The sequence below is a fragment of the Dermochelys coriacea genome, chromosome 7 (genome assembly GCF_009764565.3).
Source record: "Dermochelys coriacea isolate rDerCor1 chromosome 7, rDerCor1.pri.v4, whole genome shotgun sequence".
NCBI classification, from domain to species: Eukaryota; Metazoa; Chordata; order Testudines; family Dermochelyidae; genus Dermochelys; species Dermochelys coriacea.
The window spans coordinates 5929538-6217895 of NC_050074.1; the positions used below are offsets into that span (position 1 = coordinate 5929538).

General features: G+C 43.7%; 1 protein-coding gene across 1 annotated transcript; it reads right to left on the reverse strand.

Annotated features, from left to right (window-relative positions):
* Window positions 1–9781: 9781 nt before the first annotated feature.
* On the reverse strand, window positions 9782–145738 carry ADAMTS9 (ADAM metallopeptidase with thrombospondin type 1 motif 9). Its single transcript, XM_038411003.2, is given in 42 exon segments — window positions 9782–12674; window positions 14010–14104; window positions 19150–19254; window positions 22594–22685; window positions 24297–24430; window positions 24524–24618; window positions 24757–24851; window positions 25136–25268; window positions 27226–27420; window positions 29333–29503; window positions 39712–39885; window positions 46026–46055; window positions 46057–46179; window positions 46181–46198; window positions 67065–67241; window positions 67851–68012; window positions 69074–69361; window positions 69582–69749; window positions 69887–69991; window positions 74118–74237; window positions 75230–75394; window positions 76847–77011; window positions 78135–78345; window positions 81715–81841; window positions 82589–82718; window positions 82831–82997; window positions 89182–89277; window positions 89551–89668; window positions 90626–90762; window positions 90852–91033; window positions 102754–102899; window positions 113045–113149; window positions 114288–114429; window positions 115719–115865; window positions 118129–118234; window positions 118360–118400; window positions 118854–118978; window positions 119080–119163; window positions 121406–121692; window positions 141385–141547; window positions 144523–144899; window positions 145597–145738. Coding segments are annotated over 41 exon segments (5802 nt in total). The 5' UTR covers window positions 145703–145738; the 3' UTR covers window positions 9782–12674; window positions 14010–14014.
* Between the last annotated feature and the right edge of the window lie 142620 nt (window positions 145739–288358).

Below are 288358 nucleotides of genomic sequence, written 5' to 3' on the forward strand. Positions count from 1 at the left end.
GAAGAATACATATGTAACCCTACCCACAGACACACACACACAAGGACTTTGCACTCAGAGACTACTCTTTAGATATCTGGGATTTGTCCATAGCTTTCTTGTCAAAGATGAATACTTTTATACACAAACCGCTAATTAGCTGCAGTTGGATATCGTTGTAGGCTCTGATTCAGCAAGGTACTTAAAGCCAGGCATGGACTTGAGCAAGTGAATAGACTTCACATGCTGAAGGTTAGGCACATGCATAAGTGCCTGGCTAACACCAGGACCTTAATGGTGAAAATGGACAATCTTAAGTCCTAGCTTGCCACTTGCCTAATCAATGCGTCCATATGTGCACTGCACCCCATCTAGATTTTGTCTTAAAGGAACAGCTACTGGATACAAGAATCAATTTTTACATTAGAGAGAGGTAAACATTTAAACAGATTTGGTACATGCTTATATACGATTTCTTTTGTCTTTTAAGATGTAATCTGGAAAGAAATCTTGTGCACATTCATTCTATTGTATGTCCAAACGTTTTAGAAATGATACTTCCAAGCCAAGCTGTGTGGGAACCAGAACTTCTGTTTCACGGAAACTTCTGCAATTTTGAAATTTGAAACCAATGAAATTGGAAATTTCCTGCAAAATTTCATTTCAGGCCAAGCAAAATGTTGTTTCGATAAATTCACAGTGTATGTTTTCTGATTTTGACTTTTTAAAATTGTATTTGATAATTTATTATGTAATCTGAAATGAAATAGATTTCTAAAACAAGAGACAAGGTGGTTGAGGTAATATCTTTTATTGGACCAACTTTTGCTGGTGAAAGGGACAAGCTTTTGAGCTACACAAAGCTCTCCTTCTCTGTGTAGCTCGAAATCTGGTCTCTTTCACCAACACAAGTTGGTCCAATAAAAGATATTACCTCACCCACCTTGTCTCTCTAATACCTTGGGACCAAGACAGCTACTACAACACTGCAAACAATTTAGAAACAAAATCATTTCAAAATGAAAAAGTGAAATATTTCATCCCTACAAGGTCAACATGCCCTTATCACAATACCTCATTTCAACTCCTTTTACATGACATTTCAACAAAATCAACATGTTCCTGCAGAAAGTTTCAATTCAACAAAACGACATTTCTGATGGAAAAATGTTGTTGGAAATTTTTCAACTGACGATGCTATGGACATACCACAGTTTAAAATTAGCTCTAAGATGAATAAACTGCAAAAATGCAGAAGTTAGTCCAATAAAATATATTACCTCACCCACCTTGTCACTCTCAGGAAAAATAGGGCCATTTTCAGAGGAACCTATCCTTGCAACAAAGCCCGTTGCCAACTCTGTCCACATATCTATTCAGGGGATACCATCATAGGGCCTAATCACATCAGCCACACTATCAGAGGCTCCTTCACCTGCGCATCTACCAATGTGAGATGTGCCATCATGTGCCAGCAATGCCCCTCTGCCATGTACATTGGTCAAACTGGACAGTCTCTACGTAAAAGAATAAATGGACACAAATCAGACGTCAAGAATGATAACATTCAAAAACCAGTTGGAGAACACTTCAATCTCTCTGGTCACTCGATTACAGACCTAAGAGTGGCTATCCTTCAACAAAAAAGCTTCAAAAACAGACTCCAACGAGAGACTACTGAATTGGAATTAATTTGCAAACTGGATACAATTAACTTAGGCTTGAATAGAGACTGGGAATGGATGAGTCATTACACAAAGTAAAACTATTTCCCCATGTTATTTCTCCCCCCCACCCCACCCCCCACTGAACCTCTGATATTCTTGTTAACTGCTGGAATTAGCCTACCTTGCTTGTCACCATGAAAGGTTTTCCTCCTTCCCCCCCCTGCTGCTGGTGATGGCTTATCTTAAGTGATCACTCTCCTTACAGTGTGTATGATAAACCCATTGTTTCATGTTCTCTGTGTGTGTATATAAATCTCTCCTCTGTTTTTTCCACCAAATGCATCCAATGAAGTGAGCTGTAGCTCACGAAAGCTTATGCTCTAATAAATTTGTTAGTCTCTAAGGTGCCACAAGTACTCCTTTTCTTGTTATGGTTGTGACATTTATTACAATTTCCTGCAGTAGCCTGGACCAGCCTCATTGAATTAAATTAAACCTTACTGAATTAAGTTGCAGTATCGTAGGCGTTCTTTATTAAAAAGGCAAATATTTGTGTAGTTTTGGGATTGTATGCAACATCTCTAGGGAGGAGAGCAAACTAATGTAAACTCTGGGAAGTTATAAGCTTTTAGAGTTAAGTGGGTTTCCTAGGAAATGCTTGGAAGGGAGTGTGGAAATGCAAATTTCCCACCTCTGGACTGAGCCCTTTGAAGTATCACCCTGAGGAGGGGCCCTTTTGTCTGCTGACCACCTGTTACGTGAGGAGGGATCAAAGACCCAAACAGTATAAAGAAGTGACTGAGGGCAAGTCTCCCTTTGAGAGGCTAGTGGCACAGCTTCAGTGCTTCAGCTACACGGCTGTAGCGCTGTAGTGTAGACACTTGCTACAGCCACAGAACAGGAGAGGTTCTTCCATCACTGCAGTAAATCCGCCTCTCTTAGATGTGGTAGCTAGGTTGACAGAAGAATTCTTCTGTCAACCTAGTGCTGTCTACACCAGGGCTTTGGCTGGGTTAACTAAACCTCTCGGGCGGAGGTGTGGGGGGGAGTTTTTCCCAACTTTAAGCAACATAGCCAGATTGGCCTAAATTTCAGGTGTAGAGCAGGGCCTCACAGATTCATGGGTGTGGTTGTTCTGACCCAAGGCAGTTTTGAGCTTGTAACCACAGGAAAAAACACTCAGTGGGGTTTGAAGGATTGTCAGCTGCCAGAGCCCTTGTTGACGCTGGGGTGATGTCGGAAAAACATACTGGCATTTGTGTAGGTTCTTTTATTGTTATCCATCTGTTTTCTCTGTAATGCTTTTCCCTTAAGAATAAAAGTGCTTGCTTAGAAACGGCTACGTGGTAACTATACAGAAGGCAAAGCAGGCCTGCTGAGGTAGATTACCTTATTGGGGTTATCACAGTATAGGCCAGGAGCTGTGCAGCCTGGAAATACCCAGTCAGGTTGCAGGGAGACACGTCTCTCTGCCCAAGAGAGATGATGGCCGGGTAGCCTGCGAGTGGGTGCCCTTGCTAGACCACAAGAGGGAAATACAGGTGCCGTTGCTCTAGTTTGAGTTCCTGCGTAGCACAGGCCGGAGAATCTCACCTAGGAATTTCTGCAATGGAGAGACTCATTGTCCCATACCACCTAGGTAAACACTCTTGAATCTAACAACATTTGGATGGACAAGAGTGCATCTTTTAGCCGGGGCAGCTCTGGAGAGACTCTTGTGGGGGCTATAGCCACCCCAAAATTTGCCTTAGCCCCCCCGTAGCAGCTGCTGATCTCTGGCTGCCCAACTCTAAAGGCATAGCAGAGAGAGCAGCAGCTGCTGGTCATGTGCCCAGTTCCAGTAGCAACAGAGAAGTAAGCCCAGGCAGGGGTGCCCGAGAGCAGCCCCTCGCCCATGTCCCGACCTACCAGGGCACACCGTCCAGGTCAGGTGGAGGGTGTGGGGCTCCCCACAGCAGCCTGGGCTGACCCACTCCAGCCCAGGCTCCTGGGCCCTGCTCCCTGTGGTTGCTGCTCCCTGAGTGCCATGAGGGGCTCAGCTTCATGGTAAGGGGGGGCTAAGGCCCACCTCAGCCCCCCCTTCTCCCCCACCAGGAAGAGGCTGGCACCACCCCTGCCTTTTAGACAGACATTCAGTCTTGATGTAACAACTCCAACTGATGGAGAATTTACTACGTCCCTTGGGGAGTTGTCCCAAGTGTTAATTACCTTCACTAACAAGTTTCAGAGTAGCAGCCGTGTTAGTCTGTATTCGCAAAAAGAAAAGGAGTACTTGTGGCACCTTAGAGACTAACAAATTTATTAGAGCATAAGCTTTCGTGAGCTACAGCTCACTTCATCGGATGCATTCATCGGATGCATCCGATGAAGTGAGCTGTAGCTCACGAAAGCTTATGCTCTAATAAATTTGTTAGTCTCTAAGGTGCCACAAGTACTCCTTTTCTTCACTAACAAGTCATTGTATTTCCAGTTTGAATGCTATGCCTTTGTCTGTTAGATAAAAGGGCCTTCCTAAGTCAGATATCTCCTCCCAGCCAGAGATTCCAGCTGGTAGGGGCAGAAGCAGCCAAAGCAGGGACGGCTGCATTGGGTGGAGGGGGGAAGTTGGGGCCCAGATAAAGCCTTTCCTCCCACTAAACTGCTGTGAGCCCCCCACAACACCCACACAATCTGGAGGCAGTAGGACCCGGGAGGTGCTTTCCCTCTGCTCCCTCTGGCCTTGGGATAAAATTGCAAAGAGGCCAGCTAGATTCTTCAGGGCGGGAACAGTGTGTTACTGTGTCTGCACAGGGCCTAGCACAATGGGGCCCCACTCTTGATTGTCCCTTAGATACTACTATAATAAATATAAATAATAATATTAATAAGCTTAATAGGTTTGGCTTCTTAAGTCTTGCCCTATAGCATATCTCTACCCAACCTCAAATCACTCTTGCAACTCTTTGACCTCTCTCCAATTGTCCAAAGTGTGCACCGCACACCTGACCACAGGATTCTAAGCAGTGATTTCCCTGCTCTATAGAATATACTCCTCTCATTTAAAAGCAGGAGAAAAAAAGCATTCCTGCAGGATGTGAAGAGACGCAAAATAGCTCTTTTACACAAGAGATCAATGAAACCCTGGCATGGATGAAATATTTAGGTTGAACACACGGGTTTGGAAGTCATGCAGGAGACATCCTGCTTGTCGACAAATTTTTAGCTGTGCTCCAATTCTGTGATAGCAGATCACAGATGATTTTGGGCGGTTTAAGATTTGGGGGTGAAATCCTGGCCCCATTGAAATCAATGGCAAAACTCCAATCGACTTCAACTGGGATGGTACTTCCTCTAGGTGTCTCCATGGCTCCATTGAAGTAAATGGCAATGGCTCCTCCCTCCTCTGTGAAGGCAGTTTGCACCCAGCCTTTTGTGGCAGGGCTTTTCCTTTTCTTTGCAGAGTCTTTTAACCCTTTCTTCCCCTTGCTGATGAAAGGGTCTGGGTACATCCACCCCATCAAAGGCAGCTCTGTGATTAATTATTATTAGTAGTAATTTGCATTATCATAGCATCCTGGAGCACGAGTCATGAACCAAGTCCCCATGGTGCCAGATGCTGTGCAAACATATAACTAAAAGACAGTGCCTGTTTCACAGACCTTACAGTCTAAAGAAAAGGAGTACTTGTGGCACCTTAGAGACTAACAAATTTATTAAGCATAAGCTTTCGTGAGCTACAGCTCACTTCATCGGATGCATTTGGTGGAAAAAACAGAGGGGAGATTAATATACACACACAGAGAACATGAAACAATGGGTTTATCATACACACTGTAAGGAGAGTGATCACTTAAGATAAGCCATCACCAGCAGCAGGGGGGGGAAAGGAGGAAAACCTTTCATGGTGACAAGCAAGGTAGGCTATTTCCAGCAGTTAACAAGAATATTTGAGGAACAGTGGGGGGTGGGGTGGAGTGGGGGGGAGAAATAACATGGGGAAATAGTTGTACTTTGTGTAATGACTCATCCATTCCCAGTCTCTATTCAAGCCTAAATTAATATCCAGTTTGCAAATTAATTCCAATTCAGCAGTCTCTCATTGGAGTCTGTTTTTGAAGCTTTTTTGTTGAAGGATAGCCACCCGCAGGTCTGTAATCGAGTGACCGGAGAGATTGAAGTGTTCTCCAACTGGTTTTTGAATGTTATAATTCTTGGCGTCTGATTTGTGTCCATTTATTCTTTTACGTAGAGACTGTCCAGTTTGATCAATGTACATGGCAGAGGGGCATTGCTGGCACATGATGGCATATATCACATTGGTAGATGCGCAGGTGAACGAGCCTCTGATAGTGTGGCTGATGTGATTAGGCCCTATGATGGTATCCCCTGAATAGATATGTGGACAGAGTTGGCAACAGGCTTTGTTGCAAGGATAGGTTCCTGGTTAGTGGTTCTGTTGTGTGGTGTGTGGTTGCTGGTGAGTATTTGCTTCAGATTGGGGGGCTGTCTGTAGGCAAGGACTGGCCTGTCTCCCAAGATCTGTGAGAGTGATGGGTCGTCCTTGAGGATAGGTTGTAGATCCTTGATGATGCGTTGGAGAGGTTTTAGTTGGGGGCTGAAGGTGATGGCTAGTGGCGTTCTGTTCTTTTCTTTGTTGGGCCTGTCCTGTAGTAGGTGACTTCTGGGTACTCTTCTGGCTCTGTCAATCTGTTTCTTCACTTCAGCAGGTGGATATTGTAGTTGTAGGAATGCATGATAGAGATCTTGTAGGTGTTTGTCTCTGTCTGAGGGGTTGGAGCAAATGTGGTTATATCGTAGAGCTTGGCTGTAGACAATGGATCGTGTGGTATGATCTGGATGAAAGCTAGAGGCATGTAGGTAGGAATAGCGGTCAGTAGGTTTCCGATATAGGGTGGTGTTTCTGTGACCATCGCGTATTAGCACCGTAGTGTCCAGGAAGTGGATCTCTTGTGTGGACTGGTCCAGGCTGAGGTTGATGGTGGGATGGAAATTGTTGAAATCATGGTGGAATTCAGATATTCTTGTTAACTGCTGGAAATAGCCTACCTTGCTTGTCACCATGAAAGGTTTTTCTCCTTTCCCCCCCCGCTGCTGGTGATGGCTTATCTTAAGTGATCACTCTCCTTACAGTACTTGTGGCACCTTAGAGACTAACAAATTTATTAGAGCATAAGCTTTTGTGAGCTACAGCTCACTTCATCGGATGCATGAGCTCACAAAAGCTTATGCTCTAATAAATTTGTTAGTCTCTAAGGTGCCACAAGTACTCCTTTTCTTTTTGCGAATACAGACTAACACAACTGCTACTCTGAAACCTTACAGTCTAAGTAAGCTTTGTTTCACTCTTATCCCCTGCCACCACATGTCAACCAGCTCCCAACCCAAACTCCTCTCAAGATGACTCTGCAAGAGATGGGACAGTCCAGAAGCAAGAGCTTGATCCTGCAAGGTGCTGAGCACCGCAGCCCCCATCCAGCCAACCACTGAAGCACGCTGGCATTCCAGTTCTGAAACCAATATGCCAAATTCAGCCCTCAGGCCTACTCTGCTGTCTTAATGGGGTTACTTAATGGTGGCTACTGATAACAAAACTCAGCTCACAAGCCCATCACTTTGGAGAACTTATGGAAAAAATAAGTGATGCAGTAAAAAGCATGAGGGGCAATACGCATGGCACTGAACTGTCTGGGTGATTTTAACACTTCCAATCCCTTGTCATGGACTGCACCAGAAGCATCTAAACAAATAGGTAGACCCAGAAATGTATTTCACTCTTGTTCACCCGAGTATTTGATAGAGGTTTTCTGTTGGAATTGTCTTGGGTTATGTGCCTTTTTTTTTTTACTTTCATAACTGATGCAGCAAGCCCACAAGTGCCAGGGCTATGAACTGCCAAGCCTAGAAGTGCTAAGGCTCAGCCCTGGCACAAATTAAGCACACTGAATGGTACGCTGCACCTATGGCTACATCAACAGGATGAGTTCGGCGCTCGGGCCTCTGCTTGTGTGTACATATGCTACCTTGCAAGTATAAATAGCAGCATAGCTGTGGTAGCACAGCTAGCATACTCCTGGGGAATTCTGCACCAAAAATTAAAAATTCTACACACAATATTTTAAATTTCTGCAAAATTCTGCATATTTTATTTGTCCAAATAACGTAATATAATCACTCTTGTTTCAATTATTTAGGTAGTTTATTTAAACTACAATACAATGGATGGAGAATGACAGTGGGGAGCATTGGAAGAAATCCACAAACCCCCTTGCCTAATAGTAATGGAGCTAGGTTTGACCCTTTATTTCTAGTTATTAGTCAACAAATATATGCAGCCATATGCTCAGTGTTACATCATAGGTAACTGAAGAGCAAGTGAGGGCTGGGGACTCAAACACACAATTTGTATTGGCTACTGACCATCTCCAGAAAGGTCAGTAGCAAACAGTTCATGTAGCACATTTTGATAGGAAATTGTTTCAGTCCAAATATTTAGACCTGTTCTAATCATGAAAGCACCATAAGCATTTATAAGGTCACACTGCCCTTTACACCCCTCTGGCAACGTGAAGGAGCCTTAAAACTTTTGCACCTGTTTTATACTCCTGTGGGAAATCACAAAAACAATGGGAACAATTCACAAAGCGGGCAGGCTGCTTCATTCTGCTCTGCCTGAGGGGAGAGAGCCTTCCCCAGGCTTACCTCCTCAGAAACACCCTGAAGCCCTCCTCCTCCATGCTGAGCTTAGTGCAATAGCTTGCATGATTGCCCAGCTCACCCCCTCCCGGTGGTGATTTAAGTCTCTACCAGCTGCTCCGGGCACCCGAGCCAACCTGCCTGTGCTGCCAGGGAGAGGTGCATGACTGCTCTTGCAGCTTCCCTTTACTTTCCCATCAGAAGTCATTTTTCTGCAGGGAAGCAAAGAAATCTGTGGGAGACATGAATTCTGCGCACAGGCAGTGGTGCAGAATTCCCCCAAGAGCACGCTACCAGTGGCAGCAGAGGCATGGCTTAGCTGTGCCAAGTGCATACCCACCAGTTTCAGGCAAGTTGGGGAATCTATTAGTGCTTGTCTACATAGAGCATTAGTCCCATCAGAAGGGTGTAAATTTTAGTCTGCACTAACAGGTTGCACACTGGCCTGCGTGGACCCTGCTGGCGTGTATTCAAAGTTTCCTACTGCATGTTAACATAGTCCCGTTTCAAACAGTTCTACGTTAACGCGCACTAGGGAATTTTTCGCACATGCCAGCAGGGCTCACATGGGCCAGTTAGTACATGACACACTTGTGCAGACTAAAACATACACGCCTCTGGTGCAGACTAACGCATCATATAGACAAACCCTAAAATACAGTATTCTCGGTGGAATAGATCATTGTTTGGTAACGCTCCTGTAGGATGTTTTTTTGAAATCTCCCTGCCTTGAACCCAATTTTAGCTTGTGTTCAGACTTCCTTACATATTTAATATTCATCTAGCTTTTCATAATTCTATATAAGGTACATATATATCATCCACTATCTGAGCCCCTCCTGACCCTTATTAGATTGATCCTCACAACACCCCTGTGAGGCAGGGCAGTACTATTATCCCCATTCTACAGAGACACAATCTGAGGCACCGAAAAGCTAAGTGACTGACCCAAGGTGGCACAGGGAGTTTGTGGCAGAGCAGAAACTTGAACCCAGTTCTCCCAAATCCCAGTGTAGTGTCCTAACCCCTGGACCATCCCTCCTTCCAAAAGACATCCATTTTTGATTAACTCTTTAAATCAGCATGGGCCTCATTGGAGCTACTACTCTATTTCCACCAGCTGAGGATATGGCCCATAATATTTCATCTTATTCCTACCTTTTGAAACTTTTGATAATGTGGTATTATGTCTCCTATGTTTCTTTCATTCCTTTGCACTGAAGAACTCCAGCAATCAAAAGCTTGGAAAAAGAGATGTTAGTGTAACATTCACTTTGATCAGCAATGAATTATTCCCTTGTGTACAAATTATTTGGTCTCTACAATAGCGCACATGTAATGAGCCGCGATGATGGCAAAAAGAGACCACAAATGCATATGCTACAGATCTTTTCATTTCCTTTTGGTGGTAAGAAAAGAAAAAATAACCTTGTACAGGAAAGTGCTTGGAAAAAAAAAACAATTTTTAGAAAAATAATGGCAATGGTACAGCAAAAAATATAATTATATTTACTTCACAAGAACGAATATCTCAGTGGTCCCCACCTTTTTTTCTAACTTATTTAAATCTATCAGTGATTCTAAAGATAAGCAACTATAAATAATTCCCTTACATTTTATTTCATAATTTTAGCTTTCTCTTGCCTCTGTTGCCAGTGGTTATTAAACTACATGGTAGAAAGGAATGCGTACAGGTCTAAATATTATTTCTTTTTTATAAATACTCATTCACTTCATTACAGAAACTAAATCAGCCTGCACTGTCTAAGCATTAATTGAGCACCATTGGTTTTTCTCCTAAAGTTAGTGCAATTTTCCCTTTTTCCCTACAGGACAGAAGCATTAATGATGAGTAGTAATCACCAAATCATGATTTCATAGCTACTCTTTTTCTTCCCCCTCACCCTGTTTGGTGGTTTTTTTTTTTTTAATAAAACATACTTTGAAATGGTATTTTTGGCATTTTCTCAAAAAATATTGTGGGTGTCATTTTATTACCATTACTCATAAACATACAACCCAGGTTGGTGATAAACTATTCGTCTGCCTGTCGTAGGACCATATCCTACAACTTGGTGAAATATAAAATGCAAAATGCATATGGGATAATGTATCTTCTTTTTGGATCCAAACATTAAATGTATGAATTCTTAGGCAACATTTGACAAAGTAGGCAAAGGCCAGAGTTTCTGAGTGGTGGAAATTAGCATAACCTTGTTGACTTTAATAGTGCTATGTCAATTTATACCCACTGGGGATCTGGATAGCAATTTTCATTCTAAAATAGACCAAGTTTAGATGGCAGAATAAAGATGCTAATGATAGCCTAGCAAAGGCATGGATTATAAATCAGTGGACATGATCATGAACAGATTAGACAATCCCAGCCAGGGATAGTCTAGATAACAATTAGTCCTGCCTTATTGCAGGGGAGTGGACTAGATGACCTACTGAGGTCCCTTCCAGCCCTACATTTCTATGATTGTAGTTTATCGATACTATAGGTTTCAACAAACTGATTACATTTGCTCTCCTTAGTGATGGCTGAAGTATAATGCAGGTTAACAGGAGCTCAAAAGGTTCTGAGGTTAGGTTTGGTAAGTATGTGCACCCAAAAGGATAGGTATTTATCCAATTTTTTGGATAAACTCTTTGGTTTCCCACATTGATGAAAGTCCCATGATGTTCCCTCCCATACTGTTCCTGAGAATTCCTGGCTTCTGATCACACCAAAAATATAGTGAGAATGGGTAATATGTTCCCATGTGTAGTAAAACTGTAGAGAAAGAACTAAAGGGCAGAGTCATCTTCTACAAAAATAGTCTTGCCAAGTCACCACCACAGACGTACTGCAGAGTTCTGAGTAGATGGTCTATATGTAATAGGCAGCAAGGCTGGTGACATACAGATAAAGACCCCTTCTGCAGTCCTCACTCAGCCAAACTTTGACTCCAGTGGGAGCTATTCTTGAACAAGGACTACAGAATCAGTTGTGCATGGATGGAAGAAACGCAAAGATTACAGATGCTTTGCTGGGGAAGAGCAAAGCAATGCACTAATATACATTAACCAGCGTGTGTAAGAGGGGCCGGGCGTTTGCACGTACAAAGTGATCTGACTGAAGCACCTTGTAAGTCTGAGATGAAGCTTACTCGTCCCCTCTTGTTTGCAGATGGCCCTGTATGTATAGAAATCCACTGAAGCATTGCAGATGTCTGCTGATACTGAGTTAGTTTAGTCTAGAATAGTAACTTATGCATTGTCAGGTAAGTTTGGATGTTTTTCCAGGGTGTCCTGGCTGTTCCATGACCCTTCTCACATTTCTACAGACCCCACTCCCAAAAGCATAATGTGAAGTAGGCAGGTTTGGCTTCTTACAATTTTGAGGCAGATTTTGCTATGCTTTTCAGCATACACACATGGGAACATATGGCCCAATCACACGGTCTTGGACAAATCCAGCACCCCATTTCCAGATGGAAGTTCCACAGCAGATGCAATTGGACTATATTAATTTTAAAAATGTAACCAAGGTTTTGCGAGCCTTAAAAATGGGTTTCAAGTTTTGGACCCATTAGCAGGGTGAGATCCTAAGGTTTGGGTTAGACCTTAGTTTATCTTAATTGGCTCATCCATCCATTTCCCCTTTTATCTATCATGGTACTGTATCTAACTGTCTAAAGCTACAGAGAATTAATAAATACATTGTGGTAGCACCAAACCAGCGACTGATAGCACTGGCCACAGAGGTCATATGAAATTAAAAATATACCTAAAAGATAATGACTGATAACACAGCAAACACTGTATTCATTTTTAATTTGTTCCCTTAGTGCTGTCTTCCTAATAAGTAAAAAAATAAGCCCAAAACCTGCAACCTGCTCTATTTTCCTTATAAAAAGATTGTATTGAAATGCCAAAAATACCCCTACGCAAATGTGTAGCACCTTGAAAGGCCAAAGCAGCCTGTAACAAGAAGAAAAATTACTGATTGAAAGTAAACAATTGAGTACAGTGACAATGAAGTATCACTTTTGTCATAATGCTACATATAATGTAGAGTACGTAAAATGCAGTGGTTTGACTGCAAGGTTTAACACAAAAAACAGCAAAAGCAGCCTTAATATAAACATTTTACGTACAAAAATATTAAATCAAAATAAATAATTCCAGCCATAAATATTATACTTTACATCATTAAGAATATACAATATATATATACACACACACACACACACACACACACACACACACACACACACACGTAAAAAAGTAGAAGGCAGAGGTATTGCAACACTATCCTTCATCCATCTCATCTCCCTGCTTTCAGAAAACCTGAAATATACAAACAAGTTACATGGTTTAGTAAGATGGTTATCTTTGCTTTTGAAATATTGACTTTTTATATCAGAAAAGGACTTGGAGCCAGACAGCTTGAGGATGCCAACTCGAAAATCAAATATCCATGTGAAAGTGTTATATCTGCTATTGTTACAGGTAGCACCTAAGGTTGCAAGAGCTGAAAAGAGCAGAGAAAACCTGTTTCTCCACCTCTTTCAGTTTGCATATGACAGTTCTGTGTGTACAGTCAGTCTCAATGTTGTTTCCCTGAGCTTGACCCTGCTCCCATTCAAGAAAATCGACAAATTCCCATGAAGTTTAATGGCGCAGAATCAAGCGGTTTATGCTGTGATCCACTCAGCCTGGGATGGGAGAAGCTATCAAGGAACCACAACCGTAAGTGTAACTGGATCCTTGATTCTAAGGTGTAGCTGCTCAGCCTGAGGGCCTGGTGTAAGTTAGAGGAGGGGCTCTAACTGACTCCTGCTGGCTACGGTCTAAGGGGCTGTACTCCAGCTGAGAATGGAGGGAGCACAACTCTTTGTACTTCTGAGTAAAAATCAACCCATCTCCAGCGTGGGGTCTTTTGGACAACATCTTAAAAAAAGAGGCCCAGCCTACATGGAAATGGGGGACTAAATTTTCATTGGGCAATTTGAACACTGAAGACTGGACATATGTGATTTACCATTGCACTTACCATGACTGCATGTGTAATTGCTGCACGTGCAAATTAATATTTAGATGTCTAAATCCCCATTCTGCACATGTAATTTCAGTAAATGTGTGTACAATCATGGAAAATGCAGGCATACATGTAGGTCCACAAATGAACATGCCTTTTTGCATGTGGACCTTCTCTGAAAATTTGGTCCATATGATCTCTGGTATTTTCTTCAAGTGGAGTGGTTTGTCCTGGTGTCTAGGACATAAAGCAATTCCCTGCCTAGTGTTCTATGTGCCAGCTGGCAGTCCTCTCCATCCCAATGGTGGCTGAGTATCTGTGAAGCCATATGAATTTATGTGGTTGTTTGATAATCCCTTTGGAACTAAAGGAATTATATACAAGTAAAATTTTAATACCAGTAGAGTTTAAATACTGGGTAACATTTTCAAAAGCACTTGAGTGACTTAGAAGCCCAAAGCCCAAGTTTCATTTTCAAAAGAGACTTAGGCACTCAGGGTAACATTTTAAAAAATACCTAAGTCCCAAGCTGACAGAATTCTAAGTGCCTAAATCTGGTTTGACAATAGGACTCAGGAGTGTTTTTCTTTAGCAATACATTCCTGGAACGATTTCCCTTAGCACCAAAAACAAGAGGAACCTACCATTGCTATAACACTTGAACCTCGAGGCCTGTTCCAGATGATGGAGTGCACTTTCCACAGTAACCACCACATTTCCCTATTACTTTGGTACCATCCTGTGGGAAAAATCAGAAATGATGTCTCAAAACCATGTCACACCAGAGAAAATCAAATGCCGCCATTTCCAGATACCCGAGTTTGTGAGTGTTTGAATAATAAAACTGAAAAAGTTTATTGGAAGGGAAAAAATTCCTCCCCAAAATCTATAACGATGTATAAATTAACAAGTATTTTTTCCTTTGATGCAAATGTAATTACATTTATGGCTAATAGGTCAGATGCTGGCCCATTTGAATGCAGAGAAAGTAGAGTGCTTGTGAACTGCCAAAAGAAATGACATCCAAGGAAGAGGCCATTTGCTGGAAAGTCCTCTAGGCCTGAGCTTTCTCTAACTTGCCCACAACAGAGAGAACTTTCTCATGAGTGAATTACTCATCTCCTCCCCTTGGACAGGATCACAGATTAGACAGGAGAAACAAGACAGCTGGAAAGAAACTGCACCTCAACCGTTACCGAGCATGTGAAAGGCAAAGAAAGATATTTGCCGACACTACATCCAAGTGTTTATTTGTGGGGAAAAAGCCTGGTGTGGCTCAGCAGCCCCAGGTGTGACAAAAAGTGATGCTGTGGGAACATGGAGTTCACTAGATCTGGCTGCTATTCTCCCAGATTCGTACATCGTTCGCCAGCCTTTCTATGCTGTAGACCAGGGGCAGACAACTATCCCTTGTCAAGGTCCAAATTTCTTGGTCAAGATCCAGACTTCAGAGGAAAATAAGAAAAAAAAACAAATAACCCCACCAATAACCACCCACCACCTCAAGTAAATAAAAAAAGATTTCTGGGTCCATTCACAAGTGTCTGGCAGTCCAGATTTGACCCGCAGTCCACATATTGACTATCCCTGCTGTAGACCACTGATAGATGATGAAAGACAGATAAGAATGAGAAGACGTTAGGCCTGCATCTGATCTCAGTTAAACCAGTGTAACCCCATCAGATTCAATGGACTGACACCAGAGTAACTGAGATTTTAATCTGGTGCTCTCCGCCGCCTATTGTCTACAGAGCATGCTTCCCCCCCATCCCCCCGTTGGTCATTTCCACAGACAGACACTCTTCGGAGGGGAATTAAATTACCTGAAAATTGGACTTAAGTGCAGTGCAAGCCTGCACAGAGCACTTATTTGTAAACTGCAGTGTATGAACTCTCTCCTGCGCTTGGTGCAATTGATCTGTGATTGTAGCAGACCGCTCTCATCTCTGATTGATATTTCTTCTCTTCTTTGGTTTGCTCTGGCACTTACACCCCAAGAAGTATGCCAGGCAGATTGCCAAAAGGGTAATCAAACTAAGCCATGTGCCTCAGGGTCTTTTTTAATTCTTCCAACTCTAATTGCCTCATTTGCGTCTCCCTGCACCTAACTCGACTGCTGGAGGTTTGCTGCTGAAGCTTCTCCTTCCTGAAGGGGAGCTGAATAGATCTGTCCTGGCCATGACTCGGACCCAGGGCTTTGCATCCTGAGCGCCCTGGCAGCTAAAGTGGAGCAGAAGCAGCTGTTCCTCTCCAGTATTAGGTACCAGTGATGTTCTCTAGTCGCAAGGGAAACAGAGAACCCTGAAACTGACAAACACCAATCTAAGGCTGGATTCTACTGGGCCCCGACAGGGGTGCAGAGTGGGGTACAGCACAAGGCGCTTCCCCTAGCACTGAGCTGCCCCCCAAAGGACCAGACAGATTTGCTAACCTTGCAAGGAAAGAGAGGAGAGAGAGGCAAAGGGATGCAGGAGAAGAGGACAGGGCCATGGCTGGACTCCCCTGCACTAAGGTGAGAGCAGAGATTGCTTTGTTCCCATTAGTCTAGGAGCGCTCAGTGCCCTCAGAGGAACCAGAAGGGGCAGAGAAGAGGAAAAGCTACGCCTGTTTCCCCACCACACTCCATGCACTGGTCAGCGGAGAGGGACTGGTGCACAGGAAGGGGGGGCATGGTAGTGGCTGCAAGTGCCCCTTGTGCTGGGGGAGTTCAGGGAGGTATTCTTCCACCTGGTACTAGCCCTGGGGCAGTACAGGGCCTCACCACCCCTATTGATGGGCTCTGACCCTAGTCCATAATCAGGCACAAAACTGACTGCCGAATCCAAACCCTCTCCCGCATCCCACCAAAATATAATCTTTAGCAAAGTGAGATAAAAAGGTTGAGAAAGAAACAAGTCATTGTTATGAGAGTCCAGACTGACTAACACCAGAAGAAAGCACCAGCTCAGACACCAGTGGCATTATCCTTATCAAAAAGCATCTGAGTTTGGACGGCACCTCACACAATATGGTCCTGGGCCATAAGCATGGCTTCTAGGCACGATCACAATACAAATAATAAATGATGTTATACTGGATGGTGGGAATGGCTGCCATCAGGCAGAGCTTTAATCATGAGACCTGGTTAAATGGCAACTGGAAGAAGCAATTAATCTCCTTTTATATAGTGAGAGCTAAAACAGTAGAAGCCACTGCCCAAGGCATTGGGGTGCACGACAAGTCTGAGCAAGAACTAACTGAGGGAAATAAGAAGGGTTTCTTTGGGACTGATTGCAAACACAGGGCCAAGGGCTTGTTTGACATGCCACGTATGTGCATGTGAAGTGAACAGACTGTGAGAAAAGCAGTGGTGAGCATGACCCTGATAAAGAGAGCAGAGAGAGAGTTCCTTGGGACACATGACTGCCTGGAGAGGCAAGCTTGGAAGCAAGGTAACTGCCTGCTGTTGTTTGTTCTTACTGTGTTCAGGGAAACAGGAGGTTGTGCACATACTTTGTAAATAAATAGTATTGCAGCAAAGAATATACCTGACTTGTATCTTCCATCTCTCCTAACGGAAGCAATCCTGCAAAACCTCGATAACTGGCTAGCCGCTTGGGCCACGGAGCAACAGTAAAATAATAACCAAGCCATAGAGCAGGAAAGTAATGCAAGGTATAAATGTGAAATGCTTATGGTGACATGGGTTGTAGATGGGCGCTCTCTGAGGCACTGATGTCTGGATAATACCAGACTCTGGACATAAAGAACAAAATCACTTCCAAAAGTTAGCATTGATTCTCAGAGTTCAAAACATGATCAATATCTAGAAGGGTGGATGTGAGAGGTGAATATCCACATGGATGAGGGACAGTCTTGCATTGGAATGCTGCTGTCCCCTCACCTCCCATTGACCACATGCTGCAAGCAATTCACACCGTGTCTGTGCAAGCCATGAAGGGCTCCATCCAATGAGATGTTGAGCACTGTGGCCCAGATCCTGCCAGGCACATAACTTTGATTTCAATGAGATTGCTCTCATCCTGAAATGCTTTGCTGGACCGCTCAGCACCTGGCTGGATGAAGCCCCAAGTATAAAGCGGCAATCTGCCGTGAGCAGAAGGCAGAACACACCCCCTTGCCTGAGCTGGTCCTCACGTTCTTATTCAGGGTGCTGGCTGGAAGTTTGAAAGACGCCTATGGGAGTCAGATGTCCAGTTCCCCTTGAAACCCGCTGAGGCTCCTCTGAAAACCTTAGCCATGACCTCTAAGAGGACGCAGCCTGAAGACATTACAGCCCAAGAATGACTCTCTTGCTTGGTTCTTCTCTTCCTCTCTGCTAGCTTCAGTCTTTATCTTTTCTCACTTTTCCCCCCCCTCTCTTCTCACCTCATACCCTGACACCCTCTTCTCCAACTGTCTGCCACCCCTTCTGCCTTTCTCCTCTTTCCTTCATCACACTTCAGGGCAACTGCACCTGTATTTCCACCTCTGTGGTCCCCCATGGGCACCTACTTTAGGCTCCAGGCTCTTTGGCCATCACCTCTCTTGGGTGGAGACCCCTCTCTCCCCCTCCTGACTGGGGTTTTTCCAGACAGCACAGTTCCCTGCATACGCACATGCTAATAAGCTGACCAGAGATCACTCTCCAACTCTAACAAGGGCTCTGATCGGAGTTAGTCCCTCAAACCTCCCCAATGGGTTTTTTTGTGGTTACAAGTTCATAACAGCCTCAGCTCAGAACAACACACCAACAGCGCAGATCAGCCTGTTTCTTTTTTCAGCTTCGGCCTTTGATCACCAACATTTGGAAACAGGTAATGAGCAGACAACAATCCCTTCCTCCAGGCCTGGCTTCAAAAGGTTGTGTTTTGGCTAACCAGCAGATGGCATCTGTATTCATCTCCTCCCAGAGATTCCCCAGGAATTCCACGTAATGCATATTGTCCCAAAAGATCATTCTTGTCTGCCGCATTGTTCTATATAGCCCCTTGATCACCCCAGCCCACAAAAATGCAGAATCTCAGAATTTAATATATTGGACTCCAAAGATACTTAAACTTAATTCAGTAAGGTTTTCCAAGCATATTGCAGGAAATTGCCATGTCTGTCACAACCAGCATCTAATACTTACCGGATAAGCCAGCATCTAACCCTAATATCTACTCACACAGATGGACAAACATTGACTAAGTGAGTCTTTAAGATTAACTGCTCTAGCAGACAAAAGAGTTAAGCTGTTTGGGGGCAGGGACTGTCTTCTTCATTATATTTGTGTACAGTGCCTAGTGAAATGGGATCCTGATTCCTGGCTGGAGCCTCTAAAAGCTACTGCAAGCAAATAATAATGGCCACACCCCCATTATTGGTTTTATGGATTGCTCTTGGTCATGAAATTAGACATTATAGATAGAAAAGGCTGATGAGGTCAAATTTTGCAGCCCTTACTCAGGCAAAGCTCCCAGCAAGAACTCTTCCTGAGGCAGGGTCACAGAATGTGGTCCATCCTGCTAACTAAAGATGCGTCTGCACCACAATGTTCAGTGATTTTAGCTTCACGGTTAAACAGACCCATTAATTAATTGCAATAATTCAAATCAAGTTAAGTTTACTACACCTGTCCTCCTCCAACACACACACACAAAGTTATGGGCTATGCTTCACATATCTAATGCCTACATTAGATTTCATTATGATATGCTGTTAGAAGAACGATTCTATGCAAGATAATGCGGCACACAGTAATTAGGTACCTCCCATTAGTAGGTATAACCAGATTCAGAATTAATACGCTCATTCTCTTACTGGGGATTTTTGAATTTCCGACACCGCGTAATTCCCTTGCGAGATCCATTTTGCTGTTTCTGTTAGTGAAAGGCCTGTTCCGTAAAGATCAATGCTAAAGCGACCCTAAAAACATAAAAACACATCAATTATCACAAAGACATACCTTCTGAAATGGGTCAATCGAAAAGCGCTCTGAGAGGGATGCACAAGGGACCTGAGACCCCACATAACCCCTGAGCCATATTTAAATTATGTTATTCTTCATGTTGCAAGCACGCTTCTGTAACAACATGCCACGGTGTCATTTTTCTAACAAGATCTCGCCGGCAATGTTTTCAATTTTTCCAAGCCCTGAGAGTGATTAGCACATATTGTACAAATCACAGCATGACTCAGATTAAGAATTTCTTTTCATTTGGGGCTTCAAAGGAGAGGGCTGCTTTCCCACCACTGGCCAGCTGAGGGCATTCTTGGCCTTCCCATGGCAAGCTGCTTCGTCAGCTCCTGGAATATGGAACAGAACGGCATCCAACTCAGCCTCACTTCAGAGCTTTTTTTTCTCCCTTTTCACCTGCAGAGGGCATCCATGTCCTTATTTTGTTCTATCTTCTCCCCCATCCCAACTTAAATCAAAATCAAAACTCTGTTTTGTGTGGTTTTTAGATATGTCCTTAAGTTAACTCCCCTTTTATTTCCAGAAGCAAAAAATGCTCAAAAAATGAAGGGGTAAGTCTACACTTGATGCCTATGCATAACTCCCATTAGCAAACACCCACTTGACTTTGCGCTTTGAAATACCCCTTTCCACCTAACACAAAGTCCATGAATCTGCTGGCTGTTATCTCAGCCTGACCTGGTGTCCAAGATGGCTGCTCTGCTAGGAAAAGGCAGATCGCGGCTAGCTGTGCTCAATGTACTCGCTACCTCGGGAATGTGAATTTCCCGAGGTAGCGAGTACATTAAATGCCAAATATCTACTTAGGAGGAGAGAAATCAACATTCATGAATGTTCCTGAAGTAACAAGTCAATCCCTGAGACATGGTGCTGTACAGAAAGACATCAGCTTGGAAGGCAAGGAAATGGAGAGACCTCTCTTCTTCCGTCAACTTCCTGGACTCCTTATTCACTAACCCTCGCTCCCTGACCCTCCCACTATGACGAAGGTTGAGAAACAAGTTCTTACTCTCAGAACCGATCACTCGTTATTCTTACTCCAGAATTCAACAGTGTTATACGCTGGTTGTGCTGGAAGCAGATGACACCTAGAAGGCTAAATAAGGCCTTCTCCTGACGCATTGTATTTCAGTATAGCACTCCATACGTCAGGGTGAAGCTACTACACGCTAGCAGGAGTGGCAGAAGGTCCCTAAAAGTATGGGGGGGTCTACCAGTGCCCAAACGGAAGCTCCGCCTTCGCATTGCTCTTGCCCTCCTGAGGTCCCGCCCCACCCCGACCCTTCCCCCATCCTTGCACCACCCCTTATCCCTAAGATCTTGCCCCCCACTTGCTCCTCTCCACCCTCCCCTTCCCGTCGATAGGTAAAAAGTGGGAGAGCCATGACCCCCTGACCCCCCGTTCCAGCACCCCCTGCATGCTAGAGCATTTCCAAATGTGCATATTGGTCACAACCAAACTTCTCCAGCTCACTGGGCCTGTCCTTCCCTCTCTTTCCTCTGCAGGCTGCAAAACATCTCCACACTTGGCCCCTTCGCCATCCTCTCCCTCTGCTGTGTGTGCCCCAACACCAGCGCACCGCTCCCCTGCCACGGAGATCAGGAGATCACACAGACTTCAGTAGACTGATTGATTCTGCCTTCAGCGCCACCATCTTCCTTGCCAAACTGCTCTACTGCTCACTGGCTGCACCTGTGCCCACAGCCCCAGCTGGCCCCCTTCTGCTTCTGACTCTCAGCTTCCTCTTGTTTGCATTTTCTGTGGGAACATGTGTGTTATCTGAGGAGGACTCTCTCCACAGCCTTTCACTTGCCTCAATCTTTCTCTTCACACACCTTTCCCAACACGGTCTCCTTCAACCTGATCTCCAACTTGAGATGTCTCTCTTGCTCCTCTCTCCTAAATGCCCCATTCCCTTCCAACTGTCAAGCTTCCTCTACCATCCGCTCTCCGTGCTCTTTAACCACTCTCCCCTTAGCCTTCAGATACGCCACATTCCCTCCATCCTCCGAAAACCTTCCTGCAAGCCTCATGACAACCCCATCTCCATCCTCCATTTTGCCTCTTGGCTTCTCAAGTGCATGATCCCTGTTCCTGCTCACTTGACTTCCTTCTCCTTGACCTCCTACTGTTTGGCTCTGTCCCCTTTCCAGTCACACTCCCTCTTTGGTTGCATTCTTCTTGGCCTGGCTAGTAAAGTTGTCCTCTTTCTCTGCGCCTTAGCACTCTGTGACTGTACTATCTTGATCTCCATCCTTGTCTCCACCCACTCCTTTAGTGCATCTCCCTCACCGATGCAAAAGTCCCTTGAGGTTCCCTGCTTGGCTCTCCCCTTTTTTCTTTGTACAGTCAGCCTGTGTGCCCTCAGCCACTCTAACAGCATGAAGCATCATTGTTATGCTGATGATTCACAGATCTGCTACTCCACCCCAGACCCACCCCTGCAATTCCGCTACATCACACATCTCTGACTGTCTCATACAGTGGTTTTCAACCCTGGGGGTCGACAGACTATGTCTAAGAGGTCTGCAAAAGGTTGTTGTTACAGAGAACAGAGATTTTCAACCTGTGGTCTGTGCACCCCTGGGGGTCTGTAGACTATGGCTAAGATTTCCAAAGGGGTCCGCACCTCCATCCAAAATTTATTACGGGTCCGCAAATGAAAAAGGTTGACAACCACTGATCTAATAGCTCAACCTAGCAGAAGAATGGTTCAGAGCTTAAGGTGCTAGCCAGGGATTTGGGAGATCCAGGTTCAATTCCCTTGTTTGCCACAGACTTCCTGGGCAAGTCACTTAGTCTCTTTGTGCCCCATCTGAAAAGTGGGGGTAATAGTACTGCCCTATCTCACAAGGGTGCTGTGAGGATAAATGCATTAAAGAAAGCAAGATGCATAGATACTACTGTCAGGGGCCAGGTAAGTATCCAAGATTGATAAATCCCACCAGTGCAAACTGAATCAGGCAAAACCTCCCCAATCTTTTTTTTTTTTTTTTTTTTTACTCGTTTCCCCTTTATTGTCAATTCTCTCTCCCTGTGCTGGGCTATTGGATCAGGCCTGGCTTTATGGAATGTTTCTTTTTGAACCCCGCTGGTTGTCTCCCAATAATCCAATGGCTGTTTGTGGAACAGAAAGTACACTTTGTACAGACAAAAGAAAGTTTCAGACTGCTGAGATGAGAATGTGACAGTTGTTGGAGCTGGGCTGATGTGATCAAGAGTAATTAATATAAAGTCTGAACATAATAAATGGAGCCAGTCCCTAAGAAATGTTATTGTCAAATACCTGTGGGCATTTGGCCGCACTGTAGCAGTCCCCCGCAGTGGCATAAGGAACAGGTCGACCATCATGTGTCCGTGCAAACTGTAAATCAGTTGCTGAGAAAATTATTTGGTGAGCAGCACAGAGAGGGCAGATGGGGAGAGAGAAATTTGAACACGTTATTTGCTAATCAGTACATCTGGGCAATTTGCTTTTATACATTTTTCTAGTGAGTTCAGCAAGATCTTTTCTCTTGGCGTTGCAGCAGTAAAACCCCAGTTCAGCAGGATGCTTAAGAACACGTGTAACATTCTGCACACGAGTAACGCACTGAACCGAATGGGGTTCCTCACATATTGAAAGTTGTGCATGTCTTCAAATACCTTGATGAATTTGATTGTGTAGAAAAAACAACTAACATGGACATAATGGTTTTGGTTATATTCTCACAGCAGAAAATTTCCCAGTAATCTGAACCCACCAGTAACACAAAACATATGAATATCCAAAATGTATATTTTCCCTTAAACAAAACATGGCAGTGGAACAGAACAAAACTGTTATTTCAAAGTTAGAAGGGCTTAGTGAAAAATTCCAGCTGATTGATTTAAAATAACGTACAACAAATCAGACTGGGATTTTCAGAGGAGTCTATGGAGATTAAATGGCCATTTCCTTTTGTATTTCGATGGGACTGGGGTGTCTCATCCCCTTAGGCTCTTTTGAAAATTGGAACCTCCTAGATTCTATAGCTCACATGGCGGGGATATTGCCAGGGTGCCTAGCAATTTGCAAAGGAAGTGATAGCAATCACGTGAGATTGGTTTATCCGTCCATTTTAAAAATCTGCAATCTTTGCTCCCCTAATGCCAGTACTAATACTATTGTATTTATTATTATTTATTATTATTTATTTATTAAAAATACTGTTGTATTTTTAAAATATTTACTGAAAACTGATACCCAGCCAAATTCCACCCTTAGATGTAGGTGTGTGGAGTCAATCTCAGTGGGCCATCAGACATGCACCCCCAGCATCCATGGGCATGGCAGACATAGGATTTATATGTCCCATCTCCTCCCACTGAAATCAATAGCACAGCTCCCATCGCCTTCAACAGGAGTAAGATTGGTTCCCTAGGGTTGGTTCATTGCCTACAGAAGTCAAGGGAAATCCTCCTATTGACTTTAATGGCTATTGGCTCAGGCCCTTAAAGAGTGCAGAGTTCAGTTCCAACTGCACTACTGGGAGTTATATACTGGGGTGCTCCATGCAGGGATGAGCATCTCTGAATCCCCAGGACCCTATCCTGCAATTGCAGCTAATGGCATGTGTGAGTGAGAGAGAGACGCAGGGCCAGGTTCTCCAGGGTTATATTTGCAATTCGATTCCAATTTAATATAAAAATATCAACAAATCAACGCATAAACTAGGCTGAGTTCACAGCAAGGTAACAGATAATTCAAAGGAATGAGAAAACAGTCATTATTCTGTGTTTTTTCTTTCCTGTCTTAAGGTGATATAGTTTAATCATTCCTAGTGCACCTAAACTGCTTTTCAGGGGAAAGACCTGATGAGCTCTACAGTTGAATGATTTGAGGTGATCGGGTATAAAATGAAAGAAGGTCTTTCACAAGACAGCCCAAGAACATGGCACACTGAATTCCCTCTCTTTGTCTGTCCTTACAGCTCCATTTGGTTAAGAGAGACCCTGTTTTTTACTCACTTATTATCTGCATTGTGTTCAGGTCCAGCCTGACTTTGCTGAAGGCAGAAAACCCAGCTGCTGTGTAATCTTTCCTACACTGGCAGTCTTCTCGTCTGCTCCCGTTATACGGACATTCAGTCGGGTTATGTAATCTGAATCAAAAGAAAACCCTTTCTACTCATGACAGGAAAATATTGCCACGAAAAACAAAGCGGCATGAAGCTCAGAACCAAGAGATTGCTTACCTGTAGCCGTACACTTCAGAGAAATTCTCCGCATACCCACTGACAAGAGTCACATACTCCTCTGGGCTGCCAGTCTGCATCCCAGCACAATATATCTGAGAGTGAGAGAGATCATAATTTTGTCAGACACTGACTGTAAAAAGCATGGTGGGAAATGCAATGGTGGAAGTGAGGAGTACACACAAGATAATCTTGCAGCTTCAAGAAATGCAGAATAGATTGCCGAAACACACCTTTAATATCCTTCCTTTCACTTTCAGGTAATATTCACCATCTTCAATGACACCTTTGAGTCTTTTAACATCTTGGCAGCTGCTTGGTAATTCACCTGAAATGACACTGAAATAGTTGTAGTCAAGTTGTCACTGTAGATCACCATTCCTTCTGGGAGCGCTTAGACCCTGAGCCTGTGAAGCATCTAAACATATGCTTAACTTTAAGCATGGGAGTGGTTCCAGTGAAATCATACACATGTTCAGCGCTTTGCTGAATCAAGGGCCTGATGCGGGAAGTGCCGAGGACTGCGGCCCTCACGGAAGTCAATGGGAGCTGCAGGCGCTCGGTGCCTCTCTGGCTCCACTGTAAGTGAAAAGCACCAATCCGTAGACTTACAATCATAGATGTTGTGACATGTCCTCCTCTCTTCGGGTTTTAAATCAGCATGGCACAAAGCGCTCGCCTGGTCATCATTGGTCAAGCATTGCACTGACCGGTGCATCACTCCAATGCCACAAGTCACCGAGCACTATAAAATAAAGCACTATAAGTACTGTGCCATTACTGATGCTTATGGTGCTAGGCCGGTAAAACACAGACGGTTGGTCAAGATCAGATTGCCAAGGCCCCAAACCAGCATAGCATGTGAGCACACGTTGAACTATAGACATACAAAGAGTCCCACAGTTTTCAGTAGGACTACTCACCAGCCTTAAAGTGCTTTGCTGGATTGGGGCAGAAATGGTTCAAGTGAACCATATGCTCAAGCAAAGAGTCCCAGTGGTTGCTCATTCCACTTGCCCAATCCAGTGGATTGACATTGTTTCACACCAGCAGGGATGCACGACAGAGAAACATTCATTAGGGAGTCAGAATCCAAGCAAGTCTCTGCTTACGAATGTGAAGCTCAGCTCCGGGTCACAGAAAGGCCCCTTTGAACAAACATGGGTTCATTTATGATTTCATATCCAAACCATGCAAGAGATCAGATGAAATGGTGGCTACACCTGGGCTCTCTTTGCAACCCAAACTCAAAAGGAATCTCAGGGGTAAGGACTGAAACCAAAGGAAGTGTTTACACCAGATCCTGCAAACGGAAGCCATTCCATTTTGTGCAGCTCTAGGCCTGAATTTTCAAAAGCGAAGAGTGATTTTGGATGCTCTCCATGTATGGGTGCCCAACCGGAGACACCTTAAAAGGACCAGCGCTCCCATTAAGTTCTAAAAATCAGGCCCATTTATGGTGTCTCAGGATGGGCAGCCAGAATCACTATTTCCTGTTGAAAATTTATTCCTATCTAGTGCACAGTAAGAAGGCCAAGACATTCTTCACATGTTAAAGCCAATCATAAATTATCCATTTATGCCTGTCCCTGAGTCACAGTGATCACTCTGCATCAGTCCCTGAACCATAACATTTCTATGGGAGCAGAACAGGGCCCAGGATTTGAACAAAGCTGAGAATTATTTCCACACTATATTATTTTGAAAATCAAAGGCTGACAAAGCCATGGTGGTTTACAATGTTTGGTAAGGACAACAGGGCAAACCAACAGCCAAATTTTTACTTTCTGAAGTGTGTGCAACTCCCAAAAGAAGTGCTATTAACTCAGACAAATTTCACACTGTTTTGCTTGACTCAATCCTCATAACCTCATAAAGATTTGATACATATCCTTAAATGCCCGAGATGTGTTAATGAATCAAAGCCACTGGGGAAACAACGTTTCAAAGAATAGCAAAAGTCTTCAAAAAAGTGAACTGTCATCTTTTCACTAAAATCTGAGCTGGTGGTTTAGGATCCAGAAAAGGTTTGGCACTATAATAATGTTACACTGAAAGGCTAGTTTCTTTTCACTGCTCTGTCACAGCACTTGAAGTAAGGGGGGGAAGGAAAGTGTAATTCTTTGTGTGTTGATGCTCAAAATTTGTCCAAATTTTGGCATATCAATTATTCACATATTAAGCCTTGAACATCCATGTGAGTGAATTTCATTCCAAAACACATGGCCAACCATCGCTTTTTCTAGATCCCAGGCAAAAAAATCACTTCCTCTTTTTTGCCCATCTGTGCAAAGGCTGCTGGGATGTACAAGCTACCTGGGAAGGCATGAGTAAGACAAGCCGAGCACGGAGGGGAGCTGGGAGGAAGAGATCTGTGTCATGCAATCTTGCTAAAACAGAAGGGGAGAGCAGAAAGGAAGGGCCATAAGGATCAGAGAAGCATTGATGGTTCTGTGACTGGAGTTATCAGTCACCTGGCTTCAGCAACAGTGCTGTGACCATTGGAGTGTCAGCTGTTTGACTGCTGGGTGTGGGACCCTTGGGAACAGTCTCAAAGGCTAAGGCTACCATTGCCTGAATGTGTGTTACCCAATGCATCAATTTTGGGCCAATGTTTTGACCCACCAGCTCAACTTCAACCTTTCTTGCCCCTTGTTAATACTGCCTCTCTCCCAGGCACCACAACACAACATTAAACTTACACTTCCCCAGTTGCCAACTCGCCATGTTGCCAAAACTGGACATTCCCCGAGGTAGCATGTGCGGACATTTGGTGGCTGGGTGCCAGGACAGTTGTCTATATTCTGATAACCGTACTCGTAATGGTCCTTCTCGGTGTAAATTTCACTGCACGAGACCAACCTTTGCTTATAGCCCTTGCCGCAGGTCACAGAGCACTGGGAAAAATGAAGGAGTTTGGTTAACATTGCGCATGGGCGCTTGTAGTGTCTCTTTGACAAACAGGGAAAAAGAAAGGCTAGTTTGTATTCTTATGCCAGTTATGGAGGAGGGATTCTATATGCTTGTGCTCAGAATGATCAATAAATGACCGGTATGCCTTAAAGTACAGTACTTAAGTGGCTGCTGATTATTGTAGTGGCCATTCGCAACCTACAAAACCAAGTGCTAAATTTAGATGTGGGTCACAGTCTGCCCCTTCACCCCTTACTCCCTCTGAATGGTAGCTCAGTTCACAAGTAGTATCATTGGGACAGATCCTCAGCTGCTATCAATCTGCGTGTATGAGTCCACTGATGTCGGTGGGACTCCTTGTGCCATGCGGCATTTCTCTTCACGAGTAAGGGCAGCAGCATGTGGTCCTCTGTGATCAGTAAAACACTGCTGTGCATCTTTGTTGTTCTACAGGATTTTCAGAAAAGGCGGGGGGTAAACGCGTGCCCTGTACCACTGGAACGAAGATATGCTAGGAGGCTACAGGAGGAGGGACGATGTTTTGTCTGCAATTAAAAAAAAAAAAAAGTAGCTTCCCCTTTATAGCCTAGGAATTAACCAGCAGCTGGGGTGAACACATTGTTGATCTGTGCGAGAGCATAGGCCCCGATTCTGCAAACATGCACACATGCAACTTTACGCATGTGAGTAGCCCCACGGCAATGGCTAAATGTAAGCATGTGCATAAGTGTTTGCAGGATTGGACCCACAGTAGGCTACCGAAGCAGATATTTTGGTAGATTCTCTCATATTTGAAGGAACATTTTTCCAGAAAAACCACATGGCACCTGAGGAATGCTGGGTCATGGGCTGGTCCTCCCAAAAATCTCTCTCTCTCTCTGTATTTCTCTCCCCTGTATTTTCTTGGGCTCCTCCCCACCCCACCTTTTAGTCTTTCTTTGCCCCTCTCTCTCATCTCTGCTGTGTCAGCAGCAGCCTTGTCAGTTTCCTCTGTTGCTCTTTTAAGTGGAAAGTACTCCTTCACTTGACGCAGAAAGAAACAATCTGCGATTAGTCTGTTTCCTTCTGCGGTGAAGCTCTGGCTCCAAAGGGAAGTAGACAATTTTCCTTGGCATGCTGCCTCCTGCACATTTTAGGTGACAAATCCTGCTCGTTTTACTCATATGAGTAGCCCTTTGAGTGCCAGTGAGACTGCTGGGGTCAGGAAAGCGAGCAGGATTGGGCCCTCAAATGCTACGATATGCAAGATTAAGAGAAGAATCTGGTAATTAAGCTGATCTTCGAAGGCCAGATTCTAGGCTGATGAAATCGGTGTAGCTCCACTGAACTCAATGGAGTTATAGAGATTCCCACCAGCTAAGAATCCATTTCTAGTGGAATTGTGCAAACAGGAGGCCGTGGTTGGACTGTGTTCACTTATGTTATTTGTACCAAGGGAATAAAAACATATTTAGTATACACTGTACGGTAGGTGGACAAGACTGTATTGGAAACTGATCTTTACTTTTTAATATCCTTTCTTTTGTTCCTCTCTCCCACAGAGAAACCACACAGAAAGAAAACTAATAATTAAAAGTATCCAGCACCATGCTGCAAGCACTAATTACTGCTCCAGCACATCAACCCTTTTCTTTTCTTGGGGGGAGGGGGCAAGGGGATGGTGCTTCTGTATGGAAAGACTTGAGTTTTTTGATCACATCCTCAGCTTGGTGCAAATCAGCATCGGTCCATCCAAGTCAAAGGAACTCCATTGATTTGCTCCAGCTAAGGGTTTGGCTCTTGCTGTTCAGAGGGTACATTCAGACCTGATCAGACTAATGATGTTGAGGCTCACAGTCCAATCAGCAGAACGACAGTCGCCGCAGAGCGCTGCGGTAGAGTCCCTATGGTGCTCACCTCGGACCATTCCCCCGTAATCCAAATGTACTCGCAAGGCGGTAAACTGCAGCTTTCCCTATCAGGGGGGCGCTTGCTGACATCACAATTCACGCTGTCCTCCTCCTGGTTATTCTGATTCACGCACACAACTTTCCGGTACCGGGACCCTTCCCCACACGTTTTCATGCACTGCCAATAAATGAGAGAGGTCAGCACAGGTGTCCCAGAACTTCATTTTAATTCACATAGTGATGCAAAAACATTTCCCCAGTACAAATGATAAACTAATGGTACTTATGATTGCTGTTGCTTTCTATTATTAGTTACTTCTATTAGAGGTAGCGACTAGCAGCCACAACTGAGGTCAAGGCCCCACTGTGCTCGGCACTGCACAAACTCAAAGAGAAAGAGCCCATGTCTTGACAAGCAAACAGCTACATAGTAGGGTTGCCAATTTTGGTTGGACGTATTCCTGGAGATTTCACCACATGACATCATTTTTAATGAAATATTCATCTTTAATTCCTAGAGACTCCAGGCCAATCCTGGAGGGTTGGCATCCCTACTACATAGGCAAGACAAAGGGTGGAAAGGAAAACAGAGGCACAAAGAGCTTGAATGACTTTCAAAAGGTCACACAACTAGTCAGTGAAAGAGATGGGTATATAATATAGGTTTTTGGATTCCCAGTCCAGTGCTCTACCCACTCACTGGACCCTACCTGCCTTTATTGTCTTTCTAACTGCCTATTTTATATCAAATTAATGTAAAAAATGTTTTTGCTTCCTTATTGGCCATCCTTATTTTGAGACTAGGAATTGTTCAGGGGCTGCTCGCAGCCTGATGTAACAAGAGTTGGCAAGAGTCAATAGGGCGGCACTGATTAGTTTTTAACTGCTGGTGGATCCAATTTGTCCTGGGCTACCGTGCGCAATCCCGACAGAAGAATTCAGTGTGGGTTTATGTATTTAGATTTAGCCAACGATATACTGAGGCAGGTAAGGTAAGGTAAGAGAAGGCAGACAGAATGTGCATGGAAAAATTAGGGGGAAGATGAACCTGGGACTCTCGCTGATGGATTGGCTGGAGAATGCACATTTGAGGAGGGCTAGACATGTGATAAGAATGGGAGAAGAATGACCGGCAAAGGAAAGGGACTACAATGGAAGACAGAGGATACAATGGAAAGACTCTGCCAAGAGAAAACTGAAGAGAAGAGGACTTGAACTCCAGGGCCTATAATCATAGGGATAGATTGACTTCTATATTTGGGGAGACAATTCTACATACTGCCCAATGGGGCTGTGTGTGGGGGGGCAAATTCTGCACCTTCCTGAGACTTGCAGTTTGGGGGAGTAATGCTCCCCCATGGCCCTCCCCAAACTATGTGCATGCCTGTAACCTGTGCCGTGAACCAGAAGGAGTGACAAAGAATCCTGGGCACCTCCGACACCATGTAAATCGGAAAAGATGTTGAGAACTGAAGTGAAGTGGGATTTATGTATTTAGATTTATTAAAAGCATCTATCACCAATATTAAAAAATAAAAAATAATTTCTCCCCCACACAAAAGACGGGAGCCCAGAGGATGACTCTGGAAGAAAGGTTCTCCAATGATAGCTCATTTCGAATAATAAGCTAGTTACGTATGGTACACATCTGGCACCCTTTGCAACAATATTTCAGCGCTTCACAATCATGAATACATTTATCCTTCCCACATCCTTGTGAGACAGGGCAGTGCTACCACCCCCATTTTACAGAAGAGGAACTGAGGCACACATAGACTATGCAACTTGCTCAAAGTCTGTGGCAAAGCAAGGACTTGACCCCAGGTCCCCACTAGACAAGAGCCCTAACCTCTGGACCAGCCTTCATCTTCTACCCTACAACCAACCAACTCAACCCTTTCTGCAAGGCCCATGAAATCAGATGTCCCTTGCAACATACCCCAAAGCTCAACAGACTTGGGCTTTGTTTGGCAAAAAGTAGGGGGAAGTGAGACTTTCAGAGGGCAGGGAGCCTGCCAGTAGGCCCCTTTCTTTTAAACTTGGGGTCTGTCCGCTGAAGCAGCTCTCTCTCTCTCTCTCTCTCTCTCTCTCTCTCACAGCCTGGGCCCAAACCACGGAGAGCTTCATGGGTCAAAACCAACATTTTAGACTCCACTTAGAATCTGACTGGAAGCCGGTGCAGACCTTGGAGCATCAGCACAGAGCATTCACTGTCTGATGGAGCAAGTAGCCTTCTGCCCTAATTTAGGTTCCCAAAAGACAGGGAGGGGTCACCCGCTTGCGGAGTGCACAGCAGCCATCTCGCCTCGAGGGGACACAGGTGTGGATCACTGTAGCAAGGCCCGCATTTCAAAGGGAAGGTCGCCCCTGATTTCCCAAGCACTGGTGAAGAAAAAGCAGCCCTACTGAGGCTGCTTGGATTGTGGGAGGGTGACAGAGAGCAGAACGGGAGCTCTTCATCAGCCAAAACACGCTAGGCGAACAGGTCCTGGGTACATGCTTTACCCACCTTCGGCTGGGCTCTGAAAATACCTTGACCAATGGATGGAGAGGTTCACCACTGCTCCTGAAAGAGCCTTTCCAGACACGTTAAGGCCCAATCATTCAGCCCTCTCTGTGGCACTACTCCCATGAGTAAGGGCTGGAAGATCAAACACGTAACTCAGATTAAAGGTTAAAGTAAGGGGAAAGCGCAGATCCCCAGCCCAGGCTAAAAGCAGGAGAGCTCCCCTGCTCAACTTGACTTGAGTAAAGCAGGCTCCCCTCTCTCCTTGACTGCAGCCTTGAGAGGTCCCCCTACTGCTTCAATCTGGTTTAACCACCGTTGCTACAATGCACATTACTAAGAGCAGGATACTTCAGCCAAGCCCAACAAATGCTTTTTAAACCTTCTGCAGTGACAGGAGGCAAACGGGACTTGTCTCCTTGTCCTCTATTAGTGGAGAAACACTGAGCTCACAAGGCCGTGCTAAACTAGGGCATGGCTCCTTCCTGCACTCACACAAATAGGTTCTCTTCTCAAAGTGCATTCTACCGAAAGCACGGAAGGGTCAGAGCCATCGACAACAGAAAAGTCAAAATAAAAAATTATCAGGCGCAGCAAAGCATTCAGCTACCTGGAGTCGTTACCAGACCATTTCTTGAAAATTATCATTGGATATAATGTGCAGGAATTGTCTTCTTCTAAGCAAAGGACATAATATCCAATCAGATTGCACACATGCGCGCACACACACACACACACACACACACCTACATGTGAAGTTACCTAGGGTTTCATCAGTTAGCTTCACCATTTGTACATCATTTTCAAGATCTCTGAACCAGTCATGGCTTTCCTATGACGAGTGAGATCTACCGAGTACACCTAGGTCAGTGGTCCTCAAACTAGGGCCGCCACTTGTTCAAGGAAAGCCCCTGGCAGGCCGGGCTGGTTTGTTTACCTGCCGTGTCCGCAGGTTCGGCCGATCGTGGCTCCCACTGGCCACGGTTCGCCGCTCCAGGCCGATGAGGGCTGTGGGAAGTGGCGCAGGCCGGGGGATGTGCTGGCCGCCCTTCCGGCAGCCCCCATTGGCCTGGAGCGGCGAACTGCGGCCAGTGGGAGCCGCGATCGGCCGAACCTGCGGACGTGGCAGGTAAACAAACCGGCCCAGCCTGCCAGGGGCTTTCCTTGAACAAGCGGCGGTCCTAGTGTGAGAACCACTGCCCTAGGTGAAAGGCAGTACTACCAGAGCCTTTTGTTTTTAATTAGCTGTCAGAACCCAGACTGCAAATGATTTCTTGAGAAAGCCGAAATAAAACGTCAATAACTAGAAGTGCTGTGGTTCTGAGCAGCATAGCCCTTCGGGTGCACAGGGCTCACAGGAAATGCAAGTTAAGGCTCAACATCAATAGTTAGTAAATAGCAATCATGCAAACCTGCAAACACCCCCGCTCAGCAGCATTTATTTTGGAGGAGTAATTTAGCAGCTCTTGGGCAAGAGTCAATATTAAAAAATCTGCAGCCTGGCAAGAGACCCCACTGGCTGCATGTGCTTTTTCAACCTTATTTACTCTCTTGTAAGTCCCTAGAGTGGAAATTTCCCTTAAGTCTGAACTGAAATGTAGCATTCCTAAGGGGGACAGAATAATTTGCTTGACTGTGATTTCCCAGGAGAGCAAACCAAATGTGCTATATTTGCCCTTCTTAGGTATCGCCTCATAGGGTATAAGTAGAGAACTCCTTTAAATTACATTTAAAAGTGGGTTACGAGATTCCCTAAGCAGAGTCAACAGAAAGCATTAATTGTCACCTTTCCAATGCAGCATGTACCTTAACTGCAGTGTTCCATTCTAATTAGGGAGTTTCTGCAGAAACCGGGAGAAGGAATAAGTTCTATGATTTTTAAACTAGACGGATGCCAGTCCCAATTAATGAAGAGAAATTTCATATAAGCCAAGCAATAATACCACAAGCAACAGGTAGTGGAAGATGAAATATATACTAGAAAAAATTCAGATGGTCACATTGTCCAAGAGGCAGAAGAATCCTCAAACGTGACTTCCAGTTTGCCCTTAGATGCAATGGGGAAAAGACAAAGTGACGGGCAGACACAGTGACAGTATATTGCCATAGTGAGTTATTAATTTTTAACTAGGGAGGAAAGAGGGTCTTGCAGTTAAGATACATGGACTGAGACCCAGGAAATGAGATTCCAGTTCCTGGCTCTGCCACAGATTCCATGAGTGACCCTGGGCAAATCACTTCATCTCTTGGTGCCTCAGTTGCTCATCTGTAAAATGAGGAACCTTGCCATGTACCTTAAAGGGCAAAAGACCTGGGCAAAGAGGAAGGGGAAGCACGTCTAAGGCATCTCCCACCTTTCTTCTGTCTTGTCTATTTAGGCTCTGATTTAGCAAGATACTTAAGCAGGTGCTTAACTTTAAGCTCATGAATAGAGCTGGCCAAAAATTTTAACTTTTTTTCCACCTCTCCCTCCCTCACTCCCTCCCACCCCAAATGCAGCTTTAGGTCAACTGAAGCATTTTGTGAATTCAAGTCAAGCAAGCAAACAAAACAAAAAAAGTAAAAAAACAAAATCAGAATATTTTGTTTTGACAATTTTCAATGGGCATTCTGCCTAAGTCAGGACTGAAAGATTTCCCCTGAAGTAACAAATGCCAGAAATACACAATTTTGTATTTTTTTTTAACTTCCATTCTTTTGCAGCATTCTCGCATAAGGGTGAATGTACACATTCTTTCCCTATCAATGTTGTGCTTTTCCTTTTGGTCCCTCCCCCATTTCGTCCTTGGAATTAACAGGGCCTTTTCTATTGACACTCGTCTCATGGAATCACTGAGTAGAAGGCCAGAAGGGAACACAGAGCGTGATCTCCCCCAGGCCTGCCGACAGGGCAGAACAGTCAACGAGCCCCTTAGAAAGGGATGGCTGAGCTTTGATTCATGCAGGGCGGGCTGGAGCCGAGCCCCACGCTGCTGGCCTGGCCGGACGTCACCAGATTGGCGCGGAGCTGGACCACGTGTGGCGGCTGGTGCACACTCGCACAAGCCGTGGGCGCGGTCCGCCTGACATTTCGGTGGTGCTGCGCTTGCACTGGCTGGTGCGCTGGGCGCACTCTTCTGGCACGGCCGGGGCTTCCACCTGCCTGCCCGGCTGCCTTCGCCGCCACCGGTTTTTAGGTGCCAACTCCATGGGTGCTCGGGGGCTGGAGCACCCAGGGGAAAAAATGGTGGGAGCTGGAGCACCCCCACTGGCAGCCCCACAACCAGAACTTCCCCATCCCCCCAGCGCCTCCTGCCTGCTGATGGGCCCTGCTGCTCAGCGCCTCCCCCTCCCCCCCAACGTCTCCCATGGGTCAGCTGTTTCTCAGCATCTGGAGGCACTGGGGGGGGGAGGAGTGAGGGCGCAGCAGGTGGAACTGGGCAGGGGCAGGGCCTTGGGGGAAGGGGTGGAGCGGGGGCGGGGCCAGGGCAGAGCGCCCCCCCCCCCCCACAGAGTGGAAACTCGGTGCTGGCCATGTATGTGCCTAGGAGCCCTGTGGTCCGCCCGGGCGATTTAAAAAGGCCTGGGGCTCCCAACCACCGCTACTGCAGCAGCAGGTCTCCAGGGCCCTTTAAATGGCCTGGGCCCCTGGGCAATTTCCCACTTTGCCCCCCCCCACATCGGCAGCTTGTCTCCCCTACATCAGAGGCCACCAACACCATAGAGCACCTGCCCACTCAACCCAGCAACCTCAGGATCCTCAGTGCTGCAAGAAGCTAGAAGAGTTAATTAACGGCTATAACAGGAGAGGGTGTCCAGGATGCTCCCTATGGCTTTTCATTGGCAAGACTAGAGTGGCGTTTTACAAAAAGGAAGACTTTAAACAATGCTTGACAAACCCCCTTTAAAAAATGAAATCAAAAAGCGAACGGTGCTGTAACGTTATTTTAGGTCATGCCATAAGTGTCAATTTGGGTTCACTGCATTCCTTGTTCACAGCATATTAAAGCAATCCGTGCCACAGCCCTATGAATAACGCTGTATTTATAGCTGGCAAGGAGGTGATTTCGCTTTAACCATACATCTGACAAAATGAAAACTACTCCAAGAGAAGCACTTGGAAACAGATACAAAGTGAAAAGAAAAGGAGTACTTGTGGCACCTTAGAGACTAACAAATTTATTTGAGCATAAGCTTTCGTGAGTTACAGCTCACTTCATGCATCCGATGAAGTGAGCTGTAACTCACGAAAGCTTATGCTCAAATAAATTTGTTAGTCTCTAAAGTGCCACAAGTACTCCTTTTCTTTTTGCGAATACAGACTAACATGGCTGCTACTCTGAAACCTGTCAAGATACAAAGTGACAAATTCAAAATGGGCAACGTCCGCTATGGGTTTCAATTAGTGATTCTTCTTGGGCAAGGAGAATTTTCTCTCCCCCCTCTATCCCTACAGCTTCCTTGGAATCCAATGTGTCACATGCTTGAGAACTCCAGAGTGCACACAGTCCGGTGGGGAGCCCTTTAAGAAACCAATGTGAACATCCGCCTCCCACAAAAGTGGGGGGAAGAGGAGCGGGTCATTCTCTCCAGCTGCAAAAATGAGAGAGAGAGGACGCCAGGTTGGAGAAGTTCCTTTAAGGGCGAATTATGTTGTTTGGTAAGTACTAAAACGGCATGCTGGTTGGTGAGCTACTTTGCTTCCCGCTTGCACATTCATTAGCTGAATGGGTTTAATGTCCTCTGTAGAAGAGGATGTGTTGTTTGGGACAGCAGCTTAGCCTTTTGCAAATTTCTTTCATGCTAACGCACTTCTGTCTGAGGCAAACAGCTCATAGTCTATTCTGTTCTGCCTCTGTTTCTTACCTCCTCAGTCTTGTAACTGCAGGGCCAGATCTTCAGCAGCTGTAAACTGGTGTAGCTCCGTTCAAGTCAATGGACCTATGTCACTTTACACCAGCTACAGATCTGATCCCCAGTGTTTCTAGTAGTCTTGGAATCATTCCTCAGCTGCCCCCACATATGAATCTAACATCATTACAGCTTTCAAACATTAAGATTATAGCACAGCTAATGGAACGAAGTTGGTTAAATTTGTCTGTAACATAGTCCATAAGGCCGAGTACCACAGGGCTGTGAGATATATACAGTAATCCGTTATACTCTTGGCTGCAATGAGTGAGCGTATTGTACTGTACTGAATCAAGGATGAGCTAGTAGAGAAGGAACAAATAAAAAGGCAGAATGGAGCTGCTGCTTTAACCTTGAATTTTCTTGCTGCAGGTGAAACATTCCACAGCCTTTGCAGGACTGAAATGCTTTTTGTTTCATCAGAAATTTCAGAATTTTTTTTTCTTATTTCTTGTATATAACCACAGCACAATAATAAAGAAAATGGAAGTTTCTGAGCATACCAATATTCTGAGCAGGTGAATATAGTAAACGGGCAGCGCTAGATTGTCCTTTGCATTCTGAATAGAAGGGACCAGATTCTCATTTAAATTGAGGACCCCCTCTGGCAGCGTAAACAGGCCTTAAAGAATTTATTCCTGCTTTAAGACCCTTTTGCATTGCAAAAGCACTGTAAAGGGGCCTTAGTGTAAATTAAAACCAGGCCCTAGATCACTTAATGATTATTCTGCTTTCCTTATGGGATGGAATCCACACATTGCAGCCTTCATTACGAACCACAGTGTACATAGGTTCATGACATAGACTCTGATCCTGCACCATTAAAGTCATTGGGAGCTTTGCCATTGATTTCAATAGGTCCTTAATGCACACCAACCCCCCACTGATATCAATAAATGTTATGTGCCTGCAGCAGGAGGCAGAGCAAAAGGCACATTAAGCAGGTTGCCATTTGGACTGAAGAGGAGATTCATGAAAGGTCTGTTACACATGAGGATGCAAAGCAATTCTCCTCACAAAAGCAGCAGAATAAAACCCTGAACTTGAACCTCACTATGCTCAGAAATGTCTGTTGGCCGTTGCTTACTGTGAAATATCCAGCTCAAGGGTTCTCAATGAGTACGGGATGGCATTTAAAAAAACCCCATAATTAAATATTGACAAATTTTAAAGCTGTTTCCATTTTGCAGTGTTTGAAACAGACCTGTAATTTTCATTTTGCTAGAAATCACCAAAAATATCTCTAATAAATGAAACATTTCAAAAAAGTCAGCAGGTTGTCAGATTTTTTTTCAAAAATATCATTTTTTGGACAATCCAGCTGAAAAATTTCAAACAGTCCTACGCTCACCCTTTTTCATCTCCTGGCCTATTGTGTAATACAGGGATTCTTTTGGGAGCCAGGCCTCTCCCCTCCCATTCACCATTATACCACTTTGGGGTAACTACAGCAGAAAAGTAATGTTAGCAAGTTATGTGTTTTAATTGTGTTAGAATGCAACTCTGTGTTCTCATTTCTAGTGTAAGTTTTGTGAACTGGGGTTTATAGACAAACATATTTATCTTCAGAAAAATAATTTGGCATCATATTAAGCTTCCTACATTAATTGTCTTTGTGTCCTTCATTTTGGTTCATTAGAAGTCTAAATTCTGAATGCGGATGGCCTAAGAGGCATAAAAATCCTGCATTTAGATAATCAAATCAGCAACCTGAATATCCAAATGCAGGATTTAGACAGCTGAAAAGTGGAGCCTACATCCACTTGGAGGCTTTGGTAGACAGTAAGAATCCATAGCTTCCCTGCTGGCCTTGATCAGGCTTCTGGCTTCATCCTCATTTGCCCTTGCTATATTCACGGGGTCCAGCAGTATGTCATAATCTCTGTGATAACTATCATCATCCCACTTAGACACAGTTTAGTAGGTTTACCGCAAGTAACGCTGAAATTCTAATGATGCCTGATACGAACAGACCCTGGTCGTTGGCGAGCCTGATAGAACCTGGGACCTCTGGAATTTAGTGCATGAGCCTCTACTGCATGAGCTAAAAGCATAAGGCAGTAGAGCAGACTCATTAATCTCTCTCTAAGTGGTCTTGGTGCCACTCTATGGGACACAACACCACACCCAGGAGGGTATGGGTTACACACACACTGGTCACAGTAAGTGAACACAGTGCAAGAGATCTGACTGCAGCTTGAATCTAGGTATGTTTCAAAGGTGGTGGACTGGTGGAGTAAGGAGGAGAAATCTCATGTTGGATGGGGAGAGTTATGTGGGGTGGAGGGAGTTTGGACAAGTATCCCAAAGGCACACAGATGATGATGTAGTGTGGGAGGTTACTTTTTAAATGCACAGCTTCCACAGCTTCCTACAGCTTTGCAAATAGTAAAACTTAGCTCAATCAACCGTACTTACCAAGTTACTACTCCTACGTGTGTACGGATGGCAGACTCGCGCCCAAAGGCAGCTAGTAATGAACGGGAAAGGTGGAGCGGAATCGGGTGCAGTGTCAGCAAAATGTGAAAAATACTGGCTTTGTGCAGGTCCTACCAAAACATTCTGCAGCATGCACATATAAACCTGTACTATGCATCTTCTTACGCTCCAGTGCTTTCTTTGGCACTTTCTAAAAAATTGGCCCAATCTGCACACATCACTATTTAATTTACACCAGACTTTCTTTGACATATTTTCTTGTCTTTTTTTGGCAATCTAAAGTTTTAAATTTAAATGCGTGCACACACATACAGACGCAAACACACAAATACACCCTCCATCTGTATCAAGACAAGCTCAAACCCTGCTTAGTGTAAACCCTGGCCATCTGACAACAATCTTTTGAACAAGCCAGCCATCTCCTAAGTCTCTCTGTAGTTCACACTTCACAGAACGAGTAATGTGATCCTGGTAAACGTCAGGAAGAAGGTCTTACTTTGGTATGCTTTGAATACCGCTGAAGCTGCCCATTACGGGCCCTTTCTACTTACAGCTTGCCATTCCTCCATTTCCCAGCTGTAACTGGGACATTCAGCAATGTGGCATTCCTGTTCAGAGACTGGTCTTGTGAATTGGTAACAGTCGGTCTCCCTGGCTGGTTTCTGAGTGCCCGGGTGGCAATACACATTTCTCTGCTGAACTCCTCGTCCACAGGACACGGAGCACTAAAGAGGGACAACAAAGAAGTAAGTTGCAGCTTTCCTTATTTTCCTTGTGAAACTCTCTGTTGCTGTAGTGAACCTCTCTGATTTCAGACGAGGAAGGGAGCTCTGCTTTGAGTTCTGTAAACACATTTAACATTCGTCTGAGCAAGCAAGCAATAGCACCTAGACATTTAAAACTCTGACTCTTTTTGATGCAGAAAATTCTTCTCCATGTAAAAAGAAAACATTTTGCAGAGAATCTGAACACATAGGGTGAAGTCCTGGCTCCAGTGAAGTCAATGGGAGTTTTGCCATTAACTTCAGCGGAGTCTGGGTTTCACCTATAAGATTTATACTGAAAAAATCTCTAAGGATAGCAGCATTGTTAAAAAAAAAATCACAAGATGCTAGAGTCAGCAGGAATTGTATGTTACTCCTTGCACACTCAGTTCAATAGTTTAAATAAATAAATCAAACTTTACAGAAACATCGTTCAGTAGACTGATCAGCCTGTAATGAAAAGGAAGCACAAATTATATAGCATAAGAACTGAAGCAATGAAGATTTGTAGGTACACAACTTCTGGACTTGCTTTTAATTTACATATACACCATAGCAAATGATTACATACTGCATATCCCCACAAACAGAACTATTTTTGTAAATTAGTTCCTTTACTTTCACACGCTAGCTTCATTATGGCATAAGCACATTTTTATCCACTTCTAGTCATATAATATAAGCCTGATTTTAATAATGAGCAAAATACGTTTTTCAGATTTTTGAATACTGATAGCTACAGCTCACTGTTTTCAATAGCTTAATTTTTTTTCCATACAAAAATACTTTCTGCTAACATCCCACAATATATGATGATTAACTGATACTTAACTTCACTGCTCTATGGATTTTTTATTGTTAGGTTCTAATATATAGTTTGTAAATGTGGAACAAGATTAGTAAAGATTAGACAGAAGTGTGTTTAAGAGAAATGGTTGAAATGTAGATATTATGATTAATGTTTTGTTTAATTAAACATTAGTAGAAAAGACCTAATTAATATATGAGCTACTGACAAAAAAAGTTTATAATACCATGAAAGTAAGCCTTATTATGTAATGGAATTAAACTATTTCTAATGTGCAAGGAATCCTCTTCCAAAACTTTAAAAAGTATTCTTCTTTAATGCAGCATTTCCTTTAGTATCTGAACACATCATAAAGCAAAGGAGACTAAAAACAACCACCCCTGACTGTGAACATTCTCCTGGTTATAAATATTTATGAAAGGCTGGTTTGTATAACTTGGAAAAGTAGTGTAGCATAGTTAGATTCCTATGATTGGTGATGCAAATACATCCCATATGCTGTAGTGGTTCTATTGTGATTAATAACACAGTTTATCTGAAACATTCCCCAAGAGAAAGTGATCTGAATAGTGGAAACACAGTCGGAGAAACACATCCACCCGGATGCTTAGTACATTTTTAAATAACTTTTGCCCAAGTTTATCACCTACAAAACACACATTTGCAAGAATGTTGTGATATTGACAGAAGGGGTTAAAATTGCAGCTCTGTCCTAGAAGGGTCTGATCCTGCATTTGATACTGAATTGAACAGGAAAATGTTATACAATATAGTTAGCTAAAAAGGACAGTGATGTCTTATTTTAGTAATGGGAGTTTATTGTATGTAAAGCTGTAATAACTGTACTCCAGTTTACTATATGTAAAGCTATAGTGCTCCCAAGGACCAGACAGGGGCTTTTAAGCCATGGACACCAGCCCCCAGGAAAAGATTTTGGCTAATTTAGGAGCTCACCTGGAATGAAATCCTGGGTCAATTGAAGTCAAGAGAAAAACCCCTGCTTAATTCAGTGGAGCTAGGATCACACCCCATTTGTGAGCTTAAGTCAGGAAAAATCTTTTGGAGTGGGAATTTTTTCATCAACTTGAAGGGGGCCAGGATTTCACTCCTGAGATCCCCGCTATACTAGGCTCCAAAACTACTACTTTGGCTTAATTGATAACAGAAGAGTAACTACTGCCGCTGTTAGAACATTAATATTGGATAGACATAATTTTTCTTACAAATCAGAGCACTGTCATCTATGAGGTTCTGAAAACAAGGAAGTTGCCAGTTTATGGCCTAGAATTCTTTCAAAAGTGTTACCGCACCTAGCATCCAGATCCAAAGGTGATTGAAGTCAATAGGAGTCATTCCACTGACTTCAGTCTGCTTTGGATCAAGCCCCTAATCAGTATGCAGCCTTCTCACTCTCTATTTATAACGTTTACATATTTGTCAGAGTACAGGTAGGATTTACAGCTGAGTCCTAATAATAGAATGAGACACTATTATAATGCCCATTTAGACAGAGACTCTGCCCTATAGGTTTCAGAGTAGCAGCCGTGTTAGTCTGTATTTGCAAAAAGAAAATGAGTACTTGTGGCACCTTAGAGACTAACAAATTTATTAGAGCATAAGCTTTCGTGAGCTACAGCTCATCCGATGCATCCAATGAAGTGAGCTGTAGCTCATGAAAGCTTATGCTCTAATAAATTTGTTAGTCTCTAAGGTGCCACAAGTACTCCTTTTCACTCTGCCATATAGTATATTTTTAATAGTGATCACTGTTTTACTTTATCAAATCAATTAACTCACCTCTGTTGATCTGAGAAGAGCAACTCTGATTTACACCTACTGGATATCTGGCCCCAAAAGCATAATAAACCTGATACTACAGTCCTCCCCCTGTTCATGTAAGGATCAGGGCGTACTGTTACTATACTCATATATTTATCATCTATGTGGGACAGAACAAACCTGCCACTTTTTTCACCATAGACCTCGATGTAGTTTAGCACAAATTCTGCACTGGCTACAGAAAAACACAACAGTAAAAATGGAACATATTAACTCACATTACAAGTTTATCACGAGAAAAATATATGGCCAAGTTTCAACCTGAATCTACATAAACAAACAGACAATTTTCAGACTACAGAATAAGTATTGTTATTTTTATGCTTAAAGATACTGGTGCTGATTTACACTTTTGAGACATAAGCCGTAGACATATCTGGCATAAGCTGTCATAGAATCATAGAATATCAGGGCTGGAAGGGACCCAGGAGGTCATCTAGTCCAACCCCTGCTCAAAGCATGGACCAATCTCCAATTTTTTGCCCCAGATCCCTAAATGACCCCCTCAGGATTGAACTCACAACCCTGGGTTAGCAGGCCAATGCTCAAATCACTGAGCTATCCCTCCCCCCATCTCAGGGCATTTTATCAGTTAAAAACACAAGTCCATTCATTACTTGAAGAGAAACCTTTTCAGATGAATGCATAAATTAAAAAATGTTTTGCTCTAGGAAGGAGGATTTATAATTATCTAGAAAGAATTGCCAGAAATTAAATACAAGCCAGTCCAGATAATAGAAAACATACAGGACTGGAGCACTCTCTTATACTTCGTGGCTGGCTAGTATTCATTATTAATCATTCACGTACCATTACTAAAGGAAAAGGAAACAGCCACGGCACACACAACACAACTGTGAGCGTGTGGTGACAAGAAAATGTATGTGTATTTTAAAACTCTGTCTTACATCTCACACAGTCTATTGCTGGTTTACCCACTACAGAAAGAGACAATTTCATGGTAACGTAGCACCGTACTTATTTTTACAGTTGTTAAGATCTACGAAACAACAGAATGCTTCTTTGGTGGTATCCAAACTGTTCATAGCTAAGATTTCAAACAGCACATAGCCCATTTCACCAATGGTGTGGAAGGATGGCACCAGCTCTCTCCTCTCAGTTTAACATGGAGTGGGAATGGTGCCCAGGCCTTGAACTGGCCTGCTACTAAATGTCACTCTCCTTGGAAAAAGGCGTATATAGCTGGCTGTAGTTTTGCCCATATTTGTATTAATTGAGGACCTTATCCTGCAGTTCTAATTCAGGCCAAACTCCCCATGGTTGTCAAACCCAGTGAAGCCAATGAGCAATCTGCATATGCGCTCCAGATACTTTCCTGCCACCATGCCTGGGGCTGTATCCTGTATCTCTAAGATCCTACTCCAAAACCCATTGAAATCAACAACTGAACTGACCTCAGTAGGCACTGGATCCAGAATGCGATTGTTAATTTCTTCTGTTTTAGAATCCAGACACATTAGAATTGTGTTAAGTATTACAGAACGCATAGCTTTACTTTTTGCTGTCTAGTTCAGAAATCAATTTCCTAACTCATTCTAACCATTCTAGTGACCTCTTGGAGCCCAAATAGAGAGCTGATGTTTGAAAAACTCTGGCCCCGGGCTTCAGTTGGTGTAAATCATTATAAACTGCAACCGGTGGCCATGAGCTACATTGATTTACACCAGTGTGGGATCTGGCCAAGCTGACTTCAGTTGACCAGTTATGCTTTTATTTAGCAAGCTTCAGGATTTATCATACAGAGAAAGCATTTTAATCGCTGTTGTGCAGCAGTTTATAAACAAATCACTTGTATGCTTCCAAAAGTATTTAGCATAAAAGGCACTTCTAGAAGTGTGACATGCATGCCACTATGGCATGACATTATTCAAGACTTCTACCTGTTCCAGTTTTATTATATCAAACGTAAACAAACTCTTCCAATTTACTATATGATGACTGGCTCTGTGTTACAGACAGAATATAAGGGAAACAGTATCATAACATCATTATTTTTAAATGATCTATTTGCTGTTATATGATGCATTTTCATCTTTGCTTTCATAGCTAATTTTTAGGGCCAGATCCTCAGCTGATCACACTGGCAATGCTCTCTAGTATATAAAGAATACAAATATTCTTTAATTGCCTTGTCATAACAGATTACTTTAGGCCATAAATCACCTCATAGTCTCATTAAGCTGAGCTTCTTTCTCAAATTGTATGAAACTGAATCCTATCATGAAGCAGAATGTTTTGAATTTTAAACATTTATCTTTATCAATTAAAATTAGCATGTTTTTAAGCAATCAACAGACTGTTGTGTTGGTACATTGATTTTTATTAGCTGCAAAAATTGCTTTCAGGAGCAGTCACTTTAAATAAAGTGCAGATCTGATATGATGAGACATTTTAATGGTCATGTGATTCTTTATTCTTGTAGGTTCTTGGACAAATTAAGGCCTCAGTACTGCAAACAATAAGGCACTGTGCTTAACTTTAAATCTGGGAGGAGTCCCATTGAGTTCAATAGGGCTGCTCAGGTGCTTAACATTAACTACTTGTGTATTTTTTTTGGAGGATCAGGGCCTAAAACAACTAAATGTGTATGATGAATATATGATTACCCCATTCTTCAAGAAGAAACACAAATATGTACAGCATATATTCTACTTATTCTAAGAGGAGAATAAAAAATCCAAGTCTGAAAATAATGATGGATTTAATGCTTTTTAAATTTAATATTTGATATTTGATAAAAATATATGTACTAATATTAATATTTGTCTATACAAATGCATGTACAGATGTATCATGTTTTATCTTTAAGGAAGGATGCAAACAGCAAGAATCTTAGGGTTTCATATAGAAAGCAAAGAAGATTGTGAATGTCGAAGTTAAAAATCATTTACTTATGGATCTTCAATAATTTGACTGATTAGCACATCATTAAGGTCCATGCGAAATGGAGATTCAGACGTAAATATAAATCTGATGAAATAGATTAAAGGTGCAATTTGGTGTTATAGAAAATATTACATTTTAGTTTCAATAATCAAATTCCACTCTCAGTGTTAGCGAAAAAAAGGATGAGAAAAGCAAACTGATATTTTCATGTCTGAAATATTTCTCAAGAGTTTAATATGGGAAAAGCAATGTAAATAAAGAATCAAAATGGATGAAAGTTATGCTCTCAGCAAACAGCATATTTGAAAAATCCAGACTTTCCTACTTTCCTCCAGCCTATGCACTAAGCATCTGATTTTGTAATGAGAGAGGTAGATGTAGATAGTGCAGCTCCAGAGGCTTATCTGGAGCGATGCCAATCTACCCGAGCTGAGCACGTCACCCAGAACATTTATACTTTATTGCAAAGGATTGAAATTACGCTTGCAAACAATTCAATAGTTAAGGACTATCTAATGGTGCAAGAGGGTAAAATGTTGCATCTCACCTGTCCCCAGTCTCCTGTTTTCCACTTCGGGACATCTGCCCCCTCTGCACTTCCTTGCACGTTTGGTTTAGCAAGGTGGCTTGCAATAATCATTCTCTAAGCGTGTTTCCTTCCTTTGACAAGCAAGTACCACATTTCGGTGTTTATGTCCCCGCTCCACAAGAAGCAGAACACTGGAAATGGAAAGCAAGGAGACAGTTTAATGCAGTTAGGGCTACATTGTTACATACATCCAATACCTAACAGGGTATTTATTCTCAACGTAAAAAGGCCAAAAATTATGCCCTCCGTCTCATGATGGTACCATTAATGATGAGGGGTCATAACAGAGGACAGAATTTAGCCCATGAGAAATCTCCTCATTTGTATCATGTATTGCATCTTATTCTTGGCTTGTAAAAAGCCTTCTAAGCGAAAATACCAACAACAAACCTTAAAGGAATGGGATAGAAATGGCATTCAGCAGGCTAGAATCTTGGCTGATATAAGTCAGCATGACTCCAGTGACTTCAAAGAACCAAGTCAATTTCAGCAGCGGAGAATCTGGCCTTTAGGGTGATACATTCTACCACTAAAAAACTTAAAGTGACAGAGTCCCTTTTGGGTAGCCATTGACTCATGTGCCAAGCAAGAGTAAAAGGCGGATAAATCAGAAAAGCAACATATTACTCCCACTTTGCACATATTAAAACAACCTCCAATAAGGAGCAGGGCAGTGGAGAAACAAATCCCATAACCTTCTGAATGCCACATTCTAAAGCTATGTTTGTTTTAAATGTTGTACTAAACAGGTAGACTGATTTTATTTTATTAAATAAATACTGAAATCGGGACAAGCTCCCACTTCAGAGTATACTTTTTGAAACCGACTCAGAAGAAGCAGAGAAGACAGAGCATAAGAATCAAGCAAAAAGCAAATCAGCAGGTAGGTGAGCTGTACGCTTTGTAGTGAAGCAACTAATTTCAACCTCTCTCTGCAGGTTCATTGAACTTTTTCAAATGTGACCACTTCTGGCATGCCAACCATAAGCAACTTCGCTTTGATTTCAGATTATTCTCCTCCAAAAGATTTAGGACTCAAAAGAGGTCTGGAATCACGACAAGAATTTAATATGACAGTTTCTTGTAGAACAAACCTCTACTCAGCATGATTCACTGAGAGATTCAATTTCAATTTCTTCATTACACATTAGGCAAGTCATTGCATGTTATATCACAAACATACGGATTTAGTCCTTCAATACAAACACGAGTTTCTGCAATCTCTCATGTATAACCGTTCTCCTGTTTTTGTTTTAGAACGGAATGAATGCAAGAAGATGGAGATAAATAATGTCAAATAGACCTTAGGATTCTTCCTTCCTTTTGATGACTCTTATCAGTGCTTTTACTAAGAAATAAACCAAGCCAAAAGTTTCCCCTCACCCCCAGCTGGTAAATAAAAAGACAAGGATTGTACATGTAGGAGCTTAGAGGTTACATTAGGTGTAGAAATTGGCCAGAGCCAACCCCCATCTATTATTATTTTAATTACAGCAGTAGGGCTCAATTGTGTAGGACACTGTGCTGACTAGCCATCAGAGAGAGTTCCTGCTCTGAAAGGCTTACAAACTAAATAGACCAGACAAAAGTGGGGAGTAGAGGAGACAGCACATAAGCAAAAAGTAAAAACTGAGACAAGGAGGTATTTTAGGTCCCAAATCAGGAAAGCCCTTAAGCACATGTTTAAGTGCTGCCCTGGATAGGGATTCTTCCCTGAAGCAGAGCCTAAATGATTTGCCCAAAGACACACAGGAGCTAGGAACTGGCCATACTGGGTCAGTCCAATGGTCCATTTAGCCCAATGTCCTGTCTTCTGACAGCGGCCAATGCCAGATGCTTCAGAAGGAATGAACAGAACAGAGCAATTACCAAGTGATCCATCTCCCATCATCCACTCCCAGCTTCTGGCAGTTAGAGGCTTAGGGACACCCAGAGCGTGGGGTTGCATTCCTGATCAACTTGGCTAATAACCATTGATGGACCTAACCTCCATGAACTTATCTAATTCTTAACCAGTAGATCATGCAGATGCAAAGTATGGGGAAGTCCAGATCCAAACCACGTGCCTGGCCCCAGACTCTATAACGTGTTATGTCAAAACCCTGAAGCTAAACACCCTGGTTTTGACCTGGTTTTGAAGGAGTTGAGATCCATATTTGAACTCCGTGCCTCAGGCCCAGCCCATTACTTTGTAAATTATTTGTTAGGGTGGCCAGCTGGCTGTTCACTTCTTATTCCTTATGTCTGATCTATAGTTCCTTTCATCTCAAAGGATCGCAAACTGCTGTGCAATCCACGGAGCGGATTTTTGAAATACTCATACAGATTGTGTAGTAGTCACCGATGCTCATCTCATTGACTTCAGCTGAGTGTTACTCAACACGGGAAAAACTGCAGAAACTGGTACTGTGTAAACAGAATACCCCTGAAACATGACTCCCCTTGAAATCGAATGGACAGTGCACAGCAAATTTGAAATGGGGGAATGGAAAATCTGGCCAAAGCTATTAGCTTTAATCCTTACTCATACAAAACGAGCCATGGGATATTTATTGTTAACACGATGTCCAGGACCTTGGTTTTTAGCATCTCCCCTAGAAGACACCCTCCCACCATTCCTATATCAAAAATGGCATGGTGAACAATCTCCCTTGGAAAGCTAAATAACTAAGTTGACCCCACTGGGAACTGAACCTACGAGGTCAGGTATTCAAATGTTCATGTATTTGAGCAATCGGGTGGGAGGAAGCCCTTGTGCGTGATTGGGAAAGGGGGAGCCAAGCACCATCTCAACTGTAAAGTTATACAGTCTACTATGGAGCCCCCAAAGAGCAGAGAAGATGAACCAACCTACACAGTGACCATAGCTAGGCTACCTCATTCAACCCCTAGCACCTCAGCCATGCTTTGCTACAGAGGTGGGATCTGAGTAGGCTGAACTTTCCTCTGGATGAGTCAATCCACTGTGCCACCCAGGAGAAAAACACATGTATTTTCAGTTAGGGGAGGGCCTTTAAGTTTTCCTAAGAGTTTTGTGGAAGTATACTGCAGTTTCCAGGTGGCCAAATAATAGCTTAGCTTCACATTAAAAAAACGGAGAGAAAACACAGTTTCTTCCTCCAACACAGGGATGTCTTAAAATTATGGAAATTCACAATCTTGACAAAATTTCAGACATCAGCAGAAAAAAAAAATAAGGTCAGAATTTTTTCCAAAATTTTGTCTTGCTTTTTTGCCAGAGTTGGTTAAAAAAATCCCATGGTATTTTTCATTGGAAACTCAGTGGTTTTTGTGAAAAATGTTCAAACAGCTTAACTCCAAAGCAAATGTAATTAAAAAATAAATTGTGTCTGGGCAGCAAAGATTAAGAAAGTCTCAAATATTGTTAAAACCATATGCCGGCTAACATTTTCCTTTGGTTACCGTCTTTGGACTAAATCCTGCCATTGATTATTTAATACAAATTTCCACTATCTTCATTACACATTCTGCACCTGGAATGGTGGCAGACATGGCTCTTAAACATAACAGTGAAAAATCAAATAAATCCCTTGACTTGATTAGTACTTTTCCCCAGTCAACGGAGAAATGTACATCTTTAATCTATATATTTTCCTCCCATTTATTACATAGAGACACTAATAACAATGCTCATGCATAGCACCTTTCCAAGGAGCTGAAAGTATTTGACAAATATTCTGTCTTACAAGAACTGTGGTACGGCTAGGTACGGTGCCAGTGGTAAGTATTTTTATCCTCATTTTACAGATTGATGTACAGAGAGATTCAGGGTCCAATCCTGTGAGATGCTGAGTGCTCTCATAGTAGGTCAACACCTTACAGGATGAAATCCCACGTCAGTTGGGTCACATATGCAATTCATTCACAGTACAAGGAAGAATATCCAGAATATGTGACTCTAAGACCTATGCTGTACATGGGAAAAGAGTTAGAATCATAGGACTGGAAAGGACCTGGAAAGGTCATCTAGTCCAGTCCCCTGAACTCATGGCAGGACTAAGTATTATCTAGTCCACTCCTGACTGGTGTTTGTCTTACCTGCTCTTAAAAATCTCCAACGATGGAGATTCCACAACCTCCCTGGGCAATTTATTCCAGTGCTTAACCACCCTGACAGTTAGGAAGATTTTCTTAATGTCCAACCTAAACCTCCCTTGCTGCAATTTCCCTGTCTGTAGCACAATAGTTCAGTCTCCTGTGGGCTGTAATACTTTGGTCTCATTTTGGTTATTGGGTTTAGTGCGTGGGTGGCCTGTGATATACCTGATATGATCTGATGGCCCCTTCTGGCCTTAAACTTGATGTCGCTAGGCGAGTTTCACATACATTTACATGCACATAGTTGCATTCTGACCTTAAAGTCTATGAGTCTATGCACATTTAACTAATTTTGCTAATGCTTGAATATAGTTGGGATATTTTCAAGATGATGTTGTCTGGTACCAAACATTCTTCTGTTCTCCCTTTCAAGAACATAAATGAAAAATAGACAGCGGTGCATAAACATTTTTCTATCTAAGCCGTATTTGCTTTCATGTACATGTGAATTGTAAACTCTTTTACTCTTAAAGGAATGATAGTAGGATGAACAATCAAATGCAACTAAGACTCTGGGGACTGAAAATCCCTTTGCCAAGAGCACACATTGTGATGTTTTTAAAATTCTTTTCAGGTATTTCCAGTGTTATTGGGGGCACTATTTTTAAGCATATGTGATGCAGAAAAAAAGCTTAAGGATGTGCTTCACTTTTACTGTATGTGATTTATGGAAGTACACACCAGGGTGGTGCACCCTGACTCATCTTTTATTTCTAACACCGGAAGAACTTTGCATGTAATTAACAGAATTTAGAATTCTTTTATAGCTGGAAACAACACGGTCTGCTTACAATTTATGTCAGTAACAGCTCCATGGTGAGGTAAGCTTTGACCTTGCCTTCTTTAAATCCTGTGAAGTGTACAGATGAAAACACTTCCTCTTTTCTTGGTTTTGTTTGTAGAAAGTACTTCAAAGTAATGGGGAAAGGGAGGAATTGAGACTTTCTTTTTATGGAATAACAGCCTAATCCAAAGCTCATTTAAGTCAATAAAGAGATTGCTACTAACCAAAATTGCCTTTGAATCTGGCCCTAAATCTGTAGCAGAGGTATTGGATGGATGGTCTTATGCTAATTGGGTTTCTGGACATAGGGGTTGTACTCTCAGATATGCTCAGTTAGTCTAACTCTGTTCCCACTGAAGTACTTTTGAAAATTCTACCCTAACACCTTATAAACCGGGCAGAATGTCTGGCATAACAAAGGAAACAACAACAAAATTCAACAGGGATCTTGCAGTCTAGACACATGCAAAACTTCCATTAGCTATGGCTGGGGTTAAGAGAGTAGAAAGACTCCAGAAAGTTGACAACATGGGGTTTTTCATGTACTTTGGAGCTCACATTAGATGGAGAATTCCCATTTGTCTGAGAGAAAGAATAGCCCAGAAAGTCAATTTGAGCTACTGCGATTAGTCTGCATAGGCAACTGCCACTGATATTAGACACTGACTGAGGACTGCAGAAGGCCCTACAAGCCAAACTGGGCTCTAGGTTGCACCAGCATAAAATGGAGTCACTCCCTTGAAGTAGCAGGCACTCAACACCTGGCGAGATTGGTAGCTATATGAAAGTTTTATACATATATGGACAGAGAACTTAGAAGTTCAAGGGAAGTTTTTCTTGGGTCTTTTAGAACTGCCCCAAACCTTTACTCCCTACCACTCTCCAAAGCCCCACGTGGCAAAGATCCTCTGTCTTGCACGTACATGCGCTAGCCTGAGCTAGAGAGGTGCTTCAGAATAGCAACAAAATCCCAATCCACTCCAAACAGGCTTAATGCACTGCCAGCTAGGGAATGTAACTTGGATCTTATCAGCACAAACTGATGAAACTGTGGTGTTATCTGGCAAAGCATTCTGTAGGCTGATTTCTAGTCAATTCATTTTTGTTAGCTGTCAGTTTCAGCTTTCTGCTTCTCATACTTAAGCAGGTTGCTGCAATGCTGCGGTTGAGAAAATAAATGTAGAAAACTCTTATTACTTTAAAAATAAACTGTGTCCACTACACTAAGGGTATAGTGAAACATTTCTATTGTTTATTGTTATCATTATTCTTAAACATGTGCACAGCATTATAATCACGCCTTCTGCTTTATACAGAGAATAAAAAAATCTTTTCCCAGAAAAGCTTAGAATCAATGTCCTGGTTGCATAGTTTTAATTTACTTATATTTTTTTGTGTGATTAATTAGAGGAGGGCACTTAGAGTCTTGGAACTGTGTCTATTTAAAAATAACAATCCTAAAAGGTACTACTTAAATTAATAAATATCCTTATTAGTTGTTCCTGTCAAGGTCAGTGAAGCTGCAACTCCGAATGTGAAGCAAAACATTTCCCGAGATGCAACGTTCTGTTCCATTGTCCAGGTGCTGGTATTTTCATTTTTACAGAAATTTGCTTTCTATTTCAGACTTCAAGAATTATGAAGATTATTTTATTGTTACCAAGTATGTGTGAATTGCATCAGCTTATTCCTCACTGCATTTCCTACGTATAAAATTTGGAAGATAAGATGCCTCCTTCTTCATTAAGGCTCTTAAAAAATGGAAAGTCTGCAAGAGTTTCCAAGATTTCTGACTGGCTTAATACCTGAAAAGAACGGAATATATACCCACAAAGACCAGTTAGGTTATAAAAGATTTACACAAATTATGATCAGTTAGGACCAACGTCTGCAACTGGATACATGTGGATGATACCAGCGCAAGAACTGACCCTTATAATGTGCATATTTTACGCTATCTGTATTTTGAAAATGGACAACTGGCTATAACTACAGGGCAGAACTGCTAACTCCCCACCAAGAATATGGCTAATTCTTCAGAGTAACAAAATTGTATAGAGTGCTGTCAAGGTCATTTTTACAGATACTGTGCAGCAGCCTTACAATTTGGGAAGTGTTAAATGTAATGAATGCAAGCTGCAACAAAAGGGCTTCCTAAAGATAATTATAATCAGTTACTTGAAGAAGGGAGGGAAAAATCAAGCTAAACACATTTTTATCAGATTTTGCAATGTGCAACTTTTAAAAGGCAATTAAAACCCATTCATGAAGGTTTACATTTCCACACTTTTAGGATCATACTAAAAGTAAACACTCATTCGTCCTATCTAAAAATCTTAGCTGAAACATATGATAGACGAAACAAAAAAGAAAAATTAAGGAGGTTAATGTTTCTCCTTCATACAACTTAGTCTCATTTTACATTAGACACTAAGCTATTGAAATTCAGTGGGCCTCCTTAAATGCAGCTGTAACCAGATCATGCAATCAAGTAGCTACTGCACTTCACTTCTGCATTGATGCATGCAAACAGATCCACTCACAGATACTGCTGGTGCTCTGCAAATGTGGCCCTGTGAAGCACACAGCGCCATTCCCATTTTCAGCATGATATGGCAAGATATGTTAAGACTTATGCATATACATTAGCAAGATTAGCATGGATAAATTCTGGCCAGCTGACTGTTTATTGGACTACATGGATTTAAAAAAAATATTGAAGTCTTTACATGGCATTCAGCAACACCAAAACAACCTCCAAAAGTGGTGGTTGTACAAGGACTTGCTAACTTCATAGGCCCTGATTCAGCAAGACATGTAAGCACCTGCCTAACTTTAAATACACGAGTTTTCCCATTGACATCAGTGGGTCTAGTCCCTTGCTTAATTAGGGCCCTAGTTTTCATACAGAACGACTTCACCACATTTGTGGAACTCATGGTGCAATGCTACTAGTGCATCTCTACTTCTGGTGTCCGTCTCTGGGAACAGGCTAAAAGCCATGTTAGCTATTTACAAGTAAAATGGGGAGAGTAATCTTTATACTGAAGAGACAGAGCTACTGAAGCAGGGCAAACAAAAATCACTCCATGGCACCAGAGTCCACCAAATCCCCCCCAGCTAGGGTGACCAGATGTCCTGATTTTATAGGGACAGTCCTGATTTTGGGGGCTTTTTCTTATATAGGCACCTATTACCCCCCACCCTGTCCCGATTTTTTACACTTGCTGTCTGGTCACCCTACCCCCAGCGATACGCATGGTAATACTTTCCTTTCCACAGACACTGTAAGAGAAAGGAGGGAAGTGAAAAGTAAATGGACACTGGGATTTTTCTTGAATTGGATAAAATTAATATATTTGTGAAAGAAAATGCACATGCCTGGTACAGAAGAACACATTTTTTAAAACTAATAGTTTGTAGACATGTGCTAGAGAACACTTTGGACCAAATTCTACCTCCACTGAAGTCATTGGTTTTCTTGAGGGTCAACTGGGCAGAACTTGCCTATGTTTCCATAAGGAAAGTTACCGTCACGGACACAACAGTGTTGTATCATGTTTGGGTTTTTGGCCACATGAAAGGTGATTTTACAATGGACTATTTGGCTTCTTTGGACTTCTGCCATCCTATCTATGGGTCAGAAGTATGATCAGTAGAGCAGGTTGACATTTTCTGGCATTTGAATTTTTGAATCAGTTTTTAATTTCAATGACAAAATCATGGCCAAAAAATGGATGGAATTTTCACAATTTCCCCTCCTCCTCCATAGGTGCTGGAATGATGAGTGTTGTGGGTGTTGCCGTACCTCCTGGCCCAAAGTGGTTTCCATTATATACAAGGGTTATAGTTTGGTTCAGTGGCTCTCAGCACCCCCACTTTAAAAATTGTTCCAGCACCCCTGTTCTCCTCCTCAAATTTTTCGACAAAACCCTAGTGATAAGTCCTCCTGAAAAAAAATATATCATTGACTTCAAATGGAGCAGTGGGTTCTCAGAATCGCTGAAAATCAAGGCCTTTGGACACATCTATGCCACAGCGGGACATCTCCAGTTGCGGTATCTGGCTATTTCCAGCATGGGTAGACGTACGCATGCTAGCTCTGCTCGAGGAAGTCTGCTAAAATAGCGGTGGATTGATGGCAGTGGGTAGTGGCATGGGCTAGCTGACCCATAAGTACCGGTCTTAGAAGGGATTGTACTCAGGTGGCTATCTCAAGCAGCCACCTGCACCCTCGCAGCTATGCTGCTATTTTTACCATGCTAGCCCGATCAGAGCTAACGCGTGTACATCTACCGGACCTGGAAATTACGTCTCCAACTGCAATGGAGACGTTCTCTAAGTGTGTAAAGACAGGAACCCATAATCTGAGGCACCTAATTAGTGACTGCTGTGGAAAATTTTGCCTTAAGTGAATACTATGTAATTTGTACAACAGAGGTGGATGTGTATGTAGCCCATTTTACTGGCCCTTCAGGGTATGTCTGCACTGCACACTAAGCCCGGGCTCTGACTCAGGTTTGAGCCCAAGCTCCTCTTCTGTCCACACACAAATCAGTCTGCCTTGGGTCAAACACTCAGTACCCTACTAAGGGAGTTGGTCAGAGCCAGCCAAGCCCTGCCATTTGGCAGTGTGGACACAGCTCAAACCGCAGATGCGAGTCAGAAGGTCTGTGTATGGATACGTTGGCATGGCTCTGACACCGGATCCAATAGCCATAAACCCAGGTTTATAATGCAGTGTGGATGCTCAAGTGCATGGTTGGAAACATTGAGTCCACGAGCCCCGATCCCATAGACTTGGGCTCACACTATGGGGCTAAAAATAGCAGGGTAGATGTTCCAGCTCAGGCTGGAGCCTGCACTCCGAAACCCAGCCAAGGGGATTGATCTGTGGTCTGAGACTCGCTGATATGGGGGTTTTATTGTGCAGTGTAGATGGACCCTTTGTGCCCAGTGTAGTCCTACCCGGAGAGATGGCCCTTGGTCAAGCAACTCTTTGGCAGGAAGGTTGTGCTAACTCTTCAAAGACCTGAGCCAAAGCCCACTGAGTTCAGTGGAAAGATTCCCAGCGACTTCTTCACACTTTGGATCAGGCCCCAATTGCGCGTATCCGTGGGCAACAGGGAGCTCTGAGTAACACCACAAGACAGGAAAAAGTCATGTACCCATCTTTCTCCCTGCAGCATCCAGGTCACGTTTGTAACGGCCCATATTTCCTTCCATGATTGTCCTGGGCTCTCTGTTCTGCACTGTCATTATATTCTGCGTAGTGATGTGCCAGCTTCTGAAGACCACACTGCTGCATATGTATCACTACATGCAGAATTTTCCCATGTGTCCCATGGTCCAAGCTACTTAACTTCAAAAAATAATACCTCGTAAGGACCTTGGGTTGCAGTGATGCAGGCAGCATTACCAGAACCATTTCCCCAGTGCATTTGCTACTGACATATTTTCCACCAACATGAGGCATGCATGTTTTCCTTCCTTCCTTCATCCTCCAGGACAAAGTGACATCTAGGTTACATGAGCAAGTTGGTGTATGAAAGTGTAAAGGAGTCTCTGTGTCCAGGGAAGCATGATTGACATGCTAAGGAACTAAGATGGGATCAATTAAAGCAGAGGGTGGCCTAATTTAACTGACATCACACTTTTATAATGATTAAGTACTTGTATAATGGTAGTGCCTAAAGGCCCCAACTAAGAATATGGTTTTGTTATGATAGGTTCTGTACAAGCACATAGTAAGAGAGAGCCCCATCCGGAAGAACTGACAATCTAAATAGGCAAGACAGACAAAATTACTTGCTACAGGGATTTGGTAGAAAAACAAAAAACAGAACAATATCTTGTTATGATTCTATATTCAAATACATCATCCATCATGTACTGTCCAGAGGCTAACGTGTGGAGCTTAGTATCAAGGAAATCACGCATGCAGCTAACCCACTTGCCTTACCGATGAGATAGTACAAAAAATAAAAAACATGAATAGAGTTCCTTAAGTGTCTTTGCAACTAGGTTTACAACACTATTTCCTTAACAACCGAACAGTCACGATGTGTATTATATTTATGGTAAAGGCCTACATGCTCAGAGTCTATGAAAATAGCATATTCTTCTTTCTAAAGAACAAATCTATTACTATTTCTAATACTTCAGCAATGAGGAAACAACTACTATTGTAGCCTAGGATATTTACGTATAAATTTGCAATGTGGGAAAAAAATATGTGCAGGCTTCAAATCATAGCCCAGGGATCCAGCTAGCGTTCTTCATCTCATCCATGGACATTCCATTGCCGTGTTACTGCCCTTCACTGTTTCCTGCCTTTGGGCACACTGTTCAATTGCTGTACAGGAATTCAGTGCTTTGGGAGACAAATGTAACCTTGCAGATAAATGGCAACCATTACTGGTTTGTTTCCTCCCGCCGGGTGGAATGAGGATTAGCTCTTTTTGATGTCAGTTTCCTATGTACCTACAGGTGAGCCCACCAGTACAACAAATATGCTGAAGTGAGTACCTCGCCCTCTGAAATCACTTAATGAACCATCAGCATTTGCCAGCACAATTGCTAAATATCCTTTTGATAAAGTTCATGCCAATGTGCTGGAGAGACCAGCAAACGTCCAGCTCATGGGAAGAGGGGATACTAAAGAAGAGTTAATAAGTGAACTAGTGATAAAATGAGTAATTTTATCCATATTCAAATAATGGTATGCAATTAACTTCAACATTCTAAGTACTTTCAACTGCTCAGACTCTCCATTCCAGATAAAATCAAACAAACACTATATCATGATTTTGGGATGAAAAACAACGGTCATTTATTATGCATTAAACCAGTTTGTGCCTAAGAGTTAGATTTACTGTAACCACTTTAACTTTCAGTTCCTGATGTTTTTTCCTTCTGGGAATTTTCCAAGTTTATTTGTTTAAATCTAGAAAATATACATTGAAAAAGAACACGAAAATAGTGCCTCCAAAAACACATATGTCCACAAAACTTCACAAATTGAAAGGTAAACTAATCCCTACAACAGAGCATCACGGTAATTCTGGTCCAGCTACCACTTCCTACTTTTGGATTCTTAATTGCAAAATTCAACCCTTATTCAGGTCAGCAATTAAGCATGTGCCTGACTTCTACTGAAGTTAATGGGCCCCTAAGCACATGTGTAAAGTTAAGCACATGCATTAATTGTTTTACTGAACTGGGGGCCTAAACTGTACATGTCTGTGAGATGCTAAACGATATAATAACTAATGCTTAGTTTGTATAGGGCCATATTGTGACTGTAACCCCCTCTGGAATTAGTTGTTCCTGGCATATTACTCTAATCCTCTAAAGGAATCGTGCTTGGACTATAGCAGCAATAGCCATAGAGACTCAGGACTCCATTTCTGAGACTACCTAGCATACAGGCTGGCGACAGAACAAGCTTGAAGCTACTACCAGAATCAACATTAGCCAGAGCTCAGATACAAAGGGTTGGGTTGTCGTTGGTATGAAGCAGAGACAGAACAAGCATCCCAGCCCTGGGAGGTCCCCAGGAAACTTCCCGTTCCTACCCAGAGGGAAATGTTGAACTCTGGTGGTGGTTACTGGGTCACCAACGGGTGACAGCCCAGAAGAGACCAGCAACCCAGGAGGATGAGGAGAGATTCCAGGTTAGGCTACCAAGAGCCAGCTTCATTTTCCCTGGGACTCCGGACTAGGGAGCCTCAGGACAATCCTACCCTCTTTGGGGCGAAGGCCTTGTAAGAAATCCCATGTCTGTTTATTTTGCATATGAGTTGTAAGCTGGCCAACAATTACAGTGCTGCATCCCTCAGTAAACAACTGATTCTCCACTCACATGCTGCCCAGGCAGGTGCTAGGAGGGATTGGGCGCATAGGAAGTGCTGGCAGGTGGAGCGTTTCAGGTATTGTTGCTATTTTATTATTCTAGTTACTCCTATTCTTTCCTTACCCCTTATATTCTGTGCCCTGGGCCTCATAAAGTCCCCTTATTGTTGTGTTGTTTTATCCCTACATTCCTAGTATAGTACATGGTGTTAAATGTTTTCCCAAGGGACAGCACCCCCTGGGTCCCTGGCACAGAGAGGAGTCACCTTGGGTGGAGGCACCAGGTGCCAAAATAAAGAACCCATGCCCCTAAGGAAAGAGGGGAGAAGCTGCCCTAAGCAACAGGGAGAAGGCTTGAGCCCCGCCCCAGGGCTGTGGTTACATGACTTTACTCAGAGTGGCAAGCACCTGCCTGGCCCCAGGAGCAGCTCAGGGATGGACTTGTGACTTAGAGTCACATTTCCCACCTAGCTTCCCCCCTTTCTCCAAGAAGCCAAGACAGTAGTTTACTGCTGGTGTGGGACTGTAACAAATTACTTCCCCCGCTGCGCTGGCGCAACTGTGCAGGCTGTCAGAGCCTCACACTTTGGCAGGAGTACGAGAGGCGCTTCTTGCTCTGTGCCTCTCCCCACCTGCTTTAATACGGGGCACATGTAGCCTGTTGAACATGCTTTCTCCCTCTCTTCCAGGCGGAGAGCAGTGATGTGTGGGATATGAAGGGATGCTTTCCCCTGTGCGGCACTGCAGAGCAAATCACAAACTTGCCCACTGGCCATAAAGAACTATCTCCAGATTACAGCAAGTGACCATTTCAGAGCCTCAATCTCCATGCCAGAACCAGTGGCTCCACACCAGAACCAGTGCTCAAAGCTCTCTCAGTGGCAACACACCTTTTATCATAATCATCATGACTATTATACCCAGCACTGCAGCGTGTAAGTGACCAGACTTGACGGGGTGTTGCGCTCATGGCAGTAAGGTGCCTCATTCCTGCTGGGGAGGGCTAAGCACTTGCAGCTCTGGAGGCACAATGCCCGAGGCAAGCATGTGTATGGAGAGGAATAAGGGGAACTGTTTCTCTTAAATGTCTGCATTAAAATAAAGCCATCTCTTCCCCCAATCCATATGGACATCAAACCATCCAGCTGTGCCAAGCCAATACAACAGCTTTTTTTATTTTAAGTTGTCATGTTTAATTGAGGCTACTTAAAGATCTTCTAGTTTGCAGTGCTGTCAACTGACATTCAGGGAACGCACTACACAAAGAAGCAAAAATAGGCACAACAATCTGAAAGCAACTGTGCTCTCTCATGGTTGTTATGGGAGCAGCAACAAAAAGGAGGTGAATGGGCCTAACATATTCTGAACGAGATGGTTCCTCTGGGCAAGGACTGTCCCTTCATACAAGCCTGATTCAAAGGCTGCTGTTATCAGTGGAAAGACTTCCACTGACTTCACTGAAATTTGGATCAGACCTTAGATGTGTGTACAGCACCTAGCACAAGTAGGCCCAAACCCAGGTTGGAGCTTTTGGGCACTATCACAGTACAAATAACATAACACAAGAACGGCCATACTGGGTCAGACCAAAGGTCCATCTAGCCCAGTGTCCTGTCTTCCGACAACAGCCAATGCCAGAGGCCCCAGAGGGAATGAACAGAACAGGTCATCATCACGTGATCCATCCCCTGTTGATCATTCCCAGCTTCTGGCAAACAAAGGCTAGGGATTCCTGCCCATCCTGGCTAATAGCCATTGACATATAGGCAGAGGTGAAAGTAAGCCAGTACGCCCCGGTACGGCATACTGGCAAGAGCCGGTGCGCTGTACCGGGGTGGATCAGCTTCCCCAGGTGCAATTTAAAGGGCCTGCAGCTCCCAGAAGCAGCTGGAGCCCCTGGCCCTTTAAATTGCTGCCAGAGCCCTGGGGTAGTGATGGCGGGGCTGGGGCGGCAATTTAAAGGGCCCTGGGCAGTAGCGGCGGATGGAGCCCTGGTCCCTTTAAATCATCCCCAGAGCCCCGCCGCCGCTTTCCCAGGGCTCCGGCAGGCTCCGGGGCGGTAGTGGCGGCCGGAACCCCGTGGCCGGAGCCCTAGGAAAGAGGCAGCAGGGCTTCGGGGACGATTTAAAGGGCCCAGGGCTCCATCCACCGCTACCACCCAGGGCCCTTTAAACCACTGCCAGAGTCCCCGGCTGCTGCTGTTAACCCGGGGAGGGGCAAGGAGGCACTTGCCGGTACAGGGTGGGCCGGGGCTGGCTCTGACCTCCCCCAGCCTTGCCCCTTCCGCCTGAGGCCCCGCTCCTTCCGGGGGCCAGAGCAAGCCCCAGCCCAGCCCCATACCGGTAAGTCCCTAGACTTACGTTCACCCCTGCATATAGGACTATTCCTTAAGCAGCACCAAGTTGACCATATCTGGAGGAAACCCCTGTGTGTTCTGTCTATTTAAGTTACTCCAATTTGATCTTGAAATGAAATGCTAGGGACACCTGAGAGTACTCTGAGGTGGTCTTACTGGAATATGAAAACATTTAATATTTTTGTGATCAGGCAACTTTCTCTGGGACACACTTGTAGGACACAAAATAACCTACCTAATCCCTACCATAAATCTCACTGAATCAATAAACGACCCTAACCTGTAGCTGCAAAATGCTTGGGCTTCTGTGCTTTTTGTAAAGGTTGGATTTGTGCTTCTTGATCTTCCAGTCATCATACATATAGAGCAATGTGCTGACAGATGCCTGGGCTGACCTAGATGGTGAATCATGGCAGAAGACACTAGGTAAGGAAGCAGAAGACACAAGTCAGCTCCAAAAAATGGAAACTTGTAGGGGAGGATGATATTAAGTATGAGGTTAGAAGATAGGAAGGAATCTTCTGCTGAGATTTGTTTAGGAGGAAACAACAGAAAAGACAACAGTTGAAGAAGATTGGGAGTGGCTGTGTCCAGGCACAATGGAAGCCCAGAAAAAATATTTGATAGGGAACAGAAATGTTACACAGGCTTGGTCTACACTACACAGTTAGGTTGACGTAAGGCAACCTAATTATGTCAGCGTACACACTACAGCCTTGTCCTGCCAATGTAACTGCCCTACTACACCGTCATAATAACTCCACCTCCAGGAGTGGCTTAGGCTTTATATGGGTGTAGTTAGGGCCAGCAGTGTCTGTGCAGACACTGTGTTACTTGCATCAACTGTTGGCTGGCTTGCTTATTTCACGGTGCCTTGCTGGAGCCATGACCTTGATAAAAAAGCCAGACAGCTAGAGCCTGGCTGCCCCGTCTCCCCATTCCCAGCCAGGCTGCTGCCCAGAGTCTCCCCACTCAAGGAGCCAAGAAGCTCAGGTGGCTGTCCCCCCCTCCCAGCTGGGAACAGGGAACTGAGAGCCGGCGGCGGGGTGGGGAAGGGAGGAAAGCTGAGTTCCTGGAAGGAAGCTGTGCGGAGGGCTCTCAGCACCCGCCTGCCCACCCCCCTACTGCTGCTCTTCAGTTGGTGGAAGCGCTTCTGGTGAGGATGTGCAGTACCGACTGGAGGAGGGTAGTGTGGACATCAGTCACCGCAGTACCAGAGATCAGCTTATGGTGTAGCGGACACATGCCCATAAGCCCAGATTTTTAAGGGTATTTAGGTGATGCTGCACACAGCATTGCAGTACCTAAGTCTCATTTTCAAAAGTAGGGCATCTATTTGGATGCCCAAAAACATCTCGTCACCTATCATCAGCTGAAATTAATGAGTTTTAGGTGCCTAGAGGCTTTTTGGAAAATCCCACTAGGCACCTAAACACTTTTTTGAATCTGGCCTTAAATCCCTTTCGAACATTTCTATTGGCTAAAGTCTTGTGATAATAATGATTGATAATCAAGGAGGCCTGCTTGCAAAAATCACACAGCAGATCATGTTGAAAATGATAACACGGTTCTAGAGTTCTCTCAAATACAGTTCACGAGCCAAATTCAACACTGATTTATATCCCTCTGCCAGGCAGCTCCGTGACTGTCGCAACTGAAACCAAGGGGATGGCACTGGGTAAAATAACTGCTTCATTTTACCCTTTGTGTTTTCTAATCAGAAGAGAAGGGAGCAGGTTGTGAAGCCTGTGATAAGTAATTTCTTCATTATACAGATATATCAATGTACAGCTGTGCTATCTATTAGGGTACACTCTAGTGCAATAATTTATTTCCTTGAGAAAACATATACCCTGATTATTTGCCCTCTAATCACTGTATGCCATTAGTTGGAAGTACTCAGTTATAACAGGATTGTTTGCAGTGTTGTTGTAGCCCCGTTATTTAGCAAACCGAAGTCTAGATTATTGGAAGGCTTTTGATAAACTGTACACAGCCTACCAGATGTTGTTCTGCAAATGCAGTTATAGGACTCAAGGCCCAGATTGATCACCCATGTGGATCCAATGGCAGAATGTCTTTCCTGCAAGTATTTGACATAACCCCCATTAAAATCACTGAGTACAATACTCATGCCGTGAGGGTATAAGAGACCCATCTCAATAAATACAGAGATATTACTAGTAGGTACCCTATGATTTGCTTACTCTTTCAGAGAGCTGGCTTTCACAACTCTAGTGCCCAATTCGCCAAGACCTCTGCATAAGAAACTCGCATCAGCTTCAGTGGGGATTCTATACTCAGGAGGGCAAAATTCTGATCCCATTGAAATCAGAGGAGAAACTCCCATGGACTTCAATTGGATCAGGATTTCATCCAGACAGTTTTTGGATAAATGGATTCAAGGTTCTGAGTGTATTGATTCTTGGCAACCTAGTTTTTAAAAGTTTGCGAATGTTCCCTTTCACCATTTGCATGTACATAAAAAGTTGTTCTTTGTCAGCCAACTTAATTATGCACCTGAATTTTAAGAAAGTATTAATTATCCCCAGTAACAGTCTTTATATGCAAGTGTCCTAAAAGCAGGTCTATCAGATGGATTATGATTCCCCCAGGGTTTGAACACTAAATGTTCTTGAATAAACAAGGAGTTTGAAAGGTACCACATGGTTTTGTGATTCTTTTATTCCCCTGGAATGTCCAATACAAAGGTAATGCTTGGTGCATTTACACCAGCCATGTCATATGACAATGGTATGATTTTGCACACAGCTTTAAAAAAAAATAAAAAATCTCTGGGCTAAATCCTGAAATGTTTAGGTGAGATAAAACTCCCCCACTTTGATTTCATAAAATGTCACTACAGAATTTTCCCAAGTAAGGGCTGCAGGACTAACTATTAATAAAATGAACAGTCTAAGTTCTGATGTTTTATATAATACATTTCAGTCAATCATGCAAGAACACTATCCAATTAAATACTTGCACGAAAGGACACATCTGTACTTCATAGTCACAGTGAGAGGTTTTAGAGCAATAGCATTATTTCAAAAGTAACTAAATGTATCTCTTTCTAAATATAGTTCATATTACTTAGTATGAATGACTGATTTCCTTAATAATAATAACAATGATTTTTAAAAAACCATTGACGGAAGATAATCTTACATTACCTATTCAGAAAGGCTTGCCATTTTATAGCATTAAGTGTATTATTGTAGTTTAGCATACGACTCAAGAAATCATTATACAAATTCATTTATGATTACATTCTACTTGTCTTTAATTTTCACTGTTTGATGTTAACATTAAACATTGTAAATGTATGCAATATTTATATAAAATTAAATAACAATACTGGAAAAATAAATACACTTTATTACATAAATACACAAATCCATACTGCTGAAAAGTTTCAGCTAATACTATACTCTTGTTTCAAAAGTGACCAAAAATATGGTAGTGACACTCCATCTGAACAGATGAAGTCTGAACAGCTACAGAATGATGTCTGCAATAAATGTCAGAACTAGAAGCAAGTGAGGTGATACAATAAAAAAAAGTTGGACTCTCCCCTACTACCTAGTGTAGTAGCGCATGGTAATATGAAAACGAGGGATACGTATGTATTTATTATATTTTTCAGGAAAGACAAAACTTTGGTTCTTTGTTGAGCCCACAGGTCCTCAAATACAGCTCTAGAGTCACTTACGGCAGAGCTTGGGCAAACAACAGATAAGATACTTCACATGAAAAATCAAGACCCTATACGGCAATAATAGTGGCTCAGCTCTGAAAAATCTTTCTCCAGCGGGAATTTTGCAAGAGAAAGGACGGTAGGAGTGGGTGATGCTACTACTGAATACTCTGGTCACAAGATTCTCCACTGAAGAGTTAGAGCAAACATTAATTAACATAAGACTAAGAACACAGTTTACTACTGTGTGCACCCCAGTGCTGCAAGATTGATGCTGCACATCTGACCCAGCTCGTCAACACCTAACATCAATGGGAGGTTTGGCTGGGGAAGGAATGCAGGATAGAGCCCTGTCTATCAAATACTGGGGGGGCAGATTCAGCTGTGGTGTAAGTGGGCACAACCCCACTGAAATCGATAGTTACGCCAGAGCTCTGTACAGCCCTATGATCTGTTCCCGAAAAGACGTGGTGATAATGCCAAATGCTGGATTACACCAAAAACCAACAGAACAGGCTAGCCATCTTGTTTGGGTCTTGCAAACATTCAAGCACATGAAATAGAAGTTAGCAGCAATTTTCAGTACGTAGTTGTGGGAGAAAACAACTGCATCGGGGATTGAGTAGTGCTCAGCTCGTTCAGTCAGCACCAACTATCCGTATAAAAGTGATACATTAGCACCTCAAATTAAATATTTCCGATCACTGTCCCTTGTAATGATGAAGCACCGTATAAATACTAGTCAGCAATGTTATGGCTATCACATAATTCACTGAGGTATGAAAAAAAATAGAAATGTTTCCAAAAGCATCCATAGAAACTACAATGACATTAAACTCCAGCAATGTGACTTTAAAACCATAGTGTTTAAGGAAGTCAATATATTACAAAAAGGCCTCATTTTTTTATAAAGTGCTTTCAAGTCAAATCACCTTTAAAAAACCTTCAGCTATGTTTAACAAAATATACAATACATTTTGACACGTGTTTGCATGTCATTTTAAAATGGTCACATCAATGCTTTTCATTTTATCTAGCCAGTGTCCCAAGTCCCACACTCACTTCGGTGTAAGAGCACCTGTTAGCAACCAGCCAGGAGCACTAGAATTCCACCTGTCCTCAGGTGGAGAGGGCCTTTTATACAGGAAGTCAGTATTATTTTGTGGAGTTCACCTTGCAGAGCAGACGGATCCTAGGCTGGGCAGGGTAGAGTTTTAAACTATAGGACGCTATATAATGGTCCAGATCATCCCCTGCATTAGAGCCACTTTGCACAGCGGGAGCCGTGGGCGGATCACCCCAGTGCAGGAGAATCATCCCAGTGGCACAGAGCCAGCATAACCACTCCTATCCCACTCCCCTCCCAGTGGTTGGAGAGGAAAGGTGACCTAAAGTAAGGGGGCGTCCCTTCTTCCTGTTGATCCCTGGCTGCCATAACAGTCCCACACGGGCAGCTAGTGTAATTTAGAGCAGTGGTTGGGGATCGGACCAAGGATCAGAGAAATATGCAAGGGTAGCTTAAAACCACTTTAAGCCTGACCCCTCATCAGTTGCACTATATGATTCACAGCTGAGAATAAAGTACATTATATATAAACATACATGTATATATATAGAAATACATATACATGTATATATGCATTATACTAAAGTAGGAATGTGCATGTGTTTTCTGTATGGGTGTGTATATATTTATAAACTAATACATACACACTTATAAACACATATACTTGCGAATGAGGGCAACTTAGCACCAAAATCCTCCCATAACTATATTTTTTTTTGCAGAGAAAATGCAGCATGTGCAATAATAAGTGCACAATAAAATATTAATATAAAATATAATCAAAACTTTCATTTAAATTTAAATATACTGCTTAAAATGCTAGGTTTTAATTTGCATGCAAAGAACTCAGTCATAACCAAGACTCGTAATGCATGGTGCTTGCAATGTAATAAAACGTACAAAGTTGGTTATCTAGCAGAAAGTGCTTTTTAAATTAAAGGAGTTTACTTTGCTAATGTAAGCCCTTCCTGAATGTGTCACTCTGAGTATATTGTAAATAATCTTCTTTAAGTGCAGTTTTATGACACAAAATATTAACACCTTGGCTTTAAGCATCTTAGATTTGTTGTTATGGAACATTTATAAAAAGAGTCACAAAGATAAATATGTTATGGTCATACCGAGCTCCAAGGACCAGAATTCCAGGAAACATCTCTAGGACAGTCCTGCATATTGCACTGCTCACGGTCTGGTGGTTTGTCAAGAATTTCACAGCTCAGATCTGGAAACCTTTCACCATTAGGACGCTGGCACACCACAAGCCTCGTTCTTGTTCCTGCACCACATGACTTTGTGCACTAGAGAAAGGAAATCAACAGAGAACAGAGTAGTTATAATATTAGTAATTTACATATTGAGCATTGTCTGAGCCAACCTCCACTGAAATCAACGAGAGTCCTTCCACTGACTTCAGGGTGGGGCGAGACAAGCCCCAGAAGAGGGTGTTGGTATTTTTTTAAATTTCAGAAGGGACCAGAGGTTTTGGGGCCCACTATTTTTGGGTACTCAAAATAAGACACATTAAATGAGACCAACTTTTAGAAAGCACTAAATATCAGCCAAGTGCTTTTGAAGATGTCTGAAGCTGGACACTAAACTCACCATAGCAGGTTGACATAATTCAAATGAGTAGCTTTTCTCTCAAAAAAAATGGCCTTTTTAAAATAGAGTTTTCAAAATCTGTCATTGTCTGGAAATGTTTCTGCGACGTGCTTAATTGAAAACATTACCAGATACTTTACAGAACTGTTTCAGTTCCCAAGAACTTGCTTTTCAGTAAACGAAACATTTTGCGAACCATTGGCAGTATTTTTTATTTCCATTTTTCAACTCCCCGCCCCGCCCCACAACTGAAAACCTTGGCGTACGTCTTTATAGAGACAGGAAAAGGTTAACTTGGTTCTCACCTCTCCCCAGCTGCCATAAGCCCATTGAGGACAAGGGCCAGATTCACACGATCTCTGCTCAACAGGTTTTGCTTTCTCATCACAGTTACTTGCAGTGTATCCATTTTCATCCTGGCACACCACAACCCGCCGCTGGAATCCCCCAGCGCACGTACTAGAGCACTGCAAAACACAATCACCCATGATGCCACCAAGTCCAGTTTGGGCTTAGCTTTCACTGGCTCTCCCGAAGGACCATCAGAACACACAGCTATGGGAGTGCACTTGCGCAACAGGAAGCAAAACCCCCACCTCTCGCCAAAGGAGCTAGAGTTAATAGACAAATGTCAGGTCTATGGCATTAGCCTAAATAACGCCCTTTTACCTTTGCAGCATAGGCGCCGACTCTGTGGGTGCTCCAGGGCTGGAGCCCCGCCGATCAGCTACTCCCCCTCCCTCCCAGCGCCTCCCGCCACGAATCAATTGTTCAGTGATGTGCAGGAGGCACTAGGGGGGAAGGGGTAGAGCGAGGGCAGGCACACTTGGGGGCGGGGCGGGAAGAGGTGGGGCTGGGCCTTGGGGGATGGCTTGGAGTGGGGGCAGAGCCCCCCCCGTGAAATGAGGAAGCTGGCACCTGTGCTTTGCAGTCTACGTAAATCAAGCAGAAAAGCCTGTTTTTACAAACATTAAATCCACCCTGATGCTTTAGGCCCCAACTCAGCAAAGGAATTATGCATGGGCATAACTTTAAGCGCCTGAGCAATTCCATTGACTTCACTCGGATATTTAAAATTCCTCCCACACCTCATCACCTTGCTGAAGTGGGACCTTAGCAATGCACTGTTTCAACTCTGTGTTCACAGGTTTTGTTTAGAAAAAAATAAGAAAGTCTCAATTGTGATTGGTCGCTAGCCCTTAGCAAGGAGCAGAGCTGAGCTGCCCCAGGAGAAGACCAGGAACCACACGATGACTCAAAGGCACCATCTGGTCTCTAGTTAGTCCTTTGTCTCAAGGGAAGTAATGCTGCCAGCCCTATGCCCAGCACAGATTACTTGCTCTGCCATGCCTTCTGGTGCTTTGGAGGAGCAGAGTGAAAGATCCATGGGCAGAGGAATACACAGAGGCTTGAGTCATATGGGTAGTGAGTGCAGGGGAGTGAAGTGGTACCTTGTTGCACATCTGTGCAGGGGCAAAAGGAACACAAGGTTCATAGTTTGACCTGAAGTGAATAAATTGACACTTACAGCACCCCATGGGCCGATTCTCCATTGGTTGTCTCCTGGTATGTGCACGGGGCCAGTATTCTGGTTTGGGTTCCCCCCCGGGTGGGATTTCGGCTGATGCTCCGGGTATGGGAAAGGGTAGATTGGCCTGCCATAGTCATGGGTGTTCTGACAGGAAGACACAGAACAATCCTGGTCCGTTGCCGGGAGATCATCTGGATCGCATTCACTTCCATCGACTACCTGGTCGCTGTAATTCAAGCAGACCACCTGCCGCGTTGCCTTACCTTGGCCACACGTCACTGAACACTGCATTGACAAGTGGAAAAGAAGATACTTTCATTTCCAGCCTGGAGAGATGTTTTTTAAAATGAAACCACTTGCTAATAAAAAGAAGTTGAAACATCTCAACTTCCTTGCCTTTTACCTCAGAAGTGCACTGGATGACAGAGTACATGAGAAATATATGAAATAAATTGCAGGAACAGGCCATATAGATTATACTGTGGTAAGAACTGGATTTGCTTACAGAACTCCACTCCAGGGCTTTCCATTGTCCGCACGGCGTTACGGAGCACACTTCTGTCGCTGAAGGTTTAGGGAGATGAAAACAGGCAGCTTCATCAGCCACTGAGCCCTGATCATCACGACAGCTGACATATCTCATCCTGGTACCTTTCCCACATGTCATCGAGCACTAGGAAAGATCAACAAGTAGTTTAGTGAGAAGTCATCTCCTGTTGTGCAACTGCACAGACTTTGGGATAAAAATCAAACCAACGATAATGAAAAATATGTCATCTTATAAAATGTAGCCAGTGACCACACACTTACGGGTGTCCAAGATCCAAATCTCCATTGTGTCCTGTGAACACTGGACATAGATCTTTTCGTTTCTGGAGCAGCTGGATGGAGAGGACACGTTGCTATTTCACAGTCCTACCAAACAAATGTGTAAGAGAAAATGAAAAATATTGGATTATTGATTCGCAGATGCTCCAGGTAAGTAATCTCTACAATGTGGTTAAGAAAGAAGGAAAAATATACTTTGCCCTACAATCCACTATTTACAGACTCTTCACTTTAATAGAGGCAGGTTCTGCTCTCAGGTCCTCATGACAGATCTGCAAAATTTGAAATCAATACATTGTGGGGGGCGGGGGGAAGAGGGGAACTGACAGCAGAATTGCACCTAGCTTTTGGTTTGCCAGTATCCTCACAATCATATGTCAGCTGCATTTATGATGATGAACTTCCAAAGAAAGGAGTTTGAAGGACAAGAGTAGAGATTGTCACCAAGAAGGCAATAGGCATTCCAGCCCCTAATAATTTTCAATGGCAGTTGGGCTCCTAACACCCTTAAGCACTACTGAAAAATACCAGCCAAACTAAGTTTTTAAATCACAGGAAAAAAATTGGACCTGGAGCAAATGTACTTAACATAAGTCATGCTGGTTTTGGAAAGAATGAGATGAATTTTTAACTTTCCTCAAGGAAAATAGGGAACTGTCTGGTCAATGTTCCAAATAGGGAACTGTCTGGTCAATGTCTTATGCCTCTTTCAATCAGGCTTTCACAAAGCAGTGTGGCCAAGAAGACAGAGCACTGAACTGGTACTCAGGAGTCCTGGGTTTGATCCCTGCATCTCCCACTGGCCTGCTGAGTAACCTTAGGCAAGTCACTTTACCTCCCTATGCCTCAGTTTCCCCAACTGTGATCTAGAAATCTATTCACTGATCAATGACTGAAAACTGAACCCCCTTCTATTGGCAGATGAAATGCTGAAATTGCTGCCAAACGTACCTTGACTGAAACAGAGTCTCCCAAGTGTATTAAATGTAATAAATAACTCAAAATAATTGGATCAGAACAAGGAGATGGCATGTGACCTTACATATTGCCCATGATGAAAAATGCTTCCGTTTTGCAAATTACATAATTTTAGCACATACTTTCCGCCTCTGAAGTAAGATACTGTATTCTGTACCTCTGCAGAACTTTCCCTATCTAATTGCATCCAGATACACATCCACACTGTGATACACAGAGAAGCTGGATTTGGATGTAGGACTAGACTGTGATTCTATCCTTCTCAATTGGAAGCATGATAAACTGATGAGTAGGCAGCATCAGGAGTTCTGAGAGCCAGAACTGGTGAGGTCAGGCAGGAGCCATCAGTATAATCCGAGCTGCCTCTTGTCTTACCTTCCTTAACATCTTTGGAATTAATGGAAAAGGAAGGAAAGCCTACACCTAAAACTACAAATTGTAGATGTTTCTTCTGTGCAGGATTTATCAACACATGGAAGTAAGCTTCCTATAAAGTCAGGGTCATGAACAAATCCATAGGATATAAAGTGGGAATAATTGAAGCGAGAGTTACCATACCAAATTTGGTGCATCAAATGTATTTGTAATAATTTCTGAGATACAGGATCAGATGACAACCTCTTTTCTTTTTTGGTATGAGGAAATAAGGGGGATATAAGCCCTTTCCCACAAATTTTTGAGGTACCCATTCTGTCACTCCAAGATTGATTATGTCATCTCCCTCTTGATGCATAGTGCTCTCATGAGACTAGTTACTAAAAAGGAACTATACAGGTGGGAGGCAGAGATTGAAACTGAATGGTGTAACCATCCTCAAGACATGAAGAATCCACTGTAATCCAACCCTCCTGGCACAAAAAAGACAGATGGGAACCAAGCGAGGGAGGAAAAGGTATAGATCCTTGTAGATTAGTCCAAGATCATTGACTGTGGCATCAAATCTGATGCTTTTGCATCTTTCCTGATTGTGATGTTAGCAAAGAGGATGATGGACCAGCTCTCTTCTTTTGCTAGCTCAATCTCATCTAGGATTGGCGAGACGATCTCGGTTGATAAAAGTATCAGAAAGGTGTAGTGTTCCGATACCTTGAGGAAGAAGGGTGAGGACAAAATTGCTTCCTTCTAAATATTAAGGGGTATAAACTCAGTGATCTAATAGTGGATCTTGAGCCTTTCAATGCGTGAAGACACTCATCCATTATAGTACTAAAAAACTGTCCATTGAATGGAAAATCTTCAATGGTTGCCTGTACTTCCTTAGGCAAAACTGATGCAGACAACTGTGATGCACATTTCATAGTAATAGCTGCAGCCATTGAACAGACACCAGTATAAGCAGCGTCCAATGCAACCTGCAGTGAGGTTTTAGCAATTGAGTGACCTTCTTCACAGATTGATCTAAATTCATTTGTGATTTCTACAGGTATCTTGTTCTTAAAATCAGACTGAATGTCCCATTGAAGAGTATCTTATTTAGACAGCATGGCTTGATTATTAGCTATCCTAACTTGTAAACAACGAGGAATCATTTTTCCATCCAAAGATGTCTAGCCTCCTTGATTCTCTTTCTTTGGGTGTTGACTTTCCTATTTGTTTTGATTTTGCATTTTCAGCAGTAACAAGTGAAGATAGAGGTGGAGGAGTATAAAAATAATCTAAACGCTTGGACAGTACTGGATATCTATGATCAGCACACTGTGAAGTAGCGGCAACCGAGACAGGAGTAACCCAAAGATCTTTTGCCAGATCTAAAATTCCTTCATTTATAGGTAGCGTGACTCTGTGATGCTGTTTGTAAAGCATGGGCAGATTATTTATGTATAGAGTAACTGGAGTTCTTCAAGATGCTTTGTCCTGTGGGAGCTCCATGTCAGGATATGTGTGTGCATCTGCATGCTCTTGATTGGAGATGGTTTTTGTCATCAATGCCCTATGCATCCTAGTGATCTGGTAGGAGGGTATGCAGGGAGGAGAAGACCCTCCGCTGCTCCGTTTTCTATTCATGGAGCCCAGAGGCAAGGACAGCAAAGCAGAAGAGAAGGAGGGTGGGTAGTGGAGCATAGGGACAAAACATCTCAAAAAAACCCTCCTGTTCCTTACAGGTAAGTAACTGCTCCTTCTTCTTCGAGTTATTGTCCCTATGGGTGACACGTAGCCTGCCCACACTCACCAGCCACCTCAGTTTGCAGCCAGGGACTGGGGACAGGGCACTGCTGGCCAAGAGCCAGCATGCAGTGGGGGGCCGTGCTGACGGCAATGCAACTTTGCCTCATCACCAGCCTTGCACACCCATCCCTATCGTTGGCCCCTGGACCCCCCCCGCCCAACTCCGCACTCACCACTGGTAGGTGGGCGGGCGGGCAGCTGGCGAGAAAGGATCCAGCCAGCAGCAGGACCTGCCAGTACTGATGTGGGGGAGACAGAAAATATGGGACAATTTGCCCGTTTTCAATAAAAAGCCAGGATAGCTGCAGGAGGGTTTAAAAACGGGACGTCTGGTCACCCTAGACATGTTCCATGGTATAGAACTGACAATAGGAAGCTCACTGTGGCTTCGACATCAAAAACAGAGCATGTGACAACTACAACAAGGCTGTACAGATCCATTTCACGGCATACGTATATGTTAAATCCTCACCAGATCTGGCAAAAATGCACACTGGAGCACCCTGCCCACTGCCAGGTTTGCTAACAGAGAGGCCTGGTCTACAAGCTCTGCTGCTCTTGTCTGAGATCTGCCCAAAACACTCAAGTTGGCCACCAAGGGTCCATCTCCACTGCAATTAAAATCCCGGGGCTGGTCCAGGCCAGCTGACTCAGTCTCACAGGCTGTTTAACTGTGGTGTAGACATTTGGGCTCAAGCTGGAGCTCGGGCTCTAGGACCCTGCGAGATGGAAGGGTCCCCAAACGTCTACACCTCAATTAAAGAGCCCCACAGCCCAAGCCCTGTGAGCCATGTCAGCTGGCACAGGCCAGCCGCAGGTGTCTAATTGCAGAATAGACCTTACGCCCTCAGCTGGTATAAATTACCATAGTTCCACTGAAAGTCAGTAAAGCTACATTGATTTGCACCAGCTGAGAATCTGGCCCAGGGATCTTCAAAAGAGCAGATCTTGGTATTGATTTACTAAGCCAGGAACAATTAATAAAGAGGAAAGGCGTGCTTATTTTATCACTCCTCCAAGAGGCAATGCATGGATGGGAACAAGAGATGAAGAGAAGTGTAACATTTACCTGTGTGTCCGTCGGTCGTGTAGCAGCATTACACTCATTGTCATCCACTACTGATACATAGGCACCGACAACACATTTCACTGCTCTCATTTGGTAGCCCTGCCCACATGTCATTGTGCACTGGGAGGGGGGAAAAAAACAAGACAGACGTGCACATGACTGAATAAAGATTTGACCTGGAAAGTATTAAGCAGGGGTAGTGTATTTGAAGAGCATCATTTCTTTCATAACAGCCACCAAAAGTAAAAAAAAGCCATTTTCTTCTACTTCGGTCATTTCAACTTAAAAGGAGGTCAAACTTAATTCACTGCTTCTGTCGGAATCCTGCATGCTTCATTTATCATCTTCAAATATGGATGTATGAGTGTTTAAATGATTTCCCATTCTGTGGGATATGAATTTAGTATAATCCCTGTCACATTGCTTTGCATGCAGTCTGTGCAAACTTCCAGTAACATATCATGATCATGAATGAAAGGCATTGTGCCGATCAGTAATTTGTATGGTCCAGCTAATTATTATTATTTTTCATAACTAAATCATAAAAGTTACAGCTGTGGTGGAAATCAAGAAGGCAGAATCCTCTGGAAGAAATTAGCACAGATTGCTTATTTTCCCTCTGTGAAAATTAATATGAAACATACAACAAAAACGAAGGCAAGATTTTGAAAAAAGGGTTGCGGAAAGTCAGTGGGTGCTGCACTTAGGAAAATCAGGCCACTTATTATTAAAAGGAGGTAATATTTCCTAGTGGATAAAGCACTGGCTTGGGAATCTGGGCACCAGTTCCAGCTCAGCTGTTGGATGACCTTGGGCAAGTCACGTCACCCCTCTGTGCCTCAGTTTCTCCATCTGTAAAATGAGTGTAATGATACTAACCTCCTTTGTAAAGTGCTTTGAGATGCCAAGCACTGCATCAGAGTGGGTATTGCTATTATTTAGGTGCCTAAATATGGACTTCGTAGTCTAAGCTTGGAAACCCATTTTTGAAAATCTTTGCCAATCTGTTATAAACACAAATGAAATTTAGCATGGTCCTGCTACTGCTGCCAGCTTTACAACAACGGACCATTCATACCAGGAGCAGAAGGAAACAGAGTCTCTTACATTACCTGTCCCCAGGGTCCTACTTGCCACGCCGCACATTCCTGCTGCTGACAGGTCTGCACAGAATCGGGCTTACTCTCCGGATCACAAAACCTGTCATTTAATCGATCTTCTCCAAACTGGCACCAAGTCTGGCGATGTTTGTGCCCTTTCCCACAAGTTACCAAGCACTGCAAGGAGCAAACCACAGACTCGGGGTGAGATCCTTAGCTGGTGTCAATGGAACTATGGTGATGGACACCAGTTGAGAATCTGCCCGTGATATTAAAATCAGACCAGAAGCCGCCACCAAACAATTGTTTGCTTAGAGGTGTGTGTTTAACTAAGAGGAGTTGGTTCATAGCACTGACTGGAGCTTAAAGAGAACTATGAGGGTCAAAAACAAACATACAGTGAGAGTTGAAAATAACATCAAGTCAAAGAACATGGAGAAAAATCAGGATTATTATCAATCACCCTTTTTGGGTAAATCAACGTAATGTACAGTGCAACTCATACAGGATTTACTGGGCTGGATTCTGGTGTAAACCTGGTGTAACTCCACTAACTTCCGTGGGGCTAGCTCAGCTTTACAGTGGTGTAACTTTCCTGTGTATTGCTAACATCCTTGTTATTTGTGATGTTGGCTCCCTAGAACTTCTGAAGAAGTGCCAGAAATCAAAGGAGCAAATTACGGATGCTGTAGCCAAAATGGGAGGTGTGCCGGGGAGAAAGGGTGCAGGCGCCCTTGCCTCCAAACCAATCCAGTGCAGAAGGCAGCCATGATTTGTCTCCAGGGACTGAGGAGTCTGGAAGGCCACACCCAAGCACTAGGAGACAGGACTGCTGGCAACATCTCTGCAAAGATGTAGCAAAGTGCTCCTCTTTCCACGTTCCGGCCAGCCCAAGCTTTCCAAAGGCATCACAACTCCAGAGGCTGACACTCCCTCTTCCCATTACACGGCTCATGTTCTTAGGAGCCAGAGCTGGACCAAAGTCCACTCACTGAAGGAGTTTTCCTCCATCATCTCATTTTCTTTGACCTCTGAAATAACATGAGCCCTGGAGAAGTGAGCCTTGTTTTGACGAACTGCTGGGGTTTGCACTAGTGGAGCTAGGGGGCAGGAATTCCCTTCTCCGTGAGCCCCCTGTCAAAGGCTACAGAGCACCCCTGGAGTTGAAGTAATGACTCATTTCCCTATCGAAGGCACATGCTTTCAAGAGAGAAAAAGGTCAGTGGATCTAGAGGCTTAGGGCCAAGGACGCTGCTTCTCCACTCCTCCCGCTATCCTGGGTCCCACTTTTCTTGTGTGCAGGGGTGAAGAGAGCCCCAACAGAGCAGAGTGCTGCTACGCCCATGGGGCATAGGCCTCTGTGTGACATCTTTCACTCCTTTCTCACAGCAGAACCCAGGGGCTCCAATGTGCCCCCTCTAAGGGAAAGAATCTGTCTTTTGTAGCCATGCATTAGTCATAGGTACAGACAGGCACATCAATGTAGGCTGACTACTAAGTGCAGTGTTGCTGTAGCTGGGTCGGTCCCAGGATATGACACACAAGGTGGGTGAGGTCATATCTTTTATTGGCCCAACACCTGTGCGTGAAAGAGATCAGCTTTTTGGTTTTAAAAGAGTGGACACTTACTTCTGACCAATCCCCTGTTTTCCACTGTGGACACAAGAAGTCACTACAGCGCTGTACAACGAGCTTCTCCTGCCGGCTGCATTTACTGTCGTCCAGAACATCATTGAGGGTGTTAACGCAGATGGCTCGTCGTCTCCTTGTGCCACCACCACAACTTTTAGAGCACTGAAAGAGAAACTCAGTAAACACACATGGGAATTGTGCTCTGGGCCAGGCCAATAGTCTATCTAGTCCTGTAACCTGGACGAGATGCTTCAGAAGGAGATGCAAGAAACCCCATAAAGAACAACTGTACAAAAGCACCCCCATGGGGTAAATTTCTTCCTAATCCCAGGCAGCTGATGGCTGGTTTTGACCAGAAGTACAAAGGTTTGTATCCCTTTTAAATACATATTTTATATATATATATAATCTTACTAAGCACAATAATATCTTGTGGCAATGAGTTCCACAGGTTTCATTATGGGTTGTGCCAAAAAAAGAATTCCGTTATTAGTTTTAAATTTGTTGCCTTTCGATTTCATTCAACTGGTGTCTCTTTGTACTTGTATTATAAGAAACGGTAAATAGCAGTGGTTTAACTTCTTAATACCAATCATTGATTTACATCCTCTACCATTTATACAAGGTGCCATTACACCACTCGGGCACTTTACGTGGCCTCAAGATGTGTCAATGCCAAAACAGTGTAAAGGGGCCTCAGTGTAAATGAAAATCAGGCTGCATAGTATTTTAAAAAGTAAAGCTATTTATATTGCAGTCATGAAACAAAATCTTGTCTTTAATTCAGTCTGCATGCTAAGGCCACACACAAACTCTTACTGATGGTGCTAGCAGTCGTGCGTGCAGAGAACAGTCAAGATCTGTCTTACAGACATCGGAGGAATGCAGAAAGCAATGGTGGATGCGTTACTGGGCAGCTTTGGACTCAGAGAACATGCTGAAAAATCAGCATAAACGTCACTGTTTCCCAGTTCCATGTGCTATGTATAGCTACCAGTTTCACAGACTAGCTCCTCCTGATGACGGATCCATGCAGGACTGACTGACTGTAGAGTACATGTAATACACTATTCCAGTAGGCGGCTTCAAAGCAACAGCAGCACATAGTTGAACAGCTCAGCCACAACAGCAGGACACTTTCCAAATCAACTTTTATTACTAGGTTAGACTGACCAAGTGTCTGCCCCCCTCCCTCAAACATTTGACTGAGAGCTGCCAAGAATACACAGGCTGTAGATTTTCACCTGAAATAAGGCAAATGTCACCACTCAGGTGACATACTTACATCAGACCAGGCTGAATACCGCCATCCTCCTACGTTACAGTCTCCAAAGCATTTTTCCCTAGTATTTGGCTTGGTTTGGCCACTGCAGAATCGATCGTCGACTTTCTCTGTCTTCCCTTCCGACCTACTGTACTTTGTGCAGTAGACCTCTAGTGTTCGGTATCCCAGCCCACACTGCGCAGTGCACTCGCTCTTTCTAGCAATATGCCACCTGGGCACACAAAAAACCCCCCCAAAAAACCACCATCAGTAACTCTGCCAGTTTTACACTATCTAAAACAGAAAGCCTGGAAGAGCATGGGAACACACGTGGTTTTGAGGGGAAAGTGGAAGCAGAAAGGGTTACTGCTTTTTAGTATCCTACGCAGTTAGTATCATGTTATATAAATAAGGAATGTACATATTTTAATTATGCAGATTTGTAACTCATTCCAACACCACCCAAAGCTTTGCATCTTCAAAGTGCTGTCTAAAACATTAGCTAATTACTCCTTGCATCATTCTTGGGATGTACATATGCATTAATCGGCCCCTTTTTATGGATGGGGAAACCAAGGTAATGAGTTTAAGTGACCTACCCAAGGTCACAGAGAGAGTCAGTGGCAGAGCAAGGATTAGAATTCTGGGGTTCCTGGCTTCTAGGTCTGTGTTCAGTCCGCTAGACTATGCCTCACCCTCAGAAAACCAAAAGCTTTAAAAAAATCATGGCATCAAATGTATTAAATTGTATGGGACATAAAGCATACGTCAAATGTAATTCCATGGAACAGAAGGCTTTAACAAAACTTTCAGCCCTCTGAAGTCGAACTGAGTGATTTGTGCACCGGTACAAGATAGATGATGCAAAGAAAACGTTATATCAGGGATTAAAAAGCACTTGCTCTCAGCTGGTGGGACTCTGGTCCTGACGTTTGCCAGGGGGACTTCTGTTGCCCGCAAGCAGCGATGCAAAAATGAAGGCCATTCAACTGAGAACCTCAGGGCTTTCGTCCATCTTTCAATTCTTGAACACACTTTCCTATCTACAGCCACCTCCTCATGCTTTAGTCACCTTTCCTACCCTGAAGCTAGGAGATTAGACATCCTCCTTTAAGACTGAAATGGCAAGAAGGCAAGCATGCAGTGTGTGTGGCATTCTCTCCAGAATAGTCCAGAATCACCTCCATGCAGTCCCCAAGCTGGAGAGAAGTGGCTGCTGCTGACCCTGGATTTTTTCCATGTGGCTGAATTAAATTTATGTCCACATACATGGTGCTGTTTTCATCAGGCACCAGAGGCCTGATTTTTCGCATTTCCTATGGACTTTAGCTGGAGCTGTGGGTGCTCAGTGGTCCAGATGTGCTTTCCAATCTTTCCATACCCGCCTCATAGAATAGATCTGTGCAGGTGACGGGTGAATTTAATTCACACTATTGGGATTCCTCACTCCAGAATCTGGGGACTAACATGTTTTCCAATATTAGGACTAGATATAAATCTTAAATTATATCACAGGGTGCTGGACGGGTGGCAGAAAAAGCACGGTCCCATCGACAGGCCAATGGACTGGGAAATTGGAGCTCTGCGTTCTATTCTTGGCTCTGCCACTGATCTGCTAGGGGACCCTGGGGAAACCCTTCACCTTTGTTTCCCAGCCTTCTTGTTGCCTTTGCATTTTCTTGCAAACTCTTTGGGGCAAGGTTAGTCTCTTAATGTGCCATTATACAGATCCTAGCACAATGGGCCCCAGCCCAATAATAATAATAATTAACTGCATGTTTAGTCTTAAAGGCTTACTTTCATACTTGGTCATGAGCAGTTGTGTTTATTCTCCCATCAATGGACTTAGGATACATGCAAGTAATTGCCATTAATGCAATCTACACAGGCATATTGCCCATGTGTCAGAGAGGCACTAGGCCCCAAGGCATGGAACATTTTTCCATAGCTGTTGGGTAGAATCTTGCCTTTGCAGAGATGCACATGCATATCTGGGAGCAGAAGTTAGCCTTTCATACTCTTTTGAGGGTGTTCTCCACACTCCTCTTAAACACCTCCAATCCACACTCCCATCCTCTACGCATACACACACTCTTCTGGGTTTTATCCAAGCCCCCACCCGAAAGATCCTCCAATGCAGACACCATTTTTCCAGGCAAGGACTGCTAAACTGGTCTGCCTGTATAACTGCCTCTTCACCGGTTGTCCCCGTCCCTGGAGGAAGTGCTTTTGGTTACTTCACTACAATTGCAGACTGGCAGGATATGACACTATGAATGGAGCTTGATTACATGAGGTCCTGACAGCCCACTTGGTACTTGAGGGCATTCAGCACCTCGCCCAAGCACCTTGCACAATGAGGTCCCTAATTAGGGAACTAATTAATGTCCACTGAAGTCATTGGAATGAGTCCCATTGACTTCAACAGGCATCAGATCAGAGCCCAGATTAGAGACTCCTGTATAGAAAATGCAGAGCTCCTCAACTTGGCCACAAGGCCGAACTCCAGGAGAGTAGCTAGGAAAATAAAATAAAGATCTGGAATCAGTAGCTCCTGATTTACAGGTCAGTCTCAAATCTGTTATTGAGTTCCTAACTTTTACAGTTCCCGCCTCTGGAGCTTCCAAGCTGTGCAATGGTAAATGAGTAACCTTTCAGCTGTTACAGTGACGATCTGAGAGGACCATCACATTCTCAGATGGAATCTAGATTAAAAACTCAACTGGCTCAGCAGCAGCCATTTAACCCCCCCCGGCCCACACTTTAGTTCAAAAGTTCACAATTTAGTGGTAGAACCTCCATCCTTAGAGGTTTTTAAGGGTTTGACAAAGCCCTGCTGGGATTATTTAGTTGGGGTTGGTCCTGCTTTGGGCAGGGGGTTGGACTAGATGACCTCCTGAGGTCTCTTCCAACCCTAATCTTCTATAATTCTATGAAAAGTTAAAACAGGTCTAGAAATAATGGTTCTTTTAAAAACAGGTTCCCCCCCCACCAAAAAAAAATCTTTCGCCATACTGTAATCATCATAGGCTGCTGTTTGGCTAAGGCCCTCATCCAGCAAAACACTTCAGCGCATGCTAAGGTACAGCTCAAGAGTACTCCCGCTGACTCCAGTAGGGTGACTCGCACGCTTAAAGTTAAGCACTTGCTTAAGTTGCTTTGCTGGATTTGGGCCTACTTTTGTTTGTTTTTTAAAGTTTGCAGACTGCTTCTCCTGGACAGACAAGACCGCCATGCAGTTCCCAGCCTTGTCGATCACGTCAGGATAGGAATCACAGGCATTTGTTTCATGTTTCTACATTTTGCAGCATCAAATAAAGGATGTGACCCTTACAGTTAGTGCTTCTTTCACCATAGAAAGGCAAGCTGAAGTGAAGAGAGCAAAACGTGTCCCTGCTACAAGGAAGCCAGTGGGCACCATTAACTCTTGGCTGACAGTGGCAGAATTCTACTCTGCAGAAGTCTATGAAAGCAATGTTATTATCTGCTTCAGCTAGTGTAGGTCACTGAGAAATAAGGAACCACAAAAGGCAGTGAAAGGAAAGAAGACTAGGCAATAAATATATGATGTAATGTATATACATGACTGAGTAGAGTGCACCTTAATTCACATTCTGTGCTACAAGGCTCAGTTACTGGATCAGGTTGGGGAATTCGATCACATCTTTGATCTGACACCATGAGTTGATCAGATTCTCTGGCACAAATGGGTTTCCTTTTTCGTTCCCCTAAATAGGAAAAAATACATTTTTAAACACATACAGGAAAGTGATCCAATCTATTCTCTCTTTTTCTGTTTTCAAAATAGCTTCTTAAAAAAATTCAAATTGTGCTCTGCAAATCTAGGGAATCTAGTACAGAGGTGAAATCTGCATCATGAACTCAAAAAAGGATCCAGCTTATTGAGATGGATGTTAGTACTACTAGTGAATGGAGAGAGGTAGTGTATCACAACATAAAGAACAGCCTTACTGGGTCAGACCAAATGTCCATCTAGCCCAGTATCCTGTCTTCTGACAGTGGCCAATGCCAGGTGTTTCAGAGGGAATGAAGAGAACAGGTAATCAAGTGATCCATCCCCTGTCACCCATCTAGAGGTATATAGAGGTACAGAGACAGATGCTCCTGAATGTTAACCCCAGCTCTGACATTGACTCCCGTTGCAGCTCTGGGAATGAGAAGGAAACTCTGTGCCTCAGTTTCCCCATTGCAACACTTCCCTACCTCATAAGGTTGTTGTGAGGCTCAGTGAGTGAATGTTTATGAAGCACTTTGAAGATGAGAAGCACCAGAAAAGTGCTAAACATTATCAACTGTCATAAGGCAGCATAGATCATTCCACTACTAAAGTTCACGGAAATGATCAAACTCATATGATATAAGAAGTTCAGAGAAAGCAAGTGTAACTGCATTTGTTACCACCACCAAAGTCCAGAAAATGCTGTGACTGATTTAAAATACTCCAAAGCACATACCTTGGCAAAGTTTACTGCAGGCTTGCCACGGGCCATAGATGTTCCAGTAATACTGCTGAGGTTTGCCTTCAATGGGGATATTGAATGTGTATCGAACATCAGGGTTATATAAATTACCCACTGATAGAATCTGGGGAAAACAAAGACACACATGGATAAACTAAGAACAGTCAATATCTGCACTATTTTCACTCAAATAAAACCCAGCGAAGGTGCGTTTGCGTGAAGAAAGTACACTTTACCTGAACAACGATTTCTTGCTCAATGCGCTCCGTAGAATTAATCCTTTCAATTGTATTGTCTGAGCCACTGTATTCGATCACAGCATTCCCAACTTTGATTTCCCTTTTAAACATGCTGACAACAAAGTCCCCATTTAAGATGAAGACTCCATGGCTGTTTGATAATGCTGCACAAAAAGAGGTAAAAACAAACAAACCCCACACTCACGTAAGTAACTCATGCACTTAATTTGAGGTCCCATATATACACATTTTAAAATTATGGGGCCAGACCCTCTGCTGGTGTAGCAGTATTGGCTTCAGTGATTTCCCTCCCTGATTTCCAGCGGTTGAGGAGCTTGCCCATACAGTTTTGGAAATGCCATGCTTGAAGTCAGTGGAAGCAGAGGGAGACTCCGCATATGACGGGATCAGGCCCCTAGGCTGGAGACATTGCCCCACTGTGGAGCCCAGCAGCCAGGCAGCAGGGTCAGGCAAGTTGAGGCAGTGATACAATTTTGTAGCTTTTGAGCCTTTTTTTGGGTTAAAAATCCTTATTTTGAACCCTGAAAAATAAGTTGTTTTTGGAAGTGGGGAGTTGCTGCAGTTTCCAAAGGAGGGGATGGGGAGCAATCAGCAGGACAGGTCTTTTCTGGTCCCAGGCTGGGACTGACAAAAGGAGCCTCCCTCTGTGAGAAGAGCCCTCGGTTGTCCTAACTTACGGAGGGGCTGGGGGAATAGCTACTGCTTCCTGACAGCCTCCTGCATTGAGAGGATCTCAGGCTCGGGGACACTCAATCCCATGATAGTGTCTCTGATTTTTAATCAAGCTTGGATGTATGATTAGATGTTGATAGATATTTGGCAGCACATGTGTGCGTTCCCTCTGTTTGCCGCAGCCCCAACCCTGCACAGACAGCTGGCACAGCAGACCTCAAGCAAACCACCCAATGACCACAAGATCCGTTAAGAGATGAAGGCAATCTGCTTTGATTTGTTTGCTATCACTTAAAATCTATCTTTTGTAGTTAATACATTCTTTTTCTTTGTCTAAACCAGTTTGCCTTTGAGTGAAGTGTCTGGGGAAAAAGCCCTGCTCTGGGAGCAAAGGCTATTGCATATCTTTACCACATCGAGGGTAAGGCGAACGTTATTAATGAGCTTACATTGTACAGATCCCTGTGCCGTGCAAGACGGTCTAATTTTGGGTTTATGCTCCAGTGAGGGTGGTGCAAACCTGGGGAGCTGGGAAATCCTCTGTCTGTCTGAGTGTGTTAGGTACAGCACTGAGGTAGCTCAGTTTGGGTGTGTGGTGCCACCTTCTGTCCTATTGGGTGATAACAGGGCCTAGTGAGGCTGGCTGTGTCTCTCCAGCAAAGCAGTGTGAGAAAAGGGCCAGATAATCCGGGTGGTTAGAGGGGTGCAGCGGTCTCCCTGAGGGGGACAACCTGTCTGCACCCCTGTGGGTGACAAACCATCACAGATGCTTTTCTGAAACGTCTGCGCTAGGAATTATTTGGGAGCAGTTCTCTGGCCTGTGTTACACAGGAGGTCAGATTCAATCACAATGGTCCCTGCTGGACTTGGAACCTATGAATTATTTAAAAGGTGATCTTGTAAATCGGGGTGGGCAAACTTTTTGGCCCGAGGGCCACATCTGGGTATGGAAATTGTATGGTGGGCCATGAATGCTCACGAAATTGGGGGTTGGGGTGTGGGAGGGGGCTCTGGACTAGGGCAGGGGGTTGGGGTGCAGGAGGGGTGTGAGGGCTTCAGCTGGGGGTGCAGGCTCTGGGATGGGGCTGGGGATGAAGGGTTGGGGGTGCAGGGGGGTGTTCTGGGCTGGAACCGAGGGGCTCAGGGAGCAGGAGGGGGATCAGTGCTAGGGCAGGGGGTTGGGGCACGGGAGGGGGTCAGGGGTGCAGGTTCTGGTGAGTGCTTACCTCAAGCAGTTCCCGGAAGCAGTGGCATGTCCCCCCTCTGGTTCCTACGCGGAGGTGTAGCCAGGCACACGCTGCACCCGTCTGCAGGTGCCGCCCCTGCAGCTCCCATTGGCCATGGTTCCTGGCCAATGGGAGACTGAGGGGGTGGTGCTTGGGACAGGGGCAGCGCGCAGAGTCCCCTGGCTGCCCCTACGTATAGGAGTTGGACAGGGGACATGGCGCTGCTTCTGGGAGCCGCGCGGAGCCATGGAATGCGTGCAGCGGGGCAAACCGTTGACCCCACTGCCCAGCGGGAGCTTGAGGGCTGGATTAAAAGGTCTGAAGGGCCGGATGTGGCCCCTGGGCCATAGTTTGCCCACCCTGTGGTAGAGCCTCCTCCAGTAAAACCCGTTGGTTCTCTCAAGGAAGAGGGGCTTGAGGACAGGGGCAGTGACAATACAACTGCTGTGCCTGCAGTTGAGGAGCACTTCTGCTTATTCTGGTGTGCCACAGCTCCGCCCTGGGAGACCATGGGGCCGTGTACACTGCACACCCCTTATGGTGGCACGTAGAACAGAGACACTGCACACCCCCCCGAGCATGAATAGAGACTCCTCAGCGACCTACCCTGCCCGGGTGTCTACACGCCCATGCAGGGCCTTCCCCATCTACACTGCTATTTGTAGCTGAGCCTTTCCTAGGCATACGGAACTGCTGGCAACTTTCCACACCACAGGGAAAGACTCCGCCAGTGGGGAGGCAGCAGGGAAAGGCTCCGGCAGCTCCCCGGGGTGGGGGAAAGGCTCCAGCAGTGGGGAACAGCTCTGGCAGTGGGAAGCTGCAGCGAGCTACCCAAGCCTTATCCCCATGGCTTCCGCCATGCCAGAGCCCTTCACTGTCGCGGGTCGCTCCACACCACAGGGAGGAGGCTTTTTCCTGTGCCGTGTAGCTACACGGACCCGACAGGCCACTGCCAGTGGTGTGCAGTGTAGACAAACCCTTCAGGGAAGGTGGAATTTCCAGCTCAAGTGGACAAACCCATCCTTGCTCCGAGCAAGAGGCATGAGCAACGAGAGGGGCTAGCCATGCTGAGTGCAGTCCCAACAGAGACCCTAGGTTCATACGCAGGGCAAGCAGCCCTTCCTGCTGCCATGGTTAGACTGTGAGGTTTAGAATGTGAGCACAAGCAGACCTAGCGTGGGTATGCCTGGCTGCGCTGGAAATCACATCTTCCAGCTGCAGTGTAGGCAGACCCTAAGCTGGCCCCAGGCCTTATTAGAAGAAAAGCAGATTGCTGGGGGTTGCTACTCAACACAGGGCACAGGTGGGGTGGCAAAGATGTGCTTTAAATAGTGCATGTAAACTGCATCCCAAATATTGCAACACCAGAATTACACAGATAAAGATGGGCTGGGCAAGGTTGTTCGCTGGAAAGGTTGTCAGGCTGTAGAACCTTTTCATCCCGCATTCAGGAGCATAGGTAGGGTACACGCCATCTAACTGAGCTGCCTGGATTTCACCTTCCAATGGAGTTCAGCCAGCATCATCTTTTTTTGTTTTATTCCAGATCTTGCAAAAGCAGTGCAAAAGCACTGACGGCTTAAAGCCTAACTAACTGCTTTCTAAAAGGAACAGGTTCCTGCAAACAGCAGTCTGTTGAACAACTTCACACTAATGCGATTATGTAGCTAATTTCCTAAGTTAGTTTCCCCACCATTTCACCCATCACAGCTACATTACTACAAAGGCTCTCTACTGTAAAACCTAAAGCTACCACCAAAACATGGAAGGTGTGGTTGAAACATAAGTAGGAGAGAGAATAAAGCAAAAGATTGCTCAGCAGCTAGCACGTACATGGCCAAAGGAAAGCCTCAAAATGCAGGGTTCAGCCCCAACCAAATTCTTCCTACTGTGACTTAACACTATTAACCAGCACTAAAACACATTAAAGGAATCCAATCCATTTATTGCACCCTCCTACAACAATAGGGGAGACCGTTTAGACGTCCCAGACTTGATGACATCAAATTCCTCCTAGATTGTTATGCAACTACTACAAGGTTCACAATATCCAGGGCCTAAGATTTCACACTCAGTGAACTGCGAAATTAATGTACACATGCACACTTTTGACTTGTTTTATTCAGGCCTAATAGAAAGAGATGCTTTCCCAGCAATATTCAGTTAAAGAAATCACAACTGGCCTAGACCCTATACTCTATGTGTAACATTAAAGAAGATTTGACTTCATGCTTTTCAAGAAGATTAAAGCCCTCCAGGAAGAACTGAAAGGTTATTCTGGGCGCAGGGGCTTGGACGGGGTAGACTGTTCTGAATACACAGCAGGGAACTATATACATGGAAGATTATTTTTCTAGGAAAGAGAAGAATAGGGAGGAATCTCTCCCTCTGGAGAAAGACAGAAAGTGTTTGGAAAGTTTTACGGTTCTCTTGGTAACAAAGCTTACATATTAATCCAGTTTTGCTTAATTAGACACTTATAAACATGCATTAATAATAGACAAGCCACAAATTAACGGCAATATATATACAAGGGTAAAATACCTTGAATGGCCCCAATCCTGGAATCAAATCCATACAGTTGGACCCTACTGGGGCACAGGGGTCCACTTGCATGGATCAACTGTCAGGAGCAGGGCCCAAAGGATTCACTTGATTTTGTATTTCCTTTCCCTGCACTGTATTCTCATTGGCAAGATTCTCTAATCACCACAAAGGAAATATTTTCTACATCGTAAACCATTCAGAACACCATCAGGCCATTAATTTTATTTAGCATATCAGGCTAGCTTGAGCCCTCTTGGGCCTCCTGGACAGGACGCGCGACTCAGAAAGTCACCGCCTCTCCTGAGTCTCCTCTTCCTTTTAGCTCACTTCCCCCTTCAGGCCTGGCCAGCTCTGCTTGGCATGACTCTGCCCACTCACTTGTAGGGAAAGGGTGGCTCCGCCCACTCACTTATGGGGCACAGAGCCTCTGCCATGTTGGGGGTGTTCCTTACACCCCGTTCTTCCCTTGAGCATCTGTGTTAGGACAAGGGATAATCTCCCCCATACTAAATTGAGGCCTAAGTAGAGATACTTCAAAAAAAATCCAGGGGTGAAATGAACTCCTATACACAAGGCCCGTCCATCATTTATGGCCTACTTTGAGGGTGTAAGTGGAACATAAGCGCTGCACGGGTTACATGCTGGCCCTCTGCACAGGGATGAATTTCACCCCAAGTGAAGACAACATTTAAAATAACCCTAATCATTAAAGCCAATACACACACACACACATTCATTCAGTTATTTTTTTAAAATCTATTAAAATAAAAAACAACCTAACAACAAAACCAGCCTGTTTTGACAAGCTGATTATTCCACCTTTGGAAAACAAGATGACACCTATTGTCCAAACAGAGATCTAGATAAATGCGAAGGAACCACAATGCTGCTGACCAACCCAAACAAAAGGATGTGTGCAAAGGAAGAGAAACAGAGTCACAGTATGAGCACTCTACAAATCAGGGGCAAAACTTCCTGGACTTCAATGTGGCCAGGATTTCACCCCTCTCAGGATGAAATTCACGGCTGTGCAAAGGGCCAGCATGAACCCTACTCGGGGGGAGACAGCAGGACTGAAGTGGAAGACAGGCCTCACTGGGCATCTGCCCCAGTATCAAATTCACCCATAGGTGAATTTCCATAGCACTGGATTCTGCCATCCTTGCCATCCTCACTCAAGCCGTACTATTTCAGGAGCAAGTTACTGCTCAGTGTGAACTAGGGGGTCAGAATCTTGCTGTCGTGTGTGCGCAATAGCTAAAGGTTGAGTTACCATTATAACATATCGGTTTAAATAAAACCGAGATGCTTGGGACCTGATTCTTGTTTACACTGCTCTGGCAGGAGTAAAGGGGAAGTTGTGAAATGAGGATCAGGCTTGTTATCTTCCAGTGGAATAGTAAATAATATACATTTTGGTTACATTACCTAAAAATATGTATAGAATTTCCATTAAAACCTTGTAAATGTCTCTGTCTTTATACTCCAGCAAACATAGCTTATGAAGGGATCTGTGTACCTGCTCTGGGACTCCGGAAATCAGAGCTCAATTCCAAGCGGGGTCACAGACTTCCTGAGTGGCCCTGGGCGAATTACTTAACCTCCCTTACTTCCTACCTGTGGAATGGGAATACTACTACTTCCTGATCTCATAGGGGCATTGTAAGGATAAAGTAATTAAAATGTGTTAGCCTCTCATGTACTACAGCAAGAAGGACCTTATAAGTAGCCAGACACACAGATAGATGAAGCAAAATTAAGGCTAGTCCATTTGGAAGATATACTGTACATATTTTTGACTGTGAAATCTAAATATTCCTTAGCTGAGAAAGGGTGGTATAAATAGCATGTCTCTCTACATTCTAATGGGCATTAAACTTACCAAGGTAGTTATCATCTTCGGGTTTCCCTGAGTAACTGTGCTGCCGTACATCAATATTTGTAGCACCAGCGGGTATGTGTACCACAGTGTTATAGCCTAAAAGATTGAGCAAAAGGTCAAGACTATTCCTCAGCAATCCCATTTACTTTTTTTATGGGAGGAGGGAAAAATCTTTAAAAATGTTAAATGATCAGGCATTACACAAACCAAATGTTTCATTTGAGGGTAGCATAAATAGTTACAGAACAGAATATACCACAGCTAGAGGGATTTTGCAGTTTACACGAGTGTTTTTCTAGACTGTATGTGGTTAATGCTTTTATAGGCTTGCATTTTTCTCTATAAAGTATTTTGGTGACAGAGTCTTACCATAATGCACTGTATTAAATGTGCCTGCAATAGTTTTGCATGAAGAATTATCACCACCACAAATGCCACATTTGTCTCTTCTTGCCTTGGAATTTAGCACATGATCACAGCCAGCTTGCTTTAAGAGAAAAAGTTAAAAACTAGACTGAACAAATATTAAATAGGACAGAACTTACAAATCTCCTAATTAAATGATATTAATCATCTGTTTACAAAGACCACCGCCAAACTAATTTTTCCCCTTTTCCACATGTTTAGTTAATTTACATTATAACCATCTTACACTGAAGCTGTTTCTAAGCAGAGGGTCCCCAAAAAGCAAGGACTCATTATAATCAAACGTGGAATTTGCACACTGTAACATTACAACAATTTGGGATCTCTTTTCATAACAGACAGTTTATTGTATCCTACTTCACTATTATTAACAGTGGGTTCCAGTGCATGCTAGTGCCCTTCACTCCCAAACAAGGCTTAACATCAAGGGATTGTGTACTTGTGCCTGTGATTGTACCGCTGGGAGAAGAAGAAAAAGATGGCAATGTTATCCAGTTTAGAGATTGCCGTGTGTACAAGGGAACCTCAGTTTGGGAAGTCACTCTGGAATAGGCTGTTTTCAGATAGAGGAGAATAGCATTAAAATAATTGCGAAGGGGGAAAATAAATTCCGGCAGGGTCAGACTTTCAAAAGAGCACAGAGCTAGATTTTTCATGTGCTCCCCACCCAAAATTGGGCTCGGATTTCAAGAGTGCTCAGCACCCAGAAACTGAAACACTTACGGACAGATTTTCAAAGAGCATAGTGCTGAGCTCTTTTGAAAAACTGGTCACTTATTAAGGTGCAAAAATAGTTGCTGAGGTCTCTGGAAAATCCAGGTCTAGTTGTGTGCTCTAAGCTTTCTGAAAATTCCAGTTACAGGGCATATGACCATGACAGCAGGACTTCTTTTATTTGCCTCGGGAAGAATCCACACTAGCACCAGTGAAGCCCAGAATGTGGAAGTGGGATCGAGAACGGATCTTTTCAATAGAAACAAGAAAACAATCTAGTTAAACAGCAGAAAGAAATATTTACCCGACAAAGTCCTTGCACACAGATGTCATTTGTGTCTGGGCCACAAGGGGTGCCATCAACAACTCGGTCCCTGAGCTGATAGTAGGCTGTGTTTCCTGCTACCCTACAGAACAACTTGCACCGATCTTTCATCAAAACTGGAAAAGTGAGAGGTCACGTTATTTTAATTCTATTCCCTTATGCAGCCATTGCAAGGAGGCTGACGTTAATTTCCTGACATACTCACTTCCACTGTATTTAGGAACCCAACGCACATTAGGAGGTAGACCGTTAATGTTAAAATGCTTCCCATCAAAGTCAGCGCATTGCTCATCTCGGAAGTCTTTCTTTAGTTTAGAGCATGGTTCAGTGTTGCAGGATTTAAATTTCATTCGACGACCCACGCAATATTTCCCACCATTCTTGGGCCTGGAAAAAAAAATCACTTTAGTTCTAAGATGCAATGATCAACCACAAGCCTAAGATGCAATGTATCAACAGCACCTCTTTTTGAGTTCTCTCTCTCTCTCCCTAATATATTAAGTTTTGGTACTTTTCATCTCCGAGCCTCTCAACCTCGCTCTCCCATCTCATGAAAGATGCTCTTCCAAATGAGACTGGAGGCTATGAAACCCATCAGGCTCATTCCTGCAGCAGCCAGGAAAGTGGTCAGAATGCTACGCATTTTCCTTTCCCAGGGACTGTATATGCTGCCTCAATTGCACGTGAGCATGTATGTTACTCTTCCTGGGTTTGAACCCCAGGCCGGGTACCAGGTGTGGTGTTCTTATTATGACGTGGAGAGCTTGTATTTAACAGTTACATTATTCTTTTATTCAGAGATTCCATAACACAGCAACCAGAGCCTGCAGCCATCCACAAGCCTTCCCCAGCCTTCCAAAAGGGAAGATGACTTTGGTCTCTGCTGCCACCCTCCACCTCATTACACAATGACGGCTGTTCTGCACTCACAAGGGTAAAGGAAGAAGCTTAAACTTCTTTGGATCGCTCCCATGGTTGCGCACGATGGGCCTGATTCAAAGCCTACTGATGAAACAGGAGTTTCTCCACTGACTTTAATGAGCCTTGGATCAATGCTATGCTACTAGCGACCAGTCCCACAATCACATTCCTCTAACTAGTTCAAGACATTTATTATTTACAGCACTTCTCTTCTGTTACTGGTGATGAAGACCCTATATTTTGTTCTTGCATTTCTTTAAGAAAGATCTCAAAGTGACAGCTAACTACTGCAAGCAGTAAGTGGAAGAGGTTAAGAAATAAGACGACAAGGGAAAATAAAGATGGGGCGAAGGGGAGAAGGAGTGATGTAGAGTGAGCTGCACCCTACAGCTCATCACAAAGCCCTGATAATTTGTCACTTCTCAACTGACTAGTGGGATACCTGAAAGGCAGATAGATCCAGATCCACAATAGGACACAGCTCAAAGTGGGCTGGAATGCAGGCCTGAATATGGAGCTGCAAAGGGGAAACCTCAAACAAGTTCAGAACTACTTTGAACTGAAAATCTAGTGAAACGATGCTCTCTTGTGAGATTTCCATTCACCTACTTCCGGTTACAAATGAAAGCTGGGAATTGCAGAGGTTAAAAAAAAAAAAAAAAAAAAAAAAAAAAATCAATAGGCAAGCGAATCAGGGCGGGATGCTTAACAATCCTCAGAACACCCAAAAAAAACCAAAGTCCAGGGTCATTTGTTTCCGTACAGCAGTTGGGATGGCGCTTGGCAGAAGACTGCATGGATGACAGCTCAGGGGGTCAGGAGAGATTGTACTTGGGCAGCTACGCTGAGCCACCGCCCATGCAGTCATGGCCATACTGCTATTTTTAGCACGCTACTGCAAGCGGACTAGCTAATGAATCCAGTGTGTGTATATCTTTAAGGGAATTGTCTCATTAGCATGGCAGACGCCACCCTCTTCCGAGGAACATAGATTATGATGGGGAGAGTAGGCAGAGAGAAAGATTCCCCGGAGGAATAAATTCCCCCTCTGCTGTAGTAATTTTAAATTTTATGTTGTGAGAATCTACAAATAAAGATGGGACAATCCCTAGAAAGATGTACCCGAATCTCATAACCGTAAGAGCTTTATAACCATTGATGGCCTAGAGCATCTTGCTGTGACAATTATTGTTTATATTACTGTAGAGCCTAAGAGCCCTTGTTGATTCTGATAGTGAGGAACTAAAACACCACCACCACCATTTACCTTGCACAGCCAAGTAACAGCTTCTTCACATGGGTTAAAGTCTAGGCTCCTCTTGTCAATTTCACTTTCTGCAACTGAAATTGAGAAGAGTCTTCCAGGTGGGCAGCTGTCATTTTGACTTTCCTGATGGGGGAAAAAATCATTTTTTTCCCACAAAACTGAAATTTTCCCCACAGAAAGGGCACTTCCCATCAGGAAATCATTCCGGCAAACAGCTTTTGACCAGCTCTACTCACAACCTGCCGCCCCAAAACCACTCGTCTCTTCTCCATGAACCAAAGGAGACCTGCCAGCAGCTGTCAGCAGTAATGAGAGAATGACCGCTCCCATTCTGACAGCAGAGGTACTGATCAGAAAGCATTTTCAGGACAGGAACTCATTTTCAGACCTAGGAAGTACCCTTTGTGATGAAATGTATGGTGCTTATTGTCAGCTCAAAGGTTAATTGTTCCAGAAACTCTGGTAAAATTCCATCTGGCCACTTTTGAGGATTGAGCATGGAAAAGGATGCAGCACGCCTTCCAGACATGCCATCGTCCAGTTTTAAAAAAAATTGTTACAACTGCCACCCTTCATCATCGGCAGGAGAATGGCTGGTCAGGACAGAGCATGTTTTTAGCACCCCCTCCCCAAAGGGAAAAAGGGTCAGTGGCACAACTGTACAGTGCCCTCTGGAAGTTGGCCCCCAGGGCAATCATCCTGCTTGTCCACTCCTAGAACTGGCCCCGATCACCTGCTTGTTAAATTTTCAAGCAAGCACCTTCATGTTTTCTTTTATGCTGCCCCCTCACATCTCTATAGATATCTGCAGTGTTCTTCCTCAAATCCCACTTAAAACTCTTTTGCTGTGATGCCTACAGAAAACTTGACAATGGATAGGACATAAGAACAGCCTTACTGGGTCAGACCAAAGGTCCAGCTAGCCCAGTGTCCTGTCTGCCAACAGTGGCCAATGCCAGGTGCCCCAGAGGGAATGAACAGAACAGGTAATCACCAAGTGATCCATCCCATCACCCATTCCCAGCCTCTGGCAAACAAAGGCTAGGGACACCATCCCTGCCTATCGTGGGTAATAGCCATTGGTAGATCTATCCTCCAGGAACTTATCTAGTTCTTTTTTGAACCCTGTTATAGTCTTGGCCTTCACAACATCCTCTGGCAAAAAGAGTTCCATAGGTTGACTGTGCATTGTGTGAAGAAATAATTCTTTTTGTTTGTTTTAAACCTGTTGCTGATTAATTTCATTTGGCGACCTCTAGTTCTTGTGTGATGAGGAGTAAATAACACATCCTTATTTACATTCTCCACACCAGTGATTTTACAGATCTCCATCATAACCTTCCCCCGCAGTCATCTCTTTTCCAAGCTGAAAAGTCCCTTAATTAATCTCTCTTCACACAGAAGCTGTTCCATTCCACTGATCATTTTTCTTGCTCTTTTCTGTGCCTTTTCCAACTCCAGTATATCTTTTTTGAGATGGGGCAACCAGATCTGCACGAAGTATTCAAGATGTGGGCCTACCAGGGACTTATATAAAGGCAATATGATATTTTCTGACTCATTATCTATCCCATTCCTAATGAGAACCAACATTCTGTTTGCTTTTTTGACTGTGGCTGCACATTGAGTGGATGTTTTCAGAGAACTATTCACAATGATTCCAACATCTCTTTATTGAGTGGTAACAGATAATATAGACCCCATCATTTTATATATATAGTTAGGATTATGTTTTCCAACAGGCATTACTTTGCATTTGTAAACACTGAATTTCATCTGCCATTTTGTTGCCCTGTCACCCAGTTTTGAAAGATCCTTTTGTAGCTCTTCGCTGTCTGCTTTGAGTAGTCTTGAGTAGTTTTGTATCATCTGCAAATTTTGCCACCTCACTGTTTACCCCTCTTTCCAGATCATTTATGAATAAGTTGAACAACACAGGTCCCAATACAGATCCCCGGGGGACACCACTATTTATTTCTCTCTGTTCTGTAAACCTCTCATTTATTCCTACCTTTTAACCAGTTACCAATACAGTTTTAACCAATTACAAATCTTTTAACCAGAACAATGCTGACCAATATTTCGTGTCATCTCCTTGTGCTCCCAGTCTACCCATTCTACCCACTTGTTGTCACTTGTCTTACATTTAAAATTGTCGGCTCTTTGGGGCAGGGACCATTTTTCTCTGTGTTTGCACAGTGCCTAGCACAACGGGGTCCTGTTGCATGAATGGGACTCCTAGGCACCAGGATGATACAAATAAACAACAACAAAACAACATGACCTTGGAAAGAGCCCATTGGCAGATTAAGCTTTTGTGGGTCCTGGGCCAGAGCAAGTGGGGGCCCCTCCACACCCCTTCCACCTGCAATCCCCGCTCTGCCTCCTCCCGCACTCCTATCGGGGAACAAGGTCAGAGCACGGGGACTTCCCCCACTCCCTGGCAGGAGCGCCAGGTGGGTGGAGCTGGGCAAGCGCCCAGGCCCTGCTCCTCGCCAGGAGTGCCATGGGCAAAGCAGGTCAGCCACGGGGGTGCCCAGTTTTTGGGGCCCCTAGGCACGGGCCCCATTGGCCCAGTGTCTAATCCACCAGCAGTTTGTTCTAGCCACTATCTACAGCCAATTTAAAATTAAAGCTCCAAAAGGTGAAAAATTAGATTTAAGAGTAGAACTGCTAGATCACACATTCAAAAGAGGGTTTATTTGTTTGATAACACAATCAAACATAACTGCAGCTCTCCTTTATTTTGTGGTGTTACTGAAGGAAAGATATGACACTTTAAATTAAATCTGGGAGGAGCCAGTTTAGGTGTCTCCTGAAAAATAGTATCCAGAAACCAAAAGTTGTACAGAACAGTCCGTGCGCACACAGGGGCCGAGTTAACTTTCCTCATAACTTTTGGGCATGGAAAATATCAACCACGAGTCTCCATTAACCCAACTCTTTGCATTTAATACACTCTTTTTAGACCAGCCCATAAGAGGGCAAGAACATTCCAAATAGATAAATGGTGGATGGAGCTGAAATGTTCTATCCTGTAGAGGGCAGTTTTACACAATCTCAGGGGGAAATCCGTAAAAATATAAATGGGAGATTGACTGTGGGCTGGAGTTTGGTGCCTAACTTCCATTTCTGCCTCAAAAAAAACCTCCCCCTAAAATGACAGTAGCATCTGCTTTCCATTCAGTATGCCTCTGAACAAAACAAATTGCAAGGGAAACTTTCCAAATTCAAATACATTCTGAGATTTCCCTAATGAGCCATAATACAAGAAAGTGAAACAAAAATAAATTGTGAAAATGTCAGACGATCTTCAATGACTAGCATGACAACATGCAGCCAACCACCAAACATACACTTTCCCACATTTATAGCAATAATATTTAGCTCATATATAGCGTTTTCCTTCTGTAGATCTCAAAATACTTCATCAGAGGAGGCAGCCCCAGTAATATCTATTATACAGATAGGGAAACTGAGGCAGGTAAAGGCAAATGCACCTTCTTAACAGGTCACTGGCAGAGCAGAAATGGAAACCAAGTGGGACCTGCCTCCCAATCCAGTGCCTCCCAGTCAACACTGCCTCGTTACTACTGATTATTCACTTGCACGCTCCCTTTTAAAATGAGTCAATACCAGAGCATTATTATTATTTATTTGTATTACTGGAGTGCCTAGGAGCCCAAGGCATAGACCAGGACTCTGCTGTCCTTGGAGCCTGTACACACACAGAAGAACAAAGACGGTGCCCACACAAATCTAAGGATTAGATGAGAGACAACACACACATGGCTATAGACAGGCTGACAGGGAAATATAAGGCAACAATGAGACAACATTGATCAGCATGACAAGCAGTTGTCTCAGCACTCCAGCAGCCTAATGATTCCAGGAGAAAAACAGGAGCTCTGCAGATTGGGCTCACCCACTGACTCACTCTCCAGTGAAAAGACTCACACACATCAGACACACCATTCCCTACCCTGGGTCACTGGAGAAGAGATTATGGTCGTTCTACCCATCTCTACCTACCATTGTTAACACATGTATGTATTTGTAGATAGATCGGGCAGGCAGACATTTCATCTCAGCCAACGACCACAAAAGAAATACAATGCATCGGTAGCTAAAAAGGCACCGCTTTGCCTGTCAATGATTGCCTCTCCTCAATGAAATGAAGGTGGCCGTAATGTAGATTGCTTAATTCTTCTCTAGACAGAGAGAACGAGATTCTGGCTTTCAGCACAGTTCTCTGAAAAGGGTGATGCATAAGCTCTACTCATGCCAAGAGCAGTCTTGTGACTCTGCGGCCTTGGCTACTTGGCCATTTATTTAAACCAGTGAAAAACGCAGTGCAGACGCTCTTAGTTCAGGTTAAAGTCGTCTTATTTTGGTTTGGCTTGGCTTAACTCTGTTCCTAATCACCTGAAGCTCAATCAATAGAACTTCAGTTTATGTCAATGTAATATAGTGTTCACCCAGCCTTTTGCACTGGGATAAGTAAGTCAATTTAAAATCAACCCTTTAGCTAAAGCAGTACATATAGACAGGCCCGAAAACACATTTCTGCGGAAGTATCCTCTCTGCCCTGCTTCCAAGGAGTTTCATCTACTGCTGGCTACGAGCACCAGTGACACTTTCTCACTTCCCACTCCCACGCTGGCTCAGCTAATTGGCCAGAGAGAGAGTGGTGGGCAGAACCTAACCCTCAATGCAGGCAGTTAGACAAGGCCATATTGACCCTCTTACAGCATAATTCTTTGGAAAGAGAAATAGGAAATATTCAGAACTGGGACAGATCCTCTACTTATGTAATTGACATCAATGGAGTTGCCAGAATTTAGATTCATATAGGATTGGACACATTGATCTTAAACCAGGAAATAAGAGCAGAGCTCTAGTTCTTGTAAACAAGTACCCGCCATGCACAAGAGGCATTTGGGCATCTGAGTAATCCAACATGCTACAGCAAACTCCACCACAAACCCAGGCAACATGACTTGACACCACCGAATGTCATCTGGGAACGTGAATTTGAACTAGAACAGGTCAACATTTTCTGAATTACAAATTTTTGATGTCATTTTTAGTCAAAATTATTATTTTAATTTAAAAAAACTGTCAGGAATTTCAGCTTCGACGGTCATGGTTTTACAAGCATACAAAATATAAACTTTTTTGTGCTGATCCCAGCAGCATATCAAATTTGCTTCCAACCTTCAATCAGTAACACTTGAGATTACAGGAGAACATAGATCAGAATAATAGTTTAATTATTAGCGCTGAGAGTTTTCATTCTTAGGTGAACATTACAGATCTTCTTAAACCAAAAATAATCCATTGTAAGTTTCACAGGATTCTTATGGCACAAGAATTAGTTTCAGTTTGAAAATATTTTCCATTTACATTGCAAAGGCAGTACTACAATTTCGTGATGGCCTTAAATTATGAAAACCTCTACCGGTGTATGTTTTAAAGAGAGAAATACATTGCAACTGTGACACTTTAAAGCATAATGCTCCCATTATACACAGATACCATTAACAGAAGATGTGTTTTTTCATATTAAGGTAGTAAACAAGAACATGCAAGATTCTTGTCATATATAATACTAACCACTTCAACACTCCCCCCCATCCGCCATACAATTAGACCTTTTTATGCAATTACATTTTCTAGACATGATATTTGAGATTAGAGATAATATACTGCATACAAGAACCTACCATAAACCAAAGAGTGCTAAAACTTGCCATGATCTGTCAGCTTCATAACTTTGCTATTAAATTTCCCTTCTGCTAGTATTTGAGGCTTAAACACACTTACATTGATTTTTTTTTTTTTTTCAAACTAGCCCCAAACCACTCTGATAATTTTTGAGACACACTTGAAAAACTTTAACAGAGCCTGGTAAAACTGAGATGGCTGACCCTGACACTGAAAAGAAAATCAGCTTCATATAAAATAATTTTCAGACATGGATTTTCACCAATAACATGTGCCATTCTCAACCATCATGGTGGAATACTTTTTATGGACAGCCATCAACAAGTGGCAGATGATGGAAAATGAAGTAATTCATGCATACAAACCTGCTCATTCTATGAGTAACCCTACCATTTCTGAAACATCTGTACTATCAGGTAACTTCTGTTGTGGACTGTTTCTCCAGTCTAGCAATATTCCCCTCCCAACCCTGTTCCACACACCCACCCACACCCAGCTAAATCCCTGCTAGAGATTCAAAGATCCTTCCATTTCAGTACATGGCCTATCAAATCACACTAGGAGACAGACCTGGGCTCTCCTCCGTGCTCCCACACTGACTTGTTTTGACTATATAATACACCCTATGTAAATGCTAAGCTTTATTATTTTTCACACTTACCTCTCAAGGCATCAGCGTGATTACGTTCTGCTTCAGGAGAGCTGGACACAACCCCACTGTCCCGAGTTATTATACGAAGTGCACTTATGCATGTGCAACACCTTTGTGGGCACAAGTGACATAATTTACATGTGCAACACTTGATGGGGCATACACAAAAGGGGTTCTGAGCGTGCAAATTCTATGATATGCGTCAAGATCATTGCATTTGCAAACAGGCACACAAACAGAGGCAATATACAGAAACACCCACAATGTTTTGCACTAACGGGACTGATCTTTTTAGCTTTGCATGTTTCAAGCTAAATGTTGCCAGCATGCCATCTTCCTGACCAAATATTTCACTACAGGGCTAGACTTCCATTTTACATGCATCAAAACCTGACCCACAAGGGCCGGGTCTTCCCGATGGGTATGAACCCGGTCTCCACCTGCATGCAGTTCAATGCACAAAACTCTGTGCACCCAATCACTTGTGCAGGCTAATGATGGGGTTTGTGCGGGTGTGTGGAGTGGAGCTTTTGTACTCAAGTGAGACTACACAGAAATTTGGAAACAGATGGCATGCACGCCAACAGAGGCCACCTTTTGAAAACCCGATCTGACCACCCCTTTACCAAAAAAAGACTGAACACATTTCAATGGGGAAAGGCTCAGAAGAGTTTTAATCTGTAGCTCTATTACGAGCTAACTGTATTGCCAGCAGCTTAGCAGTTAAGCGGCTCGGCACATTTATTTGTAGATATGCTTACATGTCAAACTCAGCCAGTTTTCAACACACGTAGCTACTCCTGTGACATACCAGAAATGCAGATCTGACTAATACCACAGACAGGGATGACGCTGAGATTCAAACAGCCTTTCCTGCAAATGGGGCTCCCTGTGCTGATGTCCTAAGAGCTATGCTTTCTTCTGCCGTTACTGCAACTGTGCCTTTGACACATCGTGCCAGCAATGCAGATACTGTCTGTGATATGCTGCAGCAGTGGGCTTTAGCTTTACTATCCAGCTTGGATTTCCCAGGTGAAGGGTCTGGGCTGGTCAGCTAATACATTCCTCTGAGTGCATGTCAAAAGACAGTCTGCTTGCCTGTCGTAGGCTTACAGCTTCCTACTGTTCTACAAAGTGCTCAACCATGTAGGTGTCAGAACATATTATAGACAGAGGCAGTAGCAGTACTCCAACTAAGAGTTAGTGGGCTTTTTCCATTTTAAATGTTGGACTTGAGAGGCTCTTCACACAGTTAGTATAACAGACCATTTCACTGGCATTCAAGGTGCCAACCTGCATGCTCATATAAAAAAAAATCTGTTTACAAATGTGAAGTCTTTTTTTAATATATAAGGGCAAATAAAAAGTAATTTGGATCCGACTTCAGAAACTTGAGTTGTCTGTTGTTGTTTTTATAGGGTGTTTGAACACAGTCAAAACATTTAGGAATAAAACTGCTTTTCAGCTAGACTAGCGCCAGTTGATATTTTAGAAAAGAACATTTTGAAAAGGGGGGGAGAATGTGAGTTTTAAAATGAGGGTGAGAGGTTATGCAGAGGTTCTTTCTAACCTTATTCACTTGTCTCACTCACTTGCACATCACAAAAATCTCACGAGGAGAATGTAGGTCCTTGCAGCCCACATCCATCATGATATCAAATTTAAATGGCAAAACAAAGTCACTGTAAAACCTATGTGGGCCAGCCTAAGACAAAAAAAAAAAAACAAAACCAAATCTGTGGAGACTTCATGGTGGGTTCAAGGGGAGGACAATGCCAGTTATAATGCTCTCGAAAGAAATCCAGGAAAATAAGCACAACTGGCTGCACTATGGGTGGTATTTTTAAAAGTGCATTAGATTGTTAAGCACCCAGCCCCCACTGGTTTTCAATGGGCGCTGTCGCCTAACTCAGTGGTTCTCAAAGCCAGTCCGCCACTTGTTCAGGGAAAGCCCCTGCCACGCCGGACCAGTTTGTTTACCTGCCGCATCCGCAGGTTCGGCTGATCACGGCTCCCACTGGCTGCGGTTCACCATTCCAGGCCACTGGAGGCTGCGTGAAGGGCGGCCAGCATGTCCTTGGCCCGCACCGCTTCCCACAGCCCCCATTGGCCTGGAGCGACGAACCGCGGCCAGTGGGAGCCATGATCAGCCGAATCTGTGGATGCGGCAGGTAAACAAACTGGTCCAGCGTGGCAGGGGCTTTCCCTGAACAAGCGGTGGACCGGCTTTGAGAACCACTGGCCTAACTCATTTTGGTACTTTTGAAAATGCAAGCCTACAACGTTTGCAAATACACACAATTTAACTTCTGAATTGCAGAAGGCGGTAGCATTGATGAGGCTAGGCTTTGAGGTCCAGGAGACTTCTTACCAGAGAATCTATCCATCCAGCTGCCTAGTGCTCCATCCCACCAGGAATGTAGTTTACCAGAAAGGTCTGAGTGTTTGGCTGAATGGCTACTTTGAACATCCTTTGCACACATGGAATTATATTTTATCTGTGAAGAGCCACCTAGTTTCTGCATTGCTCAGTTGTTGCAAAACTGGCGGAGGCCGTCAGGAGTGAGGACGCTCTGATGTTTGTGTTTCTGGCGTTGTGCTCAGCATTATTTTAACAAGCTAGCCGATGTCCAATTCCCTTGCCCTCAGGCTTTCCTTTACTGTGACATTTGCTCATGAAAACGGAGCAATCTCCAGGTATCACTCTAACACCAGTGTCCTTGGTCTAAAACCTCCCTTCCTCAATTAACGCTCATCTACCACAGACTTCAAAGAGCTGATGCAAAACCTGACACAGACCCATTGCTAATGCCAGTTTCCTTGGCAATAACCTTTCTGACACTACCGGCAAGAAAGTAGAATGATTCCTGACTTGAAGTGCTCACTCGACTCTTACTTTGCCTTTTTAAATTCCAGTTTTCAGCCAAACTCAGGAGAACATACTCTCCTGCCCACCCCAAATCAGAGCCCCAAATGATCCCTTCCTCTCCTCAACACTCACAATGACTAAGTGCAGGCAGTAAGGCAGAAATCAGCCCAGTCACTGCGTTAAACGGATTGTTTTCAAACCAGCTGCTAACATTCTACAGGTCAGGTATTGATCCTATTGAAGTCAATGGCAAAATTCCCTGTGATTTCAAAGGGCACATGAATTTGCTTGACATGTTTATGATAAACATCTTTAAATGCTTTTTTTAAAAAAAAAAAAACCAAAAAAAACCCCCAGGGTACAGATTTCCACAGAGCTTGTCTAATCTGCGCCAGTTCACATGTAAAAGCATAAAAGGGCTTAATGAAGCGTTTGTGGAAGGAACTTGATTCATACAGTAGTTCTAGGTGGACATTTGGTTGGTATCTTAAAACTCTGAGTCATCTGGAGCAGAGTCAGGCCAATGCTTTCAAGCCGCCCACCATCTCTCTTAAAATATTTAGATCTGGGTGGCCCAGTCAATATTTTGGTCAGTTTGGGCCCCCAATCCAGCATCAGTGTCACCGCTCAAGCAGTCAAACTAGTAGGTTTTTCAGTGCTATTGTACTCACTCAGGTCTGTTGCATTCTCGAACCGCAGTTTTTATGCCACCACCGCAGGTTCTTGAACAGCTTCCAAAGGGACTCCACGATCCCCACGCTCCATCTGTTACCGGTGCCTCTCGCTCCTTGGGGACACACACGCCATACTTGCAGTGCTGTATGCAAAAGAGAGCATCACAGAACGACTCTTTTCCATTACAGAATATTGACATTTTAGAAGTTAGCAATCCAATTTCCCCTTCGGTCTTCAGCCCATGTTCATTTGCCTGCCTTTTCTCAAAAGTTACATTCACAAGGAGAGGAACATTTTCCAAAAAAAGCCTGCACTTACTGTTCATCACACTGGCTCAAAAACTTGAGAAAACATTTTTAAATGCTAGAGTGCTTAAAATTCCCGGTGCCTGAACGTGCCCTCATTGAAATCAAGAATGAAACTCACAGGTCCCAACTCAGGAAACCACTACATGCTTAGCTGTAACCTTAGAGACACATGCTTACGCATTTTTCTGACTTCAGTAACAATAAGAGCAGGTCACTTGGCATTATACTGCTCTGCATGAGATTAAGGTGAAGCAGCAGGTTCAAAACTTTTGCATCCTTAAAAGGTGAAGACCAGACAGATTGCAGAGGCCAGAAGAGTGATTTATAGAGAAACGGATAACAGCTACCCCAGCCGCAAAATACCCCGTTTACTGATCCTGAACTGTAAAGCAACACTAGGAGTGACGGCTTTTGAAAAAAAGCTACTTAGCCTGTAGCCAGAAAATCAGATAAGAGCCACAATGTGTCAGTAAAAAGAGACAGAAGAGCAGGAATATAAAGAAAGAAAAGTCCCCTGAACTGTAGAAACTGCCAGAATAAAGGGAAGGGAAAACGTAAGAAAAGTAGGGCAATAAAAATGGTAAATAAAAACAAGTGGGGTTTCTCCACCCACAGAACACTTTTTCCACCTCACTTTACTTCCCCAGGCCTGATTTTCATGTAAAAGTTTTGTTGGCATAGTTACATCAGGTCTGAGTGTGAAAAACAAAATTACTCCCCCCAACCCACGCAGCTGTGCCAACAAAAGCCCTAGAGCAGATGCAGTTATACTGGCAAAAAAAAGTCTTTTGTGGGAGCAGCATATTTTGTCCAGGGAACTGGTATAAAGCACATCTTTTGCCGGTCTAAGCCATGCCTTCATTAGGAGGGTTGGCTGGTAGAGTATAGAGGCATGGCAAACCCTCTCTAGTGTGGACAAGGCCTGAGAATCATAGGGTCAAATCCCCTGAATTCCATGGTGAAACTTCAAGGGGGCCAGGATTTCACCCCTAGTGAATTTTATGTTCCCATAGCCCCTAGAAGCCCTGCTTGGGGACCAGGACCCTTTTGTGCTTTTTAACATGGAGGGTAATTAACCACTGACATAACTCGCCCAGGGAAGTGATAAATTCCTCTCACAATTGGTGCTGTTCATTGCAGACTGGATGTCTTTCCAAAAGACATGCTCTGTCTAATCCTACCACAATTTACTGGGCTCAATAAATGCTCCCTCGCAGATCAAATTCTGGATCAAATTCTACAGCCCGTGCTATGCAAGCCCCCACACAGTGACCCTAATGATCCCTTCTGGACTTAAAATCTATAAACGTGGCTATTTGCTACATCCTATTTTCACATTAAAAACAATACTCCAGAGCCTACCGTGTGGGAGATGGGAAAGGAAACCAAAGCTAAGGCTACCAGTTTGCCCGCAACGCATCCTGTTGCCTTGGAGTACTGAAGGGGTTTGTGAATAACGGATGCATATCACATAGGTTCCAACACGCAAGAAGAGTGGGATGAAATAGGGCTCTGATCCTGAAAATACTTACTATGTGAGTAGCTTTATGCAACTAAGTAGTCCTAGACCTTGTCTACACTATGGGGGCAGATCAATCTAAGTTATGCAACTTCAGCTACGTGAATAATGTAGCTGAAGTTGACATACTTATATCTACTTACCGCGGGCTCCACACTACGCTATGTCGACTGGAAACGCTCCCTTGCACGTCTTGTTCAGGTGGAGTATATGAGTCAACGGGAGAGCGATCGGCGGTCAATTTAGCAGGCCTTCAATAGACCCACTAAATTGACCGCCGATGCATTGATCACCGCGTGTCGAACCCCTGGTAGGTGTAGACAAGCCCCCAGTTACCTGTGTAAACCAATTCACATTCATAAGTGTTTGAAGGATTACAAGCTAATAGCCTGATGGATGCATTTCTTAATCGGGAGTGCTTAAAGTATTTGAACGTTTAAAAAAAATTTCCACTTTATTGGCAGTAGTGTTAAATGTGATTCTGGTTCAGCAGTCAATCCCTAGTCGTGGGAAATCAACGGGATTCCCGCAGGTGCTTAACTGCTTTGGGGCCAAAAATAAATCAAACGCCCTCCATCAACTTCATTTGAGATCCATGGATTTTTCAGCGCCACTGCAACGTGTACGGCTATTCCTCCAACATCGCGACAGCTTCTTGAAACTCAAGGATTTTGCACAAAATTCTTCTCAGAAAGTGACAGTCCCTGTTTCTGGGCATTTATAAAGGGATCAGCACGAGGTTTCACCCTAACAGATGGCTCCTGTTTTCCATGAATGCTTGTGTGTAAAACACTCTGCAAATCTCAGACAGCAAGGAATGGTGGTCAAACTCACTACGATGCAATTTTTGTTGCCCTTTAAAAATGGCTGATTAGTTTTATAACACATTTCAGGCACAATCTGAGCACTTTACTGAAGCAAAAACCTATTGAAACCTATTGTTGTTTGTTCGCTGTCTGCGCAGTGCCTAGCACAATCCATGACTAGGGCTATTAGGTAATAATTACGCAGGAATAAAGACTGTATGCGTATAACAAAAATGATCATACCTGGATTGAGAGTTTAATGACAGAAAAACGAACAGTTTACATAAATATTTTGCAAACAGTAACTCATGAATCTTCATAAACAGCCCCATGAGGTAGCAAAAGCAATGTGACCACTCCCTTTTCTCAGACTGTTGTGACGATTTAATCCAACCTCCTGGCTAACGCTGGCCAGCAAATTCACCTGAACATCCCGCCTCAATCCAGTTAGCTTGTGGATGAGGAAAGCGAGGCAAGAAAGCTCTTTGCACAAGCCCATAGAGCTGGTTACAGAGCCCAGGAATTCTCGCCTCCCTGTTCTGTGCTCTGCCCATCTGTGAAATCCAATGTTAAACCTAAAGAAAATATAGGGCCCAACTCAACTCCCATTAAAAATCAATGGTAGTTGGATTGGGCCTTTAAACCGGGGAATCGTAAGCCTATCATAAAACAGACCTTGCAATGAAAATGCTGCCACGCCCGTAACTAAAGTAGCACTGCTCAAATATTTAGACAAATCACAAACCATTCATCAAATGAATGCTGTGTCAACAAACATTGCTAGATTACTGCTGAGGCTGGACTGGCACGAAAAGAAACCGAAACGGAATGGTCTCCATGGTAATGGAGTCAGAATTTGCTGATGTACCCAGGTTTCTCTGGCACACGGGCCTCTTTCGTTTCATATTTAATTCGTGACTGATCATTATGGCCACAGAGAATCCGTGGGGAGTTTCAACAATTTCTGCAGAATTATCCAGTCAAAACTCCATGGAAAAGCTCTGTGCAATCTCGAGAAAAAATCTGACAAGAGGTTTCCCCTCTCACTGCCCCAGCCAGGTTTTATTCATCCTGAACGACACCGTGTCAGAACCAAAAAAACAAAAACAAAAAACCACAACAGGAGAAGCATCATTGAATTAGAGAGAGCAAACTTCATCTTCTCAACTCCTCCATCCTCCCTGCAATCAGTTTCCCTCCTCTGATGGAACAGGAATGCCAGCAGGAGTTCTCTATGCTACAAAATATCAGAGGCAAGCATTCTTAGGCTCCTACACCTTGAGTTTAAATAGGAGAGATTCATGCTTTTAAAACAGGAGAGTTCCTGGGTTCAAAACCTGCTGATGGTGCTGGGTCAGGTTACTCTGGCAGCCAAGAAAACAAACTATTAATGTCTCATTCCAATGGCCAGCAGGTGTCTGAAGGCTCAGGGTCCCCACTGTACCGCCCAGGCATGTCAATCTACTTCCATCCATGTGAGGACAATAAATAGGAGCCGGATGAATCACAGTATGATCTTCTCTCTCACCTGCACATACACATCCCACACCATGCGCTGCAAAAACGCATGACCAAATCTTTCTCGGTTAGCAAGAACATTGCATACACACACTGGCTTGCTGTGTGGGATAAGGAGTGGAACTGGAGAAATATAGTCAAGTTTCAGGAAGGAGCTAGTTTAGTATGGCACCAGGGTCTCAGAAACGCAAGCCAGGGCCAGCTGCTACCACACTAAACCTATATAAACACTGGCCCCCTCAGCACATTTAACAGAGATCTCTTTCCTACAGCTCTGCCTGCCTGCCACTTGCTAATGAAGCAAGTTGGTCCCAGGTGTGTTTGGCTAGCTGCTTACTATTTGGGATGGGGTCTATTTGCTGGATTCATTTGAAGGCGAGCATGTCCTCTGGTCTACAGCATGCCCTCCTGCTGCAGTTTGCCTTCCTGTGCAGACTTGGTTACCAAGGGCCATATTGTTTAATAAGAGCCTGTCGCAGTACAGCCTGTTTTATTAAAAAGTCCTACGACATCTATTTCTCCACTGTCGGCCCAACCCTGCCGTCTGACTCATACATCACCGCCACTGAAGTTTCCAGGGTTTAAGCACTGCAGGATGGGGCCCTATCTTGGGTTGTTTTCAGAGGCACAAAGGGTCAGCAGCTGTCACCAAAGTAAAGAGACACGTGGCATCAAGATGGCACGCTGTCCCAGAGGAGAGACTTCCTGCAGAAATGTTGATTTCGGCAGTGAAAGATCCAGCCACACACAGGCTTGGCACCAATGACGCAGACTGAATAACTGACGAATGTAGGCAACTAACAGAGCTTGACATGACTTATAAGCTTCCCATCTGATGGCTAAGGACACGGAACTCTGCCAGGAAGTTACACTATTGATTATGTTCACAATTTCAGGATTTGTGGTCATAAATAGCACATCATTAAGGAAAGAAAGAGAAAGATGTTCCACTTTAATAAACAGCAAGATTAAATTAAGGAAATAGAGTTGTGTTGGAAACATACTGTGAATATTCAAGTTGTGTAAGTTTCATGGCTTTTTTTGTTTGTTTTACATTGATGTTTAAATATTATTTTTATGTTTTGGAAACACATGAATTAAAACAGAAAAACATACAGTGTCTGCCAGAGCTTTCTTTCCTATGGGCCTCTGTCTTATGGAATGAGTGGAAGTGCTGTTGTTAATCCACTAATTAATGTCTGGACCAACTTCAAAATAATTTACACAGACATAAATTCAAGGGAGGGCGTGATGGTGGAAGGAGGCATTATAACAGAGTCTACTTTCCTTTGTCTCTCCAAGAGACTCCTAGATAATTCACCCAATCCATGCATCAGTTGACTTGCTACTGACTAGATAGGCAGGGGCCAGACAAGTGTTCCAAGACTTCACGCATGCATAACCTATATGACTAACTACTGCCCTAACCAAGAAACCAAAAATCATGATTATGCCTCTACCGGTTGCAAAAAAAAAAAAAAGCAACCACAGCTGTAATTCTATGCTTTTTGCAATTTTTGAAATAGACTCTAAAACCGCAAGAGATATAGACCTAAGTTTATAAGCCTCTTTTTTTGCATTGGGAACACAATCGCTTATTTTAAAATCAGTGAAGCAGTGATGCTGTGAAACAAAAGTAAATGATCACCACAAGTATTCATCTAGCAAAGGCCAAAACCTGAGGTTGGATTATTACTTGATTTAATTTGGTGTCAACTTCAGTGCTCTCATATTCAAAATATGTAAGTTAATACTCCTCTGTTACATAGAGAGCTTTGATTTAGGAATAAGATTTAAGGTGGGGGATAAGATATCTGAGTTGTTTTATCTCTGTTTGGACTCTTTGGTTTCCAAAGATATTTCCATTAAAAAAAATGGCACTTTATTTTCTCTGCCAACCCATATATAACAGACTTTAAACAAGGCGACTTGAGGCCAAGCATTACTGAACATGCAGGGCTGCTGGCCACATCATAGCTTAGTACAAAAATAGCTACTCATTCCAAAGAAATTAACTCCAGATTTTGTACATCAGTGTTTTGCAAGATGCAGCAAAATACAGTGGAGGATTTTTATGCTGATCTAAACTTTGGAAGGGTAAATCAGACCAAAATTCAGAGATGCTCCCTCCTCCCCCTTTTCTGTAAGGCCCTTTGGCCCACATCCACAAAGTGACTAAGGCATTGTGATGCTCAGAGTCATGACACCTAATTTTTAGGTGCTTAGAAAAATCACAGGAACAACAATTCGACCCACATAGCCAGACTCCCTATTCAATGAATGGGGAAAGATAGGTGCCTTAGAGTGTGATCTGCAAAAAGCCAGCATGCTAGGTAGGGACCTGCCAATGGGAGATGCTGAGGAGAGGGGTGTATCCCAAACTCCACTGCCTTATGGGGATAGGCACCTAAGTCTGATCTGGGCTTATCAATGCTAGTGATCCACAGCCGGGAACCCTTCTCCTGGACAGTCAGGCGCCACAGTTGTTCCTTGCAAGAATGAGTTAGGTGCCTCGCTGTACACAAAGCAGCGGCGGTGATGCCCACTGGTTAGAGCACTCACCTGGGATGCGGAAACCCCAGGTTCAATTCCCCCCTCAGGCAGAAGAGAAGAAAGGATTTGAATAAGGGTCTCCCAGGGGAGTGCTACGGGATAGATGGGGGTGGGAGGGACTCCCTCAGTCTCTCCTGTTGAAGTTGTTCCACTGTGGCTAAATAGTGAAAGAGTCCCTGGGAGGGAGGGAGAGGCAGACAGACAGAATCTGCCCAGCAAGGATTTGCTGGCTTCAGAACAGAGGGTTTCCCCCCAATGCATGGCCAGACTTATGGACAATGGCTGTTAAGACTTTTTCCCAGACACCAGAGGCCTCAGCATCTGCCTCCATGAGGAAGAACAGGCATTTGCTGTGTACGGGAGTTGTGAATGCAGTGGTTTTATGCCACTGTGGCAGAGCGGCGGTTAGGCCGGTCTTGGGCCTGGAAGTCACACCTGAAAGGCTGATTCCCACAGTTTGCGCTGCTATTCAGTAGCTGGCTAGTGCGGAGGGAAAAAAAAATGTGATTGGAGGAACGTGGGAGGGCATGAGCTGGAGGGAAGGGGGGAGACACTGACTTGATTTCATTTTCAGGCACGTATTTTGGGCTGAGGAGGTTTGGATGGTCTCTTTTTGCATCTGTGATTCATTAGGAATGTGACTATAATTTCTGGATTTTGTTTTGAATTTTTTAATCCCAATAAACACAAGGAGACAGGATGATTCTAAAGCCACGTGGTTCGGGCACCCAGCTGGAAAGCAGTAAGCTGGACCCACAGTCCAATCTCCAGTGTTTATATACAATGCCACAACTTGATGAGAGAGCCCCACATCAGACTATCCCATAGCTTAGTGGTTAGAGCACGCTCCCGAGAGGTGGGAGACCCCCGTTCAAATCTTTTCTTCCCCTCTGTCTGAGAGGGGAATTGAACCCAGGTCTCTCACAACCCAGGTAAGTGCTCTAACCATTAGACTAAAAAAAAATCAGATGAAGCACTATCACTGTCATCACCACCTCGATTTTGAATGGGACCCAATCCAGTAGGTTAACTCTGAGCAGGGAGCCCTACTGGATTGGGCCCCATGGATGAGACAGGTAGTCCTCTGCCTACTGCATCATGCTTTGTGGATTGCACTGGGACTTGGGCGGAAAATAGGCATCCATCCTGGCACCTGGAGAGAAGCAGCCATGTGCATGACCAGAGGCAGAAACCTCGGGGTCCAAGGAAGATCTACCCTGAAAACTTGGATGAAAGTAAGTTGAGGCCCCTAAAGGACGGGGCGGCAGCTGAGCATGAGTTTTGTGGATCAGAGTGGGGCCTAAAAGTGAGACTTAGGCCCAGATCTACAAAGGTACTTAGATGCCTTTCTCCCTGCTCACCTTGTATATGACTGGGCTACTTCCAGATTCTGCATTATGGGACTTGTGATTTCTCATGATTTTCACCAGGACTGACCATGAAAATAGTTACTATTGTGATTAATGCTCCCCTTCCCCTGCAACTTTGAGCAGTCCCACTGAAGTCAATGGGAGATATTAACTTTAATTTACCTGTCATTAATTCTTACCATGTCTGAATGCAGTACAGCTTCTTTATTTACTACACTGCAATACAGACACACTCAGTAGCACATCTTATACACACACAAAGTAGTAAGGAATTATCTATTAGGCTTGTATTGAGAGCAATACCGAATGAAGTCGCTGAAATGCAACTCATTGGGATAGGAACTACACACAGTAGTTTTTTCAAGTTCAAGCCTGGATGCCTTTTAAAGGGTGAAATTCACCCTTATGCAGTGGGCCACCACAAGGTCTACACACCACTGAAGTTCCACTTACGTCATCAGAATTGGGTTCAAATTGATCGCCATGACGCACAGGCCTTAGGTCGACTCTCTGAACAAGGGGGAACCCTCATGGAAAAGTGATTAAAATCGGTTAGAGCGGTAGACTGAGCCCAGGCCCCCACAGCTCCAAAGAGCAGTATAAAAATGGGAATTTCAAGGATATTCCCATGACACCGTCCCCTGCATGGATGCATGAGAAGACATACAATTTCTGTGTCTGTACTCTTCCATCAGAAAGAAAAGTACAATGATACATTATGCCCATTGTCTTGAATCATCATTTAGCAAAACATGTTGACTAGAAAGGTTTCAGAAATGCAGAAAATTTAATAATCTATTTCTTTTATGAAAGTATATGGGTCAAATATTGCCTAAATACATTTGAATTAAAATGCATTTAAAAGAACATATGTATTAGACCAGGGATCGGCAACCTTTGACACACGGCCCTTCAGGGAAATCCACTGGCGGGCAGGGACGATTTGTTTACCTGCAGCATCTGCAGGTTCGGCCGATCGCAGCTTGCTATTCCAGGCCAATGTGGGCTGCGGGAAGTGGTGGCCTGCACATCCCTCGGTGAACCATGGTCAGTGGGAGCTACAAAGGCTGAACCTGTGGAAGCTGCAGGTAAACAAACCGGCCTGTCCCGCCAGCGGATTTCCCTGATGGGCTGCATGCCAAAGGTTGCTGATCCCTGTATTAGACAGTATTAGAGACAGCAAGTCTTCCAAGGCAATGACAACTATAACTAGGGTGACCAGATAGTAACTGTGAAAAAATGGGACGGGGGTTGGGGGGGGGGGGGGGGGTAATAGGGGCCTATATAAGAAAAAGTCCCAAAAACCAGAACTGTCCCTTTAAAAACGGGACATCTGGTCACCCTAACTATAACCATTGTTAGCCAGAGGGTTACAAACGTAAATTTTTAAGACGCAAGTCCTTGAAAACCATCAAACATACAGCTGCTTGGGAAATGTTTTTTGTTCTTACAAAAAATTCTGATAAAAACTAAAAAGTTTTGGTTGAAATTTTTCTTCAAAATGGTTGGATTCTCCTGGAAAAACTAAAATGCCATAAACTACTCCCACCCCAGGTTTTGGCACATGAACACTAAAAACTTTAGACTACAAAGTGAAACATTTTGTTGAAATCAGACATTACCCACAGACATTTCCATTTCTGGTGAAAAAATGGTTAAAGAAACTGTCAAATGAAACATTTTGACCAGCTTTATATTCTACTCTGAAGTTTTCCAAACAAGGAGCCAATTTTAAACATACTAATTACCAACTGCATATATTAAACTTCCAATGAATAGGACAGGAAAACCTCTCAGAGTTTGCTTAAGTAATTCCATAAAGTACAATTAGCTTTTCGAAAAGCAGAATGCATTTCATAAAACATAATAATGGCAAACAGGAAATTTTAACCACATTATATAAGGAACAATTTAGAGGTATTTGCAGAGGACACATTACTACATTAATTCCAAGTTAGAGAGACTCTATCATTTTGACATCATACACCACCAGCACTGACAAGGAACATTACCTCCTACATCACAAGCCAGCACGATTACACTGTGCCTCCATCAAAGCTATATAGAATTAGCCTGGGGTGAATTTCAGTTGTAAATTGCACTCCATACAACTGAACTTCAGGGGGAAAAAAGACTTTTAATTGATATATACACTATGAGCCTTTTAACACCATTTTTATCTACAAGGGGATGAAACATCAGGTATTACAGACCTTTCCGGGTTCACACTCTGTCCCATCAGCCCAAGGTGTGTGTTGAGTACGACATCCTTTGTGAGCTCCATCAACGTTAATGCACCAGAGTCGTCGGCACTGCATCTGCTTCATTTATTTAAATGATCATAGTATTAAGTAATGCCCAGCTCAAGTGTGACGCACACGGTTGATCACATGACATTTCACACTAGAATTGCCATCATTTACACAACGAATGTGTGCAATATAAAACAGGACTGGGAGGGAAAGTACTGAATAGCTCAGGGTACATGGAGCCTTTTAGCACGAAGATATATCAGTCCTGAACCTGGATGAGTGTGGGCAAACTTCTTTGCCTGCATGGAGCCCACCTGAAATCAAGTTACCAGTAGAGCTGATTGGAAAATTTCTGTCAACAGGTGATTTTAATAAAACATAGGCCTTGCGTGTGCGTATTGGAACCAAAATCATGACCACGATCGTGAAAAATCCCCCCGTCTCCTGCTACCAGTTCCAATCGAACCTAAGTTAGTGGTGATCATAAGCTGTTCCCCTCTAGTAACATTTCAGTCAGCTGTGCGAAATGGAACACAAAAATAGCCACTGGAATTGGCGCTAATTGGTACCCTAATGGGTAGCGAGTCTCAGCAAACAGCAGTGGACAATGTTTTTGCCTTTTAAAGGTAGAACAGGAGCGAGGCATGCTGCAGGGCAGAGTGAGGACTATTGTGATATGCTTCTGTTCAGTGGACAGAGGGCTTCTCTCTCCAGGGCAGTCATATGTTAAATAGCCCCTCTGTGGCTGGTCCACAGAGGACAGCTGCACATTATAGCTCCCAGCTAATCATATGGGGCCTGGATTTTCTAAAGGGACTAGTTATTTTGGGGTGGGTATTCACCTTCATGGCTAGGTGCCCAACTGGATATACCTTGGAAGTGATGAGCACCCACCCTCTGAAAATCAAGCCTCTTTCAAGTGTCTCAAGTGGGACCCCTCCAGACTGAGACTCTCAAAATCGCTAGTCACTCCTGAAGATCCTGGGTGCGGTCCTTCAGCGAAAGTGGTAGAGATTTGTGCTTCAGAGGCCCTGGAGTCAAACCCTGCTGATGGCCTAGGGTAGCGGTTGTTATGGCAATGCCTTTTGCCACTGACAAAAATTAACAACCTGGATACCAAAATATATTGTAAGGGGACTAACCCAGCAAAGCTTTATTCCTCTTGCACGTTGCAAGCAAAACAAAGAAGTGGAAGAGCACTTACCATGTATGGGCAGACTTGAGAGCCTGGTCCAAAAATTAACTCGCATTGTTTATTAACATCATAAATTACTCCTGGGAGTCGTTGAGGCAAAGTGTAAGTCCTTGATACAGGCTCGTCTAGTAAACACTCCCCATAACCAGTGCTTCAATAAAACAGAAGAACAACAGGGTTAAATAGTGATTTGTCGGGCCAGAGCTCATTTCTTTTTAATGTTTGTATCAATGCAGTACCTGTGTGCCACAAAAAGGTTAACAAATTAGTCCCCAAAGACTCCTGCACTGTAGCGAAATATGACTGTTACCCATTTTACACACAGGGCTGCTCAGGGGCATAGCCTGCTTACATGGTATGCACCAGGTCCCCGTTTATAAACAGACCTGTGAAAAGAACCCAGATTGCCTTCCTCCCAGCCTGGGCCTTAACCCACAAGACCATCCTTTCTCCCTTGTTATTGGGTTGTCATGTTTAACATACACTACTTCAGCTGCTGAGAAATACAGCACATTGCTTTGGGTACCAAGACTGAGTGCAAACAGAGGAAATATTGAATAGTCCCGCTACACAAACAGTGTAAGAGCCCACTCGAGGGATACAAGCTTTCAGATCTGACTATACACAACATTGGGCCTTCACCTGCTCCCATCAAACCAATAGGAGAAGAGGACAGGCCTATAAAAAACTTTTCATTGTACTTCAGAAGAACTCTGCACTTTCGACTGACATGGTGAGCACAGATCCTGGGCCACGGTAAGGCAACTTTGTGCCATTCTGACAGGTTGACGCTGCCTCAGTAAGCTATCAGAAAGCTCCTTTTGCATAGGGGGATCCTAAAGAGGTGCAGTGCCACTGTAACAGCTGCTATACTAACCCCGTCCCAGCTGCCCACATAGGGAGTATGGCCAGAGGAAAGGATGCATGGCCAAGCTCCCCTTTCCCCCTTCATCCTGGTCATTCTCTGATGCCAGAATGAGCAGTCAGTGTAAGCTAGAGCAACCTGAGGGCCTCTCTAATTTATTCCATGGTCCAGGTTGGCTCCAGGTCAGCTCCAAGGCTTGCAGAGGTGGATTTCATGGACTTTAGCAACTGCCTTCCTAGCTGTACCAGTGCTCCTAAGACACAACTCAGTATCTGGGTCACAAAGCTTGGGAAACTCGCTGCTCAGGTTAGCGGAGATGACGAGTTACTTAAAAGTGACTTCCATGTGGGCCAAGACTTAGCCTTCCCCATACAGAAGCAATTCCTTGCCAGTTAATCATGAGACCGAACTGGCAGGGACTTAATCTCAGAAGTTGCATTTCTACACTATGTAAACGACACACACACACACCCCATTTCAGCTCCTTTCCAAATGAAGCACCCTTTGTTTTCAGTGTAACAAATTAGGGAGGCTATCTGTATAACACCACCACCATCACATATATAATGTCTTACTCTAGAAACTCAGTAATGTATTTCCTACTACATTTTGACCACATCCAAGGGTTGGTGTAGAAGTTGAGTGTTGGTGCCATGACATGTTGTTGATTTTTCCCTCCATCTTCTTTGCACTTATTATTGTCATCATGTGGCATGTTAAATCTACAAAAAGCAAAACAAGTCTAATGAAGTGCACATTAAAGACCAAGTAAATCGTACTACAGCAGAAATAGGGTATATAAAACATTTTGTCTAATTTTGAAACTGCCGGTAAATATTACAGATAAAAATAAAATTAGCCAAAATATTTGGAATAATACACAATAACTGCTTTGGAACATTATTGGATTCTTGGGGTTTGTAGCCATTTGCAGCCAGAGTACACAAAACCTTTCAACATCAGAACTCTAAGTGGCAACGTGTGTACTCGAGGTATTCTGAAGCCAGACACTTTGGGTAAATTTCAGATGTAGTTTTCTGTCTTGCTACCTATAGCCGTGATTCTGCAGGCATTCTGGACCTCACAGGATTGGGCCCAAGATTATGCCAGTGACAAATTTTCCCCAGCCAATCTAAACAGTCAAAGACTTTGGCTGGGAATTTGAAAGTCGATAAGAATTTGACACCTAACTCTCTTCGGCTCCTTTGTAAATCCCAGCCTTCCACAAGCTGTGGTGAAGTTATGAAACATGGGCATCGTTTTGGACTTACAAAGTTTGAAACTGAGGCACTGTCTGTACTGGGAACGGCTATTGGTGGCAGTCACCAGCAGGGCTGCACCAGTGAAAACCCCTAGTGCAGAGAGATCCAGCTAACACAAATCGCGATCTGCATCAGTGCAGAATACCCAGTTCCAAGCAGAGTAATCAGCACTGATGCAAATCGTATTTTACAGCAGTGTTGTGTGTCTACTCTAGGGGTCTGCAGCCATGGATGGCTGAAGTCCCTAGTATAGTTTAGCCCTGAGAATTCAATAGCCTAGTAGCGGAAAGTTTCTAATGAAACTGAACTGTAGTTTTAGACATCTAGGACCAAGTTTGCCACTGATGTCGTTGCCTACGTGGAGTCACACCAGGGATAAACTTATATTTTATCTGGTAGGTTTACAGAATGCCATCAAGAATCAATATCAACATAAACCCATGTGATATTTGCAGCACACACTCGATTGAAGAATGCTGCAAAAATGTAACAGAGAGAGAGCATCTTAAGCTGCTTTGCTATTTGAAGTGGAAGATGGGAAATGACTTGAAGTGATCCAAATTTGAAGGCTGATGAGTTTCTATTTCCATTAAGATTTCGTCCAGTGAGCCAACTCTTCCCTCTGCCTCCCACATAGAGGCACTCCGTTTCAGGACCACCTCCTTTGGATGAAGCTTGTGAAGTAAACTGCTGCAAGTTAGGGGTGAGGAAGGCCAAACCTTGGGGATTTTCATCAGGATATCAAATTCAAAAAATACAACTGCCCTTAAATATACACTGCCCAAATGAAAAACGCTTTAAGCCTGTTTATTAGAACTCACTAATCCCACCTCTGAAGTCTCTATTCTAAAACACAGTATGTTATTTTAATTGGTGATGTAGCCATCAGATCGATGACACAACCTGCACTTGCAAGACAAAGCACATATTTTTCGTCCCTACCTTCAACGATCAATTGGGGGCTCAACTGGATGTGGGTGCATTGGGAATCCTAGCTTCACAGTTGGTCATGCTCATCCACATGAGCACTGCCTTGGTGGAAGCTGTCTCAGTCGAATGCCACACTAAATTCATGCTCTGGCATAACTACTCCACTAACTTCAGTAAAGTTACCCGCAAGGGTAGGGTAGACAGGCTGAGCAACATGCAGTGGCAGGAGCCCTGAGGCTAGGTGGCAGAAGGGGAGAGGTTTGCCCATGTTTACTCTTAGCTCTTCCAGCACACACCATCGCAGCCTCGTGACGAGCATGAGTGCGTGCAAGGTGAGCGGAGCATGCACTACGACATAAAATGTGCCAGCTCCATAGGCCATCGAGACCTTGGATCTGCTTGGAGACACCCTACTACTGACTCCCACCCTCGGCATTTAGAGGTGAGCTAGGCCTGAGAGGGGATATGTGTTCATTTGATTTGGGCAGGGGGATGAGAAGGGCAGCATTCTTTTCTCCCCTACTCAATTGCTGCTCACAGCTGGGGGCTTTCTCTGACACACCATCCCACCCATTCTGTGCTCCCCCTGGGCTGGGCCTTCCCTTTGCCACTCCATGCTGCTACCACTGAGTGCTAGGGAGCATCTTCAGCCGCCATCCAGATGCTGCCTGCTGTTTCACCTCCTTGTCCTTGTATCTCCTACCTACTCATTTCTTAGGCTCAGCTATGCATCAATTCCACTTAGCATACATCTTTGGCTATTTAAATGTAAACTTATCTACATAAAACATACACATGGCCAAGTTCATGCGCGATCGTAAAAGCAGTACTTAGTCCGTTATCTTCGCTAATTGAGCAGCTTCTGTACGGATCACAAACAGTGCCCAGTTCAGCCAGACCTAGAAAGGCAAGGGCAGAACAAAATGGTGCATTATAAAAAAAGAAATATTGCTCAGAGTTAAGCACATATTAACATTGTGACCTCAAAGGAGTAAAACAAACAAAAAAAATAGATTAAGCTTACCTAATGTATCACATTTGTCGTGAGCTCTACAAATATCCTGTCTGAAAGCAGAACAGACTTGACGCTTTTAATTTTCATGTACACGCAAGTTACAGTACAAATGCAAAAATAAAAAAAATAATTCAAAAGCAATTCTTGGTTCTCCAGCTGACATTCTCAAACTGGTTTTGTCACACAAGCTGTCAGTGAACTGAACAAGAGATCTGATTCAATTGCCTATTTAAGTCAAATAGAGTTTAACCAATTTCCTTCAATGGCATTAGGATCAGGTCCTGGATACTACAATCATTCTAAGTTGCATTTAACAGAGGGATAAATATTTACCACACTTCTTTCCATTGCTACACTATTTCCACAGTTGCAATCCAAACACTTATTGCCATTACTGCGCTACCCCAAATCAATTATTTCTGACAATCACATGCATTATAAATTAATCATTTCCAACTGTGATACTCAAATGGCTACATTATTAATGAGAAAACTTAATATACCTGGTAACAAGTACAGCAGTATCATGTTTGGGTAGATTGTTTTCTTCAGGGTGGTTCTGAGAATGCTGCCATTGGCAAAAGTTTTTTAATGTTGTCTGGGCATTATAAGATATTGAAGGACCATCCTAGCCATAAAAAATATATATACAAAAATGTGTATTTTAGTTATTTATCTCAGTGCTCACTCCCTGTGGCAAATGCAAAGAGGAAAAAATACTTTCATTACCTGTTCATTATGTATCACGACTAATTTCACAATAACAATATTAATTAAATTTCCAATACTTGGATCTTTATAGATAGAGGCTACCTGCATCAAAGAGAAATGTTCAGAGTTAATGCTAGCTTCAAACAAAGAATTAAAGCAATACAAATTTGTCTTCTGTTCTCTGAACAAGTGGAAAGTGGCAGCTCTTCACTCTCTCACTAGGTTTTGTTGTAGAATTTTAGCTAAATGATCTAATCATGATCATCATCTCAGCGCAAAACCTTGAGAGATTTAGCAACACCTTGAGCATTGTTTTAAAATTAAAAGGAAAACCTTGTGTGCCAGAATCACAAAATTTTCTTCTGGACCCAATCTTCAGTTTTGCACACATATATCATCACCCAATTACAAGGCCACATTCTGTCCTCAGATACACATCTGCAACTATCGCTAGCTAAGATTTTCAAAAGCGACTAGTGATTTCAAATGCTTCAATTTCTGGGGTGCCCAACTCAAGATGACTTAAACATTAAGTGCCTGCTCTCTGAAAATCCAGCCCTTCTAAATAAGTCTCAAATTGGACACCCAAAATCACTAGTCACACTTGGCCATTCTCTTCCTGTAAATAATACTTTATGAAGTTTGTACATTTTGCGGGGAGACCAGGAGGGTGTGCAGAGATTTTCACCAGATAACCTTTGTACATTTTTTGCTAAGCCTTACACTTAAGTGTGTTTTTATCTATATTATACTCTACTTTTCCATGGATAACATTTGGGGTGGCGGTGGTTGATGGGAGGTAATGAGAATAGAATTTGACCCACAGAAATCAGAGATGGAAAAATCCAAATGGATCTAGTCACTGCTTAGGGCTGGTCCAGGAATGTTTTCCATCGGATATTTACTAGCGCTTTTAAATAAATGGGAGGTCTGTATCCAAAATAACTGCAGCTTTTGGCATAGTCATCTAGAGACTCGTATCCCCCTTCTCAAAGGACCTTTCTAACAACATTCTATTTTCTATATCGCTGTCTGTAAGTCTTTGGGGGAACTTAAAATTGATGATTTTTTTTGAAAGCTCATCTCTGGAAAGCACAGCATAAATTACCCAAGTGACTATCAAATGCATTTCCACGCTGTTCAATGTCCCATGCACCAAAGAAGAGAGTCACTGAACATTAGGCAGCAAGAGGAAACCTGTTGCTATGTTGAAAAAAAGCCTTTGTTCTGAGAAACAAGGGCACTAAGTAAATACTGACCCTAAACATGCTCTTACTATCAATCTCCTCTACTGACAGATAGTGGTAGTGTCTTTTGAGCCACAGGATCTGGACTCCAGTGCGCATCTGATTTAGGGAACGTGGAGTTCAGTAATCCAGAATATGCTACCCATAGCATCAGCTCACACGGCTCTCTGCTTCAGTGCTGAGGGTAGAGATTAGCACTTGGCAGGAACAGAAAGCTCATAGCTGATCAGTGAGCTCAGCACAAAGATCCAGTGGCATTTGGAACCATTGAGCCTGTGTAATCCACACACCTTCTGGGTGTGGTGTTCTGTCCCATCTAGTGGCACCGAGACCACTTAGAGAGAGAGATTAATGAGTTTGCTCTACAGCCTTAGCTAACAGCCAATTGGCTTTTAGCTTATGTGATAGAGGCTCATGCACTAAACTCCAGGACCCAGGTTCGATCCCGCCCACCGATGACCGGGGTCTGTCAGCATTACACTTGCCCTTGAGAGTGAAAGCTTGGGGTGAGAAAGCTAAGGAAGATGCCAGTACAACCACCCTACCGCTGCAACCAAGGCAAGACTTGCCACTGGGACTCCTAGCACCATAATGGAAAGTCAACTGATACTACTACTCTTCATGAGCTTTAAGCAGCAAAGAAAATTGGGTAACAACTCAATCTCTAAATCCTAGCATGTAGAAAGGGGGAGGGGATCTACGCTCCTGACTGTGTATGCTGGGAAGCCACATGCAGCAAGATTCCCATTCAGCTTGTATGTCACATGGGCCTGAGTGGGAAGGAGACTAGATCCCAAGGACAGTAGCACTAGCCTGTGGTAACCCCACTGCTGGAGACTTGAGGAACTGAAGGAGTGAGCCCCAGGAATAGTTAATTTATGTGGTGGACCCAGGGATGAAGAACCCCTCCAATGGGACTGGAAGAGTCTCTTGTGGGTTCCGACATTTTCGAGACATGACTGAAGTTTTGTCGATCTGAACCACATTCCATCTTTACCTAATCCTGACTTTAGTGCACTACTTGATGTACACAAGCTATGAGTATCGCACCATCTTGGGATGGGGTGAGTAAAGTCTTCCTCTATTTTGATACTTACTATTGACATTAATGTTAAGATATAGTGTTGCAGATTAACTCCATGGTAGGCAACCATTCTACTGTCTGCCACCACCATGACTTCCACAAATCGAGGATAGGAGAGGAATCGCTTTGTTCTTCGGTGTGTCTTGTCATCACTTGTGTTCTCAGTCTTCTTGTTATAAGTAGAAAATTGATTTCCTGCTATGCTATGTTTTAATACCGCCACATCCGATAACAGACTACTTTCTTGCCATTGTCTTCTCCGGTTTTTCCTCTTGCTCTTTTTGTGACTATTTTCATGCCCTGTGGTTTAAAAAAAGATGGATTCCTGATTGAATACATTCAAAACCACATGATTTTCATGTTAGGAACACACTTCAGTTCATACAACAGCTAGTAGCCTGTCTTCTACACTCATTCAGATTTGTTCTAAGTAGCTATGCAAAACAAGGATTGCATGGAAAGCCACAGTTTAGCAAAGCACTTAAATATGTTCTTAACTTTAAAGACATGAGTAGTCCTATTGAAGTCAATGATGCTAAAAGTAAGATGTGTTTAAATGTGTTGCTGGAACAGGACCAGAGTTATCCTGTATGTAGGAAGAATTCAAAAATCAGCTAATGTTGTTATATTTGTATCCAGGAATTTTAACTGTTCTGTCTGCATATAGATTCCATGTGTGTCCAATGTAGCTATTAACCCACATAAGAGATTAAGGGCTAAATCCTGCCTCTCTTACTCTGGCACAATTGAAGGATGGAATAAGGACTGCCAGATTTGGGCCCCAATGAGTGAAGCAATTACATATGATTCATTTCTGCCTGTAACAATAGCATGGCTGTGCTTCAAATATTTTTTTTCCCCTCTTATTATTCCGTGCCACCAAAATGGTAAAGGTCATCTAATAACACAGCTGCCACTGACTAAAGAATAGAACACAGGAAGTTTCACATATACTGCTTTTGATATTCAATTAGGCAAAACATAAAAAGGACCTGGAAAGTATGTTAAAAGCTGATACGAAGATGACAGAGTGAGGCGGGTGCATGTGCAAAAAACACATATGGAACATGTACAATTAAGATTCCCCCTCTGATTAGTACGTAATTAAGCATTATTTAAGTGTAAGAGCAAAATCACTGGTATTTGATGCCACTTAAGTTTTAATCAGCTCATCAGAGGAAGTAGCTAATTGAATGTGATTCATCCAAGAAAAACAGCTCAGTCCTGCTAAGTAACATAAAGCCAAATCAGCACTGTTCATCTAACGGCCTACAGACCTCTTAGTCTTTGCAGCTTTCCTTAATTTCATCATGCTGATGAAAAATATCCAAATTCCTTATCTGACCCACTGAGAAGGGTACAGGAAGCAGAATATTAGGGAACAAAGGAACGCTTAGAGTGCAAACAAGATTTCAACGATAGGGAACTTCTTGGCTATTTGACATGTGCAGTTTCCTTTTCAGATGTTTTAGTAATAATTTCCAAAGCACCGATTTTAAAATGTTAATAAATAGCAGCAGCCAGCTGAGTGTATGGCCCAATGACTGTTCAACTGAGAACTGTTAATTTGCCTCCTCCATGTCAATATACAACATTCTAAAATTAAATGCTACCTACCGTAACCCATATGAACTCCAACCACCTTTCCTTATGTTTGGTGTGGACTACCTTATGACAGCTAACAATCCGCACATAACAGCTATTTGAATAAGAAGCCTGAAAAAACCCATAGCATTCATATATAACTGGCAAAAAGAAAAGGAGTACTTGTGGCACCTTAGAGACTAACAAATTTATTAGAGCATAAGCTTTCGTGAGCTACAGCTCACTTCATTGGATGCAGACTAACACGGCTGCTACTCTGAAACCATATATAACTGGGTTACTCTAGTTATCCTGCACTAAGCAGTGCTGTTAAACTGGGCACGATTCTGCTCTCATGCTAAAATAAATTCACAGGCAGCACTGGCACACCCCTGATTTACACCAGTATAAATCAGTGCAGAAGCAGGGGAGATGGATCAGCGTTCATGTCGCACTGCCTGTCAGTACCTGGCCCAGGCCAGGGAAACTAATGATCCAACTAACGCACCAAATTCGGTGATGAATCCTGGTTACATGCCACCCTCATCTGCTAAGAATGGCCAACTATACCTATACGTAATCCCCTTTTCTTTTCTAGGTTTCAGCCAAAAACCTTACAGCTGTAATTGCTGCAGCTGTTTCTACTTGCTGTGAATTGATATGGAAACATTCCCAGCCTAGGGAGCAGTATACAGGCTTGACGGACTGCAAACGAATAATTGCTATTTGGGCATCCTCGAGGGAGTGCAGGAAGTTGTTAACCATGCTCTCCAGCTGTTCTGAAACCAGTTTGGAAGCTTGCATTAAGGACAGACATTCCTGCAGGTACACACATACCCCTTAGAGTTGGAAGCTCTGGGCTAATCAGCAGTGAATTTTCTTGCCAGGGTTACAAAACTGGCAGCCAAGTTGAGCAGCAGTTGGATCAGGGGTGGGCAAACTACAGCCTGTGGGCCAGATCTGGCCCGCCAGCCGTTTTAATCAGGCCCTCGAGTTCCCGTTCCGGAGCAGGGTCTGGGGCTTGCCCCACTCCAATGCTCCAGCTGGGAAGCAGAGTCAGGGGTCTCTTCACGTGGCTCCCGGAAGCAGTGGCATGGCCCCCCTCCGACTTCTACATGTATGGGCAGCCAGGGTGCTCCCTTCTGCACATGGTCCCCTCCCAAGCGCTACCCATCCCCCCAGCTCCCATTGGCCAGGAACCATGGCCAATGGGAGCTGCAAGGGCGGTGCCTGTGGACTGAGCAGCATGCAGAGCCACCTGGCTGTGCAGGAGCTGGAGAAGTGACATGCCGCTGCTTCTGGGAGCTGCTTGAGGTAAGCACCTCCCAGAGCTGCACTCCTGAGCCTCACCCTTTACCCCAACCCCCTGCCCCAGCCATGATCCCCCTCCTGCTCTCCGAACCCCTCGGTCCCAGCCTGAAGCATCCTCCTACAGTCCAAACTTCTCATCCCCAGTCAGATCCCTCCCCTCTCCCCCCCCGCACCCTATCCCGCCATACAATTTCTATTCCCAGATGTGGCCCTCGGGCCAAAAAGTTTGCCCAGCCCTGCAGGGAGAAGACAGCACTGACAGGTGTAACCCAGACTGAATGTGTGAGTTGGTTCACAATATGGTTTCCTGTGATTTTACAGGTTAGCTGGACCTTACTGGTCTGCAGCATTTCTGTGTTACGGTTCTGCAAGGACCTTAGATCCAAGAAGGAGAAGAAGTGACAGGGGATGGATCACTTGATGATTATCTGTTCTGCTCATTCCCTCTGGGTCACCTGGCACTGGCGGAAAACAGGATACTGGACTAGATGGACCCTTGGTCTGACCCAGTCGGGCCATTTTTATGTTCTGTGTTAAGTTAAGTTTTATGTTAAGTAATTTTTTTTAATATAACAATGAGTTACAGTTAAGGGGATAGGGAAGTTTGGTACTTGCTGCCTTATTCTTGTTATTAGAAGATGCAAGCTTAGAAGTAAGTGAGTAGGGCAGTTGTATTTGTGAGACTATATAGAGGGCAGGGGACGGTTGGAAGAGTTCATTTTTATAATTTGGATGGAAAATATCAATACTGATTTTAAAGCTTTTTTATTTATATCAATTTAAATGTTCACAATTGTGCAAAATTATGGGTTGTAAGGATTTGTTTTATTTTTATCTATTTTAAGCATTCACAGTTGCAGGAGCATATGGGGCAAGGGGTCAGACAAATTATTTAATGATAGAGGAGGCTGAGATTCAAAAAGTTAGAGCTTTATATCTGTTCAAACACAAATTGTCAAATACACACAGTAAATAGCCTTAAAATCAATCTCTCATACTTTCTCAAGCAGCATTTTAATTGCTTTACCGATCTGTAAATTTCTATTATCAATGGAAACATTTTGTCATTGGTGTGTGTGTGTGTTTGGTGAAATCGTTGTTTACTGACATTTACGGCTATACTGCTGATCCTTCCATGTCTCTCTCTATAGGCGCACCAGAAAAGCACCGGTCAGTCATATTTACACACTGGGTATTCCAATCTCGTTACTGAGGACTTGTCTTCACACACAGTGCTGCAGCTGCCCAGCTGTGGTGCTTAGTGAAGATGTTACTATGCCAACAAGAGAGTTTCTCCCATCAGCATAGCTAATCCACCTACACAAGAGGCGTTAGCTATGTTGATTGGAAAAGTCCTTCCATCGACATAGTGCTGTCTGCATTGGGGGGTTCATAGAATCATAGACTTTAAGGTCAGAAGGGACCATTATGATCGTCTAGTGTGACCTCTGGCACAACGCAGGCCACAGAATCTCACCCACCCACTCCTGTAACAAACCCCTGACCTATGTCTGAACTACTGAAGTCCTCAAATCGTGGTTTAAAGACTTCAAAGTCAGAAAATCCTCCAGAAAGCGACCCATGTCCCATGCTACAGAGAAAGGCGAAAAACCCCCAGGGCCTCTGCCAATCTGCCCTGGAGAAAAATTCCTTCCCAGCCCCAAATATGGCAATCAGCTAAACCCTGGGCATGTGGGCAAGACCCACCAGCCAGACATAAAGGAAAGAATTCTCTGTAGTAACTCAGATCCCACCCCATCTAACATCCCATCACAGGCCATTGGGCATATTTACCGCTTATAGTCAAAGATCAATTAATTGCCAAAATTAGGCTATCCCATCATACCATCCCCTCCATAAATTTATCAAGCTTAGTCCTGAAGCCAGATATGTCTTTTGTACACCTTGGAAGGCTGCTCCAGAACTTCACTCCTCTGATGGTTAGAAACCTTCGTCTAATTTCAAGTCTAAACTTCCTGATGGCCAGTTTATATCCATTTGTTCTTGTGTCCACACTGGTACAGAGCTTAAATAATTTCTCTACCTCTCCAGTATTTATCCCTCTGATATATTTAGAGAGAGCAATCATATCTCCCACAGCCTTCTTTTGGTTAGGCTAAACAAGCCAAGCTCTATGAGTCTCCTTTCATAAGACAGGTTTCAGAGTAACAGCCGTGTTAGTCTGTATCCGCAAAAAGAAAAGGAGTACTTGTGGCACCCTAGAGACTAACAAATTTGAGCGTAAGCTTTCATGAGCTACAGCTCACTTCATTGGATGTAGCTCACGAAAGCTTATGTTCAAATAAATTTGTTAGTCTCTAAGGTGCCACAAGTACTCCTTTTCTTTTTGTTTCATAAGACAGGTTTTCCATTCCTCAGATCATCCTAGTAGCCCTTCTCTGTACCTGTTCCAGTTTGAATTCATCCTTCTTAAACATGGGAGACCAGAACTGCACACAATATTCCAGTCTCACCAGCGCCTTGTATAACGGTACTAACACTTCCTTATCTCTACTGGAAATATCTTGCCTGATGCATCCCAAGACCGCATTAGCTTTTTCATGGCCATATCACATTGCCAGCTCATAATTATGAGCTAATAATTCCCCATGTGGAACTGTATTAAATGCCTTACTGAAATCTAGGTAAATTAGATACACTGCATTTCCTTTGTCTAAAAAATCTGTTACCTTCTCAAAGAAGGAGATCAGGTTGGTTTGGCATGATCTACCTTTTGTAAAACCATATTATATTTTGTCCCAATTACCATTGACCTCAATGTCCCTAACTACTTTCTCCTTCAAAATTTTTTCCAAGACCTTCCATACTACAGATGTCAAACTAACAGGCCTGTAGTTACCCGGATCACTTTTTTTTTCCTTTCTTAAAAATGGGAACTTTGTTAGCAATTCTCCAGTCATATGGTAGAACCCCTGAGTTTACAGATTCATTAAAAATTCTTGCTAATGGGCTTGCAATTTCATGTGCCAATTCCTTTAATATTCTTGGATGAAGATTATCTGGGCCCCTGATTTAGTCCCAGAAGCTGTTCGAGTTTAACTTCTATCTCAGATGTGGTAATATCTACCTCCATATCCTCATTACCATTTGTCATCCTACCATTATCCCTAAGCTCCTCATTAAAGACTGAGGCAAAGTATTTGTTTAGATATTGGGCCATGCCTAGATTATTCTTAACCTCCACTCCATCCTCAGTGTTTAGCGGTCCCACTTCTTCTTTCTTTGTTTTATTCTTATTTATATGACTATAGAACCTTTTACGATTGGTTTTAATTCCCTTTGCAAGGTCCAACTCTACATGGCTTTTGGTCTTTCTCATTTTATCCCTACATGTTCTGACCTTGCACTTTTCACTATTAAATTTCATCCTATTACTATTACTCCAATTTACAAGGTAGCTTTCCTTGCTGATCCCTCCCATTTTCCACTCCTTGTAGGCTTTCTGCTTTTTCTTAATCAGAAAGTCAGTGTAACTACCCCTTACTCAAAGGTCAGTGAACTACCCCTGAGCAACATAATTATACTGACATATGTTTATAGTATAGACCTGGCCCAACAAAATAAGCACAGTCTGGCAGGACAGCAACTGATTTAAAACCACTCATGTACTTTGACAACAATGAGCTGTTATCTTAACCCAGCCAGAAATGGGACACTTTGTATAAGAAAAAAAGAAAAAAAAAAGAAATACTAACTGTAATATACTGCTCTCAAGCCACGCATAAAACTTCCAACAGCAATTGTGCATGCAGATTGAGAATGCCATACGGGCCTAAAGCTGTTGATATCTACCTTGTCACCATTAAGATGGTCACCAAAGGATAGAAATGTTGCATACCTCTTGAATAGATCTACATACTGCAGGCTAATTAAGCAGAAGTGAAAAACTCAGACATCACCCAGAACACCATAAATTAACAGTGTGGGTACAATAAAGGATATTACCTTACCCATCTTGTCTCTCTAATACCCTGGAACCAACTCTGCAAAATGTAACTTAACCATGGCAAGCTTACTCTGATAACACAGAAAGCAATGAAAAACTCTTATATTTTGAGCTATAGGAAGAGTGTAATGTTTTGCATTTGTCTACCACAGTTGATATATCAACAGAGAACAGGAAGCAAAATATTTGTTTGGCAATCTCTCAATTCCTTGCAATGACTGGAAAGCACTTACGTACACATGACAGTAATTAGATGGGTTTAAGGAACAAGACATTGGCTTATTCACAATAAAATCCAAGTCCCAATGATGAGATGGATTTTCAAGTGCCTGGCATTTAAAGCCAAGCCACCACTAGATTAATAATTCAAGAATGAACGAAGCTATCCTTTGTACAGCTTCAACAGTTGATATTCATTTAAACGTGGTCAAAGAACTAGTCTAACAATTTCCTAACATTGGCTCTTTAAACCACGTCTGTTTCTGATATAAATCTCCCCACTGTATTTTCCACTGAATGTATCCGATGAAGTGAGCTGTAGCTCACGAAAGCTTATGCTCAAATAAATTTGTTAGTCTCTAAGGTGCCACAAGTACTCCTTTTCTGTTTTTAATGATTACTTTAATTTAGCAACCACCCAGTACAGCACTTGATGGATCTAAACTCTAACAATTAATTTTCATTTGCAACAGGAAGGAAGAAATGAAGCCAACAGAAGAATATAAAGACCCAATCCTGTAAATTTCATTCACACAAGCAAATGACATGGGCCTTGTACATTGTGCAGTCATTGATAGTGGTGCAAATTGGAAGTAAAATGCTACCATCCTGGTCTGGTAGCATTTTACATTTACTCTGCACTCAGTTTGGCCAAAGGTTGATTCAAAGACCATTGAAATTAAGTCAATGGGACTCTTTCCATTGAACTTAATGGACTTTGGACCAGTCCCAAAGGCAATGGAGAATCAGGCCCTATAGGAGTACTGCGACTGATTGCATTAGTAAGGGTGACAGGAGTAGACCCCGGGATTGCTTTTGAAGTAGTAACTATTGTTATGCTAAAATCAAAAATTAAAAGAGTGATCACTTGTCCCTAATGGCTCTAATCCTTTCCACTTCCACATTAACTTGCCCTTGGGACTAGAAAGCATTTTGCACAATTAAATAAGGCATGTGACAATGAAAGCAATTCCAGTTCAAGTTCATGAAAGCTGGAGTGGGAAGGGGGAAGGGAAGCAGCTTCTTAGCTAACAGTATTAAAATTCCCTCCCAGGTTTAAAAAAAAAAAAAAGTACTTTTAAACTAACTTATTATCAAATGCAATTTGAATACATAAACCAGGTGTTTTAGCACTTAAGACTTACTATTTGGTAGTTAGTCTATAAAGTCTCTGACCCAGCGAAGCAGATGCTAAAGCTATAGTTAGGAAGTTAATTATTGCACACTTTCATAAAGCTGAGCAAAATTTAACTGAGTTCCCTCAAGGCGGTTAAACACCTTGTGACCCGACTCCCTGGAACTGAAGTTGTTAGGGAGAGCTACAGGCAATTCACCCTTGCAGAATGGCTTTGTATATGTGGTTTGGTTTCAATATACAGGGCTGATCATGCTACCCACACTCGCATGAAGTCCCAGTAAAAACACTGGAAACACACCTGGGAGTACAGGCTATAGAATCCAACCCTGTTGTTAAAAGAAAAAGAGTACTTGTGGCACCTTAGAGACTAGCTCAAATAAATGTGTTAGTCTCTAAGGTGCCACAAGTACTCCTTTTATTTTTGCGAATACAGACTAACACGGCTGCTACTCTGAACCCTGTTGTTCTAACTCTCAATAGGAGCTGTAACTCCAATTACTACCAGTGACAATTATGCAACAAAAGGAGAATAGACCCTTACAGTGAACTTCAAAACAACACAGCAGTGTTTTAAACAGCCCTTGTATCCTCTTTTTATTTACCTCCCTTTAAAAACATCTAATTATTTCAGAGAGTCTTTTCACTGAAGGTCATGAAAGGTACTAATGAGAACAAAATTCCTGTCTCTGCCCAGTACACAGGTACAGTACACAGGTGGGGAGCAATAACACAAGCTTTGCAATATTGTGAATGCGCCTCAATCCTGACCTCATGGGGCCACTGCTAGGAGTGAGAGGAACAGTTCAGATTCCATGCCAGCAGATTCCTTTGCCTCTCTGAGGCTGCTAACAGGGGATGAATTTTTGATTGAGGTTTCTGTGATGTGGATACCAGAATTAGAGGGAGACCCAGCCTTTCATATCACAAACACAAGCATCGGCAACTGCCATCTTAGGAGGCATCTAAACCAGCCACCTATAGATGGAAGAGGCTATACTCCATTATTAACCCCCTGATCTAGCTATCCATCCACCCCAGATTTCAAGAAACATGGACACTTTTTTTTACTGTAATTTTTGAAGATTTCCTTTTGGATCTCCCGCAGCCCACTGAGAAATCACATGCATGGTGACAGAATAATAGCTGTATTTACAGGCGCGGTCTAGAAAATACAGTGTTTTCTGTATTTGGATTAAGCAAACTAAAAAATCGTATCTTATTCAAATGATGGGCATTCACTGAACTGTCACAGAAGACAAACTCAGATCTTTCCCTTTTAATAACATCAAGGCAAATTCTCTTTCTGTTACACAGCAGTGTAAATCTGGAGTTACTGTACTCAATGGATTTATTCCAGATTTACACCAACGTAACCAAGAGCAGAATTTAGTTTTGGTGATGGAAGTTTGTTACGCTGCTAGGATGACAGCCGGAGATGGAGGAGTGAAATAAGGGGGGAGGTGAGTGGCTTGCTTGGTAGCATATTCTGACAATCAAGCCTAAAGGCAGAATTAATGTTAACTCCACAGGATGTTAACTCTACTTCCATGACTATGGACCCAGAGAATTGTAAATTGCTAAAGTAGGATATAGAAAGCAGCATTTGTAGACTGGGGGGTGGGAGTGAAGAACAAAAATGAAATGGTAAATGAATAATCAAACCCAAACAAGAATACAATATGAAAAATAACATATTCTACGTTCGTTCATACATATGAGACCAAAATGATAATTGCCTGATTACTACTTGCACGGCAAACCAAAGAAAGTTCAAATACAAGTCAATCTGAGCTTGCTTAGCAGCGTATAGAGCTAAATTAGATCTAGAGTCTTTAACAGCAAAAGGATTCGCTAAAAATGTACAGATTTAACTTATAGCCTATGCGCAGACAAAAGTGTCATACAGCAAAACCATATAATACAGCACACCATTCACAGGCATGTTAAAGCTGGGCGGAGGACGGAAATCCCATTTCACAAAGGACTTGGAGATTTCAGCATTTGTCTTTATTCCGATTAGGAACAAAACCAGAAACTTTCTAAATTCTCCACAAAAGCAAAAATTCTGGAAAAAACAACAACTTTGTTTCGATTTCACCTTTTTTATAACATACGCAAGGATTTTGAAACAAAAAGTCGTTTCATACTGAAATATCGAACTGTGCTGTTTATTGAGATTCTGGGTACAGGACTAAGACTTCACGGCCCAAGTTCATCTCCTTGTTAATGGGGGTGGCTACTTTTGCCCCACTTGGAATTTTTCAGTCTCTGTACCTATATATTTTGCTGGGTGGCAAGACCAAGCAGTGCAATATTCTGACCATCAGAAACATCCAACCCAGAAGCAGCCGCCTCTACGGACAGTTGCCCTGCTGGTCCCGAATCCTGGGTTTTCTTCTTGAAACATATCAAGCATGTTAACAACTCAAAGCACAATAACATTTAATACCGCTTCTGCAAATGTTACACCTTCCCGTCTACGACGCTTGATTCCCATGCTATGAATTCTTACGCACTCAAGCGGATTGCTGCAGGCGGTGGGCTAACTGCCAGCTAAACCGGGAGGTGCGGGGGGCATATAGACCTTCACAATTGCCAAAAATCCCCCCCCACCCCTGACAGGGCAAATTTGCTGACATCCCTCTCCCCAACTAAAAGGCTCTACACCACATCCCTCCCCTCTATCTTTCCCTTTTCCAAATGTCTTGTATCTTCTCTCAAGCCCCTCCCTCAAGCCCACATCCCTTCCAAAGACCCTTGTGCCTATATCCCCATCAGCTCCTCTCCTCTCCAGGCTGTGCCCCCCTCCTCTCCTCACCAGACCCCCAGGTCTGAGTCACCTCCCACACTTCTCCTCTCTCCTACTGGAACCTCATTCATGGGAGGGGAAGGTGGACTGGGCTCAATCTTTCCGGGGGAGCCAGCTCAGGCCCCTCACCTGGGCCAGCTCAGCACTCGGAGCCAGTGGGCAGGCAAAGGAGGGAGCTCAGCCCAGCTGGCTCCTGAGAGCAGCCTGGTGCCCACCCAGCTGAGGTACAGAGCAGTGCCCAGTGGGCCCAGCTGCCTCCTCCAAGCCCAACCCGGCCCACCAGCAGAGACGCAATTGTTGAGCTGCACTATGATGCAGCCTCAGGCTGTTCCCTCAGCTGCTTCCCTCCCCTCCAGAAATTGTCTCCACCTGCCTAGTAAAATTAAGCTGCACAGATGCCATTCTACTATTCCACGACCCCTCTTCGTTCCCCCTCACTTGGCCCTGCTATTAACCAACTGGTTCCTTTGCATTTCCACTGGGAGCATGAGGAAGGGCCCATCCTCCCCGAATTTCTCCTCTTCCTGATACAGGCACCTTTTCCTGCCCTTCCTGGTGGGTTGAAGCTCTGCCATGCTGCCCGTCCGGGTCTTGCTCGGCTGAGCTGTCATTCCAATCTCGAGCCACAAGGAGGCAGCAGTGGGTGGGCTGAGCAGAGAAGAAGCCACGTGCCTGCTCAGGGACACAGAGGGCAGCTTGCAGTAGTAGGGTGGCTCCAGCAATCTAGGCTCCCAGGGGCCCAACGTCTGTCTGAGTGCGGGGCAGCAGGAGGTTGCAATCAGCAGGCAAATGGAGAGTGTCTGGGATTATAGGGGCACTCCTGCCAAAACTCATGAGTCAGGCCCTACACAGTCAGGGGGTTGGCTTAAAAATAATAAAGGTTGGAGTCTTTTTATAGACCTCCCAACAGTCCAGAGTTTCTCGGAACTGTCCCTCTTTTACCCTCATGTGGCCCTTGTCACAGTTGAAGCTGGGAACGTTTCCGGCATTCAGGCCACCTGGGCGGGGGCATTGTGAAAACGGGGCAGGTTGCACCAGACCCCCATTTGAGAGGGCTCCCAAACCCAGTGGTATTGCAACCTGGTGAATGGGGTCACAGCACCACTCAGGTTTGGTTCAGCTGCCCCTCTTTTTCTGCCTATGGAGGGGCAGCTGGGCCAAATTTGAATGACACTGCACCCTGCTTTAGCCACTAGAACCATTGGGAGGTATGTTTTTATTTGCCTTCTGGGTTCACGTCAGGCTTTTCTTCACAGCCACAAGGGCCAGAAGCTTACTTCTGTAAGAAAGGAAAGCTGAGATTGCCACCTAGTCACATGACTCCAGGAGCCGGGGCTTTAAACACAGAGCCAATATTGTGAGACTTACAACAATACTGCAAGCTAGAAACACAGAAGCAGAGATGGGAATGATTCCTCAGGGATGAGTGGGGTTGAGAGGGATGAGTAAAGTTGGGATGAGGAAAGATCCTGTGGGAAGAGACATAATCCTGAGATATGGAGGCAGGGGTAGAGGATCCTGGGAAAGGGGAGATTTGGACTCTAACAAGTCACATATAATCTCATTAACCTAAATCAGGTGTCTATTTAAAGATATTTCAATGGCATACAAGATTAATTTTCTCTTTCACACACACCTTTTCAATGTATCTGGTGGCTAGCCACAGCCTGAGGCACATCCTAAAGTTGAACACACCCCATCATAAAAATCTTACAATCAAATATTGTGATCCCAGTTTCCCATCGCACAAACACCGGTTTACAGTTTCTCCTACACAAAGGAAACGGAAGATCCTCTACCCTCTCCTATAACAGGGCCCCCACCTAGTCATCCCTCAGTTTGAGCCCCTCACCTATGGGACCCCAGACTCCCTATATGCTTGTGAGGAAATATGGGCTTTGCAGCAGGCCCATAAACTTTAGAAACCCAGGCTCCAGCAAACTCAGGAGGGGCAGTCACAGGCCCATGGGAATGCCTTGAGTGTAGCTACTCCTGCCCATATCAAGTGAGCGCTACCAGTAATCTCAGGGAGAGAGATTACAACAGAATGGATGATGGGAATGGAGGGTGCTCAGCACATTACAGGTGCTTAGCATCATCTAGGATCAGGTCCAAAATTAACCAAGGCTTAATTTTAACAGCAATCTGGTAGCGGAGGTCAGAGTACAAATGGCCCAGGAGGCTACGGTGACTCTCCAGTGTTATGTTCAGCAGGACAGACTGTTAAAAGCTACTTTGAAAGTGTAATGTATTACAAATTACTCATTAATGTATCTGAGAATCAGTGACATGTTACTGATTATTTCAGTGTCATGTGTGTCAGCTGCACGGCAAGACGTATTTTGTACCATGATTCTTGAGGCATCATCAAAAAAAGGACACATTTTTCAAGGAAAAAAAGAATCCACATAATATTAGGTCAACACAGTAATAGGTTACTTCTATGGACTAGGGTATAGAAACACTTATGGTGTAAAGTGATTGAACCCAACAGAGCTATGCGATATCAATGTGATAACCGTACATTCAACAGCCTTCACCTTTGGGAACTGCAGGCATTCATCTGGCCAGAAGTCTGGGAAGCGTCAGTGTCCTAGGAGATAATGACGACACTCGGCATGGCTGCAGCAAAAGCTGCCTCTCTATTGAAGAGATGAGCAAATAATTCACAGCTACTTTGGATTTCACCTTTTTCAAATGAGAAGTTTTCAAATGCTAGAGCTAGCGAATGTCTTCGGAACGTTTTTGTTTATTTTTTGGTGCTCTGGGAGTTAGCTATCCAAGTCAAGTGGTGACGTTTCTGATTGCTGAATCACTGTAGCTAAACAGCCAAGCAGGAATTTAGAATGTTAAGTCGAAATACGCGGGTCAGAATTTGGGACTTCACATTTGTGACACTTTTGCGTTCACTTTCAGGGGGCACTAGAACATTCTATGGTCGAGAGCGGCTCCTAACGAGCATTGGTGCACTTGGGGACTTGTAGGGTTGTGGAAATTGAGCAGAAAAGGTTGCAACATATCAGTATTTTCTCTCCTCCTCTTATCAATCCGTGTCTGCAGGGGGCCCTGCTGTAGCAAGTTCTGCCTGTTCTCAGGTTAGTGCAGGACAGAGGAGCCCTGAGCTGTGGGAGAACTGCTCTCATTTCTTACCACCATAATATGAATAGCAGAGCAGCCTTTTCCTGGCTCTTTTTCAAGATGGGGAGGACTCTGATCATGTTATCAATGTCGCACCAATGAGGTGAGTGCTGCTGTTTCATCTGAGAGTTTTGCCCTGGTGGATGCTTCTGCTTTAACAAATGTCATTACAGGACTAGCCCTCAACATGACTTGCGACTGCCATCCAAAACCCAGTGCAGCTATTTCCTAATCCCAAGGCAAATGAGTGGGAGGGGCCTATTATCCTAGCAATGAAAGTGGGGTGAGCAGCCAGTGCTCACATTTGATCCTTATTCCTACAAATGAGAAATAGCTTCTTATCTATTTCAGCCACAGCCTGAGTCTGTTATGCCAAACTGAAGGAAAATCGAGGTGTAGCCGGGAGAGTCTGTGCTAAAGTTTTTTTGTTTTTTAAATGTGAAGCTGGAAAGAAAACAGAAAAAGCATAATGAAAGGTCAGGTGGTAAGAGGACAGATATCAGAACACAATTGGGATGCGAAGGAGGAAAGAACAGAAACAGCTAGTTCAAAATATAACTTTTGCAAGGGGTTTGTAGTAAAAGCTGTAAGAAATGGACAAATTGGGACTAAATAATAAGCAAGAACAATATGGAGAAAACAAAACACAACAGAAAGGTAGAATTATAACAAAAAGCTCCAGACAAGCCGTAAAAGACCTGGAGCATGAATAGATAATACTAGCAAAAGATCAGAAATAAATTAACCAAAACTGACCAAAAACACACCTCAGGAGAGATATAAGAGAGAGAAGGAAAGAAAGGTAAGCAGCAAGAACCAGACAAAGATGAAAAGAAAACACCGGAGAGAAATAAAGAACCCTACAGCACAGAAGGGGTTGGCTTCCTAACCCTCACTTTCTGAAAGCAATAAATCATACAGGGAAGGGGAGAGGGATAGCTCAGTGGTTGGAGCATTGGCCTGCTAAACCCAGGGTTGTGAACTCAATCCTTGAGGGGGCCATTTAGGGATCTGGGGCAAAAAAATTGGGGCTTGGTCAGGGGGTTGGACTAGATGACCTCCTGAGGTCCCTTCCAACCCTGATATTCTATGAAATTAAAAATTTCAATAGAGGTAGTAGGCTGGAAGGGGAAAGCCACAGACATAAGCACAACTAATTAGTTTGTGTGATGTGAACAAGCATACAGGTGTGTTTGGAAAAAAATGAATATGTTAGAAGTCACATTCATCCAACCCTCTCTGGGAATGGAATGAGAGATGAACCGAAGTGGTTTATTTAGATACTGACTGTGAAGTAATACCCATAGCTGGACTAACTGAAGGCTGGATGTTTTTCTAAACAATATGCTCTAGTTCAACCAGAAGTTGTGGACTTGATGCAGAAATTATGGGTAAGGTTTCCCGGCCTGTGTCATGGACTAGTCAGTCATAGTGTGCTCCTCTCTGACCACGAAATCTATGAATCTACAGAACTCCTTCTCCTTAGGACCTGCGAGTGTACACAGGTGAGCGTACAGTTATCATCAAGTCCACTGGACGATCTCTCAAGTGATTATAATACTGATTCTCATTCCTTTCGACAGCAGCGACAGACCCTCCCTCCATTGAACTCAGGAAGCTCAGCTCTCTGCCTTCAATGGGCAGTCTCCTTTCTGGATTAAAATTACATTTTTTTAAGCTCTCAATCTCCACCTCGCTAATCAGGACCTAGGGGAGAGTTTTGTGGGAACACTCTGCTGGCATGAAGCCAGGAGAGCGAGCAGGGCTACCGCAGGCAGCGTGTCTAAGCAGCGCCCCCTAGTGGTATTTCAAATCCACCCTGGCCAAGTCTTCATTTTTTAAATGCTGTTCAAGCAAGTCTAGCTAGTTAGTTATTGTGCCAGAGCCTGTGTGGGTATAAATCAGTGGAGGAATCACGTCAGCAGGTCACCCCATGTTCAAGAAAGATGAATTTAAACGGGAACAGGCACAGCAAAGAGCCTGTAGAATGATCAGGGGAATGGCGGGCCTAATCTTAGGGGAGGAAAGTGGAAGAACTTGGCTTGTTTAGCAAAAAAAAAAAAAAAAAAAAAATCAGAGAGGATAGGATTGCTCTCTATAAATACATGGGGGTGGGGGAAGGGAGAGGGTAAATACCAGGGAGGGTGAAGGGCTACTTAAGCTAAAGGACAGCTTGGCACAAGAAAAAATGGATATAAATGGGCCATGAACAAATTCAGGCTGGAAATCAGAAGAAGGTTTCTAACCATCAGAGGAGCGAGGTTCTGGAAGCCTCCCGATAGGAGTTTTGGGGGCAACCAACTTTATTAGTTTTAATAGAGAGCTGGACAAAAATATATGAGTGCGACTGTAAGACAGGGTTGCTTGTGATGGTAGGAGGTAGCCCTGGGGCTCCCTTGCAGTTTATGTTTTATGCTCTGAAAGCTCATGCTTCAGGGTTTCAGCCAGTCACCTGCAGGGGTCAGGAAGGGATGTTTTCCCGTAGTGTACATGTTTTTAACTGCTTCCTCTGAAGCATCAGGAATGGCCACAGAGGGAGATGACATATTGGGTGGAATGGGCTCTGAGCTGGCATCAAGCATTCTCTCTCTCAGGGGCTTTGCTGATTGGTCCTTGCTCAGATGCTCAGAGTCTAATTGATCAACAAATGTGGGTCAGGAAGACATTTTTCCCCAGGTCAGCTTGGCAGTGACTTTGGGGGTTTTTCACTTTCCCCTGCAGCGTGTTGGTGCGGGTCACTTGCCAGGATTATCTGGGTAGATCTCATTTAATCATTTCCCTGACATTGTGGGTGTGTTGGACACTGGTGCCTCCTATTCTCTGGCAAAAGTCTAGTCTCCTGAAAGCTGTGATACTTCGGTCTCATTCTGGCTTTGGGGTTTAGCGTGCATGTGCTGGGAGGTGTTGCTGGCCTGTGATATACAGGAGGTCAGACTAGATCACCTTAAACTCTGGGACTCTATTGTGATGGCCGAAGGAAAGGAAGGGTTAGCGAGGGTACGAAGTCCTCCTCTTAACTCCCCAAACTACTCTGGCAAGACACAGAGAGAAGGATATGGGACAGGCCAACAGTGAAAGAACAAAGAGAAGCTGCTATTAACAGCATCATAACCCAGGACCTCAGCATAACTACAACAGCTCGCTATACTGAACAGCAAAGCCCTGGCAATAGTTTATTATAACACACATCATTAGTCCATTAACCTGTATGGCAGAAAAGTTACGTCATGTGGTCACAAGAGCCTATATTGTATTTATCTAAAAAGCATAAAACGCAGCTACTGTATAAGAAACTGCTAATTAAAATGTAGCAGAACCAAAAGACAAATATGCCTGCATTCCCTAGCTGATCCGATCAAGTGAAAACTAATAATAGTAATGATAAATGCTTCATGGAGATCACTGGAAATGAAAGCCCCTACTTTATCCATCAATCATACCTCAGGGGGAAAAACTTTTCGCAGACACTGACGGATGTCTACAACTACTTCCTTATGCTAAGAACACACTTGGAGCTGGGCTAAGCCAGGGATGGAGGTGGCTCAGGGAGCATATAGCAGGGGCCATGCAGACATTCTGGGTACAGTGCCCTCAGCTTGCCTGGGGGGAGGAAATTGTTTCTGGGCACAACAGCCTCTAAAAGAGAGAGATTTGACAAAGCCACAGTCCTGCAGAGGGGTCTGCCCACACAATGCTCATTGCAGGTTTGGGGTCTAAGTCTTTCCTGGGGTTGAATTTCCGCTTTGGGCGGATTTCCGGTTTCCCCATTAACTTGCAGCACAAATGGACTTTTCACATGTTGGCTGCAGCCACAGTATAAATTTAATGTCATCTACAGATCTCAGGTACAATGCAACTGAGCTCATAAATTCTAATGAGATCATTTCCTTTTCCCCTGGCTTATGTGAACCAGGCAGTTTGCCCAAAGGTGGCTCCAAACTGACTCCTAAAGATAAACTTGAGAAATGTTGCTGGGCTTCACATTTTCCCTGAAGCCATCTGAGCTACTCTCTTGCCTCTAGAGGTGATGGCGGTGGAAGAATATGGGTGAGCCAGTGGAGGGAAGTGCATATGGCTGTGCTTGCACTGCTATTTCAACATCCAGAGTTAACAAACAGCACCTGTCACCAGCACAAGATTCACTTAAAAACTGTTGAACCAGAAATGGGGGACGGGCAGAAACATGCTGCCGATTTTGGGTCCTTTGAACCTTATTATTTGGACAGAGCTTTAACTTATTGGGCTTCTCTTTTTCCAGACTGTGCGGAGCAATAAAGAACAATCAGCAAAGGAAAAGGGGAAGCACAGCAAATTAGCAGTGGACAGAAAAAGACCTGGATAATTAAGCAGAATAACACAGCGGGTTGATTTCTTGCAAAAGCTAGTGTAGCATGAACACCTGGCCTGAAACTATTAGATGTGTCAAAAGGCTGAACTATTTATGATCACTGCACAAAGGGAAAGACCCTAAATTGTTTTCAGGGCCTTTCTGTCTACCTTTGATTCAATGGGTTCCATGATCTGCGGTCCATTCCTCCAAGGGTTACTGGTGAATTGTGCCAGATTCCATGTTTCTTTCCAACTGTTCTGAGTCTCCTGCATCTGATCTCAAAGAAGGGAGCAGAAACAGCTGGAAGAGAGAAACCAGAGTGGCATAGTCCAGCAGCAACCCTTGGAAGAACAAACAATAAAAGCCTTGTGAGATGTACCATTATCCCCCCCAACGTGTGTACACGTGTGTGTACCACCATGCTTCCGTTACCATTAAACCTATCTTGGTCTTTGATCAGTGCCTTGGGACATCTCCTTGAATTACTCTGTCACATACCAGCTATAACTATATCGACTTACCTTTGAATGGCAAAACCACTGCCTACATCCTCTCTCCCTCAACGAGCCACAAGTGTAAAACACAATGTAAATTCTGTAGAGCACTAATACAATACAAATGCATCACAAAACAGCCCAAAGCAGATTTTCACTGTGTACACGCTAGTGCATACAAGCGGCCAGATTCCGCTGCTCTTACTCGCATCAAATCATACCTTTACTCCGTGAGTAACCCCACCTACTTGAAGAGTAACCATACCACTCAGCTCGAGTACGATTGGCAGATTCATGCCCACAGTGTTTAGGTTGCAATATACCATACAAGAGGCATCTGTAGATTTAGTACACCAAGGAGTGGCGCCCGAACATGGGGAGAAAACAGGAGACCCAAGAAGAAATTAATTAGTGAGAACATTAAGTAACCTCTGCCAAGTAAGAGGAATGGTTGGGAGAAGAGACTAGTCATTGCATTTTGGACCAATTCGGTAAGGAGAGATGGGGCCTAGAAAGACCATGATGGAAGGAATTATAGCAAGCAAGATGATGCAAGTTGAAAGCACAAATGAGTTTCAGTTGAAGTGCAGGAAAATTTGTGTATTTTGGAGCTTATGGTTAGGAGGGAAGAAAAGTATAGTGGTACAGACAAAGAAACCGTTTAAGAGAGGTGCACAAGAGCTCAGAGATGACTACTTTACCTCAGAGTAGGCATGACTGGGACCAACGGTGGCAATGGAAGTGGTAGAATTTGGCCTCAGGTTGACCTTCTGAAGTTAAAAGTCAAAGACAAGATGTACCTCACCTGAACAATAGCAGCAAATGATCCCCAAAGCAAAGAGCACCACACCTAGACATTCACAATAGCCCCTTTGCTGCACGTCCACAATTACTTCTAGCCCAAACAGTGCCAATATCCTCTCCCATATCACGGTAAATGGTTTATAATTCAGCAATGCAGAATCATGGAAGTTACTGTATGGGGAGTAGTCAAACGAATACCTGAAGTATCACAAGTGTGCCTTTCCCTTGGTGAGTCTTTTTGAGGTGCACTGTGTCTGTAGACCACGTGTGGCTTATTGTGCTCTTCTTCATACTCTTGTTCATCAGGCGACAGCAGCGGCTCTACAAAATAGTCCCCATCATGAGACCTGAATGTGCCTAGCTGAGAGTGAAGAGAGAGACAGGTGGTCAACTTCCAGTGGGAACATGCTAGAGACTAGGCCTACATATAAAATGGACATGGTAACATGCAGAAGTTTCTAGGGCATTTACACTTTCTAACCATGTTCAGACTGGCAAGCAACTCCTACACCTGCGGTGGCTGAAAGCTATGGGCCCAATTCTGCTACACTGAGTAGCACTTTATTCTGTACACTTTATTCCCATTAAAACCTGGGAGATTATTCATGGTGTAAGTTACTACTCACCAGGAGTAGACTTCAGCCCTGTGTGAAGAGAGGACACATATTAGATCCAGTTCTTCCTTGAGAGATGTTTGCAAAATTACTCCTGATCTCAATGGGAGATGCTGGAGTGCATCTTTGGGCAGAGGTGGGCCCTATTATGTTCTGCCCTCTCTGTTTCTCATACATAAAATATGCCAAGAACAACTCTGAGCAGAGACAAGCTGAGCATGGCATCCAGTAGCTTGAAGGAACTCACCTGGTGAAGATACTGCCCATGACAGGATATCAAAGCTTCTAGCCCACATGACTGTGGAGCAGGCCATGGGGAATGCCACTCCCAGGCAAAAGTACACCATCAGACAAAAAGGTAGAACTGTAGAACCATAAGTCTAGAAGGGATTCAAGGGTCAGCTAGTCTGAGCTCCTGCCAAGAGGCAGGTACTACAAGCGAACTGAGCACAATCCCAGTTCTGAGCATCAACTGCCAGCCACACAAAACACACGCACCCTGGCCTTCTGCAAAGCGCATCCACCTGCCTCTCCGGGGACAGCTGTGCTAGCGGCAGCCGGTCCGGGACCAAAAGGGGGCAGGCAGCAGCTGCACCCCATTCTCCCTGGGGAACCCCTTTAACTGGGAAGGCTGTTGGTGGAGGCTGCCCAGGAGATGGAAGGTATCAGCACAGTGCCCGAGAGCTTTGGACAAACTCCTGCCTTGGCCATTCTCCCACGGGTCACCCCCCGCCCCCCACAGCAAGGATGGATCAGGATCATCCTTGGACAGGGCTCCCTACTCATGGCTAAGCTCCCCCCCACCAGGCAAGTTGAGAGCACTGTACCCAGAATGTCTGCATGGCCCCTGCCCTATGCTCCCTGAGCCGCCTCCATCCCTGGCTTAGCCCAGCTCCCAGGGAACGAGCCCCACCTCGCGGGGGTGGGAGGAATAGCTCAGTGGTTTTGAGCATTAGCTTGCTAAACCCGGGGTTGTGAGTTCAACCCTTGAGGGGGCCATTAAGGGATGTGGCGCAAAAATTGGGGATTGGCCCTGCTTTGAGCAGGGGGTTGGACTAGATGACCTCCTGAGGTCCCTTCCAACCCTGATAGTCTATGACAGCAGCCAGACAAGCCCCCCTCCCTTGCAAGCTTCCTGCACAGCTGTTTGTGTTGGCTCCTTCTCCCCCCCCCCCCAGCGCCTTCCCCCCAAGCTGGGGCTGGGAGGACGGAGACGGCGTCTTGACATCTCCTCCGGCCTCCTTAAATCCGGCTTGGGGGCTGGCAAAGAGTCTTGCCCCTCCTTAAGGTCGTCCCCGGGACGGGAGGGAGGGCGCGTAAGGCAGCCCGCTCGGCTGGTGGGGTTTAGGGGAATGGCATTCCGCCCCCCATCTCAATCTGGGGAGCGGCGTGCCCGGGGGGGGGGGAGGGTGCAAACACCCCCAGGCCCCGTCCTGCAGGCAGGGCACTAACTGCTGCTGCTGGGCTTCCCGGCGGCTCCCGCCCCGGCTCCTTCGCCTCCGCCCCCCAAGGCTCAGCACCACAACACGGGGCACGCTGCCGGGAGCGCACTGCCCCTGGGAAAGGGCGGGGGGGGCCTGCCATGGGACTCCCCAGCAGCAGCAGGCAGCGCAGCTCGGCCGCCCTGGTGAGTATTCTGGATCCCGGCTGCCTGCTCTGGAGGTTTGGGGTGTCTCTTCTTTCCCACTGAATTTGGGGGGGGGGAGCAGAGCTTGCCGGACTGGCCCCCGAAGCCCCCCTCCCGCACTGGGTGACTGAAGGGGTCGGGTGTAGAAAGCAGTGGCAGTTTGGAGACACCCCCGCCCACCCCACAGCACCTGCAAGCTTTGCCGGGGGGGGGGGGGGTGCCGCACCAGTGATCCAGCGCCCCCCAGCCCTCCCCTCCACGTCGGGGCAGACGTCGCTTAATTGCCCCTGGTTGCGAGCCCCCCCAGCTCGACTCACGGGGCAGAGCTAAAGGCCAGACCTTTGCAACTCCTGCAAGACAGCTGGAGTCAGGCCGGCTCGCCCCTCGGCTGACAAGCGAAGCGGACTAGAGAGGCCTGGTCTGCAGGCGGAGTTGCGGGGGTTTAACTCGAGGCGTGATGGCGGGGGGCACAGAACGGGGTCCTCCCCCACCCTCACCCCGGGTGCCTTGCTCCACCTTAAATGCTGCTGGCGTCCGGTCAGGAGGCACCCGCTCGTGTTGTGAGCAGCCCCCGGGGTGACCCCCCCCCCCCCCTCCTCGCTTCCGCTCCTGGACACCGGCGTGTGAAAAAGTCCCTGCCCCCGGTGACCTTCACAGAAAACAGGGCAGCCCCTCCCCGCAGCCCCGGGAGAGGCTCCGGCTTCACATCCCGCAGGGAGGACCCCGCTGTCACTCGGGGGCCTTCAGTTACTGCCATTGCTCCTTTGCAACCGGAGACCCAGCCCCTGGAAGGGGAGAGCCCCGGCTTGGGGGGAAGCGGGGGCACGTTACAATCAGTGAGCTCCTGGCCATTTCCCCCCCCCCCCCCCAAAAAAAACTTCCTTATGGAGCGGAGTTTTACTCCTCTTTAAGCCAGAGAAGCTGGGTAGCAACAGGAGGCAAACCATGGCAAGTTTTTAAAGGCGCAGAGGACTCCGCATCGAGGTGGTTCGTGTAAACACAAACACCTGGGAGATAAGGATTTAAGAGGCCAAGCTCGGACCTGGAAAGTCCCCAGACGCGGCGAAGAAGGAAGGCGGAGGGGAAGCCACTTACCATCCCTGAACACAGGCTGATGACTGCCGTGTGCTGGGGCTGGGTATTCACATGTCCTCTATAAAAGCAGTGCTTAACGTCGCTGGCCTCCTGGGTGTAAAACTTGGTCTGATTAACCCCCGGCTCTCCCAGGAGGCTGACCGTGAAAAGTGGCGCAATAAATCCAGAATGGGCCGTGAGGTTGAGTAGAAACTGCTCCCCAAAGGCGGAAAGCCTGTAGTGTGCCGAGGAGGAGAAAGCGTCAGTGACCCAAGGGTCAGAGTTAATACTTCGTCTCTTTCTTTTGAAGTGTACGTGCGTGGGAAAGGGGGCTCCGAATTCGTTCACACGGGTGGGAGTGACGATCTCGAACTCGCGTCGTTTCTCCAACAGTTGAGCTGCAAAGAGTAACACAGACACATGCCCTGTAAAGAATCGCTCTCGGTCAGGTCAGGCAGGGCATGGCTTTTTCACACACCCTTATCTTGGATGAAAGCAGCAAGGCCTGACTTTCTGGAGTGGGGGGGGGGAGGATAGAGGTAGCTATACTTACAAAACCAATCAATGCACCACTAGGTTGCCTGCAACAGGCACTGATGGTGAAGTATTTGCATGGCAGGAGCACCTAAAGACTTTAACCCTAGACCAGGACCCCCGCGGAGTGTACAAACACACACCAAAAACAGGACAGTCCCTGCCTCCAGCAGCATCAGAAGAATCCTCTTCTATAAACCCACCAGGGACTGCCAGTGCCAATTGCCCAAACCCTGCACCTTTCCTCCACTTTAAATGGGCTTCTAACCTCAGGCTATGAGGAGCTTCAGAAAGGCTTCAAGGAAAAGAACAAGCCCATGTCCAGCTGCTTCTGCACCCCCCGCCCCCCCCCCCGTGCACCGTGTTTTCACAGCCCGAGAACGGTGCACAACTTGGTAAAGTTCTTGTAACTGATGACAAGCAAAGAGAAATCAACGAACGTGATACTGCAGAGTTGTAGAACCTCCCCCCCCCCCATGTTAAAATGAGATCTACGAAACAGCCCAAAGAACTGGAAACTTCCCCTGAATGAGCTCTGGGTGCCCAAAGCATCTTTCTTACCTTGTCTTGGATGCAGCTTCTGCTTCCTCGCTGCTGTGGTGGCTCCTTTGAAGACGTCCTGTAGAAAGAGTGCTCCTAATCCCAGTGCCCACAACACTAGCTGCATGGTGGTGCCTTAGCAGAGAGCAGCCTTCCCCCTCCCCTCCCCTTTTAATTCCACCCCCCCCACCCCCACCCCGGCTCCTTCTCGGAAAAAGAAAAACTTCCGAGCTCTTCCCCCCCCCCCCCACCCCCCAACTTCACTTTATTAAAAGCGGGGACCGCTCGCATCCGATTTGTTCACCCTGGGCTCTGCTGCGAGCACAACTGCCAGCGGAGAGAGGATTAGCAGCAGCAAGAGGAATAATCGCGCACGGGGGATCGGATACACCAGCATAGTGCAGCGAGAGGGGCTCGGGAAGGAACAGGGAAGAGCCTGCTGCACTTTTGGTGGGCTGCTTTTCCCTCTCTCCCCCCCCCCCCTCCCTTCTAGCTGGTGCCCTCGGAGTTCTTGGGAACCAGTTCAGGAGACCGGAGGGGGGCGGTCTCCGGCAAAGCAAATGCCCAGAGCCCGCCTCTGGGAAAGGAGGGCTCCTCCCTGCTTTCTTTCCATGTCACTTTCTTCCCTTCCAAGGAAGCTTTTGATTCTGGTTTTCCAGGAGAAAAGACCTTGTCCGATTCAGTACCTAGGCCAGGACTCCTTGCCCTGGGAGGAGGGAGAGAGATTTGCAATAAACTCAAGGCTGCAGCAAGAATCACATTGTGAACTAAACTCTACCACTGTACTTTGTTCCCTGTTGTGCACTCCCCCCCCCCCCCAACTTAAAGCTGATCAAGGGAATCTAATGATTCCTTGAATCTTATTTGTTCTTCTACACCTAGTTACTTTGGATTTCTGAAAAAAATATCTGCAGCTCTTATAGGCTTGTATCAGTTCATCCCACCAGGGATTAATAGTTCATCTGAAAAAGAAACCCTGCATTTAACTGCATTTGAAGGAGTGAGAATAAGCGCCTCTCCCTTTAAAAGAAATAAAAACAGCAAAATGAGAGTGTCAACGACCATACCTTGGAAACAAACTCATTGCTTTACTTTGTTCATTGAAGTACAAGAATGTTAAAATTCAATTAACTTGCCACTTTTGATGCGGTTTGTTTTTCTTGTGCATTTCTCAGAGTTAGGATAATTGAAATCAGTGATGTGTCCCAGGTTTGTGTGTAGTCCATTTAATTTCCAGCAGTGCCAGATATTACAGTGACTCTTTTTTTTAAATTCAAAATATTTCCATTGGTTTTAAAAATCTATAACTTTATATAAAAATCTAGTTTAAATTGAGCTCCAAATTTAAATTGAGGTGATCCCTTTAATTTTGTTTTTCCTGTTTTCAGGAAGGGGAAAGATACTGTCAGATTTAAAGGCTTCTAATCAAATGAAAGGCAAGTTACTTATGATCTCTCTAGCACTTTTAAACTATTTTACTCTCTGTGAACTTGGAGCAAAAGTCATCTGACTTTACATCATGAATGTGAAGACCAACAAATTGTCCCTTGGCTGGGAAATGTTCTAGGCAGGTCTACAGTGAAGAATGGCTTTAGGGATAATGTTGTTGTTCTAATAAAGTTCCTTGTTTGGTGTTAGAAGACAACGATTCTTTCTGCAGTTCGTTTCATTGTTGGTGGCATAGCAGGCTAGCAAAACGCAGACCTTTGTCAGAATAGCTGCACGGGAGTGTTCCTCCATGAATTGAATTGCCTCAGTCTTGCATCCTTGCCTTATTTGCTCCTCTTTCTGTAAATTGCCTACACAATATGCATCTGGATGTACCCACAGTTAATTGATTGTGCATGTACAAACAAGTTAAAATAAACCCTCAGAATAGGAAAGAGACCAGACCATTCTGAAATAACTTCAAGCTGCTGGGCCCACTTGGCATTCCATGCAAAACCACGGTTTGTGCGCGTTCTCGTCTGGCTTTTAGCAAAAGTGGGTCACTGCAAGGGGGCAGAGTCCCCACACTGGACCACGCACTTGTGGAGGCCTGAAAAGTCACCCCGCCTGGGGCTGGACTATGACCAAAAGGAAATCTGAAAACTGCACTACCTGGAGTCCCAGCTTGAGGCTTCCCTGCAGGCCCTGTCTCCTCAATCAGTGAGTCAGCAAAACCTGCTTAACCCTTTCACAGCTAACCCAGTGGGGTGTGTCAGGCAAACACGGCCAGCCTGTTACAGTCACCGTGTGAGTTTCCTGAATTCCCTCTGTGATTGTAGGAAACCGCCATGCTGGTGAGTGACAATATATTTTCTTGGTATTTTGTCAGGCCAATACTCTTGGCCAGCAGCTTGGGACAAAGGGAAGTGCTACCTGGGCAGATAACAAAGGGTATGTCTTCACTGGATATTGCCCTTGGCTCTCCCACCTGCCTCGATAGGGTGACCAGATGTCCCAATTTCATAGGGACAGTCCTGATTTTTGGGGCTTTATCTTATATAGGCGCCTATTACCTCCCATCCCCTGTCCCGATTTTTCACACGTGCTATCTGGTCACCCTAGGCCCTGAGTTTATTGGTGCTTTCATCCCAAGTTAGCTGGCCCAGTTTGAGCTACAGGCTGAAACCTGGGTGTTGCTTTCACTTGGGCTAGAAACCTGCCCATGTTGCCGTGAGGATGTAGGCTGATAGCAGAGTTGGTGCTAGGATGCGAGAGAGACAAGGTGGGTGAGGTAACCACTCTCACAGGACCAGCAGCTGTTGGTGAAATAGAAGAGGTGCTTGGCGTAGCTCGAAAGGGGAGAGACCATAGCAGTGCCCTGCTGAGTACAGTTCTGTTAGTGCTTTAATCAGAGATTGGGTCTGTAGCCACTATTATCTGTATTACAGTAGTGGTTCAAGACCCCTTGGGGCTAGTTGCTATAAAATACTGTTTCTCAACCTTTTGGATACCAGAGACCAGCTTGCTGTCTTTCTAAACTCTGTCAGGGAGATCTCAGGGACTGGTGCCAGTCCCTGGACCGGTTGTTGAGTAACACTGCTATACAACACACAGTAAGAGAGAGTTCCTAGCTCAGAGTTTACAGTCTACATAAACAAGACACAGGAGTGGGAGAAAAACAATATTATTTCCATGTTACATGTGGGAAACTGGGGCACGGAGGCCCCCTAGGGTTTGTCTATACAGAAACTCAGTGCACAGCAAGCCAGCATGTGAATCTCCAGGGCACTAACTGGCTGTGTGGACCCTGCTACCGTGTACTAAACTTTCCGTATTACTGTCAATAGTATGTCAAACCCTACTGCAGAACTAGCAGGGTCCACACGGCCAGTTAGTGCATGACAAACTAGCGGCTGTAGATTCACACTGTAGCTTGCTGTGTGATAAGTCGCCACGCAGACAAGCCCTTAATGATATGGCCCAAGTCATGCCATCCATGGCAGAGAGCTGGGAATAGAACTCACATTTCCTAAATCCCGGTCCAGATTATTTAATAACACAACCATCCATCCTCTCAGCCTTAACCTATAGGAGGGACAGGAGCAGAGATGGTAGGATCTAGGCTTTGAAAATTAAGAGGAAAAGGTGAAGTCATATTGTCAGGGTTCCTTCCCCACTCTGAACTCTAGGGTACAGATGTGGGGACCTGCATGAAAGACCCCCTAAGCTTATTCTTACCAGTTTAGGTTAAAAACTTCCCCAAGGTACAAACTTTGCCTTGTCCTTGAACAGTATGCTGCCACCACCAAGCGTTTTAAACAAAGAACAGGGAAAGAGACCACTTGGAGATGTCTTTCCCCAAAATATCCCCCCAAGCCCTACACCCCCTTTCCTGGGGAAGGCTTGTTAAGAATCCTCACCAATTGGTACAGGTGAACACAGACCCAAACCCTTGGATCTTAAAAACAATGAAAAATCAATCAGGTTCTTAAAAGAAGAATTTTAACTAAAGAAAAGGTAAAAGAATCACCTCTATAAAATCAGGATGGTAAATACCTTACAGGGTAATTAGATTCAATTAGAATCCCTCTAGGCAAAACCTTAAGTTACAATAAGACACAAAAACAGGAATATACATTCCCTCCAGCACAATTTATTTTACCAGCCATTAAACAAACAAACAAACAAAATCTAACGCATTTTCTAGCTAGATTACTTACTAACTTTACAGGAGTTGTAAGGCTGCATTCCTGATCTGTTTCCGGCAAAAGCATCAGACAGACAGACAGAACCCTTTTGCCTCCCCCCTCCCCTAGATTTGAAAGTATCTTGTCCCCTCATTGGTCATTTTGGGTCAGGTGCCATCAAGGTTACCTTAGACTCTTAACTCTTTACAGGTGAAAGGGTTTTGCCTCTGGCCAGGAGGGATTTTATAGCACTGTATACAGAAAGGTGGTTACCCTTCCCTTTATATTTATGACACATATATAAACAGATCCATAGACTTTTCAGGCCAGAAGGGACCACCATGATCATCAACGCTGATCTCCTGCACATTGCAGGCCAAAGAACCTCAGCCAACCACTCCTGAAATAGATATTAATAAGCCACCACTTACTGCAGAACCTGAGCAGGAGACAGGAAAACTGGAAAGAGGAATAAATAAGGGACTGAAAAAAGGAGCTAAAAATCAATATTGTATCATACATTACTAAAGCAAATTATTTGCTCCTTGGAGAATTTTATAATCCTTTACTTTATACTTTCAGTTTAGAAATTGTAGGATACAATTTCAAAGGGACAAAATTTGAACACACATTCTAGCAACAGTATTAAAAATCAGAGTCTTGCAGAACTGCTGTTCTAATCCATTCCAGTCCCCTTCCTGTTCAAGGCAAGAAATGCCTCCCATGATGATAAATTATTTTGAATTAAATTTAATTTTTCAATTTCATTTATTTGAAAAAGTGAAATAATTTAACACTAAAGTTCAAACAATACATGTTAATCATCCCATGATGATCTGTGTTCGGTGCTTAAGCACTTATACAATCAGATGCAGAATGGTATTAAAGTTCATCTCTCATTCTGGGAGATGTGGGTATTTGCCTATTTAAAATGTATTTTTATTGGCATTTTGGATAATGTACAAATAGTCTTATATGGTTCACCATTCTGAATAGTTACTGCTGGGGACTGGGAAATACAGCAGGAAAATTTTAGTATAGTGAATAGATACGCAACATCTGAAGGAACTAAGCTATCAATACAAACTCAGCAAAACACTTCCTATCAGGGAGGATCTGTTACTACTTACAGCGTGCAAAGTCTTGACACCCAAAGAATAACTAAGGCCCAAACCTACCCAAGCAAAAATCCTGTCAAAGTGACAAGTGGAATTTTGCCTACATAATATGGCCAAAAAAAATCAAGCTGTAATGCTTGATTTAGGGAGAGAAAGGGCACTTAATCACAACACACAGACAGTACAAAAAAGAAAAGGAGTACTTGTGGCACCTTAGAGACTAACAAATTTATTTGAGCGTAAGCTTTCGTGAGCTACAGCTCACTTCATCGGATGCTGTAGCTCACGAAAGCTTATGCTCAAATAAATTTGTTAGTCTCTAAGGTGCCACAAGTACTCCTTTTCTATTTTGCGAATACAGACTAACACGGCTGCTACTCTGAAACAGACAGTACAGTATCTCAGGGAACAAATGTAGGTTTAAGTACAATACTCTCGGGGATACAAACTTGCCTCTAGCTTATAACTCTATTTCACTATCTTTACTGGTCTTATCTTTCTATGTGGGGTGACTGTGATCCTAAGTCACTTTAATCTCTCGGTTCTTTGCTGTCCTGCTTGTCTGTATCGGCATTGTCTTTTTTTATCTGCCTCAACAGTTGCTTGCCCAAACTCTTATCCACAAGGTAAAATGTTTTCCTTTGATGGTAGATCCTTGGTGCCACAAGATAACCAGGTTTTTCCCTTCCTCTCCGGGCCAGATTTAAATCCAGGAATGGAGGCTCTCATTCCCTTAACCAGCTTACTTGTTTCATAGCAGATCTTAAATTCTCTCTATCTCATCTGTCCTCCAAAGTCTTAGCAAAGATATTGCCCCAGTGCTCCCTTTTCTCTGAATTCAGTAACTTCTCCATGCAAAAACAGTTATCCTTCCAAAGAGTATTTTCAGTCATTGTGCCAGAGCCTTTATTTAAAATCCTACAGCATCTGAGCCTTTCAACCTGGCCAGGAAGCTGAACACCTGCAGATTCTTGCATGCACTTAATTTTCAAGCTTCTCTTCATTTCTCTGCCAAGCAAAAGCTTTTGATGGTGCACTGGTTAAAGGATTTCAATTTGTGATCTAACTCCTCTGCAGGAGCCATTCTCCATTCAATTCATTGTTCTACAAACTTTCGCTCACATAATGGACTAACCTGTGCCCGGTGTGGTGTGCTGCTATGCTGGTTCAAGAAGAGCTATCAATCTAGGCACTTAAATGGCTCAAATTGCTGTAGTTTTTGAGCAGCTCAGTCATTAATGGATTTTATCCTCAATACCTGCCTGAGGCTGGGAAGTATAAAATTCATTTTACAGATGGGGAACCAAGACACAGAAAGGTTAAATGACTTGCCCAAGGTCACACAGGAAGGCTGTAGCTGAGCTGGAAATCAAACCCATGTCTCCTGAACACTAGTCCAGAGCTTTATTCTCTGTCTAGACCATTCTTCTTAGCAGCAAGAATTGTGCCTCTGATAGCAGAAGCACACGCCCCAAACAAAGACAGATGACGCAACCTACACAATGAGATAGCTGCATGGGCTGATAGAAGAGGGTGATAGTTTGGTTCCACCCGTCTCCTAGTAGGGGCTATTTTATACCACCACCCCGGGGGGATATGGAAGGAGCAGTCCCTGCTTTTCCTGGAACATGAGGGATCAGAAAGGAAGTTCCTCCTACACCCTCCCCCTTGCAAACAATCAGGAACAATCTGTGCCACCTTGTTTAATGCCTCCAGGTTTTCCCTCAGCAGAAGCTTGTATATCTCATGGAGCCTAAAGGATTGCTTGATACTAATAAGCTGGGGGTGAGAGTGGGAGAGGCAGGATCAACCGTTATAAGCTTGATGCAGAAATTGAGTGAGGTTCTCCGGCCTGAATTCTGCTGAAGGTCAGGTGAGATGATCCTAATAGTCTCTTTAGGCCCTTAACATCATTAATTTTGCAGGTCCAGTGCTGGCCTATTCCTCACTTTTGAAGGTTAGCTTTGAGGTACATTTTCAGTATTTTAATTATTTTGCTTATGCCTCCTTTAGTTGTGTTCTCAGAAAGTTTGTACTTAGTTTGACATAGCTGCTGTAACTTGCAATTACATTACAGAGCTCAGGAGTGGAAAGCACATACAGACTCTATTTTAATGCAGCTGTGAAATGGGACAGAATTAAGGTTGCCCTGGGACACTTAATGCTGCATTTTCTGACTCTTGGGCAATTAAAACCTCAAACTAAACATTGCATTAATTTATAGTGTGTATTTAACATGCTGTAAATTGAGCAGAATCTGAACACATTTCTATCGATTTTTTGATATTATGCACCAATCTGCATTCCAGGTACCTTTTCAAAAAATACTGTCAAATTAAGAGTAAATATAGCAGATGTTCCTTATTTTCACACCAGAAGGCAACTTATGCACGTTGAAATTGACCCAGGTACAGAGCGTTTCCGCCCCAGAGCAGTAGTTTTCAACATGTAGTCTGCAGATCCCGGGAAGGGTCCACAGACTATATCTATGATTTCCAAAGGGGTCTGAACCTCCATTTGAATTTTTTTAGGGGTCCAGAAATGAAAAAAAGGTTGAAAACCACCGCCCTATAGCCATATGCTTTTATAGTATTACTTAATTGATGTTCAAATAAACTAATTCTCACAACAGTCCTGTGAGGCAGATATTACGTGTATTATCGTCGTCTTACAGATGGGGAAATTAAGTCAGTCAATTGACTTGCCCAAGGCCATGCAATAAAATGGTGCCATAACCCAGTCCTGTGATCATTGTACTGGAATACAGCGCCCCACATTCACATCCATATGCAGAATTGAACATACAAAGCAATGTCAGTGACAAGTATGATTAAACCATTACATTTTTATTTGAGTGACATTTTCAGGCTTTTCCTGAATACTAGGCCTTCCCCAGTGATTATAAAATGGAAACAGCTAGTCAGGTTTTGTTTTGTTTTTAAATCAAAACCAAGATACAGCACGCATGCAAAAACCTCTTCTTCCACAAACTAGTCTCTTTGTATGCCATACATGACTTGAAGAAGGGGGTCACATTTTACTCAATTGCGTTAAAATCTTCCTTCAGGAAATCTTTTGCCATATTGTAATACATACAGAGTGTTATAAATCTGCACTGATTATAAAACGATCAGAAAACAACTAATGGCTAAATAAGGGTAAATGCTTAGGCTCAATCCAGTTTCCACTGGAAAATCAGTGGCAGTGGGATCAGGGCCTTCGCATGCCTTCCTGTTGATATTTTATGCACCATAGGAGGTTTATTAATATTCCCCTAGACAAGCGAATAGAACCCGGGTAATGAAATCCAACGTGGTCAGTGGCTTGAAAGAACCATCTCTCTCCAAGATGGTTGCATCCTCTAGAGTTCATCACAATCAAGCCGCATGTTTAAAAGGCAGGCCAAGTAGCTAAGGACCACAAATGGACTTTGAGGGGGAAATTCGAACACGAGCTCCACCATGTCTAAGACCTACCTGAACTGCATAACTACCATGGCCTGAATGCATCTGTATCAAAGCCAGTTTCTGGCACATGGCAACCTTGCAGAAGCACATGGCACTCCCAGTCTGGAGCATCTTCTTGATGGCCAAAGCAGTGGCAGTAAAGCACATTTCCTCTGTAAGGCCCTGGTTCAGAAAAACATTTATGCACGCGCTTAAGTCCCACCCTGTTCAGCAAGGCACTGTAAGCTTACATCCCATTGGCTTCAGTGGGACTTAAGCACTTATGTAAGTGCTTTGCCTAAGAGGTATGCTTGCTTGAAGCAGGGTTTAAGATAGGAAGAAGAGGTGAGAGTAGCTGGAACCTCCTGGGAATTGGAGCCTTCTGGTGGGACAGTGAAACTGAGTGAGCTGGTACCACCTCAGTGGTTCACACACTTCCTCTGACAGCAGCACCGACCAGCAGTAATTCTCCTAAGATTTTCTCCTCAAACTAAGTATGAGGAACTACAGCTGGACACCTCCCTCATCCCCAGTAGCAACGGGCCAGTGTTCCTCAGATGGCAGGATGCAACTGGCAGGTGGGTGATGAGGGCAGGACTGCCTCAGTTAAGAAAAACAAAACCAGGAAAATTGCACAGGTGAAATGGAAGTTTTCTCTCTCCCTCTCCAGCTGCTTCTGTTCCCTCCTTCTTCTCATGCCTTATATGTGCACACTGCTCCTGGGGAAGCAGCTGGGGCACTGAAGCTTGAACCAGCACCTCCCTGTGGAGCAGAGAGGGGTGGAGGTAGAAATGGACCACACCCCCCAACCTTAACCAGCCATAGCTTCTGACTGCAGCTCTCCTGCAAAGCCTGCGGGACTGAGATCAGCAAGGAACCCCAACTGGCATTTTGGGGTCTGGGTTGAAAGTGGTGGAGAAGCACTAACACAGACTCACTTCACTAGCCCACAGTCTGAGGTGGAGTTTGCTGAGACATGTCAGTCTGTCTGTCTGAGTGAGTAGCCTGGAGAACCAGGGTCAAATATTGGAAGCATAATCTTCTTTTAGAGCAATAAAGTTACCAAATACTTGGCCATGAAAATAGGATACCAGATGGCTTTGGAAGAATATTTAACAGAAGACCGTTCTGTTGCCATGCTTAAAAGGACCTAGGGAGTTTATATTTATAATAGTCTATTTCTTCTGAGGAAAAAATTTATCAGTATCGTCAGTTCTGATTTAATCTAAAAATGAGAGCTAGCAAGTAAACACACACCTTCAGGTGGTTTTCTAAAAATAAATGGCCAAAGAGGAGTTTTTCCTTCCCTTCTCCTAACAGAGAATGGCTAGCATGATATTCCTCCTACAGTTTTATAATTACATACTGATATATGAAGACTAACATGACAGTTTGATGTAGGATTCTGTTCGGGAAACAGTTTGTTCCACAGATGAATTATTCATTGCATAAAGTAGTACAGTAAAAGCTGTTTTATCCAGCACTTCACCAGCCAGAAAACTCTATAAACCAGCATTTCTGATCTTCATTGAAATTCTGGTTTATAGTCCGGTTGGCGGAGGGCCAACAGGGGGCCAAGGTATGGGAGGGGGTGCAGGGCATGGGGTTGAGGCACGAGAGGGGATATGGGCTCTGGGAGGGAGTTTGGATGCGGGCAGGGGCTCAGGGCAATAAAGAGCTGCTCATAATCACTTTAATCCAGGAACTGGGACTTTACTTAAAAACAAACAACTAACAAAAACAACACCTCAACATCTGAGATTCATGACAAAGTCCCAAGAATTGGCCACAGTGAAGTGAAGGCAAAGGAAGCAATGATCTTTGCTTTTGAAAAATTAAAAAAGAATAATCCAAAAGATGCCAGAGTGAAGACACCATAACTCTTGTAAATTACTCTGAAGTTAATAGATCAGTTGACTTACTGGACAAGGCTGATATAGTGTTGTTGTTAATTATTTTAGTGCATTATCACTGGGAACCCCAGTTGTGGGCCCGGACCATCATGCTAGATGCTGTACAAACCCAGGAAAAAGTCTCTGCCCCAAATAGCTATCATGTAGCACTATTTTATATTCCCTGCAGAACGGGTATGCTGTCATCTGATGAAGGGTTACTTAGAACTAAACAGATGGTCATGCGTTGCACTTATCAAGGCATGGAGAGCTTGTATTTAATTACTACATTATTTCTAAGACATTTCATAACACAGCAATGAGGGCCTGCTATAAGAAGCAGCTCCTGGCCGCCAGTCCCCTCTGCAGTCCAAACTCCCAACTGGAGAAGGGTGATATTGGTCCAGGTAGCCACATCCCCCAATCATGCACAACTCTGGCAGCTGCTTCACCCAGGTTGAAGAGTTGTGGCCAGCTACTGGGATCAGCTCACCTCTCCGTTAGGAGGTTACCTCAGAACATGCTCGGTGTTTATACAATGCCTAGCACAGTGGGGTACAGGTCCAGGGCTCCTAGGCGCAACTGCAATGCGAGTAACTTAATAAAGAAGCAGAGATTAAATAGCCAACAGCTCAATGCTGAACAGAGTTCAGCAAGAGAAAAGGTGACATTGGGATCGCTCTCTAATAAGGATCCTGGTCATCTTTTTTTTATTTAAATACCTTATTCCATTTTGTGAATTAGTCTGATCGCCTATAAGGCCATAAGAATATAATTTTAAACAACCCGCTACCATACCTGCAGTTTAGAATAGCAGTGTCCCACCCGTGCCCTCAAGGGCAACTGTATTACAAACGTTTGCATGTGGTGACTGAAAAATGGGCTCCAGGAGCAGGATTTAAAAAAGGGGAAGTGTTTGAATCAGCCTCATTGCTAGAGGGGTCGCTGCTTCCCCACCTGCCTCCCCCTGCAGCTGGGCCCTCCAAACAACTACTCTCCCTTCTCTGTTCCAGCAGTTCACCTGCAGGCCACCTGGTGCATCACCAAGGAGAGCAAGGGAGAGGAGCTCCCTCCTTCCTTCCTTGCTTCCCTGCCAGGCTATGGGAGCTCCAGGGAGACCAACGTTGGAACTTGACTGGCTCTGCCTGAGCTTTGAGAAATAGTTAAGGTATTGATTGCAACCCCTTGACCTTTTAAAAGATGTTTGGCCCTCGGGCTGGACTCTGCTGCGTGAGAGCATTAGCCATTGTTTATTCTGGATTATTCACCCTTTCTAAACATCACGGTGCCATTAAAAAAAGCGGAGGCGTTATCATTTGCAGCACAGTGGGCGGTATCAAGCTTTAAGGGAAGCATTGAATGATCTACTAGGATTTTTTTCAGGGAGAAAGGGTTGCCTATCAGCTCCTCTTTATGGTGCACAGGTAGCTCCAAGAGGCAGAGTGGACTGTCCAGCTAGAAGTTACACCAAGGCATAGATGATTCCTGTATTTGCACAAGTCTTCCCCGTTGAGATCCCAGATACGTGCCATTGACAGAAGGACCATTTGACAAATCAAAAGCCATGCTCTGGATTGAGTCGTAGTGATCGTCTGTCTCCAGATCACTGTTCATGGAGCAGAATTATCAGGCTGATTGTCTTGTAGCAAATGATACCCTGTGAGAGCCCGGGTTGCATACAGCTATCACTACAGCAAAGACTGTGAAGGACAGAGCTTTTGGAATTTTTGTCACTGACACCATCCTCACTTCATTCTCTGACACCTTGTTTCCTGTACCTTCTATCCAGATGTTCCTTTAGGCCACAGTCAAAACAGGTACTCGTTTTCCCTTTGCATCCAATGCTCAGGTTAGCAGAGAGCTGTTTCTCTAGGTCAGGGGCGGGCAAACTTTTTGGCCTGAAGGCCACATCGGGTTTCCAAAATTGTATGGAGGGCCGGTTAGGGGAGGCTGTGCCCCGATGGCGCCCCCCTCCCCAAGACTCCTGCCCCATCCAACCCCCCTTCCCCTCCCCTGATGGCCCCTTAGGACCCTGCCCCATCCACTCCTTCCTGTCCCCTGACCGCCCCTGGACCTCCCCGCCCTGTCCAACCCCTCCTCTCATTCCTGACTGCCCCACCCCGGGACCCCTGCCCCATCCAACAACCCCTTCTCCCTGACCGCCCTTGGTACCTCTGCCCCCAATTGCCCCCCAGTGCCCCATCCAACCCCCCCCTCCTTCGTGACTACCCCCTGGGACTGCTGCCCCCATTCAACACCCTGTTCCCCCCTCTGACTGACCCAACCCCAGTCCACCATCCCAAACTCCCCTGCCCCCTTACCGCACTGCCTGGAGCACCGGTGGCTGGCGGCGCTACAGCCAGGCTGCCCAGAGCACCAGGACAGGCATCTGTGCCACCCGGCTGGAATCAGCCACACCCCCACGCAGCACAGAGCACTGGGTCAGGCCCCGGCTCTGCAGCTGTGCTGCCCGGCAGGAGCTTGCCGCCTCACCGCCCAGAGCATTGCCCCGGCGGCACAGCGAGCTGAGGCTGTGTGGGGGGAGGAACAGCAGGGGAGGGGCTGGGGGCTAGCCTCCTGGCCCAGGAGCTCAAGGGCCGGGCTGGAGGGTCCTGTGGGCTGGATGTGGCTCCCAGGCCATAGTTTGCCACCTCTGCTCTAGGGGGACCTACGCTGTCGCTTTCATAGATCAGAGTAAGCATTTCCTTCTGCTTCTATCAAAAACCATGTAAGGTACATGGATCTCTCTTTGATCCAATTGTACTTCTGCTTATTTTACAGCCTGCTAAAAACATGTAGTTTGCAGCCAGTACACCTGATCTGACAAAAATGATCTTCAGCGAGGGGGAAAAACATGGATATAAAAAACAGAAGGCATACCACAATCCTGTCATTAGTTATCCATCATCATTTGTTACACAAATACTTTAAAAGTACCTAATTTCCTTTTCAGCCGTATGGTAGAAATGCTTTTTGACCAGTGACATGATAACACGAAATACTAAATTTTCCTCTAATGTGAGGGTCTTTAATCAGCCTCACTTTACAGCGTAAAGTGTCTTCAGGACCACGCAGGTTGGGCTACCACTGCCATTTATTAACGTAGGGGCCTCTTGCTATGCTAAGTGCAATGAATCTGGTGGTTCCGGCCCTGTGCTTGTGGCACAGCAGTGACAAAACAGCCACACACAATTCAGCAAGCTTATTTGGCAGCTGCTGTTTAGGGATGGAGACTGGAGTCTACTTCAGTTATATTAAAAAAAGGGAGGTTCCCTTTGGTTTATGGCTGAGGTCAATGAAAGGCCAGTGGGAGGAAGTTTGTATTGCAGCAATTTGTACCTTATCTTGTTTATAGATGTAAACAGAAGGTTTAAATTTCCCGTTACTGAAGCCGTCCACACAGACAAAGAGTTCAGCGTAGAGGGAAGCAGAGAAAGATGGGTAGCTAATGTATATTCTTAAGCATATGTTGAGAAGTATAGTAAAAAGGTGTCTTTTTTTTTTTTTTTTTTTTTTTGCAGTATGTTAGGACATTGTAGTGAATCAAAAAGTAATCTCTCCTTAGCTTGCTATGCTCAGTCTGAGATCTCAGTAGTTCTCCAAGCATGGTAACTCTTAGCTCTCTATGGGCTTGATTCAAAGCCCACTGAGTCCTTCTGTTGCTTTTCAGTGAGCTTTAGATCAGGCCTTAATTCCCACACTAGCTAACAGCCTGTGGCACTTAATGTCACCACACGAGCTCTTCGCAAGCTTTCAGCGCTGGCACATGTACATTCTGCAGAAGCACTGTCAATGTCTTTGACTACATCAATCCCCTGCCAAGCCAATTCTGCATGCCCAAACCGTGGATAGGGGTCTTTCAGGAGGAGAATTTGGCCCACGGACTTTATCTTCCCCACAATACAGCTGTGAACCATCCAAAGCAAAGCCGATTGTTCAGGACTCCCATATATCTGTAATATGCTGAGCTCTTTTGGAGAATCTGACCACTTTTTTTGGCGCCTGATGAGTTCTTGAAATTCTGGCTGGAATTGTGGCTGGAATTCTTTGGAAAATCTGGCTGTTGGAGTAGACCAGTTCATATAACTGGATAATTGAATAAAATGTCAGCTTCAGAGACCACTCCAAAGAGAATCTACAGCTTGTTTTGAAAGGGAACAAGAGCAAGAAATGCATGCTGTGTTTAAGACATAGCAATACTGTAAATGGTGCTGGAATTGGTTCTTCCACATCCTGTAGTTCACAAAAAGAAAAGGAGTACTTGTGGCACCTTAGAGACTAACAAATTTATTTGAGCATAAGCTTTCGTGAGCTACAGCTCACTTCATCGGATGCATTCCATGGAATGCATCTGATGAAGGTTTCCACTGAATGCATCCGATGAAGTGATCTGTAGCTCACGAAAGCTTATGCTCAAATAAATTTGTTAGTCTCTAAGGTGCCACAAGTCCTCCTTTTCTTTTTGCGGATACAATCCTGTAGTTCAGAAGCCTTGATGCATGGAAGATATTCTCAAAATCTTTCCCTTCCTTGGGAAGGTGTAAGGAATGGTTCTAAGCCATCTAATTCACATGCGTACTGTACAGCATGAAATACATCCCTGACTCATTCTTTCTGACATGGGACCCAACTGACATGCCTCCTAATGCTCCTGAAAAGGTGGGTGCTTACTCTTTTCCACCACTTCTCACATTTGTGCCAGTTGGACCTCTCTCTTGTTTCTTTATTGCAGAATTCCAGTAGGGCCAAGGAGGAGGTATTTTGGAATTATGAGCTTATTAAAAAAAACCCTCTAAAATACCCTACAGTTTTAGTAGCCCATACAGGCAAAAGTACCAGAGAAATTCACTTATTTATTCCTTCTTCCACAATACTGATATAATTCAGTCCTGGAGACAAAACATCAAGGGCATAGATTAACAATGACTTCAGTCTAAAATTGGTTTAAGGAAGTAAAGCTAACAAAATAATCACTAGTGATCACTTGTTTAAAATGTGATATTTAAACAAACTTTTAATCCATCTAAATAGATGAAATACAAAAGCAAATTAATCCTTTCAGGATGTTAGGAGTGTGTTTATGGTTAGACTGTATAATAAGCACATTGGTAGAAAGTTTATTTTTAAAATCCCAGTGCTTTAAAATAATATATTGCTTTTCTCAAAATTAAAAAGCACACTACAAAATAGTTAAAAGAAAAGGAGTACTTGTGGCACCTTAGAGACTAACAAATTTATTAGAGCATAAGCTTTCGTGAGCTAAAGCTCACTTCATAGCTCACGAAAGCTTATGCTCAAATAAATGTGTTAGTCTCTAAGGTGCCACAAGTACTCCTTTTCTTTTTGCGAATACAGACTAACACGGCTGCTACTCTGAAACCTACAAAATAGTTGTATTCAAACATTGTTATGGGTAGTTTTAGTGAACATACAGCTGCCCTTTAATGTCTGCATCTTTTATAATCATCGGATTATAACTAGTGAGACTGAAAACAACACTACTCACCACTTTTAGAAATTGAGCAGTCACAGAACACTGAGTAACAATGGGGGAAAAAACATGGTAAATTGCGGTTTGTCTGCCATGGGTGAGCTGTAGCTTACGAAAGCTTATGCTCAAATAAATTTGTTAGTCTCTAAGGTGCCACAAGTACTCCTTTTCTTTTCTTTTTGTGAATACAGACTAACATGGCTGCTACTCTGAAACCTGTCATTAAGAAACTTAAGATTACCTTGGTACTCAAGTATAGTTCAACTGGACCAGAGAATCAGTGCCTAGATCTTTAAAATCCTTGCGGTCTTAATATTGACATTCTCTGTTAAGTGCTTTGAGATCTATTCATGAAAAGCGATATATAAGAGCTAGTATTAGTATTATCATTACTAACTGAGTAGTGTTAGTGATAGAAGTGGAAACATTCTTTTTCATGACACTATTTTAAATCAATGTTTCCAGCCCAGTTCTGTGCATTCAGGAGTTTCAGACAGTACTAATCAATAAAAATTAGTATTTTGGTTTGACAGTTTAAGTTCTGCTCATCCTGACTTAAACCCACACTTTCCGGTTGTCTATTTCAAACCTTTCAGAAATTCTCTGCTTGATAAATTGACCAGCCCTCCTATGCAAACTCCAGGAAGAAGTTTTGACACTAAGAACCATGCATGTGTACATGAAGGATTATCTCCTTTTGCCTAAAGGCTTTTGGAAGGTGTTTATCTGTGGCTCATTTGCCCCATGCAGAGACAGAATGACATCACACTCAAAGACAGCTTAAATTGGTCTATTCACTTTTCTCTGTGTGATTAAAGACTGCAGAATCCCATTAAGAGGGTTTAAAATGTTTAATATATTAATATGATTTTTAAACTGTTCTCTCCCCCCCCACGGCTGTAGATACTAATTACCTATATTTGATTGCACTCTTGGCCAAAAGAAGGCTATTGAAACATTAATTCAAAGGCAGGAGAGGGAATATTTTCTAGAATTTAAAAAAAAAAAAGTCAAAAACATTGTAAGTCTTGATGAAGTCAAACCATTCTGATATCTGAATATCTATTAATCAGAAAAAAATCCTTCACTGACTAGGTTGTTACTTTCTGTAATGGATTTACTAGAGGAAAAATGGAACCATGTATTATTTGGATGTAGACTGTAGGGAGCATAATCATGAGATCAGCTCAAAAACCAATCCAGGCGGTTCTCGGCAAGTGTAGGACAAAGTGTGTGGTTTGCATTGTTTAACAGGCCACAGCATTGCACGAATCTCAAATGATGTGCACAGACAGTGATTTTTTTAAAAGGACACAGGAAATTAGGGCTGTTGTCGAGTTAATAAAAATGAGAGGAGAAGAGGATTGAGAGGCAGGCCAAAGAGAGGGCTCAGTTTCCTGCCCCAGTTGCAATTTATTAGGGGAACCCAACTGGCATCATGTGTAGCTTGTGAACATGTATTAATTTGCAGGAGTTCTATTTTAATTGGTTGGTGACTGCAGGGTTAGCTCCCTACCCTTCCTTAGTTCAAAACTGGGGGGGAGTCAAGCTGCCTTGTACTTTCAGCTCTTAGAGAAGCCTTGAGAACTGGAACAGAGAAGCAGTCCAAATGCAAACACTGGCTACAGTAGACCTATTTATAAATAGTTTAGAAGAACAGCATGAACTGTAGAAGCAGGGGATTGTCTTTCTTTTTTTTTCCCCTCTAAGTTTTGCTGCCTCTGTATGCATAGCGTTTAGGTTTGCTTTGTTACACACCAGCAGGCCTTGTTTTATAAAAGAGTAAAATCCAAATACAAGATTCAGCGAAGAACTTGCATCTGCTGAGGTTCCGTTGCAATCACTGCTTAAGCTCTTTGCTGAATTGGGGCCATTCTGTGTCTGAACTCACCAGCTGCAATTGCCATTTTAGAAGCCAATCCTACAAAGATTCACGACTAGTCCTCCCTTACACTTGTAGTCCCATGATGCCACCAGAGCCAGACAGGACCGTGGAAGGAGAATCAAGGATGCAGAATCGCCAACTCCAAGTGTTCATGAGTTAGCCCCCCAGAAACCAAGACAGTGCCATTAAAATCATGGGATTTACAAAATAATGTTGGATTCTTTTCATTTGCCTTTGGGATTTTGAGTCATTAGGGTTCATGGTTTCAAACTTTTCACAATTGTGAGGACCAGAAACTTCTCTAACCAAATGCACGCTGAGATTCTCATATGACCTGGCTGGAAGAAACCATGAAATCACTGATAAAGTTTGCAGATGACACAAATTGAGAAAGTGGTAAAGAATGAAGATGACGGGTCACTGATTCAGAGCAATCTGGATTGCTTCATCAACTGGGCGCAAGCAAACAATAGGCTTTTTAACACGGTGAAATGTAATTGCATACATTTAGGCATAAAGAATGTAGGCCATACTTGCTGGATGGGGGACTAGCCTGAGGAGCAATGACTCTGAAAAAGATTTGGGGGTTGTAGTGGATAATCAGCGGAACATGATCTCCCAGTGTGACTCTGTGGCCAAAAAAGTTAATGCAATCCTGGGAAGCATAAATAGGGGAATCTCGAGTAGGAGTAGAGAGGTTATTTTACCTCCGTATATGGCACTGTTGCAACCAGTGCTGTTGTCCACAATTCAAGAAGGATTTTTGATACATTGGAGAGGGTTCAGAGAGGGGCCATGACCATGATTAAAAGTTTAAAAAAGCATTCCTTACAGTGATAGATTTAAGGAGATTAATCGATTTAGCTTCAAGAGCTAGTTAAGGAGCAACTTGATTACAGTCAATAAGTACCTACCTGGGGAACAAATATTTAATAATGGGCTCTTCAATCTAGCAGAGAAGGGTAGTGCCTGATTAAGGCTGCGATTCTGTCACTGAGGTCACGGAAGTCACAGACTCTGTGACTTTCTGCGATCTCCGTGACTTTTGCAGCTGCAGTGGCTGGTGCGGCTGACCCCAGGACCGCCAGAGCAGCTGGTCCTGGGGCCAGCCACACCAGGAGCTGCTAGAGTGGCCCTGGGGCGAGCCGCATCAGACACTGGTCAGGTGGTCCTGGGGCGGGTGGACCCAGGGAGTGCCTGAACAGTGGTCCCAGGGGCAGCCCCAGGGAGAACCTGAGCAGCAGTTCTAGGAGCTGCCCCGGGGCCAGCTGTAGCGGCTGATGCTCTGGTGGCTGGCCCAGGGAAAGCACCCAAGCCATGGTCCTGGAGTGGCTGGCCCCAGGAAGAGCCCGAGCAGCGGTCCCCAGGGCCTTGGAGCAGGGGTGACTGGGGGCAGTCAGCCACCATAGTCAGTGCAGGGGCTAGCCATTAGCCCCCAGGTCCCCACAGCAGCTGTGTCCTGGGGCCCCCCAGAGCAGCAGCGCCTGGGGCCCCAGGAGCTGCTAAGTTTTAGTCAGGGGTATTTATATAGTAAAAGTCATGGACAAGTCACAGGCCATGATTTTTTGTTTATTGTCCATGACTTTTACTAAAAATACCCATGACTAAATCTTTGCCTTACGCATGATCCAATGGCTGCAAGTTGAAGCTAGACAAATTCAGACTGTAAATATGGGATATATTTTTAACAGGGAGATTAATTAACTATTGGAACAATTCACTAAGGGTCGTGGTAGATTGTCCATGTTTGACTATTTTAAATCAAGATTGAATGTTTTTCTAAAAGATCTGCTCTAGGAATTATTTGGGGGGATTTTTATGGTCTGTGTTATACAGGAGGGCAGAGTAGATGATCTAAGGTCCCATCTGGCCTTAGAATCTGTGAATCATACAGTCACATGACTCCAAGAGCTGGGGCTTTAAGAAAAACTGGAAATATAATGGAACTTGCAAAAAATCATGACAGTGGGGGAACATTGGGGCTGGTATTCGAGCTAGCAGGTTCTATATGACATAGGGAGCTATATAGCTACATAGGGCTAAGGTTGTCCCTGTGCCTTTCCCCCAATCCCAAGTTAATACTATTGTCTTGGTTTTAGATGCCTTTTAAAGAATGAATTAACGTTTTAAAAATCTAGGTTAAAGTGCAACACTAAAGTTAAAAATAATACAAGGTAGAGAGAGACTCATCAAATGAAAAGGGTTTAGATTCTCACAGTAATGTTAACTTTCACATTGCACATCCTTCAAACCTCCTTTAAACACTCTAATGTGCGATCAAAAAATATACCCAACTGAGTAAATTCATTTTCTTAAGTGAACCTCAGCCTTTCTCATTTCCTGACTTTTGTCTTTCAATTGATAACCTTAACATTGCATCAACATCGGATTGAGGGTTTGTGTTGTTTTAAGAGAGGTATCACAAGGAAAACTAGCCATGGCCTTTCTTCAACCTGTACGTCCTTCCCTGCCCCCAGTTAAAATCTGGCAACACTAGATTTTTTTCACCATCATGTGACATTTGAATTACATTTCTCCTATGAGGAAATCAGTGGTCAGCTCTAGAATATTGCCAGAGCTGGTAGAAATTTTTCAGATTTTGATTTGTCTATTAGCTTTTTCTTCAAAAATTTGAATTTCAGCAATGAAATTGGACATTTTACTCAAATATTATAGAGCTAGTTGAAATTTTTCAAAATTAAAAATTAAAAGGTAGGAAACGTTTTAAAAAAATTTCATTTTTACTGGTTTTTCAAACAGTTTGTATTTATGCCTTAAATTCATCCCTGTTCTCCTGCTAATCAGCCTGCCCACCCTACCCCCATTCCACATACACACCATATTTCATTTAGATTCCTGTTGCATTTCAGATCATAGAAGATTAGGGTTAGAAGAGACATCAGGAGGTCATTTAGTCCAAACACCTGCTCAAAGCAGGACCAACACCAACTAAATCATCCCAGCCAGGGCTTTGTCAAGCTGGGCCTTAAAAACCTCTAAAGATGGAGATTCTACCACCTCCCTAGGTAACACATTCCAGTGCCTCACCACCCTCCTAGTTTCAGAGTACAAGTACTCCACCCTCCTAGTGAAATAGTGTTTCCTAATATCCAAACTAGACCTCCCTCCACTGCAACTTGAGACCATTGCTCCTTGTTCTGTCATCTGCTACCACTGAGAACAGCTGAGCTCCATCCTCTTTGGAACCCCCCTTCAGGTAGCTGAAGTCTGCTATCAATCCCTGCTCACTCTTCTCTTCTGCAGACTAAATAACCCCAGTTCCCTCAGCCTCTCCTCGTAAATCATGTGCCCCCACCTGATCATTTTTGTTGCCCTCCGCTGCATGCTCTCCAATTTGTCCACATCCTTTCTGTAGTGTGGGACCCAAAACTGGACACAATACTCCAGATGAGGCCTCACCAGTGCTGAATAGAGGGGAATAATCATTTCCCTCAATCTGCTGGCAATGCTCCTCCTAATGCAGCCCAATATGCCGTTGGCCTTCTTCGCAACAAGGGCACACTGTTGACTCATATCCAACTTCTCGTCCACTGTAATCCCCAGGTCCTTTTCTGCAGAACTGCCACTTTGCCAGTCGGTCCCCAGCCTGTAGCGGTGCATGGGATTCCTCCGTCCATTCTGTGTGGCATAAGAGGAGAGCACACCTGAGTTCTGGCTTGGTTTCACATATTACCAGTCCCGTTCTACATTAGCTGAATATCCGCCTGAGTTTCCCTCATATCAACAAACCTCACAGGCTCTTCTCACCCTTACCCTAATCACTTCACATGTACCATAGATTTATTTGAGAGTGTCTGGCAATAAAGGTAACCTCCAAAGAAAGAAAAAGAAAGTGCACGTGTTTTTTGGCACATCAAGACAGAGAATTCACCGTTTTCTCTTTTTTTTTTCCTTCTCCTTTTCCACTTTTAAGAAGGGTTGAGTTTTACCTCGTCTGTCATTCTGGGTTGCCTTTATCTTTTTTCTCAAGCAAATGATACTGTGCCACTGCTTTCAGAGTAGCAGCCGTGTTAGTCTGTATTCGCAAAAAGAAAAGGAGTACTTGTGGCACCTTAGAGACTAACAAATTTATTAGAGCATAAGATGAAGTGAGCTGTAGCTCACGAAAGCTTATGCTCTAATAAATTTGTTAGTCTCTAAGGTGCCACAAGTACTCCTGTGCCACTGCTGTCTCATTGGTTTGGTACTGTGGAAGTTGTATTTATAGTCTAGTTACTAGAATACTATTTATACTCTAGTCCAGCGGGGGCTACTGCAGAACTCAGATCCCCCAGCACAAATGACTAGTAAGAGACAGTCCCTCTCCTTAAGAGATTGACAAGATCGATAAAGGGCAGGAGGGGAAACAGGCCCAGAGAAGGGAAGTGATTGTGCCAAAGTCGCACAGCAGCTCAGTGGGGGAATCAGGACTGGAACCCAAAACTCCTGATGCCCAGTCCCTGCTGACTCTCAAGCGTGTGAATCATGATAGGAGGAGGTTAACTCCATCCCCGAATCACTCTCCTTCCCGCTGGAGATAGTACTTCCAGCCCTCTTCGCTGGCCAGTGAATGAGAACCTGGGAATGAAGTGCGGGTTATCCCTATGGAAATGGACCATCAGAGCCCCTCAGAGCAGGGGTATCTTGAATACTCATTACCAGGATGTCCCACATTCACTCCATAGTTGTAAAAAAGCATAAAAAATGTCTGGGGCCAACCCTGCCAATGCCAGGGAATACAAGCTGGGTCACTCACTTCGGGGCTGGAGAATTCAGTTGTCATGAATCTAAATCAGATTCTTCATCAAGGTTACTACCTAGAGAGAGAGCGAGAGACTTTCTCCTCCTCACTCTAGCTCTCTAAAATGGCCTGTGCTATCTATTGTCAAAATACAGCATCTCCCTCAATCGTGGCATGGATTAAAGTATCGTGGAGTGGGTGGCTGCTACGCTACAGAGGTAAACTGAGTCCCAGCAGATGCACAGAGACTGCCTGGCATCGCTCTCACCAGTCAGTGAAGTGGCAGACCAGCACTGGGTGGCTCTAGAGGGGAAGTCCAGCACTGTTATGGGGAGGGACCTTTACCCCTCCCAACAGCCCTAAAAAGATAACCGTGGTTTATTCTGGCACCGTGTCACTTGTTTGCTTTTCACAGCTGTGGCCTGATTGTGCCGAGTGCTCTGCGTCTCCTGGAAAACATGCTCAATCACTAGGCATGTCTGTGGCATCTGAGGGCCCTGGCACAGCTCCTTGGAGGACCAGGCCTGCAGGGAGCAATGTCTCGGATGCGCCAAAATGCTCTGGAGACTGTTTTCTGCATGGCAGCCTATTGAAAATAATATCCAAATACAGTGAAATTGGCAAACCAATCAGAGTACAGGGATTAGCATAAAAAATGCTAGTTCACGGCTATTGTGTGCTGATATGGAAATAACCCACGAGCTGCCCCTTGAAGTTCTCCATAAAGCCTCCCATGAAATACAGGGAAAGCTGCCGATCAAGGATTAGGAGGGTATTTTCAGGACAGCTCGCTCTGCACCATGAGGCAGAAATCTGAGCAGCAGCGATTAGATAATATAGTGCAACATTAATAGTAACAGAAGCAGCCTAGTCCGGAAGACAGGAACTTCTGTGCCCTTTCCTAAAGGGAAACTTCCCTGCTCAGTGAGAGAAGAGAAGCAAGGAAGCATTCAAACAGTGGGCGGGGCACAGAAACAGAAGAGAGAACAGAAGCAAACAGGAGGCTGGATGACGGCAGAACAGACAAGAGAGTAAGGGAAAATCAAACGTTTCTGTGTTTCATGGTACAGCTAGCACAGAACCCAGAGATAGGAAGCATCTGTGAAGTCATCCAGCGCATGCCCTACCAGTGCGGGATTATTGCCTTGAGTGTATCCTGGAGTGTTTTGTCCAATCTAATTGCAATGACTCAGGTGATGGACCTTCCAGTATTCCCCTGGACAGGATACACCCCAGCCTCGTAATCTCACCGCTAGGAAATGTTTGCCAATGTTCAGCCTCTATTTTAACTTTGCTCAGATTGGTTTGATTTTTCCTTGTCATATCTCCTCCTACTGCTGCAGGGTTGGACACTGTCTAGACATGTGTCCTTTCCAAAAACCCTCTCCACTCCAAAACCCCTTTTGCACCTGGGGCTGCTGCCAAGGCAGTGCAGAAGCTCCCTGAAGCAGGATTATTCCCTATGGGGGCCCAACACAGGGTGCTCTACTCACTGCTGGAACTCCTCCTTGTGGCCACAGCTGGAGTTTAGCTCTGCCAGTCTGACACCCCTTCCGGCAGGTGCTCACTCCATCTCTCTCTGAGGACTTGACTGTTCCCTCTTCGTGGCTTGACCCTCCGGCCAGGTCACTGTAGTTTTCCCCTTCCAGGGTGGCATGTACCAAAGTCTCTCTAGACCAACCGTTCTGGACAGCCTTTCAATTCACTTCCCCTCAATGGTGCTACTTCCCCAATGGCTGGTAAGGGAACCTGGACCTGTCTTCTTCTCCAATATCCAGCCCAGGGACCCTACAACCAGCAGCCAATGTCGACACTGTCCCACCTCTTGCTGCTGTTTCCCTGGACTGCTTCCTACATTTCCTGTCAGGCTCCTCTCCATCCTCCTCTGGGTATTCCCTAGCCTCAGAGAGAGTGACTGCTGACCTCCTTCCTGCAGCTCCTTTCTGCCCCCAACTACCTGGCTTTTAGAAGCTCTGCCTGTTTCTGTCCAGGTAAATGTCATCCTTTAATTAGCCCTCATTGCTCCCTGGCTCCTTCTCCAAGTGCAGCTTAGATTAATTGGCCCACCTAGCCACCTTAACAACTTCAGGGGCTGATGTGGGGTAAACACCCCATCACAGGGCCCATATATCTGCCCTGTGACCCCCTTGTGATCTCAAAGGGGCTTCAGGACAGTGATGAATAAGGCTCCTGGTTGCTGGAATCTGGACTCACTTCACATATGAGCAAACATCAGAGCCGCCTTGTTCCAATGTTGACACATTGAGCACTGGTTCTACAACGAGCAGCTACAGCTTGCTAACATGGGCTACAACAGAGTCATATCCTCTGTGGATCGGGTGCAGTGTGTGTGTGTTTGTGTGTGTGAATCTGTAACATACACTGACCAATGGATTATCACTAAAAAGAGATATTGTGATCAATCCAAAGGCCATTGAAGTCAATGGAAAGGCTCCTATTGACTTCACTTGACTTTGAATCAGTCCCACCAGAGAGAGCAGCTGCAGAGGGAAATGGTTTCTTCAGTGAAGTGAATGGTAATGTGTCGGTTAGGCTGAATACTTCACTGCAAAAATATAAATTGTTTTTTAATAAAGGTTTTAAAGATCAGTTCCTGCTTTTAGCAAAAAAAAAAAAAAAAAAAAAATTCATCTTGCAAAGTAGATAGTCACAGCTGAGTTCCTGAAAGAAATAGAGGAGGGTTTCCTGGAAAGATAAACAAGTAAATACACTCCCATTTGGTGTTTAGAAATATTAATTTGCAAATGAGAAGGTTCTTGGAGAATCTATCACTTGCATTTCAAATGTTTTCATACTGGTTGGTGCTTTCAGGAATAATATTGCTTTGGCAGGGGAGGTGGACCAGGTATTTTAACAGGCCTCTCTTTTCTTACTTTTTGATTCCTGGTACAGAGCAATCTGAAAGTTTCCTCAATAAATAATTCTGCCCATGGCTAAGATGTTACCATTTGTTACCAGATCCACAACTGAACACTCAGAAGAAGGATGATCTGGTGATTAGGGCCTGAGCTTGGTACTTAGAAAAAAAATTATATTCCTTGCTCTGCTGCAGACTCTCTGTGTAGCATTAGGTAAGTCAGCTAGGCAAAGATTTTCAAAGGTATTTTGGTGCCTGAAGATACAGATAGGCACCTAGTGGGATTTTTAAAATGCTGGGGTGCTTCACTCCCACTCGAGTCAATTGGAGTTCATTAGGCACTTAGGTGTTTGTGAAAATCCCACTAGGCACCTTGCTATGTCTTTAAGCACCTAAATAACTTTGAAAATCTGGCCTTCAGGCTCCATGCATCTATTTCTCCATCTGTAAGATGGGGATAGTAGTAACTCCATTCCTCATGGGGTGAGGGCAAGATAAATATATTCAAGATTGTGAAGTGCTCAGATACCACAGTAATATGGGTAAAATAAATACCAAAACCACAAGAGTACTTATTGATTTTATCTTTTGTATGACCTATGGTCACATGAAATATTTTCCAACAGATCCGTACTAATGGAGAATCATCATAACCACTGTCCTCATGTTATTAGGCATCGCCACAAATGGTAGATCCCTGCAGCCCATTGGATTACTGTTTCTTTGGAACTTGGGCCCCCGTCTTGCAAATGACTAACTTTGCACAAGTGAGTAGTATCATTGGGAGGACGGGATTGCTTGCACAGATGCGATTAAGCATTTGCATGAGTAGGATCAGGTCCTGTAATCCATATCCTAAAGGCTATTAAACCAACGCTCCAAATATGTTCATGTGCAAAGTTACATGAGAGAGTTTCAAAAAGCTGAAAGGGTAGCTAAGTGTTAACACTTTTAGGCATATGTTCACTAACAAAAGTCTAGTGCTCTCTTAGAGCTAGAAAAACAGACTCACATCTCTGGTCCCACCATCTAACCAGCCTGGCATCTGCTAGAGACATGTGGTGTTAGCAATAGTCATCAGAAGACAATTCTGGGCCCAGACCTGATGTAGAAAACACGCTCCATTTTTGGGTTCTAGGATGACGACAACATTGCACTATACCCGAAATATCTTGTAAGTATATGTTTTGTTTGTATACCAACCTGTATCCCATATCTGAAATACACTTGCATAGCATTGTATTTGGCAAGAGAATACTTGCTAGAATTTCTTCTCTTGCACCAATTTTCTTTTGTATTTAAAGTGATTATTATGAGCAGAAAGTTCTGAAGGTTGTCTATTGGGTAATGAAATAAATAAGATTTTCATACCTCTTGTAAGAGGCAACCCACCATTCTCCAGATTTACATTGAGATGAAGGAAAAGACAGTGTAATCATCTTTGGAAGCCTCATCAAGTTGTTCAACATCTTAGTCTTGTCATCAGCAGCCAGATGAAGACGTAGAGGAAGATATTTGAACTGAAGAATCATGTTTCCACAATGTTCTTTTGGGAAATACTTATTTTTAGCACATCAATAATGAAAATAGTACAAAATTGGAAATATATAAACAGAGGCTGAAAATAAACCAGAAGTGCATAAATAATCACAAAGAGAAGAAAGACACACATTGAAATCTCTGTTCCTGTTAACATAAAAGTCTGCAAAATATTGTGGTGTCTTGAAGTTAAGTCTACACAGGGGGCCTGCCTCACACCATGGACTTGGGTCCCTGGTGGTGCGAATGGCAGGGGACAGTGACAGAAGCCCTGTTCTGCTGATGAGCCTAAGAGCTGCTGGGTGCAGCCTACAAAGTGAGCAAGGCTAACAGGGGCTTGTGGTTCGGGAGATTCAACGTGTTCCCTTAGTAGCCTCCATGGATGGGACTCTATCTAGTCACAGCCAAAACCTAAAACTGCTCTCATCTGTCAGAGTCTCAGGGGGGGCAGAGGGGGAACCTATGCCCTGAAAGGAAAAGAAACCCAAACAGAGTTACTTTTAGGCCAAGTAGGTTGAGTTTTACCGGCAATTGAATGTTTTGTGTTTGTGGAAGGGCCCTAACATTCATTGTGGCTGAAGAAGTTATCTGTCCCCTGAACTGAAGCGGTGTTTCTTTCTGCCTGGACATGCCTCTTTTAGTTTGTATTTTAAACTATTGGGTGTAATTATTGAAAGTCAAATAGTACCTAAGCCCCTAAATCACTAAAGTACTTTTGAGAATTTTACCAAGTGGTTTGACCAAGTACATACTTCAAGTGAATGGAAAAGCCACCAGCATAACTCGGGGATTTGGCATTAATTCAATATTGGTGACTGCAAAGAAAATGCCTCTTCACTTTAAGACAACGTAGCTAATATTTTGAATCTAATTCGGCATTGGTTGATGCTGTCTTTATATTTTTATTGGCTACCTAACACATCAGACTTTGCAGAAAGATGCTGCTACCAATGAGTCCTTTCCTATCCAGTCAAGAAATACAGTTTTTAAATGATCCTTTGTTTTTACTCTGTGGGATTTCCTGTCACAAGAACCTGTGGAGGCTAAGAGAGAAGTAGGTTTCATGGGGGAAAAATTAGGAGAATGAGAGCATCCTCCAGAGACATTTTAGGCAAGATTTAAAAAAAAAATACAGATACAGAGATACAGATCCTCAAGTTTAATAAACCAATCCACTAATTGATAGGGGGTTAGAAAGACTCTTCCCCTCTGGAGAGATTATTCCTAATTGTCCATTCAGGATTTCTTGCACTTTCCTCTGAAGCTTAATGTACCAACCACTGTAAGAAATGAAATACCAGGCTCGGTTATGAGCCAGTATGGCAATTGTTGTGTTCCTGTTTATAGCCTGGGTTAAGGTGACCACACAGCAAATGTGAAAAATCGGGATGGGGTGGGGGGTAATAGGAGCCTATATAAGAAAAAGACCCAAAAACCGCGACTGTCACTATAAAATCAGGACATCTGGTCACCCTAGCCTGGTTAAGAGAGAACATTAAATACAAAAGAAAAATTTAATTAAGTAGCAACCCCACTTAACTCTTATTTCCCAGACACAAGCTCACTAATGTTAGCATAGACAAGAGACTGTAGGAGAACGAGAGCCGCAGAATCATAAAGTTGAATGAAGAACACAGCAAGAAAACTACAGGCCAGTTAGTTTGACATCTGTAGTATGCAAGGTCCTGGAAAAAATTTTGAAGGAGAAATTAGTTAAGGACATTGAAGTCAATGGTAAATGGGACAAAATACAACATGGTTTTATAAAAGGTAGATCGTGCCAAACCAACCTAATCTCCTTTTTTGAAAAGGTAACAGATTTTTTAGATAAAGGAAATGCAGTGGATCTAACTTACCTAGATTTCAGTAAGGCATTTGATGCCGTGCCATATGGGGAATTATTAGTTAAATCGGAGAAGATGGGGATCAATATGAACATCAAAAGGTGGATAAGGAATTGGTTAAAGGGGAGACTGCAACGGCTCCTACTGAAAGGCGAACTGTCATGTTGGAGGGAGGTTACCAGTGGAGTTCCTCAAGGATCGGTTTTGGGACCAATCTTATTTAATCTTTTTATTACTGACCTTTGCACAAAAAGTGGGAGTGTGCTAATAAAGTTTGCAGATGATACAAAGCTGGGAGGTATTGCCAATTCGGAGAAGGATCGGGATATTATACAGGAGGATCTGGATGACCTTGTAAACTGGAGTAATAGTAATAGGATGAAATTTAATAGTGAGAAGTGTAAGGTTATGCATTTAGGGATTAATAACAAGAATTTTAGTTATAAGTTGGGGACGCATCAATTAGAAGTAATGGAAGAGGAGAAGGACCTTGGAGTATTGGTTGATCATAGGATGACTATGAGTTGCCAATGTGATATGGCTGTGAAAAAAGCTAATGCGGTTTTGGGATGCATCAGGAGAGGCATTTCCAGTAGGGATAAGGAGGTTTTAGTACCATTATACAAGGCACTGGTGAGACCTCACCTAGAATACTGTGTGCAGTTCTGGTCTCCCATGTTTAAAAAGGATGAATTCAAACTGGAGCAGGTACAGAGAAGGGCTACTAGGATGATCCGAGGAATGGAAAACTTGTCTTATGAAAGGAGACTTAAGGAGCTTGGCTTGTTTAGCCTAACTAAAAGAAGGTTGAGGGGAGATATGATTGCTCTCTATAAATATATCAGAGGGATAAATACAGGAGAGGGAGAGGAATTATTTCAGCTCAGCACCAATGTGGACACAAGAACAAATGGGTATAAACTGGCCACCAGGAAGTTTAGACTTGAAATCAGATGAAGGTTTTTAACCATCAGAGGAGTGAAGTTTTGGAATAGCCTTCCAAGGGAAGCAGTGGGAGCAAAAGGTTTTGGTATCTGGTTTTAAGATTCTACTTGATAAGTTTATGGAGGAGATGGTATGATGGGATAATGGGATTTTGGTAAGTAATTGATCTTTAAATATTCTGGGTAAATAGGCCAAATCCCCTGAGATGGGATATTAGATGGATGGGATCTGAGTTACCCAGGAAAGAATTTTCTGTAGTATCTGGCTGGTGAATCTTGCCCATATGCTCAGGGTTTAGCTGATCGCCATATTGGGGTCGGGAAGGAATTTTCCTCCAGGGCAGATTGGAGAGGTCCTGGAGGTTTTTCGCCTTCCTCTGTAGCATGGGGCATGGTTGACTTGAGGGAGACTTCTCTGCTCCTTGAAGTCTTTGAACCATGATTTAAGGACTTCAATAGCTCAGACATGGTTGAGGTTTTTCATAGGAGTGGGTGGGTGAGATTCTGTGGCCTGCGCTGTGCAGGAGGTTGGACTAGATGATCAGAATGGTCCCTTCTGACCTTAGTATCTATGAATCTAAGAAATCCAGGCACTGGCCCTTTCCTTTTCAAGCTATGTCTTGCTGTCTTTGCTGGCAATTAACATGGCATCTGCTGTGCTGAAAGCAGTGGTGAAAGCTAGGAAAGTGCCTGGTGATGAAGCTGGTGGCTTGGTGATCACTGACATCAGTAGAGGATATATCAATTTGTTATATACACCAAAAAAAATTGCTGGTTTTTTTTTTTAAAGTTACATGTAAAAGTGAGGCCAGATGAAAGCTGACATTTCCTGGACTGACAACAGATATAATAACTGATCCAAAAATACTGCAGTGAGGAAGTCACTGCCAGGTTTCTGTTTGGGTGGAGAATGAATGAATGAATGAATGAATGCAGTAGTTATATGAAAGGAGATGTCGCATTACACTACTATACAGCGTTCCAAAGTGTTGTAAATTTGAAGGCCTTCGTCAAGTGAGGAAAGCAAAAACATCCACCTTGGCTGCCTTTCTGAAGAAGAAGGGCTGACTTGGCAAAGCTGAAAAAAGTGGTTTGGCTTCTTCCAGGCTGATCAGCTTCAGAAACCTTATGCAGGCTGTCAAGTCTTGTGCTATCATATAGCAAGGCCTTGAGACAGCGGAGAACAGCACAACCAAGGATACACAGAGAAATCTGTGTCTCTGTCAGTGGCTGGGATGCAGGCAGACATGCCTACTGGTTGGAGCAGAAATCAAGAGCCCGGAGTCAGAGACCAGATACCAAAGCCCAAGTCAGGAATCAGAGCCGAGTGTCAGCACCCGGTTACCTGGAGTGAGGCAAGGTAGGGGCAAGGCTGGAGCAAGGCTGGGAACAAGCCATGGTGACCTGCTGCTGTTGGACTTAAGAGCTGGCCTGCTGACTCTGCCAACCAATTAGGCAGTGTAGCCAACCAGGTGGCTGACGACAGGTCAGCTGTGCTCCTTAGGTTGCCCAGAGACTGGCTCTGCTGCAAGCCCTGCTTCCAGACTGGCTCTGCCCAGTCTGCACTGCTGTACAGTCCAAGCAGCAGTTGGTTTACGCACCCAGCTAGCAAGGAACCAGCCCCGCCTATTCTTTCAGAACATGAACCCCCCCAGAAAGCCCCCCCCAACCCATTGCACCACTCCTGGGTCTGCAGCCACATCATATTCACCATTGGATAGCTAGAAGGAAAGAGTTTCTCTCCATGCCTCCCAGGGAATTCAGGGGATAGCATATGGCCTCTCTTCAGAGGGCTACCAAATAGGACCGCTCTGCTTTCCAGTCCACAGAGAGGCAGCCTGACCTTCCAGCAAGGCAGCAGCGTCCACAACATAGTCTCTCTTTCTCTCACTGCCCGTGGTTGAATAACCAAATAGGGACATGTATTGTTTCATAGTTCTTTGTGCACATCTGACACAGAAGGTGCCACCCAGCTCCAGGAAATCCATATATTCCATGCATCAGGCTGTGAACCCCTTACTCATGCCAGTTAGCACTTACATGCCTGAGGAGTCCCCTGCAGTCAAATTGTCCACCTATGTAAGCAAGAGAATTGCAATCTGACCCTTCGTAGCTACTGCTTTTACTCTACGCCCTTGAACTAATGCTGGACTTTTTCATCAAAATGCATCCACCTTACTGATCGGGGGTGGGAGGAGATTTTAAAATAATCTATATTCTTAGACTAGACTACAGTATTGTGAAGTTTGTCAAATACAAGTTATTCAAACAAATATTATTCAGCCAGCTGTAGCCTCTCCACACTGTTTTACAGTTGCGAAACTTGGGCATGTGCCAGTCAGTCTGGGCAAAGCTGGAGGGTTTCCATAGAAAATGCCAATGACGTATATTGGACATAAAATGGAATGACTTCATTTGTAATGCAGATGTTTACGGTCACTCCGATCTATAGACTACGGGGGCCATTGTCCACAGACGGCGTCTTACACTTTTCGAACATGTCGCGAGGATGCTACAAGACGTTCCGGTGAATGCCATTCTCCGGGTGTCTGATAACATCTTTAATGGTGAAATCCTAGCGGATCTTAAACATAAAAAAAGAAGCTTACAAGAAGTGGAAGCTTGGACATATGACCAGGGAAGAGTATAAAAATATTGCTCGGGCATGTAGGAAAGATATCAGGGCCAAATCGCACCTGGAGCTGCAGCTAGCAAGAGATGTCAAGAGTAACAAGAAGGGTTTCTTCAGGTATGTTGGCAACAAGAAGAAAGCCAAGGAAAGTGTGGGCCCCTTACTGAATGAGAGAGGCAAGCTAGTGACAGAGGATGTGGAAAAAGCTAATGTACTCAATTTTTTTGCCTCTGTTTTCACTAACAAGGTCAGCTCCCAGACTGCTGTGCTGGGCAACACAAAATGGGGAAGAGATGGCCAGCCCTCTGTAGAGATAGAGGTGGTTAGGGACTATTTAGAAAAGCTGGACGTGCACAAGTCCATGGGGCCGGACGAATTGCATCCGAGAGTGCTGAAGGAATTGGCGGCTGTGATTGCAGAGCCCTTGGCCATTATCTTTGAAAACTCGTGGCGAACGGGGAAGTCCCGGATGACTGGAAAAAGGCTAATGTAGTGCCCATCTTTAAAAAAGGGAAGAAGGAGGATCCTGGGAACTACAGGCCGGTCAGCCTAACCTCAGTCCCTGGAAAAATCATGGAGCAGGTCCTCAAAGAATCAATCCTGAAGCACTTAGAGGAGAGGAAAGTGATCAGGAACAGTCAGCATGGATTCACCAAGGGAAGGTCATGCCTGACTCTAATCGCCTTTTATGATGAGATTACTGGTTCTGTGGATGAAGGGAACGCAGTGGATGTATTGTTTCTTGACTTTAGCAAAGCTTTTGACACGGTCTCCCACAGCATTCTTGTCAGCAAGTTAAGGAAGTATGGGCTGGATGAATGCACTATAAGGTGGGTAGAAAGCTGGCTAGATTGTCGGGCTCAACGGGTAGTGATCAATGGCTCCATGTCTAGTTGGCAGCCGGTGTCAAGTGGAGTGCCCCAGGGGTCGGTCCTGGGGCCCGTTTTGTTCATATCTTCAAATGATCTGGAGGATGGTGTGGATTGCACTCTCAGCAAATTTGCGGATGATACTAAACTGGGAGTGGTAGATACGCTGGAGGGGAGGGATAGGATACAGAAGGACCTAGACAAATTGGAGGATTGGGCCAAAAGAAATCTAATGAGGTTCAATAAGGATAAATGCAGGGTCCTGCACTTAGGATGGAAGAATCCAATGCACCGCTACAGACTAGGGACCGAATGGCTCGGCAGCAGTTCTGCGGAAAAGGACCTAGGGGTGACAGTGGACGAGAAGCTGGATATGAGTCAGCAGTGTGCCCTTGTTGCCAAGAAGGCCAATGGCATTTTGGGTTGTATAAGTAGGGGCATAGCGAGCAGATCGAGGGACGTGATCGTTCCCCTCTATTCGACACTGGTGAGGCCTCATCTGGAGTACTGTGTCCAGTTTTGGGCCCCACACTACAGGAAGGATGTGGATAAATTGGAAAGAGTACAACGAAGGGCAACAAAAATGATTAGGGGTCTAGAGCACATGACTTATGAGGAGAGGCTGAGGGAGCTGGGATTGTTTAGTCTGCAGAAGAGAAGAATGAGGGGGATTTGATAGCTGCTTTCAACTACCTGAAAGGGGGTTTCAAAGAGGATGGCTCTAGACTGTTCTCAATGGTAGCAGATGACAGAACGAGGAGTAATGGTCTCAAGTTGCAATGGGGGAGGTTTAGATTGGATATTAGGAAAAACTTTTTCACTAAGAGGGTGGTGAAACACTGGAATGCGTTACCTAGGGAGGTGGTAGAATCTCCTTCCTTAGAGGTTTTTAAGGTCAGGCTTGACAAAGCCCTAGCTGGGATGATTTAACTGGGACTTGGTCCTGCTTTGAGCAGGGGGTTGGACTAGATGACCTTCTGGGGTCCCTTCCAACCCTGATATTCTATGATTCTATTCTATGATTCTATGATTCTATGATTCTATCTGTGATAAAATAACACCAGTCACGGGTTGGAGGCAGCCGCCCTATTACATGGGTTCATCAAGACTGTTCTGATGTTGGACAAGCCCTTGTGGCTGCAAAGGAACGGACCAAATATCAAACGATTGCGATGACCAACTGTCCAGCTAACCATTGAAGAAGAACATAAGAATGGTCCTACTGGGTCAGACCAAAAGAAATCTGATGAGATTCAACAAGGACAAGTGCAGAGTCCTGCACTTAGGACAGAAGAATCCCATGCACTGCTACAGACTAGGGACGGAGTGGCTAGGCAGCAGTTCTGCACGGGTTACAGTGGATGAGAAGCTGGATATGAGTCAACAGTGTGCCCTTGTTCCAAAAAGGCTAACAGCATTTTGGGCTGTATATTTAGGAGCAGTGCCAGGAGATCGAGGGACGTGATCATTCCCCTCTATTCAGCATTGGTGAGGCTCATCTGGAGTACTGTGTCCAGTTTTGGGCCCCACACTACAAGAAAGATGTGGAGAAATTGGAAAGAGTCCAGCGGAGGGCAACAAAAATGATTAGAGGGCTGGACTACATGACTTATGAGGAGAGGCTGAGGGAACTGGGATTGTTTAGTCTGCGGAAGAGAAGAATGAGGGGGGGATTTGATAGCTGCTTTCAACTACCTGAAAGGGGTTCCAAACAGGATGGATCTAGGCTGTTCTCAGTGGTACCAGATGACAGAATGAGGAGTAATGGTCTCAAGTTGCAGTGGGGGAGGTTTTAGACTGGATATTAGGAAAAAACGTTTTCACTAGGAAGGTGGCAAAGCACTGGAATGGGTTACCTAGGGAGGTGGTGGAATCTCCTTCCTTACAGGTTTTTAAGGTAAGGCTTGGCAAAGCCCTGGTTGAGATGATTTAGTTGGGGATTGGTCCTTCTTTGAGCAGGGGGTTGGACTAGATGACCTCCTGAGGTCCCTTCCAACCCTGATATTCTATGATTCTATGACCAAAGGTCCATATAGTCCAGTATCCTGTCTTCCAACAGTGGCCAGTGCCAGGTGCCCCAGAGGGAATGAACTGAACAGGTAATCATCAAGTGATCCATCCCCTGTCTCTCATTCCCAGCTTCCAGCAAACAGAGGCTACAGACACCAGAATAAGAAGCTTTTGGTTAAAGAGAAGTTGGTATTTTGACCTCCTACTTTTGGACAGTTTCTAGGGTTAAAAATAATTAGTTAGAAATGAAGTGAGAATAATACCAGGAAATTACTGCATTCTGTGGTTTGTCTCATTGGCTAAGTTAAAGGAAAGACTGAATGATTTCACCGGGCTTTAGATTGACCCCTATGGCCTACATTTTCAGATGTGATTCGTGGTTTTGGAGGCCCAACTGGAAACACTTTCAAAAAGTCCTGATTTTCAGAGGGCGGGTACTCAGCACTTTCTGAAAATCAGGGCCCTGTCAGGTGTTTCAAATTGGGCACCCAAAAACATAAGTCACTTTTGAAAATGTAGCCCATTGGACAGGCCAATTGTGGTTGGATAGGGCCAGATTTCCAAGACAGCTTACTTCCCAGCAGCTCGTACTGAAAATAGCAGGGGTGCTAAATCTCATGCTTCAAAGCTTAAGCCAATCATTATTCGAGATAAGGATGAAAACTAATCTACTGCAGGGTTCTTACACTTTCCTCTGAAACATCTGGTACAGACCAATAAGAGATTGGATACTAGACGAAAGGACCCAGTAGCTGATCTGATATGGCAATATTTATGTAATAATGGGAGCTGCTAAGTACTGAACACTTCTGAAGGTCTGATCTATATAGACCAACTTCCATCATCTTCAATGGAAGCTTTGTTTATGGGAGGAACACGGCATCACAGCCAGTTCCGGACAAGGTGCTTAATGCTGGTGTTTGTTAATATCCACCTCCTGCTAGGCATGTACAGACAGCCCTTTTTCCTGATTCCTCCTCCTCCCCATTCTGTGCCAGGATGGGTGCAATGTATGTGTTTACTTTTTTTGTCACCCTTTGTAACAGTCTGGTTCCATTTTATTTTTGTGCAGCAGCCTCCGGCCGCCAGACGAAGCGCTTTAGCAACACAAGTGATTATTGTTAATTTAGCAGCAATCAATTTTGTCAGCCGTTGATTCTATCCTGCCACAGTGCCCTGCAACCCTGGGGGTTGTTTTAGTCTGAACGGGACTAATCATGCAACCTTTGATTCTGGTTTTGACCCACAGCAGTCACCAACGCACTCCCCAAACGGCTGGGTTTAACTTCAGATTTACCACAGGCTAGGTCCAGTTTTGCCTTTATGGCCCTGAGCCTGCAAACAGACTTGCCGCCTCCATGACTGATCTTCCCAAACTGGGACATGAGCAGCTTTGAGTTTGCCAGAAGACTCCAAACCACACAAGTTTCACATGATTTGGGGTTGCATTGAGGAAGTCTCTCATGTCCACATTATAGAACACTGACATTTATACTCACAAGTCTGGAAAGCTGTATAAAGCCTAACTAACTTGCACTGAGTTCTTATTCTCACAGCTTTTTTCTCTGTTGTATCAATCTGTACTTCACCAAATAATCAGTGCCAAAAAAACTTATATATTTTAAGTGACACAAAACATTTCACATGTCAAACTAGAAGTTACCCAGAAAGCTTCATATGTACCATCTGTATTTGCCACTCCATTAGATACTTCCCTGAGTTCTGGGTCACAAATTCAAAAGCTGGATCAAATATTATTTGGATTTAATCCTGCTGGCTTGGATCCTGCATATTTGGCAGGGTAGGACTTCCTGGCTTTGCAGATGACATTTAGCAGCAGCAAGCAGAGAGCGTTTAAGAGGAATAAAACTTTTTTTAAGCAGTCTTTGGACACTGGGATGATTTTCAAAAGCCGTGGCAAATACACTCAATACATCATTTGTTCTGTGTTACTCTAAAATATGTACATTCCCTGGGACATATAAGTAAATCAGTCTAAAGCAAACAAATGTAAGGCGAAAAAATTAAGATTGGAAAATGGTTATTTATGAGGTAAATAAGTACTTAGACTGAATAGTAAACATCTCCTGTTTGACTGTAAAAAATCTCTGTTTTATGTAAGCACAATTTTATCTAGTTGCTCTGGGCAATTGATTTCAAGTACATTTTTTTTTAATTAAAACAAAATCGGTCAGGCCTTGGTCCTATAATGTGGTTCTGATCCTACAATGACCTAAATGGGGCTTTGTATGGATATAGAGATCTGCCATAAGAATCAATACTTTGGATCCTGGTTGGAAACTGACCAGCTTATCTGCCACTCCTAAAGATGCTGTTTGATGTGTGTGCAACTGTGCATATACTTTTTCCTCTAAACTCGACTTCTTCTTAAAAATGCTGACCTTCTTAGCCGACCTGTCTCATAGGAATTCCATCATAGACACTCCATAGCCCTTTGCTTAACACAAAGTGGACATTTTGAGCTAGCGCTCAATTTTCTACTGCGCTCATCTCTTGACTTGGTGTAGGTGTAATGCCCCCCTCACATTATTCCAGGATGATCTTTTTGAGGGGGTGGGGTATGTAGGTGGGAAGGGACAGCAGGTAAATGTGCCTCCCACAGAGGCCCTCCTTGCTGCTGCTGAGTGATCAGGCTCTGTGGGCAGAGTCAAGCCCCATACAACATTCTGAGCAGTTGCAAGTAGAAACCCAGGCTCAGTTCCTGGGAAAGACACAGTACTTTTCTTCCAGTTGGCTCAGTGAGAAACACATAACATATCCAACCCTCTGGATATGGCAGGTGACTTTCTTGAGTGCCCGGCATAGATTCAGCCAATCAGAAGTACATCATGTGACCAACTGTGTACTCAGTCATGGATCAATATTTTGAAAGAGGGCCTCGAACAACTACTGCAGAATCTTTGCAGGACGGTAGCATCGGCCCTGGGCCTATCACCATGCTGAGAGAGGCGGGGAGATCCAGATTCCATTCGCAGCTTTGAAATCTTTCACTGCTAAAAAAAATGATACAAAAAGCAGAAGCTCCAGCCATCAAAAACAGGCCCATTGGCCCATGATCCTGCCAATACCTAGGTGCAAAATGTTATATGCAAGTAATCCAGTGGAACCCGTCAGATGCAGAAGTGTCGCAACAACAGGGTCCATGGTGCCGCTCATTTTGTGCCAGTTTCTCCCACAGCTCTGCTTTAGCTGGAAAGCTTACCAGTCAGTTCCCACAAGATTTCCAGACCAGAGAATTTGGGGAATACGTCTCAGATAACTGAATCTTTAAACTTTGACCATTGTTACTTTTTATAGTCATACACACTGGTTTGTGTTCTCTGGGATGAGGGATTTTGTCAGGAGGAAGTGTTCCCTTTACAAGAATCCTGCAATTGACATGACTGAGGGATCTGTTGCACTCTGTAGTGTCAACTATCTTCAAGTTAAAGTTCCCCAAATCCACAATGGCCCAATAGATTCCAAACCTGTAACAGCCCCTTCGATGATCTGTGATAATAATCCATGAAGCAATGGCCACTGCATTGATACAATAGACAGGACAGCTGTTCTCCATTGTGTCAGCAACCCATGTATTACACGGTTGTGTCTCACATGGTTCCATGGAGATCTTTCCCTTTAAATAAAAAGTGAAAATACAAGTCAAAGGTTAAAATGTTAAGGGTCAGCTCTAAAACCATACACACAAACAGCCACACACAAAACCCCAGAACATTCTTACATTAGGGACTGCACTCAATTCTTTCAATTTATTGTACCCAGTTATCCTGGTACCTGTGGTTCTAGGCCCTCTTTCAAAATATTGTGGTAACTAGAGTTGATTTGAAATATTTAATTGAGACTTTTTTTCAGCCGCAAAAGAAACTTTTTAAAAACATCAAATCTAAACATTTCTGCAGAAGATGTCCATGAAAAGTGAACATTTTTCTTTTCTTTTTCATGTTTTTCCACAGAAAATATTTAATATTTTCCAACCAGCTAGAACTGAGTGGAATCTGATCTAGTTGGTAACTAACTTAGGGTGGCTCTCTATAGAGCAGTATGGTGCCACTTTTGGTCATAAGGTTCTGATGAATGCTGTATGTAAAGCAAGACACGTCTGGAAAGGACGTGTTGATTCATTGAGGTCCAAATGTCACTCCTAAAAGTACTTTTCCTATGATCAGCAAGCAAGAATGATGGCTTTGGTTATTTAGCTGACTGTGAGCAACTAAAGTAGAGCAGGGCTCAGATTAGAAAGATCAAGGAAGGGTAGTCTACTGATTAAAGCAAGGGCCTGGTAATTAAGATGGCTGGGTTCTATTCAGCTCTTTGTCCTGTACTTCTTATCAGACCTTTGGCAAGTCTCCAGGCTTTTGTTTCCCCATCTGTAACATAGAAAAGTTCATTAATTTTGGTAAAAGTCTTTGAGATCTTTGGTTGACAATAATAGAAATGCAACATATTAGTACAGTGCAGTGGACTGAACAACACACAAAATGGACCATCCCTGTAGGTAAGAGAGATACTGGATTCAAATCCTTGAAATAGTTGTTCCTAACAGGGAAAATTCAGGACTTTCCATTGATTTGCTTTGGAGGTAAAGTCAGACTTCTGACATTTTTCTAAACAGAGAGCATTTGGGGACCACAATTCCTAACCTTCTTGGAGGACCCACAAAAAGAAATAAAAATCCAGAAAACACACCAACAATGTGTTAGCCTTTCAGTAGCTGGCTCAGTCGCACTTTATAAATGTACCTTTAATACTGTTTATGAAGGGTGAGTAAGTGTTTATTAGGTGGTTAATCAATTGTTAGAAAGTTCAACAGGTTACTTGTTACTATGGTTTATAACCATCTATAACACTTTCTACTGATTTGTTTCAAACCATCTCTAGCATTTCTCATGTCTGTAATGTGCTTATCTCATATAGTAACCTTCTGTCAACTCTTTCTAAATATATCCTTCATATGAAGTATGGCTGCTGGCTGCAACACTTGCCATACAACCAAAAGTAAATGGGGAGAGCGAGTTAGGTCACGTAAGAAAAATTGTCACAACCTATCGTTTATATTACGTATTCAGCACCATTCCAACATGCTCATCGGCTTTCAAATCAGGAGCCAGGCTTTTTTAATATGGCAATACTAATTCATCTTTGCAAATGTCCTCTGTAGTTGGGATTTTCTATGTAGAAGGACGTGAGCTGTCAGTCACTGGTACAGAAGGAAATGGGATGGGTAAGAAGGAATAGATGGTCTCTGTGGCATTTTCACCAGGGAGTACAACCCCTATGGCATATTGTAAACCGGACTGTAACGCTCACACTTTTGTTTTAGTTTTTAAAGCCAAAAGCTGCATGTTGAACTCGTGGCCACACAAACCTCAGCATGTTTATGCCACTGCACATGGTAACAGGGTTGTTAGAGATAGGAAAGGCCTATCAGGTTATCTAGCCATTGCCCCACCAAAGGAGGGCTGTTCTAGGTAAGACCTTTAACAGTGTTTGGTACGCTCTGGTTTGAAGTGGAATGAGCGATAGAATTTTCATGGTCAGCACAGCCTGAAACGTGAAGGGATCTGCTACGCAACTGTCTGCTTATCTTCATTGCCTCACTTCATAAATTTCAGTGAATAAGGGGCTTACCTTTCTCTTGCAGCTTAGGAGCCAGAGAAGAGAATGCTGTGGAGGTGGTAGGACTCACACCCGGGGATCATAGGAGTGGGTTGATTCCCAAGATGGGGCGTTTCCCAGAGGAAAGGCCCTTGCTGACTGTCTCTGGGTTTTCCCATGCTTAGTCCCTCCAGGCCAGTTTTGTGAATTGCCTCTAATATCAGATTCTGCTAAATTCTCCCAAAGGAAGACTTGTTAGCTGTGCTACAAGAGCTTCATCTCATCATTCATTCTTTTGGTGTCAGCATGAAGATGACTGCAGATGAATAGCAGCGGTGTCCAATCAGTGCAGTAACCCTCAGAGAGAGAGAAGGGATAAAACAGGGATAATGGAACAGCGGGATTGCGATCGGAGCAGGGAATGATACCCGGCCATGCATTTTTATGGTTTGCATAGCCATTATAAACACAAACGTTAGGCCAAAGCAAAGGAGATTTAGTGCTGCTGCAATCACACGTGATGCATTTCTGCAGCACAAACCTGCAATGCCACAAATAATCGAATTCACTTTAAACAGATGCTTGTTTTACAACTGGCAATGTCTTCCCTCTTATTTCACCGTGGTGGGGATTTTCATGAGTTGCTTTATTGTCCTTTAAAATACGATAACACAAGGCTCTGAACAGCCTGTGTATCTTGGGCTGAAAAGCACATGTATGAAACCGGATGTACGGCAATAAACTGGGGAAAAGAAATGTGACCCATTTGCCCCATGGAAAGCCACTAAAACTCCGTCATCAACTCATTTCCTTTCTCCAGCAGGTGTAAGAACAAAAGACGTATTGTCATTAGCCAGTACATAGAATAAATAAAAAGAACATGGCCAGGCTAGCTGATCTGTGTGTGATAGAGACTATTATTTCCTCTCCTGCCGTTGCTAGGGTCTTGTGTGACGAGTTTCATCTGATTGTGTCACAAAGTCAGCATTGTCTTCTGAATCCATCTCAATGTTTAAATTGATCTCTCAGTATTTTTTCTTGGTTGTCATACTGAGTGCAATGGTTACCTTGTTATGCTATTTATACAGAGCAGGCCATTTTTCCATACAGGAAATATCATGTGTCAAGCATCTGAAATTCCAAAGAAGCATATACGAAGGCTGCTCTTTACTCTGATGAATGATGGGAAACTTTTGTAGAATGGTGGGAACTTTATATCATTATTAAGATCTTACCTCTCAGTGTGAGGTATTCAAACACCTTATTCCCATATTCTCCCAAGAAATCTATGACAGACAGGCCCGGATTAACTAGTGTGTACTGGCACAGGGCCTCCTACCAAGCTCAGGGCCCAACCAGGTTTGACCCATCATGATGGAAGGGTGGCTGGGCCAAATTTGAGTGGCATGGAAGGTGGCACACTGAGGTTTTACCTCATCTACATACTGTGGTGAGAGCCAATGGCCGGAGCTGGGCCAGGAGCCACTGGGCAGTGAGTGTGGGGCAGATTCACTTTCCAACCCCAACCCTCTTCAGGGCCCTCAGTCCCACTCAGGGGCAGGATCTGACTCTATAAATCCCAATTGTCTTGGGTTTTGTGGCACTGTTCCATGTTCACCACAAAAAAGTCCTGGCCCAGTTGAAGTGGCTCCTGTTGTTCGGGTCTGGGCTCCCTTCACTGGACATTGTAACCTGGACCATGGTGCAAGGGGTCACACCACCATGCAGGGCACCCTCATTATGACAGGGTGCTGGGACCAAAATTGAACGAGTCCAGCACCTCTAGGCTTGGCAGTTCATAGCCCCTGCACCTCTGAGCTTGAGCACCTCTTTCATTATAAATTAAGCACCGGGGGTGAGGGGGTGGGCTTCTTCTGTAACTGCCCCCCAACTGAAATCCCCCTTCTGGGGTCAAGATCCCACAGGATTCCCACCCCAGGGGAGATGGGGGCTCCCCAATTTCCACAGTGAACTGGGCCCCAAAATTCTCTAATCCAGTCCTGGCGGCAAGGCCAGGAACTGAACTCATGTCACCTGACTCCCACTCCAGAGCCAGGACCACCTTTCCTCCTCAAGAGCTGCGGAAATCAAGGTTATCAATTCCGCATTTACAAAGACATCCCGTGCACTCATTCGCTCCAGTCACATGGCCTCATTTCTGTTCCCTGTGCTCCCAGCCTATACATAGCTTCTAACCAGGAGCACAGCGCTTATAGAAGCAATAAAACAACAAGATTCTGATATTGCACTGGCTTTCCCGTACCATCTAAGATACTGCCAGTATCCTCATTGGGGCTGTTAAAACCACAGAAGGAGTAGAATCAGGATCATGTATTTTCATCTGCCTACCCATGGGTTATTTCTGCCTTAATCTAGGCTCTCTACAGTCTCTTCAGCTACTACAGTGATGGGTACCTGACAGATGTGGATCATAATACATGAACAATTCTGTGATTCTCTTTCTTGCCAGGGCAGTTTAATAAACACTCTCAGGACAGTTAGTCTGCCTCCCTGCAGCTATGCTAAATGAGCACTTTAGGAAGTATCACCTTCCCTCAAAGCATGAACTTCGCAGTGCATCCACAACAAAAGGCAGAGTTTTCAGTGCATCCACAACAAAAGGCAGAGTTTTCGGAGGCGCTGAGTCAGGGGACTGGTGACAGTACCAATAGGAGTAAGGATTTTAAAGGAAAAAAGACCGAGATAGGGAGATGAGACCTCCCCACAAAATGTGTAGAGGAGGGAATCCAGATCAGAGAGAAGGTTTCCTTGCAAATAATCTGCATGTAAGAAGGATTAATATTGCCCCATAGTAGACAGGCTCCTTTAACATTTTCCATTCCAAAAATGGCCCATTTCTTATAAGAACAGCATAAAAATCTTACGATGAATCTTGGAAACTGGGACTCCAGCAAGGAGACGTGGCCTGGCCATTGGTGTCAAGAACTACCTGGATTAGGGTGACCAGATAGCAAATGTGAAAAATCAGGACAGGGCGTGGGGAGGTAATAGGAGCCTATGTAAGAAAAAGACCCAAAAATTGGGACTGTCCCTATAAAATTGGGACATCTGATCACCCTAACCTTGATTAAGGATCATTTTCTTTACTCCTCATCCCACCCTTGCTGTCCTATAGTAGCGTCCTTGATAAAAAAGCCCAACTGTTAAACAGTCTCTCTTCTTTCTGTGCCAGCACCAGTCCTCAATGGCTTCCATAGCAAGAGCAGAGCTAAAATACTGTGCCAAGCTCTTCCTTAATCCCTCACACATGATTTAGTCTACAGCAGTGGGGGAGAAGGAGTATAGAGGTTTTTCTTACCCCCCATCCCCCTTCTGAGGTCGGAGAAAAGAGGTAAAATTCAATAATGCTGCTGTGCTGGAATACAATGGGAGCTCTTGCAAAGTGCTGGGAGTTTCAAATGCAGAGCGCAGAAGTCGGGGTGGGGGGTTCTGAAAGGCACGCCATGGTCGTGCTCTCATGCTACTCATGCCCTCACCCCAAATCTTTTTCTTTTTGAAAGTCAGCACTGTTAGGTTTTAAAAGATGCCAACTAGAAGAGTTCATGTGTCCTCCTTCTGTTGCCATAGCATTAAAAAAGATCTTAACTCCACCGCCACTGGAGAAAGTATCGTTAGAAAGCTCCCTCTCTGTGAATCTCAGGTGGTATCCTGTGTTTGGCAATACTGAATATGCTTGTTTTATAAGTGGGTACGGAAGACTTTAATTCCTTTAAAATGAATCTAAGCAAATATATTCGGGGGAACAAGACTGACCCATTAAGTCTCTATTAGTCATAGAATGTTAGGGCTGGAAGGGACCTCAGGAAGTCAGCTAGTCCACCCCCCACACACGGAGACAGGACCAAGTATACCTAGAATGTGTGTGTTTCCAGAAATCATTCTGAATAATCGCAGGTCCAGAATCTGCTCATGTTGAGTAACACTGCACTTCACTGACTTCACTGGGTGGAGGAGCTACTCAGGCTGAGTACACGTAATGGAATCTAGGCCTAAATAAGAGTGAACAAGTGGGAGACTCAGGGGCTTGGAAACAAGATATGGGAGGTACCATCTCCAGATGGCTGTTCCTAAATGAGGTCCAAGTGTGTCATCTTCAAGACCCGGTCTACACCTGAAACTGAGGTTGACCCAACTACGTCACTCGGAGGCATGAAAAATTCACACCTTGGAGAGACGTAGTTAAGCTGGCCCTGATATAGACACCACTAGGTTGATGGAAAAATTCTTCAGTCAACCTCGCTACCACTTCTCGAGGGGGAGGGATTTACGACAGGCAACAGAAAAACTCCTTCTGTCGCTCTAGCGAGTGTCTGAAGCACTGCAGCTGTAGTGCTTGTAGCATAGCCATATCCCAAGGACATTAGCCTAAACCGTCCTCGCCTATGTAGCAATGCTGCACTGTTCCTACTGTGTAGAGTTTCCCCTTCCTGAGGGAATCTCCACATGGTATAGCTCCCAGGCCGCTCCAAGCTGGACCTCAGGGCCATTGTAGCACCTTGAAGCCCCAGGATTGAGTGGGTGTAATGACAGCTTAACGCCACTTTTGTCCTCCCTTTCTCAGCTGCACCAGGAACTTACTACATGTCTGTGTAGTGAGTAGCAGCAAATGGTGTCCCTATCTCAGCAAGGACCTCTCAGTATTGTGGATAATAAATTAGATGGGGCGGGGGAGTAGGTTGGGGGCGGGGGGGGCACCAGCCCTAAAGGCCATAGTTACATGTGCTAAACAAAAGAACAAGCTTTCCTCAGCCACTCCCCTCTCCAGGCTATATTTCAGATCTCTCTCACCACAGAGCTAGTTCACCTCATTCCTCAGAAGGGCAGATGGAAAAGGAAAATGAACATGCAGAAGTCAGCGGTGCTTCCAAACCTTGGCTTTCCTACAGAAGGGACAAGCATGGAGGATGTCATACTCATGTAGACTGGAGTGATCCCCTGAAAATTCTGGGCCAGGCACACAGATCCCGAAGGGGTTTGTTTAAAAAAATGAATGGAAGGAGCCAAATGGAGACTATGGACTAAAATGGATGCTACATTCTTCAATGCTAATACTGGGCTGGGGAGGTGGTCAGGCCGCCAGACCACAGAATATAACTCAATAAGGGGAGGATGGCAAGACACTAAGAAAGAGAAAGAGGAAGCACTGTGCCTGGTAACATACAATGTGGTCCAAGCCCACACAGCGGACTCAATATGCCAGTGAATTAGTAACAGTTTCCTGTTACAGCAAATAGCCCTGTATATAATAGGGAACCAAAGACAACTGGTCCTGGCTTGCAGTGATTGGAAGCTGTTGCCAATACAGCTGCATTACAATCAGCCTCAGGACATTAAAGATAAATCTTAATTTTGGTCACAAAGTCCAGGGCATTCATTTTAACCATTTTGGTTTTGCTACTGGTCAGCTTGTTCCTCCTGATGATCTAACTGTAAAGTAAATAATTTAAAATGCTGTGTGTTTAACTTCCTTCCAAAAGCAAAACACAGGATGGCTAGTGTGGCCTCTCTCAAAGAAAGAATTTTACAAGCACAGATTAGAGACCAGTTTTATAGGGGCCTTTCTTGTGCTTGGATGGTTGGCTGCTGCAAGAAAAGGTCTTTTATTGCAATCACAGCAGAAATGTAAACATTTGAAATAAAGCTAAACAAGAGTTTAGTTGTTGAGGAAAGGGACAGTCATCTGTCAGCATTTGGCAAACAAACCATTCTTAAGAGTGGTTTTCTGCAACTCTGACCTTCAGGTCCAGCAAGCAGATCAAATATTTTAGCCTCAATCCTTTTTTAACCCAATGCACACAGCTTCTTACAGTACCTCCTGCTGGCTGGAATACAGAACATGATTGACAGTTGCCTCAGGAAGCCTTGTGTAATTTGTTCTTCAGCTGGATGTAGGAAAAAGAAACCTAAGTGCCAAATCCTGATCCCATTGGAGTTTATACTGGGGGAGATTTTCCAAGGCAAAGAGTTATTAGTTGCCCAATTCTCATTGGAAAAAAAAAATCTATACAAGTTGGATGCCTAACTCCTAGTCATGCCTTTGAAAAATATACCCTTATGGCTTCAATGACCCTATATGTGAAATCCTAGAGTTATAGGGACAGTTTTATACCAAGATGTGTGCTGACAGGTCCCAGAGACTCCAGTGGAGTTGTGTGTGGAACTTGGCCCATGCAAACATTGGCTCATAGAGAGTGCCATAAGGGCAAGTTTGCCCCAAGTTTTAAACATTTTCAGGGGTGCTTCTCTTCTACCAAATTCTTCTCTTACCTCAATGTGTGTTTGCAATGTGCTTAGTTGGCCGTGTGAGTGGCTTGCAGACCCAATCACATTATGCATGCGGTTTGGATTCAACCAGTAGCTAGTCTCACATCTGTACTAATCTCAACCGTGTTTTGATATTTCAAACATTCATACACCTGAACTTTTTCTATTGCTTTCTGTGTTTATGTTCTTAGAAGCAAGAACATGTCCCTAGTATCTGATCACAGTTGTTTGACTGATGTGTTTGCTCTTAGCAATCTGTCACACACACATCCCTGACAATTTTCTTCTCTTTTTGAATCATGCCAGGTTTACATGCAGAAAGGGGGAAAAAAGCAGCCGGATGATTAGAAAACCATTCCAAAATGAATATTGAAAATATATTTGCATGTGTCATTTAAACTTTAAATCATTCAGCACTGGAAGCCTGCCTAGCTGAGGTAGTGCATTCGCTTTGGCAGACTGTCTGACTTAAATTTTGCAATATCATTCCTCTTCTTTGCAATTTTGTTAATCAAAAGAGATGGTTCCTGTTCTTATCAAAATAAACTGCTGAAATCAGCACCGCTATTACTTAAAAAAATGTTAAAAGTATTCTGACAGGTTTCAGAGTAGCAGCCGTGTTAGTCTGTATTCGCAAAAAGAAAAGGAGTACTTGTGGCACCTTAGAGACTAACAAATTTATTAGAGCATAAGCTTTCGTGAGCTACAGCTCACTTCATTGGATGCATTTTACATCCAATGAAGTGAGCTGTAGCTCACGAAAGCTTATGCTCTAAAAAATTTGTTAGTCTCTAAGGTGCCACAAGTCCTCCTTTTCTTTTTGTTAAAAGTATTGTGATTCTTCTGTGAAAGTACATCAAGATTGCAAAGTCAAGCACTCAAATGTAAGGATATGCCTGAATCAAGGTTGCCTGTGTAACCTTAATTTGGCCCCTTTCTTCATATGCATTATGATACAGTCTTCGGTTACATAAGAATATATTAAAATTGGAGCTAGGGGAGAGTCAGCTATTAAGATTCTACTTCTCCTGCAACTTGACATTGAGAGGAAGGATGATACAATGGTTAGGGATCTAGACAGAGACTTGGGTTCAATTCCTTGCTTCATCACAGACTTCTTGTGTGACTTTTGACAAGTCACTTAGCCTCTGTGTGCTTCAGTTTTCCCATCTGTAAAATGGGGATAAGAACACTGTCCTGCCTCATAGGGATTTTGTGAGGCTAAATACATTACAGATTGTGAGGCACTCAAATACTGTAGTGATGATGGCCAGATAATTCCCCTAGCTAGACTGAGGACAAGACTGGGCCCAATATGTCCTGCCACCCAGAGGCATGTGAAGACTAGGATGATGTACAGTCATCATATTGCCTTTTCCACAGCGCATGTATCCAAAGACAGCATATAGCTGGGGTTTGGGATTCAGTCAGCTATCATCATTTTACAAAGATGTGTAGACCATTCTGTAGTCACTGCATAGGGAATCACAACGATCAGTATGTTCTAGCTTGCCCACCTTTTTAATGAAAAACATCCCCCCAGACATTTACCTTAGGTTGAATCATTCCAGAACCAGAATTTCATAACTTGGGAGATTATTAGTTCCTTCCTCTCATTGCAGTTTTTCAAATGCCATCAAGCAAATCTGACAGAGGAAGAACAACAACCGAACGTTCTGACACAGCACAAAGTGTACTGGAAAGCGACTTTTCTAGCTGTGATTTGGAATCCTCACTCCCTGGCATTGAAGGGAGGGAAAAGAAAGAGAGAGAGAGAAAGAATACCCTACATTAGGAGTAAGATTATGTCATGCTGGGCTGGGGAGGGACTGCGGCAGTTCCTGGAGGAACTTTCTTTGAAAGGCATAATGATTTCACTAGGTACTGGGGGTGATGGAAAGCTGCTTTGGAATAGTGAAGCTTGTGCCCCTCCCTCCCCTAGTACACCTCTACTAGGGTCTCTTGACCATAGGCCCATGACACCAAGTGACCCTCTCGCTTGGGCTGCTATCATTATTACAGTAGCTCCGAGCAGGGTCAGGGCCCCACTGTGGAAAACATGAAGGAGGAGAAAATCTCCTCCCCAACAGACTTCATACTTTGCTCCTCTCCATGTGCTCCCCAAGGCCTTATAATCACATCATAGCTGTCCCCTGAGCAGGTATCCTTGACAGATGGTTTCCAAGTGAGATCTCTCCATTCTAGTGCATCCTAGCCATAATTTGGGCTTCAAAAATAGTTCTCAAAACCATAATTCATTGTCTTTAAGCTGTGTGGCATTTTGGTACCAGCCTGTTTAAGTTCTTGTATAGCCATTGCAAATACTGTCATCCACGCCCGCATGCCCTGTCAGTACTGACCTTGGCATGCAATCATCAGTCTTGCCTTCATCTTAAGGCAAGGACTCCTTGAACTTTGTGGTCTATGATAACAGCTCCCTCTGTCTGCTCCTCTCAAGAGACAGACAGGGTTACGATTTTGGTCAGCGTGTGCCTTCTAAGGAAAGCCAGTTGGTCATTGAGAACTTACAAATACTCATATTTATGTCTAGTAGGACAAAGTTAAAACCATGCAACATGAAGCCTAATGAAAATACAGAGTAGGGTTCTTTCTGGCCTGGGCCAAATTTGTAAAGAAAAATTGTTACCAAAAAATATAAAGAGAACCTTTCCTGCCTTGATAGAAATCAGCGTGGTGTCATGACATAAAGCATTTGTCTTATTCCTAGGACAGTATCCGTCTCACCCCGTCGAATCTTAAACTCAGTTTTAGAAAGTTTTTGATCAATGGAGGGGAAATTGTCTTGAGTGAACCAATTATCTATTTTTCCAACCCACGGCACTCTGAAGTAGCATTAAGTCCTGTCATTCCTAGACTTTGACCCATTGTGTGTTACCCAAGTTATATTTGCCATTATGAGACACCTTCCGATCATTTGCCATAATCAGATCCATTGTACATATCTGTATGAACACAGAGTTCCTTTGAACTTCAAAAGAGTTTTAGTTCTTTGATTACGACTTTATCAGCAGCACATAATCAGGTTACAGACAGACCCACTCAAAATTTAGTCTTACCCCTTTTTGACTGCAGACAATTGCAGGTACGTAGCCAGCAAATGGCCTTTGTGTTGTATCCAAGTTATTTATCAAGATAAACTGTCTCTACTTTTTCAGGAGACAGTCTTCCCTGTCAGGTGTGAAGGGTTAGCCTCTTGAGATATCAAAAGTCATCACAGCTAATAAAGTAGCTGCATCCCAGACTTTCCTGGAAGATGGACTTTCAACAACTACTCCACATACCACTTTGATCCTGATAACTGTACATTAAACATCAAGTCTCCTCAGATGGGCGTTTGACCCCGAGTCCATGCAGCCTTTCAGAAGCATAGGCTCATGCAGCGGTCCAGCAGAACTAGTCTAATACAATTTAAGATCAGGGACCATGAGTTTTCACATATTTTAAAGTATAAGAATACGTTCTCATTTGATTTCCACTGTCTATTGCACTGAAGGCCAAAAGAGTTAAGTTTAGGGATGGAACTGGGAACCTCAACATAGTCCTGGCCGGGATAGGTGAGTCTCATATGTGGAAAAAAATCAGAAAGGGGCACTGCATGATAGATGGACTGTGGAGGGAACTGACTGCCTTGCTACACTATTAATTAGTAGCTTTGTTTCACCAGCTGCTCAGGAAATATTGACAGGGCAGTCCCAGAAAGCAGACACAGCGCACAGCTGCTACACAAAAATAAAGGGGGGAAATAATTGCCCGTGTAGCTCACTTTTATATCCAGGTGCTCCCACCACTATTAGTGCTATGAAATCCATTTAAATAAAAGGGAGCTTGTCTGGCCTTTCCTTCACCACAGGACATTGCAGCCAGTACGTGGCTACTCTCCCCTCATGACCACTTCTAACTCCCACTTGTTAGCTCCAACCTTCCACCGCAGTTCGCTGTTCCCCATCTCCTACCTTGCCACTGTTGTCCCTGATGACTTCTCAGCAGATGTGGAAGAACCTCTCATCTCCTCTCGCCAGCTCGAAGCAGAGGAGAGGGCAGAGAGGCTCTAGGGAGCCTTACTTGTGTGGCAAGTCAGCACCCAACCCTCCAGAAACTGGAGCATTTGGCAGCAACCTAAAAAGGTACGGAAAGGCAAAGACACAGGAATGTATGAAACGAATGCTCCTGGAAATTCTAGCCATTTGCTGAGGTCTTTTGGAAATACGGGCTTAAGTATCACAAACTATAACATGTAGTTGAATTGGGGGGGAAACCCCTTATTTTCTGTCCGAACCTCATACAGATGCAGCTCTTTAGTTTGCTACAGATTTCAGCCCAGAAAGGTGGTGGTCTTCTTGCCAAATTTAGGCTTCGTGTGCTTCCAAGTACACAGGTCTCGGAGGGTGCTGATTCCATATTAGTACCGCAGTACAGCATGAATCCAGGGTTTAGATACTTGGAGTTAAATGTCACGACAAATGGTTGTTTTATCAGTTGCAGCTGATGAGCAATGCTTTTTGTTGTTGTTGTTGTTGTTGTTGTTCAAAGTCTTTTGATACCAAAAATTGCACATTTTCTAGAAGCTGGATTGGGTAGGGCAGAGCTGGCAAACTAGGTGATACGCTCAGGTTGGTGAGATGGACTTTAATGGCTCATTTGAACAAATATCCATGGTGATGTTAATATGACAGCTCAGCTATCAAAAGAGAAGGCATTAGTAGCGCTGTGTGAAGATCAGACTCTTAAATTCACTGATGATTCTGGAAAAACTTCCCTTCAGGTCCAATGAAACCTTTCATAAATGTTGACTATTTTTAAAAGTTTTTGCTTTTAAAAAATTAAGGAATGTTCAAGATGAAAAGTCATTTCAAACACACACAAAAAATCTAAAGGTTTTGCCTTTTCACTCCCTCCCCCAAAACGAACAATTCAGAAAAACCAACGTGAACTTGCAAAACATTTTGGTGTCACCAAATCCTCATTTTTCACTGGAAAAGGCTTTGTCTGGAAAATTTTGCCCAGCGCTGTGCGTTAACCTCAGTGTGAGACTTTTATGAAGCCGGGGATGGCCTTTTTTAGGGGCGGAGAAGCCGGACATGGAACATGTTAATATGAATCAGCTGCTTTCCTCAGATTCCCGATTGGTTTGCTCACATCTGCAGATCAGCTCTGCATTGGTCCTGCTCTGTGGAGTGGCTGGCCAGCGGTGGCTCTCTCTCAGGGCTATTGTTTCATTTCACCTTGCACAACACATCAGGGCTGCAATAAAAATTGACTGTTGCTCTTTTCAGTCCCCTCACTTTCACGTTGCCTGCTCTATATCTAGGTGAGAGGCATTCGGAGGCCATCTAGATCAACGGTTCTCAAACTGTGGGTCGGGACCCCAAAGTGGGTCACGACTCCATTTTAATGGGGTCACTAGGGATGGTTTAGACTTGCTAGGGCCCGGGGCCGAAGCCCAGGGACTTCAGGCCTGGGCAGTGGGTTTCAGGTTACAGGCCCCTCACCCAGGGCTGAAACCCCTTGGGATTCAGCTTTGGAACCCCTACCCAGGGCGGCGAAGCTCAGGCAGGCTCGGGCTTCGGTCCCCCCTCCTGGGGTCATGTAATAATTTTGTCAGAAGGGGGCTGCAGTGCAATGAAGTTTGAGAACCCCTGATCTAGCCTGATACTACTACACTACGGGGTGACAACAAATGGGATGGTTTCTCGCATGGCCCATGGCTCTAGGATAGTATTGTTTCCAGTTATGTCTGCGCCTCCCCACTACTAGCTTCAGCTGCTTCCCTAGCTCTTTTTCCATGACCTTTTACCATCTGAGCATGTATTTCCCCTTTAAATGGGTTTTTCAATGCTTGAATCCCAGGTGTTTCTCTTCCTTCAACTGGCGCCTGGGCTGTGAATAATGCAATAGAATAGACTCTCTGTTGAAAGACAATGGGATCACAGATTCTTGTTATTAGTCTTGTCATCCATAGCTGTTCTTAGAGGCGGCAGCTATAGGAAGATAAATCTGGAGGTTAAATTGTCTCCATTTTTTTTCCTAAGTGCACTCTTTGTCTTCTTGTTGTCTTGTCATTCAGTCCTCAACGATACACTGAAACCCCAAGCATCTACTTCTTGCTGATAGTAGACTAGCTGATACTTAAACTACATGAATTGCAGTGACAGAGTTGGGGAGAGGAGAAGAAGTTCTCTAAGTTATAGGGGAAGCTTATGTAATCAGTGCAGTGAATGAGAATATATGAAATGAATATAAAATTCCTTCCCAGTGCAAAAGATGAAATAAAATTAGTGATGTGCACTCATGGCCATGTTTTCTGAAGGCGGAGGACTAATAAAGGCACGTACACATGTATGTAGTCACATTTGTTCATGCAAAATGTATGTAATATCAAAATGGAAACATGTATTTTCTATCTGTATGGGCACAAATTTGTCCCCCAACACACACAGGCAAACAAAGTTCTAAATAATTAAATAATCACAGACTAAATAAGCCCAGTTCCCTCAGCTTTTCCTCATAAGTCATGTGCCCCAACCCACTAATCATTTTTGTTGCCCTCCGCTGGACTCTCTCCAATTTGTCCACATCCCTTCTGTAGTAAGGGGTCCAACGCTGGATGCAATACTCCAGATGTGGACTAACCAGTGCCGAATAAGCACTTTATTTGAAGAATAAGAATAAGCACTTCCCATGATCTGCTGGTAATGCTCCTACTAACGCAGTCCAATATGCCATTGGCCTTCTTGGCAACAAGGGCACACTGTTGACTCATATCCAGCTTCTCGTCCACTGTAATCCCCAGGTCCTTTTCTGCAGAACTGCCGCTTAGCCAGTTGGTCCCCAGCCTGTAGCAGTGCATGGGATTCTTCCATCCTAAGCGCAGGCCTCATTGTCCTTGTTGAACCTCATCAGATTTCTTTTGGCCCAATCCTCCAATTTGTCTAGATCACTCTGGACCCTATCTCTTACCTACCTCTCCGCCCAGTTTAGTGTCATTTGTGAACTTGATGAGGGTACAATCCATCCCATCATCCAGATCATTAATGAAGATGTTGAACAAAACCGGCCCCAGGACCGACCCCTGGGGCACTCCGCTTCATACCGGCTGCCAACTAGACATTGAGCCGTTGATCACTACCCATTGAGCGCGATGACCTAGCCAGATTTCTATCCACCTGATAGTCCATTCATCCAATCTGTACTTCTTTAACTTGCTGGCAAGAATACTGTGGGAGGCCATATCAAAAGCTTTGCTAAAATCAAGGTGTATCACATCCATCGCTTTCCCCATATCCATCATCATAGAAGGCAATCAGGTTGATCAGGCATGACTTGCCCTTGGTAACAAAAACAACAAGGAGGCCAGTGGCACCTTAAAGACTAACAGATTTATTTCAGCATAAGCTTTCATGGGTAAAACCCCCACTTCTTCAGGGTTTTTACCCATGAAAGCTTATGCTCAAATAAATCTGTTAGTCTTTAAGGTGCCACCAGACTCCTTGTTGTTTTTGTGGATACAGACTAACAAGGCTACCCCCTGATACTTGCCCTTGGTAAATCTATGTTGACTGTTCCTGATCACCTTCCTCTCCTCCAGGTGCTTCAAAATGGATTCCTTGAGGACCTGCTCCATGATTTTTCCAGGGACTGAGGTGAGTCAAGAACAAATCATGCCAATAATTTTCTTCTTTGACAGGGTTACTGGCCTAGTGGGTGGGTGGAAATTGTAGGTGTCCTATATCTTGATTTTAGTAAGGCTTTTGACACAGTCCCACATGATATTGTTAAACAATCTAGCAAAATCTAGTCTAGGTGAAATTACTATAAAGGGAGCACATAAATGGTTGAAAGACTGCACTGAAAGATTAGTTATCAATGATTCACTGTCAAATTGGGAGGACGTCTGTAGTGGGGTCCCACTGGGGTCAGTCCTGAGTCTGGTCCCATTCAATATTTTCATTAGTGACTTGGATGATGGAGTGGAGATTATGCTTATAACACTTGTGGATAACACCCCACTGGGAAGTGTCACAAGCACTTTGGAGAACAGGATTCAAGTTCAAAATGACCTTGATACATTGGAGAATTGGTCTGAAATCAACAAGATTAAACGCAATAAAGACAAGTACAAAATACTTCACTTAGGAAGAAAAAAAATCAAATGTACAAATACAAAATGGGGAACAATTGGCTAGGAGGTAGGACTGTTGAAAATGACCTAGGGTTATAGTGGTTCACACATTGAATATGAGCCAACAATGTGATGCAGTTGGTAAAAAGACTGATGTCATTCTGGGGTGTATTAACAGGGGTGTCGTATGTAAGACACAGGAGGTAATTATCCTGCCCTTCTCAGCACTGGAGAGGCCTCAACTGGATACGGTGTCCAATTCTGGGTGCCATTTTAAGAAAAATTTGGACAAATTGAAAAGAGTCCAAGATAGAGCAACAAAAAATGATAAAAGATTTAGAAAACCTAAGCTATGAGGAAAAGTTAAAGGTCAGGTTTAGTCTTGAGTAAAGAAGACTGAGGGGGGAGCTGATAATAGTCTTCAAATAGGTTAAGGGCTGTTATAAAGAAGATGGTGATCCGTTGTTCCCCATGACCACTGAAGGTGGAACAAGAAGTAATGGGCTTAATCTGCAGCAAGGGAGATTTAGAAAGTTTTTCCCAATATCTAACTTAAGTGTAAAGGTTAATTAAGCACAGGAATAGTCTTCTAAGGGAGGATTTTAAACATAAGATAAAAATAATCTATCAGGATCTCCAACCTTTTTACGCACAATATCACTTTTTGAATTTAAGATCAATGCAGGATCTACCCTACCCCTTCCCTGAGGCCCATCCCCTTCCCTGAGGCCCTGCCCTGCTCGCTCCATTCCCCCGTCCCTCGCCACTTGCTCTCCCCCACCCTCACTCACTTTAACCGGGCTGGGGCAAGGGGTTGGGGTGTAGAAGTGGGTGAGGGGTGTGGGCTCTGGGAGGGAGTTTGGTGCAGGGCTCTGGGCTGGTGCAGGAGATTGGGGTGCAGGAGGGGGTGTGAGGTGCAGGCTCGGCTGGGAGACGCTTACCAGAGGTGGCTCCCGGTCGGTGTCGCAGTGGAGCTCAGGCAGGATGCCCGCCTGTCCTGGTCCCATGCTACTCTGGGAAGCAGCTGGCTGCTGGCACATCTCTGCAGCCCCTGGGAGGGGGAGGGGGACAGCGGGTTTCCCTGCACTGCCTGTGTCTGCAAGTGCCGCCCCCACAGCTCCCTTTGGCCGGCTCCTCACTTGCTAATTTGAAAACATTTTTGCATCTTCCTGGGCCCGAACCAAATTTCATTGAAGACTCCCACTGACTCTAGTATCATTAGTGAAGTTCCACTATAATAACCTGTGTCTTTTGAAGAACACAGCTATAGTGAAGACAATAGGTATTTTGCCATTGACTGCAATAAGTCCAGGATTTCACCCCAAGCATTAAAAAAGCTCTGCTTTGATAGTTGACTATGATTCCATAACAATCACTATTTACTCTGGAGAAAATTATTTATTATCACATAATAAAGCCTGACGACTGCACTGATTTTTTTTAATGGTCAATATATATATATGTATGTATCCAGCATTTTTTTGATGTTTTGACCAACCATGATTACAAATTCATTTCCAAGCTTAAAAAACTTCCCTCTTTCTATAGTATCAACACTCACCAACAGAGTAATAAAGATCTGAATACACAAAGTGAGTTGATAACCAATTTCTCTTCTGTATCATGGCATACATCCAATAATTGCTTAAATTGCTAACTCTGTAAATTGTGATTTTTATGCAAAAGCTCTGTGGCTATAAAGTTAGGTTTTGCTCACAGTTTTGGACACAACTCCACTGGAGCTGAATTCCAAAAGAACCCAAGAAGTATAAATTAAGGAAATATTATACAGAATGCCAAGGTCATTTTAGTAATAAGTTTCTCTCCAGGCTAGATTTTAGGAGAAAGGTAATCCCACAGGGAGGAGTGAACACATGTACGAAGTAAATTCCTGATGCTGCATGGAAGCGCTTGGCTGTGGTACAACTATGTCTAATAGTCCAAAGTAAAGCAGTTAATGGGGAAACATTGCTCCTAATCAAACTAAGCACTCTGCTTAAGAGTTGAAATTAAGATCTTTTCCTTAATAGATATCCAGACCAAGTAAATTCATTTGCCAGATGGGTAACTGAAAATTAAATTTAGGCTAACATAAATCCAAAAAAGCAAATAATGTTTCATATAACCGCAAGTAAAAACAAAATACATTTAAAGATATATTGCCTCTTAGCCTAGATTCTTTTGTGTTGAAGTCACACATAGCATTGGGGAGTAAATGAGAGGAACATAAGGTAGAAAGGGTGTCTAGAGTCACATGTCCCGCTCCCCATTGAACCTGTGTGCCCAAGAAAGACTTTCCAGATTACCAACATGTACATGAGGCTCATTGGTTTTGAAGGGGTATATTAGAGTGAGCCTGGGAGAAGCTGCTCTAAGCAGCATGCTCTCTTCAACAGCCAAAGAACTGCTGAGCAGAAATCCTTGCAGCATTAAATCTAGAGATAGTCAGAAAATAGATGGGTTTAAAAAAAAATCACCCTTTCAGCAAATTTTGGAAAAGAAATATTTTGATCCAAAACTAGCCAGCAGAGGTTGTGAATAGGAGAACCATGCCACAATGAGTCCTGGGAACTATCTGGCCAGAGCACCTGCGTTGCAAAGGAAAATCCGACTACAGTAGAACCTCAGAGTTACCAACACATCAGGACTGGAGGTTGTTCGTAATGCTGAACAAAAACATTCCGGTTGTTCATTCAAAAATTTACAGCTGAACATTGACTTAATACAGTGTTGAAGCTTTACTATGCAGAAGAAAAATGCTGCTCTTAACCATCTTAATTTAAATGAAACAACCACAGAAACAGTTTCCTTACCTTGTCAAATCTTTTTTTTTAAGTTTACATTTAACACAGTACTGTACTGTATTTACTTTATTTATTTTTGTCTTTTATTTTTTTATTTTTTGGGGGTGGGGGGTTGCTGCTGCTGTCTGATTGCATACTTCTGGTTCCAAATGAGGTGTGTAGTTGACCGGTCAGTTCATAACTCTGGCGTTTGTAACTCTGAGGTTCTACTGTATTAGGCACCTGAACTATACCTCCCATGATGCATAGTGATGCCATTTTGAATGGAAATATTTCAGTTTTCAGGCTTTTAAAAAATCACACAAAATATCAAGGGGTTCCAAAGAAAGGAGGTAGTTTTCACAAAAAAATGTTGTTTAATCAAAAACTCAATTTTCCGTCCACAATTTGGATAGAAAATTTCCAACCAACCATAATAAAGACTCATTCATGGCTTCCACCCATTTAGGGCCTGATCCAGACTGATAGTCACAAGAGCAAGTCTCCCTCCACCCTCATGTCCACCTTTTTTAAAAAAACCTAGCCCAAGCAGAAGTTCCTGGGAGAAGTCCTAAGAATCCAAGCCAGTTTACACTAGCTGAGGGCTTGTCTTTTAAACTTACAAATGAAAAAATGTAAGTAGCATATGTAATTTTGCCTTGCAGTAGAAAAAAATTATTAGTGTTACTATAGGAATGTCCCCAGTCGGCAATGTCTCTGAGAAGAAATTTCCACCAGAATTCACTTAGAATCGCAAAAGGGGCTTTGACTTGGAGTCTGCTTGTTTTCAAACTATAGACAACTACTGCACATGGGCAATTATGGAAGGACCATATTTTCCCACCATTCCCAATCTCACTGCATTTTTTAATTGCTGAATGAAGTTCATGGTAGCATCGATCTCTTGGTTTGGGATTAACAATCAGTTCAGAAGAGTTTAACCTGCTTTGCTCTGAGCTCTCAGCTAAGAGACTGGTCATTAACTACTGTTAAAGAATTACTAAGTGGTTTCCAGGGTTTATACCAGCAGCCATTAGAAATGTTATAAGCACAAACAATGGTCAGTTAATTGACCATTCCAACTCTTGACAGGTACCAAGCCGATATAAAAAAGGATACAGAATTTAGTGAAAAGTTCTATAAAATGACCAACCATAAATGTTACAATGTATTTGTACAGCAATGAGCACAATGAGGCCTAACTTGAATGAGTCCTTTAGGTGCTACCCCAATACACATTTTAAAATGTTACTCCTAATAATAAGTCATTCATTATTATAATCATTCACAAGTCTGAGACCGTGCGAACAAACAACAACATTTATAATCTTGGGGAAAAACTACCGCAAGTACTGATTTGCATTTATATAAGATTCATATTTAAAACGTCTTTCCAAAAAATTTGAGAATTATTTAAAAGTGCCTAAAGTAAATTATCTGCTCTTCAGGTTATCAGTCAAAGAGAAATGTTTCTGGAAGTGCCACCAAACAGCTGTTTTATATCTTAATTAAGGGATTGAGTTGTTATTGGTACTTTCAGAAAAATATATTTTACTGATAACTGCAATGTAAATATTTATGACTTAGTTATACAACTGAAGAGAAATATTTCAGAAATATCTTAATCAGTTGTTACTCTACCTGCTAGCAGCATAACTAATTTAATTAAGCATTGTGGGTATTAAGTAGAAATCAACATGCCAAAATCAATAAAGAAACAGTCTACGTAGTTAATATCTTATCCAAAAAGAGTGAGTTAACACTATTCCCCCTACCCCACCAAAATAGTTTTTTATTACAAATGTGTTGAAACAGAAATAATCTGCCAGTATTCACCCAGCTTTATGGTGTTTTCCTGTGAATACTTATTCTAGCTTTTAAATGAGTCCATTTTTCAACTGTGTAGTTTTCTGAATATATTACATACAAACGTTCTTGCTATTAATGTCACAGAAGCACAGTCTTTTAAATGAACATGGGAGAATACTAATGAAAGGCAAAGTTTACATGTATAAAATTTGAGTAAAAAGAAAAGGAGTACTTGTGGCACCTTAGAGACTAACAAATTTATTAGAGCATAAGCTTTCGTGAGCTACAGCTCACTTCATGATGCTCTAATAAATTTGTTAGTCTCTAAGGTGCCACAAGTACTCCTTTTCTTTTTGCGAATACAGACTAACACGGCTGCTACTCTGAAACCTGTCAAAATTTGAGTAGAGCACTTGAAATTCTAAGCCCTGTTCCCACAAACACTTATACATATATTTAATTCTGCTCATGTCAGAAGTCCCATTGTAATAAGTGGCACTAGACACATGAGTAAAGTTACATATTTTCAGGATTAGGGCTCTAATTTTAAGACTTATCTTTATCCAGGCCCCAGTTCAGAAAAGCATTACAGCATGTGCTTAAATCCAGTCCTATTTGGGGAAATACTTAAGCAAGTACTTAAAATTAAGCATGTTTTTAAGTCCCATTGTAGTCAAAGTTAAGCTTGATTGTTCTGAAGAGACATGGTGGGGCCCCAGTCAGAACAAAAACATAACATGTGACCAACTGAAAACAGTCTGTTCACATTTTGAAAAATACTCACAACAACCTGATCATGCACAAATTTTTTTACTAAAATTATTCTGCAAATCAAGAATGTATTTGAAGATGTGGTAAATTGATTATATTCTTCAGATTAAAAAAAAAGAGCGAAAGTCAACCCAGCTCTGGTGACATGAAAATGACAGTCCTCTCACCATGGGTGAAATGAGACCAGAAAAATATACATTTTTAAAAGATTTTTTCCTTAAAGTACAGATTTGGTTGAGGGAGGGAGAGATTATTAAAGCAATGTTGATTTACCCTCTTACCCCATGGAAAAATATTTTCCTCCAAATCTTCTCATGTTGAGAATAGTTTTGTCCCCACATTCCATGTGCTTTCTCTCTCCAGCGGTTCTTCCATTTCAGAGAAATAAATCTATGAAAAGATAAGAGAAAATGAAACAGAATTAATTGTATTTGAGAGAGAAACATCTATTTGTCACTATTTCATGTTCTAGTTAATTGCATAAAGGCTGAAGTCAATCTGTTCAATAAGACTATGGGATGCATTAATCCTAGAAGAGATCTTACCTCAGGAGACAAAGTTGGCCCAGTATTTGCAGTAGAAAGTCATTTAAATAGCCACATTCCAACAAAACTTTTCCAATTACATTATTCATTAAATATCTGTATCTTTGTAATCCACATGATTAACTGTGCATGTGTAATCTACAAGATTAAGTGCCCCGGTGGTTTAATTGTCATTGGAAAAGCAATCTGTACTCCTTAGACACACATTTGTATTAATCTTTTATGCTCACAAAGGAAAGAGAATATTCTCTGATAAAGACCTTACAAGCGTGGACTATGAAAAATAATTCAGAAATTTTCCCAACCCATAATACTGGGGGCTTTGTCCTGACCTCCTTACAAAGTCAAAATTCTCATTGGCTCCAATGACATCTATCAGAATTATGGTTGAGTCAGCAGTTGAATAGGTCATTGGGCTCAATTCTGCATGGTAATGAGCACTCTGGCTCCAATCATGACTAGGCCCATCATGAAACATTCAGAGCTGCTGTAAGGAGGCATAACTCCACTGGAGATGGTGGTGCTGTACCCTTTTAAAAGCAAGCCAACCATAGACCCATCTGTAAGCTATAGTTCTGTAGCAAACAAAAGAACTTTGTAGAGGCCCGATGCTGCAGAAATTGCCTGCACCTAGTGACTTAGATTTGAAGGGTTGGGCCATATTTATACAGTGGGGTCTATATGGCCAATGACTGGGGGCTGGACTGGGATACTGCTAGGTATTTGTTGGAAGGGCTATTGTGCTCTATCACTTTACAGATCTTAATATTTAAACAGTTAAATAAGATGAGCCATATCAAATGCATGACTGTGTCCACCTCAAGAGAATGTGGAATGTGATGCTTTTGTATTCAGGCAAGACACACAAAACCTAGGAGACACAAAATTACTCAAGAGAGTTAAGTCCAAATAGGACTACAAAGAATTACAAAGGAATCTCACTAAACTGGGTGAATAGGCAACAAAATGACAGATGAAATTCAGTGTTGATAAATCCAACGTAATGCCCATTGGAAAACATAATCCCACTCTACATACAAAATGATGGGGGGGGGGGTCTAAATTAGCTGTTACCACTCAAAAAAAGCTCTTGGAGTCATTGTGGATAGTTCTCTGAAATATTTGCTCAATGTGCAGCAGGAGTCAAAAAAGCTAATAGAATGTTAGGAACCATTAGAAAAGGAATAGATAATAAGACAGAAAATATCATAATGCCACTATATAAATCCCTGGTACACCCAAACCTTGAATCCTGCGTGCAGTTCTGGTCATCTCATCTCAAAAAGGAATTTGAAAAAGTACAGAAAAGGGCAACAAATATGATTAGGGGTATGGAACAACTTCCATATGAGAAGAGATTAAAGAGACTGGGACTTTTCAATTTAGAAAAGAGATGGGGTGAGCATGGGGGGGAATATGACAGAGGTCTATGAAATCGTGAATGGAGTGGAAAAAGTGAATAAGGAAGTGTTATTTACCCGTTCACATAATACAAGCACGAGGGGCACCCAATGAAATTAATAGGCAGCAGATTTAAAACAAATATAAGGAAATCCTTCTTCACACAATGCTCAGTCAACCTGTGGAACTCATTGCCAGGGGATGTTGTGAAGGCCAAAGACATAACTGGGTTCAAAGAAGAATTAGATAAATGCCCAGAGGATAGGTCCATCAGAGGCTATTAGCCAAGATGGTCAGGGATGCAACCCCACGCTCTATGCGTCCCTAAGTTTCTAACTGCCAAAAGCTGGGACTGGCTGACAGCGGATGAATGACTCGATAATTTCTCTGTTCTGTTCATTACCTCTGAAGCATCTGGCACCAGCCATTGACAGAAGACAAGATACTGGGTCTATGGACCATTGGGTCTGATGCAGTATGGCCATTCTGATGTTCTTAGGAGATGTACACTGGCCAATTTTTGTGCCAGAGTAAGCCACTTGCCAGGCACCTGCAAATTCATAGACTTTGGTTGTGTCCTTATAATGCAAGTTAAGTATGGAGTAGACTGCTGGAGTTGTGATCATCAAGAGCAAGGATCGTGTGTGTGTTTTTGTGTGTATGTCTGTGCTTGCATTTATTTTCACAGGGCGCTATTCTGCCCTGGTACTCCACTGTTACTTCAGTTCATCCATTCTGCCTCCCGTTTTCTGCATACAGCCCCTGCAAGAAGAAAAAAAAATATCAGCTGAGGATGCCATTTCCTTGAATTGCCACAAATAGTGTTGGACAATATTTAAAAGAGGCACCATGTCTCCTGGGAAATAGCCAAGGCTGGTCCAGAATTTCACAGTGAAACTTTTCCCTCCAATGAAAAGTTAGATTTTTGACTAAAAACATTTTTTTTTTGGGTGGAAAGTATCTGCTTTCCTTGAACATTTCCAGTTTTCACTAGAAAACCAAAACTGAAAAAAATTCGTAGAAAACTTTGAGTTTTGGCAACTGAAATTTTCAGATTTTAGTTGGGTGGGGGGTTATAAAAAGCCAAAAAAATGTCCCTGGGGGAGGGAGAAAACCTTTTCTAACTAGTTCTAGAAGTAACTTCATTACCAGATGACTGGTCGTTGCTTCTTGTTCTGAACATTGTCTGGGGTGGACCCCCCCTTGACCTTCCCCCAAAGTATCTGGGTACAGCTAGGTAACAAAGATAACAAACAAGCATTTGCCAGGTATATAGAGCTCTATCTGTGCACAGCTGGTCCTTTTCTTGTAGATATGGAGCATTTTCCACAAGAGTCTACAGCACAGTTGCAAGAGTCCCTCTCTTTTCTCCTAGTTCCTTTTCATTCCATCTTGGTCTCCCCTTCTCAGTTCACAGGGATTTAGTTCTCTCCATACAGTGGGCAAGGATGCTGAATGCTAATGCAGGCAAAACAAAAAACTTCCTGCTGCTCCAGGCCGTGATTTTTTTCCCCAGATCATTTCTTTGGGTACCAAACCAAACCTCTGACTCAAACTTTGTAGATACCAAGTTAATTGAATTCCATAGGGTATTATGGTTAGACCTGGATGTGTTAAGTGTTTCATTACACATCTCTCTCTGGTTAGCCTTGATGTTTTGCAATATTAGCCATTGTTCACTTGAATAAAAGAGCAATCGCCTATACACAAGAAGTGAACATCTTTCATTTTCCCTTTTAATTTCAATAACTTTACACTAAGTGCTTAGTTTCTCACCTGATGTTGAGAGTATATTTAAATTATGTATACTTCTCCCATTCTCCATTTGTTGCCTTCACACAAAAGATTTTAAATTTTTTTTTAAAAAAATTATCAGACAATGATATTGTAAGAAAATTCCACATCACTGCAATTTTAGCTGCTTTAAAAAATGTAATCGATGAATGGATGGAACCCAGAATGACTATTTAAAAAAAAAACCTCACTCTTCATCTACATACACCGTCTCTGAAAATTATTGCAAGGAAATAATTTCTTTAAGTACTATGTGATAAAGAATAACTTGAATAAAACAGCTATTGTTGGTCAGGATTAAGATCAGACTGATGCTTCAAAAGAATACTCCTAGGGCTGCATGGATGGACAAACACCATGAATGAATACATGAAGAGACTCCACCAAGTGCATTATTAGCTAGGCTATTCACTGAATGGCAGCTGATAAGATTTTCAATAACTTAGGCTCTGCTAGCAGTATAATGGTCTATAATCTAAACATAATTAAAAGTGTTAACAATTTTGTAGCCTTTATCTGAACACATTTTTCCCACATGCTTTAAGTGACCGGGTCATAATCTAAAGACAAGCAGCTCTCTTGTTTTACACTATTAGTCTGGTGAGCTGTAACTTCTTTCTGTGCACAAAGGTCAATATACCCCAGGCAACATCTCTTGTCAGTATCTTCCACAAATCCAGGATGCACTAAAACAAACACAGACTGATTACATGTTCTCTATTAGCTGGGCACTTCTTTTCCTTTCCTCAGATGCCAAAAAAATAATTAAAGACCCTTTGAGTGTGAGCCATGATAATACATGCATATTATTCAGCAATTATCCGGAGTTCAGTGAAAAAATTTAAGGTTTAATCTCATTTAACCAAAATTTATTATGCAACTGTCATTTGTAAGGAGTATATTTATACAGTTAAATAAAAGAAGGGCCAAATTCTGCACTCACTAACGGGGCAAATACAGCCTGGGGTAGAGGGGAGATTTTTGAAAGATACTCCTCACCCAAAAGCTCCTCTTGTGACACCAATGGGCAGATTTTCTGTTTTGCTGAGCTGTTTGGAAGATCTCGCCTGAAGACGACAGTTTTAATGTGCTGCAGTAAGCTGCGTATTTCATTGTCATAAAATTTAGCAATGGAAATGAGGTCTTTGTGTCAGATTACACAAAGCACCCTCTTAATGCTAATGGCTTCGCATAGGGCCTGACTGCATTGGAAACATGCATGCATGCTACTCTCATTGACTTCAAGTCCCTGGCTGATATTTATGGGAGTTGTGCTGACATACCAAAGGGCAAAGTATGGGCCTACCCGTAAATACACAACAGTATGTGGGAGAACACTGAAGTTTCTAGGAGCAGAAAGGCTTGATTCTGTAGGCAATGGGGCTACTCCCATGAGTAAAGATAGAGCGGCTTGCAGCCATTACTCAACCAAAACTTCCCTTATCTCTGGGGGTGGGAGAGAGTATGAATTTCAGGATTGTACATTATGGCAAAATTTAAGTCTGTTCTTAAGATATTAAAATTTCTGTTTATGGCAGAGAAATTATTCTGTCATAATTGTACGATGAATCACAGGATACTTGAGATCCTAAAGGATCCATCGACGTCCTTTCATGCTGTGAATAACAAACTCATTTGTGCAGTTTGCACAGCACTTGGCCCAGGTCTGTCTCACCCACTTAGCTATGTTAAGAAAGATTTATCGCTGATTTCCGATACTTACCGACACACTGAGCTAGACCATAATCAACAGCAAAGCAAAACTAACCGCAGTCATGCTGTGAAGCATACAGTGCATGCGAGCCATTAAACCCTGCTTTAGTATTAGTTAAAGGATAATTACTAGCTCACTTTAATTTTCAAAAATATCGCAGGAGGCAGGATAATTGTGTCATAAAACAATCAGAATAATTCAAATGTTAAATTCATGCTCTAAAATTTACCTAACAAATGTTGAGGTTTGTACATTTCCCCTACCCTGTTAGTAACATTTAAACTGCTTCATCTTTTTTTTAAAAAATTTGTGAGCGCACGTGCCTCCTTTCCTTGTGAATCTACTGCATGGATTAGATATAGATACGTACTTTGGGTGCAAGAAAAATGCAGATGTGAAAGGCACAAGGAAAGAATTCTGGTGGTTTGCAAGAGATGAAGAATTTCAAACATGGTGGCCAAGAGACAGCCTCTTTTAATGATCATATGAAAAACAGAAGCAGAAATGTAAGCATGTGACATTATTCTCTGTTTCATAACACAGCAAACGGCAAAGGCTTTCCACTTGCCTGCGTTCCTCTCCTGACTTTGCCTTGTGAAATAGGAACACAGAACCATCATAGCAGCTCCGCTGCCCCCCTACCCCCACCCATCAGAGCTCCCGATGTAGCCAGGGAAAAGTGGACTTGGCCATGGCAGCCTGATACTCTGGCAATCCCCAGCTACCTCTGTGGCGCCTGGGGGCCAGAGGCAGCAGCTCAATCTTGGTAGCAGCCTTCAGGTTGTGCTAATGTGCACTGGGGTGACCAGCCTGGCTGGGGCATGATTCTTTTGCTGCCCCTTCCTGAGCAGCAGTGAGCCCAGCTTGATCATAGCTAAGGCACTGGACCATAGTGCCTAAGTGATGACAATATCCTGTATCAAGTTACAACACACGATGCTGATGACAGCAGCACTTTTGGGACTTGACACATTGGTCCAAGCTGTAAATGCAGGATCCAGAGCTGAACATCCCCAGAGTTTAGGAGTAACTGGTTTCTGGCTCTTTGAGAAGGAGCGACCAGTTTAGATTTTATGTCCACATTTGATTCTGGACTTCCTCAAAGTTGGGATCTTTTATTGAAATAGAGGCTCCTCTTTAAAATATTACGGAGAGCAAAGAAGCCTATTAAGGGAAATATCATAGGAAAGAGACACCATAAAAATTACATTTGGGCCTTAAAACACAGCACATTTTTCCCCTTAAACATTCATAAGTAATCGTAGTCCAAAGCAGAGAGTTAGTAACAGCAGTTCCTCATATTTGATGTGAGGAAACAATGTTGTTGGAATACTTAATTAATATTTACAGAAGTTTTGTAATAATATGGCAACATTTCCACATTTACAGATGCTTAATTATGTGATGTAACATGCTCAAGATGGGTTCGGTGTAGTTGAAAGTCTGGAATCACTCCCCAGTTAGTTATTTATTCTTCAGATCAGTATTTTACCAGTGGCCTTTCTGGAAGTTAAGTAGTGTCTAGAACTGGAACATTATGTTAGCAAGATAGTTTATAGTAAAAGTGGGTCATAAAACTAAAAATGCTTTTCCTCCTTCTTATATTGAGATGCTTAACTCCCGAGAGAGGAGGATGGTCCAGCATGGTAGCCTGGAATATGGGAGTCTTGGGCTCCATTCCCTGCTTTAGACTGTGCAACCTTCTGCAAGTTACGTAGAGCATCATTTTCCAAAGTACGTATGTGACTTAGGAGCCCAAGTCTCATTTTCAAAAGTGACTTAGAGCTGCATTTTAAAAGGTAGTCAGTAGCCTACAGAGGCAGATAAGCATCTAGTAGTATTTTCAAAAACCCCTAGGCACCTAACTCCCTTTAGTGAAAATCCCACTAGGCACCTATGGTTATATTTAGGTGCAAAAATACCTTTAAGAGCTGGCCCTAAGAGCCTGAAAGCAAGTAGGACATAAGATCCTCAGGCACTTGAGCCATTTTTGAAAATGTTACCCTTAGACTCTGTTCTCTCATCTGTACAATGGGGATAATAGCACTTCCCTACCTCAAAGGGGTCTTGTGAGGATAAATAGAGTAAAGGCTGTGAAACTCAAATGCTATGGGGATCAAGTAGGCACCTAATGGGGAGAACGTTAATGGGAGGTGCACACATGTAGAAATAGAATAGTCACAAATGGATGTAAATGTTAATCAACATATAGGGCTCAAATCCCATGTGTGACCCCGAATCCTGCTGCCAGATCCATGTGGATGAACTCCTCCAGCCAGGCAGACTGCCTTGGAAGCGAGCTGGCCTCCACATGAACCCAGGAATCCCACTACACAGATATGATTGTAGGATCGGTCAGGTTCTGCCTATGTAACTCTGAAGTGCTCAGACAAGAAAAGGATGAATGTGGTGCAAGTGCCTGGTTAGATTAGATAGATCTGCCCTCTAGATTTCTTATCTGGAACTCCAATCCCAGTTTTATGTGGCCCTTGCATACAATGGTTGGTTTTGCACATTTGCAATAAGGATGGTATTACTATTGCTCATAAGTAAGGCTACGAGTATGTCACGGAGGTCAGGAAAGTCACGGATTCCATGACTTTCTGCACCTCCAGGGGTGCAGCAGCAGGGGACCCCCTGCAGCACCCAGCTGTCCTGCCCACCACCTCCCAGCCCCAACATGCCCCACAGCTCCCCCCACAGGAGATGGGGGATATACCCCCCCAGCTCCCCAGCAGGGCAGGGTGCTGGACCCTCCTCCCTCTGCATTTTGTCAGGGCTGTTTTTAGTGAAAGTCAGGGACAGATCAGAGCTTCTGTGAATTTTTGTTCATTGCCTGTGACCTGTCCCTGACTTTTACTAAAAATATCCATGACGAAATCCTGGCCTTACTCATAAGCAGAATGTAATCTAGGCAGGATTGTTAGGGTACATTTGGAAAGGTTTCCCTTTTCACTAGGTAGTATGGATACGCCACTTTCATAAAGAAACCAGAAATCAGTTGTGTAGTGCGCAAGTTTTCAATTCTAGGTCAAGTCCAGAAGCAGCTGCTTCTTCTATCGATAAGAAGGTGTGTAGGGGTAGGGAGAGTCATTGTTAGCAAATAGCTTGGTTTCATTCAGTTAGTATTAGTTCCATTTTGTAAGCTCTTTTTGAAACAGGATCACACCTTGATTCTGTAAGTCCTTGATCACAAGATTAGTCCCATTGACTTCAATAGGTCTACCTATGGGAGGAAAGATTTGCAGGATTGGCCTTTTTATGTTGAATCATATTGTAAGTGACAACAAGTTAGCAATCAGCAGATTTCAGTGCTGCTGGGATATATAATGTAGCCCATGTAGCATCTACACAAGAACAGCCATACTGGGTCAGACCAGACGTCCATCTAGCCCAGTATCCTGTCTTCTGACAGTGGCCAATGCCAGGTGCCCCAGAGGGAATGAACAGAACAGGTAATCATCCAGTGATCCATCCCCTGTCGCCCATTTCCAGCTTCTGGCGAACAGAGGCTAGGGACACCATTCCTGCCCAACCTGGCTAATAGCCATTGATGGACCTATCCTCCATAAACTTCTCTAGTTCTTTTTTGAACCCTGTTATAGTCTTGGTCTTCACAACATCCTCTGGCACAGAGTTCCACAGGTTGACTGTGCGTTGTGTGCAGAAATACTTCCTTTTGTTTGTTTTAAACCTGCTGCCTATTAATTTCATTCGGTGACCCCTAAGGGTGTAAAATGTTAACCAGTTAACCGATAAGTATCAGTCTTATCGGTAAAGTATTCCGGTGAACGTTTAAACTCCGCAGGGTGGTAGGTGAGTTCCGGCCCCATGGAGTGGCAGTGAAGGCTAATGGTTAAACATGTAACCAGTACAATTTTAATAGTTTAAAGGTTTACTTTTTTAAAATGTTATTTGCATCCCTATTAACCCCTAGTTCTTGTATTATGAGAAGGAGGGAATAACACTGCCTTATTTACTTTCTCCACATCTAGAATTAACCTGCACTCATCTCAAGCCTGAAATCTTTATCACATAGAATCACGAGATGTCAGGTGTAATGAGAGTTACCGAAATACAATATAGGGGCCCTTCTACTCCCATTTCCAGTTGACTACAGTCTAAACATACACTACCAGCAGCACAAGTACATTTATGCCAGATGGCTAAGCCAAAATGTCCTTTCCATTGTGTCCAATCGGCATATCGAGCGTGGCAAGATCTTTCTTGGAAGCACTATTGTTGGACATGCTAACTCTGGGAGTAGATTTGAAACCACAATTGTATAGCCTGTGGTAGAGGTCAGATTGCACATGCTGCACTGTATGTATTTGGCAGCCTCATAGAGACAAATACATAACCACAGAGGTATGCAATCTGTATGGAAAGTTCAGGCCAGATAGAATTACACCACCAGGACGCAAACAATAAGCAGTCATTTGCAAATGCCACATTAATAGATGACCGTTCTCTACCTATCCAGTGATTTATAAGCTAAAGCAGCAATTGCCTTTTTGAAAGAGTCTGGATATTAATTGTCCTCTCATCAAATGTATGTACAATACCCAAGTGTTACCTAAACATTATTTCCATCCTTTTTCCTTTGGGGAAAAGAAAGCCAGCTAAAAAAGATTGCTTTGTTCTTGTGCCAAAGCCCTGCCACAGGGGAGCAGAAACTTCTGTTTCTTCATCAAATGCTTGCTAAATAAGCTCCAACTGGCTAGGTGGCACTATGGGCAACACACCTGCCTTTTATCTCTGCATATTTGGATCCAGGTCAGGATCAGGTGTTCCTGTCCAGTAGGCCATCTGCTCATATGCTAAAACCACCCTGTATTGGGCACAGTCAGCAGCCCTCGCTCAGGAGAGCTGAAGGATTTGAAGATCAGGGCACTGGATTGGTACCAGTTTCCAATGATTTCTGGAAGTGTGTTGTCTAAGAACAACCAGAGAACAAGCAGGGGGCATCAGAGGAGACTGGCAGAGCGGGAGGCAGGATGAATGTGGAAAAGTGCACTGCAGACATTATAAGTGAATGGAGAGGAAATAAAATGATGGGGTACATAGGGATTGAGGCACAGGTCAGCAGGCGAAGCAGAGCTGCATTTGGCAAAGATCCAGGCATAGGGGTACGAAGTGGCTCTTGTCCACCTTTGCATGCCCCAGATCCCAAGGACAGCTGGCACAGAGACAATAGAGTAACTGGGAAATCAGTGCACTGGAAGGCGATTCTGCCATGTGCCCTGCCTACCCCTGACATGGCCCCTATCTTGGGAGGGGGGAAGAAAAGAATGGAGTAGAAGCCAGCTGTGTCGATTCTATGCCAGCCTGGTGTTCCCAGCTGTGGTATTGGAGCAGCTTTGCAATGCTGATGGTGGCTTGCTGGGGGAAGCAGGAAGAGGATATCAGATGTTTTCAATGAGCAGATTTGTGCACCATTTTACCTGGAACAACAACAACCAAGGTCATTTGATTGTGGTATTCCTATATAAGTACCATGGGCAAACAGGAACAATCCAGTAGAAATAGAAAATTATTATCCAAAGTCATCGTCATGCTGAAATCCAGACTTAAAAGTTGGACAGAACATGTGCGAGTGTGATGAATTTTCACTGTTTTTGAATGATTATTATCAGCTTAAAGGAAAAGCAAACAAGTATGCTCCTCAACTCTACCTTTAAAATATATATACAAGAGACACAAATAAAAAAAATCTGTGCTCCTTTTTGACTTCAGAGCTAGTTTTCTACAAGCCACTCTTATTGTGCATCTCCCAGTTCTAATGAGAAGCCCTTGCTTCGGTCAGAGAAATGGCCGAGGCACTATAACCCGATGAGCGGATACACCAAATGAAGTCCCAGCTGTAGGTCACTTCCCATCCTTGTCTTCGGGGCTTGCATTATTTCCAAACACGAATGGATATACTCAGAATACCAGCTAACAACCTCATGAGCCTTTCCAACTTCAGCCAGCTGGGAGGAGAGAAGATGCCACCAGTTCCGCTACAGTAGCATAATATTCCTTGTTACCCCTTTCCTTAGAACTCCTCCTAGGTCACCCATGTGACCAGCAGGAACCCCTTACACACCTATGTACCTTGTCCCAGGAAGCCAGAACTCACTTCACAATCAAATTCATGCGAGTGAAACCTTGCACTTGTGTAATGCTCCCCCTGATTTCATTGGTATCCCCCGCACACACACACACACACACACACACACACACACACACACACAAAGAATTCCTTGCAGGATCAGGGACTAAGAGACTTACATGCTGGGCAAAGCCTGGTGGGGAAATACCTTCTTTCCAAGAAATGGAGATCAGAGGGCAGGTGACATGACAAAAATAGATAAAGCAAGGCCAGGGGAATGGACATGGATAAGGCAGACAGGAGAAGGAGAAGCAGAAATCTAATGTGACTTACAGCAGACGGATCCAGAGAACATAACAACATTCTTTCCCACACACTTAGAGTGAACAGTGTAGCAGAAGGGAATGGGAAGGTACATTTATAACGTTACATTTTGGTTTTGTAGGTGGAAGGGAGCGCTAATGCAAGGGACACCCAACATGGTTGCCATGGAACAGCAATATTTTTATTTGCAAATTGAGCCTAACTTTCAAAACCAAGGTGAGATGCATGTGTGATGGTCACCACCTTGGTCAATAGGGACTGAACTGAAGACCTCCACCACCAAGAGCATTAGCCTATATAGCTGGGGTGGCCAAACTTACTGACTCTCCAAGCCGCATATGACAATCTTCAGAAGTTCAAGAGCTGGGGCGCACTTGATGGGACTTGGGGCTCCAGCCCTGTGGGAGGTGACTGCTGGGGCTTTGGGCTTCTGCAGGAGCAGGACTGAAGCCCTCAGCTGCAGCAGGCTCATTCTGTGGGGCTAAAGCCCTGAGATCCTCCCTCCCCGGAGAGGTGAAGCCAGATTTTTGCCAGGGTTTGCTGGCCCCACTTGGTCACATGGTGCTGTAGGGTCCCCTCCCTGCATGTTGCCATCTCCCACCACCATAATGCCAGTGTAGACAGCGCTTAGGTCTCTGTAACTTGCGTCACTCAGGGGAGTGGCCTTTTCACACTCCTAAGCAACATAAGTTACATTGACTTAAGTGGTAGCATAGACTTATCCTTAGTCCTACCATGAGTGCAAGGGATTGGACTACATGACCTCTTGAGGTCCCTTCCAGTCCATTCTATGAAATGAAGTAATTTTGGACTCAGAACTCTGAAATTCCCATCTCTAGGAAAAAAATAGCCAACACTATAAAGTATGGGAGACAGTGCTAAGAACAATTTAGAAACAGAAAATGCATTTGACACCACACAAAAAGATGCTTGCAAGTGAGAACTGCATTCAAGGAGCCAATGCCACACCAAAATCCATGATTAAATGTTCATTCTGCTTCAGAGCTAAGTGTATGTTCACAGTATCGTCCAGAACAAGCCCCCTTGTTCTGAACAGGAGCTGTTCCTGCCCTGCTCCCTGCAGCAGAATGCTGAATATCCCAAATGTAACCAGCTGTCACAGCAATGACTGAGATTTGGTTACTTCTGGAGCCAGCTGGAAGGCTCAGCTTAATGCAGCAAGTGGTGCCGATTGCCCCTCATTGCATTTGAAAATTTTTTCATCTGTACATGGTGTCTCTTGACACAATAAATAGCATGCGTGTAGACTACACATAGACTTTTCCTCTATGATTTCAGCCAAAACACCCCTTTTCCCCTTGTAATTAAACAGAAGGTCAGGCAACACCCAAACAAGACAGCCAGAAAAGCACAAAAGAGTAAAGCTACGAACAGATTCAAGCCCCCCCCCATGTCTTTAGATAACAGCTTTGCTAAGGACCACACGATTGGATCGTTTTTATCCGGTGTCACTTCTCATGTCATTAATGCTGAATCAGGGCCTTTTTTTGTTGCCATTGGTTTCAGTCAACGAAGGATTAGTGGAGACTTCTGTTTATAAACCTGGGGGCAGTTCTGTTGTCATCGACAGGTTTCCTCACATTAGACATTTGTCTGGTTACTGTTTGGATTCATGGATGGTTTCTCGAGATATATTCTGTGTCAGAGCGCACTTCGGCCCAAATCTTGCCACTCCTCTCTGACCCAACACTATGGGAGTGTTGCGATTGACTTCAGTGGGTGCAGGGTCAGATCCTAGGACTGCACATACAAAAATATAGTAGAACATCTGGTGCAATTCTGCTGTGCCGGAAGATGCAGAGAGCTCTGCACAGATGCACTGCATGCTAGCAGGTACACATGCAGGGCAACTGGGTTGTGTGGGTGGATTGTTGACTATGGCACAATGTGAGGGAATCTAGAACCCTTAGGCTACTGTGGCACTTCTTCTATTCCTCTGCAGCTGTAGGGTGGGGAGAGTTCTCCTTTCTGGATCTTTGCTTCCCCAGAACATAGGCCATTTATAGTCAGACTTTGTGCTGTGCTGAGGATTTAGTCCTTCAGTGGGGTTCCACGTGAGCCTGTGATCCTGCCCTAGCTGATCCAGGATTGAAGATCTTGGCGATTCAACATAAAAATCAATCCAACTCAGCATTTTTTGTTTACTGTTTTTGTTGTTAATTCCCGTCCTCTGCTCATTTGCTGCTCATTCACCCACCAGTCACTTTGTAATCTAGCTTGTGAACTCCTTGAGGCAAGGGTTGTGTCACATGCTTCTGTGCCTTACCAGTACACTCCAATTTGGCCAATTAAGAGGGTTTTAAAGAGGGCACCAGGGCCTGGAACAGGGAAGGAAAGAGATCCATTGATACAGAGACCTAGTGCAGGAAAGCAGGCTTGGGAATCACTGAGGAGAGTGGCAGAGAGTAGACGTGGGGCTCTCCCTGCTGGCTCCATGGGAATAGGGAGACAGGTCAGAAGCAGGAAGTTCTCTGGGAATCCTCTGGGATGGGAGGCAGGGGCGAACCTGCTGGGAGAGATCTTGAGAAGAGAGAGGCCCAGTGAGGGGGAGACCCAGAAAGTCAGAGCAGACTGATTCAGTCAGGAAGGGCAGGTGAGAGCTGCCAGAGATCAGAGGCAGTGGAGCAGGTACCATGAGGAAGTAGAAGGTGGTTCCTGGGAGAAGGCAGGAGAGCTGCAAGAGGAGTTACTGGCTGGTGTCCAAGCCAGGGTTGGATGACTGGAGAGGGCTGAAGGCAGGAGGAGCAGCATAGGGTGCTGCCTACTCTCTGTAAGCTGGAGCCAGGGGTTGGAAAGGGCTGAAGACAGGAGGAGCCCCAGAGGAATTTACTCACTAACATCTCCAGGGCTGGAGAACTGTACCCCAAAGGAACCAGGAGAGGGCCAGGGGGAAGTGAGCTGCTCTTCCCAGCGGGAACCGGACTCGTTCGATTGTCCGGAATAGAGCAAGAGTGATGTACAGGAGCAGGATACCACTGTAGCTTTTGGGGAAGAACGGCAAAAGAGACCTACTATGGTTGAGGCTGGATATAGAAATTCACAGGAGAGCTGTGAAAATACTGGATTCTTTAGTTTGCTGGCAATTTGAAAAAAAAGACAAAAATTAATTCTGGATCACACAAAACATTTAATTTGACCAAACACAAAACATAGTCTTTCATTCCTGAGCTTTTGTCTCCTCAATATTTTTTTTAAAGATACTTTCAAAACAATCATTTAAAATCAAAAAGTCAAGCGTTGTGTTTCAAAAATGTCAGAACAAAATGTGGGGTTTTTTTTACCAACACAATTAGGTGAAATTGACACAAATTTGTGAACTATGCCGGTCAACTCGAATCTTTGCATTTTTTCACTCAGTTCTAGTTAACTGTCACGATCCTTCTGTGGGTTTTACTGTCAGTGGACAACTCTCTGGAGATCTTTTCTCTCCTTCGCATGTGTGCTGGAGGGATGTTTTTAAAATATCCTACCCTAGTCAATAGGACCCCAGGGCAATACTTACAAAGTTATATAAAAATGTGCAATGCTTGCAGTTTGCATCTGGATTACAGTTTGTTCCCCTTCCCCTCCCAACCACTCGCAAATCAGAAATGGACCCTCATTGCAATTAGAAAGCAAAAATCAGACATTTATATTGGCACCCGGAGGCCTGTGGCCAGAATTCAAGAATATGAAAAATGATGTGTGGAATTCACCTGAGGGCACGAGAAACTCCTGCTGAAACCATAAAAAATATCCATGTAATTCCACAGTTACAACATATGCAGAGCAGGAGAGATAAGAGGGGCAGTCTGGGGAAACAGAATGAAGACCAACAAGACACAGTGAAAGGATGGAAAAGGAGTACTTGTGGCACCTTAAAGACTAACAAATTTATTAGAGCATAAGCTTTCGTGAGCTACAGCTCACTTCATCGGATGCATCTAATAAATTTGTTAGTCTTTAAGGTGCCACAAGTACTCCTTTTCTTTTTGCGAATACAGACTAACACGGCTGCTACTCTGAAACCAGTGAAAGGATGGGTAGGGATTGTCTGGGGAAGACTTTAAAAATACTACAACTGATATGATAAAGCTCTTCAGCATTTTCCTCGTCTATTACTATTTGTCTGTCTTAGATCTTTGGGGCAGATCCTCATCAGGTACAAACCAGTGAAGCTCTGCTGTACTTGGAGCTACATTCACCCATTAACTTCTGTGTGTTTCATGGCGTAGCTGAAGGGAGAATATTGTTTGGTCTTAAGTAAAAGTGAGCCAGCAGGAAGGAGAGCATGTTGCCACTGTACACATGCTTCAGATCTGGCACCAAATGTATAATTTCATTTCTCCCCTTTGTGGAAAAATGTGTAGAAGAGAACTGGGAAACTGGTACAAAACATTTTTAGCTCTGTGGGCTGCGTTAGATTGGGAGTGCTGATTAAATAACCAGGTTCCTAGGCAACCTGTCAATCTGGACGGGGGATGTGAAAGCAAAATAAGTTAATGTAGGAATGTGAATGTTTGACAGGTCAAGACTGACCTCCAATGAATAAATTTGGATTCATGGGGCCAGATCCTCAGCTGGTGTAAACTGCATAGATATGTGGAGTGGGGAATCTGGCCCACTACCTAATTGTCAGAGGAGATTATTATATATTAAAGTTTACCCTCTTTCAAAAGGACTGAAAGTTGTTCACAAAGACGGCATCATTTTCTTTTGTTCACTTTAGCATCAATAATAGCAAGAGGCTTTGTTTGTTTGTTTGTTTGCAACAGAAGAAAAAATGTTTGCGATGCAAAACCACTCTCTCCATAAAAAGCTTTTGTGGACTATGCTAATTGCTGCTTTTTCTGCCTGAAAATTCATAGTGGGCTATAGAAGCGAAGGGCAGACCTGCAGTCACTATCTAACTGGGACCTATTTGGATACAAACGACACAACCAAATAAGCTGGTCATTCATCAAAACCAATCTGATCGCAGAAACCACAAGACTACGTTATCTCATTGCCAGACACCACATTTCCCCAGTATCTTCTGTCTGTCCTCCTGCCAGGACTCCTCACAATCTCACTATCTTCATTTTGGCCTTCTATGTATTTCTTCCTCTGTTTGAAACCCGATTCACTGCTATCCTCCAGGTAGCAGGGAGGAAAGAGAGGAGGGGCGAGTTATCAGAAAATAACAATGCTGAAGTGATTATTTTAAAAAGCTATTAGTTGCTTGAAAAGGGCATAGGAAGTTGTTGTTCCAAACTCATTTTTGGCAACACAGGCTCCAGCTCAAACCTCTGAAAGATGTGGGGTGGGGGGGCAGAACCATCCCCAAATTTGTAAATTGACTTAAGGAGACCTTGTACAAGGAGAAAAAATAACCAAAGAGGGAAAATGCCTTGAGATGATTGGCATAACAGGGTTGGTTTATTTTGGGACCGTTGTTTTCAGGGATGCCTGGGCCACTTCATTTTGACCACGTGCCTCCAGCCTTATGAAAAAATGTCATGCAAAATGACTTTTTTGCAGACAGGTCTCTACTTTTCTGTGAGTCCATCTTACCTCAGGGGAGGACACAGAGCAGCGTGTCCATTTTAAAGCTAAACACTACGCTACACATCCAACTCTCCCTTGGTGAGAGGATGCGAGACAGAGAGAATGAAATGCTTGTGACACGTTGCTCATGTGGCCTAATGCATGACTAGAATGCGGTCAGATCCTATGGTGACAAGGACACTGGACAGCCTCTTGTGGAAGATAGACCGAATGAAGTAGGGAGAGAGAGATTCCTCCCATTGTAGACCGAAACAACACAAGGAGTTACTGAGTAAAAGTATTCAAAGTTTGATTTTAAGAATGCCAAATGATGCAAAACAAAAGCATTATGTCTCATCTTTGTACAGGTATTTATATATTGCTTCACTCCACAGTGAAGTGCAGAGTCTCACTGAAACTCAACGGTACTTTGACATAGGAGCAGTGGAAGTGGGCAAGTAATTATTCAGGGTTCTGGGTGGGCTTGTGGAGCTTGCTCTGAAGCATGAGCTGCTGCGGCTTCACTGCTCCGGAAACCGAGTTAGTTCCAGTATGTCTACACATGCTGCACTCACACTGTGACTTCAGTGTGGACATATCCTTAAATTGAGTTTTTTCCTGGTTTAAGTCACTGGAAGTGAAGAGTATCAAGTCCTATCAGTCTGTAGTGTTCCTCATTTCTTACCCGGAGTGTGGGTATAGCTCAGCTGTGCATTGCAATGCAAAATGGAGTTAGGAGCTTAAAGCCTTGTGCATTTGGAGAGTTAGTGTTTGGCAAGGCAGAAATTTACAGCACTCTAGCACTGCCTTAAACTGGGACAGGGGATGGATGGAGGGCAAAACTCCATATGTCTAGACTGTAGTCAGTGGGATTGCAGCTTGTGTAGAGATATACCTCAGCTAGCTTTAATCTCGCTAGCTTGGGTCCCAGAACAGTGACTCTGCGGCAGTGCACATTTCAGGGCAGTCTAAACAAGTCCACCCAGAACCCTGGGTAATTACTTGCCCACTGCCATAGCTCCCGTACCCAAGCTAGGTAGATTCAAACTAGTTCAGGGATGTCTACACAAGCTGCAATCACACTCCACAACTGCAGTGTAGACCTACCCGACATCCCATTCGTAATAACGTGCGGATGCTTATTTCACTGACAAGGAGAGAAAGGTAAATGGTGACCTTGCTGCTATTCTTTTAGAGCATGCTGAACACTGTTCATATCTGGGTAACTAGTTCCAAATAAGCGAGCGTCCACCTTAGAAATCATGGGCCAGATCCTCTGCTGATATAAATGAGGGTAGCCCCAGTGATATGATTGGTGCTCAGTCATCTCACACTGGCTGAAGATCTGACCGCATTGTATTATGAATATTGTTATGTGTTTCATTTCTATTTACAGGGTCTGTACATATCTGATCAGCCCTTTTCCTCGCAGGAAGTCCACCAGCCATCTACGGCCATTTAATTAGGTAGCACATGTCCAGATGATTTCAATAAGGCAAGATAAAAAAATTCTACTTTCCTGATATTACAATAAAAACCACTTGAAGGGTTAATTTCAAGTGATAAATCTACTGCCCTTTATGCACATGTAGGTGCACTGCTTCCTATCAGTTGCATAAAACAGCAGGTCAATTACATATATTAGGATATATAAAATACATAGTATGTCTCCTTGTTCTATTGACTCCTGGTCATCTGACCGTATTTGTTAACTCCCAAGCAATATAATTCTGCGTAAAATACATACACAATTACATGACTAAATACATATTATCAGTCAAAGATCACCAAAGTTGGTGTTCACACACTGACTTCAGTACCAGGTCTTTTGACAAACTGTGCAAATTGACATTTACATCATTTTTGTATTAAGTTCTAACAGAACTGTAGACAGCCTCCTCTTAGTGGCTTTAAGTTTCTAACGTCTCCTGAAGTTGATGGTTTAAGTAGGATGTGCAGTTGTAGGCACCAGATTCTTTGTGGGTTTTAGAAGTTTGTTACATTGAAGTCTGGGACAGTTACAGGGAATGCCACCTAATTTTCAAGGTACAATCCTATTACCCTCCATTACGTGCCAGCATTTTGTAATTATTCTTATATGGACCTTACTGTAAGTATGGGATGTACAATACACTGGCATTACACATCAAAGCTGCATTATACATGAGAAATTGTAGGTGATTAGGAAGAGGAGCATGGAAGGCAAAAAAGAATGTTTAAGAGCATATATTCAAATTTAAAGGGGAGTTTGTTTTAGCCATACTTGGACATCTCAGATGCTCTTTCTGTGAACATCTGAGTAATGGAGTTTACTGACATACATGCTTGTGGTAAGGATTTTGAACTTGGAAGTTCAAGAATTCCCCCCCAGAAGTGGTTTGAAGCATGGATAACTGCCTTTAATACAATGGGAGATGCTGATCACCAAACCCGACAGGACTCTGAAAGTATGTAAAGGCACCATACAGCAGGGTACATTTTCATACTATGACTATGAATACATGCATCTTCACTTTGTGTGAATGAGATGAGGAAAAGCAAGGTCTGTTTCACCCAGAGAGGAAGAATGTTCACATTTTCATTATTTCCCTTACCAGCTGTGCTTCATCTCCTTAAATCTCTATCTATGGCTTCAAGTCCTTCTCCCAGTTATAAAAGTGATGATCATGTATGTGTGACCAACCACAACTAGCCAATTCAGATCTCACTTTGGATATTGAATGTCAAATGCATATAGTGAAAGGCTTGAGATTAAGTCCAAGTGTGTGTGTGAGACAGCCTGTCTGTCTCTCTTTGTCTACATAATTTGAAGTTACTCTATTTTGCTAATAAATTTGAGGACATTGCACTCTGCTTATTGTACAGTCTGAGAATAACAACAGGAACTAAATTAACTGAGTAAATTATTGGCTAGGAGTTATTCACTCAGATACAGAAGAAATGAAATAAGGGCTAAAATATGCCAATCACAAACAAGTGATCGACATTTTAGCCTTTCAATTAAGTCTCTCTCTATCAAAGGCCCCGGTGCCACAATTCATTGCTGGCAAGCAGACTGTTGCACCTTCATGGAGCCCTGTTGACTTCTCTGTGTCAAACTACAGTGCCTATGAATGGCATGCATAGGGCCCTAGTTAGTACATTAGCTCCTTTACAGTGATCAGGAACTGCAGCTAAAATGAGAATTTGAGACCAGCCCCAACTGTGTGCGATATCTTGGAAAGTCCTGCTTTAATTAAGGAGAATTGGGTTAGATCATTGCATTTTTGTAGATTGCAGCTTTGAGCCATCCCTGTAGCGCTGGATGTTTGTGGTCTGCTCAGCTTCCTGTAGTTCAGTCACTTTTTGTTTAGCGTTTGCCACGGGAGATCTTGGCCACAACATCTGTGCATGCAACATCAAAGATTGACTTCAGTTTACATTCTGGTGAGATGAAGTAAATGCAAGTTGTGTGTGTGGTGTGTCTGTGTGTGTTTGTCTGCGTGTGTGTGTACGCGCGTGTTCAAGGGTGTTTCTTAAATATTAATTTTGCTTTTAGGAAAAGAAATGTCAATGGTGGGTTTACAGCTCGGTGTCAGAGCAGCACAGGGAAATTGGGTTTTTTTTGGACAGGCATCATTCCTTTCCTGGGATGGGAAGTTGCATGCTGAAGAACAGCTGAGATGTGTCTATCTTTGTGCAAGGAAGATTATATGTTTATTTAGAAGTGATGTTTGGCCTACCAATAGAAGGTTGCCTTTTCTCCCCCTTCATCTTTATAAATAGCACAAACGTTTTCCTGGATAAAATAATTATGGATAAGGCCATATTTAGGCACAGGCACTAATAAATAACAATGTTTCTCTCTGATACTATTTATATTATCATAACACCTAGGAAACCCAATCCTGGACCAAACCAGGACTCCACTGCACTAGGCACTGTACAAACAGAACAAAAAGATAGTCCCTGCCCCAACCAGCTGACAATCGAAGTACAAGACGAAAAATGGATGGATACAGAAACTGATGTGGGAGTACAAGGAAACAATGAGAGAGTATTGGTCAGCATGCTGGGCTATGGTCTCAGCACACTGTTAGCAAACTCTTGGTAGGCTTCATGGTACAAAACTTTTTAAGGAGGATACTGTTTATATATAGCACCTATTCTTAGGGCCCCATCTCCTGTAGTCAGACGATGAGATCACAGTCTCAGTTTGCATTGATAAAAAATTATCTTCAAGAAGGGAAGCATTGTCTAGCGGTTAGGACACTAGCTGGGATTTAGGAAACCTGAGGTCAATTCCAAGTGCAGCTGCAGGCTTCTTGTGAGACCTTAGGCACATCACTTAACTCTCTTGGCTTCAGTTCTCCATCTCTCCAATGGGGACAATAGCACTCCTCTGTTCCACAGGGATGGGCTGAGGATTAAAACACTGAGGTGGTTAGAATACACAGTGATGGGAGACTATATACAACGCCCTCAGGGATGCAGAGGAAAAGCTCGAAAGGCCATTGCCATGACTAAGCAGTCACCTGAGTTTCCCATGCCCCCCCCAATATTATGCGTTCTATTATTTTTAAAGATATTCTTATGTGCTGTTGACACAGCTGTAGCATGCAAGCTGGGTGATAAGGCTATCAAACCCTGATGCAATATACGACATTTAGTGGTTTACCACTATCTCCAGTCAATCAAGACTTATGTTTTGAAACAGGGAATTCTGCTGAGCGAGGCTCTTCTGGAAACAATATTCTATCCCCACCTGGGTAGTCTAGAAGGGCTCTCTGTGCAAGAGAAACAAGAACGCAATGTAAAAGCAGTTTCATTTTATTCCCCTCTTCTCCCAACTGGGCAGTATACCCAGGATGAAAAAAATACTCCTGCCTTAGTCCATCCATGGCTGATTGAGGATAACAAATGTAGGGCGAAAGGGGTGGAGAGGTAGAATGAAAGTAGCAAAACAAAACTGTGGCCGTCTAGGGCTTCACACACAGAACTGTGCTCTGCAGCATGGCTGCTCCAAACGGCAGCAAGAGCTGGGCTAGAACACAGATTCCCCCTGCTGCAGAAGCAAGGCCCCTTCCCTCTGGAGTCGGGTGACCAGATGTCCCAATTTTATAGGGACAGTCCCGATATTTGGGGCTTTTTTTTATATAGGTGCCAATTACTCGTCTCCCCCCCCCCCCGTACCCTCTGTCCCGATTTTTCACACTTGGTCAACCGTCTCTGGAGCTAAAGGAGAGTTTTCTGTTAGCCCCATACAGTCCACGAGACACAGGTAAGAAGCTCTGAGTACATCCCCCAGAGCAGGGGTGGCTAGCCTGGGGCTCCGGAGCCACGTGCAGCTCTTCAGAGGTTACTATGCGGCTCCTTGTATAGGCACTGACTCCGGGGCTGGAGCTACAGGTGCCAACTTTCCAGTGTGCTGGGGGGTGCTCACTGCTCAACCCCTGGCTCTGCCACAGGCCCTACCCTCACTCCACCCCTTCCCGCCCCCTCCCCTGAGCCTGCAGAGCCCTCACTCCTTCCCTCCCGCCCCCGAGCCTCCTGCTCCCCATGAAACAGCTGATCAGGAGGTGCAGGGAGGAAGGGGGAGGCGCTGCTTGGCAGGGCTGCGGGTGAGTGGGAGGTGCTGGGAGACTGATGGGGGGCTGCTGACGTATTACTATGGCTCTTTGGCAATGTACATTGGTAAACTCTGGCTCCTTCTCAGGCTCAGGTTGGCCACCCCTGCCCCAGAGGGTTAGCAATACACACACACAAGTTCAGGAGCCTCCATTTCTCCTTTAACCCCATCACAACTAGCAGCGTCAGCTAAAGTTCCTAGCGGTAACTTCAGCGTACGTTCGGCTCCCTGGGCTCTGTCATGAACCTCTGCTTTGACCGATCACAGGCACTCAACTTTTTAAATTAAAATATTGTTTAACATGCTTTTTCAAGAGAGGGTCTCCTGAGTGTAGTTGCAAAGCCATGCCATGAGCCTTTCGTTTGGTCTCCGTTAAGGCCAGTTTACATTTTCCGAAGTAAATGTTGCTCCCGCTCCCCCAATTATCTATATTATTACCTCCAATTATAGCTGTAATAGCTTGGGAATTGCCATTTTGTTCTTCCCTTGAAACCCAGGGCAGGAATAAATCACTGATTCAGCAGAGAGCAGTGGCATTTTATTCATGCGGGGCTGAATACCTGCCTAAACAAAGAGCTGGTTAAAGACTAAATACAAAGAGCCCTTTTGTGAGGGGCAAAGTTCATCTAGGAGAAGTATTAGTTCAGTCCCACAGGAGGCGGGAATCAAACTTTTTTGCCTATAACCCTAATCGAGAGGCCATGGGTAATGGAGCCAAGTATTCTGGTGGCTGGAGAGGGGCTGAGGGGAAGAGAACAAGGAGATGGAACTGCAAATGCACATGTCACTGAGAATTATGGACCTTGCTCCTGTTTCCATTGGAGTTAATGGCAAAGCCCCCACTAAGCTTCCGAGTAGGATAAGGACTGTGATTGTAAGTATGAAACCAGAGCCACAGCTGGAATTATGGCTATTCACACCCGGTGAGGAACCGGCTCTAACTTGGTAAAATGCTGAGGCAGGGGGAATGGTGATAGTGACAGAACATGCTTTTAAAACCAGTCACAGGAGCAAACACACTGAAATTTGGTTTGAATAAGAACAGAATTTAGAACCTGAAAACTTGCTAGAAATGTACGTATTAAGTCATCTTGTCTATTCCCCCTGCTAATACAGAATACAAACAACAGCATTGCCATTCTAGATTGGGCCAACATCCAATCTACTCCAGCATTCTGTCCCTGATGCAATGCAAGGAGTAAAACCCCTATAACAAACCCTACTGAAGGACATTTCTTATGCAGTTAGTGGCTGGTTTATAGCCTGCAGCTCAATAGTCTTAATATATTTTTTATTCATTCCTATTAACATTTTTTGTCCGCTACTAAGATCTTTGTCTCCATGTCATGTGGCAGTGAGTTCCACAGATTAATTATCAGTCACATAATAGATATTTACTTTCATCAGCTTTCAAACATGTTCTGTTTTCACTGGAAAACTCCTTGTTTTTGCAATCTGAGAAAGGGTAAAAAGGAGCAGCTGACTGATCTTCTCCTAAACCACTCATTGTTTGTGCCCTCTTGTTCAATTCCTCTCAGAACAGTACAGCGTAAGGGAGAAATATTCAAGAGCACTCTGTGGTGGTCTAACCCTACTCCCATTGACTTCAGTGAAATCGAATTAATCTCTCCTCCTATGGAAGCCCTTCTCCATTGCCTGTCTGCATTCTATTTCACCCACGGCTTTTTTAGGGTGATTTTTAAAATTGTTCTGTAAAGAATTTTCCTTGAATATTTTGTGCAGTGTGCAAATAATGGTGATTCTGCCCCTTCTCCAACATCTGTGACCTTGATCATTAGAGCATGTTTCCAGATATTTCCATTTACTCTAGATGTACCTCTTTACCAATGGTTAGCAAGGAATGGATTGGAGCAGTATATTCACCTACTTCCAGTAACCGTTGACTTTCATCACAGGCTACTAAGGGGGAACATGATACAATTAGACATGAATGAGACTTGGAAACAGTCTTGGAACTTAGGAATCATGGCCACTGCTAAGAGCTGCATGGCAGATACCAGTCCTGATTGTAAAAAGGAGTCCTGACAGGACGGCACATACTTCTCTGATAGGCTCCAACAAAGAATGTGAAGCTGAAGCATGTGAGGAGTTTGAGAAACCATGACTCTGCAGCAGACTTAAACTTAGGCAAATCTGCCTTGATGGGGCAAGCTCTCCCATATTCCATATGCTTTCCAGTATGTTATTTGCAAGAAGCTCAAACTGCTGAGTGAGGGAGAGAGAGAGAGAGAGAGAGAGAGCATATGTTGACACTGATGGTACCAATGTCACAAATAATGCCTTCTCACTTAAGAGAAAGGCTACAAGAATAAGCCGGTAATATGCTTTTAAGTGGCGTCTCATTAAATGAGCTGCTGAAGTCATTCAGTTTGGACACCAAAACGTGCAAATTTCACACATCACAAAGGCTGGCTCTCTGTTTGACTTTAACTAAACCAAAAGTGAATCTGGGTAGTGTTCTTAGCCAAATTGCCCTGTCATTTCTTAGATAAATTACCCTGTCATTTTTTAAAAGGAGTCTGAGTAGACATCATTTGAAGGTTACTTGTTTCTGTAACTTGATAAAGGACTATAATGACTATAAAGCAACTACACTAAGCAGATGGAGTGTTATAGTAAGGCAATAGAACATTAAACAGGATAGAGTGTGTTGTTTTTATTACTAAGATCATATAGCAAGAACACAGAACTGTGCTTATGTCATACAGGCTCCCCGAACAACCTCTGCAAAGAAGCCCATAATATTTAATGTACCAGCTGAAAAATCCAAATGTCTGGGTAGGATCCATGACTTGACTGGCTGAAGAGAAGGATTCATTCTTACGGGTTTTGGGTGGAATTTTTGAAAGCATTCAAGGTTGGCCAAACTCTGCTCCTGCTGAAGTCAACAGTAAGATGCCACTAACTTCCACAGAGCTACCCACGTGCTTGAAAGTTCAGCACCTTGGGACAAGTTTGCAGGATTAGGGTCTTGATGCGGAGCTCTAGGAACGTGTGGGGCAGTTTACAGCCAACTATTTTACACTGCAAGAAAATGTTGTTTCCAAGACAATCCGTGCAATACCCACACCCAGCTGCCATCAGGGCCAAATAGCCTAACTAGGCCTTGAGAACATTGCAGAAAACGTGCCTTGGCACATGCTGCGGGTCTAGTCTGCCTGCCATGATTGATATCCATGTTTAGTCCTTTATGCTTTCCATTCACTCTTGCTCAGCCTTCACTGCTGAAACTTGGCCCTGGCATCAAGAGTTTGGCATGTCCTGACTCCCAGTAGCAGGCAAGTTGTTTCAGGTTAATAGTGCTCACGAGGAAGGAGGCACAACCCCCATCCGGTTACTTACTTCCATAAGGCTAAGTACTGTCATTTCTACAACCCACTGAGCCCAGGAAGCAGCTCCTTGCCAGCCAAGGCCCAGCTGCCAGTGAGATCCTTGGTGCAAGGGCCCTTCCCCTCCCATTTCTCCTTTTATAGCCTCCTCTAACAAGCTGTCTGCTCCTCCCACCCTGATTGCCAGCTTGCTCTGGATGCAAGAGGGCCTCTCTCCCCCCTTGCAGGGAGCTGGTAACCCTTTCTTCCTCTTGCTAGAGGATCATGGGGGACTGGAGCACGTCCACCCCATCACAGCTGTGTTCCAGCACAACTACACACGCTCCCGGTATAGCTTAATCTTCATGCACAAGAGTTGCCAATTTGGGTGGGCCTGTGAGAATTCAAAGTGTTTGACTGGTTATGCCTATCTAATCCAGGGCTCTTTTAAAAATCTGCTATGCTGAAACAATGGGCCAAATCTAACATGATTCATCGCCTGGGCACCCCATTGACTTCAAACACTTGCACCAGGGTGTACATTGGGAGGAGGGGAGCAGAATTTGGCCCAAAGTACCAAGTCACATGTTCTTGGGTTAATTAATGTTGCACTGAACAGCCCTCAGTGATATATTTGGGGCGAAGCCTGGCATGCACTTTGGATCTGGATCCCAATTTCAAACATCCCAAAGTGCAGTGGTGCTTCACCCTCAGCGCATGCATATTCAGCAAGGCGTTTAAATACAGGCATACATTTAAGATTAAATCGTGTTGGCTTAAGTGCTTGAAAGGGGGCAACCATATGCAAAATGGCACTAATGATCCTGTAGTGGGGTGGTTACGCGCTCTGGCCCTGACAAGGCTGAGGCCAGCCCTGGGAGAGGGCTGGGGCTGTGGGAAAAAGCCCAGCCTGATTAAGGGAGCAGCCACAGCTGTGGCCAGCTCACTCAGGCCCTGCTGGCCCCTATAAGAGGCTGTGAGCCAGGAGCCCAGTCACTCTCCCTCTGCCTGTAGAGGGAGAAGGGCCTGGCTACAAGGTGCTGAGGAGGACGCCCAGATTGGAGCAGGGCTGGGGAAGGGCTAGAGGAGCTGGGAGCTCCAGCCTGGAAAGCGTCAGGCTGGAGGCCTGACTACAGGCCGAATAGGAGCATGGTTGCAGAGGGACAGCCCATGGGTAGGCGGAGGCAGCAGGTCCAAACCCCCTTGCCTGTGATGAGTGGCGTATACACTGCAGTCTGCCCCCGATATAAGGGGCTAAGTGGGGACTGGCAATAGCCCAGACTGAGGCAAGGTGGGGTTAGAGGGTGGGGGTTCCCTTAGGTGGGGAGACCCAGAAACTGAGAGTTGGGGGACACTGGGAGGGTGGCAGCACCCCAGAGAAAGGGGCACCGGGTCCTGGGAGGGACACGGGGGCCAGTGGTAAGGCAGATCACCGGCTTGCAGAGGGCGCTCCACTGGAAAAGAGCTAATTCCTGATGACTACCAGCAGGAGGTGCCGCAGGGGCGAGGCCGAGCCTTTACAGATCCCTATATATAATTTTGTTACAATACACACACACACATTATTGTAACAGTCTTTGAGACATATGGATGAGAGACTCCACCTAAGTGTAATTTTTAATAGACATCTTGCTTCCTTTAGGTAACTGGGTTTGTCTCATGATTGTTTGATTAAAAATTCAGCACCAGAGAGTTAAAATAACAACAACAATAGCAGCCTGAGCATGGCTTTCTTAGTCTAAGCCATGGCGGTAGACTGATGGGTATTTTTCTCTTGCTGAAATCTAGCTGAAAGATTTTATTAGGTCATATTACAAAACTGTCTTCCTAAAGAATGAAAAAAATGAATCTGTTCAGGGATAGCATGCATGACTGACATGGTGCACTCACCAACATCTTGAACACAGCTGTGAACATCTGCGTTGGTGCCAATTAATCCGTGATAGTATCATTGAGGAGGAGACAGAGAAACTAGCACACAGAGCTCTATTCAATAACCAAAAAAAAAAAAGTCATGCAGGTGTTCTGTGATTTTTTGGGGGTCTGCAGAAATGTTATACTTGAGTCAAGGTGGCCAAAGTGTTGCTGGCTTATGAAAAATAACCGAGACGTTCACTGCACACTACATTTGGCCGTGAGGGTTGCACATGCTTAACACCCACTTGAAGTCAGTGGGTGTTAAGCATATGCATATTCACTTTTCTAAATCAGGGCCTTACTATTTATTTTAAAAACAGGGCTTAACTAGCAACATTCACCATTTACTGTGTAAGCTTTGAACTAAATGAGTCTTTGGCGTTTTAAAGACCAATATGTGTAAACATCAGCTTCCAGACAACAGTTTAATACACAACTGATCCTTTATTTCAATATACAAATGATGATGCAATGGTGCCAGCATCTCAGAATGAATGCTGCAGAGAATACACACTGGAAAAAGCAAGACAGTAGGCTCAGAAAGTGCAGATAATGAAGAATCAAAGTGGTTTCAAGCACTCAAATCTATTCTCCAGAAACCTGGTATTCACCATTTTTCTCTGTTCCACACAGGCAATAGGGTGGTATGATTAATCATGATGTACCATGGGCAGAGAATTACACCTACACCTATTAATGCTAATAGATGCTACGTAGTTAGAGCATTACACAGATAAGGTACCCTAGCATATCCTTTCCCTCGTAATGCCAGAGCTGAGAAGGGACGTTCAAGTGATTGGTAAGAGAAAAAGATCATTCGGATCATTGCTCAAAGACACAAATGCCACTCTCCCACAACACTGGCATTGGGTTAGATGTCAACTGAGTGATGAAATTATTTGAAATGTGTTTTTGTGGCATTGATGAAAGACGTTTTACAGTAACACACAACATGATCTAGGGCAGAGGTGGGCAGATATTCAGGAGGGTTTGTGTGTGCAACTGCATGAGCAAAACTGGTATCCAAAGTTGGATGCTTAATTGGCTTATGCGGTTACCATGATTGTACGTGCAACTGGGCTAAACTTCAGGTGAAAATTAAGCACACAATTGCACACCTGCTTTTGCACAACCACCCTTCTGAAAACCTAGACATAAATATAATCTTCTAAATGAGGTCAACTTGACATTTGATCCTGTTTAATCGGGTAACCAGACATTGGGTCACTTGGCGGTGATAGAGCTTTGGATCAGACAAGCTCTACATGTTTGAAAGCACACTCCAACCCCCATTCATAGTCCCCCTTTTGCCCTCCACCCCCCTACCTCTCTCCCAGTTCAACCAGCTCCTTTTCTCTCTTCCCAATATTACTTGTCTCCTCCACCCTCCAGGTCTTTCTTTGATCCTTAGCAGACTCTCTGGTGCTCAGCAGTTCTGCTACATTTGGTGATGTCGCACTGAGCAGTCTCTGCAGGTCTGGTCCTCTCTCTGCTGGCTTTGGGCCAGTTGCTGTAGTCAAACTCAAAGTCTCTAGGGCTTCCTTAAATGATCTCTGCTTCAAAATATATTGCTTCTCTTCTCTTCTCTTCTCAGGGAAGTCCCAGAACTCGTGAGATATGAAGACACTAGCCAGTCTAGCAGAGCAGGAACCAAGACTGTCTGGAACCCTCAGATGGATTTCAGAGCAGAAGTGAGCTTTCTGGAGGGTTTGGGAAAAGTTTATATAGACTTTTTCAGACCTACAAAAAAACTTGTGTTCAGTTCTTTTTGAATTATGGGCTGGGGTTTGGACCATTTCTTATTTTTTTCCTGAGCCAGTTCTTCTATTAACCTAGTGAAGCAAGTAGTCAGTTTAGCCAATAAGATTCTCATAACAGGTTTAACCTCTAGATTTTCTAAAGCAAAAAGAAAAGGGTGTAATCCATCCCCAGTGTTTTGCAGGTCTCTGTAGTAATGGATCATGGGAATGGTATAGGGAATTTTGGAGCAGATAGCTTGCAAGAGATGTCCCATTGCATAACATATGAAGAAAATCTATTGGACGGGGAGAGGCTAAACAATTTTGTTTGTGTGTGATACCATTGTACTGAAGTTCAGCTCATGGTTTCTGTAAAGGGAAATCATGTCTTACTAATCTATTAGAGTTCTTTGAAGGGGTCAATAAACATGAGGACAAGGGGGATCCAGTGGACTTAGTGTACTTAGATTTCCAGAAAGCCTTTGACAAGGTCCCTCACCCAAGGCTCTTACATAAATTAAGTTGTCATGGGATAAGAGGGAAGATCCTTTCATGGATTGAGAACTGGTTAAAAGACAGAGCACAAAGGGTAGGAATAAATGGTAAATTTTCAGAATGGAGAGGGGTAACTAGTCGTGTTACCCAAGGGTCAGTCCTAGGAAAAAGGGGTAAACAGTGAGGTGGCAAAGTTTGTAGACGATAGTAAACTGCTCAAGATAGTTAAGACCGAAGCAGACTGTGAAGAACTTCAAAAAGATCTCACAAAACTAAGTGATTGGGCAACAAAATGGCAAATGAAATGTAATGTGGATAAATGTAAAGTAATGCACATTGGAAAAAATAACCCCAACTACACATACAATATGATGGGGGCTAATTTAGCTACAACTAATCAGGAAAGAGATGTTGGAGTCATCGTGGATAGTTCTCTGAAGATGTCCACACAGTGTGCAGCAGCAGTCAAAAAGGCAAACGGGATGTTAGGAATCATTAAAAAAGGGATAGAGAATAAGACGGAGAATATCAGTTAGAATGTAAAGAAATAAGAAGCGATGCAATGGATAAGACAGAGTCCGTCTGGGCAAAAATTACATTGGGGAAGAAAACTAGTAAAGCCTCTCCTACGATAGTGCTTGGGGTGTGCTATAGACCTCCGGGATCTAATTTGGATATGGATAGAGCCCTTTTTAATGTCTTTAATCAAGTAAATACTAATGGAAACTGCGTGATCATGAGAGACTTTAACTTCCCAGATATAGACTGGAGGACCAGTGCTAGTAATAATAATAGGGCTCAGATTTTCCTAGATGCGATAGCTGATAGATTCCTTCATCAAGTAGTTGCTGAACCGACTAGAGGGGATGCCATTTTAGATTTAATTTTGGTGAGTAGCGAGGACCTCATAGAAGAAATGGTTGTAGGGGACAATCTTGGCTCAAGTGATCATGAGCTAATTCAGTTCAAACTAAATGGAAGGATTAACAAAAATAAATCTGCAACTAGGGTTTTTGATTTCAAAAGGGCTGACTTTCAAAAATTAAGGAAATTAGTTAGGGAAGTGGATTGGACTGAAGAACTTATGGATCTAAAGGTAGAGGAGGCCTGGGATTACTTTAAATCAAAACTGCAGAAGCTATCGGAAGCCTGTATCCCAAGAAAGGGGAAAAAATTCATAGGAAGGAGTTGTAGACCAAGCTGGATGAGCAAGCATCTTAGAGAGGTGATTATGAAGAAGCAGAAAGCATACAGGGAGTGGAAGATGGGAGGGATCAGCAAGGAAAGCTACCTAATTGAGGTCAGAAGATGTAGGGATAAAGTGAGAGAGGCTAAAAGTCGAGTAGAGTTGGACCTTGCAAAGGGAATTAAAACCAATAGTAAAAGGTTCTATAGCCATATAAATAAGAAGAAAACTAAGAAGGAAGAAGTGGGGCCGCTTCACACTGAGGATGGAGCGGAGGTTAAAGATAATCTAGGCATGGCCCAATATCTAAACAAATACTTTGCCTCAGTCTTTAATAAGGCTAAAGAGGATCTTGGGGATAATGGTAGCATGACAAATGGGAAGGAGGATATAGAGGTAGATATTACCATATCAGAGGTAGAAGCGAAACTGAAACAGCTTAATGGGACTAAATCGGGGGGCCCAGATAATCTTCATCCAAGAATATTAAAGGAATTGGCACCTGAAATTGCAAGCCCATTAGCAAGAATTTTTAATGCATCTGTAAACTCAGGAGTAGTACCGAATGATTGGAGAATTGCTAATATAGTTCCTATTTTTAAGAAAGGAAAAAAAAGTGATCCGGGTAACTACAGGCCAGTTAGTTTGACATCTGTAGTATGCAAGGTCCTGGAAAAAATTTTGAAGGAGAAATTAGTTAAGGACATTGAAGTCAATGGTAAATGGGACAAAACACAACATGGTTTTACAAAAGGTAGATCGTGCCAAACCAATCTAATCTCCTTTTTTGAAAAAGTAACAGATTTTTTAGATAAAGGAAATGCAGTGGATCTAATTTACCTAGATTTCAGTAAGGCATTTGATACCGTGCCACATGGGGAATTATTAGTTAAATTGGAGAAGATGGGGATCAATATGAACATCAGAAGGTGGATAAGGAATTGGTTAAAGGGGAGACTGCAACGGCTCCTACTGAAAGGCGAACTGTCAGGTTGGAGGGAGGTTACCAGTGGAGTTCCTCAGGGATCGGTTTTGGGACCAATCTTATTTAATCTTTTTATTACTGACCTTGGCACAAAAAGTGGGAGTGTGCTAATAAAGTTTGCAGATGATACAAAGCTGGGAGGTATTGCCAATTCGGAGAAGGATCGGGATATTATACAGGAGGATCTGGATGACCTTGTAAACTGGAGTAATAGTAATAAGATGAAATTTAATAGTGAGAAGTGTAAGGTTATGCATTTAGGGATTAATAACAAGAATTTTAGTTATAAGTTGGGGACGCATCAATTAGAAGTAACGGAAGAAGAGAAGGACCTTGGAGTATTGGTTGATCATAGGATGACTATGAGCTGCCAATGTGATATGGCTGTGAAAAAAGCTAATGCGGTTTTGGGATGCATCAGGAGAGGCATTTCCAGTAGGGATAAGGAGGTTTTAGTACCGTTATACAAGGCACTGGTGAGACCTCACCTAGAATATTGTGTGCAGTTCTGGTCTCCCATGTTTAAAAAGGATGAATTCAAACTGGAGCAGGTACAGAGAAGGGCTACTAGGATGATCCGAGGAATGGAAAACTTGTCTTATGAAAGGAGACTTAAGGAGCTTGGCTTGTTTAGCCTAACTAAAAGAAGGTTGAGGGGAGATATGATTGCTCTCTATAAATATATCAGAGGGATAAATATAGGAGAGGGAGAGGAATTATTTAAGCTCAGCACCAATGTGGACACAAGAACAAATGGGTATAAACTGGCCACCAGGAAGTTTAGACTTGAAATCAGACGAAGGTTTCTCACCATCAGAGGAGTGAAGTTTTGGAATAACCTTCCAAGGGAAGCAGTGGGGGCAAAAGATCTATCTGGTTTTAAGATTCTACTTGATAAGTTTATGGAGGAGATGGTATGATGGGATAATGGGATTTTGGTAAGTAATTGATCTTTAAATATTCAGGGTAAATAGGCCAAATCCCCTGAGATGGGATATTAGATGGATGGGATCTGATTTACTATAGAAAACTCTTTCCTGGGTATCTGGCTGGTGAATCTTGCCCATGTGCTCAGGGTTTGGCTGATTGCCATGTTTGGGGTCGGGAGGGAGTTTTCCTCCAGGGCAGATTGGAGAGGCCCTGGAGGTTTTTTTGCCTTCCTCTGTAGCATGGGGCATGGTTGACTGGAGGGAGGCTTCTCTGCTCCTTGAAGTTTTGAACCATGATTTGAGGACTTCAATAGCTCAGACATGGGTAAGGTTTTTCATAGGAGTGGTGGGTGACATTCTGTGGCCTGCGCTGTGCAGGAGGTCAGACTAAATGATCAGAGTGGTCCCTTCTGACCTTAGTATCTATGAATCTATGAATCTTATCACCCTTATATAAATCCATGGTACGCCCACATCTTGAATGCTGCATGCAGATGTGGTCTCCTCATCTCAAAGGATATTCTGGCATTAGGGCTAGGACTTTTCTGCTTGGAAAAGAGGAGACTAAGGAGGGATATGATAGAGGTATATAAAATCCTGAGTGGCGTGGAGAAAGTGAATAAGGAAAAGTTATTTACTTGTTCCCATAATATAAGAACTAGGGGCCACCAAATGAAATTAATGGGCAGTAGGTTTAAAACAAATAAAAGGAAGTTCTTCTTCACTCAGCGCACAGTCAACCTGAGGAACTCCTTGCCTGAGGAGGTTGTGACTATAGGATTATAACAGGGTTTAAAGGAGAACTAGATAAATTCAAGGATGTTAAGTCCATTAATGGCTATTAGCCTGGACGGGTAAGGAATGGTGTCCCTAGCCTCTGTATGTCAGAGGGTGGAGCTGGATGGCAGGAGAGAGATCACTTGATCATTGCCTGTTAGGTTCACTCCCTTTGGGGCACCTGGCATTGGCCATTGTCGGAAGATTGGATACTGGGCTGGATGGACCTTTGGTCTGACCCAGTATGGCCATTCTTATGTTCTTATGATTACTAGGTGGGGAAGTGAGACAAAGCCCTTACAGCTCTGGACAACGACACCCCGAGTACTGTATATGGAGGGCAGCCTAAGCAAACAGGAGAATGGCATGATTAGATTAAATATTGCTCCAATCTACATGTGCAGGAAAGGATATACAACAACGGAGGGGAGTTTCATGTCTCTTGGAAGGGGTAGGCAATCAGTTAAGCAAGGTAACTGATGTGGGAACTGTTGCCATGGTGCATAGGTAATGGGAGATAGCACAGGGAGACAGAGAGAAAACAAGGAAGTAATGCTGAAGAGTTTGGGATGTTCGTATCACAGGGTGAAGAACAGGCATGGCTGAATGCAGAACAAAAGAGTCTTATTCTCTGAATTATTTACTAGCCTGGAATTTATCTAGCTAAGCCACTAGCCTGAGTTAAACTATACTTGCTTTTATAACACTCATTTCTATTGAATGGTTTCAGAGTAGCAGCCGTGTTAGTCTGTATTCGCAAAAAGAAAAGGAGTACTTGTGGCACCTTAGAGACTAACAAATTTATTAGAGCATAAGCTTTCGTGAGCCACAGCTCACCTCATCGGATGCATTACGATGAGGTGAGCTGTGGCTCACGAAAGCTTATGCTCTAATAAATTTGTTAGTCTCTAAGGTGCCACAAGTACTCCTTTTCTTCTATTGAATGGTTTTTTTGTCTTAGTTTTCTAAGAAGTATTTCTGCATTTAGGATCTTCTGTGTTTTCTGTCTGTTTGGGGAATGACTCCTACCACCCATCCTGCAGCCTTTGCCCTGCCAAGCAGTTGAAAGGGGCGTTCTCATCCTAAGAGCCCAGGGTGACATCATGGTCAAAGGCATCCCTCAAAGTGTTCTTGGATCTCCTGCTGCAAAACCCAGGAATAGACAACGCTGACAGATGAGGGATTAGCTGAGGGGAAAGAAGTGAGATTTCTTGTTTTCGACTGCAGGATTAAAGGGGAGTACAGTACAGTACAGTACATTATGCGGTGCTTCTGCAAAAGGGAAGCAAATCAGATGAGGTGTTAGGGAGATACAGGGGGGAGGGGAGGGTGCCAGAATCGAGGTGAATATTTGCCTACCTTCCGTTGCAACATACAGGACATTCCGCTTAATAGCAGTCCTGATATTAGCAACTTCTGGTTCACGGCAACATGTGGTTGGGAACCACTCCCCTCCCATTAACTCCAACATTACGGGATTCAGCTCTTGACAGCAGCAGGCCACTTATTAGCAACTTTTGTGGGGGAAACAGGCCCCACATACAGGAAGGTTCATAGGGCAGCTGCCTGGAAAGGCAGCACTGGGATGTGCCTGCCTGTGCACGGGGATTTACCAGGAGGTAAGGGGCCATCAGATGGGAAAGGAGGTTGTGGGCAGAACTGCCTAGTACCTCTCTCTGTGCTCTCCACCCTGCCAGGGGGCTGCAACCCCCAGGAACAGAAGCGCTGGAATAGGCTGAACCCTGAAGCCACAAGAGTCCAGGAAGTGGTATGGTGCAGCCCCATGGGTCCCCTAAACGCCATAGAGAGCCCCGCACCCCACTGCATCCCCCCTCCTCAGGTAGATTTGCAGGGCTGCTGCCAGGGAAGGCACAACTCAGAGCTTTCTTCCCTGGCTGCTGTCTCACAAGCCTGTCCTTCCGCTTATTAGCAACTGCCGGAAAATGGCAACTTTTTGCTGGCAACCCATGTTGCTAATAAGCAGAATCTACTGTCATTACCTGAAGGATATCTCAGGCTAACAACTCCACAGGGCTTTTATTTTGCTGGCCAATGGGCTAGGGTTTTCGTTTTCAGAAGTTCCGGGCCTGCCCCAACTGCAATAACTTGCAAAGTGAGTGCAGAAGGATGTTGAAAAGCTGCCACCTAAAAACAAGATGGCAGCTCTCTACACCCACTCTGATTCCCACAGATTAGCACCAGCTGAGGAGCTGGGCCACAGACTTTCAGTGGTTGTGAGCGTCTCTCTTTGGTCTTTCATGACTTTCAAAGCAAGTATTTTAAGGGCCTGACAGATTACGATTAAACAAATAATAGTCACATTTTGCTTTAAAAAAAAGTCCCATTACAGTATACCGAGTACCCTGGACAAATTAGGGCAACCAGACAGCAAGTGTGAATAATTGGGATGGGGGTGGGAGGTAATAGGAGCCTATACAAGAAAAAGCCTCAAATATAGTGACTGTTCCTATAAAATCGGGACATCTGCTCACCCTAGGACAAATTGAAGGCCTTCCAATATAGACCATCATATGTAATAGAACTGGAAAGGAACTCCTGGGTCCTCTTTGCTTAGCAAGATGGACTCAACATTATACTTTCTGGGCCTGATTCTGATCCCACATGCATTTGAGGGTGGGGTTTTCAAGAGTGCCTAACGGGGGCGAGGGGCAACTCATATTGGAAGACAATTTTGACTGAAGAGATGTAACTGTTGACTTTGATGAAATCACTCATGCTTTATACTGTTCGAACGTACATCAACCCCTATTGGCAGTGATCTCATTTTAGCTCAAATGCAACAAATGTTCAAGCCATAATTACCTTACTATCCCACATTGTCTGACTGATCTCACTATTCCTATATGCAGTGAAGAAGAGCTCTGTGTAAGCTCAAAAGCTTGTCTCTTTCACCAACCGAAGTTGATCCAATAAACGGTATTACATCACCCACCTTGTCACTCTCACCTGTTCCTAAAACACCAAAATACATCTAATCTTCTGAAAGCATTAACTCATTATTCCTTGTTTTAATAGCAATAGTCATTCAGGTCTTCCCCTTATTGAACAAGCTCTTCTGTTTGTGGGTTTAATCTGTTGACAGCTATCTGGAGAGTACGGTTTCTAAACAGACTCAATAATAATCTGTTTGCTGCAGTAGCTTGTGATCATTTTGGTATAGCATTCAAACTAGCACCAAAGAAATGCTACCTAATTAACACTCTGATTGGCATTGTGTATGTGAGACTTTCTCCATGGAATTAATTTTTGTCTCTGCCATATTAATCCACATCTGTAAGGATGTGTTATTACTTATGTCCAAGAGACAGAAAAGATTTTCTTCTTATAACTCTTCAGTGTGCCAAAAATTCTCCAAAAATTTAAGCCAACTGCTGCTGTTTAAATTGGTTTGTTAATCATCAAAGGCTACTTACAGCAGGGTTTGCCAGAGAAAATCATGGTCTACTGTCAGGACCAAAAAAAAACCTACAATAAAACATCACTTAGGTATTTTTAAAACTGTTGACAGATGCTGCCAGCGCAGCTGCACGTAGAGGAAAAAGTCACCAGAAGGAAACAATAGATTGGAGACTAAAATGGTATGATTCTCAGTCCATCCTTTGTGAATTCTGATATTCTTAGAAGTGCTAGACTTGAAACGAAAGCCTTGGATTCAAACATTCCCCAAACTTTGGGGTTGTTCGAAATCTCAACTGGAGCAGGACTGGAATTTTTCAAGTAGCCTCTATTTGGATAATGGGCAACCTCACACCCCTGCATGTCAAACAGTCAAACTTCTGAGTGTACAAAACAGAATCCAGATTTTGCAGCATGGGCCTATTTCCAGAATACACAAGGATACACTGGGTGTGTACAGGTTTAACAAGGAGGCACCTGTGAATTCAGATTTTTTTTCCTAGCAAACTTGTCGAAATAACTAAGGGTGCCACCTTCGTGCATGTTACTAGTCCTAGAAGTTGCACCTCTGAACTCAGTCTGTCCAAACGTGACATCCTAGCTTTTGACAACATAGGTAGACCAGTGCTGTGATCTCATACTCTCAGCTGCTTCCACTGAGAAGCCAATGGACTAAATCCAGTCCTGGAGGCAGTCCAGAAATCTTGGGAGTTTTCTGACACTCAAATATATCAAAAATGCAAAAAGAAAGCATAAAGCGTAAAGGCCTAAAGGGTAAAGCCAGTAGCAGGGATTTCTGTAGCTATTAGCAACCGAATCAGAGATCTAACAAGATGACAGTTTCAAACATCTGCCCTGCAAGAAGCATTTGAGCCATTGTACACATTTATTGAGATGTCCTAGGGGTTTGCTAGAAGAGATTGGGTCAGAGATCTTTGAATATGGTCAGGAATGCGTTGCATTGGCTACTGTGCATTGGTAAAGATTAAAGAGCGGTTCTGCTTGCTACATAAGATTAAGGGCTTAATCCCACAAGGTGCTAAGTACCTTCAGCTCCCATTGAAATCCATAAAAGCATTCTGAACTTCACAGGCCCAAAACATCCTTCCCCAAAGGAATCCTTATGGACGCACCTTCAGTGCTGCTCAGCTCCGGTTTAAGTCCATGGCAGTGTGGCTCTTAACAGCACTTCTCAGGATCATGGCCTTGCTGTGCAACTGGTGTAGACATGACAGCTTTCCCTGCTGCCCTAGCCAGTGAGGTGGGTTCTGCTCTGATGCGACAGTAGCTAGTTAGAAGCGTAAGGACACCCCTTACTTTTAATGACTGTACATATCCAGGGAGATTTGATTTTGGAACTTTGGTCTCCTTTTCCCCAAACCCGTGTGTTTCATACACTCTAAGCAGCCTTGTTTAACATGGAAAGTCAAATATCTTATAAAATACAACCAGCTGTGCTGCTTGGGTATTATCATGTAGCTCTGCTTTTTGTTTCTTTACTTAGCAGGCATTGGGGTTTCCAAGTTCCCGAGCTGCTGAACACTAGTCAATGGAGTTTATTAGACACAGTGTTTGTTGAACAATAACATTTTATATAGTGTGTCACTGCTTAGTTCCTTAGATATGTTACACATTTCTGGCCTCTATTTTTGCTCTCGTTGTTTTAGATGTGTTTCACAGCTATGCACCAGAGACTGGCATCCAAGGTCTGATTCTGCTCCCCGTTACACCCAGTGGTTTGTGGAGTTACTGCTGACTGAAGCCAATAGTTGTACCAGCGTAAGAACAGAATCAGGCCTCCAGGGGTCAAATCAACATTGCCCTGTGCCCCACTTTAGCTAGCACAAAGGGACTGTAAAGCAGAGAGAATACCACCCCAAGCAATATCCTTCCTGCAGCAGGCCCCTTCCTCCAGAGGCAGAGGGTGTTCCATCAGCAAAGGGCCACCAACTTGCTTAGGGTGACCAGATGTCCCAATTTTATAGGGACAGTCCCGATATTTGGGGCTTTTTCTTATATAGGTGCCTATTACCCCCGACCCCCATCCCGATTTTTCACACTTGCTATCTGGTCACCCTAGCCTTGCTGTACTGGGTGTTCAGGACAGGCCAGAGTAGGAAGGAATGGGAGAGGTGTGGCCAAGTCAAACTTGTCCACCAGTGATTTGGTACCCTGCAGAGCCTCATAAACTCAGTATGGTTGATGACAAGGACGTCTCAACATTACCGAAATACAAATGATCATAAGTGCAGCATAGATGTAGTTTAGGGAATCTCTGAGGCTGCCCTAGCCTGTGACAGAGCGGTGTTAGTCCCCAACCTCCTTAACTGGCTCCCCTCTGTTTCCAAGCCAGCACAGGAGCAATACTGGCCCCACGAATTTCAGTATAACCTGATTGGCAATTAGCGATCTCAGCTCAGCACTAGCCACAGACCCCTTTAAGGGCAATCTGCAGAGGTTCAAAAACATGGCTGGAAGAGTCCAAACAAGTGAGCTATTAGAGACAGATGAGTTGGCTGAATCCCCATTGGCTATAACTTATTATAACAACAATAGGAATATCCTTCCTGCCTCAGCTAGAGCGACTCCACTCTCTGCCTTTCTCTCTCTTTCACATCAGCCGCCCTCGCATCTCTAACGAAGAAAGGAACTTGTACTGCTTGAAATCTTGCATGTCTGGAACAAAAAGTCAGTAACTAAAAATGTTATTCGTGCTTTGTTTTAACAGGGTTACTGTAGTTCTCTAAGTGTTGGAGAAACTGGAGCTTGCAGATACTCTGGAAGGTATTAAAGGTTAAAACACTGATGAGAAAGATGGGCTGAATTCCCTGCCTATGGTGGAGTCAACCCTTCTCCCGCTACTGGGTTTAACATGAGGGTTCATAAAAATACTTCTTGAAAGTTTTGTTTTCCTCTGCTCTTTTGGACTGGACCAGATTGAACCAAATCTCAGATTAATTTAAAAAAAGTCTGGCCTAGAAGCTAATATGCCTGAATCTTACCCTCCATCTTCCCTCCCCACCGGGTCTCCATCCCTGACTTTAGGTGACCCCAATAGAGCACAGTATCATGCCAGAAATATACTTGAGATACTGACAAAGTCTAAATATTGCCAGCAAATCTGCTTGGTAGATGTTGGTTTGTCAACTAACGCCTGCTTCCCTTCTTGATTATGGTCATACATGGTAGGGTTGTTTTTTTTTTTAAAATGGGAAAAGAAATTAACAGATTAGCCAATTTTAACTAAATCTATGAAATCTCTTTGGGTGGACACAGTTGAGTGTGTTTTGATTTAGCTTATGTTGGTATTGAGATATATATATATGGGCAAAGTATTATTCTTCTGTTCAGATGCTAGGCAGATACCTCATAATCAGATGTCATTCCGTTACACCAGAGTGACTCCACTGAGGTCCATCGAGTGAGTCTAGATTTAACTCTGGTGAAAGGGAGAGCAGAATGTGTTATATATTCTTTGGATAAAATTTTCTCTTTTCTTTGCTTACACACAATTTTTAAAAATTGAAAAACAAGGTCCCAATTTTGTAAAGATGTCAGAGTGTAACGTTATATGATGTGAGTAGTGCAATGGACAACAATGGGGTTATTTGCAGTGCATAAATTAAACATGTGAGTAAGTTTTGCAGCTACAGGGAATGAGGGAAAACAAAAATTTATCCCTATGGGGATTAGCAATCAGAAAGCACATTTATTAATAAATGTGTACTGCATTGATATATACAAGGCCATAAAAATGGAAACCATTGGAGACAGTTTCCCCACACTCATAATTGCCTTGTTCTCCAAGGTATATCCACTTACAAAACAACTTTAACAGTGAGAGAATTTGTTTGGCATAAACTTCAAGAAACTAATGGGTAACACAGTGCTGTAGCTCATGAAAGCTTATGCTCAAATAAATTTGTTAGTCTCTAAAGTGCCACAAGTACTCCTGTTCTTTTTGCAGATACAGACTAACACGGCTGCTACTCTGAAACAGAGAGAAATGCTTCTTTCCCCTTTTGTTAATTCTGGAATGCCATTAGTCACTGGAGAGGATCCATCACAGAAATTTACCCTTGGGCTAAAGCGGGAGGGGAGCTGGAGCTAACCCATCATGTCTTTATCAACCTTTTAGTCACACAAATGTGTTTTACAGATGTCCAGTGGTAATTTATTCAGCCCAGAAAAAATATGTAATAGCACAAAGTCAGGTGCTGGGTTTATATGAACAGCCGGCGGATTGCACAATATCACTACCACCTGCAGCCAGAATAGACAGTTGCGAATGCTCCCAGATCTGATCTGGCTTTATTATGACAAAGGCCCAATTCACTCCCAGCAGAATAAGGTGCTGCCAACTCCATGCTTCCAGTGCCACCAGAGGCAGCTGCATATAAGAGAGGAATTCACCCATCAGGAAGATCAGTGGTAGTACTGCCCCAGCCCTTCCTTGAGGGCTTCTCCTTTGAGAAGTTTTGGCCAGGGATCTGAAAACGTTCAGCAGAGAAGGGCTTCCTGGAGAGGCTCTAAATCAGCATACCTCTGGCAGCCCTGTCCTCCTCCTTCCAACACTGGGCCTGCCAGTGTAGAGATTGTGCCAGCTGGCTTCCTGCTCCCCAGAGAAGCAGAGGTTGTGCTCAGCTTATACCAACGGTCCTCTCTCTCACCAGACTTTCCGCTGCCCTGGGTGCAAATTCTGGGTTCCACTGCTAGCCCCAGTAGAATGAATTCAGCCCACTGTCTTTATGCTCTGAACAAATACTTGGACATAATTTTTATAAGTATATTGGGAAACAAACTGAAATTTCCTTCATTGCATATTATAATTCAATACATCCACGTTACAAGACCATGGCCTTCAAATTAATAGTTTCCTTAATACTTCACTTCAACTATAGCAGGCGTAGTATATGCTGTAACTACTCATGCTAGTGGACTTTCCTGTACCATTTTCTCCCTTCTAGCACATGCATACATCATTTGGTACTATGCATTGAAAAAGAGAAATTGGCTGTTCTTTCTTGGACCTCAGTTATTGCTGGTTAAATCCTGGATGACCTACAAGTGGTCAGCAAAGATTGTGTGAATACTTCAAAGGCAAATTTTTACAGTTGTCCAAATAGTTAATTATCTATTTACCACTCAACATGAGTAGTTACAGAATACGCTACACCCACTATAGTTGTAGTGGAAGTACAGTATGAAGGAAGCTATTAATTTGAAGGCCACTTCCTTTGAATTTATACGTAATTTGAGAACATAACTCTGACAGCCACAGAGAATGGCTATAGACTGGAAAAGAAGGTCATATCCTAAGAAACCAGAAGAATTTGTTGACTTTCTTCTCTAGGTTCTGGTTTGCTTGACCTTCCAGTAAAGGATCCAGTGTTGTTGTGGGAGGAAACTTATTGGAAGATTAAGGAAATTGCAGAGTCTGCCAGAGCTGACAGATAGTAGCGGAGCACTGAGTAAGCTTGCCGTAAGCTGAATTCAGACTCCTGGCAAGCAGGAGAGGGTCCACAACACAGGCTATGCAGGATTTCTCATGAAAGAGACAGCAAACAAAAAATGCTCAAAATAACAAAACAATGATCTCTTTGATAAAACAAGGAAGACACAAGACAATGGAATCTACTAAAAAAAGCCCTGAATTTTTTTTAAAGCTAAAATCCCTTCTCCATGGGAGTTTGCAGGAAGTTGATATTAACAAACAAGAATTTAGAAAGAAAAGAACAATTTCCTAGCAAAAATTGCTGTTGCCATCTCTTCCCTTTTCAGTCAATGAGAGTTTTGCCTTCATTTTCAAAGGGGACAGATCCTTTGTGTATCATCCTTAATAGCATATCATGCTAGTGATTGCAGCCATTTCAAATGATTCCTAACAAACTCCTGACACTTCAAAATTGCTATTCCCCCCTGCGTGTGCCTATTAAAAACACAACTGCACCATTTTCCCCCCATAGCTAATCTCTTGAAGATCATTCCTTCATACAGGCAATTACACTAGCTACCTCTGCACCGAAGAGTAAGATCAAAATGGAGATTCCTGTAACCCTACGACTGCAGTTCCTACATATTTGCGCAGTCTAATCACATACATGTCCCCGCGCCAACTCTACACTCTTCATTGGTCTCTTGGCTAAGCTTTATCTCTTTCTGCTTGCAGTAATTAGCTGCAAAACTTTCAAGGAGTTGGGCCCAGATCCTCAAAGATATATAGGTGCCTAATGCTCAGGAGTTAGCCACCTAAATACCTTTGAGGATCTGAGCCTTGGCTCCTTTCTGTTGAACTTCATTTACACCAGTATTGCTCTTCCTATTTTTAAGGGTGATCTTAAAACGTTTTCCTTTGGAAAGCTAGGAGTTTTGCTGCTTTTACTGCTCCTCCTTGATTCCAGGGCTATACAAATAATGCAGTCTTGGTAACCCCTAGCCTTCAAACCACAGGACCCAAGTCTCCCGAAATCACAATATCTTTGAAAAAATATATCCTTTGGATTCTTTATATGGACTTTCCAGGTTTTGAGCCTTTAGAGTTGATGTTTTCAAGTTTTTCATCACAACCACTAAGATTAGAAACTCACTCTTTTTATTTATTTATTTATTTATTTTTAAAATGAAAGTCAAGATTCTCCTGAGAACTACTTGAAATCAGGAGCTGGGATTTTGAGAAACTCACCACATACGGGGAGACTTGCACTAAAATCATGGGAGTTGGCAACACTGTAAAAACCTTCCCGGCGGTAAAGCTGCCCACCGTCAACAATAACATAGCGTTCGGGCCATTTTTTTTCTGGCTTACTCTGCCTAGACTTATGATGCACAAGAGCTCGGCCTATGGCATTCTAGCCTCTTCTTAGTGGTGCGGTGTCAAGCCTGCTCCAGCCATGTCGCTCTGCACGTCTGTTCTTACGCTGCAGCAGAGTCTGACTCCCTGTATGTAAAGCAGCTAAAGGCTTGGCTCCCTGCCCTGAGGAGCCTCCTTCTGTCTCCAGGCAACAGAGCCTGTAAACATTTCAGACGCGTCTCTCCCCTCCTTCATGGAACCGGGGCATGACCAGGCGTTGCAGCAACCGCACACAAAAAAGAGGGGCATGGGGGAGCAAGGAGAGGGTCTCGTTGAACATCAACCGAGGAGACATATTTGCAGCTCACTAGGGCTTGAGTCTCACTGCCGCTGTCAACTTAATATGGTTTTCCTTTGCACAAACCAGCACCAGGAGAGTGGCTGTCAAGTTTACTGTAGCATTTCCGCCCCCTTTCGTAATCCTTGGATTGGAGGGAACAGCTAAGGTGGGTCATTACTTTCCAGCTTCTGTTAGCGGTTGACACTTTGCTTGGTTTGACATTTTTAATTTAAGTTGAATAATAACATGACAAGTCTGAAGGCTGGAAGTGGCCGCCTTTGATTCTGGCTATTATAGCTGTAAAAAGCTGTAGTTGCTTTAGGAAACAAGGCCCTGGATAGGACAGCACACAGCTGAGCTGGCTGTTCAGACCCCTGTCGTTTCCTGATAAGATACAAGTGTCTTAGGAAGTGGGTTCTGAACACTAGCTTGGCTAGGGAGTACATCAGCAATGTTCTTCCTGCCCCATTTCCCCCTCCTCAGTCCCCCATGCCAGATTCCACATACTTTTAACTCGTTCCCAGAATGCATTGTTAAATCAGGGCAAAACTGACACCAGCCCACAGCCTATCACAAGAGATTTACTCTGGTATAGAAAGATGTTGCAGTTTCAAAGAATTAATGCATTCAGAGATGGGTCTGAGTTGGAAATACAGGACAGATTATGCTTTCAGTAACATGAGGCTCAGGGCCGGGTTCAGGGGCAGGCGACCCAGGCGATGGCCTGGGGTACCGAGCTTGACGGGGGGGCACCAGGCTGGGGTGTGGTAAAGTATTTAAAAGTTTAACAAATGGAGAGGGGGGGTGCATCGAAGACACTCCCCTGGGGTGCCATTCGGTCAGAGGCTAGCCCTGATGAGACTATATCGGGAGTAATTCCACTAAAGTCAATGGACTCATCCTGGATTTACCCCACTGTAACTGCAGAATTTGGCCCTCTCACTGCCAGTATCTCCAAAGTGCCAACAGCCATGTTGACAACAGCCAAGCTATGATGTTATGCCTGGAAAAAGTGAACACATCACAGCTCAATCTTAGACACGTTTGTTGTTGCAACCCCTCTTTCCGATTATACAGGAGCACCTCAAAGTTACGAACAATCAGAGTTACGAACTGACCGGTCAACCATACACATCATTTGGAACTGGAAGTGCATAACCAAGCAGCAGCAGAGACCAAAAAAATAATACAAGTCAGCACTGTGTTAAATATAAACTTCTAAAAAGAAAGGGAAAGCAGCATTTTTCTTCTGCACAGTAAAGTTTCAAAAGCTGTACTAAGTCAATGTTCAGCTGTAAACTTTTGGAAGAACCACCTTAAGGTTTTGTTCAGAGTTATGAGCATTTCAGTGTTACGAACAACCCCCATTCCCAAGGTGTCCATAACTCTGTTGGTAGAGTAGATCAAGAGAGGCCTCCTGAATGTGCAATACCTACATTGTTCAGAAGGGTCAGAGGGCGGCAAAAGATCCACTGTTCTGTGCAGGGTTATGGGAACTTTTAACCCACAGTTTCTGAGACCACCAACCGTGAATGGAAGAAATACTAAAACTCACAAGCCTGGATTCATGTCCAGTGGAACTCCACTGGCTTCCATGGCATTACCCAGGGGCTGATCTGGGCCCCCTGTGAGGAATTATTATGGTTGTTTACATGGTACTTAGTGGCATATAGCACTGTGCAGACAACCACATGAACACACTCTGCGCCAGCCCCACCAGTCCAGAGATGGGGAAGGCAGCTTGCATTGCCCTCGTGGAACATTGCAATGGCACCAGAATCACCAGGGTCTGACAACACCCCAGCACTCCAACCCCACTCCTGCTACCTAACCACCCTCAAATGCCTCTTGAAGGTGAAGGATGGAAGGACAGGGTATTGCCAGCTTTGAGACTCCTGTAGTTCCCAGCGGCGGCCAGTGTGACTGCTTTGCAACCTTTTTGTGCCATCTGTGCTGGTGCAGACAAGTCACAGAACAACAGTGAATGGGGCCCGAGGTCCCTGCCTTGAAGAGCTTGCTGTCCAACTGAATGGATTCTGCCCCTGCCAATGGACTTGCTTGGAGAAAGCAAGTCAGTTTGTTTTGAATGTGCCCACTCCATGGCCTGTTCCTATTACTTCTGTGCTGCAGGCTTCCTGGTTGGATCATCCCTGCAAATGGGTAACACTATAAACTTCCCTATTCCAATGCATTAAAACCAGGATTGCCACAAATGATCGGAGCAGGACTGAAGCCCTCTCTAGCACGGGGAGCATCAGTCCAGCTATCTTATTTCAAGGACTCTGCTGCCCCATTCTGAATCCCGCAAGTCTTTACTCCAGCAGCAGTTCCATAGAAACCAACGGGAGCTTTGCATGAAGCAAGACCATCAACATTCAGCCCCGTGCACCTTCTCCTCTGACCAGAACAAGGTATTTCAGTTACTCTTCGCCTGCCTACCCAGGTTTCTTGCACAGCCGCTGGTACGGGGAAGGAAGGAAAATGGTTGATGCGAAGATATTCTCATGTTTTCCCCTCGTTGCTTTTTGCTTACTCAGACAATGAACCATCAGCAATCGAATGACTAATCCTAGTGCACTGCTGCACCAATGGAACCCAGTTATGTGGTCTGCATACAGTATGCACTAGCTCATTCCCCATTAAGATGGAGGATTGGCCTTGGTGTTGTGTTACATTGCAGAAAACACTGCTGGAAAAAATATAGGCTTTTTAATTTCTCCATATTGTAAAGAAAGTTAATTATCCCACTTGGGGAGGTTACACAACAGCATTTATCCCCTCCTCTTAGCTTTCAAAAAACAGAAAAAAATAGAAAAAGAAAAAAAGAAAAAGCCTTTATTGTCAAGACTGAAATGGTTCAGACATTTTTTTTTAATTCTTGACTCTTGCCAACTTTATATGCCAAAAATGTGCTAGCAGTTATTAGAGCCTTAATGAGGTAAGTGGGGGAAAGGACACTTATTCATAAAAAAGGAACATTAATATAGAATAGCATGTGTTCTCAAAATGCTCATGAAACAACTCCCTTGCCTGGGTGGAAACCAGGCCCATCTGTACCACAACACATGGCTCGATCATTTGATTAAAGGGGATAATTCCATTAGTTGGTAGCAGTAGTAGGCTATTATCCTGTAGTGGAGCAGCCACCAGAGGACACACAACACACCTTGTGCTAGCATGTCTTATGACAGTGTTCAGCTTTCTCTCTCTCTCTCTCATTTGAGCCAGCCACCAACTCTCCCACTGTTTGGCAGAGATTGGAGCCAGGGGGCAGGTGTAACAAGAGGGTAGAACCCAAGATTGCAGGTCGGGGCAGATCCTGGCCACAGTCAAGTGACATCGTTCACAGTAAAATAAATGTTACTCCTATCACATGACGAGGTCAGTATCTAATGACCCTACTTGATACTGCTACATCTTCCCCTGTCTGAGCCTTATCTGGTTTCAAAGGGAGTTTGGATTAAGCCCTGAACCCCATGGCTTAAGGCGTGGCTGGGAGACTGCCTCTCAGCCTGTACTGCTATTGCAGCAGAGATGAGCCCGTGGCCCTCAAGCTAAGAGTTCCAATATGTGAACGTATGAAACTAGGGATGTGACCCTCTCAATGGAGTGTCCTTGGCTCTGGAATCAGTTATCTTTGAGGTCTGACACAGAGTTTGTTGATCTTTAGGCCTGACTCCTTGCTCTGGCTTTTTTGGAAGGGGGAGGAGTTATATTCCAACACCCTGGCCTTTATCTACTTAGAGGGAGGGCGATGAGGGACAGAAGGAAGCATAGTTTTACTTTTGTATTCAAAAGGCACAGTAGGCTACACATGCAGGCCCAAGGATTAGATTGGATGCCTCTTATAGCATTAACAGGTTATAAAGTAAGTTCAGGTGCAAATCAGTGCAGCCTTATTATCCAATTTGCTCATGCAAATGCCAACTGCATGCCCAAAACTGGGCTTTCGGCTGCACATAAAAAAGGGTGTGCAAAGTTGCACTGTCAAGTTGTGTGCAAATCTAGTGGCAAAGTATTAGTTTAGTTGAGATAAATGGGCCAAAGTGTTAACATAACCCAGCCACCGTCCAACATTAAACAGTGTTAAATAAGGTGCAGGGTTTGGTACAGAGACCTTGGCCTGTTTAGTCCCAAGGCAAACACATCATTAAAAATCCTTTTAACCCCCTTGTTTGACAGTCTCTTAGATGGTATCAAAGATGGTAATAACTATCCTTCAGGGAAGAGGTGCTCTGAAGCTGGAGCTGTTGCTGCTTCATCTCAGGAGATATTTGGGATTCAACTGGAGCAGATAGATATGGCGATATAATCTGGATCTTCTCTCTGGCTTGGTCACGACATCTATCAGGATCAGGACGGCAAAGGCCCAGAGTCCCAGTGGGGGGGAAAGGATGGGGGGGAAGCCATGATGGCAAAGCTTGCTTCAGTAGCCTGTCTGTTCTTCCTCTCCATCTGTTCTTTCTGTGGTCCACCCCCTGCACACACACTCCCAAGTCTCTTCCTATAAGGACCCAAAAAGGGAGTGATGGGTGGAACAGCCCATCCCCTCATTATTTCATCCACCAATCCATTTCCATAGGGCTGTAACTTCATTCCCACATTATCTTCATCTCACATAGTCCTTGAATGATGATTGTTTGGACTAATCCAGTTTGTCTGGTTTTCCTGCACACAACATTCATCGTCGTAAATAACTTGACCCATTTTTTATTGTTACTGTAACATCGTATGAACTTTCACACGTTTTTTACAATTGATCTTAGGTAATTTTTTGGGTCCAATAATCACAAACAGGTCCCACCAACAGCCTTCTCCTGTTGACGACAATGGTAAAATTCTCATCGGTGAGAGCAGGATCACACAAAAGAAAACGCCCAATCTCAATACATCAGACCCATGCTGTCCAACGATCCTATTCATTGCTTATTCAGGTTGCAACTTACACTCTGTCTAGTACACAGAAACGTCCTATTTTGTAGAAAGCTATTCATAGAATTAGCTATTGAAACAGACATTACAAAATATATTTATGTTTAATCAAATGAAAGCTTTAGAAAGCAATTTTTCCTAGGGCGGCTTTGGACTAGTTCAGAGACTGTGATAAAGCCAGTCACCAGTTTTCCATTTCACCACAGAAATTGTGATGTGTGCATGCATTTGCATGTGTGCACTGTTCTGCGTTTGGGGATTTGAACTCATAAAAAGAGAGAATGCATATAGGCAAACTGCTTTACCCTACGTATGAATATCATGCGAGATGAAGAGTTGCTAATGGAGCAGATGCTCCCTACTGTCAAAGGAGCCAAGTTCACCAGCACTGGAAACATGTTAATTAGGGGAAGGAACAAAAAACAAAACACAGAACACAAGTCTTCCCCAGGGAAACTGGATGGACTCTCTCTCTCTCTTTCTCTCCAGAGGGGGAAGAGCGGAGGAAATGTAGATAGAAAAAATGGACAGCTAGGTATAAATGAATGCTGGAACAGTCTCAAGTCCCAAACTGTTCATAATATCAACTTTCATTTTCACCACCCAACATTCACTCCTGTGAAAGACCCCAGTCCATTATCAGCCACGTAATGTCTCTTTGTAATTTCCCTAGCTGCGCCGAAATGATCTTTGAGCTTTGATGTTTGGGTAAAACCAGAAAGGCCCTAAAATTTGGGATTAGCGAAGAGCTCTGGTTGTAGGAATGATTTAGAATCTTCAATATTAGCCTGTTTTTGTCTGCAGCTGATTCCAAGAGGGGCTCACTGCAGTTTGAAAAGAAAGAGCGAGATGGGTTCTTCCCATCTTAGCAGGGACATTTCAGTTGATAGTGAAATCAGCCTTCTGAAAAATGAGACTTTCTAGGCACATCCCTTGGGCAATACTGCCCCAAAGAGGTTTCATCCAACATGGGAATTTTAAATACTATTTCCATATAATATATTAAATGAGTATAATACAGTCGTGCCTAAATGCAGCAGCTTGGTCCTATGCAGATATACAGCAGGAGTCAGTCCCTGCCTGGAAACATTTACAACGCTGGGTGCCAGTGCACCTGCAGGTGCATTGCAGGATCAGGGCTTTGGTTATAAGTGAATCTTTATATGACAGCGATGCCACTTGCCGTATATAAAATATTACAGGGCTGGGATCTGCCCCTGGCATCCATTATCAGGCTGCATTGCCAGGGCTTTGTAAGGTCCCTGCATGAAGGCTCAATCCTGAATGATGCTCTATATGCTTTGTAGGACTTGGCCTGAAACATGTTCTGGACTGACTCTGGCTATACAAAGGGCCTTGCCCAGGGGTTATTTCCGTTTATTATTAATTTGAGAAAAATGCAAAATAAGTAGTTCTCCAGGGTTTGGCTAAACAATGGCAAACAAAAAATGGATTTTTTAAAAACTGATTTGTATTTTTTTGTGGGAAGTGGGGCAAGTTTGAGCCTGTTTGTTTCAATTTCAAGCAGCTGCACCGAAAAGTTGGAATTATACAAGCTGTTAGCCCATGGTAATGTCTAATCATTGCTGGCATCTAAAAAAAGCCAGCAGGGACATTTAACTTTTAAACCCAACTACTACACAGATGTGGTAACTACGTTTGGGAAGTTGTACTTGGCATATCAATAGAGAGTGTAAAAATTGGCTCAATACATGGCTATATAACAGACCATGAAAGCTCTAAAGGAAACTGTCAGGGATCATTGGGTCAGTGTTTGAATGTAACTCTTACAATACATATTTGCACAATAAACTAATCGTTCCAAAGGAGGCATTAGGTTTTACCAGCTCATTTATAATCTCTATTGTTTTCCAGCTGTCCCAAAATTCTGTAATGACATTATCTTCTCCTTAAATGTATAAATCATTGATCAGTTCCTGCATCCTTTACTTACGTGATCCTCAGCACCTCACTGGTTCAGGCCTCGACTGTATAAAAGCACTTGGGTCCAATTCTGCAACCCTTACTCACCTGTGTAATCCTTACTCACACCAACAGCCCCTGTGATTTACTCGTGGGAATAGGAAGTGTGCTCACAAAAGTCACTGCTGAGTTGAAGTTGCCCATCACCTCAAGCCTTCCGGGCTTGAGCCCCAAACTACTAGAAAATAAAATGCACACAAACCCCTGAGCTAGATTCTCAGCTGAGCCTAGAAAGTGCTGGGGGAAGGCAGGGTGTTGAGTTGCAGCTCCCCCATTCCAGGGCCAGTTCTAAGCACAGGTTAGAGCACAGGGTGGAGAAAGCTAAGCAAGGCAGAGAGAGGACAGCAGGAGTCTGGGTGAAGGTGTGCGGAGAATGAATGAGGTCATGCAGCAAGACCAGATGAGGGAACAGAGACACACAAAGATTAATGCACATGTGGAAAAACTCAGCCATTCTTTACTAACTTACCACTTTGCATCTGATGTGATCTCCTATCTCGTGCTGGTTTTAGTCACAAGCTCACCTCATTAAGAATTCTCTTGCCGCTGCAGGGAGGATACCTCCGTTGGCTTTTATTTTAGCTAGTGACCGAAGAAGATCACTGTCTCCAGAAACAGCTCTCTCATTCACAAAGGGAGATGTTCCAAACTGGGCCTCTGGAAGGCCTCTGTTTGATTCAATGCTTCTTAAAATGATTTGTTCATTCAATGGCTGGAAGCTGTTAGAAGTGCTCAGGATTTCATAGTTACAAACCCAGAGAACCACACACACTGCGTTCAGAAACCCTGCGTGCACACATCCACATTCCAAATCAATATGTACACTCCATGAATATTTCACCAGGAGGGATAGTGGAGGCACCAGTTTAAAGCAAAAAGAAAAGAAAATAGCAGTGAGTAGCCATCAGTTCCCTCAGTTTCTCATCCAGTGCAATGCCAGGACTGATTTGTGTCAGACTATGTCAGCTCCCATGGCATACTGAATCCAATTTATTTTTTTAAGATGAAAAAACCATCAGCAGGTGTAAATCAGCACAGCTCTACTGAAGTCAGGGAAGTTGCACCAATTTATGCCTGCTGAGGATCTGGCACTAATTCGGAGTGGGTTTTAGGGAATGTAGGGAAACAGGAACAGCACTGGGATGTCAAACTTGTAAATAAAGCGGTGCTCAATTAGAGAAAATAAGGACAGTAGAAAGTATGCTACAAAGTTCCCACCTGTTTTTTTACTCTTTTCTCCAAGCTTCAGAGGTGGAAAGGTCCAACAGAACATGGGAGGGATGCCACTAATAGAGCTATCAAGAGTCTTCAGAGAAGGCACTATCAAAACCTACGGACTGGGTCATAACTTTACAGTCTGCTCTGAGCAAGGGCTGTGGTGTTCAGTGATAACTGAAGCCAGGATCCTCAAGGGTATTTAGGCTCCTAACTGCCACAGAAATCAGTGGAAGTTGCTTGCAAGAACTCGGCTTTATTCTGTCTGATATCAGCTGGCTGTGCCTAACAAGAACTTCTCAGTACTTTGGCCAGACTGTCTGTCTGGGATGCTCAGGTCTCAAAGGCACAGTCTCTGCAGAGGTGGTGCGTAGCTGCACTGCAGATCAGAGAATGAATCTTGTGACTTTAAGTCACAATTCCTTCTCTTGCTCTCAGGAGGGATCTACACTTGGAGCGGAAGGTATCATTTCTGGCTTTGGCAGACATACCTATGCTAGCTCTGACTGAGCTAATGCACTAAAAATAGAAGCATGGCCATGGTAGGGTGAGCAGTGGGAGGGGCTAAACACTGAGTACGTCCCTAGGATGAGCTCACACTTGGGGTGGCTAACCCCTTCCACCGCCAGCACGGCCATGGCGCCACGTCTATTTTTAGTGTGCTGACTCAATCAGAGCTAGCACGGGTCTGACCACCCACCTGGAAATTACACCTCCCGCTGCAAGTGTAGATATACCCTATGTTACTTCAGCCCTTTCCATGAAGCAGCTTCCTTCCAGCTGTGAAACCAGTCTGCGACGTTGGCCCAGCAAGCAGAGGTACGGCTCCCCACCTCCTCCTTTCCTATTTGCTCACAGTGGGGAATATCAGGTGAGTCGCGCCAGCTTTTCGTGTTGGAGCCACAATGTAAGGAAAGGATAGAACTTCCCCTTATTCCTCCGTACAGCTGAGTAAGGGCTATGACAGAGGTAATGCATGGTGCGGGGGGCATGCGGGGTCACATGTCTTCCCAGATTTGCAGCTTGGCTGTAGTGATCATGCCCACATGGACTGAGCATGCTCAATAACACTGTTGATGCTGGCTGCCCTCTCTCTGCTCTCCCCCCTGCCCACTATCAGCAGGCACGGCTCATCTCTGGGCTATGGCAGTCTAGCCCCTATCATTTAACAGGCCATGATACACTTTCTATTTGGTGGTTGTTTGGGTTTTTGTTAATTCAATAGAAAGGATCTGAAACTGTTTAGGGTGGTTAAAAACATACCTCATACAAAGACTAGCATTTTCTATTAAATCCTACAGGACTTTTCCACAAGGGAAGCGGGTTTGAAGGAAAGTCAACCACTTGTAGCCATAATTCAAGCATTGAAATAAAATAAAGAGGCAGAAATGGAACAAGAGTAAATATCTGGCAATGTAATACCTCTGCGCTGTCTGTTCTGCAAAATGGGTATATTTAGTCAGAAGTCACAGTGCCTAATCCCTGTCAAAGGGCCTAAATGAGATGGTTGACTTAGGGTATGTCTACACTACATTGTAAAACCGGGTGTGTGGGACCCACATTTGTGGACTTGGTGTTTCCAATCCTGCGCTTGAGCATCCACACTGCATTGTAAACTTGGCTTTATAGTTGCTGGACTTGGGTTTCTCAGCCATGCTATGCATCCATAACTGCACTGTGCAGACCCTGTGACTCAGGTCTGTGGCTTGAGCTGGGGCCACACTGCAAAAATGACAGAGCTTGGATCTCAGTCACAGCAGGACACGGATTTTGCCCCACTCACATCTCAGGGTCATAGAACCCAGGTCATGAGGGCTTGCTGACCTGAATCAGACTGATGTGTATGTGTGGATGGAAGGGGGGTTTCAGCTCAAATCTGAGTCAGGGCCCAGGCTTAATGTACAGTGTAGACATACCCTCAGAACACTGGTGCTTCAGTCAGCTAACTAAAGATTAAAGTTTCTTTATTGAGTCTATGCTTGTTCCAAGTTGGGGAGGAAGGCCAGAACAACAACAACAAACCAAACTACATCCCAGGAGTTCTCAGCATTAACAGTGTGTCTAGCCAAGTCCCAGACAGTACCTACCGGCTAGGGCTAGCCAACCCATTCTCTTACTCGTCTCCTCTTTATGTCACTTATACAGTTTCCTGCTGCCTTAATGGGCTACCCTGCTTCAGCTACTGCAGTCATTGGTGGCCCTTGATGACAAAATCTGATTCCTGGGGGTGTGTCCTTGGATTACAATCACCCTGAAGGAAGAGGGAGAAGACAGCACCCCAACAAAAATGCAGACAGCCTCTTCAGGTACTTGGTCCTCCTGTCCTAGCACCTTCCCTGCATCTGGTCTCTTTCTTTACTTCTCTCAACACTCTCAAATTACCAAAGTCTCCAGGACTTTGGGTAAACTGAAGAGTACTTGGATTATCATGAGTCAATTAATAGTTCAGGCCACCTGTGGGGGAGGTGGGGGTGTGGGGGGAAATCAGTTATTGCTAGAGCAGGTTGAGATTTTTTTATATGCTTGATGAAAATTATTTGCAAATTTTTGGGTGCTTTGAATTCTTTTGAAAAACTCAGGTTTTTTATGCATTTCTCCACCAGCTCCAGTAATTTCTTGCACTTCACTAAGGGGGGGAGTGGGTGCATCAGGGTCATTGTTAGTGAGAAAAGAATGGAACAGCATTTGGTGTGCAGGGGTTGCTGTGTGTATAGTATTAATGCACCTTATAAGAACAGAGTGGAGGAGTCGAGTGCTGAAATACCATTAACGTAACACCACAAGTTGTTCATGTACATCAGGGAGGGTAATACCCTACACACACAATACACCATGCTAAAATTTCCCTTGTTAAAACTGATGACTCTGAATAGGACCTGGTTCTGATGGGCAAGTTGATTATGCAGGACCATGCTTAACTGAGCATCGGTATCACGTTCAACTGTAGCCTAGCTGGCATATATTTAATCTCCTGTAATTAAACTCCTAAACCAGCCCATTTCAAGAGAGCTACAGTGCATAAACCAAATCAATGAATAATTTCCTTAACCTCTTGGCCAACCCCAGATCTAGGTAGAGCTACACTCTGTGCAATAGGCTGTGGAACAGATAAAGACACAATTGACAAATAGAGAAAAACTAACAAGAAATGTAAAAACTCAGCCATCAGATTTACAAGAACTTTCCTGTTTCTAAAACATAGTCTGGAAGAATACAGAGGTCATGGCTTAGCTATAACCCCAGATCAAAGACTAGTAAACAGAAAGCTTATTAGAAACCTCTAGTTAGAAGTAAAAATAAAATCACTGCTGGTAAAATCTGCAGGCGACAAAAAGATTGGCAGAGTGGTAAATAATGATGATGACAGGACAGTTGCATAGAATTCTCTGGATTGCTTGGTAAGGTTGGCCCATTCAAACCATGCTTGAATACAGCCAAATCGAAAGTTACACCTCTAGGAATAAGGAAGGCAGGCCATACCTACTAATGGGGGACGGTATCCCGGAAAGCAGTGACTCTGAAAAGGATTTAGCGAGACAAGCAACCGAGTATGAGCTCCTAATGCAAAGCTGTGGCACAAAGGGCTAAAACAATCTTTGGAGGTATATGCATGGAGTAGCGAATGGGAGAAGGAAAGTGATTTACTTCAGTGGGACTGATACTGGAGTCCCACATCCAGTTCTGCCAGCCACACTCTAAAAAGAATGTTGCCAAATTGGAGAGAGGCAGAAGAGAGCCTCACAAATTATACAAGGGCTGGAAGAAAATCCCCAGGTACTAAAGGAGTCTTTACTCTAGCTGAGAAAAATGTAACAAGAACCAATGGCTGGGAGGTGAACCCAGACAGCTTCACGTTAGAACTCAGGCACCCGTTTTTAACGGTGAGGGTGATTAACCAACGCGACATGGTGGATCCTTCACCCCTTGAAGTCTTCAAATCCAGACTGGCTGCCTTTCTGGAAGACATGCTTTAGCCAAGCACAAGTTACTGGGCTCACCACAGCGGTAATTGGGAGTAATTTAATATCCTCTCGCATATAGGAGGTCAGAATAGATATTCTAACAGTCCTTTCTGGCCTTCAGCTTTGTGAACTGTGAAATGTCATATGACACAAATATCCTAAGATCTTTCCCCTAGTGCTGGTTATGGGTCAGAGTCTACCAGCCTTACTCCCAGTGAATCATCCCATAGGCCGCAAGCAGCCACATTGAAATCAAAGTATCTGCAAGGAGAGCTACTATGCAGCATGAGTGAGGATGGCTAAATTGGGACCTACACAACCAGAAGCTGGCAGGATTTGCCTCTTCTTGACCAAAAACAGCTGCTGTAAACTATTATTCCTAACCACAAAGTGAACCAATAGCTGCACTGTGCCTGCGATATCTCCAGAGCAGCGCTTCAACAAGAACTGCCGTCGTGTACTCAGCACCCTTGTTCCTTCTTCAAAGACATTATATTAATTGAATTAAGTTTGAAAATAGTATGTTTTCAGCTCTTCAGCATGTTCCAAGCGGCGAATTCTAACACCCCTCCTCAGCAAGAATTTATTTATAACAACATTAAAGAGGCATCCATCTGCCGCGGGTGCCCTTGGCACCATTTCAAAAAGAATAAGTCACCCAAAGAAAAATGGATAGGAAGAGCCAGCAAAACTTCAATTCCAGCCCCCACAAAGTCTGTCTCCAGAAATCCACCTCCCTCTAGGCCACACCCTTTTCAAAACTTCAGGCAAACAGATGGGTCTTGCAGCATGCTCTGAAAGTCACAAGTCCTGGACTATTTCAGACCAAGTGCAGAAGCTGGTTCCCCTGCTGAGGTCCCATCACAAGAAGAGGCTCTAGCAATGGTGTATAATGGCAAAACCAGTAGTCTCTGCTCTCCTCCAGCGAGCTCACAGGTGCTGGAAGTAAGGGTGGTGGGGGAGCTGCTGCACACCCCAGGCTTGAAGTGGTTTCCGTCATATACAGGGTTTACAGTTTGGTTCGATGGGTCTCAGCACCCCCACGACGCAAATTGTTCCAGCACCCCTGAGTGAGCTGTATCACTCCACTGTGCAGAAAGCCAGAGTCTTTACCTGAGTCTTCCCACATGGCAACACAACATGTGGCCATTGGGGTCATGTGGCTATCCAGATTTTCTCTATTTTTTTCCTTTATCTATCCCATGTGCTGTCTTTTTTTCCTGCAAATGGAAACTTTTCTCCCATTTGTCAGTACCCCTGGATTTCATTCCTGGATGAAAACATCTATGCATTATACATGCCCTTTTATCTTGCTGTTTGAACTGTGTTCTGCAGCTCTGTTTCAGTTTTACCACTCATTCATCAGCATGAAGTTAAACAATTACAAAACAATTTGGGTAGCTGGCAAGCGAGAGGGAGCGGTATCCATTTCTGCCCAGAGGGCTTGGGGGAAAGGTTTCATACGATAGCATTGCCTTTGTTATGCATCTCACCGGTGATGCTGTTGACAAAGGTTACATCAAATTATGGGCCAAACCACTTGAGCTAGTCTCAGATTGCAGCAGCTTTAGAGGACTGCCATTTTGTACACACAGAAGATAAACAGATCCCTGCAATATCCACTCCCAATCAGAGCTATCCAGCTCCCAACCTCCTGGCAACCTGAAAGACAGAGGTTGTGCTACATTCCCACTGTTTGTGAATGGTCCATGCCCAGCACACTTTGCCAATGATCACTCCATCATGTAATGTGAGGCAACACATAAGCAATTTACATCAGTGTCACCTTCCAGGGGTTCCTTAAACAAACTCTACACAGGCTTTTCCTGTCCATTCCCCTGGGAGTGTGCCTAGGACCCGCAGAGTGTCAAGATCACAACAAGGGCATGCAGGGCCAAGGGTTAGAGAAGGGGCAAACCTAAGGCTAGGAGTAGCAGAGGAGTTCAGAGTCAGGTCCTGGCCAGGGTTGATTCCAAGGGTCAGAGTCCAAAGCAGAAATTCAAGAGCAAGGAGAAGGACTGGTCATGTCAACTACAGAAGAGCCACACTGTTGCCTAGACACTTCCTGGAATGCCCCTTGGGTTTATATAGAGCAAGGAGCCAATCAGGAACCATGGGGCTGCTGTCTGTCAAAGCCTTGAGGCGGAACTTCCCATGGTCTGTGTCCACAGTGGGTCATGGGAGGTGGAGCACAAATTGGTTACAACTGCTGCTGGGTGGTAGCCTAGAGGGGTCAGCTGCCTAGACACTCTGCAGGCCTGGGTTCCAAACCTGTAGGAGCCTTTACACAAAATATCTTAAAAAAATAGTGACTAATTACTACCCCACCACAGGGGGCATAGACACACGTGGGATCCATCCCTTTGATCCCATCAGAGCAGTGCCCATCCAGAGAGGGAGATTTGGTCAAGTTGTTGACAGCACTTTCTTAAGGATAGCATTTGGGTTTTTTAAAAGCTCTGAAAGTTTCAAATGTAGTTTATCAATTCATCATGTTCTTGGGGCTTGCAGCTGCAATTGACTTAAATGGTGCTAGGTTGGTACAGCAGCTGAGGATCTGGCCCTAAAATGTTAATTTTGAAAGACTGTGACATTCGATTGGTGATCAGAGCCTGAAGAGATCTTCCTTCCATTCTCTGGACTTGGAAATTTAAGACGTGATATGGAGGATCAGCTCTCACCAAAATAAAAAATAGAGATGGGCCCAAAACAAAGTCCTCTGACATAAGCACCCAAACTTGGAAAAACTTTGGATTCATCAACTTTGAAGCCATCAGTAATGAACCAAACCAAAACCCTGACCTTAATATCCCCAAAATACTGAGCAAGTCCATATCTGAATTTACTGGCTTGGGCTCATTGCTGATTGATATTTCATCTCTGCTGGAGACATCTTTAGCCTGGCATGGCTGTTAAAGTGGATCTGACCAACTTTTGTTTCCGATTAAGGATTTTGCATTTGTTATCCTAAAAACACAGACTAGTTTGTTTTGCTCATCTTGTCATATATTTTGGTATTGTTTGTTTTGATTATGATAAAGCCACACAATGGAGGAAAGGTCATGAAAGGAGAATTTTCCTAATGCAGTTAACATAAATCTTGCCCATTGGAGGTGAACACCACATTACCAAGAATATTTTAATAAAGAAAGCATATCATACTGAAAACCCCACTGGACTTAAACTGAAGAAACAGTCATAGGTCATTTAGAAACATCAACATGCACTTTGAAAATGTCTCCAGAAACCCTCAATGGACAAGTTGTCCTGATTCTATTTATCTATATTTTTTGTAGAATTATTAGAAAGCCTCTGAACTATCCAGATAAAAAAGGTCTAGCTATACTTAAACTACCTGATTAGTGGCAATTGTTTAGCACTGCACAGCAACACAACAGATTATGTTGAGAATTAAAGAAGAATATCCAAATGAAGCTACACTAGAAATACAGTTTTATATAATATATTAAATGCAAATAAGCATTGACATTAATGAATGGTTTAAAACCAGGAAAAAGCAAAAATTAAGGTTCCAACAGCAATTTAACTCAGCCATATTGCTCATTTTGTGTATTTTAGTTATATATTTTACGAGAAACAATACAGCACGTTGTGCTATATATTTAACCAGGAAAAAAAAACAGTGCAGATATTGCTATAAACATTCAACAATGTGGCTGACTTGAAAGCCTGATTCTTGCATTTCTTAACTCCTTTTGAAACTTCGGACATGCATATTTTTTCAATTTAATTTCCTTTAAAAAAAAAAGAAAAAAAGAAAAAGAATTTACCTGGTCTACATAAAAAAACCTGATTTAGTTAAACCAATGCAAAGCCTCGTGTGGACACTTCTAATCTGATTTAAACCAGGCTTACAACAGTTTAATTTGCATTGGTAAATGTGCAGGCACAAAGGTAAGTGTGACCACATGGTGTCTGCAAAGGCATTAGTTCTTAATGAGGACTGTGTCCAGGCCACGTTGCAAGTTAAAAATTTTAGCTTATTTTTGCTCTTCAGAACGTTTGGTTTGTACTTAAACTGGGTAAAAGTAATGGTATTAAACTCTCCCCTAAGTCAAAATTAATTAGAGAGTTTTTCCCTTCAATTTTTCTGAAAAATTCACTTTAACGTAGACACCAGGCATAGTCAATTTTAGTCCTGAAAGGTCAAACCTTCAGAAAGTGATGAGGTTGTGGACTTTATCAGGTTACTATGGAAACTGTTGTACAACTTAGGCCCCAGATCTGACCACTTAAGTCAGGAGTCAGCTTACAAATGTTGTCCTTTGGGGTGGCTAATGCTCTTTCTATCTAGTAACCCACCATGAAACCCGGGCTCTGATCCCTTCTGGAAATGGTTTAACCACAGCTGACCCTGCTTCAGTGACACAGCATTTGATCCACCTAACCATGGGGGATTTGGATGCCTTTGGGCCCAGGCAATTAGTGCAAAATCAGTGGAGCGCCAAGCAGGCTTAAGAGTCCACTGCATAGATCCAGTTACAGGATAGGGGCCTTAGGCAATAGAAAGCCCTTCCATGGATCTGCTGTGAGACCCAGCACATACTGTGAAAAGCTTAAGAGATACATTTTTCTGATGCGAAAAAAACAACAACTGAATGAATGTGGAGGAAGCAGGTATCCTTTGTAAGCTAGGCTCAGGGCACGTTGCTGACTTTGGTGAACACAGTATGGGAATAAATGGGAATTCTTGCTTTTCTTCATGAGTAGTTAGGTTGTCCCTGCCCTTACAGGGAAATAAAGCCCCATAGGCCTGGATCCACCAAGATACTTAGACACCTAACCCCAGATTTAGGTGCTTAAATCCCATTTTTAGGCCTCACTGTCATCCACAAAATCCCTGCTTAGGTGTCGCCTAACCTTATAGGTGGCTAAACTCACCTGATACCTAAATTTCCACTGCAGGAGCTCCCTAACTGCCTAAATTTCTCCCTCTGGGGGTGTGCACTGTTGCTTCATTCCTGGTGTCCAGACATCTATGCCCCAGGGTAGTCCACAAGCCAGGGGAAGATCGGTGGAAACGTTTCACCTGTGGAGCCCAGACCAGTTGTTCTTCTTCAGTTAAACGATTGGGCCAGAGAAAGAGGGAGAATCCCTCCATCCAGCACTCACCTAAGAATTGCTTCATCCCCGTTCAAATCCCTTCTCCTCACAGGGCAGAGGGGGAGCTGAATCCAGCAAGCCCCTGATGAGTACCTTGCCCACTGGGATAACAGAGACAATCTGCGTGATGTCCTGCCCCTTTAAACATCTGAGCACTCTCCTCTCCCCAGTGCAAAGCCTTAGCTGCCTGAGCGATAAAGCAAGCCCAGCAGATGGCATCAACTCCCTCTGGGTCTGTGCCTGGCTCCAGCGAGGGGCTCTCACCTGAGGTGTGCTTGCTGAGCTTGAGGACTCCATCCAGCCTGGACTGAGGTGCCTCACTTCAAGAGAGGAGTGGGGCTCATGACACACCCCTCTCCCAGTAGCCAGCTCAGGCAGTTCCCCACCTACCATGCTGGCATTTGTGGCTCACATGCCACGGCTCCTGTCTCTCTCTCCATTCATTGTCCAGGGGAAGCCTAGGCAGCTAACTCAGGCTTTGTGGATCCAGTGTTGTTCCAGTGATATTCTAGGCTTCTAAAAGTTAGGTGTTGTGATGCTCAGCATTGTAACACCCTTTGTGGGTCTGGGCGTTACTCCTTCACTTGGTTCCACACAGATTGGGACTCTGGCTTCAGTGGCGGGAGTGGGGTTGCAATGCAATACTTCCACGGTAAGGAAGTGGGGAAAGGGTGAGGAGTGGGAGGAGGTCTGACCTCACTCTTCAGTCAGATAGTGGGGTGGGATTAAGCTGCTCTCCAAAAAGGGGTGAAGTAATTTACTCACTTCCCTTGAGCAACTGAGGAGCAGGGTAGGAATGGTGACCACGCGTCACAATTCATTCTCAGGTCTGCTGCCAGAGCAACGCCGCTACAAGGTGCGCGTTGCTCAGAGGAGACTAGAAAGTTATGATCTAGCCTCATGCAATGAACATACCCCGTACTATTTTTAAGAAATCTATTTTGCATTGTTCCAGATACAGAACTCATTTTGGAAGTGGCAGCTCGCAAGCTGTGGCCAGAATGTCACATAAAGTGAGAAAGGTGGGCGTCATTTATCTGCCTCAGGAAATTTGTCTTATAGCCAGACAAGAACTATTACTATCTCATTCTCTCTGATGGGTATCTGACCGTCTGTTGCCTCCCGCATGAGGAATGCTCTGCGAACTATATCTTGTGTATGGCGTAACCGTATGTCTTTCCCTTTTGAGAATATGTTGCCCTCATAGCCAAAGCAAAGTGTGTTTTGCTGGAGAGGAAAGTGGAAATATTTGTGTCCCTGGATGGTCTCTGGAAACGCACATGTATTCCCAGATGCTCCTATTCAGCAAAGTCCTTATGAACATACGTAACTTTAACCATAGGAGTAATCGCAACAATTGCTTGTTTGCTGAATGGCTAAACTGGAGCCACAAACAGGAAATATTAATTCTGGAACTAAATACTATTTTGAAATTTCATATTTGCACAAAGCAGTAAGTTTAGACGTATAAATATTTGCAATGGATATCTGGTTTAAAAAGCAAACACCTTAGGTGTTTGAATTGCAACATGATTCTAACAGTTTCCCATAAAGACTCAATCCACTAAAGCATCTACTAAAGTAGTTCTCATTTTTGCCCTTACCTGGTTATATAAAAGCTAATCTATGCTGGATGAGCATTTGTCTAGTAAATCTTATGTTTTAGGGCCAAATCCTAAGCAATTTCTGGGACTTGGCTCTACAAAGCCTAGGGCAGGGGTCTCAAAGTCCTGGCCCGTGAGCCATCTGTGGCCTGAGAACCTCTCCAGTGCGGCCCTCGGAAACTTTTTTTAAAGTTTTTCATCCAGCCCTCGTGACTGCCGGCCGAGGGTGGGTGCAGGAGGGGAGCGGGCAGGAGGGACTCATGCAGCCTCGCTGTCGGCTCTGTCTGCTGCAGGTGTCACCCCCCATATCTCCCATTGGCTGCGGGGGAGAGGAACAGCGATACCATCACTAGTCGCTGGGCAGTCAGCCGGGGCGGCATGAGTGACATTATTGGCCTACTGGGAGGATTTGAGGAGTGGCTCTGGCCCTAAGGTAAATTAAGTTTGAGACCCCTGACCTGGGTCAGTAATGAATGTTAAGTGATTTGCTCTTGCAGGCATTATCAGCTGAATTATTACTTTCCATATTAATGTATTTTAGTAAGTTTGATACAAACTGTGAGACAGTTCTGACAAATGTACTGTTGATTCTAGATACCTGGAGTTGGAGCTTAATCATACAACAGTTACTTTATGGGAATTCCATTTAACATTCCTTGGCCAATGTACCAAATCTTTAACTAAACAGCTGGAGGACGCATGAGCAGATTAAAGTCTTGAAATCTGAAAAAAAAAATACTAGATTTCTAATTTTGAAATGAATTTAGTAATGGAAACATCCCTTTACTGTCTAATTTACTATATTATAGAGGGGGTTGAAAACCAATACCATAAATGATGATCCTAGATCATCCTCATAGTCTACTTTTCCCCAGTGCAGAATAAATACTGAGCCACTGGTTTGCCAAGAACCCTGATCATGGGTCATGTGACAGAGAAGATCTGGAGCAGAATCAATCCACTTTAACTTTTTAAAGTACATAGGTTAAATAATACTGATGGAAAAACACGCTGTCATTAGATTCTACAGTGCATTTTAAAAAGTGACAATGGAATAACTTATTTTACAGAGAGGAAGTTTTTAATAATTTAATTAAAGACATACTTTAATGTTTAACGCTATAAAATATATATTGCAGTATAAACAGCACTTTTTATTTTATAAAGACACAGTGTTCCTCTGTCTAAAACTTAAGTTTTAAGTCGCAACAATGACTCACCATCTTACTTGCAAAGCTATACATGTATATTTCCTGCTTGTGCCAAATAGGCAAGATACCAACTGGCTTAGTTCGAGAGGGGGAAATGTTTCATTTACTGATCTAATTAAACATGAAAGCTTCTAAAAAAGTGCCCTTCTATAAAATCTCCTGATATTTGTTCTTGTGCCATTACACAGTACCACAATTAATTTTAATGATTATTGCTAAGAGTTAATTCATCTAATATCTAAAAACAAGTGATCATAAGTCACAAAAACAGTCTTATAGTATATATTTGATTATGGTAATATTCATCCTCCTATTTCTAAAACAAAAATATGCCTAAATAAGTGATTGTTCTAGGCACACAACTTGTTAAATGAAAACATTTTGGATGTTGCATGAAAGGCATCTATGCATATGCATTATACAGTAAAAAAAAAACAACCTATGATGCAACTTCTGCATTGATGGCACCTCATGCAACTCCATTGATTCCAGTAAAGCTGAATAGGGATTAAGTCAATACAGAAGCTGGACCTGGTGTACATCTTTAGCCAAGACAATATTCCCTATTTGCATAGTTATCGAGCCAGGGAAACAGCTATGGATACCTTGTACATTTTATATGGTTACAATACTTCTATTTTATTTGGATATACTACTTCAGGCAAACATAACGTTTCCCCCACAAATCACTCTGTTATAAAAGCTGCAAGACTGAAGGAAGAGGATGAACAAAAATTTAGCTCATGCATATTCCATTATATCTCCTGATGAATTGCAAAACTGCCTTTGCTTTCTTTCAAAATCTAGCATTGTGTGGATGGCGAATGCATGCGATGAGGAGGCTCCCATATATGCCTGACCATTGGACTAGAATCATGCTTTACATAGGGACATCTGATTCTCTTTTAATTTGAATGGAATGTGTCCAAATTTGTCTAAGCTATACAGAAAGGCTACTTCCTACCCTGGATTTCATGGAGGAGGAGAAGGCATTTGACTAGGATATGACGGGAAGCAACAAAGGTAGAATTCATCTCAAAAGAACAAAAACACATCAATTCTACATGAAAAACTTAGAAACATTTTTGAAAAAGTCAGCTGTCATGTTAGAGCTGTCCCCAGGAAGGTTTAACTTTCAGAAGCAGAACTTACGGGGAGGAGCATTACAAGAACAGTCTCTAGATAAGGGGGAGGTTTTCTTGAATGCTTTATCCCACAGTGTGGTTTCAGCATCAAACAGACGTGTCTTCATGGGCTGGTCATTTTCTGAACAGTAAACAAATTGGGCAGAACCTCAGTTGGGGTACATGGGTGTGGCTCCATTAACTTTGATGGAGTTGTACCCCTTTAGACAAGTTTCCAAAGTAATTATGCGGCGACACTGCCAAAATCCACTTATACTTGAGTTCCCTTCTCTTCCTAGTGATCATCAGTCTCAGTAGTTACATTACTATGGGCCCCAAGATTATTTTTGTCTTCCAAACTAGCCCCACAGCTGCACCAATCTGATTCATGGGTTGATGCTTGCAAGGCTTTGGGCGCACTGAGCTCATCATCATGCCCTGTGTAATAACCAACACTATGGTAATACACCTCAGCAGAAGTTTTGTTATAGCTGAAGCATGGGTTCTCATGCTGGGGGTCATGTCCCCTTAGGGGGGGTGCAAAAAGATGTCAGGAGATTGTGCCCCCCTCCTTCCCATATTGCTAGGTTAGACCCCCAGCTAGATAAGAAGGGAGTTTGGGGTGAGGTGGTGTTTTTATGGAAAAGTCTGAAAACCTTGAAATGTAGTTAAATTAGTGTAAGGCTGTTCCCTCCTATAACTCAGCAAGGGGATCCCTTGCCCATATCTGAACTCTGTGCTCAGTCACCAGAGTCTGCCAGATTCTCCTTGCAAACCTTTTGTTTCATTCTCACTCTAGAGATAGGGAATCCAATTTGCTTGTCATATGTGGGAGGAAACAGATATGTGTAAGTAAATGCAAATAGGTTCTTGTGGCGTCTCACATAACACCTCCCGGGTGCCACTATCTCCAACAACTTGGCAGAAGCTTCACTGTTGCGAGGCTAGGATTTAAGAAGTACAGTAAACTTGTGTGGTCCTGCAGAAGAACACAGTACGTGCAGCACACTGACACAGCTGCTCCCAGATGCAGTACACAGCCACGCTTATGGCTTGGCTTGGTATCTGGAAGGATTTTGTTTAGGTTGGGGTTTTTTTTCCTCTCTTTTCCCTTTAGATGGCTTTAACTTTAAAAGCAAATTACCTAAGGGTGCTGTTCATCACAAACATGGGGTGATTGTACTGTCAAGCCACTGCCTATGTCTGGTTTGCATTGCATTCAAGAAACTGAGGGGTGTAGCAACATCTAATATACTGGTTTCAGAGTAGCAGCCGTGTTAGTCTGTATTCGCAAAAAGAAAAGGAGTACTTGTGGCACCTTAGAGACTAACAAATTTATTAGAGCATAAGCTTTCGTGAGCTACAGCTCACTTCATCGGATGCATTTGGTGGAAAAAACAGAGGGGAGATTGATATACACACACAGAGAACATGAAACAATGGGTTTATCAGTGTAAGGAGAGTGATCACTTAAGATAAGCCATCAACAGCTGCAGGGGGGGGGGGGGGGGGAAGGAGGAAACCCTTTCATGGTGACAAGCAAGGTAGGCTAATTCCAGCAGTTAACAAGAATATCAGAGGAACAGTGGGGGGTGGGGTGGGGGGGAGAAATACCATGGGGAAATAGAAAAGGAGTACTTGTGGCACCTTAGAGACTAACAAATTTATTAAAGCATAAGCTTTCGTGAGCTACAGCTCACTTCATCGGATGCTGTAGCTCACGAAAGCTTATGCTCTAATAAATTTGTTAGTCTCTAAGGTGCCACAAGTACTCCTTTTCTTTTTGCGAATACAGACTAACACGGCTGCTACTCTGAAACCTGTCATGGGGAAATAGTTTTACTTTGTGTAATGACTCATCCATTCCCAGTCTCTATTCAAGCCTAAGTTAATTGTATCCAGTTTGCAAATTAATTCCAATTCAGCAGTCTCTCGTTGGAGTCTGTTTTTGAAGCTTTTTTGTTGAAGGATAGCCACTCTTAGGTCTGTGATCGAGTGACCAGAGAGATTGAAGTGTTCTCCAACTGTTTTTTGAATGTTATAATTCTTGACGTCTGATTTGTGTCCATTCCTCAGACTCAAGGAATATTTCCAACACACCTCTGACCAACATATTAACCCACAGAGACCTTCCTGCCAACACTACAAAAAGAAGGATTCTGGGTGGACTCCTCCTGAAGGTCGAAACAGCAGCCTGGATTTCTACATAGAGTTCTTCCGCCGACGTGCACGAGCTGAAATTGTGGAAAAGCAGCATCGCTTACCCCATAACCTCAGCCATGCAGAACACAGTGCCATCCACAGCCTCAGAAACAACTCTGACATCATAATCCAAAAGGCTGACAAAGGAGGTGCTGTCGTCATCATGAATAGGTCGGAGTATGAACAAGAGGCTACTAGGCAGCTCTCCAACACCACTTTCTACAAGCCATTACCCTCTGATCCCACTGAGAGTTACCAAAAGAAACTACAGCATTTGCTCAAGAAACTCCCTGAAAAAGCACAAGAACAAATCCGCACAGACACACCCCTAGAACCCCGACCTGGGGTATTCTATCTGCTACCCAAGATCCATAAACCTGGAAATCCTGGACACCCCATCATCTCAGGCATTGGCACCCTGACAGCAGGATTGTCTGGCTATGTAGACTCCCTCCTCAGGCCCTTCGTTACCAGCACTCCCAGCTATCTTCGAGACACCACTGACTTCCTGAGGAAACTACAGTCCATTGGTGATCTTGCTAAAAACACCATCCTAGCCACTATGGATGTAGAAGCCTCTACACCAACCTTCCACACAAAGATGGACTACAAGCCGTCAGGAACAGTATCCCTGATACTGTCACGGCTAACCTGGTGGCTGAACTTTGTGACTTTGTCCTCACCCATAACTATTTCACATTTGGTGACAATGTATACCTTCAAATCAGCAGCACTGTGATGGGTACCCGCATGGCCCCACAGTATGCCAACATTTTTATGGCTGACTTAGAACAACGCTTCCTCAGCTCTTGTCCCCTAATGCCCCTACTCTACTTGCGCTACATTGATGACATCTTCATCATCTGGACCCATGGAAAAGAAGCTCTTGAGGAATTCCACCATGATTTCAACAATTTCCATCCCACCATCAGCCTCAGCCTGGACCAGTCCACACAAGAGATCCACTTCCTGGACACTACGGTGCTAATAAGCGATGGTCACATAAACACCACCCTATATCGGAAACCTACTGACCGCTGTTCCTACCTACATGCCTCTAGCTTTCATCCAGATCATACCACTCGATCCATTGTCTACAGACAAGCTCTACGATATAAACGCATTTGCTCCAACCCCTCAGACAGAGACAAACACCTACAAGATCTCTATCATGCATTCCTACAACTACAATACCCACCTGCTGAAGTGAAGAAACAGATTGACAGAGCCAGAAGAGTACCCAGAAGTCACCTACTACAGGACAGGCCCAACAAAGAAAATAACAGAACGCTACTAGCCATCACCTTCAGCCCACAACTAAAACCTCTCCAACGCATCATCAAGATCTACAATCTATCCTGAAGGACGACCCATCACTCTCACAGATCTTGGGAGACAGGCCAGTCTTTGCTTACAGACAGCCCCCCAATCTGAAGCAAATACTCACCAGCAACCACACACCACACAACAGAACCACTAACCCAGGAACCTATCCTTGCAACAAAGCCCGTTGCCAACTCTGTCCACATATCTATTCAGGGGATACCATCATAGGGCCTAATCACATCAGCCACACTATCAGAGGCTCGTTCACCTGCGCATCTACCAATGTGATATATGCCATCATGTGCCAGCAATGCCCCTCTGCCATGTACATTGGCCAAACTGGACAGTCTCTACGTAAAAGAATGAATGGACACAAATCAGACGTCAAGAATTACAACATTCAAAAACCAGTTGGAGAACACTTCAATCTCTCTGGTCACTCGATCACAGACCTAAGAGTGGCTATACTTCAACAAAAAAGCTTCAGAAACAGACTCCAAGGAGAGACTGCTGAATTGGAATTAATTTGCAAACTGGAAACAATTAACTTAGGCTTGAATAGAGACTGGGAATGGATGAGTCATTACACAAAGTAAAACTATTTCCCCATGGTATTTCTCCCCCCCACCCCACCCCACCCCCCACTGTTCCTCTGATATTCTTGTTAACTGCTGGAATTAGCCTACCTTGCTTGTCACCATGAAAGGTTTTCCTCCTTTCCCCCCCCCCTGCTGCTGGTGATGGCTTATCTTAAGTGATCACTCTCCTTACACTGTGTATGATAAATCCATTGTTTCATGTTCTCTGTGTGTGTATATAAATCTCTCCTCTGTTTTTTCCACCAAATGCATCCGATGAAGTGAGCTGTAGCTCACGAAAGCTTATGCTCTAATAAATTTGTTAGTCTCTAAGGTGCCACAAGTACTCCTTTTCTTTTTATCTAATATACTGTATCTGAAGATCCTGGGAGACATTCAGCTTGCTACAGAACAGTGTGTTGCACCACAACGCAGGACAAATATTTGTAAGGGACTGACTGATTTACAAGTTGTAGCGATCGGGAACCCACATGTAGGCAGAAATTTAACATTTAACCAATGCAGTGAGCTAGTGGGTGTGAGTCTCATTTGCACTAAGGCCCCACTTACACTACTGTGTAAAGAAGATCCAAAGTGGGGGTGAGTGCAGTTTACATCTCCTCCCCAGCCCTGACATACCCCCTGCACCAGGGCTGAATGTGGGTAAGCTGGGTCTGTGTCCACTCTCTTATTCCTGGGAAATTCTCAGCTGGTGAAATTCAACTGCTTATCAGACCCTTTGCGTCACAAAGGTGGCTGAAATGAAATGGAGCCCTTGGCTTGGTCATTTTAACTTGTGGCAAGATAGCCTAGGAGAGGCCCTTTTTGGTAAATAGTTTTATAAATCAAAAGAAATCAATTTGTATCCCCTAAATGATTATCCATCACAGCCTCAAATTCCTTTATGCTGCTTGCGCCCATCTCTCTTTTTTGGCAGCCTGTTCTATATATTGATATGTTGCATATTCGGACTGAAGCTTTATTAATAAAAGCAATGCCCAGTTACCTGTGTCTAAGCTCAATAGCCTTCCCCTAGAGCAGCGGTTCTCAATCTGCAGCCCAGTTAGCACACAGCTGCATCCCAGCTGTATCCTAAAGGCCACCATGCTACATGGGGTCCAGGTTCCCAGCCACTCAGGTCTGGGGCTGCCGCCTGGCCTCACAAAGTCTGGGGCTGCTGGCTGGCCCTGTGGGGTCCAGGGTTGTCGCCTGGCCCTGCAAAGTCCAGGGCTGCCAGCTGGCCCCGCGGGGTCCAGGGCTGACAGTCGGCCTCACAGAGTCTGAGGTCCCTGCTGCCCATCCCCCTGTCCAGGGCTCCACTCCTTGCTCCATTCTGTGGAGGGGTCTCTGGGTGGGAGGCACTGGGCATAGGGGTCTGTGGGGGAGATGGAGGAGGCATGCTGTGGTTCTCAACCTGCGACACAGGTAACACAATGATAAATAGGTTAAGAACCACTGCCCTAGAGGAATCAATCTGCTTCCATCTCTTTCAGCCTGAGATAATTTCTGTCTAGGATATGGAAATAATGGCACCTTTCCAGGTTTATTGATACTGTGCCATGAGATTTTATCAGTTACCTGGTGTTCTTCCACACCTTTTGATATCATTAAATATAATATTCAATATAAGGGACTGCCTTCTGGTGATAACTCAATGGCCGTGGGAGAATGAGAAAGTCATTTGAGAGATTACAAGACATAAATACAGGTTTCAGAGTAGCAGCCGTGTTAGTCTGTATTCGCAAAAAGAAAAGGAGTACTTGTGGCACCTTAGAGACTAACAAATTTATTAGAGCATAAGCTTTCGTGAGCTACAGCTCACTTCATCGGATGCATCCGATGAAGTGAGCTGTAGCTCACGAAAGCTTATGCTCTAATAAATTTGTTAGTCTCTAAGACATAAATAGCTCTTCAGGAGCATCATCATGATCATAAATTTGCTTGTGCAAGTAAGGCCAGGTAAACCTACTTATCCAATAGTGCTTATGGTTCCATTAGGGAATGTGTGATATATTTTTAGTCTCTGCTGGAGCCTAAATCAGTACCAAGCTGTTCATAGCTACTTTCTGGAGTCAATGCAAACTTGGCATTATCAGGACAAAGTTGTTGACCAGCTGGCCATCTTATTTGTTTGATGGTCCCTTTTTCCCTACCCTCCATTGCTGAATGCTTGCTTTTTCTTTTTTAGAGTGTAAACTCTTTGGGACAGAGGCCATGACTTCTTTTGTAGAAGTTGGAAAGCATCTAGTGTATGATGGGCAAAAATAATGTCAGAAAATAAGAACTTTGACTGGGATTTTGAATGAGGCATAAAGTTGGTGTGCCTAATTCACTTGGGCATTTTTGAAAATTCTGGCTTTCACCAAAAAATCAGTTTCCAATTAGTTACAAAATAAAATTCAGACATGTCATTTTGTAAAGGTCTTCTATTCACCTAAATGGAAAGATATTGAAATCTCCTATGCCTTTTAATAGCACTCTGTGTGGGGTTTTTTTAACTGTACTTATTTGCCTTTTATTCACATTGCTAGCTATGTTTCTACAACATGACAACTATGTTTAAGACTTGTCATTAGCTCAGTACTTGATTCTACAAAGTAGGAAAGTCTGAGAGGTAAGAAATGGAAACGAGTTTTCCACTCATTAGAAATGCAGTTTAAAATGGAGTTGAAGCATTCCATTAGCAGGTCTTATTTAGTAACTAAACGCATGCAGGAAAACATGCAGTTTCCAGTAGTCACTTTGATATTGGCCATTAATTCCCTGCTCTCGGTTGACATGGTCTCTTAGCAACTTCCTGCCCTTTGCCCCTTTTCATTCTTGTTCCTGTTAGAGCACTTCCTTTTGTTGCCAGTCTCCCTCCCTCTCTCTCTTTCAGGGTTTCTTTAGAGAAAGATGATAAAAACCCTTCTGTAGATAGAAAGCACCAGATACAAATGGCTGCATGTGCATATTTACTGTCATAGCACAGACCAAGGGAACAGGCTGTTCTGGGTTCTGGTTTCCAACCAGAGCATAAATCAGTCAGAGGAAAAAAGTTACCATTCCAGAGAAGAAAGCAGAAATATAACAACAGATGCGGCAGTACAAGCACCAGAGCCACATCTTACAGGATTCAGCGATCGCCTTCATTCTGCACTGAAGGTTTTCCCTCTGAAGTGAAATAGCAGTTGTTGCTTTTTAGATAGTTTTGGCACACAGTAGATTGAGACTGCAAAAGTGAAGTGGCAAGTGAGGCTCGGATCCCTAAACAATGCTCTGATGGGGGCCTTATAGGATGGGGAAACAGCCCCTGAGAATCCCCACTACACAAGGGAACTCCATGGGCAGCGTAGTGCTGGTGTGAGGGCTCAACACACCGACCCTGCTGTCAATACCCAGTGCTAGGGTGCATGGTTGGAATTCCTGATTCTAAGGGCCCAGAATACAGAGAGTGCTGTGGTAGCTTGAAGTCATGTTTTTCTCTCTGGCTCTGAACCAAGTGCAGGAATGGAGTAGATGGGAATCTGGCCGGGGTCTCCCACCAACAGAAGGATCATAAATTGGCTAGTGTCATTCTATCACATTCATTCAGGGCCCAATATCTTAAGAGGCTTTGGGGGAAAAAAATCACCTTTTGAATTTGCACACGTCTGGGTGTGCACAGAAACTGACATTGTCACTTGCAAAGAAGGATGAGAGTGAACAGATCCATGTCACTGCACACCTAAATTGGAAAAGCAAACAAACTACTCACTGCACACGAACATTTATACATGCAAAGGCATGTTTTGCACATGACAACTTGTGAGCACGCACATTTTATGGGGAAAAAAACCCCACTCACTTTATCCTGAGGTGTCTATTTGGCTCTGATATGAGTATGGAAAAGAAAATGTTTTGACAGACATCTTTCAATGGAATGAGGCTGATCTGTATACCACCTAATTATACTGAACCCTAGTCCTTTCTCTGGGAAATATTTTAATAATGAGATCTTAGCCACATGCCACAATGTCCTGGGGTGGGACCAGGAGGGAAAAGTGAGGGAGGGGAATGGCATAAGTTGCTTTTCAGAAGGACTATGGAAATCCATACTAGAGCAGCATTTGGGGTCAAGCCAAATTCGAATCATAGAATATCAGGGTTGGAAGGGACCTCAGGAGGTCATCTAGTCCAACCCCCTGCTCAAAGCAGGACCAATCCCCAACTAAATCATCCCAGACAGGGCTTTGTCAAGCCTGACCTTAAAAACCTCTAAGGAAGGAGATTCCACCACCTCCCTAGGTAACACATTCCAGTGTTTCACCACCTTCCTAGTGAAAAAGTTTTTCCTAATATCCAACCTAAACCTCCCCCACTGCAACTTGAGACCATTACTCCTCATTCTGTCATCTGCTACCACAGTCTAGATCCATCCTGTTTGAAACCCCCTTTCAGGTAGTTGAAAGCAGCTATCAAATCCCCCCTCATTCTTCTCTTCCACAGACTAAACAATCCCAGTTCCTTCAGCCTCTCCTCATAAATCATGTGTTCCAGTCCCCTAATCATTTTTGTTGCCCTCCGCTGGACATTTTACAATTTTTCCACATCCTTCTTGTAGTGTGGGGCCCAAAACTGGAAACAGTACTCCAGATAAGGCCTCACCAATGTCGAATGGAGGGGAACGATCACATCCCTCGATCTGCTGGCAATGCCCCTACTTTTACATCCCAAAATGCCATTGGCCTTCTTGGCAACAAGGGCACACTGTTGACTCATATCCAGCTTCTCGTCCACTGTAATCCCTAGGTCCTTTTCTGCAGAACTGCTGCCTAGCCATTCAGTCCCTAGTCTGTAGCAGTGCATGGGATTCTTCCGTCCTAAGTGCAGGACTCTGCACTTGTCCTTGTTGAACCTCATCAGATTTCTTTTGGCCCAATCCGCTAATTTGTCTAGGTCCCTCTGTTTCCTATCCCTACCCTCCAGCATATCTACCTCTCCTCCCAGTTTAGTGTCATCTGCAAACTTGCCGAAGGTGCAATCCACACCATACCTCCAGATCATTAATGAAGATATTGAACAAAACTGGCCCCGGGACCGACCCTTGGGGCACGCCGCTTGATGCCAGCTGCCAACTAGACATGGAGCCATTGATCACTACCCATTGAGCTCAACAATCTAGCCAGCTTTCTATCCACCTTATAGTCCATTCATCCAGCCCATACTTCTTTAACTTGTTGGCAAGAATACTGCGGGAGACCATGTTAAAAGCTTTGCTAAAGTCAAGGAACAACATGTCCACTGCTTTAGCCTCATCCACAGAGCCAGTTATTTCGTTATAGAAGGCAATTAGGTTAGTTAGGCATGACTTGCCCTTGGTGAATCCATGCTGACTATTCCTGATCACTTTCCTCTCCTCTAAGTACTTCAGAATTGATTCCTTGAGGACAAAAATTCCATGATTTTTCCAGGGACTGAGGCTGACTGGCCTGTAGTTCCCAGGATCCTCCTTCTTCCCTTTTTTAAAGATGGACACTATATTAGCCTTTTTCCAGTCGTCCGGGACCTCCCCCGATTGCCATGAGTTTTCAAAGATAATAGCCAATGGCTCTGCAATCACATCTGCCAACTCTGTAACCCCATGGACTTGTGCTTGTCCAGCTTTTCTAAATAGTGGCATGTGAGTTACCACAAGATTCTGTGGTGTTTAGGTTCCAATTCAACTGTCCATCCCTACTCTGATGAAAAGGGATGGATTTAAACATGTGTTTAAGTGCTTAGCTGAATCAGGCCCTTAGTGAGTGATGCACATCTCTACTGGGTTTTAAGTTAAGTGGACTGTTTTTTATGCCTTTATTATAATGATTAGTAGATACACTATGCAAGCTTATCAGTAAATGTTTTTTTAAGTGGGCACACACAGGGCTGGATTCTCCACCAGTTTCTTGCTGCTGTAACTCCACAGATTTCCATGTAAATAATATCAGCGTCAAACGGGTATAAAGGGTTTGCTGTGACCAAGGGATGGCAAAAAGGGGGAGACAGTGTGGGAATAAGAGTTGAAGATGAGAGAAGGCAAAAGGAAAGGGAAGCCAAGGAAGGAGGATAGGAGAGGGAGAATGGGGGCAAAGCTTTTGGGCAGCCATTGCCAGGCTAGGGAGTGGTGGGATGCAGGTGGAACAAACTGTCAGGGGCAGCACAGAGGGTGATGAGAATAGCCAAGATTCCAGTTTGAGAGCTGAAGGATTTGGGTTACGTCAACAGGCTGGGAAATGACTGCTTCTGAGGACCCAAGGAGGTCTTTCTTGGACTGGTTGCCCCTAACTTACTCCCTGCGACGTTCAGTGCTGCTAGGTGTGCCCACGGGACAATAGAATGCTGGGCTCAGCAGCCTGGGTGGGTCCCATGGCATTTCTTCCCAAGCACTTCCTCAGTCCTCACCCTTTTTATGCCCTCCAACAGCTCCCCTATTCTCGGGCCTCCCCTATGATGTTAGGAGCAGTCTGCACATTTACTGGTGTGTTTTCCTCTAACACACTAACTTGGCGAAAGGACCCAGGCACACGCTTAACTATAACCCACAGGAGTAAGTCCCATGGGAGTCATAAAGTGTGAGTCAATGTGGTTAAAGTTAAGCACGTGCTTAAGTGCTTTGCTGGATTGGGACTTCAGAGGACTTTTGCCTTTGAGTTCAGAGGAGCCTGGATTTCACCCATATTCTTTACCAGATGCAGAAATGCAACTTAGCATGAATCTCATAGGGAACCATAACTGTATCCTACCATCTCACTTTGTGCTCTTCATGTAGGATTTTGTAGTGTAGCAGTGTGTAGCTACAATCCAGTCTTTCACGCTCACAATGTTTGAGATTTGGTTTTCACATAGATTCATTATCAAGATTTTTAAAACCTATAAATGAAACCATTGCAACCAAAAGTAAAAACACACAGTAAAAGGGCAAAGTCATGTTTCAAGAGGTCTACTATTTTATAAACCAGTTTAGCCCACATCTATTAAGAGCTTTTCTGTCAAGAGTGTGGGAGTATTTTCTCCACTATAATCATATCAGCCAGTATTCTAGGTTAATGGAGATGAATATTACTGCCAGATTTTGTTCTTTCCCTGCATGTAATCTAATGCCAGATGGTTCTGAAAAGGTATTAAAGCTCCTACGTTCATGACCTCTCTGAGGTTTTTATCATTAGAACTTCAGTATAATTCAAGGAAGGCTTTACCCAGCCCTGACCATAAATCCCGCTAATGAGGAACTGAAGCCACAAAGCAAAATACTCTGGTTAATTCCAGTTTTTCCCTCTGTGACAAATAGGTGAGAATTTACAATAATGGGGAGCATTTTAAACAACATCAGTGAAAAACATGGAAATTAAAAGTCCAGGTCAACAGTCCAAGCTGCTCCACGGGGTGGGAAACACAGCAAACGGATCCAACATATTTTATTGGGCCTGACATTCCAAGCTTGTGTCACCCTTCCTCATGCTGAGTAATAGTTACTCTGGGAGTAAACCAGGGGGACTATTTGTGGAGCAAGCTAGGTAAAAGTGACAAAGGTGGGACTGTAGTTATGCCAAAGCATAGCACATCTACACAAGTACCTGTAGCTTCAGTAACTTTATCTCTGCAAGAACAGTAAAGTCTCCAGAATGTAAATCTGATATATAAATTAAAGGCATGAACACAGAAAAAGTAAACCCAGATTTTGTGGACAATATGTATGGACTTAGATTTAAGGGGGAGATTTTCATAGGCACAGATAGGCACCCATATCCCATTGATATTTACTGGGACTTGTGTCCCTAACAGCCTTTTGTGCCTCTTAAAAACTGCCCTTAGGTTAATGGGGAGCCCTTTTCTTCTTTAGTTGAGAGAAAGCAGCTGCTACTTTACCCTGATCATTGCAAAATATAATTTTCATATATTCATGAGTGTAGCTGGCAATAAGGACTCATAATACACACAAAAAGCTCCCCTACATTAAAAGAACATTATTAAGTTTGCAAAGTTGCACACTCAAAAGTTAAGAGATGCCAGAATGGAGGTTGCCGGTGCTGTGCCTCTATTAAGGATAACTTGCAGATTTCAGGCATGCCAATTGGAGACCCTTTATAAGCATAACCATAAAAAAAGAGGGGTGGGAGGGGGAGAAGGACAAGCTTTTCCTTACAGTACTTTTGAAAACAAAAACAGATTTACAAAATAGGGGAATTTAAAGCAATTCTGCTCCTGATGTGCCTCCATTAAAATAAAGTCCTCCAAAATGTAGAAATAGGAAGGGCCAAACAGAAAGAGCAGTATGTTTTTGCTATAATATTTGCATACCATCTCCAGACTGGGTTACAGCTAACGATAATCCAAATCAGTTGAGAGGCAGCATGATCTAGTGCCATGTTTCTCAACAACTGGTCCGTGGACCAGCAATCCCTGAGATCTTCCTAACACAGTTTAGGAAGGCAGCAAGCTGGTCCCTGGTATCAAAAAGGTTGAGAAACACTGATCTAGTGGGTATGGCACTAGACTGGGAGTTAGGAGACCAGTGTGCTCCTCCCGGCTTTGCCACTAACCTGCTAGGTGAACTTGGGCAAGGCACTTCTCCACCCAATGCCTCTGGTTCCCCTCCCATCCTTTCTCTAGATTGTAAATAATTTGGGGCATGGTCTGTCTTTTGCTATACATGTGTACAGTGCCTAGAACCCTGGTCTTAGCTGGGACCTCTAGGTGCTACCATAATACACCACAAAAATAAAGTCATTCTTATTAAATAAAAATATAAAGTGAAGTGCATTATTTTCATTTGCAGTTTGACTTTCAAATCTGTAATCAGACCCATTTCCATATCATTAAAAGACACATCACTATTTTTTCCTGTTAGTCCTTCATTACATTGTGGCAATTGACCAGGAAAATCCATGAATTATTATTTTACATAACTAAATACTAGCACAGATAGATTACTGCAAATTATAAGCACCTCTATGTTCTGGAAATAACCAGGTAAAAAGGTCTATGATTAAACGTGATATCAGGAAAAACAAGCAGGGTGTGTTCCTTAAACAGATCGTTGGATGCTAGTAACATACCCTGAGCACCCAGTCAAGGTCTGCAAAAACAACCAACTTAATCAGCAGAGTATGTTTTTTGACCAGAAACGTTTGATAAAGAAAAAGAAACAGGAGTAGAATCACTGCCAATAGAAGAAATTAATGCATTCCTCCTAGACAAAGGTTAACTATGAATGAATATAAAAATACAAATGCCACAGGTGGGAGTATGCTCTGACCTAGCCATAAAGTGGCTTTCAAATATCTAATAAACATTTTGAGATACATTGGACAATTCCGTTCTCCCAAAATAAATGTTTTGAAGTTAGCAAAATGAGAACTCAAATTTTCACCATTTGTGTAACAGACATGAACAACAACAGAAGCCGGAATCCATACAGATGTAATGATTGACCCTCACCTGGAATAAATAGACAAAAGGTCCATTGACTTCAATGGTGCTACACTGATTTCAATGTAATTTATTGATTTATCTTTTTTTTCCCCTGAAGAGCCAATGCTGATTTCTCCACACGCGACACACTTAGCTCAGGCTCATTAGGATAAGTTTATATTTCTTAATTTTCTATCTGTCCCATTACAGGTCACAGCTGTAGCCTCAACGGTGTCTCTAATAGTGACAACAGATGTAGACATTTGAAAATCAATTGCACATTATCAGTATTGTCACTCCATTATTTTAGGAAATATATCATCACTTTCTGAAGTTCCTCTTCTCACAATGGTCCCCTGTATTAAATTCAACCTGGGAGAGGATTTTTGTTTGTAGGTGGGTGGCTAGCTAAAGGATATTGATTCATTAACATCTGGTGTAGGCTGCTTGAGTCACTGCAGTCACTCACATTCATTTTTCCATTTCTTGTTCTGAGTCATCTCTAGTAATCCAGCCAGGTACCAAAGGAAAATCCAACAGAGTGACCTAGGACCAAATAAAATGTAATTCTCTCTCTCATATTCCTGTTTCCCCACCCCCACCTTTTTTTTAAGGAAGTTTAAAAAAATATCAGGAGGCTACTGCTGCCAAATAAAGAACAATGTCACATATTAAACTCTCCTTTGCAATAAACTTCTCTCTTCCCCAAAAATCTCCCCAAATTATCAGACCATCTGCAATAAAGTTGCATTATTCATGCTCCTGATGTGACAATAGGGAGGGGAGGAATAGGCATCTTTCAATTATTTCATGCTCTTTCTAGGCTTCATCCAAAAAACACTGAATAAAAGTCCACAGCAAAGTCTCAGCAGCAGCAATCTGCATATTTCTGTCACCAGTAGATTTCAAGATTTCATCCAGATCGGCTTTATTATGACCCTCAGCTGCCGGGACACTGGGGCATGGGATGGGATGGGATGGGATGGGATGGAAGGTGACCAGCTGTGTCCAGTCACAGCCGTAACAATCAATCCTCTCTTCTCCAGCAGTGTCATATTATTTTAAGGTATTATAAATAATCCAGCATACCTTTAGTTCCAGTGAGTCACAGAATAACTGAGAGGAGTTGATTCCTTGTCAATTTCCACAGCATCATTCTACCAAAACATATTTCCTCTGAAATAAGTTGGGATGGGTGAACCAGTTCTGATAACAGGTTTCAGAGTAGCAGCCATGTTAGTCTGTATTCGCAAAAAAGAAAAGGAGTACTTGTGGCACCTTAGAGACTAACAAAGTTATTTGAGCCTAAGCTTTCGTGAGCTACAGCTCACTTCATCGGATGCATTCAGTGGAAAATACGGTGGGGAGATTTATATACCCACACAGAGAACATGAAACAATGGGTTTTATCATGAAACAATTTTATCAATAATTTGACCCAATCTTTCTGTCAGAATTGGGACTGAATGAAACCAGAATATTTTCAGCTTATAAAATGTGGTTAATTTTCAAATAAAACATTTTTTTATGGTTTAACACAGCACTTTTGGTTTCTGGCAGAAGGAAAGAAACCCTATGAGAAAATATCACTTTCTCATGGTATCTGTGACCCATCTGAAACCAACAAGCCTTGGAAATCTTAGTGAGGAAGAAAAGGGTTGGGTTTTTGGTTTTTTTGTGAGATTTCCAATCTAAACAGGTGCAGATAAACTCAGATGATCATCTGCATCAGATTTCCAACACTTGCAAGGTTCATCTATCAATAGGAATAGCTTTTGTTATTTTTATGGGCCTTTTCTCTCCTCTAGGTATCCATCTACATGTCTGATTAAAGGGAAGGGGCTTGTGTAAATGAACAAAGAAGCAAACAGATCCACTAGTGAGCCGCCCTCACGCTCAAGCTTGACAAATGCCAGATTTCCACAGGAAAGATTATTTTAATTAACCATCTAATTCTGGAGCAGTAGTTTGAAATAACAGGGAATCTTCAAAAAGTCTAGGAATGCTGATGCTTTTCTCAGACAGCTGCAAGGAGAAAAGCAAGCAAACAAACAAAAACAAATACCGTTTTGTTTCTGTTACTTTAACTACTTAGAAAATAGTGAGGCAAAACAGCTCCCAAGTTTTTTCACTAAATGCTTTGTGCTGTAAAGAAACATACAACATCTTTGTCTTTCAGAACAGCTTTCTCAAATCACACCAGAGTTTATTTTATTATGTTAATATGCTGTATATTTCTTTTGCTCTAGGTCTTTGATGGCGACTCAAGGTTAGTCAGCATTGTTCAGTAGTTACAAACTCTGCTTACATGTGTGCATTGTAACTGTGCATGGGTTAAAACTTCACAAAGGCAGCAATTACTGACCATAAGTAATTACAATATAACTTATGTT